Source organism: Mirounga angustirostris, unplaced genomic scaffold, assembly GCF_029215605.1.
Source record: "Mirounga angustirostris isolate CCGP_5_RB_7025 unplaced genomic scaffold, mMirAng1.0.hap1 SCAF_8, whole genome shotgun sequence".
In the NCBI taxonomy this organism is placed as follows: Eukaryota; Metazoa; Chordata; class Mammalia; order Carnivora; family Phocidae; genus Mirounga; species Mirounga angustirostris.
In genome coordinates, this window is record NW_026991716.1 from 24,313,548 (window position 1) to 24,601,905 (window position 288,358).

At 43.2% G+C, this 288,358-nt stretch overlaps 6 protein-coding genes, 2 long non-coding RNA genes and 1 other non-coding gene across 34 annotated transcripts in view; 4 read left to right on the forward strand and 5 right to left on the reverse strand.

The window, feature by feature from the left end:
- Nucleotides 1-12,380: 12,380 nt before the first annotated feature.
- On the reverse strand, nt 12,381-15,704 carry LOC123841315 (uncharacterized). Of its 7 annotated transcripts, none has more exons than XR_010413533.1 (3): nt 15,369-15,704; nt 14,470-14,555; nt 12,381-13,839 (listed from the first exon to the last, which is right to left on the reverse strand). It is a non-coding gene; the product is annotated as an uncharacterized LOC123841315 (long non-coding RNA). The 7 variants fall into 7 exon arrangements; XR_008505820.2 differs by having other exon boundaries at nt 12,381-13,893; XR_010413531.1 differs by having other exon boundaries at nt 12,381-14,597.
- A 48-nt stretch (nt 15,705-15,752) lies between these two features.
- TUBB2A (tubulin beta 2A class IIa) lies at nt 15,753-19,918 on the forward strand. 2 transcript variants are annotated; one of them, XM_064597267.1, is made up of 4 exons: nt 15,753-15,911; nt 17,159-17,267; nt 17,613-17,723; nt 18,665-19,918. In XM_064597267.1, the coding sequence occupies exons 1-4, from the start codon at nt 15,855-15,857 to the stop codon at nt 19,723-19,725; spliced, it is 1,338 nt and encodes a 445-aa protein (XP_064453337.1). In that variant the 5' UTR covers nt 15,753-15,854; the 3' UTR covers nt 19,726-19,918. The 2 variants fall into 2 exon arrangements, with proteins under 2 accessions (XP_064453337.1, XP_064453338.1); XM_064597268.1 differs by lacking the exons at nt 15,753-15,911; nt 17,159-17,267; nt 17,613-17,723 and adding an exon at nt 17,786-18,075.
- BPHL (biphenyl hydrolase like) lies at nt 18,664-56,873 on the reverse strand. Of its 4 annotated transcripts, none has more exons than XR_010413528.1 (7): nt 55,838-56,346; nt 46,825-46,991; nt 44,604-44,757; nt 34,875-35,006; nt 31,570-31,693; nt 21,276-21,512; nt 18,664-20,767 (listed from the first exon to the last, which is right to left on the reverse strand). XR_010413528.1 is itself a non-coding variant. In XM_045866450.3 (7 exons), exons 1-7 carry the CDS (start codon nt 56,489-56,491, stop codon nt 20,668-20,670), a joined length of 888 nt encoding a protein of 295 aa, XP_045722406.2. In that variant the 5' UTR covers nt 56,492-56,873; the 3' UTR covers nt 18,664-20,667. The 4 variants fall into 4 exon arrangements, 3 of the variants coding, with proteins under 3 accessions (XP_045722406.2, XP_064453339.1, XP_064453340.1); XM_045866450.3 differs by lacking the exons at nt 21,276-21,512; nt 55,838-56,346 and adding exons at nt 49,380-49,483; nt 56,385-56,873; XM_064597269.1 differs by lacking the exon at nt 21,276-21,512.
- Nucleotides 52,963-53,064, reverse strand: LOC123838057 (U6 spliceosomal RNA). Its single transcript, XR_006789395.1, has one exon. It is a non-coding gene; the product is annotated as a U6 spliceosomal RNA (small nuclear RNA).
- Nucleotides 56,874-59,018: 2,145 nt separating the features above from the next.
- On the reverse strand, nt 59,019-100,576 carry RIPK1 (receptor interacting serine/threonine kinase 1). Of its 6 annotated transcripts, none has more exons than XM_045866453.3 (11): nt 100,177-100,576; nt 90,906-91,123; nt 89,948-90,104; nt 86,840-86,977; nt 85,270-85,498; nt 82,876-83,025; nt 70,153-70,229; nt 66,589-66,685; nt 65,164-65,730; nt 63,803-63,943; nt 59,019-62,067 (listed from the first exon to the last, which is right to left on the reverse strand). In XM_045866453.3, the coding sequence occupies exons 2-11, from the start codon at nt 91,055-91,057 to the stop codon at nt 61,781-61,783; spliced, it is 1,995 nt and encodes a 664-aa protein (XP_045722409.2). In that variant the 5' UTR covers nt 91,058-91,123; nt 100,177-100,576; the 3' UTR covers nt 59,019-61,780. The 6 variants fall into 6 exon arrangements, with proteins under 6 accessions (XP_045722409.2, XP_045722410.2, XP_064453335.1 ...); XM_045866454.3 differs by having other exon boundaries at nt 100,148-100,576; XM_064597265.1 differs by lacking the exon at nt 100,177-100,576 and adding an exon at nt 99,847-100,012.
- A 37-nt stretch (nt 100,577-100,613) lies between these two features.
- LOC123837512 (uncharacterized) lies at nt 100,614-150,689 on the forward strand. Of its 5 annotated transcripts, none has more exons than XR_010413538.1 (5): nt 100,614-100,844; nt 129,871-130,262; nt 131,992-132,204; nt 138,064-138,183; nt 148,364-150,689. It is a non-coding gene; the product is annotated as an uncharacterized LOC123837512 (long non-coding RNA). The 5 variants fall into 5 exon arrangements; XR_010413535.1 differs by lacking the exon at nt 131,992-132,204 and adding an exon at nt 137,091-137,207; XR_010413537.1 differs by lacking the exon at nt 131,992-132,204.
- Nucleotides 150,690-150,828: 139 nt separating this feature from the next.
- Nucleotides 150,829-167,609, reverse strand: NQO2 (N-ribosyldihydronicotinamide:quinone dehydrogenase 2). Of its 3 annotated transcripts, none has more exons than XM_045866459.1 (8): nt 167,372-167,609; nt 162,395-162,534; nt 159,989-160,153; nt 156,268-156,398; nt 155,380-155,454; nt 153,748-153,861; nt 152,740-152,841; nt 150,829-151,041 (listed from the first exon to the last, which is right to left on the reverse strand). In XM_045866459.1, the coding sequence occupies exons 2-8, from the start codon at nt 162,399-162,401 to the stop codon at nt 150,910-150,912; spliced, it is 726 nt and encodes a 241-aa protein (XP_045722415.1). In that variant the 5' UTR covers nt 162,402-162,534; nt 167,372-167,609; the 3' UTR covers nt 150,829-150,909. The 3 variants fall into 3 exon arrangements, with proteins under 3 accessions (XP_045722415.1, XP_045722414.1, XP_045722416.1); XM_045866458.1 differs by having other exon boundaries at nt 150,829-151,086; XM_045866460.2 differs by lacking the exon at nt 155,380-155,454 and having other exon boundaries at nt 150,829-151,086; nt 167,372-167,606.
- A 35,865-nt stretch (nt 167,610-203,474) lies between these two features.
- On the forward strand, nt 203,475-225,788 carry SERPINB6 (serpin family B member 6). Of its 3 annotated transcripts, none has more exons than XM_045866462.3 (7): nt 203,475-203,633; nt 216,207-216,381; nt 217,346-217,492; nt 220,285-220,402; nt 221,460-221,602; nt 224,905-225,060; nt 225,248-225,788. In XM_045866462.3, exons 2-7 carry the CDS (start codon nt 216,217-216,219, stop codon nt 225,650-225,652), a joined length of 1,134 nt encoding a protein of 377 aa, XP_045722418.1. In that variant the 5' UTR covers nt 203,475-203,633; nt 216,207-216,216; the 3' UTR covers nt 225,653-225,788. The 3 variants fall into 3 exon arrangements, with proteins under 3 accessions (XP_045722418.1, XP_045722420.1, XP_045722417.1); XM_045866464.3 differs by lacking the exon at nt 203,475-203,633 and adding an exon at nt 203,988-204,106; XM_045866461.3 differs by lacking the exon at nt 203,475-203,633 and adding an exon at nt 211,543-211,695.
- Nucleotides 225,789-274,189: 48,401 nt separating this feature from the next.
- SERPINB9 (serpin family B member 9) overlaps nt 274,190-288,358 on the forward strand; it is a 15,901-nt gene continuing 1,732 nt past the window's right edge. For 2 of the 3 annotated variants that reach the window (XR_010413539.1, XM_045866465.3), the window contains exons 1-7: nt 274,190-274,371; nt 276,624-276,801; nt 280,063-280,200; nt 280,558-280,675; nt 282,180-282,322; nt 283,875-284,030; nt 285,270-288,358. The exon at nt 285,270-288,358 is cut by the window's right edge. Coding sequence is in view for 2 of the 3 variants with exons in the window: in XM_045866465.3 (XP_045722421.1) it covers nt 276,634-276,801; nt 280,063-280,200; nt 280,558-280,675; nt 282,180-282,322; nt 283,875-284,030; nt 285,270-285,674 (1,128 nt within the window). In the remaining variant the exon portion in view is untranslated. Of the gene's footprint in view, nt 274,372-276,623; nt 276,802-279,171; nt 279,313-280,062; nt 280,201-280,557; nt 280,676-282,179; nt 282,323-283,874; nt 284,031-285,269 lie in introns of those variants that run through there. The other variant, XM_064597271.1, reaches the window with a different exon arrangement.

Here is a 288,358-nt window from a genome sequence, read left to right on the forward strand (position 1 = left end):
ATTCACTGGGTGAATTCTGAGCAATCTGGTTATTTGTTTAGGGAACTATCAATGGAGTATACAGACTGAACGAGAGCTGAATATTTGCTCTGTGATGGTGAAACTTTGTGTGTCAACTTAGTTAACCTATGGAACCCAGTTGTTCAAAGACTAATCTAGATGTTGCTGTGAAGGTATTTCGTAGACATGATTCACCTTTGCAATCAGATTACTTACCGTTTTATTAGCAGATTATCTTTCATAATAAGGATGAGCCTCATCCAAATGGTTGAAGGCTTAAGAGCAAAAACTGAGGTTTCCCAGAGATGAATCCACCTAAGACTGTGACATAGAAACCCTGCTTGAGTTTCCAGCATGTGGGCCTGCCCTACAGATTTCAGGCTTTATTGGTTCTGTTTCTAGAGAAACAGACTGATACACAAAGAGGTGGAGTCTGTTTCTCTACCTCTTGAATCTGGGTTTGGTTACACGATTTGCTTTCACCAATGGGACATTAGCAAGTATGATACAAGGAAGGGTGGGAAAAGCCTTATGGATTGGGGCTTGCCCTCTCCTGCCACTAGGGACGGTTTTGGCACCATATAAACAAGCATGGTTAGCCTGATGGGTGATGAAAGACACATGGCTTTTCCAGCTGACATCAAGCCAACTGCCAGACATGACAGTGAGCACCTCACTAGACCAACAAGCCTGCCAACCAACTGACATGTGAATGAAGCTACCCCAGAACATCAAGCCCCAGATGAGCCGGCCCATAACAAAACCACTCAGCCAACCTCAAACGTACAAATAATAATACATGGTTTGTCTCAATCCACAAAGTATTGGGGTGGATTTTTGTGCAGCAAAAGATAGCCTATACAATCATCATTATGATGTCTTCGTTCTTGAAATGATCATATAGCCCAGATTATCCCCACCCATATCCTGCTTCTTCTGCCTGGCCGCCAGCATTCTGATTGCTGAGTAGAAGGCTGGAGGTTTCAGCATTCATAATGTAAATATTCACTTCATCCCCTGAATAAAATATGGACAACTGTGAAGTTCTAGAGGACACAAAGTGTCCACACAGAAGACTGCCCTCACTTCTGACAACAAGCGCAAGTTCAAGGGGCCCCCAAAACCACTCTCAGTTTTAACTATTTGTCAGAACGATTCACAGAACTCACTGAAAGCTGTTATGTTCATGGTTATGGTTTATTACGGGGAAGTATATAGATTAAAATCAGCCAGGAGAGGAGACACTTGGGGAAGAGTCCCAAAGGGTCTGAATGTCAAGATTCCAGTCATCCTGTCCTCACATAGTCAGGGACAATGTTAATTCCCAGCATCTATGTATGACAACACACACAGAGGATTGCCAACCAAGGAAGTTCAACAGCAAAACAATCACCTTTGTCTGGGCATCTGTAATCACAGATACAGTATTTACTAACAAAGCAATGGTAAACAACTAATCAATTCACCCTATAAAGCCATGACATAGACATTCACCTTTTGGTGCTAGGTTAATTACTCTTTTTCTCTCTTGCTGTGTTGCTGTTTGTACCTTATAATAAACTTGTACAGAACCATTTAGCATAAAAGTTAGCTTATGGTTAGTTAAATCCATCCCCAAGCCAGTCATTTTATTAACCCTGATGAGGCTTTAATATATATATATTATATTGCTATCCATAAACCAACCAGCTCTTTGTTGGTTAATAGAGAGTTGTTTATGTTGTTTATATGGCAATACCCAAGTGGCTTTAGGGTCCAGCAGCACGTCAGATGGTTCCAAATTCAGTCCTAAAGGAGAAGGAGCTCCCTGCTCCTCAGTACCTCTCCTTGGATTCCCTTGGTACCATTTCCTATATAAATGACTTCTTTTTTATTATGAAACTCTTCTGAGCACTCCCCTCCCCATTAGGATATTTTTTGACATTACCCAAGACATTATGGGTATTTCAAGATTATTTTATGTCCTTCAGTCACAGGAACAATTTCAATTAAAGTCAAATAGCAAGCTAGGAATTGTCTTTCAAATGGGAATGTTCTGGAATTTTCAAACAGCAATCCCAGTGGTCATTGCTGGGTGGCACTCCCAGGCTTTTGTAATGAGCCCCAGTCCACACCCCACATCTCACCCAGTGTCACTGTACAGATAATATGTCTGCACTGCTACCCCTGTCAAATTAGGAACAGCCCACGTTGTGCGCTGTCTACTTAATAATGGCTGAAGGGTGGCTTTACGACACTCCCGTTGTATAACACTAGGGTAGGGGAAGCACTGACCAATTAGACACAATATTCACCCCCATAATATATTCAGGTAATGAAGATACCACCACTTCACATAGTCTGTTCAAACATTTCAGTCTTCATCTAAACTTGAATCCCACCACCCATGTCATTCCCATATCCTCCCAATCTAACTGCAACCCCTGTTAGGACTTCACTATCTCTGGCACCAGGGTGCACGGGGCTCTCGTGTCAAGGAGTCCCAGAAATATCATTCTTAGACTCCCTGACCATTTTACCCACTCATGTGTACATGCCCTTGGGTCCCCAGCTGGGGATTGGGTCAAGGGACCAGGCCCTTCTGTCAATCTTTAATGTGATTAGATTGTGGAATCATCACTCAGGCAATTCCAGGGTGGTTTTCCCATTTTCACCTTTGCCATCCGGCTTTTGAAATCCTTCCAAACTATGGCGAATAAAGCAGATTTGCTTAAGGCCCTTCAGTGTCGGGGGAAGAGCAGAAGCTCTCATCAGACTGTTCAACTTCTGAGAGTGCTGCAGTAAGACCTTTATTTTGATCCCATTAATGTCTGCTTTAAACAAATAACTGTTTAAAGGTTTCTATCCTCCTGGCATGGGTTTCTTGCCTTCCCCTCTCCTTTCCCCCCATTATCTTGCAAATCTTGGCTATCTGTGGCTTCAGCTTAACTAATTCTTTTGGCAGAAGTCCTAAAATAACTCAGATTCCAATCTTGGCTCTGTCTCAAGATCCACCCATCATCTACCTTTCATTTTGGTTATTAGAGATAACAACAACAAAGGGATTGATATTTGTTTATTTCTTGTTACTTTGCATTTCCTTATGATCCAGAGAGCCTCCTATGAAACAAAGGAGGTAATGACCAAATGTTCACAATTGCCCATTTCTTACCCTCTACTTTGCTTCACCCAACTGTAGGCAGGTTTTCCCCCACCCACAGCCCATAAATCTTGGCTTGCGCCAGGTTTAAACAAGCACACAGGTGAACACTGCCCCCCTTAACAGTTCAGTCTGAGAAGCTGCTGACTACAGAGAAAAATATTCCTGCTGGGTAACCTGACATTGCACCTACAGCCCCACCATCTCTTTCCCTCCTCACCCACATAGTCCCTGCCAGTCCTGCCCACCTCTGCCTATAAAAGAAAAGTCTGTTCTGATTGATGTCTGATGCTTGCAGATTTCTCAGATCCGAATGGTAGATAACTTCCCTAATATGAGCACCCTCAACATGATGAGACAAAATGTCTGGCTTCCTGTCTGCGAGGCGGCAGGTGACGTCCCGGCGCTGTGACTACCGACCGCAGTGGGTGAGGCAGGAGCCAGCCTGGTGCAAGGGTGTGGGCGGGCGCCCGGACAAGGACGTGGTCTCTTTCACAACCGCCATATTGCCCACCCCAACCTCCCCGCCCCCTTCCCTGCTGCAAATTCACAATGGAGCCTGTGCCCTCACCGTGCCCAGCTCTACCCACTGTCCCCGGTCGGGATCCCAGACTCCTCCAGCCTGCCCTTCCCCACCCACCCCTGCCGAGGGCAGGGGCGGCAGGCCCTCTGGATGTCAGTGGCCTAAAACTGCTCTGCCTGGAGGGCTGGGTGGGGTTTGCACCAGGAGACCTTGATCCCTGCAGGCAGTTGAGGGGTGGGGTCCAAGTGGTCCTTGGTCCTGGCGGGACCCACCCATCGGCTGGGATGCGGTGACATTCAGCCCTGCCTGGGGGTGACGCCCCCCCCCAACCTCCATGGCTTTCCCTAGAAGGGCATCTGCTGTGCCCACCCTCCTCGCTCAGTGCCCTTCCCAGCTTTTCAGTCTGTCGCCATCATATGGCCGATGCTCTGCGGATTTCCAAGCCCCTCTGCAGCAGCCCCTGGAGGAATAGGGGGGTGCAGCTCTAGGACTCCTTCACTGGCTGACCACAGTGGCCGCTGTTCCAAGCACATGAGAGGGAGAAAAGAGGCATCCTTACCGATATTTAGGATGCCAGCCCATCATGTGATTTCCCCCCTCCCCCCAGTTTTGGGAGGTCATCAGTGATGAGCATGGAATCGACCCCACTGGCAGTTACCATGGAGACAGTGACTTGCAGCTGGAGAGAATCAACGTGTACTACAATGAAGCTGCTGGTGAGTACTTGAATGTTTTTGCCCAGTCAACCTTGCTTTGCATACTGTGGCAGACGGAATGTACTAGGACAGACAAATGACAAAGACGTGCTTCTTGCATTCGTTTTAAATGTCAGCTGCTAAAAACGACACGTTCTAGAGCTCCTCACGACTCCTGCATGTTGGCCATGACTAAGCATGCTGTTATCTCCTCTTCTGAGGCAGAAAAGCACCTCTATTCGCTCACTTTTGTCTCAGATGCTAGAATGTTCTCTAATGATTCTGCGGTGAAAGGAGCATAGAGCACAGCCTTGTCTGTGATCCCTTTGCCCGCTGCACATCTAAGGGCGGCTCTGTTCCCCACAGGTAACAAATACGTACCTCGGGCCATCCTGGTGGATCTGGAGCCGGGCACCATGGACTCCGTCAGGTCTGGACCATTCGGCCAGATCTTCAGGCCGGACAACTTCGTGTTTGGTATGTAGTCATGATCAGTGGCAACTGGCTCAGTGAGTCTCCCTTCTCAACACTGTGGAAGTCAGAGATCTTAGTGCTGAATGCCAAGGTGGAGACTGTGTGTCCACAGAGAGCCCTAGGTCCTGGCCTAATTTCACCTAATCCTGGGGCGGCCACTTCTCTGGCCCCTCTCTGGGCAGTTCAGAGAACAGTGTCAGCCTGCAGAGGGCCCCTTCGCTCCCCGACCCCCGCCCCCAACTACAGAGTAGCCTGTGACAGGTGAAGAATACAGAGCAGTGACTAACCTTTCAGCAGGAGTCAGAGAACCAGGGCCAGCAGGTAAGCACGTCAGGAAGCCAAAGGCCAAAGGCACAGGTTATGACCAGACATGGGGCCAGCTGCCTGGAGCCCATCTTCTTTTCGGAACATAATGTGCCCTTGCCCTTGACCATTTATTGTACCTACTTTAGGTATGTTAAATACTGAATGCAGACCTGCACAAATGGGTCATGAACACGGTACCTTTATAGGCCCCTAATGGTGCCCAAGTTCATCCACAAATGAAATGTCCTTCCTACAATCCCAATACTAATAGCAGAGGAACAGGAAGGGTGAGATAGTTCTTAGCAGTTCCACAAAGAAGCAGGACAACTTCATATGAGTCACCTGTGAACAGATGAGGCTGCCCAGAAGCTGACGTGGTCAGACCTGCATTCATAGCTCCCAATCAAGACCATCGAACTAGTTCTGAACTGAAAATCCTGTTTCATGGGGCTGGGGGGAGGGAGTCCAGGAAGGGACTGGATATTTTAACTAGTGAAACAACACCTCAGGAATATGGAAATTACAGGTATCTGAAAAGTATGGAGAAGATAGACATCATTAGCTAAGGAACCAAACCCGGACAATTGGCTGAAGTGTATGTGTCAACTGATATGAAGGAACTTTCTAAGGAATGTCTTTGTAGCAGATACTGTTGGTGCCTGCCCATGCTCCTGGGACACTCATTCTTCCTAGACTCCCTACTGCATGTCCTGTCCATCGTACCCCTCTGGAAATGAGGACTGTTGAAGGACAGACTAGAGGCTAAATAGCCCAGCTTCCCCAGCTCTTGGTGAAACCATTCTGGGTGATGGTCTGCTTCATCCCTTACAGATCCCCCAGCATGGAACCCTGTGCCCACCCCAGCACCTGCTTGCAAATGTAGCCTGGGGTCTTCCCTTTCCTGGCTCAGTTCCCTACTACCCTCCTGCTGCTTCCTGGAGTAAACTTCACTCAAACCCTTGTCTCAGGTTGGCTTCTGGGGGACTGACCTGAGACACTCACCAAAGAGGAGATGCTGTAGTTTTTCATTGCTAGGTAACAAGTTACCACAAACTCAGTGGCTTAAAGCATCACAGTTGTCTTACAGTTTCTGTGCTCGAGAGTCGTGGGTTTTCTGCTCATGTCCTCAACTGACCATCCTGAGCTGCTCCATCTGAAGCCCAGGGCTCTCTTTCATGGCCCTTGGGTGGTTGGTAGAATCCAGTTCCTCGTGGTCATAGGTCTGAGGCTCAGGTTTGCTTTTTGGCCATTGATCAGAGGCCATTCTCTGCTCCTCGAGGTTGCCTTGCACATGGCCCTCTCCACTAGGTGGTAGTTCCTCCTTCAAGGCCAGCAGGAGAGGGTCTCTACTGCTTTGAAATTCTGATGTCCTCTTCTGCCACCAACCAGAAGAAAATTCTCTGCTCTAAAAGGGCTCATGTGATTGGAGGAGGCCCACCCCCATAATCTCACTATTTTAAGGCCAACTGACTTGTAATCTTAATTATATCTGCAAAATCCCTTCACAGGAGTACCTTGATTCGTGTTTGAACAACTGGGAAAAAGTGTATATACGCCAGGGCCGGGTGGCTCCCAGGGCTGTGTTAGAATTCTGCCTACCACAAACGGGCCGTTTGGGGAATCAAAAGCACATGGTCTATGAAACTGGTTCCAACATCTGAACCTATGTTCACAGAGTAAGTGATGTTCCTACTTACTAGTGGTATGGCTTTGGGCAAGTACTCAATCTCTCTGAACCTAAGCTTATTTTTCCAAAAAACACAGTTATAATAGTATCTGCTTCAGAGGGTCATGGTAAGGGTTAAATGAAATAACATCTGGAACGTACTGGTCACAACAGTGCAACAGTTGGTGTGCAGTGAGCATCCCGTTAAGGAAGGTGTTTGAGGATAGGCTATATGACTTCTTGTTCGGAATTCTGCAAGGGGGAGAGGAACCAAGATAGATTAATTTTGGAATACCTTTTAATTTTAGAAAATGTGATTTTCCCTTTTGACCAGGTCCCTTTTGAAGTCTATGGATCTATGTGAATATTCTTGGAAGAGTTAATATACTCATCAAAATAAGACCTTAACTGATTGGTATTAAATCGTTTCCTTGGTACAGAATTTCATAAGGGGATGGAGCCCATGTGCTCAAATTTGGGAAAGAGTAGCAAGAGGTGGGAAAAAGAACCAAAAGAGAAACCTAACCGCTCTTAAATTTGCCTCAGAACTAGTTCCAATTCTGTAAGTTAAATTTGCAGCTGCAGGCGGCTCCAGTGGAAATTTCTATCTTAGGCTGGGCTCAGAGTAGCAACATAAGATTTTTTGAGGCAGGCCTGCAGGTCGAGAGCCCATTCTAACTTTCTTCTCACATGTACTTCCTTGTTTCCTTGTCTTGCTTTTCCATCATTTCCTTTCAGCTCCAGTTTAAGACTGGACCACAGGTTCTGGTCCCAGCATTAATCTCTAGTCAGACTTGACAGTTCATTTGTTGACTCAGCTCCTGATCTTGCTGGGCCTCTTTATTCCCTTACTGTTCCTGTACTCAGCCTATAGTGGGCTCTCCCCACTGTGGAGACTCTCAGTCGGTGCCCTATTTTCAGCTTCATTCCTCCAACATCAGTATGGGCATCTCAACGGGATCCAGATGCCTCATTAATTGCAAAACTAGCCAACCTTAAAAGTCGTCTGTGAATCAGCAGAGTATTCCCTGAGTTAACAAAAATTTGACTTTGAAACATCCAGTACATAGGAATTTCTGGTTACACACTGCTTCTCTATCCTACAACTCACCAGAAGGCCTTACCCTCCCCTCTTCCCCCAACACACACACACCCCACAACCAAGCTGTCCTTTGCCAGTACACCCCTGTACTGATGAGGGGAAATGACTGGTCCAAGACTACACCTCCTTATTTTCACCAAGGTAGTTATGCACACAACATGCTCCTCCCTTTCCTGTTTCTAACTTTTTTTCCTTCTTTCTTTCTTTCTTTCTTTCTTTCTTTCTTTCTTTCTTTCTTTCTTTCTTTCTTTCTTCTTTCTTTCTTTCTTTTTCTTTCTTTCAGATTTTACTTATTTATTTGAGAGAGAGCAAAAGCAAGAGAGACCACAGAAGGAGAGGAAGAAGCAGAATCATCACTGAGCAGGGAGCCCGACACAGGGCTCAATCCCAGGACCCTGAGGATCTGAGCCAAAGGCAGATGTTTAACCAACTGAGCCACCCAGGTGCCCCTTCCTCCCTTTCCTCTTTCAACAGTCACAGCTCTGTTAAATCTCTCTCAGAGGATGCCTTTCCCAACATAATTGTCTCCATCTTCTTTAATCTCCTTCTTTCTTCTAATTATCAAAAAAAATCTCGTATTTCTTTGTAAATACTCCATTATTTACAGAAAATAATCTATTCTGTAAAATGTTTACACTAATTGTAATTTATGTTACGATATAAAAGTTAAGTTGCATTTGACTAATTGACATGCTATGTTTGGTAGACAGATCATTAAACATTTATTAATTTTACTATCGCAGTTTTCTTTTCATATTCATATTTTGGAATTTTATCCCTCCCCCTGCACCACTCATCTCAAACATTTTCTTAGGTCTTGAAAACTAGTAAGTGCTATGCTTGCAGTGGTAAGACAGTAAAATGGGTAAAACTGGCCTTGCTGACAAGATGAAAAGAGTGGAAATAACAACTATTCCATGTAATTACAAAAAACAAAAGAATATTGGCAGTGCGTTACTGAAGCATCACACTCTGAGTGTTCAACAAAATTCGGTACAAATACTAAATTTAACAAACTTAATCTACCACATATTTGAAATGCAGCCTATTACTATTTTTGTACTGCATGACAACCAGGCATGAAGAATAACTGATTACAAGAACATACAATGGGGAAAAGACAGTCTCTTCAATAAATGGCGCTGGGAAAGCCTTAAAAGAATAAAACTGGGCCACTGTCTGGGAGCATACACAAAAGTACCCAAGATGCGTGAAAGACCGGGATGTGAGACCTGAGACTAGAAAGGCAGCACAGGTAGCAATTTCTCTGATATTGGCCGTAGAAATATATTTCGGAAAGGTTTCCCAAGGCAAGGGAAGCAAAAGCAAAAATAAACTATCGGGATTACATCAAATTAAAAAGCTTCTGCACAATGAAGGAAATAATGAAACCAAAATACAACCTACTGAATGGAAGAAGATATTTGCAAATGACATATCGGATAAGAGGTTAATCTCCACAACATATAAAGAACACACACAACACCAAAAAACAAATAATCCAATTAAAATACGGAAGGAGGCCTTGAATAGACATTTTGCCAAAGAAGACATCCAGATGGCCAACAGACACACGAAAAGATGCTCAACATGACTCATCATCGGAGAAATGCAAATCGGAACTACAATGAGCTATCACCTCACACCTGTCAGGATGGCAAAAAGCAAAAAGACAAGAAATAACAAATGTTGGCAAAGATGTGGAGAAAAAGGAACCCTCGTGCATTGCTGGTGGGAATGTAAATTGGTGCAGCCACTGTGGAAAACAGTAGGAAGGATCCTCAAAAAATTAAAAATAGAATTACTATATGATCCAATAACTCCACTACTAGGTATTTATCCAAAGAAAATGAAAACACTGATCTTCCCTGTTTATTGCAGAATTACTTGCAATAGCCAAGATATGGAAGCCATCTAAGGGTCCCTTGATAGATGAATGGATAGGGAAGGTGTGACGTGCGCGCGCGCGCGCACACACACACACACTGGAATATTACTTGGCCATATACAGGATGAGTTCATGTCATTTGTGACAGCATGGATGGACATAGAAGGTATTATGCTAAATGAAATAAGTCAGACTGAGAAAGACAACCACCACATGATTTCACTCAAACGTGGAATCTAAAAAAAAAAAAAATGAATAAACAAACAAAGAAAAAGCAGAATCAGACCTATAAACACAGAGAACAAGCTGATGGCTGTCAGAGGGGGTATAGGGAGTGGGACAGTGGGACACACAGGCTTCCAGTAAAAATAAAATAAAACAAAACTGATTGCAAATAAATAGTAGTATTTCTGCACAAAGCAAGCATTTCTGGCACTTAGTTGGGAAAAAAGGAGGGCAGCAGGAATGAGAAACAATTTTGGGGTTTCTCTGAAGACTCCCGGCTATACAATGCAGCAGACCCCAGCAGACTGTAGTTTTCCACAGTTTAAATGAGCTCGATCCAGTAAACAAAATGTACCTCAATATTATTTCATAGCTAAAAAATAGGCACTTCATATATTGAGTGCCTCCCTCTCCCCGCCCCCCAGGTATTTAATGAGTGGTGGTGGTTGGTTGGTGCTCCCAGGGCCAAGCCCGATCGTGAGCAAGCTGGACAGCCCATGCTGGTGGTGGGCAGAGAGGAGGTGGCTCCTATGTCTGGGGCGGGCACTGAGAAGGCCCGGAATGTTCTGGGAGGGCAGAGGCGGGCCCAGGCTGCAGCAGCTGGGCCAAGGATCCGGGGAAGCCACTCTTGCCACTCCCCACCAGCCACCACTGGAAGCCTCTCCCCCAGCATGCTTGGGGCAGAAGGCAGAATTATTAGGCTCTGCATAACCTAATGGCTTTCCCACCACCGGGAGGAAAATGCTTCCCATAACGGCCCTTTGCCTTGACAGTGAAACAGAGCACCACTTGAGCCCTGGAGCTTCCACGAAAATGACCTGCACCTTTTGTGCACCCGGCTTGGCCACAGGGGAGTCGGCATGGTTGGCCCAGATTCTTTGCAACTCATTGGTGTGAAAAAAAGCCTGTGTTCAGAAAATAGGTGGCGAGGGAGCCAGAAAGTTGGAAAGTGATGGGCACTGGGCTCTCTTGGGTTCCATGCCTCCTCCAGGAGCTGGTCCAGTCCCGTGAGGGGTGCTATGGCTGGAACTTCTTGCAGAGTGTGGTGACATGCACTCCCCTGCAGACCCTTTGGGTCTGGGAGGGGAGACAGCATTCAAAGGGTGCCTCAGCTCACTGCCTGCTCAGTTCTTCTGCATGTTTATTTCTATAGTAGTGCCCTTCCTTGCTAAATTAATCTCAGGGAAAAAGGGTCAGGATTATAATATGAAGATGTGTACACCATATGATAAGGTACAAAGGAGGGAGCATCACAGAGAAAGTGATGACATTGGAGTTGAGCCCTGATTTGTGGAGAGGAGCTTCCTAGAAGAAAGGAAGGAAGGAAGGAAGGAAATAGTAACACTAATTATAATAGCTAAGATTAATGAAACACTTACTATGGAACAGGTGGCATTCTAAGTGTTTTCACATATCCATTCATCCAGTCCTTGTAGCAACTCTAGGAGGTAGGTGCAATTATTATTACCATTTTACAGCTGAAGAAATTGAGGCACAGAGAGGTTAAGTAACTTCCTCTCAGTCACACAGCTAACAAGGGTCAGAGTCAGGATTTGCACCCACTCCATCCATGGCCTGTGCTCTTAACTCCATCCAGGGAATGTGAGAGTGGGCTGAATGGGGGGACATTCATTCAGGCCATGTGAACAGCCCTGGCTGTATGAAACAGTTTGCTTAGAGAATCTGGTACGTTCAGATGCTCTAGATTATAGGAAAAATGGTAGCATTTGGGAAAAGGTTACATACGTTTGAAAATTTGTAAGAATTGTGATTTAAGTCATGGCATAAGAAAATGCAGTATTTCTTCATTTTTTTAATGTCTAAGGCAAATGTAATTGAAATGATGTTAAAAAGGAACAAACAAAAACACCCAAATGACCAGGAAAAGGGAGAAGAAAAGAAAGTAATACATCAAACATAAACAGTGAAAAAAAAGTACATACAGAGAAGAGTAGAAAGACATATTTATGTTCTTTGGTATTTTCTAAAGTTTCTAATTTCATAGTCAGAAAATATGTATATATAAAATAAGTTTTCTTACCATAATAAAATATATATGTATATACAATGTGTGTGTATATTATACACACACATATTTGTTGTTTTCAATTTTGAAAGGCCCAGATTGACAATTCTAGTAAAAATAACACATACTGGGACATGAAACATTCCAGAAGAGGGCTGAAAAACATTACTTTATATTACTCCAAATTACTATTCTCTGGTGCAAAAATTTATAAACTATAACTTGGTGGAGTTGATATTTTCAAAGTAAGTTAAATTGGGGTTCAGACTATTCATACTTCAGGCAGTCTTTTTAAAAAGGAAGCATTTTAAATGCTTTAAGTAAAATTCCTCCATCTTCATAAAAAGATGCTTTTATTAAAAGCTTGAAAATGTGTGCTCACAGTCGAAGGAGCAGGCAGGGCTATTTTAGAGGCGTTTCACGGGAAAGAGAAATTGAGGCGCCTTGTCCCCTGGACCCTCTCTGAGGGCACAAACAAGTAAGCTGTGAGACTGTTCCAGAATAATACATGCGACTTGATTGCTGGAATGGTTTCTGGGTTTTCGTTATTCTATTGATGTTTCCCAAATGTCAGGATCCCAGTGAAATCTCTTTGAAGCAGATCACATGTGTCCCGCCAGAGACGGCATCCGCTAAGAGCAGCCCTCATCATGGACATCTCAGGCTTGCGGGGGGCGCTTTCACTACGATCCTCTCACCCAGGGCAGGAGACAAGAAGGGCAGGCAGAGCGAAGGGGAGGATCCTGAGTCCGTCTGTAAAATGCAGGCAAGGCCCAGCCTTCTACCGGGAATTCACTCCTTTCTTTCCAGTCTGAAGGTTGTCAGCATCACTCCAAAGTGCCTTCAGGGCAGGGACGGCTCGCACACTTGATGTCAGTGACATCAGGTCCAAAAGCAGGAAATGACATGCGACGGCCGGAGGATGTTGGGACCCCTCCCCCTGACCCTGCCCAACAGCCAGAGAGCTGCTCCTTTTTGGACAGGAGGGTCTTGGGTGGGGGTGGGGGGGAACCACCTTTCCCCAAAGCTTGCCAAAAGCCTATTCCAGGGGAGAGGGGAGGATGCGCCGGCCCCATTCCCTCCTGCTCCCCTCCCCGGGGTGGGGGGGGGGGTTTCCCCAGACCCGTGCTGGTGCTGCTGATGCCCACATGGAGGAGAGTAAGGGGTCACAGCTGTCGGATGAGTCACCTTAGGCTGGGCAGGCATTGTTTAAAAATCTGCCTGTGTGCCTCTTTGATTAGATTCCAACAGACAACAGGGGCGGGTACTGGGGGAGGAGCGAGCAGATGAGAAAGCAGGCCGGTGCAGACTGGGTGGCAAGAGGAGACAGCCTGGGCAAGGACATGTGCTGCCGGTAACCCACGGGCAGCCCTCCTGTGCCCGGGCCTGCTGTAACCAATGCTGTCATTGATTTATCGACTGCGTGTGTACTAAACGTCCAGGTCACATTGTCTCTTAGACTCACAACATAACACAACCGGATTTCCATGTTTCAGATACGCTAACAGAGGCTCAGAGAGGGTAGGTGACTTACTTAGCGACCCAACCAGCAGATGGTGCCCAAGCAGAGTGGGCACCATCCATGAGGGTGATCTTTCCCTTCCACAGGTAGGGAGATGCCCACCTGTTAGGGTCCCATGTCCCCAATATTATCCCTTCCAGGTCACATCTTCTATGCCTACTTGGCCCCAAATCCCCATCTTGAAGGAAACAACAAAGACCAAGAAGCAATTACCTCCAGAAAATCTTTATGGCGCTGTGTTATCCGTGAAGTTACCCAGAGCAGGGCCATTCTCTGGAAGGGAAATGGAAGGCTCTGTCTGCTCATGAACAGCCCAAGAAATGGGAACTGGAGGTAGAGATGGGGAGAAGGTGGAGGCCAAGCCCTCGGAATGTGGGAACAACATCAGTGGGAATAGACTGTGCCCTGGGGGCCCAGCTGCATGGGGAGGGGAGAGAGGAGGAGAGAGCCAGGAAACCCATACCCCCCCCCCGGCCCTCCCCCCAGGGCACCAGGCACCTGACCAGTGCTGAGAGGACCCCCGAGGACTGGCTCCCTCAGGCAGGCGTGATGAAGCCATGACGTTGCCCACCTCTGACAGATGCCCACTATTAACACAGCAAGCAGGCTTCATACTTATAACAACAGCATCACCTTGGGTTTTATGGGGGCATTTCTGCTCCATAAACTTGACCTGCTTTCATATAGAGCTTCTCATTTCCTACTCACAAAGCTGGCTGCAGGGCACCTATAATTATCGTCATTTTATAGTTGGAGAAACTGGTCCCAGAGAGGAAAAGGAGTATGTGTGGGCAACAAAAACAGTCCCCAGGTCCCCGCTCACCTAGCCCAACGTTCAGGATCATCTTTGAGAACAATTACGATTGGGTGTTACCTCATGCTGACCAAGCCTTTAAAACTCACCTGGGCTTTGTCTTTGTAGAAGGAATCCAGATGACTTCACTTACTAGCTTTGTAGCTAGTCAGCTCTTTGAGCCTCCTTTTCCGAGCTGTGAAATAGGGATAGTAATTATGTCTACTCCAGAGCAGAGCTGTTCAATGGAAATACAATGTGAGTCACATAGGTAAGAACATTTTCCAGTTTAGTCACTACTAGTGTAGTAGTCATTTAAAAAGGTTAAAAAAAAAAAGTGAAATTAATTTTAAAAATCTATCCAAAATATTATTTTGAGATGTAATCAATATACAAAATTAGCAATGGAATATTTTACAGCCTTTTAACTTACTGAGTCCATGCAATCCAGTGACTCTTTTACACTTAGAGCACATCTCAATTCAGACTACCCACATTTCAAGGGTTCAGTAGCCACACGTGGCTTAGCGGCCTTTGAACAGGACTGTGCAGCTCTCTAGATGGCAGCGAGGATTAGGTGACATATTGAATGTAAGGTGTGGGTACCTGGGGGCTGATGTGCGGCTGTTACATCCTCTCGGACCCACACGTACGCACGCAGAATTTCCCACATTTAGATGGCCTTTACAAGGACCCAAGAGCCCAATGCAGACATGAGACAAATCCAGCACCTTCTAAACGGACCATCTTCCTCACAAGTAGAAGTAAAAGCCGCCCCCTCCCCCCATCCTCTCTTTCCTCCAACACAGTTCCCATCTGCTCTCACCGGGGAACCCCCCACTCTTCCCCATCTTGCACCCCCTCCCCGCGTTTAGACTGGCTGCTGCGAATTCCCACCCGGAATAGGAAGAGAACGGGGCCCTGGGAGGCAGGAAAGCTGAGGAACAGCTGTAGAGCCCACTGACCATTCTAGGCTCCCCGCTCCAAGAGGGTACTGGCTGCCTCTCACCTGGCCCCGGGAGGCGAGGACCCTCCCACCCCCGTTCCAGGACCCAGGTGTCCAGCCCCTGTCGGGCGTCCAGAGTGGACGGGTGGGGGGATGCGGTGTTACTGAGGAGCCAGTGCAAGGTGGGGCCGCGTCGGTGCCTCGAGCCGACCGCGGCGGGCTGGGCCGGAGGCCCCGACACCGCCCTTGGCGGCCGGCCGCCGGCGCCGGGAGCCCTCTCGCGAGCCGACAGGCGCGGACCCGGGCCTGAGCGCCCCCGCACCTCGCACCGCGCCCCAGCTCCCCCTCGCGGTGCCGCAGTCCCCGCGGCGCCGCCCCCAGCCCCGCCCGCCATTACGTCATCGCGGGCCAGGCCGGGGAGGGGGCGACTCCCCCGGTATAAAATGCAGCGCTGGGGGGCGGCGACTGGTCTCTGCTGCGGAGTCCGCCGGTGCCGCCGCGCGCACAGCTCCGAGGGCCAGCGCCAACACCCTCTCCGCAGCCGGCACCATGCGAGAGATCGTGCACATCCAGGCGGGCCAGTGCGGCAACCAGATCGGCGCCAAGGTGGGCGCGCCGCCGTGCAGGGGCCAGGGAGGGGGCGGCAGGCCCCGAGGGTGCCGACCCGGGCCGGGGGTGGCGGGACCCCAGGGTGCGGGCCGGGGCAGGGGCCGGGGGGAGGTGGCGGCGGCCCGCCGGCCCCGGTGGCGCGTTCTCGGCGGGGCCGCCGGGCGGGGCCCAGGAAGCCACACAACCTGCCACGATGCGCGCGGCGACGCATTGGGGTGTGCCTTTAATCAAGGCCCTGCGAGACGTGGTTGGCATTTTCTTGGGTGTATTACCCTCTAGAATTTGCATAGGGAGAGCGGTCATATTAATCCAGTGGCCTCATGTGGAATTTAATTAGTGAATTTTCCTCTATAGTTTGAATGAAAACAATGCACTGTCACTGCCGTGACATGCTAGAGTTCTTGTTGGGTTTCAAAAACGGGGATTTAGAGAACTTCCCTAATATGAGCACCCTCGACATGATGAGACATAATGTCGGAGTCTGGCTTCCTGTCTGCGAGGCGGCAGGTGACGTCCCGGCGCTGTGACTACCGACCGCAGTGGGCGAGGCAGGAGCCAGCCTGGTGCAAGGGTGTGGGCGGGCGCCCGGACAAGGACGTGGTCTCTTTCACAACCGCCATATTGCCCACCCCAACCTCCCCGCCCCCTTCCCTGCTGCAAATTCACAATGGAGCCTGTGCCCTCACCGTGCCCAGCTCTACCCACTGTCCCCGGTCGGGATCCCAGACTCCTCCAGCCTGCCCTTCCCCACCCACCCCTGCCGAGGGCAGGGGCGGCAGGCCCTCTGGATGTCAGTGGCCTAAAACTGCTCTGCCTGGAGGGCTGGGTGGGGTTTGCACCAGGAGACCTTGATCCCTGCAGGCAGTTGAGGGGTGGGGTCCAAGTGGTCCTTGGTCCTGGCGGGACCCACCCATCGGCTGGGATGCGGTGACATTCAGCCCTGCCTGGGGGTGACGCCCCCCCCAACCTCCATGGCTTTCCCTAGAAGGGCATCTGCTGTGCCCACCCTCCTCGCTCAGTGCCCTTCCCAGCTTTTCAGTCTGTCGCCATCATATGGCCGATGCTCTGCGGATTTCCAAGCCCCTCTGCAGCAGCCCCTGGAGGAATAGGGGGGTGCAGCTCTAGGACTCCTTCACTGGCTGACCACAGTGGCCGCTGTTCCAAGCACATGAGAGGGAGAAAAGAGTCATCCTTACCGATATTTAGGATGCCCGCCCATCATGTGATTTCCCCCCTCCCCCCAGTTTTGGGAGGTCATCAGTGATGAGCATGGGATCGACCCCACTGGCAGTTACCATGGAGACAGTGACTTGCAGCTGGAGAGAATCAACGTGTACTACAATGAAGCTGCTGGTGAGTACTTGAATGTTTTTGCCCAGTCAACCTTGCTTTGCATACTGTGGCAGACGGAATGTACTAGGACAGACAAATGACAAAGACGTGCTTCTTGCATTCGTTTTAAATGTCAGCTGCTAAAAACGACACGTTCTAGAGCTCCTCACGACTCCTGCATGTTGGCCATGACTAAGCATGCTGTTATCTCCTCTTCTGAGGCAGAAAAGCACCTCTATTCGCTCACTTTTGTCTCAGATGCTAGAATGTTCTCTAATGATTCTGCGGTGAAAGGAGCATAGAGCACAGCCTTGTCTGTGATCCCTTTGCCCGCTGCACATCTAAGGGCGGCTCTGTTCCCCACAGGTAACAAATACGTACCTCGGGCCATCCTGGTGGATCTGGAGCCGGGCACCATGGACTCCGTCAGGTCTGGACCATTCGGCCAGATCTTCAGGCCGGACAACTTCGTGTTTGGTATGTAGTCACGATCAGTGGCAACTGGCTCAGTGAGTCTCCCTTCTCAACACTGTGGAAGTCAGAGATCTTAGTGCTGAATGCCAAGGTGGAGACTGTGTGTCCACAGAGAGCCCTAGGTCCTGGCCTAATTCCACCTAATCCTGGGGCGACCACTTCTCTGGCCCCTCTCTTCTGGCCCCTGGTCTCTGGGCAGTTCAGAGCACAGTGTCAGCCTGCAGAGGGCCCCTTCGCTCCCCGACCCCCGCCAACTACAGAGTAGCCTGTGACAGGTGAAGAATACAGAGCAGTGACTAACCTTCCAGCAGGAGTTGATAAGCTGCTGGTGACGTCAGAGGACCAGGGCCAGCAGGTAAGCATGTCAGGAAGCCACAGGCCAAAGACACAGGTTATGACCAGATGTGGGGCCAGCTGCTTGGAGCCCATCTTCTCTTTGGATCATATTGTGCCCTTGCCCTTGACTGTTTATGGTACCTAATGTAAATATTTACACAAGATTCCTGTTCCTAGTTTTAAAACCAGTTGGGTTTTGGGATGCCTGGGTGTCTCAGTGGGTTAAGCGTCTGCCTTCAGCTCAGGTCATGATTCCAGGGTCCTGGGATCGAGCCCCGAGTCAGGCTGCCTGCCCAGCAGGGGAGTCTGCTTCTCCCTCTGCCGCTATTTATGCTCTCTCTCTCACTCTCAAAACAAAAACAAAAAACCAGCTGGGTTTTGTCAAACCATCTTCCCGATCAGTTAATAACTCCATCTGAACTAAACTTGCTTTTTATCCTATTATGATGTCCAGTGTTTTTGAGGATCATTGATGTATAGACAATTTTCCATAGGTAAAAAAGGTATCTAAAAGAGAAGAATCTGCAACTCTTAAGATTAGTCTACAAATGACAGAAATCAGAATTCCTAATGTTTTAGTGTCTAATATTCTCCTTTCCCTCTGGCAGGCCAGAGTGGCGCGGGCAACAACTGGGCGAAGGGCCACTACACAGAGGGAGCCGAACTCGTGGACTCGGTCCTGGACGTGGTGAGGAAGGAGTCGGAAAGCTGTGACTGTCTGCAGGGCTTCCAGCTGACCCACTCGCTGGGGGGCGGCACGGGGTCCGGGATGGGCACGCTGCTCATCAGCAAGATCCGGGAGGAGTACCCAGACCGCATCATGAACACCTTCAGCGTCATGCCCTCGCCCAAGGTGTCCGACACGGTGGTCGAGCCCTACAACGCCACCCTGTCGGTGCACCAGCTGGTGGAGAACACCGATGAAACCTATTCCATCGACAACGAGGCCCTGTACGACATCTGCTTCCGCACCCTGAAACTGACCACCCCCACGTACGGAGACCTCAACCACCTGGTGTCGGCCACCATGAGCGGCGTCACCACCTGCCTGCGCTTCCCCGGCCAGCTGAACGCCGACCTGCGCAAGCTGGCCGTGAACATGGTGCCCTTCCCGCGCCTGCACTTCTTCATGCCCGGCTTCGCGCCGCTCACCAGCCGCGGCAGCCAGCAGTATCGGGCCCTCACGGTGCCCGAGCTCACGCAGCAGATGTTCGACTCCAAGAACATGATGGCCGCCTGCGACCCGCGCCACGGCCGCTACCTGACCGTGGCCGCCATCTTCCGCGGCCGCATGTCCATGAAGGAGGTGGACGAGCAGATGCTCAACGTGCAGAACAAGAACAGCAGCTACTTCGTCGAGTGGATCCCCAACAACGTCAAGACGGCCGTGTGCGACATCCCGCCGCGCGGCCTCAAGATGTCGGCCACCTTCATCGGCAACAGCACGGCCATCCAGGAGCTGTTCAAGCGCATCTCGGAGCAGTTCACGGCCATGTTCCGGCGCAAGGCCTTCCTCCACTGGTACACGGGCGAGGGCATGGATGAGATGGAGTTCACCGAGGCCGAGAGCAACATGAACGACCTGGTGTCCGAGTACCAGCAGTACCAGGACGCCACGGCCGACGAACAGGGGGAGTTCGAGGAGGAGGAGGGCGAGGATGAGGCTTAAGAACTTCTCAAATAAATCGTGCATCTTTAGTGAACTTCTGTTGTCCTCAATCAAGCATGGTCTATTTGTATACTATGGTGCTCCGTTTTGCCTCTGTCAGAAATTCACACTGTTGATGTAATAATGTGAAACTCCTAAAAAATCACAGTATTGTCTAAGATATCTATACTAATAAAAAAGCATGTGTCCAAAACTGTGTGGTCTCCTTAATTTCATTTCAGGCAATTTTTATTCTTTCACTGAATGCTTCTTAAATATGTTTCTGGGTTTAGTGACTTTAACAAACTAGGATTTCTGCTTTAATGTTTTTAATTAATAGCCTTTTCTGCTCTGTTAGTGAAGACAGATAAAAAGACAGTTCTTCATCTTCACGGGCCCCGAGTATTAAAGTAAATGAATCCAGGAAACATGTGGAAGAAATAGAGATTTAAGGACAAAGCAAACCTTCCTACCTTATTTACTGTAGTTCCAGCAACTCTTGTGAAAATGTGGGATCAAGGGCCCTAGGCAAGGATTTTCTTCTGTTTCTCTACTTTGAACCATGATAAATTCAAGTAAAAAGACCAGCGAAAGCTTGTACCTCTCAGATAAAAGGGACAGCATAATTCTAGATTCAGGATACCCTGAAATCACAGTCATAAATACTCCAAATGCTTCAGCTAAGATTCACTGGCGAGAAAGTAAAACAGAATCAGAATTCAATTTTTAAGCCAATGGTAGACATTCACAACTTCACTGTTAAAAAAAATCAGCTTTAATTTCTGTAGCACTTAGAGCTGGAAGACGTTTTAATATGAATTACTTCCTTTTGGCCGGGAGCAGTCTGCGGGGAGGAGGAGAAAGCATGGGAAGGCAGGGGAGCTACGGAGGGACTGCAGTGCGTTTCAAAGGCAGCAACAGGCTCAAGCCCCACAGTGAGGAATCCCCAGGTCCCTGCCGTTCTCAGGGGCCTTTGCCCTGTAAGAAGTCTTCTGCTAACTTACTGAATTCATCTGCAAAACGTAAATGTAGGTTGTGCTTGCCTTCTCGTATCAGATGCAACCTAAAAAAAAAAAAGTTTATGATTAATGGCACACCATTTAAAACTCACCCTTTCCAACATTTCATGAAAATCTGAAGTGAAAACCTGCCCCATCCTTTTTTTTTTTCATGATGACTATTGGGCAGGAAAGGTAAGGTACATAATACAAACTTTCCCTGATTATAGGCGTAAGGGTGAGAGCTGCTTGGGGCGTTTACAACCAACCTGGGGGTTGACTTAACAGCACACACATTGTATTTACAATCTGGAACTGTATCATGTAACACATGGTTTGACTTTAAATCTGATTGAGAGTGGGGGATGTGATTTGGTCATTACTTAGGGGGGGAAAAAAAAACCCATTTTAATAAGGTTGATTTTAAGAGAGAAGGTTGGAAAGCCAAGAAAAATACGAAATGTCCAGAATCCACTGGATTGGAACAGGTGAGCTTCCTGAGGTATCCTAGAGTGAAAGCCCAAGTCAGAAATCACAGCCCCCAGCAGCCTGTCATTTAAGATTCAAAATCACCTTGTCACTTTTGGAGGATTGAAGGAATCTGAATATTAGCCAGCAGACAAAGGGCACGTAAGTGTTCCTGGGGACCTTGGGGGCAGCTGGAGCTAGCCTCAGCAACCCTTTGTGCATGTCTTGTGGCAAACCTCACTACTCCTAAGACTTCTGTCATAAGCTTTTGGTCAAATGTGGCTGGTTTGCAATTTCTTGAATATAGGCAGTCTTCTTTGAGTTCTACATTTTCTTTAGTGGCTGTAAAAGTGCAGAAATAAAGTGTTAAACAAAGCTTCTAGGATATAGGCACAAGTTCAAGCTGTTTTGTCTATAATAACAACTGGACATTAAACGGTCCTATCGGGGCAAAATGCCAGTTACTACACCGCCTAATTCTCTGACCTTTCAACAACTGGGGGTTGAGAGCTCTAAGAACTTGAGGGAGGATTTGTAGGGAAAAGGAGCTGGGGGAATAGAGCTGTCCTTGGACAATGTCGGGCCCCCTGCAACTCAACCACGTGGGGTGTGGGGCAGGGGTACCTAGATACACCTGATAATCTACTTGAAAGAAAGATATATTGTTGGCATCTTTCTGAGGCCCTTGGGAAAGCTAATAATGCCATTAATAATAGCCAGAACACTCCAAATTCAATTTTAATGCTGTTCACAAAAAAAAGGATCAACTGCAGCAACTCCAAAGATAGGATCCCATTTGCCCCACAGAAGGAGCAGGGCTTGCAGGGATGCTCAGGGCCTCCATTTTTAGAAGGCAGAAAATAACCAGCAGCAGAGGATACTGAGAGGTCATAGAAGGACGTGTTTAGGCTAACCTGCATCCCCTAATGTGTGCTAAGCTGAACTCTGAAGCAGAGGGACCCTGACCTGCCAAAGTTGGACGTCCTCTTTGTGGGTAGCCACAATGGTTACCATAGGGCCTACCCCATTTCTACAATTTGCTCAGATTCCCAACAAGGAAGGAGAGACACCAGCTGTGCATCTCTTCTTTTTAGCCTCAGTGTATCTGCACTATTCCTATGGTAATCTCTAGGTCTTAGGGAAATAAACACTAGGTCCCCTTCATTAAAAATATGGGAGGCCTGTTTTCAGGCATCTACATTCAGAACTGCACTGGACTGTGGATGGATGGATGGAATGATGGATGGATGGATGGATGGGGCTATAAAGAAAATTGCTCTCCTCCTTGATATGTTTTGGGGGTCATTTCAAGGTCCTTAGTATAATCCTTTAGGATTCACTATACTTGAAACCTATCATGTGTTCCGCTTTGGGAACAGTCCTCTGGACAAGCATAAATATACAGCTGTCAGGGCTATGAAGCAATATACTGCTGATATAGATTCTCACCCAAATAACAAAAAGAACTAATCACATGCTCCATGGAGGGTGGTTTTCAAACAATCACATTTTCCAGGAAAATCAGTAGCAAGTCCCCCCACCGTCAGACACATAGTGCAACTGGAAATGTAGGGGCCTCTGAGGGGGCAAATACAAATTCCTCTTTCCCGGGGCAGGTTCCTGCCTGCATTTGGCACCTTCAGAAAAAGAGATTTGATTCTAGATCTTTTGAGGAGCTGAAATGTGTCTGATCCCACAGTGTAAATTCAATGGTCACTTTACCTCTGCTTGGGAAGAGTGCTTCTAGGATGCTCCTTACAGATGAGGTGGCCAAGGACAAACAACACACCGGCCCCACCATACTACCTCTCCTTCCTCAGTCTAACCTTCAACAGCTTTCAAATTAAGCTGTGAGAACTACAGACAGGAGCAGCCCATAAGTAACGTGCCGTAGCATTTTTTTCTTCACTTTGGATGTGATAAAACTCTAGTGGTATATGAACCCCTAAAGTTGCTAGTCGAGTCTGTGAGCATTTTTGTTTTAGTTGAAAACCAAAGTAGGCTGCTGGTTCTCTGTACCTGGATCTCTTCCACAATGACAACTGGACAGCCATGTGGCTAACAGGGAGGCCTGGTCACTTTCAGGCATTCCTTCCAAGGCCATCCAGACCTCGTTGCCAACAACATCCCCTTTTAATTCTTTATTCTCAGGCACCTGGGTGGCTCAGTCAGTTAAGCGTCTGACTCTTGATTTAGACTTAGCTCATAATCTCAGGGTTGTGAGATGGAGCCCTGCGTCAGGCTCAACGCTGGGCATGGAGCCTGCTTGGAATTTTCTTTCTCCTTTTTCCCTCTGCCCCTTCCCCCCACAGTCACTCTCAAATAATTAATAAATTATATTTATAATTTATATATATGTGTGTGTGTGTGTGTGTATGTATATATATACATATATATATATATATATTCTTTATTCTCTGCTCCTTTCAGAAAGCCCAGTGGGTGGGCCACAATCCCCTTCAAGCTGGTAAAATGGGGGTGTAGAGCACGGCCTCCAAGCCTGCATCCTCTCCAGCAGGCTCTCCCCCTCAGCCCGAGAGCCAAGCAGATGTTTGGGAAAGGGAAGTAGACTTCTGAGAAGTTCTTTCCCTCAAATGCAATCATATCTCAAGCATTAGAAAGAAACCAAACTGCCTCAGTGGCTGCTTTTCTGATAACACCACAGCTAGGAGCGGACCCCCTCTGGGCTGTCCGGGTCTACCAGACTGATGCTTTTAACTCGTGTGCAGAGAAGCAAGTCCTGCCAAAACTGCGGGACGACAGGGGCCATGTTGGGGCCTTCTGACCGGACTGAGAGCTCTGAGTCACAGCTGAATGTAATTGGAGGTGATACCACAGGGTTAAAGGCATGGGCTGTATGGGGTCAGGATGTGTCCAGTCTAATCAATGTGGGATCCATGCTGGCAAGTTATTTCATCTTCCCAGGTCACACTTTCTCATCTGGAAAAGGGGGACAAGTAACAGCATCTACCCCACAGGATTACTCCAAAGACAAAACGAGATAAGGCACACAAGCCACATCGTACAGGACCTTTGGGCACACAGCGAACAATAAATGTTTTCTATTATTTTCTTATTCTATTTGAGTTGCCCTTTACAATACGCAAAAGTCCTCGCAATGGTTCTAATTATGGACAGCATCGTTAATGAAATGCTCTGACTTGGGGAGCACAATTTATTTACGTTTGGCTAACATAATCTACTCCAAGTGGAAGATTCTCAAGAGAGATTTTACAAAACGTCATGGGTAAGGTTTGTCTAGAAAGGAGGAGACCCCACTCTCTCTAAAATACAAAGGATTCAGCTTTGTAAGGACGAGGCTAATCCTGTTTGGTGTTCGTCCTGTAACCCGACCGTAAGTGGGGTCTTGAGCTGACTGCTTTCCCTTCAACCACAGCAGCAAGCAGCTAGGGATGAGGAACTATAAGTAGCGGCTGGGAGGAGGAAGGGATGGGGAGAGGTAGAGAAGTCACCTGGGGCAGTTAGGAGAAGGGAGGGCAGATCTTCCCTCCCCCGTCCCAAGGCTAGAGTTGGTCCAGAAATGGAAGTCAAGGCAGCCATCCCTCCTGCACTGTCCACCTCCCCCCAGTAACCTGGCTCCCTCTACCACAGAGCTGAAAACAATCCTTTGTCATCAGCATGAACTTTTGTCACCTAGGTCAGTTCATTTCAGTTCCTCCTGGCCCACACCAGAGGCCCTGGGCCATCTTACCTCTGGTGATTGGACCTGAGGAGCCCAGGAAGCTGCAGAGAGAGGTCCTTCCTCCCTTCCATGAGTCAGACAAAGAACTCACGGCACCTGGCCCACCACCTAGACAGCCTAACCCTCACTACCAATGTGTACCCTCACTACTACCCTGCTGGAACATGCTCCAGGGAATCTACCAGAGGCCAAGACCTCTATGGAGAGTGACCTGTACCTATGCTCTCCCCATTGTGACGGCTGGTTTTGTGCATAAACTTGACTGAGCCATGGCTGCCCTGCTATTTGGTCAAACATTGTTCTGAGCATTTCTGTGAGGGCACTTTTTGGATGAGATTCACATTTAAATCACTACAATTCCATGAAGCAGACTGTCCTCCCTGATATAGGTGGGCCACATCCAATCAGTTGAAGGCCTGAATAGAACAAAATGGCTGACCCTCCCTCAGGAGGTAAGAGGCAATTCCTCCTGCCTGACTGCCTTCAAACTGGGACATCAGCATTTTTTTTACCTTTGGACTTACACGGAAACATTGGCTCTGCCCGGTTCTCAGGCCTTCAGGCACACTGGAACCACACCATCAGCTCTCTTGGGGCTCTAACTTGTTAATGTTCCAGCTTGCCCATCGAAGATCTTGGACTTCTCAGCCTCCATAATTGCATGAGCCAATTCCTTATCCCGTAAAATAAATCAACCTCCGCGTGCGTGCGTGCGTGCGTGCATGTCTGTTGTGTGTATCCTATTGGTTCTGTTTCTCTGGAGAACCTTAATACGCCCTGACAACAGTCTGAAAGTCGGGTCAGAGAGCAGCTTGCCACTGACCTCCTATCAAGCGACACCCCAGCTGCCTCCTGGGACCCCTGATCACTTGCACCCACCCCAGCATTCCAGCCACAGAAGTGGCAGCTACTGTGTAGCTCTTACTAGATCTACAAACTATTCTGAAATGATACGTATCATCCCCATTTTACACACAAGGAAACAGAAGTACAGAAATACATGCACACTGCTGAAGGGCACACTTAGGGACAGCGCCAGCACTCAAACCTGGGTCTGAGTCCCTGTCCGTGCTCTTAATCCCCGCTGTGAACGCTGCTCAGGATCCCAATGTACCAATCCTGCTCTCCAGCAAGACTCCACTTCCCACCGCTCCCCGTTAGCTCACACTGAACCCCTGGTGCCAAGTCTTTGCACACATGGACTTTACCCCTCATTCTTTCCCACCTGATCTGGCTCTCTGGCCCGGGCCCCAGAGCACACAGTTGGGACTCCTCACCACACTTTTTGGGACTGAGTCACCGGTCAATGGCCCCTGTGTGCCTCTCATACTCTCTTTCAAAGTGTAGCAAGCACTTTAAAATGCACTAGACCACATCCTGGGACCGATGTTGACATGCTCAACAGGAAGAAAATTAAATTCATATGCTCACAACTGTTAAAAAGGACCATGCAGTCTCAGAACGATGAGTAACTGGCGAAGGATACATTTGAGTTGCTACCGGAGGGATGAGTCCACTTGGCCAGGCAATGGGAGGTGGTGGAGGGAGGGCCATGGAGAGGGATTCCAGGCATGGTGCTGGTCATCTGCAGCTGGGTCTGCAACCCGGGTCCTGGTCTCTGCTGGTCCTCCTATTCCTGAGATCTGAGCACCTCCATAGAAACATGGGCTCATGCACACTGAATTGCACGTCCTGCAAATCCATATGTTGAAGTCCTAACCCCCAGCATCTCAGAGTGTGACTTTATTTGGATATAAGATCTTTAAAGAGGTGACTAATGAGATCATATGGGTGGGACCTAATCCAATGTGACTGGTGTCCTTCTAAGAAGACGACTATTTATAAGCCAAGGAAAGAAGCCTAAGAAGAAATCAACCCTGCTGATACCCTGATCTCAGACTTCTAGGCTAGAAGTTCAGTTCTCCAGAACTGAGAGAGGGAATACGTTTCTACTGTTTAAGCCGCCCAGCATGTGATATTTGTTAGTGGTGCTAGCTGACCCGTACACGTGGCTCAACCAGCTGTGAAGTTACATCGTCTTCTGAGCTGGCTCAGCCCCACCGCTTCCCGAGGCTTGTCCATGGCAACCCCAAAGGGTCTCATGGGTGCTGGCCTCTGATCAGCGCAAATCCTCTGAAAGCGAGCTGGGGCTGGCCTTAAGGGGATGCCCAAGGAGCAGCCAGATAGCCAAGGGGTGAGCGGTCAGGGCTTTGCAGTCTAGGAGGGAGGGCTGGATGAGCAGGGAACGCACAGGGGCTGGGGCAGGACAAGGAGAATCGAAGTGGCAAGGGCGCCCCCCTCCCCCCGCTCTAATCAGAGTAGCTCTTATTTTATGTGTTATGTCTTGGGCTTCTGCATCAGAGTTTGTTAGGCTGCCTAAAAACAAGTTTTAAAACCACTGAACTTGAATGATCCTTAAGGCCTCTTCGCTTCCAAGAGACTCTACCACTGTTTCTCACAAAGAGAAGAAAGAGAGACAAATTAACACGGGCCTGTTTAGCAGGCCTGAACAACCCCTCCCTTCATTGGGCCTCCTTCTGAGGAGAGAAAGGCATTTGTCTCATATGTGATTATCTGTTTGTTGGTATAATCTCTGAAGGGATAGACTGTATCCTTAAGTTTAATTATAAATGTACCTGGCAAGGTAATGAAATATCAAGTTCACTGGAAACTTGCCACTCTACCTTGCTTTCCTGTTGTCACATGGGCCTGCAGCGCTGAATCTCAGTAGGACTTTGGTGCTCAAGGAATCCACCTTCCTTTTCTGGGGTCTGAAGTAACCCACCTGGGTTCTAGGTGGGTTCAGGCCGAACACAAAGGGCTCTTACAGCATAGCAATGCAGGTGTAAAATGCAAGCCAGTTTAAGACAATCATCGCCAATAATACTTTACCTTCCACTCATTTGTTCCAAAGAACACTGCTCTAAGAAAACAATCTTCCATAAAACAGTCTCCTGAAATAATTAACATCTGAACAGGAAGGGACTATTTTTTTCCCATATTGATGTATTCTGTTGCTAGGAGATGGGTTTGGAACAGAATTCCTAAATTAAACTTCCTTGCAGACTGACTTGTATTGAACCTGGCTCTCTAAGAGAACACACTGCATTTATCATGAGCATCAGTGTACAAAAACCTGTCATTTCTGAAGCTAGGAGACAATTAACCAGGTCAGCAAGCATATAATCCAGGCATCTTACCATCATATTAAAATAAGAGTATGTTTATGAGAGGCAGCTGTGCTGTGGGGGGAAAAGTGCTATATTAGGAGGGAAAAACATCCAGGATTTGTCATTTACTAGCTCTGCAACCTTGGAAGATTACTTAAGAATTCTCAACCTTGATTTTCTCATCTATACATGGGGACAATATTTTTTTCATAATTTTGTTATGAAGTGTAGTTAGGTACTGTATGTAAAATGCCTTTTAAAATATAAAATGCTATATGGATATAAAAATTATACAGGCTGATAATAATTATATTTTACTGTAGAATAAGAAGCATGGCCCCCACATTTAAAAATTCTCCTTTTGTTTGTTGAAATTTATCATGGAATAATATGATTAAAAAGTAGTGCAGGGGCCCCTGGGTGGCTCAGTCAGTTAAGCGTCTACCTGTGGCTCAGGTCATGATCCCGGGGTCCTGGGATTGAGACCCACATTGGGCTCCCTGCTAGGGGGAGCCTGCTTCAGCCTGCTTCTCCCTCTCCCTCTGCCCCCACCCCCTGCCCCCACTTATGTGCTCCCTCTGTCCCGCTCTACACTCTCTCTCTAATAAAGAAAATCTTAAAAAAGAAAAAAAGTAGTGGATGGCTTACACCATACACAAAGATAAACTCAAAATGCGTTATGAACCTACATGTGAGGCCTGAAACCATAAAACTCCTAGAAGAGAACACAGGCAGTAACTTCTTTAACATTGGACATAGCAACTTTTTTTCTAGATATGTCTCCTGAGGCAAGGGAAACAAAAGCAAAAATAAGCTATCGGGACTTCATCAAAATAAGAAGCTTCTGCACAGCAAAGGAAATAATCAATAAAACTAAAAGACAATCTATTGAATAAGAGAAGATATTTGCAAATGACATATCTGATAAAGGGCTAGTATCCAAAACATGTAAAGGACTTATGAACTCAGCATCCAAAAAAACAAATAATCCAATTAAAAAATAGAAGACATGAATAGATATTTCTCCACAGAAGACATCCAGATGGCCAATAGACACATGAAAAGATGCTCAACATCACTCATCATCAGGGAAATGCAAGTCGGAACTACAAGGAGATATCACTTCAGACCTGTCAGAATGGCTAAAATCAAAAACACAAGACAAGAGTTGGAGAGGACAGAGAAAGGGAAACCCTCTTACACTGTTGGTGGGAATGCAAACTGGTGCAGCCACTCTGGAGAACAGTATGGAGGTTGCTCAAAAAGTTAAAAATGGAACTACCCTATAATTTGGTAATTGCACTACTGAGTATTTACCCCAAAGAATACAAAAGCATTAATTCAAAGGGATACATGCACCCCTATGTTTATAGGAGCATTATTTACAATAGCCAAATTATGGCAACAGCCCAAGTGTCCACTGATAGATGAATGGATAAAGAAGAGGTGGTATATATACAGACAGGAATATTACTCAGCCATAAAAAAGGATGAAATCCTGCCATTTGTAACAACATGGATAGAGCTAGAGAGTATAATGCTAAGGGAAATAAGTCAGTCAGAAAAAGACAAATACCACACGATTTCACCCATATGTGGAATTTAAGAAACAGACAAGTAAAGGAAAAAAAAAAAGACAAACCAAGAAACAGACTCTTAACTCTAGAGAACAAATGGATGGTTAGTAGAGGGGAGATGGGGGGGTGAAATAGGTGATGGGGATTAAGAGGACACTTATCATGATGAGCACTGAGTAACATGTTAGACTCAACATAAGAATTGTTGAGTCATTCTATTGTATACCTGAAACTAATATAGCGCTGTATGTTAACTATACTGGAATTTAAAAAAACAGTAGTGGAACTGTTTCTGAGTCTGGTTTCCCTGCTGGATTGTGTGAGCTCTCAGGACAGGGACCAGCACTAACCATGCCAGGCAGTGCTGGCCCATGAGGCATCAGAAATCAGCTCATAGAGGGAAAGGAGAAAAGGAGGGAAGCAGAGAGGAAGGGAAGGAGGAAGGGAGGGAGGATTTTCTTAAGTCATTAATAAAGCCAATTTCAAAAGAATTCCTTAGAATTCCAAAGATGGAAAAAATATATAGTCTCTGAAGGGGTCAAGGCTCACTTGAATATTTATCCTCTGGTATGTTTGTTAAAAAAAAAAAAAAAAAAATCAGGTCACTACCCCCTGGGCACACCTCACTTTCTCCTTCAGAGTATGCATCCATTTCAGGGAAAGAAAATGCAAAATTTATTCAACTTTAAATTTTCATCTTGATATAAGTACCAGGGAAAGCTGGCTCCTGCGTTAGCCAAAGTACTTAAAAGATAAATTTCTATTCCATACAAAAATGCATGGGCTTAAAGAACAGAATTTCTGCTGACATGTATAATAAGCTTCTTTGATGTCCAAGGCTGCTTGGCAGAAACAAGAATGCAAAGAACAAGTAACATGTATCTGCTGTTTAATCAAGTGAGCCACCAACATGGCTTGGTATATGTTGATATTTTGTGATTCTGAATAACAGGCTTCCCATCTGATGTGTACATATTTAAGGCTGAAATAACATGAGAAGTTTACAACATAATTTTAAGTGGAAAAAAAGCAGGATTCAGAATTGAATACAGAATATAATTATATTTATGTTTAAAAAATACTAGAAAGGAGAAACATTAAAATTGCTAATAGCTGGGGGCGCCTGAGTGGCTCAGTCGGTTAAGGGTCTGACTTTTGCTCAGGTCCTGATCCCAGGCTCCCTGCTCAGCAGGAGTCTGCTTCTCACTCTGCAACCCCGCCCCCACCGCCGTGTGCTCTCTTTCTCCACTCTCTCTCTCTGCGCTCTCTCTCAAATAAATAATATCTTTAAAAAAATGCTAATAGCAGAAGTACTTAAATGGGTGGCAAGCAGCAGGCAATCTGTTTTCTTCTTTTGATTTTACAAATTTTCTTTCCTGGGTAGATAATACTTTCATAATGATAAACACATCTGAAAATTTTCAAATTACATAAAACTGTTTTAGTTAACACTGATGGCTAGAAATCTAAACTGTCTGCAGTGTTACAGAACTTGGTACCTATTAGCAAATTTGCCGTAAGACGTCCATCTAAGAATTCCTTTCCTTCTGGTTCCCGGTTACCCACAAATCCCAGCTCCTTGCGTTCGGCATTTCCCTGGAACCCCAAACAGAGCAGTACTATTTACTGACACTGGCAAACTGGGAAGGGGGGGGGACACCTTAAAAACTCCCAACCCCAGCGGTGCCTGGGTGGCTCAGTCGGTTAAGCGGCTGCCTTCGGCTCAGGTCAGGATCCACGGGGTCCTGGGATCGAGTCCCGCATCTGCTCTGCGGAGAGCCTGCTTCTCCCTCTGCCTCCCTCTCTCTCTCTGTCTGTAATAAATAAATAAATAAGATCTGAAAAAAAAAAAATCCCCATTCCAATATTTCCTTTCCTTCCCTAGCTCCTTCCATGCACGCATGTCCTGAGGCTGTGAGGCAGAGCTCCAGGGCAGAGACAGCACTTACCGCGACCCTCTCACGTGTTTGTGTATGAAGTCGGCGTGGAACCGTGGGACCAGCGGATCCTTCTCTCCGTGCACGATTAAGGTGGGGCACTGAATCAGCGGCAGCAAGTGCCCACAGATATTCCCTGCAAGACAAACAGCACCGAGGATCTGCTTCCATGTGACCAGCACGCCGAGGGAGTCAGAGGAGAAGCAGGGGGCTGGGGCCTGTCCGGCCTCCCTCCAGACCTCGGTGCCCCTGTCCCTAAAAGAGGTGGTCTGCATTAGATGGGGTCCGAGGGGTCTCCTAGCTCTCACAATCTGTGGGCCTCCTTTTCTGGTTCTCTGCTTTTTTTTTTCTCCTTCTTGGAAAGTTCTAGTAAACAAGCAGTTTTGCCTGATTATATGCATAATTTATGCGAAACAGGAAAATAAACACACACAAAAACCCCACAGCTCTTTATATTATGGAGAAGAGTCCCCAGTTTGCAAAACACTGGTAGGTGCTTGGCATCTGAAAAGCTTTTTCCTTGAAATAATGTCTTACGTGGTCCCCGGGGCCCCAGCTACCCTCAGAGCTTCTATACCTCCTGTGAAGTTATAACTTACACATAGCAAATGAGCTTCTCTTCATTCCTCCTGCCTCCATGACATTCCTGACTGCCATACTCTGGAGACGATAAGGGCCTCACCTCCATTGTAACAACCTTCCTGAGGCGGATGAGGAACAACCTGGCTCTGGTCCTGTCCTACTGTTTCCCGCCGGGGAAATCTTGGTGGTTCCTCAGTGAGGAGTTTCAGCCTCCTCCCTGGTCAAAGGGGATAGTTCCAGTTCTCTGGGGTGGCCGTGAGGCCAAAAAGAGGTGTCCTATCTACAGTTCTGGGCAGCAGGCAGGTACTCCATAAAGTGAGCTCCTTCCTCCTCTGCCTCCTCCCGGCCTCTGCAGGGGTCACTGGGGCCCTGAGAAAGCTGGGAGCCAGCCCACTGGGGTGCTACCCAGGGACCTGGCCTACCCCTCCTCCTCAGTGGCCGGGGTTGGGGGCACTGCCTGCTAAATGAGAAGGGGACGGGTTGGCCAGAGAAATACTTCTCTAGGTCTCAGAAGCTGCCATCTCCTGTCCCTGGGATGACACACACGTGTTAACTGCACAATCAGAGGACGAAGTGAGCAGTGTCCTGAGCACTGTGGGTCAGACGCTGTTCGCGTGGGTTCATGCCCGTGACACACTGCCTTACCTGCTGTAGCTCACTTGGTCTGACAATCATTGGTAGATACCATACTTTTCCAAAAAGAGTCCTAATAACCTTTTATCAAGCGCTTACTCTGTACTTGGTACTGCACCACAGCTGAACATGCAAAACCCTGTTTAGTCCTCAAAACACCTTAACGGGGTAGTCATCAGCTGCTTCGGCTCGCAGGTGGGGAACAGCAGCTTAGGGAAGCTGAGTAGTCTGCCGATCGCTCTGACAGCAACCAAGTGGCAAGGCCAGACTTCACACCCAGGCCCGTCTGACTCCAAATCTGTGCAGCTAACCCCTATGCTAAACCGAGCATCTACCAACATGCACAGCGTACAATTATGAAAAAAAGGTGTCCTGTGAAATTAATGAGTGTGGAGGGGAGATAAGTAGTTTATTAACAGTCTTGCTATAAGAATACTGCTATAGTTCCTCTATATTTTGACATTTTCCCCCTCCCTTTCTTTTTTTTAAAAACTGTATTTGATTTTTTTAAATTTTAGGTTTACAGCAAAATTGAGTGGAGGGTTCAGGGATTTCCTCTGTACCCCAGCCCCCCACATGCACAGCCTCCCCCACTATCAATATCTCCCACCCAAGTAGGACATTTTTACAACTGATGAACCTACATGGACACATATGTCCTCATCACCCAGAGTCCAGAAATTACATCAGGGTTTAGTCCTGGTTGTTGCACGTTCTGTGGGTTTGGGCAAGTGTATAATGACATGGAGCCACCATTATGGGATTACAGAGTATTTTCACGGCCCTAAAAATCCTGTTTTGGACCTTCTAACAGGTGAGTGTTGGGATCTTGTTATTTGGCTCATCTTTTAATCAGGTTTTCTTCTTATTGTTCAGGTTTAAGAGTCTGTTGCACATCCGGATAACAGTGCTTTATCAGATATGCCTTTTGCAAATATTTTCTCCCAGTCTGTGGCTTGTCTTTCCATACTCTTGACAGGGTCTTTCGCAGAATGGAAGCTCTGGATTTTAACAGATACAGGATGTATGTTTGAGCTGCAGATTTAATTCTGCTTCTGCCTCTGAATCTTCCTACCCCGCTCTCTAGTCAGGAAAGCACAAAAATTTACATTTCAAGAATGTGCCTTCTTTAATGGAGAACTGTCATAGACATCTTTATGGCATTTTTGTTTTAAGAGCTGAGGGAGACACATTTTCAAAGATCTATTTCTTTGGGTGGGTACTGCACTGGAACAGGATATATTTGCTGTTTTGAACTTGAACCAGAAAAGTAATAGTTCCAAATGTCCTTTTCATTGTGAAAGTTTGGATAGGTGACTCACTCTGGAAATGATTACCTAATAGATCAAACTGCTCCTTCAGCTGCAGCCATTTTGTCACGAATGTGCTCCCAGATTTGATCTCAGCTACCCTCTATTCTTTTAGCAGTTAAAACAGAAGAGTGAGAGATTAGCAACGTAAATAGCTATTGAAAAACAGACTTCAATTCAGAATTTCTCTTAAAGATGTCAGTTCTTCCTGTTAGTGGAACTCTTGTTAATTTTTCCGATAAAGACGGAATTAGAGTCACATAACTAAGTTCTGAAGGTGGGAAATAAACTGAACGCTCTTCCTCAGGCTAATTCTGCTGTAGCTGAAGGTCATGACACAAAGGCCCTTCTTTTTTATCCTGGTAAGAGAGGATGTAACAGGGTCACGCATCTAACTGTGAAAAAGAAAAAAATATGGTACGCGCGACAGCTTGTTTTCTGATTACCCACTCTAGAATCAGAAAAAAACAAACACTATTTGAGGCTTCTGGAGAATTATTTTGTCATCGTACACACAAAGGATTAGGAGGAAAAAAGAATAGTCTGCTATTAAAGACTTCACACTGTGAACCCTGATACACAGAGTAGCTGTATACACAGTATCGCTTAAGGCGGATTTATTATACAAGAGCGTGTATGGTATACAATCACTAGCTTCCTCTGTTCAAGCATTAGTGTGAAAGGACAGTGGGTGAGTGCATTCATCACCAGGGAATTCTGGAACACCAGGGGAAGAACGCAAGCAGCCTTTCTAATCAGCAAAGGAACAGCTAAACAGTTCACATAACCTACCATCTGGAAGACGTTTAAATTGTTTTATGCCATCCACCCACTTCTCACAGGTTTTGGCAAAGTAGTCATAGCCATATAAGGTTTCTAGAGGTTTTCTTGTTTTCTCACTCCATTTAGAAACATCTCGGATACCTGAAAAATAGAAGTATTGACAAGAACAGGTTTAGTCTAGGGGCACCCGGGTGGCTCAGTCGGTTAAGCATCTACCTTCGGCTCAGGTCATGATCCTCAAGCCCTGTGTTGGGCTCTCTGCTCGGCAGGAAGCCTGCTTCTCCCTCTCCCCCTGACCCTCCCCCAGCTCGTGCTCTCTCTCTCTCAAATAAATAAATCTTTAAAAAAAATAAAACACATGAACAAATTCAATTACTTAGCCCACTCCTTTCCGTATTTCTTTAAACACACTGATAATTCTAATGCTTCTAAGCATATTACATCTTGCTTAATAACAGCTTTTAACACAGTGCTTCTGCTGCACAATACACCTCAAAGAAAACATGACTAATGACATGAACTCATATCGAACAATAACCCCTCCACGGCACTCCCGACAGTGCCAGGGCCCTGGCAGGCACCCTGTATGTACTCGGTGAATGCAATTACAGAGTGGAGGGAAAACTGCTGCTTACAAGTGCAACTGCCTTCCAAGGCGGGCGGATGCTGTGACAGACAGCGCCGGATCCTTTCCGACCTGCACAGGTAAGCCCAGAGGTGCACGTGGAGGCTGGGAGAGCTGACCTGCTCGGCACAGGAGTGAAAAGACTTCACAGAGAGGTGCAGAGAAGTCTGGAAATTAGGGTTCAGGGATTTCCTCTGTACCCCAGCCCCCCTTCTATGCAACCTTCCAGAGAAGTCTGGAAATTAGGAGGAGATCTGGGAAGAAAAAGGAGAGTTGGAAGAGGGGAAAGGAGAGAGGAGCCAGCAAGAGGTCATAAAGATGGCCAATAAAAAAAAAAATCTCCTACAGATATTTCTACTTTGGGCTCTGTTGCAGACCACACCCTCTGCAAGGTACCCTTGCAGTGGAAAGACTAGTTGTTTTTTTTTTTTTTCTTAAGTAGGCTCCATGCCCAGCGTGGAGCGCAATGCAGGGCTTGAACTCGTGACCCTGAGATCAAGACCTGAGCTGAAATCAAGAGTCAGACGCTCAACCAAGTGAGCCACCCAGGCGTCCCTACGACTAAATTGTACCTAAAACATATTCTTTGTTGCATTGTTGGAGTTGCAGCAATTAATGGAAACTAGGATATGAAGGTGTGTGTGTGAGAAAGAGAACCTAAAAAGAGAGCAAAGAGTGGTAAGACTACTCAAAAGGCAGGGTGGCTTTTGGGGGAAATGTAACTGGTAGTTGGGGGTGGGTGGGTAGAGCTGAACCCAAGATTCCTAGATTAAGTGGAGATGAAAATGGCTCCAAACTGGTATGATCCTGTGCTTCCCCAGAGTAGCCAATGTAAATCCTCTCTGAAAGAAAGCATCATCAATTTGTATGCACGGTCTTGTGTGTGTGTGTTTTCAGATTAAGGGTAAGCAAATATTCGCTCCTAATCACAGGTCACAACACAATCAGAATCTTTATAAAGCTAATGAAAAAGCTAAAACACTGGAAGAGAAAGCTTAAGAAACGATGCAGACCACCACACAGAGAGACAAGAAAATGAACAAGAGACACGGAAGATGGGAAGGCAAGGCCTACAAAGTCCAATCAGTGCCCTGATGGATGAGAGGAGGGGGAGAGGAGAAGAATGGAGGAGAATGGACGAGAAGCAATATGGGAAGGAGGACACGGGCAAGAATGGTTTTCAGAACTGATCAAAGATAAGGGTCCACAGATAAAAACTGAAGGTAACCCAAACTGGATAAATAAAAAGGAATTCGCATCTGGACACACAACAGTAAAATAGCAATACATCAAAGAGAGAGAAGAAACCTGAAAAACAGCCAGAGCTGAGACACATTCACTCCAGAAGGGGGAAAGCTACATGGGCAAAACTTCTCAACAGTGGTCGAGGAAGGCAGAAGACTGTGGAATGGCCGAGTAAATAATCTGCCATTTACATTTCTGCACTTAGCCAAACAAGCTTTCAAGAATGAGCGTGGAATAAAGACAGTATGAGGTAAAAACGGAGCTCACTATTAACAGAGCTGCCCTTAAAGAACTTCTAAAAAAATAACTTGAGGAGAAAGAGAAGGGAGCTTGGGAGGAATATCTGAGATGAAAGAAGGGGAGTAAAGAAACTGATGGATGTGTCCGTAAGTGTGAAAACACAAAACTTGCCAAGCTAATGAGAAAACAGAACACTGGAACATTTTTTTACATTACAATTAGTTCTGTCTAGAAAGGAAGCGAAAGGACAAGCCACAAGCTGTGCAGAACAACTAACCCAATTACTAACCAGCAAGGGGGTAATAATCAGACTGTCAAATAACAAACACCCTCAGTTTTTGTTAACTGCAAATCAGTAACATCGTAACAACACTGGAAGTGTTCTAGTCTCGGGTGTTTGTTCTGTTGATAGACTTCACACAGTATGCCTGTTAAACCTATCGTTTTAAAACTTTTATGTAATCTTTGATACATATAAATCAACAAAAAGACATGAATAGGGACAATACAGGAGAAGAAACCCCAGTGGCGCATAAATCTGTAAAAAGATTCTCAATCTTATTAGAAAGAGGAAGATGCAAATTAAGTCCGCCAGTAAGATACCATTTCACATCCATATGACTGGCTGGGACTAGGAAGTCTGATGATTCCAAGTTTTTGTTTTGGATGTAAATTAAGGAATCTATTACGCTGGTGGTGGAAATGCAAATTTATGTAGTTGGAAAACAGCTGGTCACTGGTAACACAGCGTATTTGCATACCACAATATTCAGCAAATCTCACGTTTGGGCCTATACCCCAGACTGACACCACTGCTCATAGGCCCCAGGAGACATGTACATGAATGTTCGCAGCAACAGTGAAAACAGACCTACAGTCCATTGATAAAAGAGAGGGAAAATAGAATACTTTTGCCCAATGGAATACGATACAGCATTATCATGAATGAATCTTAGAAATTCAATGTTCATTGAAAACAGTGAGTCATAGAAGATGATCTATGGTATGAAGGCACTTTGTATGACTCAAAAACAAATAAAACTAAATTACATATTGTTTAGGAATATAAACAGATGTGACAGAAGTGTTTTCAAAAAGGCATAGGGATGATCGTAGGACTCAGGCTAGAGGTAGAGGTGCACTGGGGAGGAAGCACAAGGAAAGAGTGAAGGTATAGACAGTGATCAATCTTCTGTTCCTTGGTGAACTCGTGGGTGTCCGTAATTTACACTGTCACATGTGTTGCATTATATGTATCAAATATTATACAATTAAATAAAATTCAATTATAAAATAAATTTAAATACAATATTATATTACAAAATAAAATTTAAATATATATTATATACCTTATATAATATATAGTATAAATATATATTATTCATGTTTAATTCACATATTTAAAGATACACAAATATATTTAATATAAGTGTTTAATTTACATATATATTATAACGTATTTTATTATTATATTGTTAATAGTATTATTAATATATAACATAAATGTAACATTTTATAAAATTTTATATACTTTTATAAAATTTTAAATAATTTTTAAAAAATTATAAAATTTTGTAAGATTTTTAATAAAATTATATATATTTTTATAAAATAAAAAAATTCCCCTGTGACAGGAAGGCCAAGATCTTTTAATCCAAGTTGGCTAATGTTCAATGTGAAGACATTTTTCTTGCTAACATGTGAATTCCTCTTTGGGATAGCGAGAGATTTCTCAAAGTGAATTAACTCAGTCAAAGCAAGCATTTAGAGTGAGAGGTATCTATTAGTATGTAAACTCTGGGGCATGGCTTTAGACTCTCTGGGAAATATTATCTAAATCTCAAGGGGCAGAAAAATCCAGTGGTAGCTGGGGCAAGCCAGATGTTCACACCAAGCTCTGTGGTTAAGCACACAGCCTCAGAAGTCATACTGGCTGGGTCGCACCTACTAGCTCTGTGACCCTGAGCAAGTTCCTTAACCTCTCTGTGCTAGTTTCCTCATCTGAAAAATGAGAATTATAATACCACTCTGAGATAAAGAGTAAATAAGTTAGACATGAAATGTGCTAACAAGAGTACCCAGCATATAACAAACACTGAAAAATATTCTATGTATTTATATACTTACTTCTGTTAACTTTTTTCAAGAGGAAGCCAGTTTTACCCCAAAGCATAATTTCCACCAAAAAATAAGTAGCAATTATGTTTCACAGTTAAGTTCCTAAATTAACTATTTGAATCAAATTATTTGCTGATGCGAAATAGATATAATTTGTATCCCCCCCCAAACGGATACATTTATTTTTTGAGCATATAATTTGTGCTAAGTACCAGAAGAAAACTCATTGGCTCACCATTAATTAGTGAATTAATCCAGTAAACATTATTTGAAGGCTGCTGAGCGTTAGTCACAGCACGTACAAACTTGAATGAGATTTGGTCTTTGCCCTTAAGGGCCTTATTGTTTAGAGTTGTAAATGACCTCTGTAGAAGAGTGGGATAGATGTCGTGGGAGAGGCTGGGGAGGACAGAGGAGGGTCAGTGAGCTTAGAGGGGCAATGGCAGGAAGTGGCAGTGGTGGTGGGCTTCCTGGAAGAGGCACTGCTGGGTCTAAGTCTGCAAGAACAGAAGCCAGCAAGCAACTACGGGAGCCATTCCATCTATTGCTAGAACTTCAGGAGTTTCCAGGTGGCCGAAGAAAGAATGGGCATGTGCGGGTAGAGGAAACAAAGTGGCTGCAGATGGACCTAGAAAGACGGGGTGTGTGTGGGGGGTCCCAGCTCACTCAAACTTTGTGAGCAAAGCAGAGGAGTCTGAACTCTACTTATCTGGAAAGCTATGCGAGACTTTGGAGGGTTTTCAAGTAAGATATAATGAGATTTACATCTTAGCAAACTACCATCCAAGCAGTTTGGAAAGTAGACTGAAAGGAGGTAAAGACAGGGCAGGTTGGAAAATGCTGGTCGATCTAAGTGAAGACAGATGGGGAGGCCTGGACCCGGGGTCTGGCAGGAGGAACGGAAAAGGTGAGATGGATCCAGACAGAGCCCAGCAGAACGCAGGAAGAATGCGGAGGGCTGGGGCGCCTGGGTGGCTCAGTTGGTTAAGCGACTGCCTTCGGCTCAGGTTATGATCCTGGAGTCCCGGGATCGAGTCCCACATCGGGCTCCCTGCTCAGTGGGGGGTCTGCTTCTCCCTTTGACCCTCTTCCCTCTCGTGCTCTCTGTCTCTCATTCTCTCTCAAATAAATAAAAAAAATCTTAAAAAAAAAAAAAAGAATGTGGAGGGCTGGATCACTATCCTGCAGACGTGAAACATTGGGCTTTACTGGCCGACCTTCCCAGCTGTGCCATCACAGGTTTCTTCGCTTGTTTGAGCCCCGAGTTGAGTCATAAACAGCTATGTATGTTAATATTAGCTCATGGCAGGCATTCAATAAATCATAATTAAAATATTCTTTGTGGAAAAAAGAGTATATTCCATCGAGTGTCACTTAGCAACGTGAGAAATATGGCAGGAAGACCAGGTGTGGAGAAAAGATTCTGAGCTCGACTTTAGACACGCTGAATGTAAGGTGCCTGTGGGGCAACCAGGTAAGAAAAATGGACATGAAGTTGAATATCTGGAATTCGGGAGTTTGAGGACGCCAAGCGACGAGGGAAGCTCCTTGGGTGTAAGAATGAGAAGAGGAGCAGAGAGCTAAGGATGGTGCCCGGCAGAGCAGAGCAGGGAAGGTGTCAAAGACAGAGACTAAGCAGAGATAAGGGGAAAGCTCTGGACGTGGTGGCAAGAACTCCACGGCAGAGAAAGCTTCGAGAAGAGGGGTGTGTATTTTCAAATGCTGCAGCATGACCATGGAGCCGAAGGGCGATAAAGCATCTGCGGGGCTTGGCAGCACGGAGGCCCTGGTTCCACGAGGCCGGTGGGTCGCCCAAGTCGCGAGAGGGGGCCGTGACGGAGTGGGCCTGGGAAGGGCAGCCGAAAATGCGAAAGAGGAGTGTGAGGTGAGGAGGGAGCTTCTCGGGGTTTGTGTGCGTCGCAAAGAAGGGAAGTCAGAGTCACTGAACGTGGGGAGTTCACACAGTCGTGACTGAGGGGAAGGTGTGACAGGGTGACAGCGCCCAGGACAATCGGGCGGGTGAAAGGGTGTGCGGAGCGCTCCAGCGCCAGAGGCACAAGCATCCGCCAGGACATGGGCTCCGGAACAGTGGCTGAAGAAGACGCATGTGGTGAGGAGACCCGGCTGGAGGGCAGGCCGCGCAGGCGAGCTCGCGAGCAGGTGCCGAGGCAGAGAGGCGCAAAGGAGAAAGCCTGTTCCAGGAGAAGCAGCTGTTCAGCGTGGGAGGTCGGGGGGGGGGGGGTAAGGCGCAGGGAGGCCGGGGTAGGGGGGGAGGCGCAGGGGGTAGGGTGCAGGGAGGCTGGGAGGGGGAGAAGGCGCAGGGAGGGTGGGGGGGAGGGGAAGGCGCAGGGAGGTGGGGTGTGGGTTAAGGCGCATGGAGGCCGAGGAGGGGGAGGCGCACGGAGGCTGAGGGTGGGGTAAGGCGCACGGAGGCGGGGGGGGGGGGGGGGGGAAGAAGGCGCATGGAGGCGTGGGGGTTGGCTCACGGAGGCCGAGGGGGAAGGCACAGCTGGCTTCAGGGCAGGCCGGGCCCAGGTGCTTGGAGGTCACTGAAGTCACTGAAGGATTGTAAGTCACAGAATCCGGTGACCAGGTTTTTGCCTTAGTGAGGAAACTCTTTCGTGCAAGACCAAGTGCCCTCAGAGGCCAAGGGTCCGAAGCAGGAAAAATGGTGGGCGGGAAGAGAGAAGGGGTTATCTTTAGAGGTCGGCCTTGGAGGCCTCCCAGGTGGCCCGGGCCCCACTCACTGAGACAGAGATTACGGGCTGGGCTGTGGGAAGAGTTACGAGGTAATGAGTTCAATGCAGACATACTAGTTTTGACAGACTTACAGGCTATCCAGAGGAAGGTGCTCAGCTGGTAGATAGAAATCTGGCTCTGGGGCTCAGGAAGAGCCTGGCTGAATAGTAGTTTAGAGAACCTCACCCCCTAGTCATAGCAGAAGCTGTGAGACGTCTGCTCAAGTGAGTACCCAGTATCTCTTGGGCGTGGGTGCTGGCTAAGCTGGCGTGAGCCCCGCCCCACCACCACCATGGATCATAGCTGAACTCCAGACGGAACAAGGAGCAACTACCTGCCAAGGTATAAGAGCAGGAGGCTGAACAGTCAAACCTTGAATAATGACACAGAAAGGGGATGAGTTTCTTATTTCCCTTGTCTTCCTTGGAGTCCCAACTTTGAAACACGGAGTGGGGGGTGGATCACACGTGGTTGGGGGATGCGGAGAGTGGAAACACATGTGGTTGGGGGATGCGGAAAGTGGAAACTTCAGGAGAGGACCCCTAGAGTTAGCCAGAGGACCTGGACCAGGCTGCCCTGCTTGAGGAAGACTCTCTCTCTCTCTCTTTCTCCCTATCGTAGTCCATGTTGTGAAGGTGCACAGCCATGGGCCTGCACTACTAGTCCAGCAGCAGACAGTCCCTAAAACCCCAAGAGAAGGCTAGCTTTCTGACCGAAGGTACCAGAAAAAGGGGCCCCTAGTGTCTGAAGATTGTGGGCGAAATCCCTGTTAATTCTTCCATCTCTTTTCTCTGGCTGCTTTGCCCTAAAGATGGCTCCAGTTGCACGAAGCACAACAGCGGGGGGGTTGCTGAAGCCTGTCTTTCTGAGAGAAAGCTGTTTCTGGTCATAGGAGCTTTGAAGGGGGTCCCTAATTCTGCATATGAACTAATGAAATGATTCAAGTCCTGGGATCACCCCTGAGCTCTCCATGCATGGGGAAGATCCAAAAAAGCACACAGCATAAGCGTCAAGAACTGAACTACCATATAAACCACCACCTACATCCCAGCATAGCCTGAGTGGGGTTTGTGTGGGGCAGACATGAGGAAGCATAGCACAGGCTTCGAGAATGGACCCGATGCTGGAACTACAGCCCACAGAAGGCTAAACAGAATTTACAGTATGAACCTAACCAGGCCGATAGCATGCCAAGAAAAAAAAAATCAACAATTAGAGTTTTAACAGGATACCGAGTCTCACAACATAGCACAATAAAAAAATCCCAAATTAACCAACATATAAAACCAACAAATAAATAAATGAAAAAACTCTACAATCCCCAAACAGGCAGATCTGACCAATTCTCAAGGGAAAAGACAACCAGCAAATGCTGACCCTAAGATGACCCAGACATTGGAATTATCAGACAGAGAGGGCAGTCATTGTCACAGGCATTTCCATTCCATTTACAGTATTTTCTTTCCTGTGAACCTGGTACGGATACAATAAGGACAAGCAGGAGTACCGATTAGGATGGGTGACTGCCTCAGACTCATCATTTAAGAGGTTCATTGTCCTTTCCCAAACAGTGCAAAGAACTAAGATTCTACAACAGAACACTGCCATTTAGTGGCTTACTTAAATCAGGTGAATTGCAGAACTAACTGAATAAAACTAGACTTGTCATATTCTAGTGCCTGGGTCTGCAAATGTTTTCTGTCAAGAGCCAGAGAGTATTTTTGGCTTTGCAAGCCAAGAGGCAAATCAAAGGTATTAGGTAGGTAGATTTATGGTGAGAGACTTCTGACCCACTTGACCCCAACTGCCTGGACCAGGCCATCTGGGATCCAGGAGAGACATACTTGAGATCAAAAGCCACCAGACTGAAGAAGAGGGTCCTGGTGGGTCAGGCCGGCAGGTGGTGGTGGGGGGGTACCCCAGGGCAGTTTTGCTTTTTGCCACACCCCCAGATCCCGATGTGTCCTCCTCTCCTCCCGAGAGCCAAGCAGTTTCAATTTGGTCAGCTTGCTGGAGGCTAAGCAAGTCCTCAGTTGCTGCCTGCAATCCCATAGCTGGGCGCCTGGGAAGAGCCAGCAGTCACCAGTTTGTAAGCTGCTACCAGCACATGCCCTGGGCAGCAACTCTGGGCACAGAGGAGGAAATGGGGACGGAGGGGGCGCCCCGCTTGATCTCTAGGCCTGCCGCTGCTGGCCTTCTCCATCTGTGCCTGGCCTTACAAAAACAGATGGGCTGGATTTGGCCCACAGGTTCTAAGTTTGCTGGTCCCCGTTCTTCTGCCTCTAAAACCTTCAAAGATAAGCTTCAAGGACAACCTTATGAAATGTGAACAGCACAGAATTTCTTTATCAAAATATAAGGTTTCAATACAATATTCCTTTTTACGCTCCCATAATTTTGAATACACTATTCCTTTGAATATTCAAACAATATTCCTTTTTACGCTCCCATAATTTAAAAAGAGGTTATGAAAAACACTTTCCATCAAGCCCTCCCTCCTTGAAGTTCACTACCAGTAGTCGGAAATGTGAACGCGGATTTTCTAGGACCTTTTCCTGAGTCACGAAGGTGTCGCTCCTGCAAACAGGAAGCGTTAAAACACAGGCTGGTTAAACTGTAGGACTTCTCTGAGAACTCATGGCTTTTCCTACCTCAGAGCTGAGAACTGGATGCAGACAAGACAGGATTTGTCAATATGGATTGAAGCAAGTCCTGAGAAGGGGAGAGCAAAGGTACCACTTGTCATGACATCTCCGATTCGTGAGACCTACCCTGATAAATCTTCTCATCTTCATCAGTCACGTAGGCATTGGCTCCCCAGATCACCATCTTGTTGATGAACGATGGATATTTTGCAGCTGCAATAAGAGATGTAATGCCGCCATCACTCCAGCCCAGCAGGGACACCTTCTTAAACTTCAGCGTCTGCGAGGAATACAGTGAAATGCACATAGCACAGCTGATTGCTCCTGCTAAAAGAATCCCCTGACAGTTGTCAAAATCAATACAGCTGTGAGGTTTGGAGCAGTTGTTGGTAATTAAAGAAAAATCCTAGAATCCACCATTTGATGACACAAATGTTTTTTTCTCCATTAGTTTTGGTGTAAATCTAAGTGTCGTAAAATCCTAAGTACCTCTGAAACTAATAATGCAGTATATGTTCATTAAATTGAATTTAAAAAAACCCCTAAGTACATAGTATTGTTTTGAATTAATGAGGGAACTACATCTTCTGGTTGGACAGACTCTGGAAACAGTGGCGATCAGCTGTCCTTGGAAATGACAAGTAACATGTGCATGCACACCCACGCCTGAGCGAAGGCTTTGAGAATAGTAATGCAGATTAGAGAGGGAAACTTGATATTTACTGGATGGAATGAAGTCACCACATCTGATAAAACCACTGACTACAACTGTGGGAAGAACGGGCTGGAGGAGAATGGTGTCACGGGGAGGTTATGTTAGTCCTTAAATCAACCAGGCTCTGAAAACATGTTAGGGAAACTGAACAAAGATGACATCGGAGAGATGCTGCCTAGAAGTAAAAACAGAATGACCTGGAATTTGAAAGATTTAACAAATATCAGTCCAAGATACTGATGGGACTATACATGGCTGTAAGTAGCATGGATAATAATTTGGCACTATCTTGTAAAAGGAACATTTGCATCTTCTATAACCCAGCAACATCCCCTAATATGTATGGAACTCCTGCACCCGTGCATCCGGAGACAGGTCCAGGGGTGTCCACACCAACACTGTTTATAAAAGAACTAAAATGTCCATGGACAAAACAATGTTCACTGCACTGCTATTTCTAATAACAAAAAAAGGCAACGTAAAAATTTGATTATTTATCTACCATTAGAGAGAGGTGAAATAAAACAGTACATCCCTACAATGGAATACTGTGTGACTATTTTAAGACTTAAATAAACTTATTATTTATTAACATGGAAGTATCTCCTTGACAAATTGTTCAAAGAACAGTAGTTTGGAAAAACATTATGTATAAGTATGATGCCATCAATACAAAACTGTGTATTTATATATGAAATAAGATTGACTGGAGGGGAACCCTCTTGCACTGTTGGTGGGAATGCAAGCTGGTGCAGCCACTCTGGAAAACAGTATGGAGGTTCCTCAAAAAGTTAAAAATAGAACTACCCTACCATCCAGCAATTGCACTACTAGGTATTTATCTAAAGGATACAAACATAGTGATTCAAAGGGGCACATGCACCCCAATGTTTATAGCAGCAATGTCCACAATTGCCAAAATATGAAAAGAACCCAGATGTCTATCAATGGATGAATGGATAAAGAAGATGTGGCCTAAATATACAATGAAAGATCACTCAGCCATCAAAAATAATGAAATCTTGCCATTTGCAATGACATGGATGAAACTAGAGGGTATTATGCGAAGTGAAATAAGTCAGAGAAAGACAAATACCATATGATCTCACTCATATGTGGAAGTTAAGAAACAAAACAGATCAACATAGGGGAAGGGAAGGAAAAATAAAATAAGATGAAAGCAGAGAGGGAAGCAAACCATAAGAGATGTTAACTCTAGGAAACAAACTGAGGGTTGTTGGAGGGGAGGTGGGTGGGGGGATAAGGTAACTGGGTGATGGGCATTAAGGAGGGCATTTGATGTAATGGGCACTGGGTGTTATATGCAACTGATGAATCACTAAATTCTACCCCTGAAACTAATAATACACTATATGCTAACTAAATTGGAAAAAAAAAAAAAAAAAAAGATGGGCTAGGAAGGCAGAGTCTCAAAGTCATAGCAGCAGTCTCTAAATAGTTGGATTGTGAGATATTTCTACTTCCAAATTCATACCTATTTGAACTCCCTGAATTGTCTGTAGGAATTACACGGTATTACCCTTAAAGAAATTAAAAAAAACACAAAAACAAAATAGACGAAGACAGGCCCAGCCATCCTCCCTTCTCTGGGCTCTTCCCTAAGAGACCCACCTTCATCAAATCAACAGCATCTTTTGCATCCCTTTCAAAAAAGTCCACTGGAAAATCTCGATCTGGGGGTCTGGAGTGTCCATACCCTCGAGGATCCCACGCAACCACTGTGAAGAGCTTCTTATTTAGGTTCTTAATCTGGGGTCCAAAATCAGTCTCTCCACTTCCTAAAAAAAGCCACTCAGTTACCCTCAGGTGAATGATTTCATTATTTCAAGCACATTACAGTAAAAGCAGAAACAACTACAATTTTAAAACAAACTAACTAGTTTCTACTCAAAGTTAGACAGCAGGATGCAGTCAGCAAAGTAGCCTTGTGATGATAAATAAAATCCATTTACCGGGAGGCTGACTTCCTTTCCTGGCGTTCAAACCTGCCTTTTGTCTCCTCCTAGTGGCTACTTTGAGGATTCATTTGGTCCTGTATTACTACTTTTGATACTTTCCCAGTTAATCTTCCTTAAAAAAATTTTTCTTTTAATTTAAAAAAAGGAATTCATGAAACTGCATAGAAATTGACTTACTGATATGATATGTTTCTGGGTGATTTTTTTCTTTCTTTCTAAAAAGTGACTGTTACAAATGAGAGATATCTCAATATTATCTGTCAACAAATTTAAGAGATTTGGTCCAAGTTATTCAAAGTAGAATTCTAAATTCCCAGGTGTTTTTTGTTTTTTTGGTTTTTTTTGTCTTTAAGGTTTTACTTATTTATTTGACAGAGAGAGACACAGCGAGAGAGGGAACACAAGCAGGGAGAGCGGGAGAGGGAGAAGAAGGCTTCCTGCTGAGCAGGGAGCCTGATGCGGGGCTCGATGTGGGGCTCGATGTGGGGCTCGGTCCCAGGACCCTGGGATCATGACCTGAGCTGAAGGCAGATGCTTAACAACTGAGCCACCCAGGTGCCCCAAATTCCCAGGTGTTTTCTACTAGGCTAATGTGAACAGCCCTGGAGATTTATTTTCTGGTTATAAGTGAACACCAGAAAACTCAACTAAAACTCTAAAATGAGGGGGAGGGCAGGGTGTGGAGGGAAGAAATCAGATTAGCTTGTTTCAAACAGCAGCATGGTAACAAGCAGAACCACATTCTTGAGCCTGTAGTGGAACTGACTGGTAGTTCCCAGCCTGCCCACGAGGTCACGGCCACTGTGCGCAGACACCTACTTCGTGTGGCCCGGAAGGCCAGACTCTCAAGGAGCCCAGTCCAGGAGCAAGTCCGCATTTAGTTTTTAAAGTCCACTTAGTTTCTAAGGGCTTGTAGCTCAGGCCACCTAAACATCTTGCTTGATAAACTAGCTATTATTACAAAATGTTTTTTAAGATGGTACAGGATCATTTAACATTATCAAGGACCACCATTCTTCCTGGGAAGATCTACCTTTCTCACCATCAGGTAAATCATTCAGAAAACCTAAGGCAAAAATATAAATGGAGGGGTGCCCAGGTGGTTCAGTTAGTTTAGCATCCAACTCTGGATCTCAGCTCAGGTCTTTTTTTTTTTTTTTTAAGACTTTATTTATTTATTTGAGAGAGAGAATGAGAGCATGAGATGGGGATGGGTCACAGGAAGAAGCAGACTCCCTGCCGAGCAGGGAGCCCGATGCAGGGCTTGATCCCAGGACTCCAGGATCATGACCTGAGCCAAAGGCAGCTGCTTAACCGACTGAGCCGCTCAGGCATCCCTCAGCTCAGGTCTTGACCTCAGGGTTGTGAGATCGAGTCCCATGCTGGGTTACACGCTGGGCATGGAGCCTACTTAAAAAAACTTATATATGTGTGTATATAATGTGTAATGTATATATTGTGTATATATGTTTTTTGCACATATATATGTTTTTTACACACACACACATATGTGTATATAAGTTTGGAAAGGCATTTTAGCATTTTACTTTTAGAAGAAAAAAAATCATAAGGAAATAGTATATATTGGTATTATTTAACTACTAAAATCCTTAAAACCAAATTTGAGTGTCCTGGATCACTGGACATTATCGCCCTGAGCTGTCTACATGTAAATTACTTATCTGAAAGATAAAATTGGGATCCAGTCGGCTTTACTATGCTCCATTCATGCCAATCTAATTTTGACTTCCAAAAAGGCTTTAAATTAAGTCTTGTTCTTAGCTCGTATTTTAATTGAGCATATAATCAACTGCAACAGGGTGATCAATCCATCTTCCAGCACTGGAAATCTTGCATCCTGGAACCCCTCAATTCCAGGCACACTGGGATGGTTGGTCAGTAGCTCGTCTCCTGCCTTTATCCATCCTTCTGCCCACACCCCTTTCCTTGAACCCTGTCATCCTCCCAAATTGTAGGTAACTACACAGTATAACTCTATGAGAAAAAACAAACAAACAAACTGGGTATTTAAAGGAATAAAGAATACATATAGTAGAAAGTTATCCTTCTTTTCTGAATCACTTAAATTTGTAGCAAATATTAAAGCATTTAGCAAAGCACTAAAATTAATAATCAATATTTGGCATCTAATAATGTGAATGCATCATAGACTACACAGCATGCAAATTCCATTAAAAACTTCCAGACCCAACATTCCAGGAAGCAGCAGGACTGCATGCTCTCCCTCTCCAGCCTGCTGATAATGCAAATGGACACCATTCACAGCCACTTTGGCAGAGGTTACGGAGGTGCTGAAAGAGAAAAACCCCACCCCCAAAGAATGATTACTAAGCAGTACAAACGTAATATGACCAAACTGCCCTTTTATATACCCGAGTCAACTCCAGTACCCTTCTCAGGCTTCTTGGATTCCTTTGAGTTGTGCTTAAGTTTTCCAAACCTAAAAGGGGACCACTTACTAGACTGCAGATCTGAACTGTGCCTTCGTGTTTGAATGTCCTACAGCGCCAGCCCAGGGCTTACCCTACAGAAGTACTGAGAGGTTAATGAAATCAATGGCCATACACCCCCGAGGGCACATACCTGGTGAGCTGGAAGCCAGTGGTGCCAAGGTGCAGGCTGACACAAGAGCTTCACACAATGACATGCGAGGGTGAGCAACCAGGACACAGAGCCGGGAGCCACTTGTCAGGACCTTAGCAGATCTAGAGGGGCGACCTGGGCCTTCAGCTGCACTGGCGGTGTCCCTAAGGGTGAGGCTGGTCTCAGGAGTCCTCAGAAAAGGCCTTGGTGCCTAGGCAGTCCTTTAGGCACATGGCTTCTCATGTTCTCTGGCCAGCCGCAGGAGGGCTCTTGGCAGGAACGCCTGTCTGCACTGCTATGGCCAGCCTGGTTTTTAATACGTTGAAGTATTTGTGTTGTTAAACATGCAGGTCCATTAGCTTCAAGAGCCCTCCCTGTGCCACTGACCTTCCTTGGCCCAACACCTCCCATGACACAGCACCTAACTGGACATGTTGGCACAGCAGAGTGCCGCGGGCAGGACTTCTGCCCTATCTGTTCTGCCTGATGCTCGCGCCAACCATATCAAGGGTCCTGCTCGGATGAAACTCTCCTCTGTGGCTCTTCCAGAAGCTCCAGAATGACTGTGTGGGGATCCACAGCGATAAGCACATACAAGCCTCCTGCATCAGGCTCTAACAGCCTCCCCACTAATTTCCCAGGTGGCTGGGTGACCTGCGGAAGGGACATTTTGGCACACCAGGACAGATGCTGGACGGAGGTGCTCCTCTGCTCCCGGCAGAATGTTAAGGAATTTAAATTAACCACTGCCCCCCTTTTTCTTTACGTACTCTCTACCCCTATTACCTCTCTGCAATTAGTCAAAATGGCTTATGGAAATGAAGCGTTTTTTAAAAAATGAGGTCCTTGGCACCTGGGTGGCTCAGTTGGTTAAGTGTCTCCCGGAGTCCTGGGATCGAGCCCCATATAGGGCTCCCTGCTCAGTGGGGAGCCTGTTTCTCCCTCTCCGTCTACCCCCCACCCCCCACTCATGCTCTCTCAAATAAATAAAAATCTTTTTTTAAAAAATGAGGTCCTCTTCCCTCTTTGGTTTCCTCTTGTCACCAATTTCAAATGAGAATGCAGAAACGAATGTGTTGAATGCAGGTACATTAAGTCTTAACACAATTTCTGCAAAAATGACAGAATTGGGTGGTAATAAAGCCTGATCTAACTATAAGCTCCTTATCTATAGAAAGTCACGAGGAGCAAAAATAAAACCACTGAGCAAGAGTGGTATCATACGGACACTGCCAAGTCCTATTCTTTGGAGTCATTCATTTTGATTGTTAAGGTGACTCTAGGATCCAGATAAAGGCAAATAATACTCTGGTAATAAAGATTCATTTCTGCAAACATTTATTGACATATTTATTTTTGCCCACAATCTAGCAGGAGAGATGATAAAGACATAAGAGATTGGAAGGTTATGACTGAGGCCAGGAGCACAAGGAACACGGCTGGAACTTGTTAGTAGGATTTCCCATATTCACCACACGGGAATGAGGCAGCTCCTAACTAGAGATGACCAGCATTCACATGGCTCATGTTAATGATGATGTGTACCTTTATTATACCTCATGCCCTGAAGATTTTTGAGGGGCTCCCTTCCTTGAAGCATTCAAGGACATGCTTGTAAGAATCATTTTGTGCAGTGAGGATGTCACATACAAAGAGAGGAACCCCACTCCCCACAGCATCCTTCTCAATGTCCAAGACAGTGGGTTTTCGTGGCTGGGTGTTGCTGACTCTCGCTGTCTGCAACTCTTCAGGGGCCCCAGGCGTCCTTTCCTTCAGCTTTCATGATCATTCCCAAGTCTCTTCTGCAAAAAACCTCTACTTCCCTTTGTGCTTTGCTGTATTTGTGTTTTGGTTCCCCATTCCAAACTTTTTTCCCCATTAACCCTATCCCATCTTTTGGTTGCCCAAGATGAAGGTAAAAACAAAACCATGTAGTCTAGAATTTAGCATAATGGGAGCTCAATGTCAGGGCAGGGTTACTAAGGCAGAAGACTTTGAAGATGGTTTTAGAGAGAGACAGAGACCGTCCTGCGTTGAGTAGAGGTATCTGGAGAAGAGTAAAAAAAGTAGCATTTGAATTGAACTTCCAAGAGACGTAAAATTTAAAAAAAAAAAACAAAAAACAATGTGGTGGGGAGGGTGCTTCTAGAAGAAATAGCATGATCAAAGGCCTGGGAGCAAGGGAGGTCCTCGGCACCTAGTGATTCAGTCGGTTAAGTGTCTGCCTTCAGTTCAGGTCATGATCCCAGGGTCCTGGGATCCAGCCCCGTATAGGGTTCCCTGCTCAGTGGGAGGGACAAGGCAGTGTTCAGCCTGGCAGGAGTGTGGGGGCAAAAAGGGAGCAAGGTTTGGGCTGAATGCTGAGGGGGTCTGCAGCTAGGGTAAAGGGAAAGAAGATGACCCCGGTGCCTTGTCATCAACATCCTATGTGTCCCCACACCAGAGGTTCCTGCCACTATCACATCAGCCCACCCCTTGGGGTTAATGGAGGCTGCCAAAAATCCCTTATCAATCTTCAGGTTGGGGAAACAGGACAGAGAACTGTTTTTGAACAAAAGTAAATCAAAGCAAATCAATTTCAAATGTAAGAAAAAAATTTTATTAAAAAAAGTTACTGAATGAAAAAAAGTTACTGAAACATTTACTGAATGATTCATTTATCATCAATAGAAGACCACTGAAATGAGTAAAGCATTCTTTTCTCCAGCTTAGCAAGGGACTCTTAAGACAGTAGTTCAAGCCTCATTATGTGTCTGTTGAAAGAAAATTGGGCTGTGGAGAGACCAGGCCTTCAGTGGCCCTGAAATGTGCATATTACTTGAGCCACAATCAAGATACCAAATTTCCCAAACTCTCACACAGGAAAGAGGATAGAAAACTTCAGAAAATTTAAAGACCAAAAATGAATCTTTCCTTTGGGGTGTCCATCCGTCTTTAGCACCACTTTCTCCCTGCTAATAATCACTTCACTTCTCTAACCCACGTGTTCTTAAGCAGGTATGCTTGTTAGAATCACCTGTGGAGAGTTAAAAATATACCTGCCTAGGACAACCCCGGAAGACTATCACTCAATGATTGGGGTAGAGCCCTGGCATGTGCTTTCTTTTCTCTCCCTTCCTTCCTTTCTCTTCCTTCCTCCCTCCCTCCCTTCCTTCCCTTTCTTCCTTTCCTTTCCTTTCATTTCCTTTTAAATATGGAACGCCTCACGAACTTGCAGGTCATCGCTGCACAGGGGCCGTGCTAATCTCTGTGTCATTCCAATTTTAGTGTATGTGCTGCCGAAGTGAACATGCCCCTTTTTATGAGAGCATTTCCAGCTTCCCACTGTCTTAGTGGGAAGCTCAAATTTAGATTTAAATCATCTGGCATGCTTAAATCTCCAGATGCCCAGGGTGCAAAATCTCTGGGGTGGGACACAGGCATCTGTATTTTTTAAATTCCCTGAGAGATTCCAATATACAACCAAAGTTGAGAATGACTGTACTGAGTTAATTTCTTGTAGAAGAAAAAGAAAATCCTAACTCCCTATTAAAAACAGCCTGTAGGGGGCGCCTGGGTGGCTCAGTCGTTAAGTGCCTGCCTTCGGCTCGGGTCATGATCCCAGAGTCCTGGGATCGAGCCCCACATCGGGCTCCCTGCTCAGCGGGAAGCCTGCTTCTCCCTCTCCCGCTCCCCCTGCTTGTGTTCCCTCTCTCGCTGTGTCTCTATCAAATAAATAAATAAAATCTTTAAAAAATAAAAATAAATAAAAACAGCCTGTAGGAAGGCCTGCTCACCTAAAATTGCCTTACTTCATATTTGTCCCTTTCTTTTTCGGGGAAGCTGAATAAGCAATTTTGTGAAAGGGGAAGGAGGTCACAAGCAATACAATGATAATAACTTCCTGATTGAGGGGGCTGAGCTGCTCCTTTCCAAGAAGGAAAGTTTCCTTCAAGAATCTAACAACTTGGGGAAAACAAACTAACATTTAGTTTCATTATTAAGCTAAATAATGAACTCTACTGAGAGCTTACTTACCTCATTTGTTTTGCTATGTGATGTACATACACTTACCCTAATTTTACCATTGAGAAACCTGAGGATTAGAGTTTCTAGACAACTTGCCCCAGTCACATTACTGGTAATGTCTGACATCAGCGCCTTTGGCATTTTGCCCTTTGCTTAGAAATAAAAATGGAGCCAATTAACACAATACATCCTCACTTTGAAAGTCCTACATATTCTCCGTATATCTGATGTTCAGCTATTTTTTTTTTTTTTTTGTATATTTTTTCCAAAGTAACCATTAGCTACAATAAAGTAGGAGCTACCCATAGGGCTTGGAATTAAATGAATTTTGATGACTTACTTTGCATCTTTTACGCACTGCATTACTAATCTGTATCAGTACTAATTGTAGCTACGAATTAGTGAATTCTTATTATATTCCAGGCCCTTTACATATATTGTCTCTAATCCTCAGAACAATTCTGCAAGGCACTAGGCTCGGAGAGGTTAAGTAACTTGCTCACATTTGTGCAGCTAGGAAGTGGCAATGCAGCCATGTAAACACTAGAATCCATGTTCTTTCTGTTAGGTCAAGGCTGAACAAAGTCTCCCAATGAGGCTCTGGCCCCAGGGCCCCACCCACCCTGACTGCCAGACAGAAAGAAGGTGGTGGCAGGTGCCGGGGGAAAGGAGGGTCTCTGATTCTCAGGCAGAACAACCCAAGGTGAACTCAGAAGACATTTTTCTTCTGGCAGGTTGTTAGATTTTTATTACTATTATTTTTTTTACCTGATCCTGGAACAAAGCAGTTTACAGATTATAAAATAAAAAAGAGCCAGAGTTCCAAATTACAGACAAAACAAGCTTTTGGAATACAACTCAAGTGTAGGCTGGGTACTGGCTGTTTTGAAACAAAGGTCTTAAAGTGGTGCTTTCACCTACTTATATTGGGCTGCAGCTTCATTTCAGGATCAACCAATACCACTGCTGGTTTTCTCTGATTACATGTAATATCAACTTGCAACTGCATTTACAAAATGGCAATTCAAAATCCAGAGAAACCTGTCTTTCAGAGATACTTTAGGAAGAATGATTTGCACTAAATGGATGAGGCCTTCCTGCAACCATTAAATAACCTATCTTAACTTGGGTATTGGTACATAGTAACCTTATTTCAATCTCTTTCTGCAAATAGGAAACTGGATAAATTGCCATTTTTCAATGTTTATTTATAGAGCTGTGAACATTGACCTATTTTTCCACCTATATTAAAATAGTCCTGAAAATCTAAAAGTTCTAAAATAATAATAAAAAAGAACTTAAATCAAATACAAAACTCAGGAACTAGTTAATCACAACAAAAATTTAAAGCTGGTCAGATTTTTCCCTTCTCCTTCCAAATTAAATTTTCAAATGAGAAGTTTCCACATTGGATCAACCAAGGTTCTAAATACCAGGTACCCATTTGGGATTTGACTTTCCCTAGTCATAAATGGAACTGACTCATCACCAGTTAACTGCATACATGCCCTGTGTACGTTTGTGTGTAAAGTCTACAGGTAGGTGTACAGGGAATAAAGTAGAGCAAGCCTCATGCTGCTCTAACCACATTTTCTGCTTAGTGTCTCTTGGGACCAAGGGCACCCATTTTTAAGACAGTAGGTCTGAGATTAATCTAGTTTTGTTTTTTTTATCTCAAAGTATATGTGAGGATGGGGGATAGGGAGTCAGAAAAGAAAAAGGCAGATTCTTGGCCTTTCCGGCTACATCAGAACCTCAGAGTCAGGCCAAGATTTTGAATTTTCCCAGGTGCTCAGGATGGTCATTTTGCACATTAAAGTTCAAAATCAGCAAAAAAAAAAAAAGACAACGCAGGGACTTCGGACCCGGGACCATGAGAGCTAACAGGTCACGGACATTCTCAGGCTGTTTTTTGTTTTTTTAATACAAGAAGCATGAGAGATCAGAGTCCTGAAGGTGTTTAGAGACTGGGCAGAGCAACGAATAAGAATGAAGAGTTTGGGATTCCAACCTCTGTCGTGAGAGTGTCTGTGGCTGAGAGCAAATTACGTTACCTCCCTGGGTCTCCTTCGTCTGCACAATGAAGGGCTTCAACTCCATCACCAAGTCCTTTAAGGCTCCAGAGTCACCGAACTGAAGCCGATGCACGGCTGAAGCGCTCAGTCCCGGAGCAGCAGAGGTGGAGGGCAGCCCCACCGCCTCCCGTGCACCCACGTCGCGCAGGCTCCGGGTCGCCGTGTAAGGGCAAGAAGGCGGAGACCAGGGGGCGCCTGGGTGGCTCAGTCGGTTAAGCGACTGCCTTCGGCTCAGGTCATGATCCTGGAGTCCCGGGATCGAGTCCCGCATCGGGCTCCCTGCTCGGCAGGGAGTCTGCTTCTCCCTCTGACCCTCCTCCCTCTCATGCTCTCTATCTCATTCTCTCTCTCAAATAAATAAATAAAATCTTTAAAAAAAAAAAAAAAAAAGAAGGCGGAGACCTTGCGTCCACGGCCGCTACTCGCACCGCCCAGCCTGCCCCCCAGCTAGCGCGCCCCTCTCCCGCCGCCCCCCAGAGCGCGGACCTGGCCGCGCGGGCCCCCGGAGGGAAGCGGGCAGCATTACCCGAATGCGGCTGCAGGCCCGGCACGAGGGACCGGGTTCCCGGGCTTCAGAGCTGACAGGAGGATCCGCAGACGCCGCAAAACCGAGCTGTTTGGCGCCGCATCCATGATCACAGTGGCGCCCAGCCTCGGAGCGCGCCTGCGCCGGGATCCGCCCACTGCCCGGGAGGGCCCGGCAGCGCCGCAGGAGAACAGGCCGGCGCCTCTCGGCACCCGCTGCCCTTGGCCCGCTGGCTGAGTCTCTGGGAAACACGCATGCGCCGAGGGCCCGCGGCGCCGCGCTGCAAGGGAACATGCTTGCGCCGGGACTTCAGCCGGGAGATGGGGGCATTGGTCCCCTTCCGCCAGCCTACCGTTGTCAACGCTGAGGTGCTCGGCCGCGTAGCCCGCTGGGCTGTCTCTGACCCTTGACGGAAACGGGGCTTGGGGTCCCACGGGCACTGCAACACAGATCGTCTCCTCTCGGGGTGCCAGCGCTGGCTCACGAGGAGCACGTCCCAGTGGGCTCTGCCCCGCTCGTCGCCACGGTGACTGGTCCTTCCAAGGACTGCTCCCATCCGCCCATCTTTCAGGGAGTGGATGGTGAGGAGGGGCTCCGGAGGGATGGGTGAGAGAAGGGGGGCTTCAGGCTGGCAGCCATCGGTGAGGTGAAATGCATTTGCTTCTAAGAATGATGGGATTAAAATTTACCTTCATACCATCTCACATCCATTGGTATAGCTATTGTCAACAAACCAACCAACCAGAAAACAGTAAGTATTGGCAAGGATGTGGAGAAATTGGAACCGGTGCACCGCTGGTGGGAATGTAAAATGGTGCAGTGGCGGTGGAAAACAGCATGGTGGGTCCTTAAAAAATTACACCTAGAATTACCATAAGATCCAGCAATTCCACTTCTGGGTATATACCCTCAAGAATTGAAAACAGTGTCTCAAAGATATTTATACACCCATGATCATAGCATTATTCACAACAGCCAAAAGGTGGAAAGCAACCCAAATGTCAATGAAGGGATGAAGGTATAAATGTGTATACATGTAATAGAATATTGTTCTTTAAAAAGGATGGAAATTCTGACATACGTCATAATATGAACATTGGGACATTATACTAAGTGAATACGCCAGTCATAAAAGGACAAATACTGTGTGATTTCATGTATATGAGGAGTAGGCAAATTCAAAGAGACAAAGTAGAAAGGTGGTTTGCCAAGGGATGCCGGAAGGGGAGGATGGGGAGTTAGTGCCTAATGGGGGCAGAGTTTCAGTTTTGTAAGAAGAAAGGAGTTCTGGAGATGGAAATGGTGGTGGTAGCACGAGGATGTGAGTGTACTTAATGCCACTGAACTATCTCCTTAGAAGTTAAGATGGTAAGTTTTATTTGTATTTTATCACAATTAAAATATTTTTCTTCTTCAGATCATATAATTGCAGCTTTCTAAAGATTTCTAAAGATTATAAACATTACCTGCAATTCACAATTCAGTGGAGAAAAAACTACCGCTGTAATTCTGGCTACCACTCTGACTTAACTGGAAATAACTGGCAGATTTACGGTCACTGTTTAGCCTTGGCTCCAATTATCCAGGATAGCTGAGGCTTCCTTGCATATCACATTCTTCCTCTTCCATGAGACCCTTCTATTGTAAATAGTCCTATACACACAGTGCTCTTTAAAGTGTTACAGCCATGGAAAGTTCTGATACCTGCAGTATCCCCACTGGCCATGAGTTTCTTGAGCGATAAAGGCAAGGCGGGCCTAAAAATGGATTATGCAAAAATATTCTCTCAACATAAATGTGACATATCAATTTCCCGCATAGAAGGAAAGAGAAATACATTTCAGCTGATTACTATCATCTGACTTTCAGAAACCTTTGGTGGGTCAAGGTTTCCTTCTTTTTTCCTGAGACGTTGATTTGGGATTTCTGGTCAGAGATCATGAGAGTAAAAATAATTGTACAATTTTAGCGTGTTATCCTACCGAGCAGCAGTAACGGTTAGCACTGTGAGGCTTTAGGTTATTGGTGTCACAATTGATTTTTAAGTGCACAATTGAGAACTAGTCCTTTATGTATAACACTATTGTACAGTTTTAAAAATAACTGTGCTGGGCACCTTATGATGCATTATTTTGATCCTCACATCAACTTTATTGCCCTATTACTAGAAGAGAAAATTGAGGCTAAGAGAGGTTAGGAAGCAGGCCCTCCATACACAGCAAAGGAGTGGCAGATGAGAATTTAAGCCTGCTTGATTTCACAACCTATACTTGGATTGTTATTTGTTATGGAATTCACTGGACTAGCATTAGGCCTTCAATGATTTCTTTGTAGTCATATTTCTAAAATCTTGACCACATAGACACCTAGTGTTTTGCTTTGTTCTTTTGTTGTTGTTGTTTTCTTGACTTCAATCCTTTGCAGTGAAATTGCACATTAACCCTGCCTGATTGCAATGGGTAAAAATCATTAATCTTTCACTTCCTGCCCCTAAAACCCTAAAACCTGATGGGTTAAATTTAAAATTTAAACCGCGGTGTTGTATTAAATTCAGTTTTGGCAGTTAGTGGATTTTTTTTTTTTTTAATCCTACAACAACAGATGTGACTAAAAGAATCGATCTTGTTGACATGGTTCTTTTTTTTTTTTTTTAAAAGATTTTATTTATTCATTTGTCAGAGAGAGAGAGCACAAGCAGTGGGGCGGCAGGCAGGGGGAGAAGCAGGCTCTCCGCTGAGCAGGGAGCCAGATGCGGGACTCGATCCCAGGACTCTGGGATCATGACCTGAGCCGAAGGCAGACGCTTAACCGACTGAGCCGCCCAGGCATCCCGACATGGTTATTCTTGTATGGAGAGAAACCAATACTAAAATACTAACAATATCATCTACCATTGCACATTCTGGCAAGGAAGTTTTTACATAAAGTCAGGTTCAGCTTGTTTTCCATTGTAGTGTCACAGCCTGCTGCTGACACAAAACATTTTTATCTGCAATTGGTTAAGTCATTTATCTTAGTAACACCTAGTTTTATTCACATTATTATAAAAGAAAAACGTTTGTAAATAACACACATTAAAATGTACATCGAAATGCTATTTAAAACATTTTCTGAGAAAGAAAGAACTATTCCTGAAGACCTAACTTCATATGATGGACCCCAAACAAATACTGTAACCACAGCAAGTGGAAAACCCACTGATTTCACAAGCTGTAAGAGTTGGAAGTGGGCGTTATTTACAGTAGAAATCTTAGGGTCTTTTGCAGAACCAAGTATGACTTCTCATTTTGTAGTCCGTGCCATCTCATTTAATTGATTTTCTGCCCAATTGATTTTCTTGTATTGAAACTCTTCAGATACAAATTTGGCTCTTTTCAGTCCAGTTTTTAGAGAGTGGGGGCTGAAAGAAAGACTTCTGAACCATGTTTGAAGGACAGCGGGGCTGCAGGCTCTCAAGGCAGCACATTTTTATCCTGAGAGCCAAAAAGCTGTCCAGAAGCTTCTCTTCTTTTTACTCTCAGCTTCCTCTTGGCTGCTAATAGCAGGAGGGTGAAAGGGAGAGTACGTATAGGAAATGCCAACCTAAGTGGAGAAGCCCAAATGGTTTCATTTATACAAACACATCATTTCAGTTGCTTATATTTGAGGTACAAAATTTTTTTTTTAAAAGTCCGTTAAAAATACCATTTTTGCCTCTTAACATTGATCATCCAATTGCTTTGGAATTTAGAGAATTTAAACACTTAGGATAGAGGTACAAGGGATACATTTAGAAAAGCAATCATCCACCCACTCCTCTCTACCAAAGCCTGGGACTCTTTCTCCATCCAATTTTTCTTTCGGTCTGTGTGATCTAATGCTATGTGGCAACTAAGTAGTGAGCCTAGATATGTGTGGGTAAGAGACTGAGGTTCATTACTTTGTAGCAGGGCTCTTCTCAACGGGGGCACCTGTGTCCTTCCAGGGAACATTTGGCAATGTCTCGAGACATTTGGCTTGTCCCAACTGGGGACAGGAGGAGGGGAGAATGGCACTATTCACATCTAGTGGGTAGAGGATACTTTCAGATAGCCAGATCCTACAATGCTCGGGACAGCCCCCACAACAAAGAATTATCTGGCCCAAGATGCCAATACTGCAGAAGTTGAGAAATTCTGTTTTACAGTCCCACTTCAGGTGTTGGGGTGTGTGTGTGTGTGTGTGTCAGCTGGGGCTAGCGGGATTTTAGAATCACCAACCACAATACTGTTATCAGCCCACCAGACCCTAGAATCTGTTCTGACATCCACAGTCGCCATACTGCATCCTTCTCTCCCTCCTTCCTGGAAGGGCTGAGCACAATGACACACCCTCTCTGTTTAGCCACATGCAGGCAGTGATACTGGATGGGCTGCTTGCCTTCAGTCTTCTAGTCTTCTGGTTCCTTTCACTCATTCCTGAGTTTCGGGTGGGCTTTGAAAGGTCCAGTGTTAGAGGCACAATTAGAAGACTTTGAAGTATCCTTTTTTTACATCACAGCAGCTCACAGAAAAAAATGAAAATATTTCTACAGTATCCTGGGGTAAGCTGAGGAAGCTGCTCAACAGTGATCAGCCCTGAAGCTCCAGTCACAGCCAGGTGTGAAGAGATCAATATTCCCTGCAGCCTCTGCAGGGCACAGAGGTTGGGAAAGTACATAAAGTATCAGAATGCTAGGAAGGAACTTAAAAACTCCATCAAGAATTGATGTAGTCACCACAATAAGTAGTAATTCCTTGCAACAACCACCTGGAAAATTCTGATATTTTTGTTCTCTTTTTTTTTTTCTGTTTTAGTACTCCTTAAAATCCCTCCAGTTAATTTATGGAGTGGAGACTGCATGTAATTCTTGAAGCCTGTGGTGACGGACACAACATTTGATACTGAAGTTAACAGACCTTAGAGTTTTGGAATGAACTGTGGTTAGAATACCAAAAAAAAAACTAGTTGAAGAGAACTCACAATTTCACTGTACTTTGGTGATAACAGGAGCCTATGTGGAGAAGAGAGCATAAAATAAGAAAGCTGAATTTTTTTTTCTCTTGCTGAAACAAAACTCCAGGAAATGAAATGAATGTCATTGCGGAAGGTTACGGAATGAACTGAAAGAAAATTATCTTCCTCAAGTATCTCTCCCTTTCAAAACCCAGTTAGGCTTCTTTTTGGAGTGGGTCTCAGCCATTAATAGGTCTTCCTGGTTCGTAGGTTGTTCGCTGTAGATTTCTTTCCCATGCTCCAGCTATGGAATGCGGGAGATTTTTATGCAGAGAACCTGTATCAGTGAGGAGAGAATTCTGAAGGATCCGAGGGAGCACACTTCCAGCGGGTTACTTACTAGGTGAGGAGATTACCTCATGCTGCCAAAGCCCCTTCTGGAGTTAGCTCTGGCTGATATGTACCAAATCGTTCAGGAGGTCTATTCTTGAACACTGGTAGAGCGCATAGGCCAGCTTTCCCACCGTGGCCCCCTTATTGCCTTCCCTCATCAGCCACTTTTGGAGCATCTGGTAAACCTTTTCTTTTAGTCCATCGCGCTCATAGTCATGGTCAATTTCCTCAATCTGAGGTTCAGTGAAGCCCAGCTTACGGGCACAGTTTTTCCATTGCTTCCCCAGATTTTCCCTGACTGGGTTCAGATGTTTATCAGTCAGACTAGTGATATTTTCTGCCAAACAGAAAAGAGAAGAAGGCATCAGGCTATAACCCATTTGAACATTCTAGTTTCAAAAACCTGTATAAAGAGTATCAGGAGACAATAAAAAAGATAACTTATTAATTATAGAGTTGCTGACCCATGAGGTGATACTTTACATGTCTGGAAGCCCATTTGGAATGTTTATGTGAGTACAATAGAGAACCTCTTCCTCTTAGCAGATACCTCTCCCAGCTACAGCTGATGGCATTGGGAATAAAAGCCCTGCTTGGCTACTAGGCTGTTCTATACAACCTTAGCCAGTGGCCCTGTTAATATCAGGCCTTCCTGATGTAAAGAGGGAAGAAAACACCATTTTTGTTCCTTTTGGCATTGTCTACTTATATCTGGCCAGAATCAAGGTCATTCAATTCCTGATCCCCTGCCCCCTACAGTTCACATTCCTCTTACTTAGGGAAACCAAGACCATCAAGTGCAAACTTTTCAATTACAGTGCCTTCCCTTATCTTTTAAGGAATGAGGTATCTACTTTTCAAGGTCTGTTTGGGACTCCTCTCTCCTTTACCCTAAGTGTTATCTTCTCCTACAGCCACAGCCTCCCTTTCTACTGGTTCCTTCCTCTTAGGCCTTCATAAAAATAACAAAAAGAAACTAAAGTATAAAATCACCACCACACACATTTTCCTTGATCCTCATCCCAGCCCAATAAGCTGAATATAAGGAAAAAGACATCTCATTCCCCATGCCCATTCTTTCCTTAGCATCCCCCCTCGCCCCGCAACTCCCATTCTTTCCTTAGCTCCCCACAATGCATTTCTGTCATCACCACTGGATGTCAGCAGTCCAAAAACGTCCCAAATTTTGTCAACACCTCTCCGGGAGAGGGACCCTGGGCTTCATCAGATTCTCAAGGGTACCTGTGTCACCCCAAGAGTTAGGAACCTCCTCTCTAAGGACTATTCTTCAAATGGATTAGGCCAGGGATTGGCAAACTATGGCCTCTGGGCCAAATCTGGCCTGCTGCCTGTTTTTGTAAAAAAAGTTTTACTGGAACACAGCCACGTACATATGTACATATTGTCCGTGGCTGCTGTTGCATTGCAATGTCAGGTGAGTAGTTGCAACAGAGACCTCAGGGCCAGTGAAACCTAAAACATTTACTCTCTGGCACTTGACAGAAACATTTTGCCAGCCCTGGGGTTAATCATAAAGCTGCGTTCTTAAATCCCATTGTTTTGGCCTCATGCCTGTTTCCCAGGTTGTGTTTTGGGATTAATGTTATGAGCCTGCAGAGTGGAACCCTGTAAGAGAAAGCTCTCTTGTTTTTATAACAGAGGTGCTGTTGAGGGCATAGTCTTCTATCTTTTCAGAATCCCTTTTGATGAAGACCTGAGGGACCTACCTCTCTTAGGTCTGAGTAGTGATATTGATCATGATGATGATGATGATGTGTTCAACACTTTCATAGATCTTACTATGTGTTAGGCAGTGTTCTAAGCTCTTTATACATATTGACTCATTTAATTTTCATAACAAATCTGTGAATTAGATATTGTAATTATCCCCATATTAAACATAAATAAACCACAAAAAAATTATACGGAAATTACAGAGACATTTTACAGAGAAAACATGGGGCAACTTTCAGGGAAAATAATTGGAAAAATTTCAGGATTCCACTCTATCCCTCTAAACAAGTAAGAAAGTTTCAGGTTGCTAGATGACAGGTCTTTAAAGGGCATCTTACCAAAGATATCTTGGTACTTAGAAGCTGGCTCTTTCAAGTTCATGTCTGGTAGCACTGAACTCATTCCACTAATCTCCATATAATTTTGGTCTCCAACCTGAATGCCAGCACTGTTGTATATGGTACATTTTGCAGACTCATCTGAATAGAGTGAAACACACAGGTAAGTATATCTAGACTGAAAGCAAAAGAAATAAATACAACATGGTAAAAGGGCAGAGCTTTACTCCAGATGTATAATTTAAATTATTTATCCTATGCCAACCTTTGAAATTTTCTTCTTTAAAATGTAACTGAACCAACCTCACATCCATCACGATGACTACTATAAAAACAAAAACAAAAACAAAACAACAACAGAAATAACACGTGTTGGCAAGGATGTGAATGAACTGGAACCCCTGTGTGCTGCTGGTGGGAATACAAAATGGTGTGGTAAACAGTATGGAGGTTCCTCAAAAAAATTAAAAATAGAATTACCCTAAGATCCAGCAATTCCACTTCTGGGTATATACCCAAAGGAATGAAAGCAGGGCCTCAAACAAAGATTTATACACCCCAGTCTATAGCAGCATTATTCACAACAGCCCAAAAGTGGAAGCCACCCAATGTCCATCAACAGAGGAACAGATAAGCAAAATGTGTTATATACTGACAATAGAATATTTTCAGCCTTAAAAAGGAAGGAAATCCTGATACATGCTACAACATGGATGAACCTTTAGGACACTGTGCTCAGTGAAATAAGCCAGTCACAAGAGGACAAAGATTGTATGATTCCACTTCTATGAAGTACCCTAGAGTAGTCAAATTCATAAAGACGCAAAGTAGAATGGTGGCTGCCGGGATGGGAGGTGGACTGGGGAATTAGTGTCTGATGAGTACAGAATTTCAGTTTGGGAAGATGAAAAGAGCTCTGGAGATAAATGGTGGTGATGGTAGCCCAATATTTTGGTTTCATCACAAATGGCAGTCTTTGGCCTATATAAGAATCAAAATATCCAAGACTTCTTTCTTAACCTTCAGAAAACAGCAAGCAAGTAAAAGAACACAAGCAGTGACCTTCACTTCCATCACAGATTGGGTACAATGGGACCACTGTGATGCAGATTAGAGCAGACAATGCCTACCAATTACAAGGAAGGACCTGTAATCCAACACTTGCAGGCAGCTGCAATGAATCCCACCTGAACTGAGGCCAAGTGGTCTGATGGAGATTATTCCACGGTTGCAAATTGCATCTGGCGGCTGAACACCACAAGCAACTCACCCTTGTTACCTTAGAGTCTACAACAGAGCTAATGGCTGCTTTATTTTCAGAAACATTTAAAAAAAAAATTGTAGCTAAAAAAACTGTTTACCTCTTGATAGGACGGAGATGAATGGAAGGGTGGGTGTATTTCCCAGTAGGTTGGTCTCAGGCACTGGAGTTTTATGCACGCTTGGCATATGGCTTGGATTTGGCCCATACCAAACTCTTGAACCTGCTGTTCCCAGATCCTGTGGTCTTGTTCCAAAAGGGAATGGATTGTACAGTCCATTGTTCCAGTATAGTACTTGGGGTTGGCTGGTTAGCCCTGTGGGTTGGTGTAGTGCATTACCAGGACTGGTTGCACTAGAATAAGGAAGGCCTTTTACTCCTGGGTTCTGAACATTCTCGTAAGGTCTCTGCTGTGCAAAAGGGTCATGGGAGACCCTTCGTCTCCTTTCCTCCTCTCTATTATAAGCCACATTCTGTCTGAGCGGTTTTGTCTGCCTGTCCATGCGGCTGCCAAAAAGATGGTAGTTGGCTTCCTCCTGGAGTTTACTCTGCAAGCTGAGCTGATTCTCCTCCTGCTGGTTCTCTAGGGAGGGACCAAACCAGGACTCCTCCACGGGACCTATCCCAAGTCCCTGGGAACTGTGCAGCGAGCTGGGCTGTTCTGGGGCTGAGAAGAAATGATCAACATTGGAAAGAGTTTCAAAAAGCAACAAGAAGTAAAATAAAAGCTGAGCACCATCATACATCTGTATCTCAGAATAACATACTGAAACCTTTGCGAACAAATAAAAAAGCATTTACTTGATGGTCCTCTTCCTACCTATATTACCTATATAGGTAATTCGTAGAAGTACCTGCATGGTGGTGAGAGAGCACTAGGGAAATTTTAACAGGCAACAGAAATGTGAGTGTCACAGGAATGAGCAAGGAAGAGAGGGACTTGTGTTGTAGCAGAGAAGGTGGCTGTCTCCTTGATGGGATGCAGGGCTACAAAATAAGAACAGGAGCAGCTTGGTGTTAAGCACTTTCCATGGATTCTTTTATTCTTTAAAAGCCCTGTAGGAGTAGGAGCAATTATTATCATGACTTGATGGATGACGTTTACAAGAGGTTAATTTGTCCTAAGACAGATAGCTAATAAAGTGGTTTCAATATCCTATACTCTGTTTTTCCTTTAGTATCCCTCCTTGAATCTGAGATCAACCTCTCTGCTTGTTCTCTGAATCTGTCATCCCTGACCTCAAGGACCTTGCTTCCACACACATCCCCTCTTGTTCCTGAGCCGTCACTTTCTTCCTATCAGATATGTTAGGCCTCTTATGTTCAGGATGCTTTGTGATTTTGGTGAATACACTGCTATTTACTCTTTCAAATATATGTATCTTCACTCCCAAATATATTATAAATTTCTTTAAATATTTTATAGCTTCTTCTGTTTCTTTACGGTCATGAAAAGTATTTTTGAGAATAGAGTGAATGCATGAACAAACAAGTGAATACATTACTTTCAGTCATCGGATGTTACCTGAATTTGACCTGCTTGGAGGTATTGCTGTACAGTCAATCTGGAGAGAATGCATTCTCTTCACAATTAAATTTTGGGCTGGGTCTGGATACTCTTTCTGTAATTAACAGCATAAATGTACACCTTAGTAAGCAGTAGAAAATAGTTCCAGAAAATTATTATAAGAAAAACAAATCTTTTCAAATGGTAGAGATTTCCTGTAGCTCTTACAAGGAATAAATCTTTTTTTAAAAATAAACTTTTTTCCCAAATAGCCAAAACAACCTTAAAAAAGAAGAACCAATTTGGAGGGTTCACACTTCCTGATTTCAAAACTTACTACAAAACTACAATAATCAAAACTGTGTGGTAATGGTCAAAGGACAGGCAGAGACCAATGGAAGATAATAAGAGAACCCAGAAATAAACCCTTGCATGGCTAACTGATTTTCAACAAGGGTGCCAAGACCATGCAATGGGGGAACACAGGATATCCACACCTAAAAGAATGAAGCTGGACCCTTACCATTAATATATACAAAAATTAATTCACATGGACCAAAGCTTAAGCGCTTAAACCACATAAACATTAGAAGAAAACATAGGGGGAAAGATTCATGACATTTGATTTGACAATAATTTCTCAAATAGGACACCAGTAACATAGGCAATAAAATAAAAATAAATAAACTGGACAACATCAAAATTAAAGCCTCTGTGCATCAAAGGACACCATCAAGAGAGTGAAATGGAATAGGAAGAAAAATATTTGCAAATCATATATCTCTGATAAGGGATGAATATCCAGATTATATAAAGAATTCATACAATTCAACAGTAAAACAACTCAATTCAAAAATGACCAAAGGGCTTGAATAAACATTTCTCTAAAGAAGATCTACAAATGGCACATGAAAAGGTGCTCAACATCATTAGTCATTAAGAAAATATCCATTAAAACCACCATGTAAGATATATATGACTTCACACTCATTAGAATGGCTATTATTTAAAAAACAAAACAAAACCCAGAGCATGAAAAGTGTTGGTGAGAATGTAGAGAAATTGGAACCTTGTGCATTGTAGGTGGAAATGTAAAATGGTAAGGCCATTATAGAAAACAATTTGATGGTTCCCCAGAAGTTAAACATAGTATTATCATACAACGTAGCAATTCCACTCTTATGTATATACCCAAAAGAATTGAAGAGCTCAAAAAAAAAAAAAAAAAAAATCATACACCAATGTTCATAGCAGCCTTATTCACAGATAAAAGGTGGAAACAATTCAGTATCCATCACAGCTGAATCAATAATCAAACTGTGATAGACACATAAAATGGAGAATTATTCAGCCTCAAAAAGGAGTGAAGCTCTAACACATGCTACAACATGGATGAACCTTGAAAACATTACCCTTAGTGAAACAGGGTAGACACAAGAAGACAAATACTGTCTGATCCCCACATCTGTAAGGTACCTAGAAGAGGCAAATTCATAGACAGAAACTGGAATTAAATGTTAGCAGGGGCTGGGGAAAGGGAGGAATGAGGGGCTCTTATTTAATGGATACTGAGTTTCTGTTTGGGATTTTTAAAAATGGAAATGGATACTAGCTACGTTTGTACAACATTGTGAGTGTACTTAATGCTACTGAATTGTACACTTAAAAATGGGTACAATGGTGGGGCACGTGGGTGGTGCAGTCCTTTAAGGGACTGACTTTTGGTTTCTGCTCAGGTCGTGATCTCCAGGTCATGATATAGATAGAGCCCTGCGTCAGCCTCTGCGATCAGCACCCAGTCGCCTTAAGACTCTCTTTCACACTCCCTCTGCCCTCCTCCCATCCATGTGCGATTGCGCTCACTCTCTAAAATAAATAAATAAATCTTTAAAAAAGAAAAGAAAAAATGGGTAAGATGGTAAATTTTATGTTATGTATATTTTACCAAAATAAAAAAAAAAGAAAAAGAAACTCTTTTTTGCTATAAAAGTGATACTACTCATTATTGAAAATATAGAAAATGTACAGAATTATATTTAAAAAGAAACCTACACGTACTGCCTCCACTTCAAGCACAAAATTAACATTTTGGTATTTCCTTTAAGTTTTTTTCTTAGTCATATTTGCATTTTGTTTTAATATGTAGTGTTTTTGTTAGTCTTCAGTTTTAAGTTTTTCTAAGTTCCATTGTGATTTCCCTTTTTGATCCACAGGTATTTAAAAATATACTTCTTAACTCCTAACCACATGAGATTTTCTAATTTTAAGATTAATTTGTAGCATAACTGAAATAAAATCAGAGAAAATTCTTTATATGATTACAATCCTTTTAAATTGGTTGATAATTGTTTTATTTCCCAGGGCATGGTCAATTTTAAAGTGTGTTCTGTATGTTCTTGGAAAAGCCTTTAAAGGTAAGTATTCTGCAGTTATTAAATGCAGTGTTTTATTTCTTTCCATTCAGTCAAATGTTAATCATGTTCTTCAAATTTTCTATATCCTTACTGATTTTTTTTTTTGTCCAGTTGTTCTATCAGTGAGAAATCTATATTAAAATCTCCAATTTGTCTATTTCTCCTTTGAGTTTTGTCAAGTTTTGCTTTGTATGTATTGAGGCCATGTTATTTAGGGCATATACATATTTAAAGCTGTTATTATCTTCCTGGTGAATTGAACTTTTTATCATTATGAAATATTCCTGATTATTGTGGTAATGCTTTTTTAGCCTTAGTAACTATCCTTCCTGATGGCCTTTGGATGCCCAAGAACGGTTTCCACTGGATACCTCTCCTTTTAGAGTGTAGGTATCCCTCAAAAGTCTGGTAATTCTTGACTCTCTGGTTTTTTATCTTTATTTTAAAATCTCCATATGCCTTCCTGTTTTATTTACTGTAGTCTTCCCCTCATGTTGCTATAAGACTTAGGCCAGCAACTTGCTTTCTAAGTGTGTATGTAGGGAAGGTCTTTGTTTCTCTTGGTTACTTAGCTGGTATCAACCTTTGACATACCTCTTAGACCCCAGACACCAACTTCACTGCTTCAAGTTGAGGCAGATGCTGCTCTCATCTGTTGCTTAGTGCAAGGGAATCAGGGGGAGGAGCCAACTTTTGTAACTGGCACAACCATGGTTCCCGAATGACAATCTTATCATCAATGTCCCAGGTGACCATTCTGTTTCTTGTACACACGGACCCAAGGCTTGCTCCACCAGTTCTTCTTCAGCATTATGTTTTGGGTTAGCATTTTCTTCTTCTGTTCTATGACTTAGCAAATATAATTCTGTTGGCTTTCTATCTTTCAAGAATTCTTCAAAACGACTGATCCACCTACGGTACTTTCCATTCTATTCCAGTGACATTGTGCTTTTGTTTTCATATTGCTATATATAATTTTTCTCATTTCATTAGTTTTGATGGAGGAATGGGTCCAGTATGCCAACTTGATGATATCTGTATAAAACTGCTAATTTTCTTCAAGTGGTTATCAAGCTTGCTTACCTCAAATTATATTGCCTTGGTTTTCAAGATTGATAATATATATGTTTTGATATGTTATGCTTTGAGTACCTGCTAGGTTACCTACCTTTAAACTTGTCACATCGTCTTCTACATTTTCTTCTAATTGAACTACATAAAAGGGCCTAAATTTTTCTTCAATGCCTGTATAAAAAAAATAATACTTTAAATTTTCTAAAGTAAAGTATTTTCTAAAGTAAAATTTAAATATTAGCAATCTATTATTTTTGAATTACTTACCTTAATCTGTGGACAAAGCAGTAAAATAAAAATTTTAATGCCAAATCACTGACTTACATGTAGAGACTAGTAAGACCAATAAGTAGGTGGACAGAAGGAGGGACAAGATAACACTGAAAACCAAGGGCTACTGCCTAATAGCATGTTTCTCTGGCTGCAGCACAGAGCCCTATCTAGTATGAATTACTCTCCAAGTGAACAGGGATGGATGGACTCCTTGTTTCTATGTCTCTGGGATCAGAATTATTATAGGACAGAATACTCAGAATAAGGATTTGATATGAGTCAAGAGGTGCTAGCTTTAAAAGAAAAAGGCAACTTCCACTTTCAGGAAGATAGAGTAGACATACTTTTCCTCATTTCTCCCTCTAAGCACAAGAACTGCTAGATATCACATATAAAACAAACATGAAAAGAGTCTGAAAGGAGGAAAGAAAAGGCAGACCAACTACAGAGTTTGGGATCTGAGGAAAGTCATGGCGATGAGTTCACTAGGATTTCTTTTTGCCTTTTAGATCTCAGACTTAGCCTTAAGGAAGCTGGCAACCCACCCCCCCACCAAAAAAAAAAAGCCTAACAAAAGCCTCTTCTAGCCAAAGGACTAAGCAAGGGGCAGCCTAGCAAGACAAAAGACCTTTATTCAATAACCATTCTCCAGCCAAACATCACAGAATACACTGTGGCTCCACTCGCAACCTCACCAGCAAAGGCCAAGTAAGAAGAGCTAAGACTTCCAACCTCATGAAACAGTAACAGGGTACTCCAACATTCCCACCAGAGTGATCTCAGAGAAGGCCAAATAAGGAGCCAGGTCTTTCCTTCCTGCCAGATGGTAATCAATGGACTATGAGGGTAAACTGGACTTGCACCCTTATTTTGCAGTAATAAGGTGCTCCCACCCATTCCAGTGGAGAAGTATCAGGAGAGGCCCCAGTGGGAGTCAGAACTTTCACCTCCACTGCAGTGTCCATGGAGACCAGGTGCACTCCACTGGAACTTCCATCCTGACCAGTACAAACAAGGAGCCCCCCCCCTGGCCCCCCACCACCCCGCCTCAGGTGTCAACAGGGCTCAGTAGAAAACCTGGACGTCCCTCTACCTGTCAAACAAGGTGGCAGCCACCCTTCCACTGGCAAAGCCATGTCAGAAAAGGCTAGCTAATAGAGAAGGCTTGAAGAAGATCCAGAATCTCCTAACACTATAAGAAAATGTACAAGTTTCAAGAGAAAAAAATAACTCATCACACTAAGAACCAGGAATATCTAAAACTGGAGAAAAAAAGATAATCAATAGATGTCAACACCAAGATACCAGAGATAGTAGAATTCACTGTTTAAAGGTTTAAACAGCCATGATACAAATGCTTCAACAAGCAATTACAAATAAGCTTAAAACAAATGAAAAAACAGGGATGCCTGGGTGGCTCAGTTGGTTAAGCCATTGCCTTTGCTTGGGTCATGACCCCAGGACCCTGGGATCGAGTCCCACATCAGGCTCCCTGCACAGCCTGCTTCTCCCTCTGCCTGCCACTCCCCCTGCTTGTGCTCTCTTGCACACTCTCACTCTCTCTCCATCAAATAAATAAATAATCTTAAAAAAAATAAAGATAAAAAAACAGGAAGCCTCAACAAAGAAACAAGATATAAAAGAAAGTTCAATGAAATTTTTGAATTAAAAAATATAGTAAACCAAAATGGATGAGTTCAACAGCAGAATAAAGGGGACAGAGGAAAATCAGTAAGCTGAAAGACAGAATGATAGACATAACCCAATTTGATCAAGAGAAAGAAAATAAACTGAGAAAAAAAAAGTGTACAGAGCCTCAGGGACAAGTGAAACTATAACAAAAGATCTAGTATTTTTGTTATCCCTACCTCAGAAAGGAAAAAGAGAGCATGGCTGAAAAAAGTACTCTACGAGATAATGGCTGAAAGCTTCTCAAATTTGGGAAGGGACATATATCTACAGATTCAAAAATCAAAAGAAAACCCAAACAGAATAAACCCAAACAAATTCATACCATGACAATAATTAAACCTCTGAAAGATAAAGTTGTGAAAGCAGCCAGAGAAAATGCCTTACCTATAGGTTTAAAAAAAAGGATTTCTTAACTAAAACCATGGAGGCCAGAGTAAGTTGCATGGTATTTATTAAATCCTGAAAGAAAGGAATTGTCAACCCAGAATCCTACACCCAGCAAAAATATCCTACAGAAATGAAGGTAAGACCAAGACATTCTCAAATGAAAAAAAACTGATAATTTGTCCCTAGCAGACAACAACCTAAAAGAATGGCTAAAGGAACTTCCTAAACAAGAAGGAAATGATAAAAGAAGATACCCCAGGGCGCCTGGGTGACTCAGTTGGTTAAGCGACTGCCTTTGGCTCCGGTTTTGGTCCCGGAGTCCTGGGATCGAGTCCCACATCAGGCTCCTGGCTCAGCGGGGAGCCTGCTTCTCCCTCTGACCCTCTCCCCTCTCATGCTGTTTCTCTCTCTCTCAAATAAATAAATAAATAAATAAATAAATAAATAAATAAATAAATAAAAATCTTAAAAAAAAAAAAAAGAAGATACCCTGGAACATCAGGGAGGAAGAAAGAACACATGTGGTATAATTAAAAAATATTTATTCTTTTTCCCAGCTTCAGCTGGTTCATGGCATGGAGCTCCCCAAATCCCTGGGATCTCCTGAGCAGTAAGAATGTCTTTTCTATGTTAATGAGATGGCTCCTGGCTACAGGGATGAGGACAAGAAGCTAGATAGCTTCAGGATTGGAGCTGGTCACCAGAAGGACCTAGTTATGATTACAAGGCTGGCGCTTTCAGTACCAGCTGAGGGGAGAGGGACTAGAGATTTAGTTCAGTCACCAATGACCAGTGATTTAATCAATACTGCCTACTTAATGAAGCCTCCATGAAAACCCCTACACAATGGGGTTTGGAGAGCTTCCAGTAGTGAATACATTGAGTGAGTACATTGTTGGGAAAGTGGCATGAGAGCTCTGTGGCACACCACTCCCACCACCAATAACTTAATGAATCTCTTCCTTTGGCTGTTCCTGAGTTGTACTCCAGTAAATGTAAGTAAAATGTTTTCCTGAGTTCTATGAGTTCTAGTGAATTATTGAACCTTAAGGGGGTATTATGAGGACCTTCAAATTTGTATTTGGTGGAGTAGAAGTGTGGGTAGCCTTGGCATCCTATCTGCATCTGGGTCTAAAGTGGCGACAATCTTACAGCAGGCCTAAGCCCTTAAATCTGTGGAATCTGACAATAACTCCAGTTGGTTAGTGTCAGAATTTAATTGAATTCTAGAACACCTAGTTGTGACACATTTAGTGTCAGAAGTAATACTACAAAAAACACCCCACAACACAGAAATCAAAAATATGGGTAAATACAATAGGCTCTCTTTCTCTTTTTGAGTTTTCTAAACTATCACTGACAGTTGAAGCAAAACTGTAACAATGTCAATGTATTCTAAATATATGTAGAGGAACTATTTAAGGCAATTATATACAAAGGAAGGTAAAGGGAAGTAAAGGAAGTAAAGTTTTTATACTCCACTCAAACTGGTAAAATAATATAAGTATACTGTGATAAATTATGTACAGATAATGTAACACCTAGAGTATCCATTGGAAAAACTATCCTCAAATATATTATCCATAAATTCAGGGGAGCCTGGGTGACTCAGTCAGTTAAGTGTCCAACTCTTGATTTCAGCTCAGGTCATGATCTCAGGGTTGTAAGATGGAGCCCCACATTGGGCTCTGCACTGGGGCATGGAGCCTGCTTAAGATTCTCTCCCTCTGCCCCTCCCCAGCTCATGTGTGCATGTGCTCTCTTTAAAAGAAAGAAAAGAAAAGAAAAGAAAGAAAAAAATACTATTGATAAATTAAAATGGGATTCTAAATATGTTCAAGAATGCATAGGAAGGCAGCAAAAAGAAAATGGAGACATGAAAAACAGAAAGAACAAAAAACAAAATAAAATGGGAAATGTAAGCTCTAACATCAAAATTACACTAAATTAATATGGTCTAAAAACACCAATCAAAAGACAGGTATTGGCAGAATAGATTAAGGAAACATGACCCAAGTATATGCTGTCACAAGAAACTCACTTCACATATAATGATTATAGGCAATTTAAAGTAAAAAGACGGGGAAAGATATATCATATAAACATGAGTAAGAGAAAAGAAAGGTGGCCATATTAATATCCAATAAAGTAGACTTCACAGCAAAGATGATTGCTGGAGGTCACCTGGGTGGCTCAGTCATTAAGCATCTGCCTTCGGCTCAGGTGATGGTCCCAGGGTCCTGGGATTGAGTCCCACATCAGGCTCCCTGCTCAGTGGGAAGCCTGCTTCTCCCTCTCCCACTCCCCCTGCTTGTGTTCCCTCTCTTGCTGTGTCTCTCTCACTGTCAAATAAATAAAATCTTTAAAAAAAAAAAAAGATGATTGCTGGAGACAAAAAGGGACATTTATATAATGATAAAAGGATCAATCCATCAAGACATAGCAATCCTAAATATATATACACCAAACAACAGAGATGGAAAATCTATAAAGCAAAAGACGATAAAACTAAGAGCAGAAATAGACAAATTCTCAATTATAATTGTAGACTTGAACATCTCTTTCTCAACAATTCAAAGAACTAGACAGAAAATCAGCCAAGGCATAGAAGAACTCAACAACAGCATCAACAGGATCTAATCAAGATTTACAGCACACTCTACCCAAAGACAGCAGAATAATCCATTCCTTTCAAGTGTCCACAGAACATATCCCATGATACACCATATCCTGGGCCATAAAATAAACTTCAATAAATTTGACAGAAGTTAAACACACAGAATGTGTTCTCTGACTAAAATGAAATCAAACCAGACATCAGTAACAGAAAGATAACAAGAAAATTTCCAAACTTTTGAAAACTAAACAACATACTTCTAAATAATGCACAGATCAAAGAGAAAGTCTCAAGGAAATTTTAAAAATGCAATGAATTAAATGAAAATAAAAAACAATATATCAAAATTTGTGGGACATAACTAAAGCAGTGCTGAGAAGGAAATTTATGGCATTACATACACATTAGAAATGAGAAAAGGTCTCAAATCCAAATCAATAATCTAAGTTCCCACCTCAAGAACCTAGGAAAAGAAGAACAACACAAAAGTAGAAGAAAGGAAATGATAAAGAACAGGGATCTATGAAATGGAAAACATAAAAACAATAGGGGAAATCAATGAAACAAAAAGCTGGTTATTTGAAAAGATCAATAGGAAGACTGACAAAGGAAAACAGAGACATACATAACCAGTATCAGGAATGAAACGGGATATCACTACAAACACTGCAGGTATCTAAACAATAATAAGAGATACTACAAACAACTTTACACATATAAATTTGACAACTTAAATGAATTATCATTTCCTCAAAAAATACAAACTACCATAACCAGAACTACCCAACTATTTGATATACTACTCTGATATAAAACAGACTACTCTGATGTAAAACAGATCATCTAGATAGCTCCTATACTATTAAAGAAATCAACTTCAAAATTTAAAAACTCCCAAAAAAAGAAATTTCCAGGCCTGGATGGTTTCTTCAGAGAATTCTACCAAACTTCTAAAGAATTAACATTACTTACACTCATTCTCTTCCAAAAAATAAGAGGGAAAACTTCTCAATTTCTTTTATGGAGCCAATATTGATCCTGATATCAAAACCAGACAAAGACAATAAATACAAAAAGCATAAAGTTATAGACCAATATCCTCATGACTATACTTGCAAAAGCCTTAGCAAAATACTAGCAAATGGAATTTAGCAATATATTAAAAGAATCAAACACCATTACAAAATAGGTTTTATTCCTGGGATGCAAGGCTGGTTTGGTATTCAAAAATTAATCAATGTAATTCACCATATTAACAATGAAAAGAACGGAAATCACATTACCATACCAATCAATGCAGAAAAAGCATTTGACAAAATTCAAAACCAATTCATGATAAATTCTCAGAAAAATAAGATTAAATATGGTGAACTTCATCAAGTGATAAAGAGTATCTACAAAATACCTAAAGCTAACATACTTCATATGGAAAGTCTGAATGCTTTCCCCTAATATTGAGAAAAAGTGAGGGTGTCTGCTCTCACTGCTCTTATTTAAGATAATGCTAGAAATTCTAGCCAATGTGATAAAGTAAGAAAAGGAAATAAAAGTCATACAGATCAGAAAAGAAGAAATAAAACTCTCTATTTGGAGATGACATGAAAATCTAAAGAAGATACCCCAAAACTCCTAGAACTAATAAGTCAATTCAGTAAGGTCATAAGATACAAGATTAACATACAAAAAAAATCAACTATATTTCTATATTCTAGCAATGAACAAATGGACACCTAAATTTAAAATACAAAATACTTATAATTGCTCAAAAAAGAGAAATATATAGGACTTGTATGCTGAAAACTATAGAACACTGATAAAATAAATCAAAGAAGATATAAATGAAGAGACCATGTGTTCATGGATTAGAAAACTCAATATAGTAAAGATCTCAATTCTCCCCAAATGGATATACCGATTTAACACAATTTCTATCAAAATCTGGGTAAGATTTTTTTTTGTAGATTTAGACAAGATTTTTTCTAAATTTTATATGGAAAGACAAAGGAAATAGAGTAGCTAAAAGAATTTTTTAAATAAAAAAATGAGAGGAATCAATCTATACAGTTTTAAGACATATCACTATATTAAGACTGTGGGTATTGGCAGAGGGATAGATGCACACATCAATGGACCAGAATAGAGAACCCAAAAATAAATGCATAGAGATATCCCAATGATTTCTGCCAAAGAAGAAAAAGCCATTCAATGGAGGAAAGATACTTTCTTTTTTTTTTTTTTTAAAGATTTTATTTATTTATTTGAGAGAGAGTGCACAAGTAGGGTGAGAGGCAGAGGGAGAAGCAGGCTCCCCACCAAGCAGGCAGTTCTATGTAGGGCTTGATCCCGGGACTCCAGGATCATGACCTGAGCCAATGACAGACAACTGAGCCACCCAGGTGCCCTGGAAAGATAGATTTTCAACACACGGTGCTGGAACAAGACGATATTCATAGGCAAAAAATGAACTTCAACCTAAGCCACATATCTTATAAAATAATTAACTCAAGATAGATTGTGGTATTTTTCCAATAAAATCTAAATTGAATAACTGGCAAGAAAGACAACCAAATATTTAGTTCTGTGCTATTGTTCTTTGGTTATCAATTAAAAATTTTCCTTGACAATAATAGAAAAAAATACTTAACACAGTCTTAAATGTAAAACTGTAAGAATTTTAGAACAAAACATATTAGAAAATCTTTGAAATCTAACCCTGACAGTGTTTTTAGGCTTGACACCAAAGTACAATCCATAAAAGGAAAAATTAATAAACTAGACTTCATCAAAAACTTTTACTCTGTGAAAGATGCTTCTAAGAGAATAAAAAAAAAGCACTATATGTTGGAGGAAAACATTTGCAAACTACATATCCAATGAAGGAATACTATATGGAATATATAAAGAACATTCAAAATTCAACAGTAAAAAGAAACCAAGCAATCTAATTAGAAAGTGGGCAAAAGTTATTAAAGCAACATTTTACCAAAACAGAGAGACAGATAGCAAATAAGCACAAAAAAAGATATATTCAATATCATTAGCCATTGGAGAAATACAAATTAAAACCGCAGTGAGATATCACTACATACCTATCAGAATGGCTAAAATGACATAGTGATAATACCAAATGCTAGAAAAGATGCAGGGAAACTGGATCACTGGTGGTTCACATTGCTGGTAGGAACATAAAATGGTACAACTACTCTGGAAAACAGTGGCAAGAAAAGCCCACAAAAAAACAATCATGAAACTACCATACAACCTAGCTATCTCACTCCTGGGTATTTATTCCAAAGAAATAAAAACTTATATTCACACAAAAACCTGTAACATGAATATTTACAGCAGTGTTAGTTATAATAGCCAAAAACTGGGAACAAACCAGATTTCCTTTGAGGAGAGAATAAACAAACTGTGGTACATCCACACCATGGAATACTATTCAGCAATGAAAAGGAACAAATCATTGATACACAGAACAGCCTTGATGAATCTCTAGGGATTTATGCTGAGTGGCAAAAAGCCATTCCCAAAGGATTTCCAAAAAGTATTTTATGATTCTATTTATGTAACTTGTGAAATGACAAAAAAATGATAGAAATGGAGAACAGTTCAGTGATCCGCAGAGGTGAAGGAGGGGGGTGGGGTTGGGGAGGAAAGTGGGTGTGGCTATAGGAGGGCAACATAATGGACCCCTTGTGGTGATGGAGATGTTCTGTATCTGACTATATCAATGTCAATATCCTAGTTGTAATACTATACTATAGTTAGGCCAGATGTTATCATTGGGGTAAATTCAATAAAAGGATAAGGGATATTTCTGTTATTTCTGTTATTTCTTTTCTTTTTTCTTTTTTTTAGATATTATTTTATTTATTTGGCACAAAGAGACAGAGAGAGCACAAGCAGGGGGAGCAGCAGGCAGAGGGAGAGGGAGAAGCAGACTCCCCACGGAGCAGGGAGTTCTATGTAGGGTTTGATCCCGGGACTCCAGGACCCTGGGATCATGACCCGAGCCAAAGGCAGAGGCTTAACTAAGCCACCCAAGTGCCCCTCTTTTTTTTTAATTTTTTATTTTTTGTAATTTTATTTTATTATGTTATGTTAGTCACCATACAATACATCATTAGTTTTTGATGTGGTGATCCACGATTCATTGTTTTCATGTAACACCCAGTGTTCCATGCAGTATGTGCCCTCCTTAATACCCATCACCAGGCTAACCCATACCCTCACGTCCCTAAAACTCTCAGTTTGTTTCTCAGAGTCCATAGTCTCTCATGGTTCGTCTCTCCCTGATTCCTGCCCCCCGCTTCATTTTTCCCTTCCTTCTCCTAATGTCCTCCATGCTATTCCTTATGTTCCACAAACAAGTGAAACCATATGATAATTGACTTTCTCTGCTTGACTTATTTCACTTAGCATAATCTCCTCTAGTCCAATCTATGTTGATGTAAAAGTTGGGTATTCATCCTTTCTGATGGCTGAGTAATATTCCATTGTATATATGGACCACATCTTCTTTATCCATTCATCTGTTGAAGGGCATCTCAGCTCCTTCCACAGTTTGGCTATTGTGGACATTGCTGCTATGAACATTGGGGTGCATATGGCCCTTCTTTTCACTACATCTGTGTCTTTGGGGTAAATACCCAGGAGTGCAATTGCTGGGTCATAGGGTAGCTCTATTTTTAACTTTTTGAGGCACCTCCACACTGTTTTCCAAAGTGGCTGTACAAATTTGCATTCTCACCAACAATGTAAGAGGGTTCCCCTTTCTCCACAACCTCTCCCACATTTGTTGTTTCTTTCCCTGTCCATTTTTGCCATTCTAACTGGTGTAAGGTGGTATCTCAATGTGGTTTTGATCTGAATTTCCCTGATGGCTAATGATGATGAACATTTTTTCATGTGTCTGTTAGACATTTGTAGATCTTCGGAGAAGTGTCTTTTCATGTCTTCTGCCCATTTTTTGACTTGATTATTTGTTTTTTGGGTGTTGAGTTTGAGAAGTTCTTTATAGATCTTGGATACCAGCCCTTTATCTGTAGTGTCATTTGCAAATATCTTCTCCCATTCTGTGGGTTGCCTGTTTGTTTTGTTGACTGTTTCCTTTGCTGTGCAGGAGCTTTTTATCTTGATGAAGTCCCAAAAGTTCACTTTTGCTTTTGTTTCACTAGCCTTTGGAGACGTGTTTTGAAAGAAGTTGCTGTGGTTGATGTCAAAGAGCTTACTGCCTATGTTCTCCTCTAGAATTTTGATGGATTCGTAGTTTGAGTTTATCTTTGTGAATGGTGTTAGAGAATGGTCGAGTTTCATTCTTCTGCATGTGGCTGTCCAATTTTCCCAGCACCATTTATTGAAGAGACTGTCTTTTTTCCATTGCATGTTTTTTCCTGCCTTGTCGAAGATTATTTGACCATAGAGTTGAGGGTCCATATCTGGGTTCTCTATTCTGTTCCATTGGTCTATATGTCTGTTTTTGTGCCAGTTCCATGCTGTCTTGGTGATCACTGCTTTGTAATATTGCTTGAAATCGGGCAACGTGATGCCCCCAGCTTTGTTTTTCTTTTTCAACATCTCCTTGGCGATTCGGGGTCTTTTCTGATTCCATACAAATTTTAGGATTGTTTGTTCCAGCACTTTGAAAAATGTCATTGGAATTTTGATCGGGATGGCATTGAAGGTATAGATTGCTCTGGGTAGCATAGACATTTTAACAATGTTTAAGCCATGCATTAGAAGAGAAATAGTTAAGATTAGAACAGAGGTCAACGGATTAGAAACCAGAAACACAGTAGATCAGATCAATGACACTTGAAGCTGGTTCTTTGAAAGAATTAATAAGATCAATAAACCATTGGCCAGACTTAGCCAAAAGAAAACAGAAAGGACCCAAATTAATAAAATTATGAATGAAAGGGGAGAGATCACGACTAACACCAAGGAAATAGAAACAATTATCAGAAATTAGTATCAACAACTATATGCCAATAAATTGAGCAACCTGGAAGAAATGGATGCCTTCCTGGAAACCTATAAACTGCCAAGACTGAAACAGGAAGAAAATGAAACCTGAATAGGCCAACAACGAGTAACAAGATTGAAGCAGTGATCAAAAACCTCCCAAAAAACAAGAGTCCAGGGCCTGATGGATTCCCTGGGGAATTCTACCAAACATTCAAAGAAGAAATAATACCTATTCTCCTGAAGCTGTTTCAAAAAACAGAAACAGAAGGAAAGCTTCCAAACTCATTCTATGAGGCCAGCATTACCTTAATCCCCAAACCAGGCAAAGATCCCATCAAAAAGGAGAATTTTTTTTTTAAAGGTTTTTAAGTAATGTCTACACCGAACCTGGGGCTCAAACTTACAACCCCCCAGATCAAGAGTCCCACGTTCTACCGACTGAGCCAGCCAGGTACCCCTCTGTGTTTTTCTTACAACCACATGTAAATCTACAATTATCTCAAAATAAGAACTTTAATTTTGAAAAGGTGAAAAAGGCATGAAAGAAGAGAAGAGACTAAGTCAGGAGAAGATTGGCTGACTAACAGAATAAGAAAACAAGCAAATAAACCAAAGTAACCCTCTAATCCTTGGTAGCAGCGGTAGGTGGGCTTTAATTCTGTTTTCTCACAGCAGAAATAGGCTCCTAAGTGACTTCCTACTGTTTATTTTTTGCTCACTTGATTTTCTTTCCTCTGATTTCCATTCTTCCTCTGCCTCTAGGATCTTAGCAAGATCCTAGGTAACCTAGAGGAATGGGAAGAGGTACAAGGATGTGGCAAACATCCATGTCCCTTTCCCTCTCCCTCTCCTATAGGCCCAATCTAAATGACAACATACATTTCCAAAGATGTCAGCTACACAAGGGGAGAGAAAAGAAACAAGAGAAGCTAAGAAACAAAGAGGCCGGGGCGCCTGGGTGGCTCAGTCGTTAAGCGTCTGCCTTCGGCTCAGGTCGTGGTCCCGGGACCCTGGGATTGAGCCCCGCATCGGGCTCCCTGCTCGGCGGGAGGCCTGCTTCTCCCTCTCCCACTCCCCCTGCTTGTGTTCCCTCTCTCGCTGTGTCTCTCTCTGTCAAATAAATAAATAAAATCTTTAAAAAAAAAAAAGAAACAAAGAGGCCAGTGGAAGCAACCCAAGTATCCATCAACAGATGAATGAATAAAGAAAATGTGGTCTATAAATACCACAGAATACATACCATTCAGCAATAAAAAGGAAGGAGCTTCTGACACATGCTACAACATGGAGGAACCTCAGACATTATGCCGACTGAACTAAGCCAGGCACAAAAAGACAAATCCTGTATGATTCCACTTACATGAGGTACCCAGAGTAGTACCTTTCTATTTATGTAATAATAGACATAATAGAATAAATTCAGAGAGATGAAAAGTTAGAATGGTGGTTGCCAAGGGCTGGGGGAAGAGGAATGGGGAGCTGGTATTGAATGGGGAGCTGGTATTTAACTGAAACAAAGTTTCAGTTTGGGAAGATGAAGTTTTGGAGATGGGTGGTGGCGATGGTGAAGGTACTCAATGCCATTGCCCCATACACTTGAAGAAGGTTAACATGGTAAATGATGTGTTATGTATATTTTAACACAATTTTTAAAAAGTTACTTGTGAAAGAAAAAGAAATAAGAGGGCCTTACATGCCTTCATGCTTTTGAGATGGATGGTATCTTTTCATTGAACAAAATGTTTGAAATCTAGAAAACCAATCTGAAATCACAAGTGGAACTGAGTTTTTTGAAAACTTAAAGCAACTCCTTGACAACATCTTACTAGGAAAATTCGCCTCATTGGCAATGTACACAGTCATAAAAGATGCTCTTACCAGTAAATGTTGGCCGAACTTCTGGTTTCGCCTCCCAGCATTGCTTCATGATGCTGATAATCTCCATTGGGCAGTACTCAAGGATGTCTTCCACATTTGGCCTGTTCCCAGATTTAATGCACATTATCAACTGCTGTTCACAGATAGCATCTATAAAGCAAAGAAGAATTTAAGTTGACTTTCTCTTAGGTCCTGCATATCTCAGGCAGGGAGGTGGCAGAATTTGGACAATGCTGCTCATCTCTCTCTACAGAGGGTGTGCTTTTAATACAGGTGCCTCATCTGATAGGGGCAGAATGACCCTCTGACAAGGCACTGGCATGTTCTACTGCCCACATGATCAAACGACATTTTAACCTCTGCCGATGAGACAGAATTCACAACAAAGTGGCCTCCTGGTAGAACAAATAGAATATATAAATAAAACCAATGGCATACTCCAGATTTTAATACAAAGACAAATATGGTACAGCTCTTACCTGTAAGGAGCTCAATCTATTGTGACTGAAAACACTGAGTGGTAACTGTTATTCAAGGAGTAAGTACAAAGGGTTCTGCTAACAACTGTGACTAGAAGGTCAGAGAAGGCTTTGCTGAGTCAAGAAAAATGAGCAGGATTTATCCATGTAAAGAATCAGGAAGGGGGTGCCTGGGTGGCTCAGTTGGTTAAGCGACTGCTTTCGGCTCGGGTCATGGTCCTGGAGTCCCGGGATCGAGTCCCGCATCGGGCTCCCTGCTTGGCAGGGAGTCTGCTTCTCCCTCTGACCCTCCTCCCTCTCATGCTCTCTGTCTCTCATTCTCTCTCTCTCTCAAATAAATAAACAAAATCTTTAAAAAAAAAAAAAAAGAATCAGGAAGGAGGACTCTGAGAGGAGGATTCCAGGCTAGGGAAGCAGGATATGAATAGGCTGGAAGTCCCCGAAATCATGATGTGTCCCAGGAATTATGAATAGTTCATTATAACTGGGCATATTGACTAAAGAAAGAGAGGTAAGGAATAAGGCTAGAGAAAGATGGAAAAGCCAAATCAGAGAGGGCTTGGTATTCCATATTGAAGAATTTGAACTTTATCCTGAAGGCCCAGGGAGCCTTGGAAAGATTTTTTTTTTTTTAAGATTTTATTTATTTATTTAATTGACAGAGAGAGAGAGAGAGAGACAGCATGAGGGGGAACACAAGTAGGGGGAGTGGGAGAGGGAGAAGCAGGCTTCCGGCCGAGCAGGGAGCCTGATGCAGGGCTTGATCCCAGGACCCCAGGATCATGACCTGAGCCGAAGGCAGTCGCTTAACCACCTGAGCCACCCAGGAGCCCCAGCCTTGGAAAGATTTTAAATAGATGAGTGAGATGGTCATACTTGCCTTTTAGCATGACCAGCTTGGCTGCAGTGTGAATGGGGAATGGCATGAGTAGGCTTCAGCAGAAATATGAAGGGTGTGAACTAAAGAGAGTCTGGTGGCGATAGAAGTGGATGGATTCAAGATGTATCTTGAATCGTATGTATACCTTGGATTCATAGGTTTTGATGTCTGATTGGATGTAGGAGACAAGCGGCAAAGCTGAGACTGGGATGAGTAAGGGTTCTGGTCCAGCGACTCAGTAGGTGGATGGTGATGCCATTTTCTGAACATGAGAAGAGCAAAGCTGAGTGGACTACAAGGAGAGCATGCAGAAGATGAATTTGTTTGGGGGGATGCTGCTTTGGGGTTCCTCTGGTAGGTGTAATGGATCTAACAGATAAGGGGATATCCAGGCCAGGGCTAGAGATAAGAGATTTTAGAGGCCTTGGCAATGGGTGATCATTAAACCAAGGGAGCTGATAATCACCCAAGAAAATGGGACCAGAAAATGTCCATTAATCTGAAGAATGACCAATTCTATATTGGTTCTCCTTCATGAACAATGTCTTTTCTCATCTCTTTATTCTTAATTCCAATTAAAGTGCCCATAGTAAGTACCGAAAAGAAATAATTCTCGAGTAAGGGAGCAAGTGAATGAATGAAAGTATGAAGTACTATGTCTCATAAGCAGAAGCAAGCAAGCTTTCCTGTTCAGGAAGAATCCTGGAATTTTACATCACTTCCCAAACTCAGATATATCATCAAGGCTCCTATTTGTCCTGTGATCCCTGATTCCTAAACTGAGATTACTCATTCATTCAACATAATGGTATTGAGCACCTACTGTGTTCCAGGCACTGTGTGTGTAGATACTGAGGAAATAGCACTGAATAAATCAGATATGGTCCCAGCCCCTGCGTAACTTACGGTGTAGTGGGTAAGAAAGACATTAAATGAACAGACAGTCATAAGTCTTAACTGACTTCACTGAAGGTCACTATTTTACTCAGCAGTTTTGATTAATACCCAGATCCCATTCCTCTACAAATGTCTTACTTTCATAGGGCTCCTTATTAGCAAATATTGCCCAAAGTACTATGCCAAAGCTGTACACATCTGACTTCTCCGAGGGCTTTGCATTGATGTCATTCAGATGCTCAGGGGCCATGTAGCAAAGGGTTCCGCCATTTTTCTTAGAGACACTATTCAATTTCCTCTGCTCATTATGTTCCTCTTTAGTCAGTTTACTCCACATCTTAAAGGAAGCAACGCCAAGATCAGCTATCTGCAAGAAATCAAAACCAAAAGGATTGTTCTGTGAGAGCCACAGGTAAATCAGACTTGTCTTTAAATTTGGGGCTTAACTAATAGATGGGAGGTATAGTGGATTTCCAGAAATTTCCACTAGATAGATTTAAAACAGCTACTTCTGAACAAATTCATAGAAACTTTGTGTTTCCTCAGCTTGCTGGAAAATGTCCTCTAAGAAATGTCCATGTGAAATTCTGGTATCTCAAATTCTTATGCAATAAAACCATGGAATTTGCTAGTGGGGTTAGGGGAGGGGAAGCGAACAGAAAAAGCAGAAGTCATTTCTAACATGAACTACAGTAAAACATGTTTATTCTAATTCCTCATTTACTCTACATATATTTTTCAACTATTTCTGGGGCTAGGAAGAAAAGATATTTTCTTCTCAGCAGATTTGTATAGCTGATGATGACGAGATACTGCACCTTCAATTTTCCCAAATGGTGTCCTGAAGCCTGTGGACGCGAGATTCTAAGGACTCCAAAGTCCTGAGGTTAAGGACTGCAATGCTAGTTGTTTTGAGTTGGTAGCCTGAACCTAAGAGAAGATGGGATAGGAAGGAGGAGGAAAACAGAGAAGAAAGCAAAAAGAAAAATACAAAGATCAGACACAGAACAGAGAGAGGTGGCAAGAACAAAAGTACAGAACAATAGAACAATACAGTTAAGAAGAAATCAAAGATGACAGTTTCACTTTTGCCTCTAGGAATCCAAGCATATGGGTATGGGTTTTGGCATGTGATGATCCAAAGTCCCCAGATTTTAACATAAGAGATACATAAGAAATGTTATTAATGTAAAGAAGGAACCTTCTTTCAAAGTCATAGGAATAAAAATCTGTCCAAGACTAGAAGGAAGTGTTAGAAGCAGAATCTTGTAGTAAAAGGATGCCTGCGTAAGCAGTTCCTGAGTTCTCCCCCAAATGCTGCTTCCCCTTTCAGATTCTCGTGCTTGGATTCCTGTTGCCAAAACCAATTAGATGTGACGTTCCACCTCGTTAAATCTGCTCTTGAGTGAACAAAAGGAAAATCTCTTCCCCTTGTTCCCTTTACTACAATGGAGTAAGTTACAGTTAAAAAAAAAAAAAACTGATAAAAAATGTAGATGAGAATAAATAAATAAGTAAATAATATGAATTCCATCAAGTCTGCATCTTTCTTGTCAATCCGTGGCAGAATCTTCCAGCACCACTGTCTTCAGTTCTAAGCTGAGTGAGATCTTCCTTTAGGGGTCTACCATGTACAAAATGGATTTATAGCGAAGAATTAAAACTAAAATCACCCCAATCTTCTAGAAACCTTCAGATCATGACTTACCTTAATGTGAAAGTCATCATCAACGAGGATATTTTCAGGCTTTAGGTCCTTGTGTATTACGCCTTGTCCATGTAAGTAGCACATCCCTTCAATGGTCTCCATAATTATCCTTCCTTTTACAGAAAGGGGGATTCTGACCTAAAACAAGTGACATTAAGTCTATGAAATGGAAAGGTAAGTCAAATAGGCCAAAGCCACTGTTTTATTCAAGAGTAGTGGGGTCTGAACCTGAGGATATACAGATCTTCCTTGACATACAATGGAGTTATGGCCTAATAAACACATCATAAGTTCAAAATATCATAATTCAAAAATGTTTAATACATCTAACCTACTAGACATCATAGCTTAGCCTAGCCTATCTTAAATCTGTTTAAAACACTTACATTAGCCTTAGTTGGGCAAAATCATCTAACAAAGAGCCTACTGTATAATAAAATGGTGACTATCTCATGTAATTGACTGATACTAAACAGCAAGTGAGAAACAGAATGGCTGTGTGAGTAACAGAATGGTTGTGAGTATATCGGTTGTCTACCATGTGATCACATGGCTCACAGCCACTGCCTAGCATCATGAAAGAGGATCATAAGGCATGCTGCTAGCCCAGGAAGAAATCCAAATTCAAAATTCAAAATACGGTTTCCACTGAATGCCCATTGCTTTTGACCATCATAAAGTGAAAAAATCATAAGTGGAACCATAAGCTGGGGACCATCTGTAGTTACCAGGATTCCTTCTATCATGCTCTGCAGCACTGCCATCATTTTAAAAGAAGCCCCCCCCCTTTTTTTTTTTTTATTTGAGAGAGAGAGAATGAGACAGAGAGCACATGAGAGGGGGGAGGGTCAGAGGGAGAAGCAGATTCCCTGCCGAGCAGGGATCCCGATGCGGGACTCGATCCCGGGACTCCAGGATCATGACCTGAGCCGAAGGCAGTCGTTTAACCAACTGAGCCACCCAGGCGCCCAAAAGAAGCCCCCTTTTAAAGAAAGATTTCATCCCACATGCTAAGGGTATTAATGTTGTATTCTGCCATGTAAAAATAAAACATTCATGCCAATATGGTAATATATTAAAATGCTATAAAATTAAGCCCCTTGAGAGCAGAACATGATGATGATGATGATTATAATATGCATCCTTACTACCTAGCACAATGCCTAGAATTGCTGTTGAATGAAGGGATAAATAAATAAACAAAAAACAGGTATTTTCTACAGTGCATTAATATATGCTACTATATACTAAATGAGTGAACAATGTCACAGAAGTGTGTATATGAAATAATACTGAGAAAAAAGAATACAAGAGATTCTCAGCATGCTCACACTGATTGCAAACATGTAAAGATTAACCTATGAGATATCATGATGTTAAAACAATGTGGAAGTGAATTTAATAGCTCTTTGGTAATTTGGTATCAGATACTTCAGCAGGTTTTTGTAAATTCACAAGTCATTCTTACTTAACAATTGTATTCTAGTTACATAAATATCAACGTTAATATAGAGAATTCCAAAACATTAGTTTTGCTTAACACTGAAAAATGCACATTGTGTGTGTGTGTGTGTGTTTGTGCAGTCTCTAGTTTACAAACAGGCTGTTTCCTAAAAATTTATGTATATGTTGGTTGTTGGTAAACAGGACAAAAATTTAAATGATGGAAGTTAGAATCCCAAGTCAACCCCCCCAAACCATATTTAAAACCCATAATGTAGCTGAATTGGTAGTCTGATCACCACCATCCAAAAAAGAGCCAGAGATTTTCCGTTCTTCCTTGGTATACCTTGGATGTAGGAAAAAATTCTGAGAAGGAAATCCCCTTCTCATTCCCCTTTCTGCTTTTCTCCTTCACATCCTCCTGAATTCCTCTGGAGCCCAGACTAGTCCACCTTATCCTCGCCTGATCCAGCAGAACGCCTCTTGTTGCACAGGATTTATTTCCCAATCAAAATGCCTACTTACTTCATGCAACAGCTGGTCTAACCTAGTTTTGGCGAGAAGAGCAGTCTCATTCAATTATAACACAACGTGTATAAGTGAACATCCCTTACCCTTCCCACATGTGTCTGTGAGAGATGTCTGGGGCTTAGAAGAACTGAAGAATGGACATAACCTCAGGCAGTTGTAGGGTGAGGGAGATGGGAAAAGGGGGGATATCTGCCCTACAGACTGCCACATCCCACCACTCCCAGATGCAATCTATGCTTTGGCCAAATCCAGTTATTTGCGGTGTCCCAAATTTGGCATATTCTCTTTCCTTTGCTATTCTCTCACCCAGAACACATATCCCCTAATTCTCTGCTTGTCCTTCAGGCTTTGGCTCAAGCATCCCCCTTCTGGAATCCCTTCTCATCTCTTCCACACTGCAGTGAGGGCCTCTCCCCTGTGTTCCCACAGCACGCTCGCTGGGAGATGTCTACTGAAACACCGAGAGGCCACACCGTTCCCTCCTGATCTGTTCGTGGTACGTGTCTGTGTCCTATTTGCCATTGCCTCCTGAGCAACTGGCAGGAGGCCTTGCTCTTAATAGGTAGATAAACTCTAAAAAATGCTTTATTACAGTGATGTGGTTTTCATAAACAATTTTTCTTATTTTAAGTCTTATCCAGTGTTGTTGCCTCTAATGCTCTCTATTTAGCCTCTAAGTTTTCTCAAGTGGTATCAAAGAGCAATCATTAATATTCCATTTCCACTTACAGTCACGTCTAGTGTACATCCTTCAGTCAATCAGTCAGCTCACACCCAGGAGGCATGTGCCTCACGTCAGACGGCGGCCTTCAGGAAGACAATGCCTATCCCTCAACTGTGGATGCTGGGGGTGCTGACCAGAGCCAGCTACAACGCCAAGACAGTGGGGGGACCTCCCCCCGGTGAGGGGTACGACAGCTGTCTACAAGGACTGACAGGAAGGCAAGACCACCTTCTGGGCAGGACATTTTCACCAGGGATTGACTTCAGAAAATCCACACTATGTAGCAACTCACAAGGGGGTTATTTGACACCAACAAGCTACAAAAGAACAAACACCATGGCGAGCACCATCACGGATGAGCGATGCCTGGGTCACGGTGCGGGTCCAGCGCACAGCGAAGCCCTCTTTACCTCCGCCTTCAGAACGTGCATCAGGTTGCCCTTTTCCATGTACTCCATCACCAGGGAGTAGCTCCCTTCTTCCATGATGACGCCCAGGAGCTTCACCACCCGATTATGTCTCAGCCTGTGCATCATCTTGCCCTCCTCAAGGAGGGAGTCGTTGTACCTGCGGGACAGAAAGGTGCTGTTAACATGGGCGGAGTTTGCGCCCTTGTCCCTTGTGCCCCCAAGAAACACAGTACGCGCCTCCCACGCATCACATGCTGGTGTTGGAGCTTGTGCATGTACTGATCTCCTCCAGGCCCAGACAACGGGCGTCCGCAGGCACAGGACTTTCTCGTTCCTTCCCAGTGATGGGCAGCAAGCGCTCAAGAAATCTCAGAGCGACGAACGAATGAATGCAAAGTATGTGAAGAGCCGCAAGGAGAGGCAGCCGGACAAAGGGCTGTGTTAGATGGCATAACAGAAAATTCACCTCTCTTGGTAACCACTCTGGCAAGAAGAGAGGGAAGTAAAACAAGTCCACCAACTGCTTTAAAGAGAGGGCTTCTGGAACCTCTAATAAATGGCCTACATTTTGTTTTTCTATAGGTACGGCTGGTCCCCACCAAAACCGTGCAGCAAGTAGGCAAGTCTATCTCACTGACCCCTCCCATTGTCTTCTCATTGCCTCCCTCATCACTCTTCATCTCCTTCCCCTTCCCTAATTCCTTCCCTTCGCTTCTCTTCCATTGTCTATTAGCTGTGGACTTTTTGCCAACCAGCCTCTGAATCCTCATTTAGTGGTACGGGGATAGTAATAACCAGCTCGAAGGGTTATGGGACAGCAAGTGTGCCCGCTGACACCCCGCGGTCTGTCTCCTAACGCCTGGGCCATGCTTATCCACTGCCCTGCCTTGGCCCTCCACAGTAATTCTTCCCATGGCCAGCCCGTAATTTGGCCCACCCACCTCTGCTCCCAACTCACTCAGTGCGCGTGGGCCCTGTGTACACCTTTTTCAGTATTACAAGTCCATGGGATCTGTGTAAACACAAAGACACCTTTCCGAAGCCCCCACTGTCCAGATGCTCCTTCTCCAAAAAGTCACTAGATTTCATCTTAATGTCATCCAAGGACATGGCTGGTTTCCTTGTGCACCCTCAGAATGTCCGGAAATGCACCACTTTTTCCCCCTGAGCTGTGCCCTGTAAAACAAAACAAAACCAAAGAATTTCAGGTAATTAGACTATTGAATACTCTCAGAAAATAACAGTTTTAAATAATTATGAACAAAAAGAATGAATTTGAAGAATATAAAAACAACGCATTATCTAAAAAAAAAATAGGTGTAAAGGATGAGGATTTGAAGAATTTGTATATAAGTGCTATGAAGTCTACAGTGTATACAATCTCAAAACAGAACTGTTTGCTTCTCCTTCTTCCCTTCTTCCATTCATTTTCCCCAAACTGAACTGAAGAGTAAAAACCCATGGGGTTTTTATTGAGATACCATTACACAACTACCAGAATATCCAGAATTTAAAAGGCTGATACCACCAAATACTGGGGAAGATAAGAAACAACTGGAATTCTCATACATTGTGAATGGGAATATAAAGTGGTACAACCACTTTGAGAAAAGGTCTGGAGGTCTCTTATAAAGCTAAACATACACCTAAACTATGGCCAAGCAATTCTAATCACAAAAGAAATGAAAATATATGTTCCCAAAGACTTCTATGATGTTCACTGCAGCTTTATTCATGATAGCCCCAAACTGGAAACAGTGATGCATCAATAGGAGAATGGATTAAAAAAAAAAGATTGTATATTCATACAATGGATTACTATTCAGCAACGAACTACCAATATGCACAACAATGTGGATGAGTCACAAAAGATGCTAAATAAAAGGAGCCTAGTACAAAAGAATACATACTGTATAACTCCATCTATGTTAAGTTCTCCAACAAGAAGATGGAAATGTTGGAAAAGGAGCACCTTTCCAGGGACAGGTTGCCCAGGGACAGGGTGAGGACTGCATGGTTTGGAGCATGAGGAAACTTTCTGGTGTGATGGTAATGCTCTATCATCCTGGTGAGGGTTAGGGTTACACAGATATAAGCATTTGTCAATACTTAGCAAATCTTCCATCAAAAGAAAAATTTGTAAACATACTGAACTCTAGTTAGTGGTGTGCATGCTGAAAATATTTAGGAGGAAGCGTACTGATATCTGCAATTTACTTTGCAGACAGACTGGTGGATAAAGAGTGTGTTAAACAGATACTCTGTGATAAAGCAGGCCAAATAAAATAATATTGATGGTGGACACGTAAAAGTTCACTGTAAAATCTTTAAAAATTTGTTTCTACATTTCTATTTTTATTTATTAATTTTTCCCATATATTCCTCACCCAGTTTCTAATAGTACATATGACAAAACTAAGAAGTCAACACTGTACATTACTATAACTAGACAACCTACTTGATTCTGATATTACTCATTTTTTTTACAAATTCCCTTTTTCTATTCTAGGATCCAACCCAGAGTACTACATTGCCTTTTATAGCTTGTGATTTTTAAATTTTTTAAAACTTTTTGACCCCCTTCACCCATTTCTCCCAGCCCCTGCCTCTGGCAACCCCCAATCTGTTTTATGGATCTATGAGCTTTTTGAGTTTTTGGGTTTTTTTTAAGATTCCACATATAAGTGAGATCATACAGTATTTGTCTTTCTGACATTTCACTTAGCATAATGCCCTCAAGGTCCATCCATGTTGTCACAGATGTCAAGATTTCCTTCTTTTTTATGGCCGAATAATATACATATAAATCACATCTTCTTTATCCATTCATCTACTGATGGACTTTTAAGCTATCTCCATATCTTGGCTATTGTAATTGATGCTGCTATGAACATAGGAGTGCATATGTTTCTTTGAGTTAGTGTTTTTGTTTTCAGTAAATACTCAGAATTTTTTAGGAAGCTTCATACTGTTTCCATAGTGGCTAAAACAATTCACATTCTCACCAGCAGTGTACAAAGGTTCCCTTTTCTCCACATCCTTGCCAACACTTGTTATCTTGACTGATAACAGCAGTTCTAAGAGGTGTGATGTTATACCTCATTGTGGTTTTGATTCGTATTTCCCTGATGATGAGTGATGCTGAGCATCTCTTTATGTGTCTGTTGGCCATCTGGATGTCTTCTTTGGAAAAATGTCTATTCAGATCTTCTGCTCATTTTTTAGTTGAATCTTTTTTTTTTTTTTTTTGCTATGAAGTTGTATGAGTTCTTTATATATTTTGGATATTAAGCTCTTAACAGCATATGATTTGCAAATATTTTCTCCCATTCAGTAGGTTGCCTTTTCATTTTGTTGATGGTGTCCTTTGCTGTGAAGAAGCTTTTTTGTTTGATGTAGTCCCACTTGTTTATTTTACCTTTTGTTTCTTTTATTTTTGGTGTCAGATTCAAAATATCATTGCCAAGACCTATACCAAAGAGCTTACTGCCCATGGTTTCTTCTAGAAGCTTTATGGTTATTAAAAGAGTGGGCATGTTACATTCAAGTCTTTAATCCATTCTGAGTTAATTTTTTTGTATGGTTTAAGATAGTGGTCCAGCTTCATTCTTTTGTATGTGGCTGTCCAATTTTCCCAACACGATTCCTTGAAGAGATTGTCTTTTTCCCATTATATATTCTTGGCTTATTTATTGTAAATTAATTGACCACACATGTGAGTTTATTTCTGGGCTCTCTATTCTGTTCCACTGATCTATGTGTCTATTTTTATGCCAATACCACACTATATTAATTACTGTAGCATTGTATTAAAGTCTGAAATCAGGGAGTGTGATGCCTCCAGCTTTGTTCTTCTTTCTCAAGACTGCTTTGCTGATTCAGGGTCTTTTGTGGTTTCATATGTATTTTAGGACTGTCCTATTTCTGTGAAAAATGCCATTGGAATGTTACTAGAGATTGCTTTAAATCTGTATATTGCAGGGTGCCTGGGTGGCTCAGTCAGTTAAGTGTCTGCCTTTGAGTCAGGTCATGATCTCCAGGTCCTGGGATTGAGCCCCACGTCGGACTCCCGGCTCAGCGGGGAGTCTGCTTCTCCCTCTCCCTCTACTTCTCCACCTGCTTGTGCTCTGTCTCTCTCCCTCTCAAATGAATAAATAAAATCTTTAAAAAAAATAAGAAATCTGTATATTTCTTGGGGTAGTACGGACATTTCAACAATATTAATTCTTCCAATTCACAAGCATGGAATATCTCTCCACTTACTTGTGTCTTCTTCAATTTCTTTCTTTAATATCCTGGATTTTTCAGTACACAGATCTTTCACCTCCTCAGTTAAATTTATTCCTAGGCACTTTTTTTTTCTTTTGATGCAATTGTAAACAGAACTATTTTCTTAATTTCTCTTTGGTAGCTCATTGTATAGAAACACAGTGGATTTTTGTATTTTGATTTTGTATCCTATAACATTACTGAAATCATATATTCGAATAGTTTTTTGATAGAATCTTCATGGTTTCCTATATATTTTATCATGTTTTCTGCAAATAGTGACAGTTTTGCTTTTTTCTTTCCAATTTGGATGTTTTTATTTCTTTTTCTTGCCTAATTGTTGTGGCTCTGACTTCCAATATTATGGGTTTTTTTAAGATTTTATTTATTTGACAGAGAGAGAGAGAGAGTACAAATAGGGGAAGCAGCAGGGAGAGGGAGAGGGAGAAGCAGGCTCCCCGCTGAGCAGGGAGCCTGATGCGGGACTTGACCCCAGGACTCTGGGATCATGACCTGAATGGAAGGCAGACGCTTAACCGACTGAGCCACCCAGGCACCCCAACTTCCAATATTATGTTGAATAAAAGTGGCAAGAGTGGGCATCCTTGGGGCGCCTGGGTGGCTCAGTCGATTGAGCCCCACATCGGTCTCCCTGCTCCATGGGAAACCTGCTTCTCCCTCTCCCACTCCCCCTGCTTGTGTCCCTGCTCTCGCTGTGTCTCTCTCTGTCAAATAAATAAATAAAAATCTTAAAAAAAAACAGAGTGGGCATCCTTGTCCTGTTCCTGATCTTAGAGAAAGAGCTTTTGGCTTTTCACTATTGAGTATGATGTTAGCTGTGGGTATAAAATCTTTTGAATTTTTCACTTTGAAATTTTTCATAATAAAATATTGTGAGGCAGGAAGTTTAAAAAGAAAAGCACCTGAGGGATTTCTGAAAATGCCTGGCCTGATGGTGGTCTTGCGTAGTGGCCTGTGGCACTCTGGCTCAGGTTACCACCTGCACCTTGTACAAAGGCTCTGGGTAGACCGTGTCACTCCAACAAAATTCACATATCAGCACAGTAGACAACACTATGGACCATCTTTCTGTAACATGAGACATTGCCAAACAAGAGGAATCACCCTCTGGAAAGAAGCACATCTATGTATGGGGTAGACAGGGAGCGGGGGAGGCTACCCAGAGAAAGGGCATGAAGATGAGAAGCAGAGGGTGGTGATGGTCTGACGCAGGCATTGAAGGAGAGGTAGCAGAGCCACGTTACTGTGGAAAGAGCACAGGCCTTTCTTTTTTGAGTATGAACTCTAGTTCTGTAATTTATTAGCCCCATGACTTGTGTAACTTCATAAGCCTCAATTTCCTCATTTCCAAAAGGAAAACAGATTTGTTGCTTGCTTAAGGGTTCTGGCTATGATTGGACCAGCTGCCCACATTTATCCACATTTCTCCCATTTTAATGGGCTTTGAGAATGCCACTGTGCTGCTGGGATCCTCTGCTCAGCAGTTCTCTACTGATCCATCCTTGTGTGATGGTAGGGTGGGGGGAGATAGAGTAATTTGTTCCACTCTCCCCTACAACCCTCTGAGGGCACATTCTTCTCTGGGCTCATCCTGCTCATCCTTCAGGTCTCAATGAAATGTCATTTCCTCAAGGAAGCCATCCTAAGTCTTCCCATTAGACATTTTCATAGCACCCTTTACTTCTCCCTTGAAACAGTTAAGATAGCTGTAATTTGAGAATTATTTCTAATTAATTATACAGGATGCAGGAAACTATCTTGTACACTGTCTGTAGTGCCTAGGACAAAACCAGACATATGGCAGGTTTTGTCCTAAGCACTGATCAGGAACAGGACAAGGATGCCCATTCTTGCCACTTGTATTCAACATAATGTTGGAAGTGCTAGCCACAGCAATAAGGCAAGAAAAAGAAATAAAAGGTATCCAAATTGGAAAGAAAAAAGCAAAGCTGTCACTATTTGCAGAAGACATTATATATAGGAAACAATGAAGATTCCATATGTCCTAGTTGATCATTAAATGGATAATTATCCGTTAAAAAGAAATATTTAATTGTCCAAAAATAAAGGATACAGTTAAATGAATTACAGGACATTCATAAGATGGAATATCATATAACAATTCAAAGTTATAGGTAAAAATAAAAAACACATTTACAGGGAGATGGCTAGATATACATACAGAAAAAAAAAATGAAGATACCAAAATGTTAGCAAGGATTATTTGGATAGTAGGGTGATTTTTACTTTCTTCTGTACAGTTTTACATTTTCCAAATTTCCTACAATAAGCATAAATTACATTTATAATAAAACATTTCTTAAAAGCAATAATTACTTCACTCAGTATTTCTTTAATCAAATCAGAGATGCTGAGATAGATTATTGACAATGATGGTCCTGGCAACATTATACAGAACGGCAAAAGCATATAAAACAATTTACATACAGAGAAGAGAGAATAAGTTATAGCCCATCTATACTCTGAAATACATCTAGCAGTTTTCGAAAATACTGTTGTATATGACCTTTTAAAAAAAGGCTCACAGACAGAGTAAAGAAACAGGAAGGAATTATTAACTGTGAAATATGCCATTTGAGTATAAGATTTCAACTTTTCTGAGGAGTTCTACTTGCTCTCTCTCCTTCAGCCAAGATCTTGTCTCCTGGAATTTGCCAGGACCAGCTAGGATTTGGAGGGCCTCCTGCCAGCATAATGGACCTCAGGGGGAAGGAGGCCTCCTGGTGATTCCACTGCACTTTGTGAAGTTGGCTCCTGATCAAATCAGTTCTCTTCTCAGTCTTGGAGTTTGCTGGTTTAGTCTGACCTTAATCTTATGCACTTCTTGCATGGTTCCCAGTGACTTCTTTTGCTTTTACTGCTTTTGTTCCTTTTTTTTCTCATGAACAATTCAACTTTATAAGTACCAAATATCTTAGGAAGGTCTTATGAGTGGTTTAGATACCCAACAGTCACAAAAATACTGAATGTAGGCAGGCAGAAAACCACATTATAAAGCCATGTTACAGAGTAATTAACGAAAGCACACTGCCCTCTTACATCATCTTAGATAACTAATTTCAACTAATAATGTAATTGTGTCCATTTTAATGGGATTTCTTAATGTTTTTTTCATAAATGGATGTTAATTCAGGGACTCAGGAAAGCAAATTTTGTCCACTGAAATTAACTGACAATTTTAAGAAATTTCACAAATTTCTAAAATTTATTCTAAGGCAGGATGAATCTATATATCAAAATACTCACATCTATATTCAATTTTGTTTGTCAATTATACCTCAATAAAACTGGGGGAAATACAAATAAATAATAAATAATAATACCAAGAACAAAGGCAGAATTAATTTCTGATATTAACAGATAGTGGTTACTATAAGATAGAAGACAAGAGATAGTGAATGAGAGGAGAGAGACACAAGAGCTTTCAGGAATGATGGCAATGTTCTATTTCTTAACCTGGGTAATGTTCATTTTGTGATACTTCATAGAGCTGTACAATTATGAAATGTGCATTTCACATTGATTATGTTACACTTTAATAAAAAAAGTTTTAAAAAGACTTTAAAATATTCATACTTACCTTTCAGTGCTAGAAGACTATTTTTTTCAACTTTTCAATGATGATCATACATCAAGAATCAGAAAATGTCAGTTGCCTACCTATCATTGCCTTCCTTTCCCCTGCTAATAGAACTCTGATTTTACTCAAGTATCCAATGTGGACTTCTCAAAGGTTCTTTGATTGTAACAGCTTAATACTTTGCCCCAGATAAACAAGAGCTCTGAGTAAGGAAGAACCAAATGAAGAGCAAAGGACAGGACTGGAGGAGTTCAACCAGGTATTATCATATACATTAGCACATTATGACCCCATGAAGTAAGTTTTATTCTTATCATTCCAATTTAGAAATAAAGAAACTAAAATCTGGAGTTAAATGATTCATCTAAAGCGGTAGATCCTGGCACTGAACTTTTGTTTCTTCATTCAAGCTTCCACTATCAATTCACTAACACATGCAACTTCTCTAGATAGCAAACTATAATCTTTGTTAAAATCCTATTCAAAGACTCAATCTTATAGCTTTGCTCACCTATATTAAATGAATATGCTACAGTCAGAAACATGGGAAATGCACAGACTAAATTTTTAAAACATAATATGTGGTTCAAAATCAGTATTTTACAGGTTAATGCAGTCAATCATTTTTGCCAGAGTATAACATCCAACCAAAGCATGGGAACCTATATATATTTTTTCAAATTCCAGATCATATTGGTGGTATTAACATATTATGGATTAATAAGCACCAAATAGTAGTTAGCCATTTTGATATTTTAGGAATTTTTCTTAATTCTCATTAATATTCACATTCTTAAAAGTGCAACATATTGGGGAGCCTGGGTGACTAAGTTGGATGGGGGCCTGACTCTTGACTTTGGCTCAGGGTTATGAGAATGAGCCCCACATGGGGCTCCAGTAGGTGTGGAGCCTGCTTAAGATTCTCTCTCCCTCTGCTCCTACCCCCCCCCAAAAAAAGTGCAACATATCTCTGCGGCTCAATATAGTGAAGAAGAAAATGAAAATTAAAGTTAATAATTATTACTGTTTTATTAACAATAATTGTAACGATACACCCTAAATTTTATTTATTTTTTAAAAGATTTTATTCATCTATTTGAGAGAGCGCAAATGAGCAGGGGGGAGGGGCAGAGGGAGAAGGAGACGCAGACTCCCCGCTGAGCAAGGACCCTATGCAGGACCGGGCCTCAGAACTCTGGGATCATGACCAGAGCCAAAGGCAGACACTCAACTGACTGAGCCACTCAGGCGCCCGATACACCCTAAATTTTAAACAAAGTCTTCACTTTTTGTGTTTAGAAGAGTTGCAGTTTTCCACATTGTTGATTGACTACAATTTCCTCCTTCCTCTGGCACCTACCCGGTGTTTACAAAATGCAGATCAACTACTAAGTCACTCTATGTTCCAAAGGTTACTTGTGCCTTGATTTCCTCGGGTGTAAATCAAGGGAAGAATTAATAGTGGTCTAAAGACCGTAGGACTTCTGAAAAGTTGGTTGAATATAACAGCCTCGGGCTTTGTCCAAGATAAACAAGAGCTCAGGGCAAGGAAGAGCCGAAGGATCAGCGAGAGACAAAGAAATAACCGCCGCCCCCCTCCATCGGTGGTGTTTTGCCAAATGCTTAGGAAAGGAGTATGTAGCTTAACCTCTTCAAACCCTGACAAGATTCTGCAGCACTTCGTAAAAACAAATGCCACTGACTACGTAAGAGGTCTCCTAGGGTTCTGACATTCATCCCTTCTGTCGCTGTGCAAGTGGACCCTTCTTTTCCATTTGCCAGCTCACAGCCAAGTTATGCGGAAATGCTTTGCAAAATGCTTGATCTCTGCAACCCGCGCGCGCGGCCCCAAGGGCAAGAGTAAAAGCCCTTTCAAAGGCTTGGTAAGCACTCCTAGCCCAGGACCAGTACGTAATCCTATTACGACGAGAGCATGCGCCACCGTATCTTAATGATTGCAATAAAAACCCATCATCGCTACGAAACAACAACGATAGCAGCAACCCACCGCCACACCGTCCTCCTGGCCCGAGGGCAGGTCTACGCCCTTGGACGGAGTTAACACCTGGTGAGCAACATCTGGGAAGAAAGGAGCGCAGCTGGACTTTTGACAGTTCTACAGCCGACTCAGGGAAATTCCATAGGCCCAGCAGGCCGCCCTACTTCCGGGAATACCGACGGCTTTCCCATAGCTCAACTTCCCCCACCGCCGCAAGCCCCGCCCACCAGCCGAAAGGCCCAGTCACTGTTAGACTTCCGGTGGATGCCGTCCCCGCCCACCGCCCGCCCGCCTAATCAGGAAACCCTACCCCTGTTTGGAAGCCGGTCCCTGGCGAACCTGGATGTGGCAGCCGCTGCCTCCGCGCAGACGCACGCAGAGTTATTTACTTTCGTTTCCGCGGCAAACTTCCCGAGGCCTGGGTAAGGAAGCAAAGAGGCAGCGGTGGGAGAGTCCGGAATAACTCCGACGCCGCGCAGCCTCGCCGGGACAGGCAGGGGGCGGACGCCCGGGCCTGACACGAGGGTCGCCGGGGACAGAGCTCCTCGGGCTCGGAGAGGCCGAGCCGCAGAGTGGCCGCCCCGCTGCGCGCTCACCGCGCTCCGTTCTGTGGGCCCCGCTGGTCAGTGCGCGTCCGGCCGCTCGGCCCGGGCTCCCTCCTTGCAGCGGGACAGCGGGCTGGCGCACCTCGAGATGTGGGCCCGCCCGACCGCCGCGCTCCGGGAGCCCCAGTCCGGTGTCCGCGCCCTCTGGGTGTGGAGTGAGGGCTCTGGGGCCGGCGAGAGGGCGTGGACTGTTCGCTCCGCCTTCGCGGGCTCCGGAACCGGGAAGGAGGAGAGCGCCTGCCCCGCGGCCAACCGGGCCTTGCACCCAGACTTTAAATTCCGGAGATGTCACCCAGAGGATCATGGCTTTACTTTGTTTTAAAGTCAGCTGGGAGGCCAAAAGAAGATATATTACCTAGTCGTAGAAACCGCCGCCGCTGCGGAGAAGCAGCTTAGCCTAGGGTAAGCACTGGGTAGATTCCACCACTCCCCCCTACTCCCACTCTGAGCTCCGCGCGTCATCCCCCCTACAGCTTTAGGCAAATTACCATTCTCGTCTCTCCCTTCAGCTGTGAAGTGGGCATAATAAAATCCGCTCTGTGGAGTTGTGGAGAAAAAATATATTTATCTTGCAGTCCTTTAGAATGGTGATTGGGAAGTCTCAAGCAAAATGGGAAATGCCACATTATACATAGCGTGATTACATATTGTAGAAAGATATACAGTTGACCGCTGAACACCAGGGGTTTGAACTGCAGGGGACCATTTATAGGTGGGTATTTTCGGTAAATACAGTAGAGTACTGTAAATGTATTTTCCTCATGATATTTTGAACATGAGACTAGTTTATTGTTAGAATACAGTATATAATATATATTACATATAAAATATGTGTTAAATTGACTGTTAGTGTAAGGCTTCCAGTCAACAGTAGGCTATTAATGAAGTTTTTTGGGGAGTCAGAAGTTATATGTCAATTTTCAACTGTGTGGGGTGGGTACCTCTAACCCCTGTAGTCCAGGGTCAAATGTATACTTCAAGAGAATAAGAAGCCACAAGCTGGAAGAAAATATTTGCAAAAGACATCTGATAAAGGACTGTTATCCAAAATACACTAAAAATTCAACAATTAAAAAAGGAGCAACCCAATTAGAAAATGGGCAAAAGATCTGAACAGACACCTCACCATGTAGATGACAAATAAACACATGAAAAGGTGCTCAGTATTATAGGTCATTAGGGAATTGCAAATTTGAAACAACAATGAGATACCACTACCTACCTATTAGAATGGCTAAAATCTAAAACTCTGATGATACATGTTGGTGAGGATGTGGTGCAACAGGAATTCTCATTATTGTTGGTGTGAGTGCAGATTGGTACATCCACTTTGGAGAGAGTTGGGCATTAAAAGCTGAAAATAATCTTACCATATCATATGATATCATATCATATCATATGATCCAGAAACCACATGCCTTGGTATTTACCCAAGTAAGTTGAAAGCTTATATCTACACGAAAATCTGACATGAATGTTTATAGCACATTTATTCCTAATTGCCAAAACTTGCAGGCAACCAAGGTGTTCTTCAGTAGGTGAATATGCAAAAAAACTTGTCTATCCATACAGTGGAATATTATTCACTAAAAAAAAAAAAAAAATGAGCCATCAGGCCATGAAAAGGCATGGAGGAAGCCTAAATGATTATTTCTAAGTGAAAGCTAATCAGAAAAAGCTATGTAATATATGATTCCAACTATATGACATTCTGGAGAAGGCAAAAATATGAAGGCAGTAAAAAAAAAAAAAAGATCAGGGGTTGTCAGGTTTGCAGGGAGATGGAGCACAGGATTTTTAGGGAAGCAAAACTATTCTGTATAATGCTACAGTGGTGAATACATTATACATTGTCAAAACCCACAAATGTACAACAAAAAGAGTGAAATCAGATGTGAACTATGGACTTCACATGATAATGTGTCAGTGTTCATTAATTGATTATTAACAAATATGCCACACTGGTGCAGGATGTTGATGGCTGGATAGTCTGTGTGTTTGCGGGTAGGGGAGGGAGGTAGAGTTCCTTCCACTCAATTTTGCTTTGAAACTAAATCTGTTAAAAAAAAAAATTGTTTATTTTAAAAATACCTATAAAAAAAGATGACGGGTACCTATTCATTCAACAAACATTTCTGACTAATGTATGCTAAGCAGGTACTAGATAATAAGAATATCTGATGGTAGATACAAGTAATACAGAAAGGCATTCATTCATTCAATAAATATTTGCAGAGCACCTTTTCCAAACACTAAAGACTGAATTTTGAATAAATAAAAAATACCCTTACCGAGCTTACATGCTAGTGGGGGAGATGAATGAGGAAACTATGTAGTATGTTAGTGGTAAGTGCTAAGAGAGAAAAAAGAGCACCAGAGTTGGATTGGAGATGTGCATGTATATATGGAGAGTGGATCACGGTATTAGATGGATGTCCAGGTGCACAGGTGATATTTGAGTAAATAAAGGAAGTGAGGAAGGAAACCATGAGGATATTTTGTGGAAAAGCAAGGACAAAGGCTCAGAGATGGGAGCATGGCAAGGAGGTGCCTGAGAAGGAACGAGATAAAAAATAGAGGATGAGGTCAGAAAAGTTAGGTAAGGAGCAGGGGAGACTATGTGAGACTCTGTAGGTGATTTAAAGAAGTTTGTCTTTTACTCTGAATTATGGAGTCATTGAAGGGTTTTGTGCAGAAGAGAACATGCTCTAAATTATAATGGGATCATTTTGGATGCTGAATTGAAAATACACTAAAAGCAGGTGCCTGGGTGGCTCAATTGGTTAAGCGACTGCCTTCAGCTCAGGTCATGATCCCGGAGTCCTGGGATCGAGTCCCGCATCGGGCTCCCTGCTCGGAAGGGAGTCTGCTTCTCCCTCTCACCCTACCCCCTCTTGTGCTCTCTCTCTCTCAAATAAATAAAATAAAAAATCTTACTTAAAAAAAAAGAAAATACACTAAAAGCAACAAGAGCAGGGGTGCCTGGATGGCTCAGTTAGTTAAGCATCTGAGGTTTTTTTTTAAGATTGATTGATTGATTTTAGAGCAAGAGCATGTGGGGTGGGGAGGGGCAGAGGGAGAGGAAGAGAGAGAATCTCAAGCATACTTTCCGTTGAGTGTGGCACCCAAGGCAGGGCAGGGCTTGCTCTCATAACCCTGAGATCACCTGAGCCCAAATCAAGAGTCAGAAGTTTAACGAACTAAGCCACTCAAAGTCTGACTCTTGATTTGGGCTCAGGTCATGATCTCAGGGTTGTGAGATCAAGCCCTGCATCAGGCTTCTTACTCAGTGTGGAGTTTACTTGAGATTCTCTCCTCCATCTGCCCTTCCCCCCGCGTGCTTACTCGCTCTCTCTCTCAAATAAATAAATAAAATCTTTTAAAAAATAAAAGGAACAAGAACAAAGCAGAAAGACAAGTTTGCAGGTTATTACAGTAATGTTGACAGGATAAGGATGGCTTGAATGAGAGTGATAGCAATGGAGATAGTGAGGAATTTTCATATTCTAGCTAAAATATGAAAGTGGAAGTGATGATTAGCTTGGAGATCAGAAATGGTGTGAGAAATGAGAAAACCAGAAGTTTTCTGTCCTGAGTGTAATGGGAAGGACAGAGTTGCTGATGGAGAAGACAAAGTAGTTACAACAGCAGGTTGGTGGAAATACCAGGAGCTCTGTTTGAGCATGTTAAAATTTGAGATGGCTATTAAATGCCCAGGTGGAGATGTCAAGTAGGCAGATGGATATGTGAGTATGGAGTTCAGGGAAGAAGTCCAGGTAGGAAATAGAGATTAGAATGTTATCAACAACACATGGATGGTATCTAAAACTAAGAGGCAAGATCTTCAAGGTAGGGAATGTTGATAGAAAAGAGGAGAGGTCTGAGGAATGAGCCCTGAGGTTCTCCAGTGTTTAGAGGTTGAGATGAAGAGGAGCCACTAGGAAAGTAGGGGAAAACCAGGTCAGAGAGGCATCCTTAAGAGAGTGATCAGTTGTGCCAGTTGCTGCGAATAAGTCAAGTAAGATGTGGCCTGAGAATTCACCATTGGATTTGATAACATGGAAATTATCAGTGACCACAGTAATGTAAGTTTTAGTGGTACGGTGGGAGCAAAAGCAAATTTGGAGTATATTCAAGGAAAAGTTGGAGGAGATGGGGAGAAAAACGAGACACTGTGAATATAATTAGGTCTTTAAAGGAATTTTCCCCCCAAAAAGGAATTTTTCAGAAAACAATGAAATTGATAGGGGAGTCCCTTAGAGAGGCAATTGTTCCATAAAAATGGAAATGTTATCTAGTAAGGGTAATGATAGAGGTATGTGCCAGGTTCTGTGGAAACCAGAAAAAGTTCCTCTTGAAATGATAATTCTATTCTAGAGCAAAAGAATCAGGAAAAAGTTCACGAAGTCACATTTAGGTTGAATCTTAAAATATGAATATTCTGGTCTCCAGAGAACTTCCTATTCTGGTCTTCAGAGAACATTCAGAATGAATCCTTTCATTGAAAACAATAATGGAAAATGGACAAAATACATAAAATGACATAAGGCATTGGAGAGCTAATTTCCTTGCTTTTTTTTCTGGGGGTATATCTAATTCTGTGCAAAGGGTAATAGAACCTAAGCAGAAAGTAGCAGTCTCACTGGGGACATCAGAGTTTGGAACTTGAAGAGCAAAATCCCAGAAAGAAGAGAACTATAAAGAAGTGACCCCCAAATTATCATTTTTATTACACTCCAGTGATTGGCTGATGACTAAACCATGCATGTGAAGGGACAGACTCCAAGAAACCCAGCAGGCAAGAGCAGACCAGAGGCTAAAAGCTGAGCAGGATTTTCAGCAGCTTCATAGTGCTAGGGAGATAGAGGTTAGAATTCAAGTCCTCCCAAGCTGAATGGGTCTCAGAAAACACCCTAGGCTTTCCATTAATATCTCATAGAAGGGACAGACCCTAGGAGTCAGGACCATGCTTGCCTTAGCCTGTTCAGAATGCTAAAACAAAATACTATAGGCTGGGTAGCTAAAACAATATACATTTATTTTCTCACTGTTCTGGTGGCTGGAAGTCTGAGATCAGGATGCCATCATGGTCAGTTTCTGGTAAAAATCTCTCTTCCTGCCTTGTTAGTAACCACCATCTTGCTGTGTTTTTACATGACCTCTTCTTTGTGCACTTGTGGAGAGAAAGCAAGCTCTATGGTGTCTCTTCTTACAAAGGCACACATCCCAACATGAAGGTTCCATCCTCATGACCTCATCTAAACCTAACTACCTCCCAAAGTCCCCATCTCTAAATACCATCAGATTGGGAGTTAAGCCTTCAATATATGATTTGGGGCAGGTAATATACAATTCAGTCTATAGCAATTCCCTTGAAGTAAGAACATGACCCAAGAATAAGGTCAAAATGGAAATAACCCAGATATAACAAAGCACAGCTTTGACCCACCTAAACAGGACCATGGTAATTTGCTGGTAAAGTATGTGCTTGCCAGAGGAAACAACACTTTTTGAAGGTAGACAACACTATTCTGTACTTATACACTTTTTTGTAATATCTGGCATCCAATAAAAAGGTATGAAACATGCTTAAAAATAATAGAAATTTCAAAAAACAGGAGGAAAACACACAAGAGAAATGGCATCACTGGTGATTCAAATATTAAATAATCAGATAGGGACTTAATTATAATGAGGGGCACCTGGTGGCTCAGTCGGTTATGCATCTGCCTTCGGCTCAGGTCATGATCCCAGGGTCCTGCAGTTGAGCCCTGCACTGGCTTCTCCCACTCCATCTGCCCGCTGCTCTCCCTGCTTGTGTGCTCTCTGTCTGAAATAAATAAAATCTTTAAAAAATAATTATGATAATATTTTAAACAACTTTGATGAAAAGATGAAGAATCTCACCCCAAATCTGAAAGCTGTTTAAAAGAAAGCCAAATGGAGATTCTAGAACCTGAAAAATATTATACTTGAAGAAATCAAGTGGATGGATGGGGGGGTGCCTGGGTGGCACAGTCGGTTAAGTGTCCAACTCTTAGTTTCGACTCAGATCATGATCTCAGGGTCATGAGATTGAGCCCCACATTGGGCTCCGCACTCAGCGCTGAGTCTGCATGGGATTCTCTCTCCCTCTTCCTCTGTCCTTCTTGATTATGCTCTCTCACTGTCTCTCTCTAAAAATAAAATAAATAAATCTAAAAAAAAAATCAAACGGATGGGGTTGATATCAGATAAGAGCAAAGGATTAGGGAAGTGGAAGATAAGGCAGTAAAAAAATATCCAGAGTGAAGAACAGAAAGGAAAATAAATGGAAATAGGGGGAAAAAGAAACACAAGAGGTATATGGAACATGATGAAAATGTCAAATATTTATGCTATTGAAATACCACAGAGAGAGAATGGGATAGGAGAAATATATAAAAAATTACTGACCAAAAATATTACAAATTTAATTGTCAAGCATTAAGCAACACATTCAAAGAACTTTGTAAACCCATACAGGATAAATACAAAGAAAACCACACCTAGACACAGAAAAGTCGGCTAACAATAAAAGCAAAAAAAAAAAAAAAAAAAAAAATCTTAAAAACAGCCAGAGGGAAAAGACCTATTACATTTAAGACAGTAACAGCAACACAGATGGCTGATTTTTCAGCAGAAATTGAAGTCAATGACTTGTCCTCTTTAATGTGCTGATAGGAAAAAAAAATATTTATATTCCAGTCTAAAATTCTGTAGCTAGCTAAAATGTCATTCAAAAATGAAAGAAAATACACATTTCAGACAACTAGAGCTTAGGGGATTTATTGTCAGAGAGCTGCATTACAAGAAATACTAAAGGAATTTCTATAGGCTGAAGGAAAATGATCTCAAAGAGAGCACAGAATGACAAGAAATAAAAAAGCACACTGGAAAGGGTAAATATATGTGGATAAATATAAATAAATATTGAATGTTTAATAAAACAATTATGATGATGATGACTTGTGGGCTGTAAAACCTATGTAGAAATGAAATATGTGATAACTAGTACAAAAGGGTTAGAGTTGAGAGAATAGAATTAAACTTTTTAGTTTCTAGCATTGTTTGTGAAGTGGTAAAATTCTAATTTCTGGAAGACATACCCCAAAATAAATAGTTTAATTCCTATAAGATTAATATAAGAATGCATAGGTAAAAAACTAATATGGTGGAAATACAATAATATAAAACTTTTGAGTAATCCAAAATGAGATAAGGAAGGAGAAATAAAGGAATAAAGACAGATGGGACAAATAGATGGCAAATAACAATGTGGTAGACTTAAATTCAATTATGTCAATGACAGTATTTTGTGTAAACAGTTTAAACACTTCAATTAAAAGACAGTGTCATGTGAAGAAAAGTACAAAACCCAACTATACATTTTTAAAGGAGCCACATTTTAAATATATGGACCTAAAGTCTAAAAGTAGAATAATAGAAAAGATAAACAGAAAGTAGAATAACTAGAAAAAAGTTGTCATAACTATTCTGATACCAGGCAGAATAGAATTTAAAGGAAGAGATGTTGCATAACAATAAAATAGTCAATTGGATGAGAATATATCACAATTCTAAATTTGCATGTGCCTAATAACAAAAAGATGTTAACAGAACAAAAATAAGAAAAAGACCTACAATAATAGTTGAATATTTTAACAAACTTCTGTCAGTAATGGATAGAAAAAGCAGACCAAAAAAATCAGTAAAGATATAGAAATATTTGAATAACCCAAACAAACTGACCCAATTGACATCTTGGGTGTCGATGTAGAAAATTCAGAAAACTAAATTCAACAACTGCAGAATATCCATTCTTTTAAGTACACATGAAACATTTGCCAAAACAGACAATATCCTGCACAATAAATCAAGTTTCAACAAGTTTCTAAGGATTGAAGTCATATGGAATATATTCTCTGGCTACAGTAAAATTAAAGTAGATATCAATAACAGAAAGACAACTAGAAAGTCCCCAAATACTCAGAAATTAAGTATCACAATTCTAAATAGCCAATGGACCAAGAAAATATTAAAATAGCTATTACAGGGATGCCTGTGTGGCTCAGTCAGTTAAATGTCTGCCTTTGGCTCAATTCATGGTCCCAGGGTCCTGAGATTAAGTCCTGCATTGGGCTCCTTGCTCAGCAGGAAGCCTGCTTCTCCCTCTGCCTGCCACTCCCCCTGCTTGTGCTCTCTCTAACAAATAAATAAATAAAATCGTTAAACAAATTAGAGAATGTTTTGAACTAAATAATAATAATATGTACAACATGTGTGTGTGTGTGTGTGTGTGTGTGTGTGTGTGAGAGAGAGAGAGAGAGAGAGAGAGAGAGAGAGATGAAGCCAAATCAGTGCTTAGAAGGGTATTTTGGCCTCCAAATGCATGCATTATAAGAAAGGTTGAAAATCAATTATTTGAGTTTTCATCTCAAAAATCTGAAGAATAGAAAAGCAAATTAGACTTAAAGAAAATATAGTAAGGTTCTAATACATATAAGAGAATAAATCATTGTAATAAAAACAAACATACAAAAGAAGAAATCAAGAAAAAGTTGATCCTTTGTAAAGATTAAAATTAACCCCTGAGCAAGATTGACCCAGTTGAGGGAGAGAGCAAGAGCACCCACTGATATTAAAAATGAAAAAGATGACATCAATACGGAATTTTAAAGCATTAAAAAGAAAATGAAGGATTACTATTACCCACCTTAAGCCATTAATTTGACAGTGTAAATGAAATACATTTCTTGAAAAATATGACTTGTCAAACCTGATCTAAGAAGAAATAGAACATTAGAATAGTCCTATATCTCTTGAATAAATTGAATGCATCTTTAAAAATAGAAGAAAACACCAAACCCAAACACCACACCCAAACTTCACTGGTAAGTTTTTCTAACCATTGAAGATGAAATAGTGCAAATTCTACACAAGCTTTTCTGGAGAATAGGAAAGGAAACTTTTCAAAAGTTTTTAATAAGTCCAGCTTACTCGTGGTAGCCAAACCTGACAAGGACAGTGCTAGAAAAGAAAATTACAATCCAATATATCTCATTACCATGGGTGCAGACAATCCTAAATTGGATATTATCAAATTGAATTTATAGACATTAATAGAATAATACATTATGACCAAGTAGGTTTTATTTCATAAATGCAATGTTATTTTAACATTCAAAAATCAGAGTAATTTACCACATTACAGAAGAAAAAAATCATATGATCTCAAAAGATACAGAGGAAGGATTGATAAAAATTCAAGATTTGTTCATATAAAAACCTTTAACACTAGAAATAGAAGATAACTTCCTTAGTCGGATAAAGAATATTTACAAAAAACTATAAATAACATCATACTTAATAGCAACAAATTAAACACTTTCCCTTGAGATCAGGAACAAAGCAAGGAGGTCCACTATCACATCTTTTCAAAATTGTACTGGAAGTTCTGGCCAGTGCACTACAGAAACAACTGAGAATTAAGACATATAAATATTGGAATGGAAGGAATAAAACTGCCATTATTTTCAGATGAAATGATTATGTGGGTAGAGTATTCTAAAGGATCAAAAACAAACTATTAAAATTAAGTGAATTTAGTAAGGTCAGTGGATTAAAAATAAATATTAAAAATAATCTGTATTTCTGTATCTAGCAAGAAGTTTTAGAAGATGAAGTTAGAAAAGCAACAGCATTGAATTATAATAGCATTAAAAGCAGGAATTAATACAGTGAAAAATATGTAGGACTCTACAAAAAGAAATACAAAACATTGCCAAGAGACATGAAAAAATACCCAAATAAAGAAACGGATGTTTCCTGTTTCTCAACTCATAGAATTGATGTTGTTAAGATGCTAATTCCCCCTAAATCATTTTTTTTTAATTTTATGAATTGTGCTTTTGATATCAAGTCTAAGAACTCTTTATCTCAGCCCAGGTCATGAAAATATTTTCCTGTATTTTCTATTTAGAAGTTTTATAGCTTTATGTTTTCCATTTAGAGGTATGATTTATTTGAGTTAATATTTATACAGGGCATGATGTTTAATTTAGATCAAATCTCTTTGTCTCTCTCTCTCTCTGAATATGGATGTCTAATTGTTCGGCACAATTTGTTGTAAAGACTACCCTCTGAATTGCTTTGGCACATTAATCAAAATTCACTTGCGTTGTCCAGTGTCAGTTCCACATGTAAACAAGCTAATATCCCTGATGAACATGGATACAAAAATTCTTTTTCTTTTAATTTTATTTTATTATGTTACATTAGTCACCATACAATACATCATTAGTTTTTGATGTGGTGATCCATGATTCATTGTTTTCATGTAACACCCAGTGCTCCATGCAGTATGTGCCCTCCTTAATACCCATCACCGGGCTAACCCCCCCCCCCAAAACCCTCACTTTGTTTCAAAGAGTCCATAGTCTCTCATGGTTCATCTCTCCCTCCGATCTCCTCCCCTTCATTTTTCCCTTCCTTCTCATAATGCCCTCTATGCTATTCCTTATGTTCCACAAATAAGTGAAACCTTATGATAATTGACTTTCTCTGCTTGACTTATTTCACTTAGCATGATCTCCTCCAGTCCAATCCATGTTTTTTTTTTTTTTTTTTAAGATTTTATTTATTTATTTGACAGAGACACAGCGAGAGAGGGAACACAAGCAGGGGGAGTGGGAGAGGGAGAAGCAGGCTTCTCGCGGAGCAGAGAGCCCGATATGGGACTCGATCCCAGGACCACCAGGACCCGAGCCGAAGGCAGTTGCTTAACAACTGAGCCACCCAGGCGCCCAGTCCAATCCATGTTGATGTAAAAGTTGGGTATTCATCCTTTCTGATGGCTGAGTAATATTCCATTGTATATATGGACCACATCTTTATCCATTCATCTGTTGAAGGGCATCTCGGCTCTTTCCACAGTTTGGCTATTGCGGACATTGCTGCTATGAACATTGGGGTGCATATGGCCCTTCTTTTCACTACATCTGTGTCTTTGGGGTAAATACCCAGGAGTGCAATTGCTGGGTTATAGGGTAGCTCTATTTTTAATTTTTTGAGGCACCTCCACACTGTTTTCCAAAGTGGCTCTACAAATTTGCATTCTCACCAACAGTGTGAGAGGGTTCCCCTTTCTCCACAACCTCTCCAATATTTGTTGTTTCTTTCCCTGTCCATTTTTGCCATTCTAACTGGTGTAAGGTGGTATCTCAATGTGGTTTTGATTTGAATTTCCCTGATGGCTAATGATGACGAACATTTTTTCCTGTGTCTGTTAGACATTTGTAGATCTTCTTTGGAGAAGTGTCTTTTCATATATTCTGCCCACTTTTTGACTTGATTATTTGTTTTTTGGGTGTTGAGTTTTTAGAAGTTCTTTATAGATCTTAGATACCAGCCCTTTATCTGTAGTGTCATTTGCAAATATCTTCTCCCATTCTGTGGGTTGCCTGTTTGTTTTGTTGACTGTTTCCTTTGCTGTGCAGAAGCTTTTTATCTTGATGAAGTCCCAAAAGTTCATTTTTGCTTTTGTTTCACTAGCTTTTGGAGATGTATCTTGAAAGAATTTCCTGTGGGTGATGTCAAAGAGGTTACTGCCTATGTTCTCCTCTAGGATTTTGATGGATTCCTGTCTCACATTGAGGTCTTTCATCCACTTTGAGTTTATCTTTGTGAATGGTGTTAGAGAATGGTCGAGTTTCATTCTTCTGCATGCGGCTGTCCAATTTTCCCAGCACCATTTGTTGAAGAGACGGTCTTTTTTCCATTGCAAGTTTTTTCCTGCTTTGTCAAAGATTATTTGACCATAGAGTTGAGGGTCCATATCTGGGTTCTCTATTCTGTTCCATAGGTCTATATGGCTGTTTTTGTGCCAGTACCATGCTGTCTTGGTAATCACAGCTTTGTAATTTAGCTTGAAATCGGGCAATGTGATGCCCCCAGCTTTGTTTTTCTTTTTCAACATTTCCTGAGCAATTCGGGGTCTTTTCTGATTCCATACAAATTTTAGGATTGTTTGTTCCAGCACTTTGAAAAATGTCTTTGGAATTTTGATCGGGATGGCACTGAAGGTATAGATTGCTCTGGGTAGCATAGACATTTTAACAATGTTTATTCTTCCGATCCATGAACATGGAAAATTTTCCATCTTTTTGTGTCTTCTTCAATTTCTTTCATGAGTGTTCTGTAGTTCCTAGAGTATAGATCCTTAACCTCTTTGGTTAGGTTTATGCCAAGGTATCTTATGGTTTTTGGTGCTATTGTAAATGGAATCGTTTCTCTAATTTCTCTTTCTACAGTTGCATTGCTGGTGTATAAGAAAGCAACTGATTTCTATTGATTTTGTATCCTACCACATTACTGAATTGCTGTATGAGTTCTAGTAATTTGGGGGTGGAGTCTTTTGGGTTTTCCAAATAACGTATCATGTCTTCTGCAAAAAGAGAGAGTTTGACTTCTTCTTTGCCAATTTGAATACATTTTATTTCTTTTTGTTGTCTGATTGCTGTTGCTAGGACTTCTAGTACTATGTTGAACAGTAGTGGCAAGAGTGGGCATCCCTTGATCTTAAGGGAAAGGCTCTCAGCTTTTCCCCATTGAGGATGATATTCGCTGTGGGTTTTTCATACATGGATTTTACGAACTTGAGCAATGTTCCCTCTATCCCTATACTCTGAAGAGTTTTAATCAGGAAGGGATGTTGTATTTTGTCAAATGCTTTTTCTGCATCAATTGAGAGGACCATATGGTTCTTCTCTCTCCTCTTATTAATGTGTTCTATCACATTGATTGATTTGCGAATGTTGAACCACCCTTGCATCCCGGGGATAAATCCCACTTGGTCGTGGTGGATGATCCTTTTAATGTATTGTTGGATCCTATTAGTTAGGATTTTGTTGAGGATTTTGGAATCCATATTCATCAGGGATATGGGTCTGAAATTCTCCTTTTTGATGGGGTCTTTGCCTGGTTTGGGGATTAAGGTAATGCTGGCCTCATAGAATGAGTTTGGAAGTTTTCCCTCTGTTTCTATTTTTTGAAACAGCTTCAGTAGAATAGGTATTATTTCTTCTTTGAATGTTTGGTAGAATTCTCCAGGGAATCCATCAGGCCCTGGACTCTTGTTTTTTGGGAAGTTTTTGATCACTGCTTCAATCTCGTTACTGGTTATTGGCCTATTCAGGTTGTCAATTTCTTCCTGTTTCAGTCTTGGCAATTTATGGGTTTCCAGGAAGGCCTCCATTTCATCCAGATTGCTCAGTTTATTGGCATATAGTTGTTGATAATAATTTCTAATAATTGTTTCTATTTCCTTGCTGTTAGTCGTGATCTCTCCCCTTTCATTCATAATTTTATTAATTTGGGCCCTTTCTCTTTTCTTTTGGATAAGTCTTGCCAGTTTATCAATCTTATTAATTCTTTCAAAGAACCAACTTCCAGTTTTGTTGATCTGATCTACTGTGTTTCTGGTTTCTAATTCATTGATTTCTGCTCTAATCTTAATTATTTCTCTTCTAATGCGTGGCTTAGGCATCGTTTGTTGCTTTTTCTCTAGTTCTTTAAGGTATAGTTAGTTGGTGAATTCGGGATTTTTCTATTTTTTTGAGTGAGGCTTGGATGGCTATGTATTTCCCCCTTAGGACTGCCTTTGCAGTATCCCATAGGTTTTGGACCAATATGTTTTCGTTCTCATTGATTTCCATGAATTGTTTAAGTTCTTCTTTGATATCTTGGTTGACCCAAACATTCTTGAACAGAGTGGTCTTTAGCTTCCAAGTGTTTGAATTTCTGCCAAATTTTTTCTTGTGATTGAGTTCCAGTTTTAGAGCATTGTGGTCTGAGAATATGCAGGGAATAATCTCAATCTTTTGGTATCGGTTGAGACCTGATTTGTGACCCAGTATGTGGTCTATTCTGGAGAAAGTTCCATGTGTGCTCGAGAAGAATGAGTATTCTGTTGTTTTAGGGTGGAATGTTCTGTATATATCTATGAGGTCCATCTGGTCCAGTGTGTCATTCAAAGCTCTTGTTTCTTTGTTGATTTTCTGCTTAGACGATCTGTCCATTGCTGAGAGTGGATTATTGAGGTCTCCTACAATTAACGTACTGTTATCAATATGACTCTTTATTTTGATTAACAGTTGGCTTATGTAGATGGCTGCTCCCATGTTGGGGGTGTAGATATTTACAATTGTTAGATCTTCTTGTTGGATAGACCCTTTAAGAATGATATAGTGTCCTTCTGTGTCTCTAATTACAGACTTTAGTTTAAAATCTAATTTGTCTGATATAAGAATTGCTACCCCAGCTTTCTTTTGAGGTCCGCTGGCATGGAAGATGGCTCTCCATCCCTTCACTTTCAGTCTGGATGTATCTTTAGGTTCAAAATGAGTCTCTTATAGGCAGCATGTGGATGGGTCCAGTCTTTTTATCCAATCTGCAACCCTGTGCCATTTTATGGGAGCATTTAGGCCATTCATGTTGAGAGTGATTATTGGAAGATATGAATTAATTGCCATCATGTTGCCTGTGAAGATGTTGTTTTTATAGATTGTCCCTGTAAATTGCTGTTGTATATCACTCTTGGGGTCTTTCTCCTTTTATAGAACCCCGCTTAATATTTCTTGCAGGGCCGGCTTAGTGGTCACATATTCTTTCAGTTTCTGCTGGTCGTGGAAGCTCTGCATCTCTCCATCCATTCTAAATGATAGCCTTGCCAGATAAAGTATTCTTGGCTGCATGTTCTTCTCATTTAGTACCCTGAATATGTCTTGCCAAGCCTTTCTGGCTTGCCAGGTCTCTGTGGATAGGTCTGACATTATTCTGCTGTTCCTCCCTCTGTACGTAAGGAATCTCTTCCCCCTAACTGCCCTTAAGATGGTTTCCTTGATTCTAAGATTTGCAAGTTTTACTATTACATGCCGGTGTGTTGGCCTGTTTTCCTTGATCTTGGGAGGGGTCCTTTCTGCCTCTAGGACGCGAATGTTTGTTTCATTCCCCAGATTAGGGAAGTTCTCAGCTATGATTTGCTCAAATACATCTTCTAGTCCTCTCTCTCTCTCCACTCCCTCTGGGATTCCAAATATTCTGACATTGGAACACTTCATGGTGTCACTTATTTCTCTGATTCTATTTTCATGGATTCTGAGTTGTTTTTCCCTGACCTCCTCTTTTCCCTTTTTATCTATTATATTGCCTTCCAGGTCGCTTATTCGTTCTTCTGCCTCAGTTACCCTAGGTGTTAGATTATCTAGATTGGATTGGATCTCATTGATAGCATTTTTAAGTTCTGCCAATTCAGCTTTCATTTCTGCCCTTAGAGACTCTACGTTGCCATTAATTGATTTCACCATTCTTGCTATTGTCTTCACAATTGCTAGCCTGAATTCCATCTCCGACATCTTGGTTATATCTGCATCCATTTGTAAATCTGCAGCATAAGTCATAATCTCTGAGTCTTTCCTATTTGGGGGGTTCCTCCTCCTAGTCATTCTGTTGATGGGTGTTTGAGGGAATATATAGAGTCCAAATTATTGACCAGAACCCAAGCAAGATGCACCTGTTTTCTTGGGACCTTAGGGTTGCTGGCCTCTTGTTTTCCCAGCCTGTCTTCTGGGGGAGGGGCCTGCTGCGCTGTTACTCAGGCAACCCTGTTTGGGCGGAGTTGCCCTACCCCCCTGTGGCGGGGGATGGGCTCAGCAGGAATCAGCTTTGGGGGCTTTTGTTCTCTGGCAGCTTTCCCTGAGGGCTTTCCGCGTCTCTTCCATGAATCAGAGCAGAAGAGACCGTTTCCAACCCTCTGCCTCAGAGCAGAGAGACCACAGTTTGTTCTTCAGTGAGCTCTCCAGGCCACACCATCTCCGTTTCTGTCCGTGCTGCTATAAACTGCACCGTCCTGGGTTGTGCACCCCTCTGCTTCACTCCCAGTCCTGTCTCCAGGTCAGGGCGCGTCTCTGCCCTTTGTGCTTCTAAAACCACCAGCCCTCCCAGTTTGCACGCGCGACCCCGCCGATCCGGGTTTCTGCCCTGGGGGCTGCCCTACAGTCCTTTCCCCGCTGCTACCGGTCTGCAAGTCTGTGCCCCGTCCCCAGTGCATGAGGCTGTCGCTCACCGGCAGTGTAGGATCCCCATGTCCAGGCTCCCTCTCGCTGCCGTTTATCCTCCGATATCTGCCCATGGAATCATGGCTCCCTGCTTCGTACCTCAAAACCAACCGCCTGCAATATTATGTTTGTAGAGATCCAGATCTTCTTACATCTCAGGCTGGTTTCGTGGGTGCTCAGAGTGGTCTGGTAGATATCCAGCTCAATTCCGGGAACCAGTTGAAATAGGGTCCCCTATTCCTCTGCCATCTTTCCTTCTCCCCCTATACTCTGAAGAGTTTTAATCAGGAAAGGATGCTGTATTTTGTCAAATGCTTTTTTTGCATCAATTGAGAGGACCATATGGTTCTTCTCCCTCCTCTTATTAATGTGTTCTATCACATTGATTGATTTGCGAATGTTGAACCACCCTTGCATCTGGGGATAAATCCCCCTTGGTTGTGGTGGATGATCCTTTTAATGTATTGTTGGATCCTATTAGTTAGGATTTTGTTGAGGATTTTGGAATCCATATTCATCAGGGATATGGGTCTGAAATTCTCCTTTTTGATGGGGTCTTTGCCTGGTTTGGGGATTAAGGTAATGCTGGCCTCATAGAATGAGTCTGGAAGTTTTCCTTCTGTTTCTACTTTTTTACACAGCTTTAGGAGAATAGGTACTAAACAAGAAGAACATGCAGCCAAGAATACTTTATCTGGCAAGGCTGTCATTTAGAATGGATGGAGAGATGCAGAGCTTCCAAGACCGGCAGAAACTGAGAGTATGTGGCCATTAAGCCGGACCTGCAAGAAATATGAAGAGGGGTTCTATAAAAGAAAGATCCCAAGAATGATATACAACAGAAATTTACAGGGACAGGGGCACCTGGGTGGCTCAGTTGTTAAGCGTCTGCCTTTGGCTCAGGGCATGGTCCCAGGGTCCTGGGATCGAGCCCCACATTGGGCTCCCTGCTTGGCGGGAAGCCTGCTTCTCCCTCTCCTACTCCCCCTGCTTGTGTTCCCTCTCTCTCTGAGTCTCTCCCTGTCAAATAAATAAATAAAATCTTTAAAAAAAAGAAATTTACAGGGACAATCTATAAAAACAATGTCTTCACAGGCAACATGATGACAATAAATTCATATCTTTCAATAATCACTCTCAACATGAATGGCCTAAATGCTCCCATAAAATGGCACAGGGTTGCAGATTGGATAAAAAGACTGGACTCATCCATATGCTGTCTACAAGAGACTCATTTTGAACCTAAGGATACATCCAGACTGAAAGTGAAGGGATGGAGAGCCATCTTCCATGCCAGCGGACCTCAAAAGAAAGCTGGGGTAGCAATTCTTATATCAGACAAATTAGATTTTAAACTAAAGTCTGTAATTAGAGACACAGAAGGACACTATATCATTCTTAAAGGGTCTATCCAACAAGAAGATCTAACAATTGTAAATATCTACACCCCCAACATGGGAGCAGCCATCTACATAAGCCAACTGTTAATCAAAATAAAGAGTCATATTGATAACAGTACGTTAATTGTAGGAGACCTCAATAATCCACTCTCAGCAATGGACAGATCGTCTAAGCAGAAAATCAACAAAGAAACAAGAGCTTTGAATGACACACTGGACCAGATGGACCTCATAGATATATACAGAACATTCCACCCTAAAACAACAGAATACTCATTCTTCTCGAGCACACATGGAACTTTCTCCAGAATAGACCACATACTGGGTCACAAATCAGGTCTCAACCGATACCAAAAGATTGAGATTATTCCCTGCATATTCTCAGACTACAATGCTCTAAAACTGGAACTCAATCACAAGAAAAAATTTGGCAGAAATTCAAACACTTGGAAGCTAAAGACCACTCTGTTCAAGAATGTTTGGGTCAACCAAGATATCAAAGAAGAACTTAAACAATTCATGGAAATCAATGAGAACGAAAACATATTGGTCCAAAACCTATGGGATACTGCAAAGGCGGTCCTAAGGGGGAAATACATAGCCATCCAAGCCTCACTCAAAAAAATAGAAAAATCCCGAATTCACCAACTAACTACACCTTAAAGAACTAGAGAAAAGGCAACAAATGATGTCTAAGCCACGCATTAGAAGAGAAATAATTAAGATTAGAGCAGAAATCAATGAATTAGAAACCAGAAACACAGTAGATCAGATCAATGAAACTAGAAGCTGGCTCTTTGAAAGAATTAATAAGATTGATAAACCACTGGCCAGACTTATCCAAAAGAAAAGAGAAAGGGCCCAAATTAATAAAATTATGAATGAAAGGGGAGAGATCACGACTAACAGCAAGGAAATAGAAACAATTATTAGAAATTATTATCAACAACTATATGCCAATAAACTGAGCAATCTGGATGAAATGGAGGCCTCCCTGGAAACCCATAAATTGCCAAGACTGAAACAGGAAGAAATTGACAACCTGAATAGGCCAATAACCAGTAACGAGATTGAAGCAGTGATCAAAAACTTCCCAAAAAACAAGAGTCCAGGGCCTGATGGATTCCCTGGGGAACTGGATGATAACCAAAGTACCAAACATTCAAAGAAGGGATACAAAGGGATACAAAATACTAGCAAATTGAATCCAACCATACATTAAAAGAATCATTCACCATGATGAAGTGGGATTTATTCCTGGGCTGCTAGGTTGGTTGAATATTTGCAAATCAATCAACATGATACACCACATTAATTAAAAAAAGAAGGATAAGAACCATATGATCCTCTCAATATATGCAGAAAAAACATTTGACAAAGTAAACGTCCATTTATGATAAAAAACCCTCAACAAAGGGCTAGAGGGAACATACCTCAACATAATAAAGGCCATATACAAAAAACCCCACAGCTAATATAATCCACAATGGGGAAAAACTGAGAGCTTTTCCTCTATGGTAAGGAACACAACTGAGATGTCCACTCTCACCACTGTTATTTATAACATAGTACTGGAAGTCCTAGCCTCAGCAATCAGACAACAAAAAGAAATAAAAGGCACCCAAATCAGCAAGGAAGAAGTCAGACTTTCACTATTTGCAGATGGCATGATAGTCTATATAGAAAACCTAAGAGACTCCACCAAAAAGTTGCTAGAACTGAAATAGGAATTCAGTAAAGTCACAGGATACAAAATCAATGTACAGAAACCTGTTGCATTTCTATACGCCAATAATAAAGAAGCAGAAAGAGAAAGCAAGGAATTGATCCCACTTATAATTGCACCAAAACCCATAAGATATGTAGGAATAAACCTAACCAAAGAGGTAAAAGATCTGTATTCTAAAAACTATAAAACACTAATGAAAGAAATTGAAGATGACACAAAGAAATGGAAAAACTTCCATGTTCATGGATTGGAAGAACAAATATTGCTAAAATGTCTATACTACCCAAAGTAATCTACACATTTAATGCAATCCCTGTCAAAATGCCACCAGCATTTTTCACAAAGCTAAAATAAACAATACTAAAATTTGCATAGAGCCACAAAAGACCCCAAATACCCAAAGCAGTCTTGAAAAAGAAAAGCAAAGCTGGAGGCATCACAGTTCTGGACTTCAAGCTGTATTACAAAGCTATAGTCATCAAGACAGTATGATACAGGCACAAAAACAGACACATAGATCAATGGAACAGAATAGAGAATCCAGAAATGAACCCACAACTATATAGTCAACTAATCTTCAACAAAGCATGGAAAAAAGACAGTCTCTTCAACAGATTGTGTTATGAAAACAGGACAGCAATATGCCAAAGAATGAAACTGGACCACTTTCTTACACTATACACAAAAAATAAATTCAAAATGGATGAAAGACCCAAATGTGAGACAGGAAACCATCAAAATCCTAGAGGGGGACACAAGCAATAATCTCTTTGACATTGGCTGTAGAAACTTCTTACTAGATAAGTCTCCTGAGGCAAGAGAAACAAAAGCAAAAATGAAGTGTTAGGACTTTATCAGATAAAAAGCCTCTGCGCAGTGAGGGAAACAATCAACAAAACTAAAAGGCAACCTACAGAATGGGAGAAGATATTTGTAAATGACATATCTGGTAAAGGTTAGTATCCAAAATATATAAACTGTTTATTACTTGGTTTGGGGTGTTGAGATTTATAAGTTTCTAAAAGAGTTCCCAATGGCCAAAGCTAAAACACTTTGAGCAAGAAAATTAATGAATTGGATTATAACATAATTGGATGATAACCAAAGTATAAAATAATATCCTTGAGTCCATATTGATACAAATAAATGATAAATAAATAAATAAATAATAAAGGAGAAGAGATGAATGTCTTATGCAGAAAATTCCAAATAAATTATGTAGATATTCCACTCTAAAGGATGGGAAGTATAACTCCCATTCATTAAGTGTGAGATCCACAAAGTGACTTCTTTCCAAATAATACAGCATAAAAAGGGAGAAAATAGAATCTAATTACTTAATCCAGTTGATCAAGGTCAACAACATCAGTCATATTTATACTATGTGTCCTTGATATGATGTGAAGAAAATAGCACTTTCTTTCTGTGATCTTCCACCCCAAACCCATAACTCCAATTTAATCATGATTTTAAAGATTTTATTTATTTATTTGTTTGATAGAGAGAGTGAGGGAGAGCAGGAGAGGGGCAAAGAGAGAATCTTAAGCAGGTTCCACGCCCAGCATGGAGCCTGACGTGGGGCTCAATCTCATGACCCTGAGATCATGACCTGACCTGAAACCAAGAGTCAGACCCTAAATTGACTGAACCATCCAGGCGCCCCTAAACAATATTTAAAAAATCAGGCCCGTTCCATTAGAGGGACATCCTACAATGTACCTGACCAGTATTCTTCAAAACTGCCAAGGTCATTAAAAATAAAAATCTGAGAAACTATCACAGATAAGAGGAGCCTATGAAGATGTGACAACTAAATGTAACATGATATTGTAGATGGGATCCTGGAACAGAAAAGAGAATATTAGATAAAAACCAAGGTAATCTGAATAAATTATGGACTTTAGTTAATAATAATGTATCAGTATTGGTTCATTAATTATAACAAATGTACCGTACTAATGTAAGATAATAATAGGGGAAACTGTGTCCATGGAGTATATGGAAACTCTGTACTATCTGTTCAGCTTTTCTATAAATCTAACCTGTAGTCTATTAATTTTTAAAAGCCAAAAAAAAAAAAAAATCAGTTAGCTGTACTTGTGTGAGTCTATTCCTCTCTCCTCTTTCACTGATCTTATATGTATTCCTTTGCTATACCACACTTTATTACTGTAACATTAGAATATGTCTTAAAATTGGATAGTATGGGTCCAACTGTATGCTTATTCAAAAATTTTAACTATTCTAGCTTCTTTACTTTTCTCTAGAAATTTTAGAATTAACTTGTCTCTATCTACCAAAATTTTTTGGAGATTTTGATTGGAATTGTATTAAGCATATGTATAAATTTGGGAAGAATTGACATCTTCACAATATTGATTCTCCTAATTTGTGAGTATGGTGTGTTTCTCTATTTATTTAGAACCATTTTAACTTTTTACCAGCCATTTGTAGTTTGTAACAGAGATTGCATACATGTTTTGTGAGATTACTCCATTTTTGTATCTATCATAAATTTTATTTTAATTTTGGTTTACAATTGTACATTGCTGGTATATAAAAATACAATTTGTCTTTGCTTGTTGATCTTGTGACTTTGCCAAACTCTTATTAGTTTTAGAGGATGTTTTTGGTAGGATCATTGAAATATTTCATTTAGACAATCATATAACCTATAAATAGGGACAGGTTTATTTCTTCCTTTCCAATGTGTATAGCTTTTTTTTTCTTGTCTTATTGCACTGACTAGGTCTTCCAGTATGATGCTGAATAGTAGTAGAGTGGATATCCTTGCCTTATTCCTGATTTCATGGGGAAAGTATAAGGCTTGCTATAGGTTTCTAGATGCTCTTTATCAGATTGAAACCATTTCTTTCTATTCCAAGCTTGCTGAGAGGTTTATGGGATTTTTTGCTTTTTGTTTTTTGTTTTGTGAATAGACATTAAATTTTGTCTCTGTGTCAATAAATATGATCTATGTTTTTCTTCATTAATGTATTATGGATTACATTCATTGATATTCAAATATTAAACCAGACTTCCATGCCTAGGATAAACCCCACTTTGTCATGTTATTTATATTTTACTGGATCTGAGTTGCTAATATTTTGATTTTTTGAAATTGAAGTATAGCAGACACACAATGTTACATTAGTTTCATGTGTACAACATAGTGATTCCACAACTCTATATGTTATGCTATGCTAACCACAAGTATAGTTACCACCTATCACCATACAATGCTCTTACAATACCATTGACTGCATTCCCTATGCTGTACATTTCATCCTTATGACTTATTCATTCTATAAGTGGAAGCCTGTACTTCCCACTCCCCTTCATGCATTTTGACCACCCCACCCAACTCCTCCCCTCTGGTAACCATCAGTTTGTTCCCTGTATTTATAAATCTGTTTCTGCTTTTTTTTAATTTGTTTTATTTTTTAGATTCCACATGTAAGTGAAATCATATGGTTATTTGTCTTTTCTCCATCTGACATTTCACTTAGCATAGTACTCTCTAGGTCATCCATGTTGTCACAAATGGCAAGATCTTATTCTTTCTTATGACTAATATTCCATTATATCGATATCCATATACCACATCTTCTTTATCCATTTATCTATGGATGAACACTTAGATTGCTTCCATATCTTGGCTGTCATATATAATGCTGCAATAAACATAGAGGTGCATATACCATTTCAAATTCGTGTTTTTGTTTTCTTTTTCTTTTTTAGAGAGAGAGAGAGCAAGAGCAGGGGAGGGGCAAAGGGAGAGGGAGAGAGAGAATCTTAAGCAGGCTCCACACTCAGTGCAGAGCCTGACACAAGATTCAATCTCACAACCCTGAGATCATGACCTGAGCCAAAATCAAGAGTTGGACACTCAACTGACTGGGCCACCCAGGCACCCAGTGTTTTTGTTTACTTTGGCTAAATAAATACCTAGTAGCAGAATTACTGGAAATCATATGGTATTTCTATTTTTTAGTTTTTGAGGAACCTCCATACTGTTTTCCACAGTGGCTGCACCAATTTACATTCCCGCTAACAGTGGGTGAGGGTTCCTTTTTCTCCACATCCTTGCAACACTTGGTATTTCTTGTCTTTTTTATTCTATGAGTTGTTAATTTTTTGTTGAGGACTTTTGCATTTATGTTACAAAAACATGTAGTGGTATAGTGGTCTATAGATACAGTGGTCTAAGATTTTCTTTTTTTATACGGTCTTTGTTTTTGCTATCACGATAGTACTAGCTTCATAAAATAAGTTGGGAAATGCTCCCTATTCTATTTTCTGGAAAGGATTGTGTAGAATTGATATTTTTTATCATATAGATGTTTGGTAGAACTTACTAGTAAAACCACATGGCCTTAGGGATTTCTTTTTCAGAAGGCTTTTAACTATAAATTCGATTTTATTCAAGTTGTCTATTTCAGTTTGGGCACAATTTAGTAGTTTGTATTTTCAAAGAATTGGTCCATTTCATCTAAAGTTTATGTATATAGAGATGCTTACAGTATGTTATTGGTTTATTAGTTTTTAATGTCTACAGGTTTGTAGTGATATCCCCTCTTTAATAATTACATCAATAATTTGTCTTCTCCTTTTATGATTCATCAGTCTAAGATTTATCAATTTTATTGATATTTGAGGACCAGCTTTGATTTAAGTAATTTTTTTCATTGTTTTCTGTTTTCAGTTTCATAGATTTCTACTCCTATCTTTATTATTTCCTTCCCTCTGCTCTGTTGGGTGTATTTTGCTCTACTTTTTTTATTTCTTAAGATGGAAGCTTAGATTGATTCAAAACTTTTCTTTATGTTTAATATAAGAATTGAATGCTAAAAATTTCCTTCTAAGCATTTCTTTACCTGAATTGCAAACATTTTTATATGTAGGATTTTCATTTTCACTCAATTCAAAATAGTTTCTAATTTCTCTCAAGGCTTCCTCTTTGACCCATGGATCATTTATAAGTGTGTTCCTTAATTTTCAAGTGTCTAGTGATCTTTTATCTTTCCTCTATTGATTTCTAGTTTAATTCCATTATGTTCAGAGAATATATTTGGTATGATTTATTTCAAACTTCTTATGACTCAGGATATGGTCTATTTTAGTTAATGTCCCATGTATACTTGAAAAGAATGTGTAATCTGATGTTGTTGGATGGAGTGTTATATGTGTAGATTAGATCCAGTTGACTGATGATATTTTTTCAGTTATTTCATCTCCTTGCTAATTTTCAATCTCTAGTTCTATTACTGAGGTAAATGGTTTCTGATCAAAAATCTGCAGTCATTTGAAATGTTGTTCCTCTATACGTAATACATTTTTTCCTTTGGCTGCTTTCAAGTTTTTTGTTTTTTTTTTTTTTTTTTTTAGTCTTTAGTTTTCAATAGTGTGATTATGAATTGCAGTTTATGCTGTTCAGGTTTGAATTAGTTGCATTATATCTTTCACTAAATTGGGGAAGTTTTTGTCATTTTTTCTTCAAATATTTTTTAGCAGTGTACTCATTCTCCTCTTCTTCTGGACTCCAATGACGCCAATCTTAGACTTTTCATCATTGTACCACAGGTTATGTCCTTGAGGCTATATATATTTTTTTAATCATTTTTTTCAGGGCGCCTGGGTGGCTCAGTCATTAAGCATCTGCCTTCGGCTCAGGTCATGATCTCAGGGTCCTGGGATCGAGCTCCGCATTGGGCTCCCTACTCGGTGGGAAGCCTGCTTCTCCCTTTCCCACTCTCGCTATGTCTCTCTCTGTCAAATGAATAAATTAAATCTTTTTAAAAAATCAAATCAAATCAAATCATTTTTTCCCTCTGTTATTCAGATTGGATACTCTCTATTGACCTATCTTCAAAGTCACTGACTTTTCTCCTTCTCTTCCCAGTCTGCTACTGAGATAGTATTTTGGTTATTGTATTTTTCAGTTCTAAAATACCCATTTGGTTCTTTTTATATCTACCATTTATTTACTGAGACTTTTTACTTTTCTATTGGTTTCTAGAGTATCTGTGATTGATCACTGGAGCAGTTTTATAACAGCTTCTGTAAAGTCTTTGTCAGATCATTCTGACATCTGTGTCATCTTGGTGTTAACATCTCTTGATTTTCTTTTCCCATGCAAGTTGAGATTTTTCTGGTTCTTTGAATACCAAGTAATTTTGGGTTGTATTCTGGCAACTTTGAAGATTATGCTATGAAATTCTGGGTCTTATTTAAATTTCACAAAGAATGTTATTATTTTTGTTTTAGCAGATAATCAATACAGTTAGGTTCAGGCCACTAGTTTCAATATGCTTTCAGTGGGCTGTGGTTCCTATGTTGTTTCAGTTCTCAAATCCTTTGCAGTGCTGTTTGGATCTGTTTCATGTGTATGCCACCCAGGGGCCAGTCCGTGATCTGAGTAGTAGTCTATCTTAGTTCATTTCCCAAAGTATTTAGTATGCTGGTTGGGATCAGATCCACAGGTCTGCCGCTTAAAGGTGAGCTTAGGAGTTCAAACACAACATTATGGCATGGTTTCCCTGTGCTTCCCTCTGCCTCTCCAGGATCTCCCCAGTACTTTCTGTTTCTATGGGACTTCTATTTCCAGTCTGCAGACAGGAAGCTGGGGCTTTAATTGCCCCATTCTGCCACACGCTTCTCCAAGTGCACCCCTGTCTGGAGCCAAGAAATTGGAGAACAGAGAGAAAAAGAAAGCAACAGGATTTGGCCCCAACTTCTTGGGACCACAGTGCCACTGATTGGACAGGGATGCTTTATTTCTTCAGGGTCTTGGCAGTTGCAGGCTCCATTTGTCACCATTGCAGGATTGCTTGTAGGCTGGATTGTCAGAGAAAAAAGAAAAAAATGGGGGATTTCACACTTTCCCTGAACATTAACAATTCCCATTCCTTCCAGTCAAGTCAGAAATAAAGGGCTCCTCGTGGAGATGTTTCTGTCTTCAACCTATGCCTACTTCAGAATTTTAGGCTGTGTTGAGTTCAGGCTGAGGGATACTGAAGGGGGGAGAAAAGGGCAAAATCACTGTCAGGTTGGTAGTACTATTAATTCTGGTCTTCCCCATCCCACCTGCTACTATTTACTTTTTAGACTCTTGTAATAGTTGTTTTAAGCATTTTTCCAGGCTTTATGCTACATTCAGTGGGAGAGATGGGGTGGGTTGCACTTATTTTATCTAATCCAGAACCATAAAACCAAACAAAATTTCATGTCCAGATTGTTTTACTGGAGAGTTTTACCAAGCCAATGATTTCATTCAAAGAGCAAATGATTTCATTCTTTTTTTTTTTTTAAAGATTTTATTTATTTATTTGACAGAGAGAGACACAGCGAGAGAGGGAACACAAGCAGGGGGAGTGGGAGAGGGAGAAGCAGGCTCCCCGCAGAGCAGGGAGCCCGATGCGGGACTCGATCCCAGGACCCTGGTATCATGACCTGAGCTGAAGGCAGTCGCTTAACCAACTGAGCCACCCAGGCGCCCAAATGATTTCATTCTTAATAAAGTTAATACATAGTGTAGAGAAGGGGCTTCACTCCCCAACTCACTTTTTTGAGATTAAGCTCATATGAAAATCTGATACAGACAGGAGGAGAAAGAAAATTATAGGCTAATTTAACTCATCAACATAAAGGTAAAACTTTAAAACCAACTACTAGCAAACAGAATTCATCAAGATGTAAGAAAGATAATACATAGTGGCCAAAGGGAGTTTTCCAGGAATGCAACGTTAGTTTAAAATTAGGAAAGCAATCACTAAAATTTACTATTAACAGATAAAAATTAAAAACATGATTATCTCAATATATGCATACAAATATTTGATAAATTCAATAACTATTCATCATACTAATAGTGAGTCCTTAAAAGCTTTCACATTAAGATCAGTAACAAGATAAGGGTGCCCATCTACTGTATCGGAGGTGTCCCTAAATACAAAAAAAAAAAAAAGGCAAAAATAGTATAAGAATTGAAAAAGAAAGTACAAATGATCATTATTCACAGATAAGTGATGCCTGATGGACGTAAGAGCCCCCTCTACAGTCCCTATGATTTGTGGGAAGGACAGGGAGAATTTGGGAGCCATCTCTGACAAAGGAAAGAAACAAAGATAGTAGCAGCAGGAAGAGGGGAGAATTATCTTCCTTAGTTTTTTGAAAACTGATATTGGACTGCATTTTCTGCCCAATGTTTGTATGTGAATATATACATGTATATATACATATATATGTAGATGACAAGAGCACAGAACAATCCTAAAGAAAATATTACCACACTAACAAAATTATATTTATTTTTTCATGCCTTTTTCAGTCTTCATGGCTTATGCCTAGTTTATACTTCGTTGTCGGGAAAGGCAGTCCATCAAAGGTTGAGCTCCTTGAAGGTTCCTGCCAAGTATGCCAAGAATGCTTGAATGCTCTTTGTCTGGGCTATTTCTCGGGGTTATATTTGCAGTGGGCAGCCTCAGTGGATGAGTTAATATCTCTCCCCAGGAAAGAGCAAGCTTGTTTCTGCTTTCTGTAAAAGCAGTGAATCCCCCAAGCTCAGTTTTCTTTTCCCAAATTGCAATCCTCTGGTTGTGAAGGCATCCATGAAGGGTCTTTTGCATTGCGTTCATGGGACTTGGGTGGCATGGGGAACCAACACAAAATAATATGATAAGCTCTACCTGCTGCTTTTGCTATGAGTAATGAATGAAGTCCTTTGTCTCTGGTCCAGAAGTCTCATGTCTTCTGTCAGCATCCATGAAATAGGATGTAATAGACTAACTTGTTAGCTTATAAGTAGGGTAAAATCCTAGAACCTGCACAGCTCTTGACAATTATGTAGTCCTAGTTTACATATTTCTTGTGTGCAACACTTTCCATGACCAGGTTTTATAGGTTGTGCATAACAACACATAATTTTTCTGTTAAGTGTATAATGTTACATCAAAGTGATACAACGTAATTTGCTTAATCAAACCCATATTTATGATTCTTTTCATTTAAAAAAATCTATAACTTAGTGATTTTTAAAATAATTTCTTAGGATAAATTCTCAAGAATGAAGTTAAAATATTAACTGTAATGAATATTTTCTTCATAAATTGTCCCATTACTTCCTGAAAGAAAAAAATAGTAATAGAAGAAAATATAGCCTACCACAGACTCATTTCAGACCTAAAGACAGTGGCAGATTGAAAGTGAGGGGGTGGAGAAACATTTATAATGCAAATGGATGTCAAAAGAAAGTTACAGTGGCAATACTTAGACAAACTGGACATTTTTGTTTTTGTTCTTGTATTGTTTTTATCCTGCTTTGGTATCAGGGTAGTACTGGCCTCATGGAATGATTTTGAATGAGTTCTCTCTATTCCATTATCTGTAAGATTTTGATAAAAACTATCGTTAATTATTTTTTTAGTGTGGTAGAATTCACCATTGAAACCATGAGGTCCTGGGCTTTTCTGTGCTGGGAGATTTTTGATTCCTAATTCAACTTTGTTATTGAATTGTTTGTTATTGGTCTAAGAAGATTTCCTATTTCTTGGATTCCAGGTCCATGATTTAAACTTGGTAACTTTGTTTTTAGGATTATCTGGGTTTTTTTCCTAAGTTATCTGAATTGTTAGTATATAATTGTTTATATTTCTGTGGTATCTTTTGTATTGTTTTCCATTTCTCATTTTGGTTTTTGAGTCTTCTCTCTTTTTTTTCTTAGTTTAGTTAAAGCATTGCCAATTTTATTTTTTGGGAAAAACTAGTCATAACTTTCAGTGCTATGTCATTGTTTATTCTGTTCTCTATTTTATTTATTTCTGATTTTTGTCATTTTCTTCCTCTACTAAATTTCAGCTAAGTTTCTTCTTTTTCTAGTTCTTGCAGTGTCATGTTAAGTTGTTTATTTGAAATTTTTTTCTTAATACAAGCATTGATAGCATAAATTTCACTATAACATCTGCTTTTGCTGCCTCCCAAAGATTTTAGAATACTGTGTTTTCTTTTCTTTTGTTCTGAGACATATTTTGATTTGCTGTTTGATTTCTTATTTGGCCCATTGCTTGTGCAGTAGTGTGTTGTTTAATATTTACACATTAAATATTTACATCATAGTTTTTCCAGCTTTGTTTTATTGTTGATCTTTACTTCTGTACCATTGTGGTCAGAAAATATACTAGGTATGATTTCAAAAAGAAGAAGGAGAAGGAGAAGGAGGAGGAGGAGGAGGAGGAGGAAGAGGAGAAGAAGAAGAAGAAGAAGAAGAAGAAGAAGAAGAAGAAGAAGAAGAAGAAGAAGAAGAAGAAGAAGAAAGAAGAAGAAGAAGAAGGAGAAAGAAGAAGAAGGAGAAAGAAGAAGGAGAAAGAAGAAGAAGGAGAAAGAAGAAGGAGAAAGAAGAAGAAGGAGAAAGAAGAAGAAGGAGAAAGAAGAAGAAGGAGAAAGAAGAAGAAGGAGAAAGAAGAAGGAGAAAGAAGAAAGAAGAAGAAGGAGAAAGAAGAAGAAGGAGAAAGAAGAAGAAGGAGAAGAAGAAGAAAATACAGCTCTATGATTAATAATAATCGTAAGTGGAGAATACGTTCCATAAAAGCACAAATTGTATCACAGGGATTTGAATCCGGGTATCTTCAGAGTAGCTTTTGAAGACTTAGAAAGACTTGATTTTGTAAAATATTAAACATACCAATTCATGAGAGCTATTTACCATTTGGGTTACTTACTTATTATGAAACCTTTCTGCACATTATTAAATATAGCATCTGGGTCTAATCAGGAGATAGAGAGCACACAGTAGGGCAAACAGGAGCTTAATATAAAGAATTGTGAACTCTGATAAAAGAGTGAACATAAAATCGAAGACAACTCTGTAAGGTTCCTTTGGGCTGGGAGAGAGTGCCACAGAGAGACACATAGTGCTTGGGTTCAGACCTGTTGGGGAAAGTATGGCTCAGTCCCCACATGGCAAAGAAATTCACTGCTTTGCTCTCGCTGGAGCTGAACTGGAGTTGCTGGGAGAGCAACAGGCCATCCTGGGGGTGCAGGCAAATGGGCAGCATCTGCAAAAGGGGCCTCTGTTTTCCCTGCAGAGGGGACTGTGCTCGGGGTCTGCCCGGCCAAGGCTGCAAGTTGGCAGTGTGTCTGGTCTGTGGCTGGGCCCGCTACACAGGGGTCCTGACGCCACACCATGGGCCGCGGCCCTCACAATAAAGCACCTCAGAGCCTCTTCCTCTGTCCTGGCCAGAGCCCTCCACCAAGGAAGCTTAACATCATGCTTGCTCCAGAGGAGAAATGCTTAAGGGACTTATGTTCATCCTGCAGCAAATATGAGAGGTGGCATTTGGGGCCAAGAGGTAATAACTTGATGATGGGCACATTAAGTCTATTCAGCCAACTTTTCTGTAAGTTTTATTTAACTACAGTCCCATCTGACTTCAGTGGGCTGAGTGGACTGCGTGTTACTTTCCGAAGTCCCAAGGAGGTGGGCAGAGGGTGGGCTCTTCCTCCCCCGAGCCTGCCAGCCTCCGGGCCCCCAGTGCTACCGCCGCTTGCCTTCCTTTGACGCAACCTCGGGAGCAACACTCCTCTGAGGCGGGAAGACCTCAGCTCCACGGAAGAGCGGCACACAGTGCTGAAGTCAGTCCGAAAATAACTGCTGAGCGGGCGCCTGGGGGGTTAAGCATCGGACTCTTGGTTTCGCTCAGGTCATGATCGCAGGGTCCTGAGATCAAGCCCCGCATCAGGCTCTGTGCTCAGCGGGAAGCCTGCTTCAGATTCTCTCCCTCCTTCTCCTACTGACCCTCCCCCTGCTTGCACTCTCTCTAAAATAAATAAATAAATAAAATCTAAAAAAAAAAGAAAGAAAAGACAAGAGAAGAACTGGTTAGAAGCTGCCCCCTCACAAGTCCTCTGAGAAACACCCCAAAGCCTTTCCAGAAGGATTGGCAGTTAGCTAAAAACAAACTCCCCCTCAGTGTAAGGTCAAAACATGCTGGATATACAATTTTTCCTGTAAGTAACGCACCTGTAAATAAGGCAATTTTGATTTCTGTAAGTAATGTAAGCAACTTTGTAAGTAAACAACTGTGTAAGTAAGCAAAGTAAGTAAGCAATTTTGATTTCTGTAAAGCAATTTTCCTGTAAGGCAGTTTTCATTTCTGATTGTGACAGGGACAAATCCTGGTGTCAGCATTAGTAAGGAGAGAAGCCAGTTCCTGTGGTGAAGAGCCTAAAGCGCCCTCACTCTGCATGAGTTTCAGTCCGTAGAACCATTAACCCACCTCCTTTCTAAGCAGGCACGTTCTGCGCCGACAAAGAACGCCTCTCTTCTGCCCTGTGTTCTGTAAGACCATCCTTCATGAAAGCAATTCTAGGATAAGTGCACTTTGCTTTAGACACCCTGAGACACCGGACTCTCCTTGGTATCCACCACCTGCGTCGCAACTTCATCCACACAGCGGAAAGCAGAGTGCAGAAGGTTTGCCTTCGACTCCATCCAAAAGGATTCAGTGAGTCAGCTCTCGGGGGGCCTCGTTAGGAGGCACGGTTCAGCCTCAAGCTTTTTCACACAGCCAGAGAGAGAACAATTAGGGCAAGACAGCCTATCATCCCCCAAGCCTGGTTTTCTCTCTCTGTTCACAATCAGCTCTTTTTTTTTTTTTTTTAAGATTTTATTTATTTGACAGAGATAGCGAGAGCAGGAACACAAGCAGGGGGAGTGGGAGAGGGAGAAGCAGGCTCCCCACCAAGCAGGGAGCCCGAAGCGGGGCTCGATCCCAGGACCCTGGGATCCTGACCTGAGCCGAAGGCAGACGCTTAACGACTGAGCCACCCAGGCACCTCCTCAATCAGCTCTTACTAACTAATGATTGATCATTAAGGGCCCAGTGGCTGCCACTTTGCTGCGGCAGGTGGGGCAGGAAGTGGAGGAAGGTCGGATGCAGGGACTCACAGCTGTACGAGAGAATCCCAGGGCTTAAATCCCTGCAGGAATCACAGGGAGTGACGCTAGTTTCCCCCGGGTCCTGCTTGGGTGGACATCTCTGCTGCTCCTTTCGTGATGAATCAACAGAAGGCTAATTTATCCTCAGAAAAAGTAATAATTGGGTGAAGAGCAGAAGTGACATCCAATAGGCTCGATAACAACCCTGGAGGGCAAATCCAAATCAGTGTCCTCCAAGGACAGAGACAAATGTGACATTCCCTGCCACGTGTCATAGTTATTTGTGTATGAGTCTGTGCCCCTCTAGTTTAACAATTCATTTAGAATGTGGCCTGTGTTGTCCCCATCTGTAGGCTCTTAAGGTACGGCATTGCACATAACTGCTTGATAAACATTTATGGAATAAAAAATAAACATATCTAATAGATTGGAGGTTTGACTTGATAAGATGAAAAAAAAAACTTTAGGAAATCTAAATTTTCATGGAACTTCTAACCCAAGTATTCCTGAGCACAAACCTGAAGGAAGTCAGATTGACAGCATTTTGGTAGCTCGAAAGAAAATCTTTCACAAGCATCCTGTCCAACCAGCCCTTGAGGACAGCTGGTGCGCTGAACCAGCACCGAGGGCCCCAGCCATGGCAACACCAAAGAGACACAGTGAACCAAACAGAAATGAACCCTTGAGTTTGGTGGGAAACCCTGGACACAGCTCATCTTTATTCTATCTAAACATGAACTGATAATTACTCAGAATCAATCCAGCCAACCTCTTTCACCAAGCAGATCAGACAGGTTTAACATAAATTGGGCTATTTTCCTCCTCCTGTCCTATGGGGGCCGTGTCCTATGTGGTCATAGTAATGTGATCCCCTTGCAAAAGCCTCTTTATATGGTGTTCAAGGACGACTGTGGGTAGTTATGCTGGGCACTGGCTCTGTAAGGTCCGTTCTCTGCTCAAGCACAGGACAAATCAAGGGTCCAGTGAAGGGAGAGCCCATGACAGAGTACAAAACTGTCTTTCCCTTTTCTATTCCTGGAATAATATGTTGCTGACCATCCTGGACTTGATCTGAGTAAGGTTCTAAAGTGTTATGGTTTTGACCCATGCTAAAGGCAATGTTCCTATACTGTGTTTATATACTTGTATGAGACTTTTTTGTATGCCCACAGAGGCCTCCACCTAAGTGTTTACACTGCCCAGCCTACAGCTTTGATCCTGGGAGCAGGCCAGGCACACCTCTGTTTGCGGGTGAGGGCCATGGATCTGAACATATCTCAGAGTTCATCTGCAGTGAGGAAGGCCGTGCGGCACAAAGGTTAGGAGCCTGCACTCTTTGGCAGCAGATCTGGGCTGTGATCCCAGCTCCGAAACTCATTAACTAGGCCGTTTTCTTTCTCTCCAGCATGGATCCCCCACCCCCCACCTTTTACAGGAATACTACTAATGGTACCTACTTGTTGTGCGGATTAAATGCCACACTTCTATAAAGTCTGTTGCCCAGTGAGCAACACCGAGTAAGCATTCTATAAACTTTAGCCATGGTTATGGTCAGTGTTCAATGAAAAAATGAGCTTACCTTCTGGGCTAGGTGTCCAGGAACAGTCTGGGAGTGAAGCTGGAAGGCACCCATGCATCCAGTGTAAGAGGACAGAGTCCGGAGGCTCACTCCAGGACCTGACACCAGAGGGAAGCAAACGCACAGCCTGCTGTCTCTGCCCGCTCCAGTCGCGACCACAGTACTCGGGAGCATCAAATGGTCAGGTCTAGGAGCTTCACTCTGTGTCAGTGTGGATCCAGAGGGTCTTGGGAGCCCCAATCACTTTCTGCAGACATAGGCACACAGTGCTTGAGGACCCTGCGGTACCCAGTTAGCGGCGTCACCACTCGGAACCGGCCAAGCCATGTGATTAGAATCAATACTTTGGGAAAGTGTTGACTCACTCAGACCCCCGATCAATTTGTGAACCATGTTAAAACCAAACAAAAGAAGAGCATGTGACAATCATCAGCGTAAACAAAGACAATGAGGATTTTCCTTCAATTCTCCAGACTTGTCAGGTGGATTGCTTGTTGTGAACCTAAGTGACCTTGATAATCTCGTCTTGGCAATGGCAGGTCCAAGCTGGCCGGCAGCCTGGCCCACAGAAGGAGCAGGGATGACATGAGGAGAACGTCCTGGAGCCACCACCGGGGACAAAGGGCCCTCAAGCCATACTGAGCCTGGAGCCTCGGCATTTACAATTTGTGCTCCGTGCAGTTCTGGCTGCAGCAGTCAGATGTGTGATGTGAGTGCCATTCCCTGGTGCCCTTTGCTAAGTCTGTGTGTGGCACTTACACCCCCTGCATTCTGAAGATACCTGGCTTATGCGATATTAAGAAATATTAAACATATTAGGGGGCGCCTGGGTGGCTCAGTCAGTTAAGCGTCTGCCTTTGGCTCGGGTCATGATCCCAGGGTCCTTGGGATCGAGTACCGCGTCGGGTTCTCTGTTCAGCAGGGAGTCTGCTTCTCTCTCTCCCTCTGCCTGTTGCTTCCCCTGCTTGTGCTCTCTCTAATAAATAAAATCTTTAAAAAAAAAAAAAAAGAAATATTAAACATATTAAATAGGAGAAAAAACAAACTTGAAATATCACCAGAATTGGCTTCCTGAATCTTCTCTTGCTCCTCAATCATATCTCTGACCAGAGACCTCTTCTTATAGCCTCCATCTGCTTCAACTCATACTTGAAGACTCTGGGGCTGCAGAGAGATCTTGGGGAGAAATATGCCACACCTAGGTCTTCTCACTCCCGAGCTCAGCCGGCAGCTCATGCAAATCAGAGATCATCCCCAGCAGACAGGGTTAGAAATATTCCTGTCTCTTTTTGATTCTACATGCATTCATTCTTTGGAGTTCTAGTATGCGCTGGGCACCATGGGGTTTCCAATCCTGGTTCCCATTTTCATGAGGTGCACAGTGTGTGAGGGGGAACAAATGGATAAAAGGAACCAAAATATATGGAACAATGTGGGGAAAAAAGATGCTACCTGCTCAACCAGTTATAACTGTCTAATCAACCCTGGAAAACCGAGATTTCAGCCAGAATCATTCAGAATTAATAATCAAAACCCAAGGCAATAATATGTGTATTTAAGTAGTACAGCAAGTCTGGGAGGGTGGAGAGATTAGCTCCACTTAGGGTGGGTCAGGAAGACTTCCCAGACAGGGCGTTCTTGAATGGAATTTTGAAGGATGCCTACGCTTTTCCAGAGAGGAGAGTCCAAGAGATGGCAGGGACAAGATCACTGTGGGCAAAGCGTTTGTGTTGAGAACACTCTGCTGGAGTGTGAGGTCTGTGTGTGCCAGGGCTAGGCTCTGCCTGAGTTTGTGGCAGCCACGGGATGGGTAGGGAGCTGTGACAAGAAAGCAGACCAGGGGTCGGTAGGGCTCTATCAATAAAGTCTTGCACTTTCTTCTGGAAGCAAAGGGCAACAATGAAAGGCGTTTAAGCTGGAAGGTTAACTTAGAGCATGATCAGATTTGTGTTTTAGAGACATCCTTTGGTAGCAATGTAGAAAAGGGCAAGGTGGGAGGTCTGGCAACCAGTTCAGAGATGACTATATAATAAAAAATTCCAGGGCAGCATGTGGCCCAGCCTTATGAAACCTGAGGGTCTCATATTCTAAGAAACAACAATAAAAAGCAATTCCAGTCTTCCCTTGTGCTTCCAAAACTGCTAAAGGGAATAGCAACACAACTTGGCAGTTCTTTCTCTTCAGCAATCCACACTCCCTAAAGGTGAGCGCCTGGAGAGCAGGGATTCTATCTTGCTTATTCTTGCATCCGTAGTTTTTAGAATAGTATTTGGAGCTTCACAGATACTGTGTGAGTAGTTTTTGACTCCACTGTGGAGTTTCTCATACTCCAAAGCCAGCTCTTCCCACCCTCAGCCCCTGGGGCCTATCTCCTTCTTCCCATTTCCTCTCTTGGCACCTCACAAGCCTGGGCACTCACCTGGCAGTCTGCTCTGCATGGAGGCTGGTATAAAGCTCTGGGGATAAAGATGAGAGCCTTTTATGGAAAAGAGGCTGAGAACACTTAAATATGAATGACTTGTGCATCTGTCCCAGGAGGGATATTCCAGGTGAGAGGTGATAAGGACCTGAACCCAGGCGCTAGTAATGGGAGGAACGCAAGGATGGCTAGGACCCATGATGTTACAGAGAAGTGTCCACAGAACTGCCTCCCTGTAGACTAGAGAGCTGGAATGTCATCATGACTGAAAGGAGGACTACTTTGATTTGTTCCCTGAACATGCATGTGGGCTCCAAAGTTAGTAAGTTATCCACCCTGAACCTGAGCATACTACACGTCAGAGAGCATACTACACTAAATGCCTTTGGCATAAAAACATTTTTTAAATCATGTGCATAACCCCCATTAGCTCACCGTGATCTATGTCTTACAGATGGAGAAACTGAGGCACTGAGAAGATAGGTGCTTGCCTGATGTCAGGGTTAGTGGCAGAACTGGGACTCAGACACAAATCTGTACAGTGTTGGAGATCAAACCACTAGGCTACAGTGTATGTAAGAGTTTTCAAATACTGGGGCACCTGGGTGGTGCAACTGACTCTTGGTTTCAGCTCAGGTCATGATCTCCGGGTTGTGAGCCTGAGGCCTGCATCGGGCTCCATGCTCAGCATGGAGTCTGCTTGAGATTCTCTCTCCCTCTCCCTCTACCCTTTCCCCTGTTCTTGCTCTCTCTCTGCAATAAATAAAGCTTTAAAAAAAAGTTTTTAAATACTGATTTGTCTTGAGGGAAGAAAAATTAGCATCTGTCCTGGTGTCCTAATTGTTTTTAAACTTTACTTGCCACCTCTCTCTCTGTCTCTCAGCCTACTATTGTTTGGGTGGAAAAGAGAGGGAAAGAATGATGGTGTATAAGAGCATATTTATGAGAAAACCTCTCAGTATAATTATTTTTGGTAACTTACGACTTATTATCTAGTGATATCAGATAATGTAGTAATCAATCAAAAATATTTTGTACACTTATTCTATTTAGATATCTATACTGGACATTGAAAGACTCTTTGAGAAAAGCAAAAACCAATACAAATTTTGGGGCCAAATGGGACTCGTAGAGTCTAGTAATGTTGACTAACTTCTCAGGCTCGTAAGCTCATCTGGTTATCTCTTGGGCAGTGGCTCAAAAGGCTCATTTGTCTGCCCTCGGACTATGGGTGTCTGTTGGTAACTTTGACATGTTAAGGGGGTACCATTAGTTCCTTCCCCTAAACCCCATTCCTGGTCCTTATGTTGGCATTCAATATATGGCCATAGTTGATTTCCTATGAAGAAAAAAAGGTAACCTTTGAATAGGGGATTAAAACATTGATCTAGTAGCTCACCAGCAATATCTTTCCTTGTGACCTTCAGCTCAAAAGCCACAGCATACGGATCAGAAACAGCGATGAAGTAGCCCTGCTTGCTGAGTTCATCCACTGCCACTTTTTCAAGGCTCCATTGAAAGACCTGGGTTCTTGGTGCACAGAGATGGTGAGCACTTTCCTTTTTTCCTACTTTTTTTGAAGTACAGCTGACACACCATGTTACATTAGTTTCAGATGTACAGCATAGTGATTCCACAACTCTCTATGTCGTGCTGTGTAGCAACCATGTTACCGCACCTTGCTATTAAATACCATGTTCTCTATTCCCTGGGCTGCACCTTTTATCCCTGTCATTTACTTCCCCAGGTGAGCACTTTCTCACCTAAATCTGAAGAAGAAAATAAAACTTTCTGGGAAAAAAAATTCTTCTTGGCCATGATTCAAGGAAGAAGAAAACCATTAGCAAATACTGTATTTAAGTGCATCACCATATTCAAAGCAGAGAAGTAAGGTTTTTAGTGCATACTTCTTAAAAAGAGTGATCATTTTATATTGTTTAAAGTGGTAATTTGCAAGGTTCACTTTCACTGGATTTTACAATTAGAAAATAGAGTGGAATAAATCATGTCTTATCAGGATGAAGCAAGCAAACTTTATTAAAAGTCTCATATAATTTGGTTATTTTGGGTGAGAGATTTTAACCCTGTTCTTGGAAAAATAAATGGAGTTCATGCTCTATGCTGAATGACAGGGGCTCTAACATTTTGCCTTTAGCCATGACCACACCCTGATAAATATCAATCTGATTGTAAGAACGGAGTTATGTTTTCTTCTCCAAGCCCACACTCAAACCACCGTGGAAAGAACTGACCTAAGATTCAGCAAGCCTGAGACTGATTCTGCTTTGGGTGGTGATACAGGCAGCAGAGAGGAATCCAAACTGGTGATGGCTCACATGCTCTGCTTATGTCCTGCACCTCACCACCCCTGGTACAGAGCACTAGCATTTCAGAAGTCCCTGTGAGACTCTTCATCCTTCTGGAAGGCGAAAATGGCAGACGCTTTCTGTGCGGGATGGGTTGCAACAAAGGCCGAACACTAAAGTGTGAGCCAGAGCAACTACAATTAAAATAATAAATCCCTGATTTTGTAGGATTTGTTCAGGCCCTAAAAAGGGAATATATACGTAATGCTAAAATTATCAGCTTCAGGCCATTCTCCGAAGAATAGGAATTTGTCCTTTTTTTTTTTTTTTTTCCCGTGAAGATTTTATGGCTCCAATTTGGATATTGCGAAAAGGAGGAACCTCTGTTAGCTGTGAATTATCCGCCTGCCCTAACCCCTCATTTCCCGACGTGGCCCTTCCCAGCCAAGGAGGAGCCAAGAAAGGTCGGCCGTGCTGCAGCTGCTGCCCGAGCCCACGCAGAGGTGCTGGAGAGAGCCAGCCCTACCTCAAATGCACCTGGCTAGAGTCATCTGCCTGCACCAGCTTGGCACACCAAGCCTTCATTTTCTTCCAGTTAACCCATGGGTCCCTAAATGCCCTTATTAGTTAGGCTCCCCCCGCCCACTACCCTTACATTACACAAGAACCTTGGGGGTTTTCTCAGGGTTTTTGCTTCCAAACCTTGAGACGTGAGAGACTTGGAAAGTCAGCTCTGTCCACCAGCACTGGTGCTTCTGACCGTGATATTTTGGGGTCACTGCTGAGTTTATGACCTGCATGGCCTCACGGACATTTGTTCGCTGGGATGGTCATGTTCCTGGATGGTTCAGAGCATTCATGGTCCTCGGGTTCCCTGCAGTGGGCTCCTAAGGGACAACTCATTCAGCTTCCATTCCCTCAGCCACTGTCCCCAGTGCAGAGCATCCCGCCTGGGCAGTTGGCATCTACAACAATAAGGATTTAGATTACTTTACTATTATTACTTTTTAAAAACAAACGATTTCACATATGTAAAAGTAAGTGTTATATAAATATGACTTAAAGGGCAGTAAAATGAATAAGCAAGTAACTACCATCTAATTTAACAAACATTAATACACCTTTAAAGAACTTTTTGTCCCTTCCCATCATGACTATGCTGAATATTCCATTATAATTCTACCATTTCAGTATGTATCCCCAAATAATTTTTTATTTGGCATGTTTTTATACTTAGTTTAAGTGATATTTTGTGACTTTTTCCCCCAACTCGACTCATGATTATGAGATGTATACACCTTGATGTGGGTACCTATAGTTAATTATTTTTTAGTGGGTAGTAAAATGTGTAAATGCTCAGATTTACATGGTACATTTTCTAAAGTTGGCTGTTTTAATTTAGATTTTACTCTCTATATGTTATTTTTGTCAAGCATTTTAGTTCTATCTGCTTTTTAACCCTATGAGTCAGATAGTATGGTTATTGATTTTATAGTTATTGTTTGTCTAGATTAACCCAAGTTTGCCATTTTCCTTGCTCCCCATTTCCTATTGTATTTCAGGCCTTCCTTCCTTCTTTCTGAGTCATTGCACTTCTAAAAAAATGCAACTTTCAGAAATTCCTTTAGTAATGTCTGTTCACAACAAACTGTATTTTTTGATTTTGTGAAATGTCTTTATTTTACTCTAATAATGGAAATAGAGGTTTTGATTTATAGTTATCTTTTTTGCAATGTGTTGATGATACTATTTCATCATTTTCTGGTTTATGTTGCTGTTATTGGGAAATCAGTTGTCACTTAAGTTGTTGTTCCTTTATAGGTGATATGTCTGTTCTTTCCATTTTTCTTTTGTGTTAAGCAGTTTCATGATGCTATTCTGTGTATAGGTTTTCTTTTATTTAGCTTGCTTGAGACATGTGGTACTTATTAAATCAGAGGTACTAATATCCTTCATAAACTCTGGGACATTTGCAGATATTGTAGATTTTGAAATTATGATACTTCCCCATTTTCTCATTCAAGAAACCCAATTAAAAATATGGCAGGTCTTTTTACTCTCTTCTTTATGCCTAGTGAGTCTATCTTTCATCCTTTCCATTTCGTTCCTTATTTGTCCACATCTATCTTTTAGCTCACTAATTCTCTCTTCATCTATGTCTAATCTACTGTTTAACCTCCACTGATTTTTCAAATCTATCTGGTCACTTTTGAATGTCTCTTCTATATCGTTCAGTGTTTGATTCCATTTTTACTTCTTTAAAGGTTTTACACTGGGACACCTGGGTGGCTCAGTCGGTTAAGCTTCTGCCTTCAGCTCAGGTCATGATCCCAGGGTCCTGGGATCGAGTCCTACATCGGACTCCTTGCTCATCGGGGAGCCTGCTTCTTTGTCTGCTGCTCCCCCTGCTTGTGCCCGCACTCTCTCTCTCTCTCTCTGACAAATAAATAAAATCTTTAAAAAATAAAAAAAATTAAGATTTATACTTCGTTATTTTGCATTATGTATCTCATAATGCTGATATTTGAAACTATGGGAGATAAAATCTATTGGTTGGTGTTTCTGCTTGTTCTCAGCCGTGGCATTTTGTTTCCTCGTGTGTCTGGCAATTTTGGGGGGCTTATACTAGGCTGATTGTAATCAGGGAGAATCCTGACAGGAGTGAGATGATGTTTTTTTGTTTTTCTCCAGGGCAAATTTATATTTACTTCTTCCCTAACTGAAGGTTCTCATCATTTCGGGCCACTTTATTTATATAGCTTTCCCCTACTCTGTAAATGTGGGTAGATTAAATTCCATTCCCAAATCCTATAGTACAAGAGAGTTGTTTTTTTTCAGCCCAGAGCTGAGATGGAGATAGACAGGTTAGCCCCCTGTCTCCCGTTAAAGGCAGATGTCATCTTCTTTTTTTTTTTTTTTTTTTAAGATTTTATTTATTTATTTGAGACAGAGAGAATGAGAGAGAGAGAGCACATGAGAGGGAGGAGGGTCAGAGGGAGAAGCAGGCTCCCTGCCAAGCAGGGAGCCCAATGTGGGACTCGATCCCGGGACTCCAGGATCAGGACCTGAGCCGAAAGCAGTCGCTTAACCAACTGAGCCACCCAGGCGCCCGGCAGATGTCATCTTCTACCCACCGTCTCACAAGTGGCCCCATTTATGTAAGGTCTCAGCACAGCTGCCCAGGTTGCACAGACCCAACTCTGGTCTCTTGCTCCTTCTCGCTAGGGTACTGCAATCAGCATTTGACCCTGAGATAGCCTAAGGCTCTGCATTTGTTCATCATCCTGCTATCAGCAACTAGTTGGTTTTTTTGTTGCTGTGGGGCAAGATTGGTGGGTGGGGGTAGGGAGAGAAAGGGCTGGGGATACACTTGAACATTTCCCTTAGTCTCTGACAATCTCAGTAATGCATTTAAAAGTGTGTTTGTTGTATCACTCAGCATCAGGGAAATACAAATCAAAACCACAATGAGATACCACCTCACACCAGTCAGAATGGCTAAAAATTAACAAATCAGGAAACGACAGATGTTGGCAGGGATGCAGAGAAAGGGGAACCCTCCTACATATTGGTGGGAATGCGAGTAGGTGCAGCCACTCTGGAAAACAGTATGGAGGTTCCTCAAAAAGTTGAAAATAGAGCCACTGTATGACCCAGCAATTGCACTACTGGGTATTTACCCCAAAGATACAGATGTAGTGAAAAGAAGGGGCACCTGCACCCCAATGTTTATAGCAGCAACGTCCACAATAGCCAAACTATGGAAAGAGCCTAGATGTCCATCAACAGATGAATGGATGAAGAAGATGTGGTGTATATGTACCACGGAATATTATGCAGCCATCAAAAAATGAAATCTTGCCATTTGCAACAACATGGATGGAACTAGAGGGTATTATGCTAAACGAAATAAGTCAATCAGAGAAAGACATGTATCATATGATCTCACTGATATGTGGAATTTAAGACACAAGGCAGAGGATCATCGGGGAAGAGAGGAAAAAATGAAACAAGATGAAACCAGAGAGGGAGACAAACCATAAGAGACTCTTAATCTTGGGAAACAAACTGAGGGTTGCTGAAGGGGAGGGGGGTGGTGGATGGGGGAACTAAGTGATGGATATTGGGGATAGTATGTGTTGTAGTGAGCACTGGGTGTTATATAAGACTGATGAATCACAGACCTGTACCCCTACAACCAATAATACATTATATGTTAATTGAATTTAGATTTTTTAAAAAGTGTGTTTGTTGTGATTTGTCTGGCCTCTAGAAGTTTTACTGCAGGAGGGCTCTTCAGAAATCTCATCTAGGGCGCCTGGGTGGCTCAGTCGTTAAGCATCTGCCTTCGGCTCAGGTCATGATCCCAGGGTCCTGGGATCGAGTCCCACATCGGGCTCCCTGCTCAGCGGGAAGCCTGCTTCTCCCTCTCCCACTCCCCCTGCTTGTGTTCCTGTTCTTGCTGTCTCTCTCTGTCATATAAATAAAATCTTAAAAAAAAAAAAAGAAATCTTATCTGCCACAGAGCAGGAAATGAAAGTCTAGGTCGGGTTTTCAACCTCAACCAGACACTTGGCAAAAGAATCCCTGACCCAAAAAACATTAGGTTTTTATTGAGCAGAAGGCCTCAGCTTAGACTTCTTTTCCCACTATGAACTCCTCTCTAGGGTCTTTGAGGGTCATTTTTTAAAATGGCCTCTGTTCAGTGCTGCTTTCCCCCCAACTCCGACCCCCTGGGTGGAGTTCCCCAACCTGAATGGTTCTGAGCACAAAGTCTGAAAAAGGCTGCTTTGGTTTGAGTCTCAGCTTTTCCCTTGCAGTGGTGGGACCCTAGTCAAGTTACTTCAACTTTGTAAGTCTCAGTTTGCGCATCTGTAAAAAGGACATAATAATAAAATCTTCCATACCGCCAGCTCATGCTGGGAGAAATCAGACAAAATACAGTCCTTCCATCAGTGCTACAGGAATTCAAGTGACACAGGATCAGATTCCTGATAAGCTTTGTCCTTAATACATTTTAATGAAACAAACAACTGAGTGGATTTACATTTCAAAGCATCCATCCCACTTTATGGAAAGAAACAGTGAGAGACAAATAGAAATCAGACATATCAGTCTGAGTCTGGATCAGCCCCAGGACCACTGGGGATCCCAGACAGTATTTCAGACCGTTTCTGGAACCTCAGGAAAAAATATTACAATTTGACAGGACTAAGGGTCTACTGGAATCTTGCACAGCAGGTGGGGTAACTTTGGAAGCCAGACTCCCCTTTTTTCATAGATGGGGAAACTAAGGCCCAAATAGTTTGATCAGCTTGTTCAAGGCTACTCTGTCAGTTACTGGCAGAACTGGGCCTGAACTCAGGACTTGGTCCTGCCCTCTGCTGCCTCCCTTAGGTCTCCACAAGGGCAGATTCTCCATCTTCTTTGTTCATCAGGAACTATATACTTAACCCATTTGGTGAGGAAAAGAATGTGATATATTAGTATAAACTTTATTCTAATCTTATATGCCTTTAGGTATGTTCTTATGTCATTGTAATCAGATTCCAAAATGAATTTGTGTTTTCTTTTCCCTGGAGTATTTCATATTTTCATGGAGATACTAACCGTGCTTGTTGGATTCTTTAGGATTGTACTAATTGCAATTATTATAAAACCATGTAAGAAAAAGGGCGATGTATTTGCATGACTGAAGAACTGAAGAAACTTCAGCTTCAGGCAAAGATGGTTCCAGGTGTTCAAAGGCTGTCCTTAGGAAGCTGTCTCTGTATACAGCAGAGATGAGATTCCCTCAGTGTTGGCTCCACCTGCAGGCCAATGCTCTCTATGTCATGGCCTTTGGCCGATTTACATGGTCACAGGTCCAAGTCCAGAAGCAAAACAAGTGTCCTCTTTCCCAGATCAGTGAATTCCTGAGTGCAATCTCATTGCCTGGCTTGGCTTGTCTCGGGCACGGAACACTGATCGATCAGGTCGGTCAGGTGCCACTCCTGGGTACTGAGATGTCACCCCTATCAAGACCACATGGCTTGGTGAAAGGGCATGATTACCAAAGGAAAATCAGGGTGTTGCCACCAGAAGAAACAGAAACAAATATGGGACAGGCAAAGGTGACTGTGACCCCGGCCATCCTAGTAACTCTGTGGATGACCATGGCGTTCTTCATCATTACCCTGGCACTTAGGTTGCTTCCAAAGAGGAACCAGATGCTCTGGGTTCAAATCCCACATCTGCTTCTCTATAGCTGTGACCCTCGGGCAAGTGTCGTCATCTAACTTTGCCTCGGTTTCCTCAGATGTGAGGTGGAGACAGCAACGGTACTTGCTCATAGGCCTGTTACGAGGATTAGAGGTGCTAATAATACATGTAAAGCATTTATATCAGCCCCTGGCATATATTAAGTATCCATACATGTTAGCGACTATTACTCATTACTATAAAGAGCATTGCTAAAAAAGCAAACTTTTAATTTAGATAATTAAGTTCACTCTCAGTGTACTTCCTTAGACTACATTCCTGTAGGTGGAATTTTCTGGTCAAAGCTCCGCTGTGCTTCTAGCTCCTGTTATTTGCTGCCAGGGCGCTCTGGGCAGCGCAGAGCCAACAGCGTGCCCTTGTGCCGCTACGATCCTAGCGATCTCAAGCCCTCTAGTCCTGCACTTTCCTTTCAGGGCAAACAGACTAACGGGAGCACACATGGGATGGGGATGATCGGAGAGCAGCCTGGGACTGGCTGCGCTGCCCCACCGAGGCTCCTCCGTCTTCCCACTACCCACCTGCTCGCGCATGCGCCGTCTCTCTCCTCCATCCCCATCTTGCTGCCTTTTCCGGGGCTTCAGGTGCCCTTCTTGAGACTGTGCCTAGTGCCCTCTCCCATGCTCTCCAGCTGCCAGAACTACTCCGAATACCCTGACACTTTTCTTACATCGAGCAACGTTAAGTTTCTTTCCTCCACCCAAACTAGGTGTGGGACCTACCTCTGCACAACCAAAGAGAACTTCCCGAATCCAAATCAGGCCCCACGCTCCTAAGAAAAACGTTGTCTTGCCTTAGATGTGACTGCGGTCATTTCCTGTTTTTTCTTTCATCGGCAATTCCCACTGCCCTGCTGATGCTGAGTGTGTCTTTAAGTCTTTCAGCAATGAGGTTTCAAAACTCAGCAATGTCTGAGGGAACTCAGTGCTATGGGAGCTAATGAGCTATATAATAAGGTCCTGGCCCTTGAAGTGCTAACAGTTTTGGTTGGAAGGCAGAACTAACATCCTTGGCATACGGGAGGCCAAGTTTTCCCAGGGAAGTCGGGTTTCGGGAACCTGGGAAGACAGCGAGGAGTCTTCCCCTTGAACTTCTGGTCCTCTAACCCCCTTGTGGGAAGAGGCAGCATCCCCTGGTTGGTTAGAGATCCACCCTCTGACATTTAGAGTTGGTCTTCAGCGACCTGCAGTGTGGCATCTGCTTCCTGCCTTGAGGAATCCTGGGGTCCAGCAACCCCACGCAGACTGCAGGATGAGGCTCTAAAGGCTGGCGCTGCTCCCTGTCTACGTGGCATGCTTGCGGCAGCGGCAGCCCGCTGGGCATGAGGGAGGAGGAGCCAAGTTCATGATGCCCGAATGCATCCCAGAGGCATCAGTGAAAACAAAGATGACGGCCTCCAGGGCATTTCTCCTGGCGCTGCTGGTCGTCCCCAGACGACAACCCCAATCAAGAGCCAGGGGCCAGTTTCAGCAAGCACAGGAGCAGAAGAGAAACCAGGGAGTGAGCGATGAGGTCCAGTCAGGTATCCATGCATTCCTTCTACCTGGTGTGCACAGGGATGCACACTCACCACTGGGAAGCTGGTCTTGCTGAGAGCCAGACTGCAGCCTGTGATCCAACCTGGGGCCCTGGGCAGGGTGCAGACCTCATTTCTCCTGGGGTAGGGGCTCCTCACACTGACACAGTCTTGTCTAAGACTGCTTTCATGGAGCCAACAGTCTAGTGACGGAGACAAACATTAATCAGATGCCTCCAGTGTTTGAAATGTGTATGAAAATGTCCTCCTGTGTTTCTCAAGTAAACACAATACCACAGAGATTTTTTTTGAGAGAGCGAGCAAGCACATGCATGCACATGAGGGGGGAGGGCAGAGGGAAAGGGAGAGGGAGAGAATCTTAAGCAGGCTCCACGCTCAGCATGGAGCCCAGTGTGGGGCACGATCCCACCACCCTGAGATCATGACCGGAGCTGAAATCAAGAGTCAAGACGCTTCACCGACTGAACCATCTAGGTGCCGCACACTGAGAATTTTTTTTAAGGCAGAAGTACAGGGCATAGGACAGGACATCCAGCTCCATCCAAGGGGTTGTGGAGGGCTTCCTTAAGTGACATGGGAGGTGGCTTGGGCGATGAGATGGGCAGAGCACTGCTGCCAGAGGGAGCAGCCCCTGCACCAAGACTGGGAGTGAGAAGTCCAGTATGGCTGGGATGTAGACAGAGTAGCCAGAAAGCCTGTATAGGAGAGAGGGTCACATGCTGTACCTTACACACCAGCTCAAGGACTCTGGACATTTCCTAAGAGCCCTGAGAAGCCCCTGAAGGATGAACAGGCCTCAAGAATGGCATAAGCTGTGTGTGTGTGTGTGCGTGTGCGCACGCGCACACACTTAAAATTTTGAGTGCTCTAAGCATTCTGTAGAAAATGGGTTGTAAGGGACAGACATGCATAAGGGAAAATTAGCTAGGTGGTTGTTGCAATAATCCAGGCGAGAAAAGGTGGTATCCTGGATGAGCATGGTAGAACTGTGGATGGAAATAATGGGCAAATGAAACGCAGGTAGAAGGTGGAGTCAGCAAGACATGAAGCTTGATTGGGGGTAGTCCAGGTGAGGCCCAGGTTTGGGGCCCGACATCGGAGGAATGTTCCTGCCACTTATTGAGATAAGGGGTGGTGAGGGGGGTTTGGGTAGGGGGACGAACTCGGTGACGACACGTTGAATCGGAGGTGCCAAGAAGACAGTCAAGTAGAATTCTCCAAGGATCAGCAACTTTGAGAGATTCCAGAGGCAGAGTCTGATGGGGAAATAGTGCCAAAAAAGAAAGCCGGGCACAGCGAAAATAACAAAAAAGATACCAGACCTTGAACCTTGACTGGCAGCGCTGAGGCAGGGCGGAGCGAGCCAGCCCCTTCTTGCTCACCTGGAGCCTGCTCTGGGCTAGGTGGGAAACTCAGGCAGCAAGTATAGCTGAATAATGCAAGGCTGGGGGTACCAGCCACACCCTGAGAAAGTCTGTGTGCAACTCCTGACCCCACAAAGTTTAACTACTAACGGCCTACTGTTGACTGGAAGCCTTAGTGATAACATACAAAGTCCACTAACACATATTTTCTATATGCATTTACTATATTCTTACAATAATATATTTTTCTTAAAATTTTCAGCGTTTCTAGGCTACAGGATTCACCTGGAAGTTTTTGCAAATTGTTGGAACTCCCCCCAAATTTTTCCAATGTACTTATGGAAAAAAAAATCCACGTGTAAGTGGACTGCAGTTCAAGCCCATGTCGTTCACAGGTCAAGTGTACTTGGCTGAGGAATCTGCAAATGAGCAACTGTGAATGAACTGTACAGAGACAGCAAGAATCCCAGCGGAGAAAGCCAATCTTCTGGGCAGCGGCTGGCTGGCACCCGGGCAAGGCAGCTGGTGTGAGATCACCGCGCATCGGGCCACGTACAGCTTCTCAGCGCCGGCACATCTGGTCCGTGGCCAACATCCGAGAGGTGCCAGCAATGCTAAGAAACCTCTGCGGAAAAGAGCCTCAAACCCACTGATCTTGAAAAGAGGAGAAAAAAGAAAGGCTTCACGTTGAAGACAGAACTACAAACGTAAAGGCAACCGGTTTGCCTACCGACATCACAGTGGAGGCCTTTATACAGCTTCTAACTTGGCATGATTATGAATTCCCCGGACAGAATTTATGGTCAAGTTTTACAAAGATAAACCAAGGGAATCTTAAAGCAGATGGGCTTTGCAGTTATTTGAAGAGGGACTCTGGAATGTGCAATAATGCTTTTGGATGAAGATCAAATTAGAAGCTAGAAATCGCATAGTGAGGGAGCTCAGTTTCAACGGGAGGGGAAGAGGGGGCATCAGCAAGGAAGAGGTGCGAGGACCACAGGTAGGGGCTGGCTCTGTAATAAAAGCAGTTGGACTGTTGGAATGCTTGTGGAATGCCCCAAGGGGGAGTGCTCATCACCAAAATGTTTCATCCCATGGATTTTGAGCTGGTGCTGATCAAGGTCAGAGAAAACCTTGGAGACTGTTCAAAGCTTGGGCCAGTCACGAAGCTCCTTCTCTTGGAGAGACACCCAGATGTCTTGAGGAAACTATCTGTGTACTCAAACCTTCGATGGAAGGTGTTTGGTGGCCATCGATTCCCTGTCAAAACATGGGATGGGACTACAGATAGCCAGGCTGAGAAGACCCCAAGAGTGAGGGAGGAACGGCTGAGAGAAGGGAAGTCTTTCTTCAGTGTCCCGAGGCCAATGGAGGTGTTCTGTGTTCAACTTCCATCTTTGCTCCAAAAGGCGAGGCTTTCTAAAGTAAGGCATTTCCAGAGCACTCGAGCACATCTAGGATGAATGCTCTAGAAGCCACAACTAACATGGCATGTAAAGAATCTAGACGTGGAAAGATATTCAAAAAATGAGAAGATGGGGAGATTTTGAAGATGCTTCTGAAAAAAATGCTAAAGAACATGGTCCCAAAAGAATCTGAAGAAGGCAGTTCCAAAAGTGATGAGAACAGTCTCGAAATACCTCAAAAAAGACTCCGAAGAAAATGGCTTTGAAAAAAGTCTGAAGGTGACCCTGAAAATCTGAAAAGGAAGACGTCTTGAAAAGAGAATCGGAGGATTGCTCTGAAAAGGACTTTGAAGAGGGCTCCAAAAAAATAACTAGAGGAAAACGGTGTTGAGAAAAAAGAGGAAGGAACGGTCCTGAAAGCTGAGCATCTGGGGATGGCGGCTCTGAGGGAGTGTCTGGTGGGGAAGGCCGTGGGGATTCAGATGAGGAGGAAGGAGATGCACACAGGGAAGTGTGTGATGATGCAGCAGGTAGAAAACAGGAGAAAGAAGAGGCAGATGGAAAAGGGTTTGGAGATGCTGAGGAAGAGGGAGGCGGCGGCGGAGCAGGGGACAGGCTGCTCAAGGATGAGGGTGCCAGCTCGAAGGAGTGTGATGAGCAGAGTCCGGGGACAAGCTGTGCGGCCAGTCCGACAAGGGGACTATGGGTGGCACTGGGGACGTTAAGGAAGGACGGCCCCTGTGCACAGGCAGTGGCTCCATCCTCGGAAGTGATGGGGAGGAGGAGGAGGAGATTTAATCTCTTAAACCTGATTTCAGGGAGACCCCCTCCTGCTACAGGCACCTTCACTCAGGGTAATTATTAGTAGTGTCACGTGAACGCATCAGAGTGGCGCTGGGAGACTTTCACGGTAACCCCCATGCAGTGACTTTACAAATGGGTTAACTTCAAAGCCATCATGCATGCACGTACAAAAAAAAAAAAAAAAAAAGAGAGAGAGATGGAAGAAAAAAGTCCAAACACAGCACTACAACAGTGGCTATCAAATATTCAACCTTCCTACGAAAAAACAGGAATTCCCAAGTTGAGTTATGAAATAAAACAAAAGGAAAAAACTATGCCACGCCAGGAGGACTGTTTGAGAACAAGATACCCACAAAGGTTGAACATAGGGAGATGGAAAGACATCAGAAGAGAAAAGCAAGCCCGGATGAATAATGCCCTCGTGGGAACAGAATTCAGGGTAACCAGCGGATGGCTGAAATGCTGGATCGGCCGTAGGACACCCGGTCCTACCGGACATTAACTATCTCCAGCTCACTCTGTTGTAATTTCCTTTTATTACGGGATCATCTCTTCACAGGTGCAGGCAGTGCCCGTGCCGTGGATGAGGCGCGAGGCGTCACTGCCCGAAGTACCAAGGAGGCGTGCAGTCGATGGGCTCTTCCTCCCAGATGGTTTTCAGCCGCTGGGCCCAGGACGCCACCATGGCCTTCCTCTCCTCTTCTGACGCAATCTCAGGAGCAAAACTGATCTGCGGGGCGAGGATTTTAAATCCACAAAAGTGCAGTGCCCCATGCTGCAGCCACAGAGAGAGCAGAGAGCTGATTAGAAGCCGAATCCTTTCTGTGTCATTCAGGTAAACAACTAAAGGGGGGAAATGACCTGAAATAAGCCTTCAAAAAATAAAAGAACAACTTCACTGCTACTAGGTCACCGAAGACAACTGAACTGCCCTGTAACCTTAAGATGCGGGCCCTGACAAGTGAGGTGAAGAACTTCGGGCAACTGGAAACTTCAGATCCTCACTGAAATGCATCTGTAATCTTCACTTCTGACTCAGACAGTAAACCTTATGGTTTTGATTGATTAGGCAAATTATGGTAGATTCATACAATGGATTATTCTAGAATGATGTGACATTATTGCAGCTATAGTGTATGTATATCCACGTATGGTTGTTCAAGATGAGTCCAGTAAAAATAACAAGAAATCTGAAGCAGTATTCGTGGTATACCATTTACGTAAAAACAAAAATAACCCTGATAATAAAAAATATACATATAAAAATAGGTCTGGGCCATAAGGAAATACATCAAATTATTAAAAGCAATTACTTTTAAGGGGGGATTAAGAAGACTTTCTATTTTTATATTTTATACATTCTTTTTTCATAATATATACTTCTGAAAACTGAAAGGAATATATAAAGATTTTTAAAAAACCAGAAAAATTTAAGCTTGGCTCATGACCCCTAGGAGACTAGCTGACCTGTGGCGAGGGAAGTTCAGCCCTGTAAGTTATCACTTTCTCCTGCAGAACATCACTAAATCGAATCACTATTCTTTCAAAGACAACTCTTATTACAAGTATCACTCTCCCCTCTCTGCACTTCTTCCCTTAAAACCCATACCTCTGTCCAGGCTTGCCCTATGAGGGGTCACTGTCTACATCTTTAAAGCAAGCTCACAAACTGTTAAATATGTGATCTCCTCCCTGGACAAATGTCGCTTCATAACAGCCTGGAAGAATGGTTTGCATCTAGGTTTCTGAGTCTTCTGGAAGCTCGAAGCCAGGTTGTGGCCGCCTGACCCAGACAGAGCCTGCTTCCTTTGCCCCGACGCCCAGCTCGGTCCCTCAGCAAGGGGTGCCTCACCCGGGGGCACCCCAGCCTGCTTGCATATGCTTTGCCCCCTGCTGTGCCCTTCACAAACGGCCCAGGGGTGCACAGAGGCAGCACGGTGTCTACCTGAGAGAGCAGAGCCAGAGTCCTGGGAACCCGGGGAGGGGTGTGGGCTCTGGGGACGGGGCACAGCCCCTGGCTCCAAGAACCCATCACGTGTGGGAGGTGTCAGACTATCTGGACTGCCGGCCCTGGGGCACCTCTTGCCAGGGTTTGGGATGCCACCTTCACAAAGCGCCGCCAGTCGGTGTGGACGGGGCCCCCGGTGCTCGGCACACACGCAGGGCCACCACGGAGCAGACGTCAGCTAACCAGGTTCGGCTTAGCTTCCACGCAACAAATTCAAAGGCTATCGTTATAATAAATATGTGTTTTCCCTATTGGCCCACTTTTTCAGTGCTATGTAAGGCATTTGAAAGGGCAAAACATTCTGACTTCTTGTATTCAGGTGGAGTCAAAATGGTCTGGGTTTCAGGCTTACATCACATCTTATTTGACACCCGGGGAAGCTGCAGGGGTAGCGGAGGGGGTGGGGGGTGCAGGGGGTACCTGGAGGGGCCACAGGAAGTATCGGAAATCTCCGCTGACTCCGGTTCTCGTGTACATCTCGGCTGTGCTCCCCGTGGTTAACGAGAGGAGGGCCAATTTATTCTGCGGAGGAGCAAACAAATCCTTGTGATTCCGGCCCCAAGGTTTAGACCAACCAGGAGGGAGAGTCTGAGGTCAGTCCCTCCAGGGATGGACATGTGAGAACACTCCTCTGGCATGCCCGGCTCCAGGGGGGCAGCCACAGCCGGCAGGGACAGGGGAGGGCCTGGCCCGAGTGAACACAGGGCTCTGGTGCGCCCCGACTTCTGGTAAAGAGCAGGGGGTGGTGCCGGGTGCGGACGGGCGAGGCCCAGGTGCCGACGGCCGCGGCTGCTGTGAGGGCGACCGAGGCAGCGCACGGCCCCTGGCCCAGGACCATTCTCACGGAATGGTGGCCTTACTTCACCATCCACGACGGAACATGTGACTCTATGGTTTCCTTACGTGCACTTACTTTCTGAGGCTTTCAGAATTAAGACATTATTTATTTCAGTAAGGAATGAACTTAGTAAGAAACTCAGAGCTACTGTGACTGTGCACGGCGCACCCACCGGGTTCCATGCAATGCTCACCCTGCAACACGCGGGTCATGTTATCCTGTTTTTCAAGGAGGAACGAGAAGCTGCAAGGTGAGGTGCTGTGAAGCCACGGCTCAATTCTGCATCACAGTGCAGACACCCTCTCCCGAGCCGGAGCTGACACCGTGGGGCCCACTGCAGCCCTCCCGCAACACCAACTCCATGCCCTTCTTGGCCACTCGTGTAGTTTGTGGTGGATGCGTCTATCTCCCTCACCAGACAAGAGCCCCATGACCTCAGAAACTGCTTTTTTTACCCAAGTACAGCACACGGGGCTTTGCACACCGTTGGTGGCTCAATCACTATTTGCTGATAAAAAAGCAAACTCCAAATAGGACTCGAGGAGATGCCCCCCACCAGTACACAGGGATCCTTATCCCAGGGTACGTACCTTGAGAAAACCAGAATCGTAGAATCCTGGGATGTCAAAGGCAAAGCCCTGACACAGTACCCTGTCCATCCAGCCCTTCAGGATAGCCGGCATGCCGAACCAGTACAGCGGGAACTGGGGACATAAGACCAGGGAGAGACGGATGCTGCGGGCTGCCTCAGGTTGCAGATCTGCTGATCCAGAAGGAATCCCACTGTCTTCCTCTTCTCGGGTGCTGGGCAGGCGAGTATAGCCGGGGAGCGGCGCAAGCAGGGACATGCAGTGTGGACAGGGTGATGGTGGGGTGGGGGGGCAGAGCTGACCATGGTCCTGGTTGCTGTTACAGGTGGCTCTGTGTCCCCCAGGGACAGCCCCTTAGGCTGGTCCTTGAGCAGGTGGCGAGGTGGTGCTAGGAAGTTCTGCTGGACACTGGCTCAGCGGCAGCAGTCCCTGTGACTGATCCAATCAAGGGGCACAAGAGGAAGGGTGTGGAAAAGATTTTGCCCCTTTCCCAGGGGTGAGTTGCTGCCTTCTGGAAGTCAGACTGAGTTAAGTTCTGAGAAGCTCCAGATTCTGACACAAACTAAAGCCTTATCCTCAGATTCTACACACCAGCAGTAAGATCTACCTAAAGTCCACTCTGGTCTCCACAGAAGCCCTAACACTATATCCAGAATCATCATCAATGATAGGAGATGAACACTGATAATAATCTGTTACCAAAGGCAGAAGGAAGCCCATGTTCCATGTGCTTTTGCTATAAATCTAACACAGGACTTGGCATTGAAATTTAAGCTCCACAACCCACTGCTGTGCGATGCTGGCAAGTTACTTAACGTCTCTGTGCCTCCTCTTCCTGATCTGCCATTAGGGCTAGTACAAGTTACTAGGTCACAGCATCAGGGAGAATTCCATGACAATACAGTGCTTAGAACAGAGTAAATGCTCAGTGAGTGATGGGGAGCTGTGATCACTACTAAGTAGTAGTGAGGAATGAAGTTCTTATTAGTGTTGAATGAAAAACAATAAGCTTATAATGCAGACCCTCTGAGCAAAGTACCAGGAAAAGAGGGAAGGCAGCGGGAAAAGAGCTGTGAGATGGAGTAGGGAAAAAGAAAGACCATTACAGAAGGAACTGGCCTTGGCTCGCTTTAGCTCTCCAGCTGCAAAAGTGCAGAAGCAAGGAGAATGGACAGCCGGGCTCCATGTGGTCACCTGCCCCAAGGGGCAGGAAGAGAAGATCGAGAGGGCCAAGTATGGTTCTGCTTGGACCATGGACCGAGACTGCTGGCCAGTTTTGATACGGCCCCACTGTCCTGGTGTGGCTATTATTCTGTGACATGACAAAGCACATAGCAAGTGAGCTCTGTGGCACCGTGATCCAGCCACGTGGAATTAGGATGGAAGAACATCTCGCACTCTGATCAGACAGCAGCTCCAGGTTGCCTGGGAAAGAAAGGGATGGTGCCAGGAAGGGTGTCTAGAGGTAGCCTGGGCGGGGCGGAAGAGGAGGGCTGAAGCATTCCCTCCGCCCAAAGGGGTAGGGTTATTTTGTGAAGGGTTCGTGAACTTTCCCTTCTGGACACGTTGTTTCACCTGGAAACTGGTTGCATCCTCACCCCTCCCCCACACGTGGGGGTCTTGTTCTCTCACCGTCTCCTTGCCTTCACGCTGTGTTGGAAACTGAGACACTCGGGACCAGTCGGACCCATCTTGGCGGTTCCAAATCTAGAGCCCCCAGGCCCGGTGTGCAGCAAGAGGACAGAGCCGGCATGCAAGGAGCAGCAGAGGAGAATCAGAGGGAGAGGGCAGAGGGGTCTAAGCCTCTGGTCCCATGGTCCCTGAAGCCCAACTAGCCTGTCCTTGGCTTCCAGGAGACCCAAGGGACCAGGGCCCTGAGAATAAATTCCTTGTTTCTAGTTCACTTGGATTTCTGTCAACCCAACAGCTCCCCAAAAGCATGTTTATTTTGCTGCCAGGCTCACAATTCCCTCTGTGGGTACACATGGCTGTCTAGTTGGGGCTAGAGCCCACAGAAGCAGGGTCCTGGGCCAGTTCTCTACCCAGGGAGTCCTGGCCTGGGGCAACTTGTGAATGAGTACACAGAAGGTGGGCTGGGGAGGCAACCAGTGACAGGAAGGAATCAAAAGAAGACTTTCCTCTCTGATTAGGACATTTAGGGCAGGAGTTACATTTGGCCCAAATTCCCCTGATAAACACTCATGTGGACAAATCTGGTTTTCACACAGCCTCTGCCTGTGTGGGGTGGGGATCAGAAGGGAATGAAGGCAATCCCCCGGACGTGATGCAGATGTTTCTTGGACTGCTGGGCTAATGGGGTATTCCTTACTATTTACTTGGGAGTCAGGATTTTTAATGAATATTGGCTACACAGATCTCCTTACCCAACTACACATAAATAAGTGTGCAAATGTGCTAACAACATTAACACCATTTCTAGAAGTGTGCGACTCAGTATTTGGAAAGTGCTTGTACATGGAATAAATCTAATTTGTTATAATAATTAGAGGCAAAACAAACCTGAAATATCACTAGATCAGCTTCCTGAACCTTTTTCTGTTCGTCAGTTATGTCACTGGCCAGAGACCTCTTCTTAAAGGCTTCATATACTTCCACCCCATAGTTGAAGAACTCGGGATTAGAGAGAGCACCTGGAGAAGAACAGGCCAAATATTCACGCTTTCACATGCGCATCCACAGCCCATCCTGGCCAATCCCACTAGCATCCCCGTTACCTGGACTCCCTAAAGCAAGTCGCCAGACATTCACTGAGACCCCACCAGGTGTTGGGCCCTGGGGTCAGGCCATGGGAATAAAAAGAGAGGAAGCTACTGTTCTCACCTTCAGAGGGACTCAAAGTCCAGTAAGAGTAGATAAATAACCAAATGATTAACATACAAAACAATAGTTAGGTAGCTCAGTCTGATGTTACGGCCAGATAAGCCTCCTGTCTTAGAATCAAGATGCTTGTGGTCTAACTCAGTACAACAGTGCCCAGCTCTGCTTGTTTGGGTTAGTGATGAGCTTTGTAAACCAGGCTTTGAAGATGGATTGGGAGTTCACCAGGCCACCTGGAGCCTTGGAGAGAAGAGACAGGACATTCTGGGCGTAAGACACAGAGAAGGCAGGGTGTCCGACAACCAGGCCAGCCCAGGAAAGGGCTACTAGGAGCACCTCCAGGGCAATGGGTGAAAGGCCAGGAGGGCTGCCGGTGATGTGAGTAGAGAGATGGGCCAGGTCTTGTAAGCCTTCTTAAGGAGCTTGAATTTTTCCTGCACATAGTGAGCCATGTGGCATATGCAGGGAAATACATAAATGCTCTGAAGTGGGTGTGGACGAGCTCACTGTAGCAGCAGGGATTCAAGAGCAAGCGTGTGGGGGGACGGGCTCCGTCAGGCAGCAGCAGTGGGTGGTGGGAGGAGGGGGATTGGGCTAGAACTTACAGCACTGCCCACGGCAACTAAAACGAAAGAGAAGTTATTTTGATCTACACCTTCCATTGGGATCTTGTCAACCAAAAGGATTCATCAAAGGCATTAATCAGCATTAATAATAGCTTCCTATTTATTGAGGACCTCCTACCTATCAGGTGCTATGCTCCATCACACATCACCTCTTCTATCTTTATAGCAACTGGTAAGTATAAGTCCAAGTCTACCGAAGAGGAAAGCGAGACTTTAGAGAGGCTGAGTGACGAGTGCAACACCACAGAGGTCTTGGTAGCAGCAGAGGTGGGAGCAGGTGTGAACCCCACCCCACCACACGGGGTCTGGAGAGGAGCAGGCAAACCCCCAGCCGCGTGGAGAGAACTGAAAGGACAACTGAATCCACAGTCCTTCAACAGACTCATCCACTTCAAAACCAGTGGCTCCTTAACGTAAGAGTCTGTTTTCCCAGTCCCTGCTCCGTTGTTTCTTTCTTTTTTTTTTTTTTTTAAAGATTTTATTTATTTATTTGACAAAGATAGAGAACACAAGTCGGCAGAGCAGCAGGCAGAGTGAGAGGGAGAAACAGGCTCCCCGCTGAGGAAGGAGCCCGACGTGGGGCTCGATCCCAGGACCCTGGGATCATGACCTGAGCCAAAGGCAGCCGCTTAACTGACTGAGCCACCCAGGTGCCCCTGCTCTGTTGTTTCTTAAGTGAAAACTGTTGACTGATTTATTAAAACGGAAGAAAGACAAGAAGATACAGGATGTCAGCTGTTACCATCAAAATTAAATATTAAATCTTGGGATTATCATTAACAAAATAAAGCCTTGGCATATAAAAAAAAAACAAACACAATTACAAACAGAAGGAAATTAAAGGTATTAAATACTGGAAAGGCCGAAGTGAAATTATCACTATTTGCAGATGATTTGATTGTCTATCAGGAAAGCCCCAGAGAATCAGCTGAAATCTACTACAAACAGTAAGAAAATCAGGCGTGGCTGGATACACATACACTCGCAGGCACAGAGACAGAGATTCGCCCTCTTCACGGAGAGAAACAAAAACCAATTCACAAGAATTATGCAAGATCTGCATGAAGAAAACTTGTAAAGAGAGCTGCAGGGTTGTAAAGGAAGACATGAGCAAATGAAAAGCCATACCATTCTCCTGGGTAGCATCAGCATAATAAAAGTTCATCTGTAAATTTAATGGAATCTCAATAAAAATATCATCTGGTTACTTTTTGAATCTGGAAAGTTAATTCAAAAGATTTTATAGAAAAGTAAAGTAAAATTAGCTAGAAAAAATAGAAAATAAGGCAAACATGGAGACCTAATACTATCAGATATTCTATCACTTGCCAAAATAATTAAAGCCATGTGGTACTGAATCCATAACAGTTAGAAAAAAAAAAACCAACAGAATACAAAGTATAGAACAGAATCAAATGTACATGGGAATTTAAATCACAGTGAAGGTGGCATGGAACTGGAGGGGATTATGCTAAGCGAAATAAATCCATCAGAGAAAACAATTATCATATGATTTCACTCATATGTGGAATTTAAGAAACAAAACAGATGAACATAGGAGAAGGCATGGAAAAATAGAATAAGATAAAAACAGAGAGAGGCAAACCATAAGAGACTCTCAATCTTAGGAAACAAACTGAGGGTTGCCAGAGGGGATTGGGGTGGGGGGGATGGGGTAACTGGGTGATGGACATTAAGGAGGGCACGTGATGTGATGAGCACTGGGTGTTATATACAACTGATGAATCACTCAACTCTACCTCTGAAACTAATAAAAAAAAAAATACTAGGGGAAAAAACTAAAAAAACCCCATCATGTTGTATACCTTAAATATATATAACTTTTGTCAATTATGTCTTAATGCAGCTGGAAAAAAGAGAAAATGCTTCTTACATAAACACAAAGACAGTGCTTACAGTGACAGAAAGGCAAATCAGAACTATACTGGGAGACCATTTCTCACCTGACAGACTGGCAATTATCAAAAATTGATCATGCAGAGGAAATGAGCACTTGTAAACATGCTGGTGCGAGTGTAAACTGGTCCATTTACTATTTGATATTATCTATGAAAATCAAAACTGCACCTTCCCTCTGACCAGCAATTCCACCTCTAGACTCACCCGCATATGTAGGAAAAGACGCATGGCCATGATTCTTCCTTGCAGCTGTTTGTAATAGGAAAAGATCAGGAATGATCTGAAATGCCCTTCAGTGGGGGCTACTTGAACTATGACACCTCCACACAATGAATACTTTGGGCAGTAAAAAACAAATGCAATGCGCAAAACATGTAAAATATGCTACCATTTTGAAGCAAAGGAGAGAAAATGGAGAATATGCCCATAATTGCTTTCCATTGCACAGACGTCTCTGGAGGGACACAGAGACAAGTGAGCACCCTGGTGACCTTGCGGGCAGGGACACGGGTGGCTGGGGGACAGGGATGGACTCCTTTGACTTCAGAACTGGGTCTCATGTGCAATGGTGAGTTTTTTCAAAACTTTTTTTCCATTAAAAAACTAGAAAGAAGAACGTTAAAAAACCAGGAGCACTTGGGTGGCTCAGTTGGTTAAGTGTCTGGCTTCAGCTCAGGTCATGATCTCAGGGTCCTGGGATCGAGCCCCTCGTCATTGGGCTCCCTGCTCAGTGGGGAGTCTGCTTGTCCCTCTGCCCTTCGCCCCGCTTATGCTCTGTCTCTCTCTCAAGTAAATAAATAAAATCTTTTTAAAAAAAAGTAAAAAAAAAAAACCCAACCGTTTAGCCCACAACTCACCGATGACATCTTTCCTGGTGGCCCGTGGCTCGAAGTCCATGGCGTACAGGTCTGACACGGTGATGGTGCAGCCCTGTCTGCTGAGCTCCTCCATTGCCACTTTCTTCAAGGAGCCGTTGATAGACCTGGGTTCTTGGTGAGCATAGACAATGAGCACTTTCTTGCCTGTATCAGAAAACAAATGATGTCTCTTGAAGAACAATTCCTCTTTGTCAAAATTCCATGAAGACTAAGATAACAATGAAATGCGTAGGTGCATCATAGGCTCAAGCTAAGAAATACCAACCTTTGTCATGGGTGACAGTTTTAACGTAACAAACGTTCCTAAGACTCCAGTTATAACATAGCTCACTGCTACCTGAGTTTACTAATGCACAAATGTAAAATGGGGCAAATAAGGATTCCTCAAAAACCACACCACAAATTTCTTGAAAAGCCCAAGCTATCGTGGGTTTTCTCTATCAGAGGTTTCTGCCCCATTGACGAACATCAAAATTGAAAGCTACCATAACTAATCTCTCCTGCTAACCCTACTTTGGCAGGCATCAGCTACGGACATACAGCTTTGCTCCTTCTCCTCTAGGCCCACTGAAATGGGACAAGTAAACAAGATCGGGAAAATCAGACCCCTAACCTGGGGGGGAGGCAGGGCCTAGATGGAGCCCCGCTTTGGGTGGCAAGGCTGATGACAAAAGAAATTCTGAGTCAGGTCTTACAGGTCCTGGCTGTGCCATTAATACCAACAGCCTCTGAAGCAACATTTCCCTCGTTCCGAAGACTCTGGGAGATCACGTACTGATTTCTTCTGGGAGGCGGCTTTGGTCATCTGCTTAAATTAGCCCTTAGTAATAATGTCTAAGACTGGGCGCCTGGGTGGCTCAGTCGTTAAGTGTCTGCCTTCCGCTCAGGTCATGATCCCAGGGTCCTGGGATGGAGTCCCATATCGGGCTCCCTGCTCCAAGGGATGCCTGCTTCTCCCTCTCCCACTCCCCCTGCTTGTGTTCCTGCTCTTGCTATCTCTCTGTCAAATAAATAAATAAAATCTTAAATAAAAAAAAAAATAATGTCTAAGACTAAAATGTTTGAACTCTTGATTTTAATTTTTCATTTTAGGCCCCTAAGGAGGATACCAATGTTAGCTTGAAGCAAACAGTTCTGGGCACTCAACTGGATGTAAAGGTTGGATTCCATGAGTTAGGTTAAAGGTTAACGTTTTTAACTTCTCAGACTCACTGGTGACACAGGAAATCTACCAATGGACACAAATGAAACATCTACATCAGTGGTTCTCAGGTGGGGGCAGTGTTGCCTCCCACGGGGACAGCTCAAAATGTCTGGAGACACTCTGGGGTGTCACAGCTAGGGAGAAGGTGTTGCTGGCATCTGGTAGACAGATACCGTAAGTGCAGCTAGACATCCTGCACCAAACAGGACACGCCGCACCAACGGATTACTGGCCCAGGATGTCAGCAGTGCTGAGGTTCAGAGAAGCCCTAGTCTACACCGTACTGCGTAAAATAAGGTTGACTTTATATTCTGAAATGAAAGACTTTTTATGCCATATTGTTGAGAGGAAAAAAAAGTTGCAGCATGGGGTGTGTGTGTTTGTGTGTGCTTATGGGTGTTTGTGTGTGTGTATATGTTGAGAAGGGACAAGAGTAAAAACTGAGTCGTATTGAATTTTATTTTTTTTAAAGATTCTATTTACTTGACAGAGAGAGAGAAGCACACACAAGCAGGGGGAGCAGCAGAGGGGGAGGGAGAAGCAGACTCCCAGCTGAGCAGGGAGCCCGATGCGGGGCTCAATCCCAGGGCCCTGAGATCATGACCTGAGCCGAAGGCAGATGCTTAACCAACTGAGCTACCCAGGTGCCCCGAGTCGTACTGAATTTTTTCTTTTTAAGATATTTTTATTTATTTGACAGAGACATAGCGAGAGAGGGAACACAAGCAGGGGGAGTGGGAGAGGGAGAAGCAGGCTCCGCAGGGCTCGATCCCAGGACCCTGGGACCATGACTTGAGCCTAAGGCAGACGCTTAAAGACTGAGCCACCCAGGAGCCCCAAGTCGTACTGAATTTTAAACCACAGTTACTCCTGGGGCTCATTCACTCAATAAATGTTTATGGAGCACTACTATAGCCTGGTTATCATTCCAGAGACTAGAGGCACAGCAAAACAAGATACGCATGGCTCTCACTTTTGAGGAACTTATAATCTGGTGAGGTTGAAATGGACAATAAAACAAGTAAGAAAATACAAAATAAAATAATTCCAAATAGTGATTCATGTTAAAAACAAAACAAGTTTTAATACAGTTCAGTGTTGTTTGGGTTTTTATAACATATTTAATTTCTAATTAAAATTTTTATTTAGAAAAGTTTATCTTCCCCATAGGTAACAGTCACCTGCCATGTTCTAAGAAGATGGATTCTTCCCCTCTGACTACTACCAAAGGGAGGGTCTGCTGTTAATCCTGGGCACAGGATTCAGTGTGGCGAGCTGCTGGCTTTCAGCTGTGGTCACTCTCCTCAGGAACGCCAACAATCTGGAAGAGAACACAAACACTTGAGGGAAGGGGGGAGAAGTGGTGATGAGGCCAATGTACCAACTGCAGGCCTCAGGAAGGACATGCAGACATGTCTGAAAAAAAAGCTTTGAGGGGCAAGGAACCACTTGGAGAGTTAAGCCTCAGAACAAATCAGGCAGGTTGCCAAAACCAAGACTTTTTTTTTTTTTGAGAGGACTCAGAACCTTCCACAAAGGCAGCCAAAATGAAGAGGTCCTAGAAAATGAGATATGATAAGAAGCAGGAAACATGCCTCTGTGTCCTTCCTCCCTCTCCCACGTTTCCATGCTCCCACCCTGCCCCCAATAATCAACACAGCTGAAGAGACAAAGGTCAGGAGTGTTGCTAAGAAATTCATAGTTACCATGTCTACTGCAGTCTGCAAATCCCAGCATGGCTGAGAAGAACAAGACAGACAAGACATACATATGGTGGCCTGCACATAATAAGGCTCTGGAAAAATGTTAGTTTTCCCGAGAAGGCCTCAAAGGCACAAGAGAAGCCTGAATCCTCACTCCTAGCAGGCCAACTCTGAAATTGGCTCCACTCTGGGAGAGACAAGATACCTCTAACAGGGGCGCCTGGGTGGCTCAGCTGGTTAAGCGACTGCCTTCGGCTCAGGTCATGATCCTGGAGTCCCGGGATTGAGTCCCACATCAGGCTCCCTGCTTAGCAGGGAGTCTGCTTCTCCCTCTGACCCTCCCTCCTCTTGTGCTCTCTCTCTCTCAAATAAATAAATAAAATCTTTAAAAAAAAAAAAAAATACCTCTAACAAACCTGCTCCCTCTGCCGGAAAAAAAACAGCCCAGAGCCCGTGACTCAGGGTCAGTGTGGAGATGCTGTATGATGCATTTTGTATCCAAATGACAACTTTAACACCTATCAGTGCATCTTTATTGGATAACAAGAAGAACAGAGACAGAGATCAGGCTTATCCGTGGCCATGACTGGAATCTGGAGCAGAGCCTGAATTAGCTTCTTCCTGGGCCCTCCATACCTCCAGCTGCCCGGGAGCCCCAGGTAAAGGGCTAAGGTATGCAGAATACTGCCAAGAAGCGAGGGTGGGCTGCAGGGGAATGGGCTCTGGCCCAGGCTGGGTGTCCCAGGGACAGAAAGAAAAAGAGGTTTACATAATTGTGGCTGGAGGTGAGTTGAGGGCAGGCAGGACACTTAAACTGGAGAGGGCGCAAACAGCTCTCGTCAGACAGACAGTTGGAACTCCAAACACCATCATACCTCAAATAGGAGTTTAAATCCTGCCCATTTGCTTAAGTTGACTACTGACTGAACAGTTAGGAATCTGCCTCTTTGGCTACCCAACATTCCCTCTTGTTTTTTACGAACAGTCCCTGAATTTATTCAGGTGTCAGTGTGTGCAGCTAATCCCTACATTTCCCAGTCTTCCACTCAGGGGTGATCAAAGAGGTGAAGCAGAAGTCATTACATGCGGCTCCTAGGACATATCCTTAAGGGCTGACCTGCGGGGGGGTTGTGAGGAGGGTGGAGGTACCATTTCAGCCCCTGCCGCTGGCCTTCCTCTGAGCTGCACTGTGGAACGGTAGCTAGGGCTCGGTCAGTCATCTTGTTATCACGGGGGTAGAAGCTCTGGACTAAGGATGGTAGAGCACAAATACAAAAGGAACCTGGATTCCTGATGCTTCCTTGGAGCTGTGAGATGGTTCTGAATTGCCAACCTTCAGACTTCTTTATATGGGAGAGCAACCTCTGAACTGTGGTTAAGCCGTTTGGAGTTGACTCTCCATGAACCGCTGTGAATGGGACACAATTCCAATGTATGCCTTCATTCAGCTGGGTCACGGCTTGTAGGAGGACTCACCCTCTGGCCAGGTACTGTGCCAGGTGGGGAGGCCACAGTGGTGAACAAGACAGGCTAGAATGGAACTTTATACTCTCGGCCGGGGGCTGGGTAGACAAAACCAGCAGGCAAAGAAGGCAACCGTAACATTCTAGATAGTGATAAGTACTAACAATAATGCTAAGTAATAGTGATAGTGATAAGAAAATAAAGTACCTTTGTGACTAAAATGGCCAGGGGTACATCTGCTATTTTAGATAGGATAGTCCAGGAAAGTATCTCGGGAACAGGGATGTGAATGATATGGACTCAGTCATGCAAAGATCAGAGGTTCAGGCAGAGGCAATGGCAAGTAGGAGGCCTGAGGTAGGAACTGGCCTGGAGTGTGTTCAAGAAAGCCTGTTTGAGGGTGGGGTGGGAGGGATGGGGTGACTGGGTGATAGACACTGGGGAGGGTATGTGCTCTGGTAAGCGCTGTGAATTGTGCAAGACTGTTGAATCTCAGATCTGTACCTCTGAAACAAATAATGCAATATATGTTAAGAAAAAAAAAGAAGAAGAAGGTAGTGGGAGGGGAAGAATGAAGCGGGGGAAATCGGAGGGGCAGACGAACCATGAGAGACGATGGACTCTGAAAAACAAACAGGGTTCTAAAGGGGAGGGGGGTGGGAGGATGGGTTAGCCTGGTGATGGGTATTGAGGAGGGCACGTTCTGCATGGAGCACTGGGTGTTATGCACAAACAATGAATCATGGAACACTACATCTAAAACTAATGATGTAATGTATGGGGATTAACATAAGAATAAAAAAAAAAAGAAACAAGCCAAAAAAAAAAAAAAAAGAAAGCCTGTTTGGCCTGTAGTTTAAAAAAAAAAAAAAGAGTTGGATGGTGGGAGATGTGGTCATAGAGGTGAGGTGGGGTCTGTAGGACAAGGGCAAGGATCTTATTCTAAGCCTAACAGAGAGCCATTGGAGCATCTTAAGCAGGAGAATGATAGGATCTGATTACCTTTTAAGAGGTTATCAGTGTCACTGCAGGCTCAGGGAACACCTTACCCTGAGATTCCATTTTGGTTTGGATAAAATGCTTTAATTTTAATGCCCACGACAAAGCATGTACCGTTCCCTGCTGTTCGGCTTGGCCCAGTTTACGGATTTACATCACACACCTGGCCACCTGAAGCATTTGAGTTTGTGACTCCACATCTCGTCCATTCTCCCATTTTTACAGAGTAAGACACAGGCCCAAGAAATGAACTTGTCCAAAATCAGAGGAAAGACTCAAGCCAAGCTCTTTACTAGCTGTCCCCGCCCCCCCTGCCCCCCTTCCTTAACACCCTGCTGCACAGACAAGTTTCCTTTGTTAGGAAGGAGGCACTTGCCTAGCTCAATAAGAAAAAGGAACCACGTGGTGTGTGCAAGTTGATAAAGGGAAATCTCATTTGAAGTGGAGTCAGGACACCCTGTAGAGGGACCTCTCACCCACACACTTTCCCTCACAGCTTACCTCACATTCCTGAACAGGTCATTTTACAACCCCAGCAGGCAGTAGAAAGATTTTTTTTTTTTTCCTCCTTGCCCAGCAACAGTCCAGTCAGTGAGAAACTATCACAACTCAGCCCACCAGAAACCATCACCACCCTGAACTCTTGCTTTCCTCCAACAGGCTCAACAGACCTTTGTTCAAAGCAGCCCTTCCCAACTTCCTCCTTTTTTTTTTTTTTTTTTTTATAATGTTCCTCTGTTCCTCTCCTTTGTTCTCCAGACTGACCTATGGTTTGCCATAGCCTGCAGGTCCCAAATTGCAATTCCTCTGTTATTCCCGAATACACTCATTTTGCTGGTAAAATAACTGTTTTTGTTTTTTTTTTTTAGGTCAACAGGTTGTTAAATTATGTATGTCACACCAATCGGGCTCTGATATTTTTATGCATATTATTTCATCTTAATCAGCACCCAGAAACTATTTTATAATGTTGTCATTCGATTTCTGCGAAAATTAATAAAAGGAAAGGTCATTTGGAGTGGAGTCGGAGGCCAGCAGGAGTAGCTCTTGCACGCTTATGGGGGGGGTGTCAACTGCAGCCCCCAGAGGAAGTGACAGATGCACTTTGCACCTCCGGTCTGAGCAGGAGGTAGAAAGGTTTCCTCCTGCCCCAGCAACAGCCCAGCCAATGGGAGGCGGTCACACTCAGCCAATGAAAAGCCAGTATACTTGGAACTCTGGCTTTTTTACTCCAATGGACTTTTTGGTTATAACAGCCTTCCCAACCTCCCCTCTCCCAGCGTTCCTCCCCTTTCTTCTGGGCACTTACCTATGGCTTTACCTAAGCTTGCCTGTCCCAGATTGGAAGTCCCCAAAAAACCGCCCCCCCTTTTTTTGCTAGTTAAATAACTGTCACTTTTATTTTTAAGGTTAACATTTCCAATACCTCTTTCCATGTAGACAGGCTCTGGAGCCAGTTATTCCAAGAGCTAAATAACATCTCACTATGTATGCATGCCCATTTGTGACCATTTCTCTTACTGGGCACCTAAGGTATTTCTGTTTCCCCCCCAACTATAAATAGCACTGCTAGCCGACGTCTCGTTTAATACATATTTCTTTTCATGTGCTTCTTTAGCTAATATTCTCGTTAAGACAAAAGGTTTAAGATTATTTTTCTAGGATCTGCTACAGACTGCCACGAGCCAAAACAGGCGGCTCCCTGCGGCCAGCACAGCCCTGGCCGGTGTCCCGCTGGCCTAAATGATGGCAGCCCCTGTCCAAACTGACCCTGGGCTGCCCTGTTTCATTTTTAACACGAGGGTAATCACACCACGGACCTCCTAAGGCAGAGGGCCCATTAAAGGAGACGATTCCCCTAAGCACTTATAACCGGACCTAGCACGCGGTAAGAGGTAAGTACAAACCAGAGCCGAAACGGTGAATGGCCCGCGGTGCGGACAGCGGCGCCCCGGAAAGTGCCCCCGCACCCCGGCGAGGGAAGGCACTCACCCTGCGGGCAGCCCGGGCCCCGGAGAAGCAGCGACAGGACTCAGCCCTCCGCCTTCGGGAGCAAAGTTCCCGGCGTCCGCGCCAGGTTCCGGCCCCCCGGGGCCCCGCACTCTCATTCGTCCGCCGGCCGGAGAGCTGCGACTGCGCTCTGTGCGGCAAGGCCGCGCGCACTGGCGCCGTCTCCGCACGGCCCCCGCAGGTCCCCAGAGCCCAGCCGCTCCCTCTTCCCGGCCCTCTCCCGGCGCCCCGCCCCGCCCCGCCCCCACCCGGGCGGTCCTGACCTGTGCCCCGCCCCACGCCTCTGGCGCTGGCCCTGCCCTGGACCTGGGTTGCATGTGGCGGGGAACCCTCCTGTTCTGTGCTTCTTCCCTACTCCAACCCTGGTTAGGTATCCAAGTTAAAAAAAAATGCAGGTCCATGGCGTAATACTTAGCAAGAAAAAAGATCGAAAACCCAACAGCCTGTGAGACTCTCCAGAAAATTATGCCGAGTGAAAAAAGCCAATCTCAAGAGGTTCCATGCTGTATGACTTATGTGACATTCTTGAAATGACAAATTATAGAAATGGAGAACAGATTAGTGGTTGCCAGGGTTTAGGAAGGGGGTAGCTGGGGCAACAGGGACCCTTGTGGTGTTGGAAATGTTCTTTATGGGACTGTATCAATGTCAGTATCCGGGTTGTGATATTGCACTGTAGTTTGGCTGGATGTTCTCATTGCAGGATTCTGAATAAAGGGCACAGGGGATGTCTCTGTTCTTTTTCTTTTCTTTTCTTTCTCTCTTTCTCTCTCCCTTCCTTTCCTCCCTCCTTTTTTCTTTCTCTCTTTTCTTTTTTCTTTTCTTTTTCTCCTCTCCTTTCCTTTCCTTTTCTTTCTCTTTTGTAGGCTCCACGACCCTGAGATCAAGTCCAGAGCTGAGACCAAGGGTTAGCTGAGCCACCCACATGCCCCTCTAGGTTGTTTCTTAAATTGCATGTGAGTCTACAATTTTCTGAAAAGAAAAAGCTTATTCAAAGAAGAAAAAGGAGGAGGAGGAGGAGAGGGGGAGAAGGTTCTAGGCCAAAAATACCCCCTAGAAGGCAGAGAGGTACATGAGAGGTACTGTGTGTGTGTGGGGGGGGGGGGTGGGGGCTGCTGGTGAGCAGTATGGGCTAATCATCTTTTTTCTTTTTCCCAGCACTTTCTGGTTTATGCTACCTCATTTGATAGCCCACCTACTTTTGTGACCTTCTTAAGGACCCTCCCCACATTCTGTGCTTTGATGTCTGGTGTCTTCAGATGACCATATAAAGCAGAAGTAAGGTTTCCCCTGCGTTCATAATGTTCCTGATGAAAATAACTGCTGCTGTTTGTAGACCAGCTGGGTTGCTGTCTATGTTTTCTGCTGTTGATGTATTCAGCAATGAGAACATGGCCTCTCTGAGATGCCCTCACGCTGGCAGGGAACAGGGCTGCCTTGTCTTGTGAGCCCAGGAGATCCTAGAGGCATGCTCAAGGCATTTTCTAATGGACTAGAATGTCCCCAAAGGTAAAATTTGTTTTGTCTTATCCCCCTTTCTGTTGACTCACTGAAGGGATGTCCTCAAATCATCTCTGTGTCACAGAAAGAAACCAGTCATCCTAAAAGGAAGGTGCAGGCCCCCTGGCATAACTGAAGGTAAGCTTCCTTAGGAGGAGCACAAGTAAGCTATTGTCAGGTCTCTTATGCTGTGAGGACTTCTAAGACCTCTGGGTGAGGGGCGCCTGGGTGGCTCAGTTGGTTGGGCGACTGCCTTCGGCTCGGGTCATGATCCTGGAGTCCCGGGATCGAGTCCCGCGTCGGGCTCCCTGCTCTGCAGGGAGCCTGCTTCTCCCTCTGACCCTCCCCCCTCTCATGTGCTCTCTCATTCTCTGTCTCTCAAATAAATAAATAAAATCTTAAAAAAAAAAAAAGACCTCTGGGTGATGTAGATCCCATGGGAAGACCAGGGAACTGTGGAATAGCAAATGCCAGAACCAGTCTTGGGGGCATCTTAGTTCTTGGTATGGGAACTGAAAGAATTGAGCCCTAAGGGAGACCAAGACTCACCCTCGCCTCTGAAAAACAGCAGGTACACGGAGGATTGGAGCTCCGCGTTCATTATGCTTCCGTGTGATCTGACAGTACCATCTTGTGGTAGTGAGGAGCAATCACACATGTGGACTGAGCTAGTTACCCCCTTGAGAATAGAAGCTGGCCTTCCCTTGGGTTTGGAACAGTGTGAGCCCCCGTGGTTGATTCTAGGACAGTTCAGTAGGAGCCCATCTGCCAAGAGAAAATAACAGAATTTCCTGTGAATCTGGTATGGGCAGCTGAGCATTTACCACAAGCAAATAAGATATGACCATATGGGTATTCTGAGTTTAATAAGAAGGTGGTGCTATTAAAACAAAATAAATATACTTGGCAGCAACAATAAACATCACCTCGAGGGGTTTCTGAGATTTCCATTTTCCTTTCCCCCCTTGCTATGAAGAAATGCAAGAACTGAATTAGTCATTCTAGGCAAAGAGGCAATTAAGCCAGTTACAGACATCGTCTTCTCCCTAACTCCCTATACTCGTGTTTCTGGTGAAAATGACTATTGAGGGCTACATTAAAGCTAATATAAGCAGTTTGAACTATCTCCTAGAGGAGTAGTTACTTTGGGTTTTACTTAATGACTTTTCTTTCACTCTGCTAACAGCATCCCCTTTCCTTTGGGAAATGAATTCTTTCTCATAACATATGTTTTGTTTTGTTTTGTTTTTTAAGATTTTATTTATTTATTTGACAGAGAGAGACACAGCGAGAGAAGGAACACAAGTAGGGGGAGTGGGAGAGGGAGAAGCAGGCTTCCCGCTGAGCAGGGAGCCGGATGTGGGGCTCGATCCCAGGAACGTAAATCCATGACCTGAGCCGAAGGCAGAAGCTTAACGACTGAGCCACCCAGGTGCCCCACATATGTTTTTTTTTAATTGTAGTAAAATGTATATAAGATTTGCCATTTTAACCATTGTAAGCACACAGCTCAGTGGTGTTAATTATATTCACAGTGTTGTGCAAACAACACCATTATATATATATCCCCCAATTTTTAATCACCCCAAAGAGAAACTCAGTAAGCATTAAGCAATCACTCCCTACCCCCCCCCAGTTCTGATAACCTATTTACTTTCTGCCTCCATGAATTTGCCTATTCTAGATATTTTGTGCAAATGGAATCATACAATATGTGGCCCTTTGTGTCTGGTTTATTTTCACTTACCATAGTGTTTTTGATGCAGGAAAGTTGGATCCAAGGACCCAGAGGCAGGTCCCACAGGACCAGCCAAGAGGGTCCTTGGCTTTGCACAGGACAGAAATCAAACTCGAGCTGGAGGAAGTAAAAGCAGAGGTTACTGAATAGTGATCAATTATGGCAGACAGAATGTCTGGGAGACTAGGGAAGGGAAGGAGAACAAATCTCCATTGTTGCTTGGAGTTAGGGGCAAGGGGTCCAGAGTATGTGTTCCTTCAGGTCTGATCAAAGGTGAGTGACAGGTGAATCATAAGTGTTATTTTATAGATCATCAAATGTAGAGGATATTGATGCTAGCGTTGGCTGAGGTTTGTTTGAATCTAATGTCCTGGCACATGTTTGGGACCTGGTTCTTCTTAGATGTTATCAGGTGTTTGGGGGCCTGGGAGAAACTCAGAGAATGACTAACTGTTGTGCTTCCCCCTTGGAGTGGGAACATAGCTTCTTTGGGTTACGCAGATGCAAAATACAGAACATGAGGAAATGGAGCCTAACAGAAAAACAGCAGAGATAGAGCCCTTCTAAAAATGGAGTCCCCTCAGCTTCCCTATCTCCTCTTCAAGGTTCATCCATATTATAGCACATATTGGAACTGCATTCCTTTCTTTTTAAAAAGGGATCCCTGCCCCTCACTGCTGTGATGAGAAGCGGCATTCCAAGGATGCTGCTTGCATGGAAAGTATGTGGAGCTTGCTGAACTGTGATCCATGGAGGCTAGCAGGCCCCGAGGCTGTCCTTGAGACAGAAATGGGTCACAGGTTGAGTCATCAAGTAAGAGGCTAGCTGAGGCCAAAGCGGGCATGACAGGTGTGGGTTCCTGACACTCTCTCGGCACGGTCTCAGCTCCAGACAGAACTTCATTACTTTTAATGGCTGAATCATATGCCATGGCACAAAAAAACACATTTTGTTTATTCATTCATCTGTTGGATACTTGGGTCGTTTGACTATTGTGAATCATACTGATGAAAATATTGCTGTACGAGTGTCTAAATCCCTGTTTTCAGTTCTTTTAGATATACACCTAGGAGTGAAATTGTTGGGTCTTAGGGTAATTCTGTGTAGCTTTTTAAGGAACTGGCAAACTTTCCTACAGGGACTCCACCCTTTCATATTCCCATCAGCTCCATACAAGGGTTCAGATTTTTCTACATTCTCACCAACATTTGTGATGTTCCTTTGAAAAATTATTATACCCAAACCTTAAAAATAAAACAGTTATTTTACCAGCAAAAATGGGTTTATTTAGGAATAACAGAGAATTGCAATTTGGGACACGCGACCTATGACAAAACCATAGACAAATCCAATAAACAAAGGAGAGGAATGTTATTTTATGAAGAAGAGGGAGAAAATTAGGAGGGATTATTTTGAATGAAAGACCATTGGAGAAGAGCAAGAGTTCAGGGCGATGACGATTTCTCATTGGCTGAGTTACAGGGGTGGTCAATTTCTTGTAGGAAATGCAAGGTACATCTTTTCCCTTTGGGAGCCTATAATTGATGATTATTCTTTTGGGGTCTGTAATTAATAATTCTGCTTGTAATTGGTATTGAGTGGTATATTATGGGACCCCCAAAACCAGATTCTTGAGTCTCAATGGCATAGAAATGAACACTGAACTCGAGAGAAAGAATACAGGTGGAGTTTATTAGAGATAGCTTGTATACAAGGGAGCTGACAAGAAAAATGTCGTTGTTTTCTGGTCGTCGCTCTTTAATGGATGACATATTTTAGGGCACCTGAAAAACAGAAATACTTGTGCAGACAGGCTTAAAATTGTTATATCTGGGTAAAGTGTTTCTTCTGTTTTTGCTCAAACAACCATTACTCCCTGACAACTTGTTCTCTCTCCTTTGTTCTCTTTCTGAGAAGGAGGTATCTGTCTCTAAACATATGGAAACTTTGCACCCTTGCCTCCCACCAGTGACTACACAGGAATGGAGTCTCTCATTTTCCCTGTACTGCCTCTGTATGGCTCCCCTTACTAGCCTCAGGACTCTACTTTAGTGGGATTTCCTTTTATTAATTTTCACACATCCTAATTGGTGTGAAGTGGTATCTCCTTGTTTTGATTTGTATTTCCCTAGTGGCTAATGAAGGTGAGCATCTTTTCATGTGCTTATTGACCATTTGTAGATCTTCTTTGGGGAAATGTCTTTGCATGTACTTTGCTCATCATTTAATTGTCTTGTCTTTTTTTTGTTGAGTTGTAAGAGTTCTTGATATATTCTGTAAATTATCAGGGAAATAATATGCAAATATTTTCTCCCATTCTGTACATCATCTTTCACTTTTTTGGGGTGGATCCTATTCCTCTATAAGCCATTAACCAGTTATTCTTTTTCTTAATTCCCTTTTATTGTTATTTCTATCTTGCTGCTGAGTTCTCAGGAAATAGATCTTGGAGGTGGGATGGAGGCATAATCTTTGTTCAATGAACATACTGGTAGTTCTGAATATTTTCAGGTTTCTTTGGATATTTCAGGGTGAGTAGATGTTATATATTTTGAAGGTGTTCTTTGTCTCTAATTGAAGATCATCCAAACTCTGAGATGTCATGAAGAAATCTAATGGCTTTTTCCTCAAACTTAACTGGAAGACATTGACCCCTGCCAGTTTCATTGGGAAATGAGCTATTATGTCCGTCTCCTTACAGAACCCCTGGTTTCTGAGAAGTTTCTCTCCTTGTGGTACTTTGGAAAGGTCTGCTGTTTGTCAGGAGTGATCAATCTTGATTCCTCAAAAGTTATGGGTCGAATTCTAATGGCAACAGGGTATTCTTTAACTTTTTGCATTAATAAGTATTAAGTGGATGGCATCTAAACAAAACAGTAGAGACTATATTCACATTTTGTTATTAGTCTATTTTTTTATTTTAAAATTTTTTTTAAACTTTTTTTTTAGATTTTATTTATTTATTTTACAGAGAGAGACACAGCGAGAGAGGGAACACAAGCAGGGGGAGTGGGAGAGGGAGAGCAGGCTTCCCACGGAGCAGGGAGCCCGATGCGGGGCTTGATCCCAGGACCCTGAGATCATGACCTGAGCTGAAGGCAGGTGCTTAACCAACTGAGCCACTCAGGTGCCCCTAAATTGTTTTTTTAAAGATTTTACTTATTTATTTGAGAGAGAGCAAGTGAGAGAGAGAGAGCACAAGCAGGGGGAGGGGCAGAGGGAGAGAGAGAAGCAGACTCCCCATTGAGCAGGGAGCCCATTCTGGGGCTCCATCCCAGGACCCTGATATCAGGACCTGAGCCGAAGGCAGACACTTAACCAATTGAGTCACCCAGGTGCTCACACCCCCCATTTAAAAGATTTTATTTATTTGAGAGCTAGAGCGTGAGAGAGCGCATGTGAGGGAGAGTGAGAGTGTTATTAAATAGGTTTTTGATGTTAAGTGGCCATTCATACCATGAATAATTGATGACTCAAATATGAGAACACAAACCTTTCATATCTTAACTTATTCTAACTAAGGATTTAGTTGACAGCCAAATTCTGGCAAATTCAACATGCCTTTAGAAATCACTGCTGTGTGTACTTGGGCCCAACCAAACCTTAAACTTTGTATTATCACCCCAAATCAATCAGAACATTCTGGCAATTGTATGAATAGAGATATTAGGCTTTCGCTGTACACATTGATGTATAATGGGTAAAATTTTGGTTTAAAATTGTAGATAAATGGTACTTAAAAGTTTGCACCATGGGAATTGCAAATGTAATTAAGCCAGAATCCTGTTCTATGACTTTCCCCCCGCCCTTTCTTCATGACTCAGAGTAATGAAACTTGGATGAGGGAATGTGAATTGAATAAGTGCTCCCTGCTATTCAAGGTTAAGCTAAAAAGGCAACTTAATATTCTGGGTAATTATTAGAAATAGGGATAGTGTGGGATAAGAATCGCTAACATTTACAGAGGGCTTACTATGTACTAGCAGTATGCTAGGTTCTTTACTGTCTGATTTAATCCTCACAGCGGCACCAGAATGCAGTTTCTATTATTATTTCCATTTTCCAGATAAGAAAACTGAGGTCCAAAGAGTTTAGTTAAAGATGCAAAGCAACCTGGCTCCAGAGCCCATCTTTTAACGATGATACTGAATGAAAATACCCCCAATGGGATAACAGGGGGCTGTGGGGAAGTCAGAACCTATTAATTATTCATAAGATTAAAATAAAAAATCAGAACCACAAACCCTATAAAAATGGAGTCTATTTCCAAAGGAGTTGAGAATTAAAGGCTTCACGAGAAGTACAACTCTTTATATCCTCTAATTTTTCGGCTTTGTAGGGCAACAGCAAACAACAGCATCGACCGTAGAAGGAACTCACCAACCTCTAGGGTAGCCCCAGAACGCTCTAGGGTAGCGACATGTTAAAGCACATTAACCCGACTCGAAGTCATCGCACAGTGGTGAGTCTACAGCCCACCTGTGTCTTCATGCCTCTTGGCTGGCTCTGCATTCAAGCCTGGTTTCCAATGTCTTTTACTTTCTTGATAATGTCCTTTGATACACAAAACTAATTTAATTTTGATGAAATCCAATTTATCTAACTTGGTTTTTTTTATTATGTTCAGTTAGCCACCATATAGTACATCATTAGTTTTTGATATAATGTTCAATGATTCATTAGTTGACTATAACACCCAGTGCTCATCACAACACGTGCCCTCCTTAATGCCCATCACCTGGTTACCCCATCCCCCCACCCACCTCCCTTCTGAAACCCTCAGTTTGTTTCCCGTGTCCCGAGTCTCTCATGGTTCGTCTCTCTGATTTCTCCCCCTTTGGATTTTCCTCCTCTCCTCTATGGTCCTCCGTGCTATTGCTTATGTTCCACATATGAGTGAAACCATATGATAATTGTCTTTCTCTGCTTGACTTACTTCACTTAGCATAATCTCCTCCTTGGGCTTTTGGTGTCACATCTAAGGACCTACTGCAAAATCCAAGTTCATGAACATTTACTCCTGCGTTTTCTTCTAATAGTTTTATAGTTTTGGCTCTTATATTTAGATTGTTGATTGATTTTGATTATTTTGTATATGGTATGAAGTAATGGTACAGCTTCTTCTTTGCATGTGGAAATCCACTTACCTCAGCATCATATGAAAGAAACCATTCTTTTCACTATTGAGTGGACTTGGCACCCTTATTGAAATCAATTGACCATAGAGGTGTGGGGTTACTTCTGGACTCTCAATACCATCCCATTAGCATATATGTCTGTATTTGTGCTAATACCAAACCATGCTGTTTTGGTATCTGTAGCTTTGTGGTAAGTTTTGAAATCAGGGAGTGGGAGTCTTCCAACTTTGTCCTCCTTTTCCAAGATTGCTTTGGCTATTCAGAGCCCCTTGCAATTCCATTTGAATTTGAGAATTGGCTTTTGCATTTCTGCAAAATAAAAAATACAGTTGAAATTTTTATAGGAATTGCACTGAATCTGGAGGTTGCTTTGAGTAGTATTGCTATTTTGACAATTAAGTCTTCTTATCCACTAACACAAGATGTCTTTCCATTTATTTAGCTCTTTTTAAAGATCTTTCAGAAATATTTTGTTGTTTAAATTTACTCTAGGTTAAATTTACTCTAGGCATTTTATTATTTTATTTTATTGGTATTTTATGATTTTACATGCTATTGTAAATGGAGTTTCTTTCGTAGTACCTTTTTCATATTGTTCATTACACATATATAGTATACACATATTACATCATATTACATCATATACACATATTACACAACTGATTTTTGCATGTTGATCTTGTATCCTGCAACTTTGCTAAATTTGTACATTAGATTTAGTAGCTTTCCTTTTGTTTCTTTTAATTCAATTAATTAACATATAGTGTATTATTAGTTTCAGAGGTAGAGTTCAGTGATTCATAAGTTGCATATAACACCCAGTGCTCATTATATCCCGTGCCCTCCTTAATGCCCATCACCCAGTTGCCCCATCCCCCCACCCTACAGAATGGGAAAAGATATTTGCAAATATCTTATCAGATCTATAAAGAACTTACCAAACTCAACACCCCAAAAATAAATAATCGAGTCAAGAAATGGGCAGAAGACATGAACAGACATTTCTCCATAGATTTAGTAACTTTCTTATGGATTTTCTATATATTTTATGCATTTGGAATTTTCTGTATTATTTGGGATTTTGTAGATATTTCATATATTTGATATATTTCTATATATAGGATTATGTAATCTGAATAGCAATAGTTTTACTTCTTCTTTTCCAATTTTGATGACTTTTCTTTGCCTCATCTAATTCCTCTAGCTAGAAGTAGTAGGTTTTTCATAAATGCCCTTTATCATGTTGAGGAAGTTCCCTCTATTCCTAGTTTTCTGAGTGTTTTAAAATTATTGTTATGAAAGAGTGTTGGATTTTGTAAAATGTCTTCTTTTCTGTGTCAGTTGAGACCATCATGTGTTTTTTTTCTTCGGTCTATTAAGGTGATGTATTACATTAATAGGTTTTTCTTATGTTGCGTTCCTGGACTAAGTCCCACTTGGTCATGATGTATAGTCTTTTTAAAATACTGTTGGATGCAGTTTGCTACTACTTTCTTGAGGACTTTTGCGTCAATATTTATAAGGATATTAGTCTACAGTTTTATTTTCTAGCAATGTCTTTGTCTTGCTTTAGTATCAAGGTATGAGTTTGGACATGTTCTCCCTTCTTTAATTTTTTGGAAGAGTTTGAGAAGGATTCGTGTTAATTCTTTAAATGTTTGATAGAATTCACCTGTGAAGCTACGTGGTTCTGGACATTTCTTTGTTGAGAGGTTTTCTTTGTTTCTTTTTTTCTTTTTAAGTTAACATTAAATTGGAATATTTGGTTTGTGGGGAGTAGGCAAGGGAGGGGCTAAGAAACTTGTATATTTTATTTTTTTATTTTTTATTTTCTTAAACGATTTTATTTATTTATTTGAGAGAGGGAGAATGAGAGAGAGAGAGCACATGAGAGGGGGGAGGGTAAGAGGGAGAAACAGACTCCCTGCAGAGCAGGGAGCCCAATCCCGGACTCGATCTAGGGACTCCAGGATCATGACCTGAGCCGAAGGCAGTCGCTTAACCAACTGAGCCGCCCAGGCACCTGAAACTTGTATATTTTAATCAGGTCCTTTCAATACAAGTGATATATTGTTACAGTCTCTTAATTCACTTCCCTGCAATAGACTTTCCCATTTCCTGGCTATTCCATATACAGTTTTCTAAATCATTGCTTTTCCTTGTCACACAATACTCCAAAAGCTTGAATGTCTTTCTATTACTTAGGGAATGATTTTTTAAAAAAAATTTAGCATTCCACTCAATTTTTGCTTTGACTATTTCTCACCCAAGCTCTAAAATAAACTGCTTCTACTACCCTTAAAACTATGTTCCAGAGAAAATGGTCTATTTATTCTCACTTCTGTATCTACTTCCTTTTGATTAAACCTGAAGTAAGAAAATGGTTAGGGGCACCTGGGTGGCTCAGTCGGTTAAGCATCTGTCTTCAGCTCAGGTCATGATCCCAGGGCCCTGGGATCAAGTCCCACATCGGGCTCCTTGCTCAGCGAGGAGTCTGCTTCTCCCTCTCTCTCTCTGCCCCTCCCCCTTGCTCATGCTCTCTCTCTCTCTCAAATAAATTAAAAATTAAAAATTAAAAAAAAAAGAAAATGGTTAGAGCAAAAGCTGTACCAATTATAAGCTGTGATTCTGTGCCAGATTTTTAAAAGCTTTCTGAGCATTAATTTCCTAACCTGAAAAAATGTACAAGATAATAAATCATGATGGCAGGTAATCTGGATATGAAACTACAGAAATGGATAGGATATGGCCACTGTCCTGAAGATACTTACCTTCTAATTGGAAAAGACAAAATGAATTTTAGGGTAAACTCCTTGATGGCAGGGCACATGTCTGATTACTATAAATTAGTAGTGCTAACACTTTCCATAATGCTTTGTGCATACCCAACGCTATTTATTTTCTTATAATGATATACAGAGAAATGTGAAATTTTTTATTGATATAATTGACATACTATATTAGTTTACAACATAATGATCTGATATCTGTACACATGGTAAAATGATCTCCACAATAAATCTAGTTGACATCTGTCAAAATACATAGTTGCAAAAAATAGTTTTTCTTGTAATGAGAACTTTTGAGATTTACCTCTTTTAGCAACTTTCAAATATGCAATATGATAATATTAACTATAGGGGCCATGGTATATATTACATCCCCATGATTTCCTTATTTTATAATTGGAAGATTGTACTTTTTGACCCCCTTCACCCACTTTTTTCCCATCCCCACCTTCTGCTTCTGGCAACCAATAGTCTGTTCTCTGTATCTGAGCTTTTTTTTTCCCCTTAGATTCCACATATAACTGAGATCATATGGTATTTGTCTTTCTTTGACCAACTCATTGCATTTAGTATAATTGCCCTAAAATTCCATCCATATCGTCACCAATAGCAAGATTTTGGCTGAATAATATTCCATTTTATATATGAGACACACCTTCTTTACCCATTCATCTATTGATGGACACTTGGGTTATTTCCGTGTCTTGGCTATTGCAAATAATCTGCAGTGAACATGAGGTACAGATAACTTTTCAAATCAGTGTTTTTGATTTCTTGGATTAAATACCCAGAAGTGGAATTGCTGGATCGTATGGTAGTTCTATTTTTATTTTTTGAGGAACTTCCATATTGTTTTCCATAGTGGTTGTACTTATGTTCCCACCAACAGTGCACAAAGGTCCCCTTTTCTCCACATCCTTGTCCAAACTTGTTGTTTGTTGTTTCTTGTCTTTTTGATACCAGATTTCTAACAGGTGTGAGGTGATACCTCACTGTGGTTTTGATTTGCATTTCTGTGATGATGAGTGATGTTGAGCATATTTCCATATACCTGTTGATCATCTGCGTGTCTCTTTTGGAAAAATATCTATTCAGATCTACACATTTTTAAAATTGAATTGTTTGTTTTGCTGTAGAGTTGTATGAATTCTTTATATATATTTTATATATTAACCTCTTAGCAGATATATGATTTGCAAGTATTTTCTCCCATTCAGTAGGTTGTCTTTTCATTTTGTTGATCGTTTTCTTTGCTGTGGAGAAGCTTTTTAGTTTGATGAAGTCCTGTTTGTTTATTTTTGCTTTTGTTGCTTTTGCTTTTAGTGTCCGATTCAAAAACTTATTGCAAAGACTTACATCAAGGAGCTTTCCAGGAGTTTTATGGTTTTCTTCTTTTTTTAAAGATTTTATTTATTAGAGAGAGAGAAAGACTGAGAGAGAAAATGAGTGGGGGAAGGAGCAGAGGCAGAGGGAGAAGCAGACTCCCTGCTAAGCAGGGAACTGATGTGGGACTCAATCCCAGGACTCCAGGATCGTGACCTAAGCTGAAGGCAGATGCTTAGCCAACTGAGCCACACTAGCGCCCTTATGGTTTTCTTCTAAGAGTTTTATGGTTTCAGTCTTACATTCAAGTCTTTAATCCATTTTGAGTTATTTTTTATGTATAGTGTAAGATAGTGGTCCAGTTTCATTCTTTTGCATGTGGCTGTCCAGTTTTCCCAACACCATTTATTGAAGAGATTGTTCTTTCCCCATTGTATATTCTTGGCTCCTTGCTGAAATTAACCATATATGTGTGGATTTTTTTCTGGGCTCTCTTTTCTGTTCTGTTGATCTATGTGTCTGTTTATATGCCAATACCATAACTTTTTGATTACTATAGCTTTGTAATATGAAATCAGGGAGGATGATGCCTCCAGCTTTATTCTTCTTTCTCAAGATTACTTTGGCTATTCATGGCTTTTTATAGTTCCATATATATGTTAGGATTTGTTTATTCTATTTCTGTGAAAAATGCCATTGGAATTTTGATAGGGATTGCATTGAATCTGTAGATTGCTTTGGGTAGTATGGACATATAACAATATACTTCCAATCCATGAGCACAGATTATCTTTATATTTATTTGTTTTTCAGTTTATTTCATCAATGTCTTTATAGTTTTCAGCATAAAGCCTTTTACCTCCTTGCTCTTATTTACTCCTATGTATATTATTCTTTTTGATGCAAGTGTAAATGGGATTATTTTCTTAATTTCTCTTTCTTATCATTATTAGTGTACAGAAATGCAACAGATTTTTGTATATTGATTTTGCACCCTGCAGATTTACTAAATTTATTTATTCCAATGTTTTTTGGTGGAGTCTTTAGGATTTTCTATATATAATATCATGCCATCTGCAAACAGTGATAGTTTTACTTCTTCTTTCCCATTTTGGGTGCCTTTTACTTATTTTTTTTTAAGATTTTATTTATTTATTTGACAGAGAGAGACACAGTGAGAGAGGGAACACAAGCAGGGGGAGCGGGAGAGGGAGAAGCAGGCTTCCCGCTGAGCAGGGAGCCCAACGTGGGGCTTGATCCCAGGACCCTGGGATTGACCTGGGCCAAAGGCAGATGCTTAACGACTGAGCCACCCAGGCGCCCTGGGTGCCTTTTATTTCTTTTTCTTGCCTAAATGCTCTAGCTAGGACTTCCAATATAATGTTGAATAAAAGTGGTGAGAGTGGGCATCCTGTTGAGAGGTTTTTGATTACTGATCCAATCTCTTTACTTGTTCTATATCTGTTGAGATTTCCTATTTTTTCTTCAGTCAGTTTATGTAATTTGTGAACCTCTAGACATTTGTTCTATTTAGGTTATTACATTTGTTGGCATATAATTGTTCATAGTATTCTCTTGTCATCATTTTTATTTCTATAAGATCAAAGTAATGTTACCACTTTCATTTCTGCTTTTAGTTATTTACATCTTCTCTTTTGTCAGTCTAGCTAAGGTTTTGCCAATTTTGTTGTTCTTTTCAAACAATCAACTTCTAGTTTCACCGATTCTATTGTTTTGTTTTGTTTTTTTTTTAAGATTTTATTTATTTGAGAGAGAGAATGAGACAGAGACAGAGAGCATGAGAGGGAGGAGGGTCAGAGGGAGAAGCAGACTCCCTGCTGAGCAGGGAGCCCGATGCGGGACTCGATCCCGGGACTCCGGGATCATGACCTGAGCCGAAGGCAGTTGCTTAACCAACTGAGCCACCCAGGCGCCCCGATTCTATTATTTTTCTATTTTTTATTTTATATATCTCTACTCTAGTCTTTATTATCTGCTTCCTTCTGCTAACTTTGTGTTTAGTTTCATTTTCTTTTTCTAATTATTCGAGGTATAAAGTTAAGGTTTTGATTTGAGATCTCTCTTCCTTTTTAAAATAGGCATTTATACCAAGAAATTTCTGTTTGAGTGCTGCCTTTACTGCATCCCATAAGTTTTGGTATGTTGTTTTGTTTCATTCATCTCTAAGTATTTTCTAATTTCCCTTATGATTTCTTCTTTGATCCATTGGCTATTTAAGAGTGTGTGGTTCAATTTCCTTTTTAAAAAAAATTGGTTCTAGCTTTATTCCACTGTGGTCTGAGAATATATTTTCTATGTTTCCAGTCTTTAAAAATTTATAAAGACTTGTTTTATGCCCTAAAATATGGCCTATCCTGGAGAATATGTATTTTGCTGTTGTTGAATGTAGCATGTCTGTTAGGTCTAGTTGGTGTATAGTTATTTTCATGTTCCCTACTTCTTTATTGATCTTTTGTGTAGATATTCTATTTGTTATTGAAAGTGGAGTATTAAAGTCTCTAACTATTAATGTACAGTAATCTACTTCTCCTTTAAATTCTGTCATTTATGGCCTCTTATACTTTGAGGGTCTGTTCTTAGGTATGTGTAAATATTTTAAATTGTTATATCTTCTTGCTGTATTGAAACTTTTACCAATATATAGTGCTTTCTTTGTCTTGTTACAGTTCTTGACTTAAAGTCTATTAGCCTCATATTAGTGAAGCCACCACAGATCTCTATGGATTACATTTTCCATGGAATATCTTTCTTTATCCATTCACTTTCAACCTATTTGCATATTTGGATATAGAATATAGTTGGATCATGTTTTATTAATGTAATCTGCCAATCTCTGCCTTTTATTAGAAACTTTAATCCATTAACATTCAAAGTAATTGCTGATAAGGAAAGACTTACTTCTGCCATTTGCCTGTTTGTTTTCTGTATGTTTTATAGGCTTTTGTCCCTCATTTCTTCCCATATTGTCTTCTTTTGCATGTAGTTGATTTTTTTTAAATGAATCATTTTGACTTCCATCTCATCTCCTTTTGTGTACAATCTTTAGATATTTTGTTGTTACCATGGGGATCACATTTAGTATCCTAATTTACCACAATCTAATTTGCATTGATACCAACTTAATTTCAGTAGTTGAATTAAACTCTTCTCTCTACAGCTCTGTTCCTTTCCTTATATTATCGTCACAAATTGCATCTCAATACATTTTTTGCCAATAACATAGATTTCTATTTTATTTATTTATTTATTACTTTTTTATTTTTTTAAGATTTTACCTATTCATTTGACAGAGAGATAGAGAGCACAAGTAGGCAGAGTGGCAGGCAGAGGGAGAGGGAGAAGCAGGCTCTCCGCTGAGCAGGGAGCCGACCGTGGGGCTTGATCCCAGGACCCCAGGATCACGACCCGAGCCGAAGGCAGCCGCCCAACCGACTGAGCCACACAGGCACCCCTATTTATTTATTTTTTTTAAAGATTTTATTTATTTATTTGACAGAGCAAGACACAGTGAGAGAAGGAACACAAGCAGGGGGAGTGGGAGAGGGAGAAGCAGGCTTCCCGTGGAGCAGGGAGCCCGATGTGGGGCTCGATCCCAGGACCCTGGGATCATGACCCGAGTCGAAGGCAGACGCTTAACGACTGAGCCACCCAGGTGCCCCAGATTTCTATTTTTTTTTTTTAAAGATTTTATTTATTTATTTGACAGAGAGAGATACAGCGAGAGAGGGAACACAAGCGGGGGGAGAGGGAGAGGGAGAAGCAGGCCTCCCGCGGAGCAGGGAGCCTGATGTGGGGCTCATCCCAGGACCCTGGGATCATGACCTGAGCCGAAGGCAGACGCTTAACGACTGAGCCACCCAGGTGCCCCAGATTTCTATTTTTTTTTTTAAAGATTTTATTTATTTATTTGACAGAGAGAGATACAGCGAGAGAGGGAACACAAGCGGGGGGAGAGGGAGAGGGAGAAGCAGGCCTCCCGCGGAGCAGGGAGCCCGATGTGGGGCTCATCCCAGGACCCTGGGATCATGACCTGAGCCGAAGGCAGACGCTTAACGACTGAGCCACCCAGGTGCCCCCAGATTTCTATTTTATACATTTGTCTTTTGAACATTTGGAAATAAAAAAGCGTAATCACAAAACAACAATGCAAAAATACTGGCTTTTGTATTTCCCATATATTCACCTTTACTGGAGATTTCTATTCATACAGCTTTGAGGTACTGCCTGATGTCGTTTTGTTTCAAATTGGACTCCCTTTAGCATTGCTAGTATGGCAGGTCTAGTGGTAACAAACACCCTCAAATTTTGTTTATCTGGGAGTGTCTTAATTTCTCCCTCAGTTTTGAAGAACCGTTTTGCTGAGTGTAGAATTCTTTTTTTTTTTTTAAAGATTTTATTTATTTATTTGAGAGAGAGAGAATGAGAGACAGAAAGCACGAGAGGGAAGAGGGCAGAGGGAGAAGCAGACCCCCCGCCGAGCAGGAAGCCCGATGTGGGACTCGATCCCGGGACTCCAGGATCATGACCTGAGCTGAAGGCAGTCGCTTAACCAGCTGAGCCACCCAGGCGCCCCACTGAGTGTAGAATTCTTGATTGACAGTTTTTCTTTCAGCAATTTAAGTATGTCATCCCACTGTCACTGGGCCTCCATCATCTCTAATGAGAAACTGGTTGTTAATCTTATTGAGGCTCCTTTGTATGTAAAGAATTGCATCTCTTTGGCTGCCTTTAAGATTCTCTCTTTGTCTTATAACCAGTTTCATAATAATGTGTCTCAGTGTGGATCTCTTTAAGTCCCTACTTGGAGTTTGTTGAACTGCTTGGATGTGTAGATTCATGCACATGTATCATTTTAAAAAACCAAACTTATTGGTTTTTTTTCATAAATATTAAAATAATGTACTCTAGAGATATTATCATATCTATATAGCTAGGGAGAATGACAAATTTATTTTTATCCCTTAAAAGTTTTTTGTTAGGGCGCCTGGGTGGCTCAGTTGGTTAAGCGACTGCCTTCAGCTCAGGTCATGATCCTGGAGTCCCTGGATCGAGTCCCGCATCGGGCTCCCTGCTCGGCAGGGAGTCTGCTTCTCCCTCTCCTGCTCCCCCCTCTTGTGCTCTCTCTCTCTCTCACTCTCTCTCTCAAATAAATAAAATCTTTAAAAAAAAAAGTTTTTTGTTAATGTGACATTTACATTTATCTTTTTACATTTCAGAAATAGTATTTCAATTTAATGCTTTGTAATTCTTGAAGTACCATTGTCATGTACATTTCATATGCATCATGTATGAAAAACATCTTTACCGAGGCCTGATTTGTCAGCTATATCAATATAATATATAGTTAAAGGTATGCTATTGAAGTTTCTCAAGAATATATTTGATAGTTTATAAATTACCATTGTAAAATTAAATCCCCCTTTTCTGCTACCTATTTTTAAAATATGTATGCTGACATCAATGGAAAAACTAGTGAAATCCAAATGATGCCTGGAGTTTAGTTAATAGTAAGGTACCAATGCTGGCATCTTAGTTTTGACAAACGTACCATGGTAATATAACATTAACATTAGAGAAAACTGCGTTAGGGGGTGTATGGAAACTTTCTGGATTACCTTTGCAACTTTTTTTGTGAATCAAAATAAAAATTGTATTAAAATAATTATTATATCTCAAAGTTTACACATACTAACATTCTTGCTTTTTAAAAAAATCTCATGAGCTAGAAGAGTAAATTTCATATATACATAAAACAAATTATAGGAAGATATTCTTAGTAATACTAAAATCTCCAAAAAAATGTGTTTTCCTAATTTCTTTTAAAACCCCTGCTATACAATGCTTATCAGCTGTTATTCTAATTTTAGAGAATGATTCATCACTCTAGTTGTTTTTTTCTCATATTTATCTAATAAAATGAAAGATGAACTCTGACATGAACAGTGTATGAATTAGTACAAGAAAATCTGTTTTCTGAATCAAATCTTGGTTCCGTAATACAGGATTAAAGAATGGTGTCATGCCTTACCACCAAAGGTAGAAAATTGTGACATTTTATCACATCTTTACGAGATCTTTATGAGACATTTTGCCTCTCTCATAATATCTCACATTAAGTATCAATGAAAGGAAATCTTTTGTTTTTGTTTTCTAGTAAATTAGAAGTCTTTAACTGTTGTATATTATTGTGAACTCAAAAGAGAAGTAGATAACAAGGGAACTGACCACATGGAAACCAAAGCAGAATAAAGGAAGAAACGCACAACACTATCTCTAAGGCTGACAATTAGACCTTAAGCATAATATATATATATTTTTAAAGATTTTATTTATTTATTTGAGCCAGAGAGAATGAGAGAGAGAGAGAGAGCGCACATGAGAGGGCGGAAGGTCAGAGGGAGAAGCAGGCTCCCCGCCGAGCAGGGAGGCCGATGCGGGACTCGATCCCAGGACTCCAGGATCATGACCTGAGCCGAAGGCAGTCGCTTAACCAACTGAGCCACCCAGGCGCCCCTAAGCATAATATATTTTTAAAAAATAATAAAAGTTAAGGGATTCTAGAAGTTTCAGAGTGGTAAGATTCATTCATTCATTCAAAAAGTGTTTACTGGTCACCTTTTTGTGTCAGTCACTATTTGGGGCATGGAGGACTCAATTCTGAGCAAAAACAGACCCTGGTACCTTGGTTCCCTGGTCCCCAAGTGTCATGGAGCTTACAAACTAATGGGGCAATGGACTTGAACAGGAGCTAAAACAGAGAATGATTGCAAAATAAATTATGTGTGTGTGCCTGTGTGTGTGTGTATTTTTAATGTATGTCAGGATTTTTATTTTATTTATTTATTTTTAAAGATTTCTTTATTTTAGAGAGAGAGAGAGTGCAAGCATGTTAGTGAGGGTAGGTCAGAGGGAGAGAATTTCAAGTAGACTCCCCGCTGAGTGTGGAGCTGGACTCTGGTATCAGTCTAACAACCCATGAAATCATGACCTGAGCCGAAATCACAAGTCTTTCGCTCAACCGAGTCACCCAAGTGCTCAGGATTTTTAAATAAAGAGTCTTTCTGTAGGGAATTATTTGCTGATATTACATGTTCTCTCTCAGTGCAAGTATATATATAACCCGTCTTTTTCACAGATCTTAGGAACGGATAATATTCATGATCTGCTGACCTCATTTGTTTCCAGGGAAAACAAAACAATTTCAGAGTAGTGACAGAAGTGGTCTCAGTTTCTGTTAGGGATTTTTCTTTTTATTGATAGTATGGTTCTTTTTATTGATAGTATGATTCTACTTTTATAAAAATATTATATAAATGTAGATGTTTCCACATATACATATTTTAATACATACAAGGGCATCTAGGGGAGAAAGGAGAGGAATATTTCTTTTTTTAACTCTATTCTTCTGGATTGCTTGATTTCGTTACAGGGACAGATATTGCTTTTGCAACATTATGAAAGTAAGGTGATATGTAGAACAATCTGGGCTGAGCTTGGAGTGGAAGGGGAGAGGCTACCATTTTCAGAATTAAAATAGGATGAAAGCATTCTGTTGGGGGAGGGCAGACTGAGCTCATGCTGAGGGCTTCACATCCACATCCCTACAAATAGAAATATTTTAAAAATATAAATAAATCCTCAGTCCCACTGGAAAACAAGAGAATCCTTGGTAGATCACGGAAAAAAAAAACTCTTAGTAAGTATTAAAAAATAGAAAGCTGGGATTAGCAAAGAAGTACACCACCGATCAAAACATTCACAAGGGCATCCGGTTATAAAAGGTAGGAACAGCTCCAGGAAAGCCCCAGGCCTGTCCCCTCCCGGGGACACAGAATTATAGGTACAGCACCCTGGATCTCAGGCAACTCACCACAGGTGATTGATTAGGGACCCCAGCAGGAGCAATCAGGAAGATCAGCTCTTGAACAACAGTGCTGCTTGCCCACCCACGTGAATAGCAAAACTTGACAATACTTATTCAGACTACTTTGCACATAGTACATTAAAGTAAGTGACCAGCAAGATGCATCTAGTATTTTAAGAATTTGTATCGGATAATGAAAACTCTACTTGTGGGTTGAAGTTAAATTGTTTATACCTTGTGTTTGTTTTGGAAAGTGCTGTACAAATGGTCTAAAGTGTAGATAAGATCTCAAATATCAAATAAAAAATTAGAGCGACAACAGAAAGCTGGGCCTCAGGACTTCCATGAGCAGACTCTGTCCTGGTGGCAGCAGGACTTGGTGAGGCTCTGATGGTCTGTGAGCTGTCTACTGAGAAAAGGAGCTAAACTAATGTGGAACAAAGGCCTTTATTTGGGGTCTCAGAATTACAATTTGGGCAGCACAGATTCTGGAGTAACCAGAAAAGTGTCCCGTTCCTGTGGGAAAGCAAGGGGTTTTTATGGGAAAGAAAGACGGCATCATTATATGATTTAGAGAAAAAGAAAAAAATTTAATTTCGTGCTAATTTTGATTACCATCTAATCGACTTTTATTGGTGCTATTAAACGAACTATACGTGGTATGCGTTAGTTAACTTTTATGTTTTCATAAAGTTCCTATTAACAGTTTTATGGTCCGGATGCCAGGGATCCTGTTGGATTTTATGAGCAACTGCTTGTAAAACATTATGCCCGCTTCTGGCACAGTTCGAGATCATTAGTTTGAAAGGAAATCGAGCTTCAAAATGGAGTGGCTCCTGTCCAGAAATTGTATACAATTACACAGGACGTGACCTTGGCAAAGCCGGGGGGTTCTGGCAGAGGTCCGAGTGGCATCAAGATGGACCGGCAGGTCCAGTGTAATGTGATGAGTTTCCCCTTATGCTGGACCGCGGACACAGTCAATGCGGGCACCCCACGCTGACCCGGGCCCGGGCAGGTGCTGCGCCCAGCTCTGCTCACTCTGAGCGCCGGTCTCTTCCTCGTCCCTACCCTGACCAGCCTCCCCCCTCCTCCCTTGGCCGATCCACCGCGAGCCTGGCGCTGTTCCAGCCGTGGGGGGCTCCAGGAGACCTGGCCGCCTCTCCTGGAAATCACCTGGGGGCAACCAACAATGAGACAATACAAGTCGTTACAGACGGTGGCTAGTGCTGTGAAGGAAATAAAGAGGGCGCTGTGGGAGAGACTAACGGGCCTCCTCAGGGTGTACCCAAGTGTCACTTGACCCTCCTCTACCAAGCCTGGGCCCCAGGTGAATCACCCCAAGTGATCCCCTGCCACGCCATGCTGCCCTGGCGCTGGGGCGCGTCCCCCTGGGCCCAGCCCCGGTCCCGCCTCGGTGTCACCAGCTCCTCCCAGACGCGGCGAGCTGGGGCGCAGGGGGCGCGGCTGGCAGGACGCTGCGCGGCGCGGCGGAGATCGCGGGGCGCGGCGGAGATCGCGGGGCGCGGCGGAGATCGCGGGGCGCGGCGGAGATCGCGGGGCCCGGCGGAGATCGCGGGGCGCGGCGGAGATCGCGGGGCGCGGCCTCCGGGAAGCGGACCGGAGCGGGCCGGCAGGGCGCCGAGAGCGCAGCGGGTGCCAGGGGCGTGGCAGGGAGGTAGGGACGCCTCAGGAGTGGGCGGCAGGCGAGGCACCCCGGAACCGGCCGCCTCTTGCTGGTGCCCAGCGGCACACCCCGCGCGCCCGGTTGTCGGGCGGGAGAGGAGCCTAGCAGTGCGCCTGGGGTCCCGCCACTCCCTAGCCGGGCTGGGCCCATGGGGCGGTGCCTGCAGCTTTCCGGGCTCAGTCCAGCTCGGCTCCCAGGAAGGACGCAAGCCCTTCCCGGCCTGCCTCCCCTCTTTCCGGGGGCATCGTGACCTGCGCTCAGAGACTCATCCCTGAGCTCTGCCCTCTGACTCACCCGCTCGCTTTCTTGGTTACCCGGAACCGCCGCGTCCCCAACCCTCTCCAGCCTCGCCTTCCCTGCAGCATTTCTTGCAGACGCCGCAGGTTCTGATTCCTCCAGCTCAGGCTGGGGAAGAACGGGAGGGGCCCCTCCCAAGCCACCGGCTATCACCAACCTCCCCCCTCCTTTCTGGCCCCATTTCCCCACAGGCTGAGGATTTCAGCACCTGGCTCAGCTTCCTCGCCACCCATCCCGCTAGAATCATCAGTCCACACCTCTGCAGCCATTATTAGGGTCTCCATCAGATCCTACACGTACTCAATTCTGACGATGACAATACCACTCGACCACACACTGCTGGCTTCCTTTTTTAAAACTCTCTTCTCTTTTGCTTGTTGTTAATAATTCCCTTTCCAGATTCTTTTCATGCCTCTCTGGCTTCTCCTTGTCCTTTTCTGGCTCTTCTTTTCCTCTATTCATCTTATGTATTGACATTCCTGAGAGTTGGAAGATGCTTTCCCTGGCCAACCTCTCCAGCCTATAACTTCACCTCATCCATTTCCTGATGACCCCCACATTGACAGCTGGTGCCTAGACCTCTCACCTGAGCCTTCCATGGAACCTCAACCTTGCCCTAACAAAATCAAAATTCATTCCCTTCTCCAAAGTCATTTGTCTCCCTGTTTCCAATCTTCCAATCTTCCAGTCTTGCTCATGGTCATTGCCATTCACCCGCTGGTCCAACTCAGTTATCTGAAAGTCAGCTAGATTCCTCCTTCCTTATCTACCCAACCAACAACCCCCAGGTCCTATCCTACCTTCTTCCTGAACAGCTTTTCCTTCTGTTAAAAAGAAAGCCACGGGCCCCAAATGGTGTTACTTAGTCCAGGCTGAGTCACCAAACCAAGCTTAATACCTAATCTAATTGTAGTTTCAACCTCCTCCACCAATGTGGTTTTAACCAGGCCAGTCAGGAATTTTCTGATTGGGGTCAATGAGTCTGTCACTTGGCCCTCTCCATCCCCCCTTGAAGGAAGACGAGGTAATCTGATAAAACCCCCTGCTCTTCCCCCTCAGGGAAAGAAACCTTGCCTGGAACAATCTTTTTCTTTTGCTTCTAACTTTCTTACCCCACTCTCCTTCCTATAAAAACTTTCCATTTTGTCCAACTCCTCAGAGCGCCCCTCTACTTGCTAGATGGGAGACTGCCTGAGTCAGGAGTCATTTAATAAAGCCAATTAGACTCGGTTGAATTTGTTTTTTAATACTTCCATCCCGCCCACCCCCACTGCTCCTGCGCGGATTGGGGTCTTTCATTTCAAGGATTGCAGCTCTGACACTTCAGTCTTGTTCGCATCCCACTTATCCGCATTCCTGCAGAGCAATCTTCCCAGGACATAACTCTGCTTATGTGTCCCACAGTTAAGAATTCTTTGGAGACTCTCCGCAGCCTATAAAATAAAATAAAAATGTATTGGCATGACATATAAAGCCCTTCATAGATGTCTAGTCTAAACTGCCTCATATTTGATGACATTGTAATAGTTAGTTGCTTCCTCCAACATGCATACTTTTGCAAGTTTCCCTGTCTCCCAGTTTGGAATACTTTCCTCTGCTTAGCTCAGCCTGATTCTGCAGATCTCCACTCAAGTGTTAGGGAGTGTGTGACACCTTTCCAGATTCCTCCAGCCAAACTCCTTATTGTGCTCCTACTTTTCCTTGCCCCTTATACTTAAGGCCATTACAGCACATGCCAAATCCTATTTCATTTGTTTGCACATCTGTATAAGCAAAAACCTCAGTCCAGTCTTCCTCTTGCAGAGAGAAAAACCCCAGTCCTTTCCTCCTCCTGTGTTTCTCTCCTGTGTGTCTCCTTTACTGCTCATAAAAAACACTTCACTTCTGACTCTTCTGGTCAGCAAATGTATGTGGGGGATTTCCTACACCAAGCAGTTCTTCACAGCACCAGCTGAAGTCCTATAATGTAACTCAATTCTAGCACATTCTACCTGGAGATCATGTCAGGTCCTACAGGTTAGGGGCTCAGTCCCACAAGACTGCCTCACCTCCCTCAGCTTCAGATGCCAGTTGCAAGTAATAGGTTCCCAGGTTACCCACAATTCCTGTCCAGTTTGGCTACGGATGGGAGGTTCCCTTGATGTCCCCCCACCCTGAGCCCACCCTGGTTTGATTAATTTGTTAGTGGCTCACCAGAACTCAAGGAAACACATTTCTCAGTTTATTAAAAGATAGATAAAGGATGAACAGATATAGGGGTGTCTGGGTGGTTCACTTGGTTAAGTATCTGCCTTCAGCTCAGGTTATGATCTCAGGGACCTGGGAATGAGTCCTGGGATCAGCCCTAGGTTGGGCTCCCTGCTCAGCAGGGAGTCTGCTTCTCTCTCTCCTTCTGCCCCTCCCCTTCCACTCATGCTCTGCCTTTCTCTCTCTCTCAAATAAATAAATAAAATCTTAAAAAAAAAAAAAGATACAAATGTCCTGAGTGCAGGAGCTTCTGTCCTTCTGGAGTTGGGGGTGGGATGCACCACCCTCCCAGTGTGGATGTGTTCGCCAATGTGATAGCTCCCCGAACCCCATCTTGCTGGGATTTTTGTGGAGGCTTTATAATGTAGGCATGATCAGTCATTAACTCCACTTTCAGCCCTTCTCCCTTCTCAAGAGGATGGGGGGTGGGGCTGAAAATTCCAAGTTTCTAATCATGGCTTGGTCTCTCCAGTGACCGGCTCTCATCTAGGAGCCACCCAGGACCCCACCTAGAGTTGCCTCATTAGAAAAAGACACTACTATTACCCAGGAAATTACAAGGGCTTCACGAGCCCAATGTCAATAACTGGAGTCAACGACCAACTATTAGAGCAAAGATGTGCCTTGTGTTCTTATCACTTAGGAAATTACAAAGGTTTCAGGAGGTTCCTTGTTAGGAGCAGGGGGCAGACCAATATGTATGTTTTCTGTTATTTCACAATATCTATATGATATCTTGAGGTCAGGAACCTTGTCTTCTATCATCATATTGCCAGACCTTGGCGTAGCTCCTGACCTATAGTAGGTGCTCAGTAAAAGTTTGTGGAATGAATGAAATAATTAGTCGTACCACCAGTTAGGACATCACTTACCATTTCATGGATGCCAGGTAGTTCATATAATAAAGTTATTAAGGCTGATGAACAAACATTAAGTTATCAAAGAATACCATTGTAAATGATCTAAAAGACTATGCTCATCATATTGCTTAGATAACTCATAGGATAAGAACTCCCCACAGTCCTTGTGAGGATCTTCTATTGCCTTTGGAATTTGTGATGGCCCTGGGAGAAAGTATGTATGTCACAGGATAGTGATAAGGTGATAGAGTTCCTCCCGCAGCCCTTGAAGTTTCATCCCCGGGGCTCAGCAAATAGTTACCTTCCTCATGAGGGACTGAGGTTCTCCAACTCGAGGCAGATGGGCACCTAGAAAGTGATGGAACTGCTTGCCCTCGTTTAAAAAGAATGAAAATGGGGCACCTGGGTGGCTCAGTCGATTAAGCGGCTGCCTTCGGCTCAGGTCATGATCCCAGGGTCCTGGGATTGAGTCCCGCATCGGGCTCTCTGCTCAGTGGGGAGCCTGCTTCTCCCTCTCCCACTCCCCCTGCTTGTGTTCCCTCTCTCGCTGTGTCTCTCTCTGTCAAATAAATAAATAAAATCTTAAAAAAAAAAAAAAGAATGAAAATGTTCTGACCACCTTTCACAAAGTACAAGTAATGAAAATGCATATCTTGTGTCCCTTTTTGCTTTCGTTCTGTGATGAAACCTGCATTTTGAAATTAAACTTCCTGCCCTTTGTGCAAAATCTAGTGCATCATCATGGGTTTCCCACTCCTTGAGCACTAAGCTTACCCAAGAAGACACTCTTCTGAGTTTCCAAGGTCACTGCTCAGTAATACAAGTCCTGGTTTCAGCCCGTCTCCCCAAGCAAGCCCTGTGACAGGTGACAGGTCTGGAGGGGATTTTTACAATTTGGCACAAGCCACAGACTGGCTGAAGTTACACTCATAACTGTTGAGCCCTGCTCTCAGCCATTTTTGTTTGTTTGCTTGCTTTTAAAAAAATTTTTAGGAGCTTCATTAGTATAGGGCCTGGTTGGGACTGCTTTGGCCCAGCATACTAAGTCTCTCTAGCCTGGCATTTGAGGAAACAATTTCCTTGGGCTTCTCATGCAAATCCATCCAGCTCCTTTCAGCAATGACCTGGACCTCAGGGTCCAGGTGGCCCAGAGCTAGGGGCACCCTATCCCAGGACAAAAGGTTCCCATTCACCTTTCTTTTCATTTGCATTCTGAAATGGATCACCCAAGCGATTCCAGACCACCTAAGAAGACAAGCTTCTCTTGTGAGGAAGAAAGAAAGAGGGGGAAAAAAGTAAGGGGGGGGGAGAAAGGAACCTCTATTCAGTTATTTAGCTATTTCTTAAAATCATATGGTCATGAATATTAAAAAAAAAATCTCCAGAGTAATAAGATTCCCTTGATTTAACTCAGATTTTAAATAAGAAAGCATGATTTCAAAAGAAATAAGTGAATAATAAAATGAATGAAGTAAGATAACTGAAACATACATTCTGAAAAACTCCTTCTGGACTTCAGGTAGAGCCATTCACACCGTAGATGAACCAGCTTTAAGCCCCTTCCTATGGGCCCTTCCTACGGCCCCTCTTCCTAGGGACACCTGTCTTTCAGGTACTAGGTTAACATGTTGGGCTAGAAAGTGCAAATTTCATCTGAGCCCTTGGATTAAAGATGGCCTAAAATAACAAAGAATAATTGTCAAGACAGAAATAAGCAGCGTTGCTTTGTTTCACCATCATACTCTTGACCAAACCATCATTTTTTTCATTTTAGGTTTTCCTTTAAATCAGACAATTTCCTAGTATTTTCCTGGCTATTCCTGACTGCGACTATTCAGAAGGCAAATGGCATGTTCAACTCTGTTCAATCCTTAAAACACAGCCCTCCTTCCAGCTGACCCCCAGCTCTACCTAGCCCTCTTAGTTGTCACGGCAGTTTCTTCAAAGAGTATTCTAACACAACTGTCTCACCTGTCTCTTTTTATCTTCAATTGCACTCACTTTATTGGTTGTCCTGCCTGTCACTAAGGTAACTATTGACCTGGGAATGATAAGTGGCCTCTCCCCTCTTTAACTGTCCACTTCCTCCAACACAAGCTTCTAATGCCGTTGACCTCACTCTCCAATGTCCAGCCTCTTTTGCTCTTCTCAGTCTTCTTTGCTATGTGCTTTGCCCCCCTAGCAATCTTTTAAAATGTTGGTTGCAGGCGCCTGGGTGACTCAGTCATTGGGCATCTGCCTTCGGCTCGGGTCGTGATGCCAGGGTCCTGGGATCGAGCCCCGCATCGGGCTCCCTGCTCCGCGGGAAGCCTGCTTCTTCCTCTCCTACTCCCCTTGCTTGTATTCTTTCTCTCGCTGTCTGTCTCTGTCAAATAATGAGTAAAATCTTTAAAAAAAAAAAATGTTGGTTGCTATTGCCTCGCCTTCTGTCACCAGACAGATGCCTTCCTGATCAACAAGCTTGGCTGGGCCGATGCATCCCTCTTCTGGCTTCTAGCCCCTGGATCCCGTAGCTTTGTCTTTATTTCTACCTGTGTCCTGGACATCGTCACCTAAACGCGTCACAAGCACTATAAAGCCCTTTTGACTCAAATTAATTCTTTATTTGACCCCTGAACCTATATCCTCCTCCCCTCATATTCTTTCTGTTAATTATATCGTCTTGTATCCAATTACCTGAGTTAGAATACTAAAAGTCATCTGGAACTCCATTATTTTCCTTGTCTCTTCCCCCCAAATCCACTTAGCCATTCTATCCTATGATTTCTGCTTCCTGATTAGCTCCCTGCCTCACCAGCATCATTTTTGCCAACTACGTAGGCTTAGGCCCAAATGGCCTGTGCTCTGGATCCCTAAAGCCAACTCCTAACAGACTCCTGGGGCCACTGTCTTTTGTATCCAAACCATCCTAAAGGCTGATGCTAGAGTCAGAAAGAAAGGGAAGGAGGGAGGGAGGGAGAGAGGAAGGGAGAGTAGGGAAAGGAATGAGTGAATCATGTTATTCCTCTAGTTAAAATCCTATAATGGTTCCCCATTGCCTGACCAATAAATCCCACACTCCTTAGAACGCCGTAAGGACCCTTTCCAGGCCAGCCCTACCTTGCCCATCTAACTCTACTTATCCTCACTGTGACAGAGACACCACATTCACATAACTTTTATTACATATATTGCCATAATTGTTCTATTTTATTATTAGTTGTTAATGTCTTATTGTGCTTTATTTATAAATTACACCTTATCATAGGTATGTATGTATAGGAAAAGATACAGTATACATAGGGTTTGCTACTAGGCAGTTTCAGGCCTTGGAACAGATCCCGCCACTACTGAATATTGCAAACACAATCTCCCTTTGCATCCATCTGAACTGCTGAGAAAGGGAAGGACCATGTTTTATTCAGTCTTATTTTTCAACTTCTTTGAGACCTGATACTGTCCACTGAAAGAAAACCAACCTCAAAGTAGGTTAGCGAACGCTTTCTTCATTGTCTTCCTGAGGACTCTAGTCCAGGAGGCAGTCTTTCAGATTGCTCAGAAGAACCGCTCCGAAGCTTGTTAGCTGCAAGGGGAAAGGGGCACCTGCTTGCAACCAGTCTCCAAATACTTGCGCACCACAAGGTATAATTTGTTCTGGGTGTAAAAAGTAAGGTTTCCTGATTTACACAAAGACCTGGGAAAGACCCTTAGGTTCTCTAAACACATTATATTTCAGTTATAGGTGATGGTTTAAACATGTTGCTTGCCTGCCTTTGCTGAACTGGTTTCCGGTTCTTCCTGGTTTTGATTCCTCCTGGAGGTCGGTTCCAGGAGGCTGTAACCTACTGTAATCAGTCACCTCCTGCAGCTTCAGTGCCCAATGCAATATTCAGTATAATAAATGTTTAATAAATGAAGTTTGGGGTTTTCCAGCTCTTCTATCTAGTAGGGCTTCGAGGGTATGAATCCGCTGGGGGAGGATTTACAAAATACAGGCATCTGAATGTGAAAAGTAGTTCGTGGTTAAAAAGAAAAAGTCACTTTTTCTCAGTTTTAAACATGGGATGATAGAAAACTGTAAAGGAGTGCAGGAGAGTACTGCCTGGTTGCGTCTCTCAGTCCTTTAGCCTCATAGATGAGTTCTTTTAATTGTGGAAGTTGGAGAGGCAAGTCCATGCTGGATGTCCCCAAGAATTCCAGTAAGGACAAAGAAAGTCAATGTTAGGTCTATTTTGAAGGACCATGGATTTACCTCAGTTGCAGGACTATGGTCACATGTTAGGGAAGGAAAGCCAGGGGGGATAAGGAATCTTCTCTAGTACGGGGTCCCTAGGAGTCTGGAAAGAAAGCTGGGGGATGCTCACCCTGAAAAATATTCCAGTGTTGGTGCCTAAACCTCTGCTAAGGTATTCGAGGAAAGAAGGCAGGTAGGTTTTATTTATTTATTTTTCCAGGCAGTTAGGTTCTTGGCCTCGGTCCCAGAAAGCACTGGGAAGATGCCCAGCTCTCTGCGGTGAGTAGAGGAGCAGGGGGCCTGGTGGGAGCAGTGCCAGCCAGCACTCACAAGCTGGGTTGTAGAAGATTCAGAGTCTTGGATACTCCCCAAACTTTCCTTAAAGAGAAAACGCAGAGAAGCCTGGCGTCTACCTCTCAGCTCCTTTGATGTTATTCCAGAAGCTTTTCTGGGGTAGAAAAAATCGAGACCTCACCTTAGTTTTCCAAATGTTTTTCTCCTCGGAAAGGGGGTCACCAGCTCCCAGAGGAAGGGAGTGCATGGCCTTTATTCACCCACTGCCTGCTGACTGGATCCCTGCTTCTCACATTTTGCTCACTTTGGGCAATGTCTTATTTTATGTTTTTTAAGTTTATATTTTAATTCCAGTTAGTTAATATACAGTGCTGTATTAGTTTCAGGTGTACAATATAGTGATTCAACAATTCCATACAACACCCAGTGCTCATCACAACGGGTACACTCCTTAATCCTCATCACCTATTTCACCCATCCCTCCACCCACCTCCCCTCTGGTAGCCATCAGTTTGCTCTTAGAGTTAAGAGTCTATTTCTTGTGGTCTCTCTCTTTTTCCTTTGTTTGTTTTGTTTCTTAAATTCCACAAAGAGTGAAATCATATGGTATTTGTCTTTCTCTGACTGATTTTGCTCAGCATTATATTCTCTAGTTCCATCCATGTCATTGCAAATGGCAAGATTTCATTCTCTTTTATGGCTGAGTAATATTCCATTGTGTATATATATATACACGACATCCTTTTATCCATTCATCAATAGATGGACACTTGGGCTGCTTCCATATCTTGGCCATTGTAAATAATGCTGCTATAAATATAGGGGTGCATGTATCCCTTTGAATCAGTGTTTTTGTATTCTTTGGGTAAATACCCAGTAGTGCGATTGCTGGATTGTAGGGTAATTCTGTTTTTAACTTTTTGAGGAACATCCATACTGTTTTCCACAGTGGCTGCACCAGTTTGCATTTCCACCAACAGTGTAGGAGGGTTCTGCTTTCTCCAACACCTGTTGTTTCTTGTGTTGTTGATTTTAGCCATTCTGACAGGAGTGACGTGATATCTCATTGTAGTTTTGATTTCAGGGTGTTGTTTTATTGGCCTCTTTGATGACCTGTCACTGGCAGAAGACAAGGTTACATTTTGTCCTTAGCAGGGATCGACCTTCCACCAACACTCTCCATGTTCATGACTTCTGTTCTCTTGCTGCCAACCTGGTCTGTCTTTCAGAAGTGACCTATGACCTGAACATGTCAGTCAAGTGAATCTCTAGGAGAGGCTGCTACAATTTCTTTGAAAGAACATTAGGTATGCATAACTATTAAGTATTGTGATGTTGCTAACAGGCCATTGCCATGTCGTTCAAATAACTTTTATATTGTTCGTAGGAAACATCGCAATGCTTCTGATCTGTATGGAAAACCAAATAGATGTTAGATGGTTGCCCAGGAACTTACGTTATGGACTTTATGGGGGGACAGCGGTTCTAGTTCTGGGCCAGTCTCAGAGTTTTGCACTGCACATGTGTGGTAAATATCTATTTAATTAAATTGGGTTTGCTAAGCAATTGACCTAATCAGGGATGGTTCAATCCATTAGGGTTTTTTTTTTTTTTAAACTCATTTAAGGCCCTAGGTGACTATTTAGACACTTAGTCTTGCTTGGCTCATTTACTGTAATCTGATTTTTATTTTTTATTTTTTTATTTTTTTAAATTTTTTAAAAGATTTTATTTACTTATTTGAGAGAGAGAGAATGAGAGAGAGAGCGTGAGAGGGGGAAGCAGACTCCCTGCTGAGCAGGGAGCCCAATATGGGACTCGATCCTGGGACTCCAGGATCATGACCTGAGCTGAAGGCAGTCGCTTAACCAACTGAGCCACCCAGGTGCCCTGTAATCTGATTTTTAAAAGGCATGGCTAAATCAGTACAAATCCATCTCTACCACTGAGGTCAAGGTAGAAGTGTTCTACCCGTTTTATGGAAGTTAGTTCCAGTTAGTCCACACAGCACTGAGAATATATAGAGAGAACAACAGTATTACATAACATAAATGTCATGGTCATGGGTTCTAGTTAATGAGAGGAGTTTCCTTTTTTTTTTTTTTTTTTTTTAAGATTTAATTTATTTATTTGACAGAGAGAGACACAGCGGGAGAGGGAACACAAGCAGGGGGAGTGGGAGAGGGAGTGGGAGAAGCAGGCTCCTTGCTGAGCAGGGAGCCTGATGCAGGGCTCGATCCCAGGACCCTGAGATGATGACCTGAGCTGAAGGCAGACGCTTAACGACTGAAATGAAACTAAACAATTACTGCCACCCAGGCACCCCGAGGAGTTTCCTTTCTTCTCTCTTTTTTTTTTTAAGATTTTATTTATTTCTTAGAGAGAGGAGCACTCAAGCAGGGGGAGAAGCGGGGGGGGGGGGGGAAGGAGACCCCCTGCTGAGCAGGGGGCTCGATGTGCAGCTAGATCCCAGGACCCCGGGATCATGACTGAGCTGAAGGCAGATGCTTAACCGTCTGAGCCACCCAGGCGACCCTCCTTTCTTCTCCTTTTGTATTAGGGTTGAAATGTCAGCAGAATAGAATGCATTTATTCAGTGTGATGTTTTAGTTACTGTTCTTTGATCTGGTCATGGGTGAGTTACTGGGCTGTACACTCATGTCAAAACCAACTTGTGTTAAATGAGCTGAATACAGGTTGCCACATGCTTTTTTGAATGGGTTTTTGTCAATCTATTATTTACAACATTTAAAAGGGGGATTATTTTCAAAAATAAAACACAGCAAAATATTTACCTGTAATAATCCCAAATTCATAAGTAAAATGAGCTGTGTGTAGTATCATAATCAAGATTCTTGGATAATCTTTATTTCCAATTTACTGATTATAAATTCCCAGGTAGCTGAGGCTGCTTATAATGGAGTACCAAAGTCCTTTGAAACTGAAATTGAACCAATCCCCCATTTCAGGGAAGTTTGGGGAAATAAAATGCCACACTACTGCCAAGAGTCAGAGCTACAAGTTTTCAGTCAGGGTTAACAAGAGACCAATTAAACTAGGGTTGGAAATAAAAGACATTCTCTGGAATCCGATCTTTTTTGTTGACAACACTGCTGTATTTGAAGTCAATTTTCTAAACTTTAGACACCAATGAATCACCGAGTCCTACTGAGCAACAACTGTGTGGATGGCCTCAGCACATGCACTGGGATATACTCTTGCCTTCCATCTTCACTGCCCTGTCTTCCTCCGGCCATTACTTGGGGCTGAAATGAAACTAAACAATTACTGGAAGAAAACCTTGATGAACTATATAGTCTGGAGAAAGACTTTCTAACTATGACTCAAAAATCTAGAAGCAGTAAAGGAAAAATCATTAAATTTGACTAAAAAAAAGTATGCCGAAGCCACCAGAAACAAAGTCAGAAAACAGAGGAGAAGCTGGGAGAAAATATTTGCAACTTATATCACAGAGGACTAATGCTACTATATAAAGAGCATTTAAGAACCAAGAAGAGGGGCGCCTGGGTGGCTCAGTCGTTAAGCGTCTGCCTTCAGCTCAGGTCATGATCCCAAGGTCCTGGGATGGAGCCCAGCATCGGGTTTCCTGCTCAGCGGGAAGCCTGCTTCTCCCTCTCCCCCTCCCCCTGCTGGTGTTCCTTCTCTCACTGTGTCTCGCTCTGTCAAATAAACAAATAAAATCTTAAAAAAAAAAAACCAAGAAGAAGACCATACAATTTAAAAAAATGAACAAAAGTCATGAACAGTTCACAGGGGGAAACAGAAAAGAGGCAATGCTTTTTTTTTTTTTTTTTTTAAAGAGAGAGCAAGAGCATGCATGTGCAAGCGAGGGGGGGTGGGGGGCAGAGGGAGAGGGAGAGAGAGAATCTTAAGCTGCACACAGAGCTGGATCTCATGACCCTGAGATCGTGACCTGGGCAGAAATCAAGAGTGGGATGTTTTGGGGCGCCTGGGTGGCTCAGTTGGTTAAGCGACTGCCTTCGGCTCAGGTCATGATCCTGGAGTCCCGGGATCGAGTCCCGCATTGGGCTCCCTGCTCGGCAGGGAGTCTGCTTCTCCCTCTGACCCTCCCCCCTCTCATGTGCTCCCTCTCATTCTCTCTCTTTCTCTCAAATAAATAAATAAAATCTTTAAAAAAAAAAAAAAGAGTGGGATGTTTTAACCAACTGAGCCACTCAGGCGTCCTGAGGCAATACTTTTAAACATATGAAAAAGATGTTCAGCTTCACTCATAATAAAGGACATGGTAATTAAAACGACATGACATAACATTTCTCCCCTATCAGATTGGTAAAAATCCAAAGATGTCCAAGTATCCCTGTGGAGAGGAATTTGACAATAACTAACAAAAATATGTGTATTTGTCCTTTGACCTCGCAATCCCATTTCTAGGAATCTAGGAATCTGGACTGATGGATATTTCTCCACTAATACAAAACAGTCTTTACACTAGTATCTTGCTACTGAAAGTGTGGTCTATGGGACAGCAGCCTCAGCTACCTGGGAGCTTGTTAGAAATGCTCCACATTTTAACAATACCTCAGATCGTTCACATCTTGAGAAGCACAGCATTAGGTTATTGGTGGCATTATTTGTAAGGACATAAGGTTGGAAACAACCCAAATGGCCATCAGTGACACGTGATGAAATACGATGTAGCCATGAAAAGGAATAAGGATGCTCTCTGTAGCAAATACAGAGATCTCCAAAGTTTATTGCGAAAAAAAAAAAGTTGTAGAACTATTGATAGATAAAAGATGGATAGGTAAGTAATAGAATGCCACCTTTTTGATAAGCACACACACACGTATACATGTTTGCAAAAGGGCAAGCTGGAAAGACAAACTTGAAGCTAATAAAACTGGGTTGAAAAGGAATGGAGAGAGAATAAAGTTGGAGTGATACCTCTGGGTATTCCTTTATGTTCCATTACTCCAAAAATAAAATCAAAACAGTCACAACTGGGAGAGGGATGGGGTGTTTGTTGCTGCCATGTAGTGGGTAGAGAGGCCAGGGATGCTTAAACATTCTACAGTGTCAGAGCACAACCAAGAATTATCCAGCTCAGATGTTCATAGTGTCCACGTTGAGAACTCCTGGCCTAGGGTAAGGATGGAGGAAGCACAAAACAGTTTGAGGTTTCCAAAATTGAACTCATTTTTAAAACGTGGCTAGCATTTTCCCCTCCTCCTGTCACCTGAGCCCTTTCCATTCTCCAAGGCTGCTCTAAGATGGCAAACGTGGATTTCCTACGCATTTATTTAATTTGTCAATACCCTGGAGTTTAATTCACATGGGTCGGAAGACTACTGGAGTCTTTGAACACACAAGATGATCACGTAGAATTTGTTCATTTAAAATTTCTGTCCTGGGCGCCTAGGTGGCTCTGTCGGTTAGCATCCCCATCTTGATTTGCGCTCAGGTCAGGATCTCAGGGGTCCTGGGATGGAGCCTGGACAGGCTGGGCGCTGAGCATGGAGCCTGCTTAAGATTCTCTCCTTCTCGGGCGCCTGGGTGGCTCAGCTGGTTAAGCGACTGCCTTCGGCTCAGGTCATGATCCTGGAGTCCCTGGATCGAGTCCCGCATCGGGCTCCCTGCTCAGCGAGGAGCCTGCTTCTCCCTCTGACCCTTCCCCCTCTCATGCTCTCTGTCTCTCATTCTCTCTCTCGCAAATAAATAAAATCTTAAAAAAAAAAAAAACAAACGTAAAAAAAAAAAAAAAAAGATTCTCTCCTTCTCCCCCTGCCAACGCCCCCCCCAAATAAATACATAAAAAATAAATTTCTGCCCTGCACTGTACAACTTATGCCCATGTACCAGACTCTGGCACTCTTCTGGTCACTGAGAACATAGTTCACGGTCTCTACAAAGCCAGGGTCAGGCGCTGGTGTGGCCGCACTGGGCCGCCCTCTGACTGAAGACCTCTGGAGGGCCAGGCCTTCCTTTGATTCACGTCCCGGGTGGCCCGGTGGGCGAGCTCAGTGACACTGCCCAGAAAGGCGGCGCGGTCCCTCCCGCGGCCCGCGGATCGGCTGGCTCCCGGGTGGCGGTCAAAGTGCAGCGCAGTACCGGGCGCTCACCTGCTCGCCTCCCTCCACCGCCCTCCTCCGCGCCCCCGGCTGCCGAGCGCCGCTCCGCGATCCCGGGGTGGGCGGTGCGCTGGCTCGCTCCCCCGGGCTCGCCCCGCCCTCCGGCCGCGCGTATTTGAGGCCTGGAGCTGCTCCCTTCCCTGCAGGCCGCCGACCCTCTGAGGTACGTGTGTGCTGTGGGACCCGCCCCGCACGCGGGGGTCTGTCCTCCGCCCCCAGGCCAGGGGAGCGCGGGACGCAGGGTGGAGCGGCCGCGGCGAGTGGCGGGGCTGGGCATAGTCGCGCGGCGGCCGGGGGCTGGCGCGCACCGGGGTGTGGTCGCGCACACGCGCGGGGAGGGGCGAGGCCGCACGGGGCCGGGGTCGCGCGTGGGGGGGGCGGGGCCGTGAGCCTGGCAGTCCTGGCTGGGCGGGGGTGGGGTGTGAGCGTTTGGGCTCGGGTTCTCTTGAGACGTCCGGCGGCCTGGCGGACAGTGACGCCATCTGGTGAGCTGTGCATGGCCGCCTGGACCGGGACCCGCAGCCCCGCGCCCGCAGTGGAGGAAGCGGGAGCGGGCATGGGGACAGCGCCGAGCGTGCGGAACTGCTGCGCTGGGTCCCAAGGCCACAGGTGACCTCGCGCGGTCCCTCGCCACAGGTGACTTCGCCTGTCTGTCGGCTGCAGGGGACCCGGCCCGCCCCGCGGCCTAGGCCCGCGGGGCGCCGGGCGTTGGGAATCCGGTGAGGGTGGGGGGCGGTGCTGGAGGCCCCAGAGAAGGCCAGGGGTCGTGCGAACGGCGGCCGGATTCTGGCTTCCCTGCGCCTTGGGCTTCCTGCCCACCGGTGTGGCCTGTGCTCGCTCGGGTGCTTCGCAAATTCCGCAGCACTTTCCAGGTCACTCAGGCCTGCAGAGATGCTTGTGAGCATCATTCCAGATCTTGTTACTTCTGTGTTTTTTCATTAAATTCCCCGCAGGCCAAATATTCCAAGATGTGGTGTCTAAGGGGCTAAGAGGACATGGTAGAAATTTTAATCATACTTGGGGCTAGTACGCTACATGAAATTGGCACATAAGTTACTTTCTTTCCCCCTTTTTCCCCATAAAGCTCAGTTTTAGAAATGAGAAGTATGGGAAATGGACAGTCACATGCCGCCAGGAATAAATACCTAGATGCCAGGGGGGAACTGGGTCAGTATTGGCACTTTCACTCCTTGGGTCTGTACAGCTGTACCCGAGGACAGGAATATGACCGACCGGAGGCTGCCTGCTTCTTCCCAGGTGTGGTTTAGGACTGACGTGGTGAGGTGAGAGGGCAAAAGTAACCTTTGGATTCAGGTCCTTCAGCATTGTATTGCTGAGTTAAGAAATGTGCACTGTGGTTAACATGAATGAAGCTGTTATCAGTATTATAGGGGTGTGACCCAGTAGTTCATGACTACTTTTGAGTGATTGTAGCCTTTCCTTTATGCCATCACAGAGAAAGGGTACAATTTTAGTCATCAACTAACTATTTAGTCATCAACTACAATTTAGTCATCAACTAACTATTTAAAATTATATGAGGCCATTTCCAATCCAAGGCATCTTATTATAATTCAGCATATACTATATAGTTCACTCCACCTGGAACAGTAGAGTGAAATTAGAATGAATGGAATCACCATTCTTTTCTGTTTATACTAAGAGCACCCTACATCGCACTTGGTGTTTGCTGTAAGATCTGGAGGAAGACCACACATCTTACATTTCCAAGGTTGCTGACCTGAGATCAGGCCTAGACATCAGAAGAAAGGAAATAGTGTATAATTCTATCCATTTGTTGAATACCCATTGGATGCCAGACATTATTTAATCCTCACAGTAAACCTGTAAATAGAAGGAATCATGTCCTGTTTACATACTGGAGAAATGCTGTTCAGAAAAGTAAAACACACACAGTATACCAGATAACATATGTAGGGACAAAGCAGAAGCCCAGGTCTACGTTAAGCCAATCTTTAAATGGTTAGATTTTGTAGGAAATTAAGGCATCCTTAATCCAAGAAGACAAGAAGCACAAACAGTGACACTTTAAAAAATTAATACTCAATCGGTTGAATCAAATCAATTGTGAACATTAATTGCTCAGAGTTACTGATGGTACTACAGGGAAAAATAATGGTGCAAGGATAGATTTGTTAGATTTGTTTTATACACACACACTCATATATGAAATTGTTCATTAATAAAACCTTAATATCCAGTTTTTATGTTCCTGGATCCCACATTCTCAAGGTTGGAGGCTCCAGTACCTGGAAAGGCAGGGCTGAAGTGTAGGGTTGCAAAATGGGGTTTTTTTAGAACATGTGTTGACAGGTCTATTAGACCCCACCTGCTGTCCCTGACCCTGGCAACCAGGCAGCCACCCTCCCTGCCCTACCAGCCACCCACAGGAGATCAGGTTTCACCCAAAGAGGATTTGATGCTCAAACTCAGGGACTGCCAGGCACTGGGTTGAAACGAGGGATTACAGATCCAATAGAAATTCCCTGGCCCTACCCAGCTTGCTTCCAGAACACACCAGCAGCCAGACCAGGGGGTTCCTCCATTTGCTGGACAACCACAACAAAAGCAGCTGATCCCTTGAGCACACTGCATCAAAGCCCCCAGCTGACTTCCTCCCCCTATAAACAATTGCCAACATTGTTTTGTGTGTTTTCCTCTTAAATGTGACAGATACCCAAGGATTGCCAGGCATTTGTGAGAAGCCTATGTATGAAATAGACCTAAATAAAATAAAGCAAACACCAACCACAATAACAAAAAAGACTCCAGAGAAAGAGAGATGGTGTAGGGAGCAGAAGATAACTCACTAAAACTGTAATGATATTCTCCAAGGAACTGGAATAGAGGGCTGTAAAGAAGGAACAGCAGAGAACAAGAAGTCCTTTGAAATTAAAAATAAAATGGCTGAAATTAGAAAATTATCAGTAGAAATATTAGAAGATAAAGTCATGGACCTCTTCCAAGAAATGGAACAAAAATGTCATTGTGATGGAAAATGCAAGAGAGGGAAGATCAGAGTAGAGCTTTCTACCTCTGCAGTAAGCTGACTTGCCAATCCCAAAGTGTCATACAAATACCTTCTTCTGTGTGTGCTGTGACATGAAGGCACTTAGGTAATATCTGATGAGACCAGTCCAAGATTTCTAGGACCTGACTACTCGGGGATACAGAAAAAGAGAACAGAGTCAGTCTGGAGGGAACTAACAAGTGCCTTAAAATTTTCCCCAGAGAGGAAGGAAAATTTGAATTGCTAGATTGGAAGGTCCGACCAAGTGCACAGCAAAATAAATAAACTGGGCCCATCTTAAGGACACATTGTGACATTTTAGAATATCAGGGTTAAGGATAAGATTTTATGAGCTTTTTAAGAATGGAGACGTGGGGAAGGAGGGATGGAACTGGGGTCAGAATGTCATCAGACTTCCCAACAGCAGAGCTGAAGGAAAGCAATGTAGCAATGTGTCAGAAATTTGGAGGTAAAATGCTGTGCAGCTCATTCCAGACCCTGCCAAACTGTCAATTAAATGGAACGATAAAGACTTTTGGACATGCAAGAAGCCAAAATATATGTATTCTATTTTGAAAAACTATTGGACAATTTGCTTCATCAAAATAAGGGAGTAAACCATGAAGTAAGAAGACATTGGGGTCCGACACAAAGGATACTGTTGGCAAAGAGATCTCTCAGAGAGAGAGCAGTGTGGCATGCGGGAGAGCGGTGTGTCCAAAACGTGGCTGATAAGCAGTGGTATCAATACATGAGTATAATGAAAGAGCAGGGTGGTACAGTGGCAGCCCGGATGAATGCCTCTAAGTGTGATTATGCTTTAGAAAAGCCAAGTGTATAAAAACTTTATGTGGCAGTCTCATTTACATCATGGCCACATTTGGGACCTGAAAGGAAACATCTCTCCAGCTTTGTTGCTGATGTGGCCCAAACAACAGCACCAAAACTCACATACTCCTTGAAGATTCAGATTTTGTACTTTACAATGTTTCTCCATCAAAAGAAACCAGGAGAGGGGCTGATACCTCAGGTCTTTGGACTGGAAAAAAAAATCAAAATGGGTTGGTAAGAACTAGGGTTGTTGCCCCAGAGCAATGATGTTTGAGATCAACATGTCATGATAAAGGAGTCAATTTAAAGAGACCTCCCACTAGTCCAGTTAGGGCAGTTTGAACACCAAGAAGAAAACTGAGATCAGCTAATGCATTGTTTGTAAAAATCCCTGAGGCTATTAATAACTTCAAATGAGGCAGACAAAATGAGCTTTAAAAAGGCTCACAGAGGGGCACCTGGGTGGCTCAGTCATTAAGCGTCTGCCTTCGGCTCAGGTCACGATCCCAGGGTCCTGGGATCGAGCCCCGCATCGGGCTCCCTGCTCGGCGGGAAGCCTGCTTCTCCCTCTCCCACTCCCCCTGCTTGTGTTCCCTCTCTCGCTGTGTCTCTCTCTGTCAAATAAATAAAAATAAAATCTTAAAAAAAAAAAAAGGCTCACAGAGGGGCGCCTGGGTGGCTCAGTCGTTAAGCGTCTGCCTTCGGCTCAGGTCATGATCCCAGGGTCCTGGGATCGAGCCCCACACTGGGATCAAGCCCCACATCAGGCTCCCTGCGCAGTGGGAAGCATGCTTCTCCCTCTCCCGCTCCCCCTGTTTGTGTTCCCTCTCTTGCTGTGTCTCTGTCAAATAAATAAATAAAATCTTAAAAAAAAAGGCTCACAGAAATGTCAGTATTGTTTCAGGAAATGCTGTGTGATGATTGTTAATGTAAAAAGTTCTGTTATCCCAGGTTCCTAGGCTAACAAGCACAGTAGTTACACAAGCCAAACTAAGGCCTAAAATTTAAGCTTATAGCCAAGTTATACAACCCAGATAGAGGAAAACTCAAATAATACCTCATTTTAAGGAAGGACACTGGGTTACAAGGAATTGAAAGTTGGTGTTTGCCTTAGGCCTTGTAAAACCCCAGAAAAGGGGGAAATGAAGCTCAAAATTCCCCCACATACTGGAATGTACTTGTCTACCAGAGAGTGAGTGCCGAGCTCCCAAGGAGCTGCTGGGACCTCACAGTGACCAAGAACCAGGCTCCTTGTGTGGGGAGAGGCTGGTCCCTTAAGATTGATTGAGCCCCAGAGAACCATTAAAATGAGCATTACTGTCACCTTAGGAAATGTATAAGATATAACAAAGATAAAATACGTTAAATCCATGGTGTTAATACCTTCGTGCTAGACTTAAGCACAGGTGTAGAGATGATTTTTGTAACCACTGTAATGCTTTGTGTGTTCTTAAACCTGTTCGAAAGTCTTAGGTGATCCTAGCTTACTGGACTTGTAAGTCTTGATTTAGAAGGTTTATCAAAGTCTAAATGATTACTGAGGTTTGGTTTAAAAAAATTTTTTTTAAAGATTTTATTTATTTACTTGAGAGAGAAAGAGAGTGAAAGAGAGGGAGAGAGAGAGATTGCGCACGAACCAGGGGAGGGGCAGAGAAGCAGACTCAGTGGGGACCCCAATGTGGGGCTCGATCCGATCCCAGGACTCTGGGATCATGACCTGAGCCTAAGGCAGACGCTGAACTGACTGAGCCACCCAGGTGCCCCTATGAACCCTATTTTAAACTGATAATAACTTCAATAGAATTCATATACTTTACATTTTCACTTCTTCTCCCTCTCACATTATAGATAATTGCTGTTTCAACTAACATATTTTTTATGTTGAGTAACTAATAACAGATTATTATATTTATGGATTTTTTTGCTACATTAATCTTTTTTTTGTTTTGTTTTTAACTTTTAAACTAGGGTTGTAAGTGAGTTATGTACCACTGTGACCATGTGGCAGAAGCTGACTATGACTACATATTTACCATTACCAGTGAGATTTATTCTACCTTTTTGTGTTTTTATGTTAGTGTTCTTTTACTCCCACTGGAAGAGTTTTAGCATTTCTTGTAAGGCAGGTCTGGTGGTAATGAGATCCCTCAGCTTTTGTTTGTGTGGGAAAGTCTTTATCCCTTCTTTGTTTCTGAGGGAACATAGAATTCTTAGTTGACAGTTTTTGGTTTTGGGTTGTTTTTTTTTTTTTTTCAGTATTTTTAATGTCATCCCATTCTCCCCTGGCCTGAAAAGTTTTTGTTGAGAAATCTGTTTATAGTCTTACTGGGGTTCCTGCAAGTATATAACTTCTCTCTTTTCTCTTGCTGCTCTTAAAATTCTTTCTTTGTCTTTTGACAATTTAATTATGATGTGTCTTGGTGTAGCCCTATTCATGTTCAACCTGTTTGGGGTCCTTTGGGCCTCGTGGATGCAGACATCCATTTCTCTCCTCAGGTTTTGGAAGTTTCCAGCCATTGTTGCTTTAAATGAACTCTCTGTCCGTTTCTCTTTCACTTCTCCCTCTGGAATTCTCATAGTGCAAATATTGTTTCTTTTCATTGTGTCTTATAATTCCCATGGACTTTATTTGCTGTTTTTCATTTGTTTTTCATTTTGTTTCTCTAACTGAATAATTTCCAGTGTCTTCCAGATCACTGATTCTTTTGTCTGCATGATCAAGTGTACTTTTGAAACTTTTGAATTCTTTGGTTCAGTTATTGTACTTTCAACTCTAGGATTTCAGTTTTTTGGGATTTTTTTGATGGTTGTTATTTCCTTGTCAGACTTCTCATTTCGATCCGCATTGTTTTCCTAATTTTGTTTAGTTGTATGTCTGTACTTTCTTTTAGTTCACCTTAGCTACCTTAAGAGGATTATTCTGAATTTGTTTTCTGACAGTTCATAAATCTCCATTTCTTCTAGGTCTGTTATTGGAGCTTTATTAGTTTCCTTTGGTGGTCTCCTACTTACCTGATTTTTCAGGATCCTTGATTCCTTACGTTGGTATCTACGCATTTGACTAATGGGGTTCCTCTTCTAGACTTTACAAATTTGTGTTGGCAGAGAGAGTTCTTCACCCATCCGCACAGCTGGGTTTCTGGATACATCTGCCTCTAATGTTTTTGGGCAGGTGGGGCCTGTTACTATGGTCAATTTTGAGGTTAGGCAACTGTTCGAGCTCTGAAGGTGGAGATGGTGGGTTGTGCCACTGGCTGAGAATGGTTGGGTAGGACTACAGTGAGGTTATCGGATGGGCTCAGCAGTTGCTTGGATTTTCTGGTCTGGCTTACTAGAGGGTCAGGACTGGGTACTATACTCAGTAGCAGCTGGGGCTCTGAATTAGCTTTCCTGCCCTGGCAGGGCAGCAGGATAGGACCCTGGGCCCATATAGCTTTGGGGATCTGAATCAAGCCAGAGTGTGCACTGAATTCCCTGATTAGGTGAGGCGACCAGTTTCACTCTGCAGATGGGGGAAGCCATGGGCTGTACTCTCTGTTCAGGTGCCACTGGACATAGGGATGTTGAATGGGCTACAGAGCTTCTCATGGGCTCTAGGTTCCCTGTGTGGACGGGCTGAAGGCTGTATTCAGCAATGAGTGGGTCTATGAATTAGATTCCCTGTTCCAGTGCAGTGGGAGAAGCAGCTCTAGAGATGGTAGAACTCTTTGTTGTCTTAACTCAAACTGATCCACACCCCAAGTTCCCTGCTGAACAAGACCACTGGCTTTTCTCTGTAAATTCTCAGCTCTGTCTGTCCTTCTCTTGGTTCAACACCACTGGGCTGCACAGCTCCCAGGGGTTGTCTCCAGGCCTTCTGTTCAGATGGGGCCGGAAGACCCTCTCCACGGCAGGTCAGGCTATGGTTTAGCTACCTTGCCCAGGTGGGAAAGGGAAGGCTGCTCCAGGCTACTCTCCATTTCCCAAACAGGCTGTCTGGTTGGGAGAGTCCTGGGGCTACCCTCAGCCCTCTGTGAATTAATCCCTCTGCCTCCATACCTGGTACTGGTTTTGCTGTGGGGACAGTCAGCTCTCCCTGCCCGCCTCTCAGCTCGAGCACCACAGGGCAACACAGCTTCCAGAGTTGTCATCAGGCCTTCTGGGCAGATGGGGCTGGAAAGCACTCTCCACAGTGGGTGGGGCTATGACTCAGCATGTTGCCTGGACACAGGCAAACCGGGCTCTAGGGCTGGCAATCTCCTAGTTTGAGGATCTGAATCAGGAAGATTTCTACCCCAGCGTGTTCCCTGGTCAGAGCGCACCCCTGACTTAGTTCTACAGATGAGCAAAGCCTCTGCATGGGACTACTGGCTGGACACTGCAGGTATGAACTTGGTCTGCCAAGATTCATGTGCTGGTTGTTGCAAGCCCCTCCCCTCTTCTCCATCACAGATGCCCAGTGGTTGAGCCCTGCAGATTCCCCTGCAATCTCTGTAGTGCGAGATCAGAGTAGGGGCTGCTGCAAAACAACCCAAATGCTGAGGGAGGCCGGTTGTCTCCCCTGGGTTCTCTTTTCCCACTGGAGAAACTGGAGACTCGGGGGAGACCCTTCCACATGGTGCTGCACTGTCCTGGGGGGCAGGGGGCAGTATGGTGAATGGGTAGCTTCTCCTCTTACTTGTCTAATGCAGCCTGTCTTTAGCTTCACCCCATGTTCTAGGATTCTCTCACTGGTGTCTTGTTAGTTCTTCTTGTGAGGGGGAGTGAAGACAGGAACGACCTATGTTGCCATATTGGTCCATGCATGGTATTTGCATCAGTAACTCTGAGTTTTACCTTTAATTAAATCCCTAGATGTGGAATTTTTGGTTCAGGCAATAAGAATGTTTTCATGACATTTTTGTCTTCCTTCCTTTATTTTTTGTATAATTCTAAATTACACTCCGGAAATAGTGGTATACCAATTTATAGCATCGTTTACACAGAATAGGAAGGAATACCTATCTTAGTCATTGTTGGAAATGAATGGTTTTTGAACTTTCAAAAATTGTGATTTGAAAATGTATCTTTAATTTGCTCTCCACCTCTCCTTTTTTTTTTTTTTGGAAGTCAGTATGCCGTAGTGATTAAGAGAATGAACTCCAGAGCCACCCAGACCTGGTTTCCCGCCTTCACCCTGCTACTCGTATAGCCTTTGGACCACAGGGGCAAGATCAGAGAGCTATATGAGCAATTCCTTTGCTTGTCAAATGCTGATATTCTCAACCAGCTTTATACAGTTGTAAGAGTCTTTTAGGAAAAGTGCTAACGTAGGTCCCAGTGTGTAGTACATACTCAAAAAGGGATATTTATTAATCTTTCTGAAGTTAAAGCTTTTTAATCTAGTTGTTAGTTATAGTTCCTGTTTGGGGAACAAAGGAACTGTTTCTAATATTTTATCATCAATGATCATCACATTAAGGAAGTATAGGAAGTGTCATTTCCTATTTGTTTCAAGGACGTTTATTATGAGTGGGCTATTTAGTTATTTCATGATTGACATATTTTCTGCTGTAAGACTATCCTGCATATCTGGGATAAACCTATGAGGCATCAGTGATTTCATGTTTCTTTTTTATTTAGCTATTCTTATAGGATGTGGGTGGAATTTTATCTTTGGTGGCTATCAGTCATTTGCAGCTGAGAACTGGAAGCTATTAGACTTCACTGTGGGCTTTGAAGAGTGAGCCACACTTAGTTGACAATTAGTAGGCGTTGACGATGGAAGGGAAGACAGATTATCTGGCACGTCCTCTTCCTCATACAGGGAGCAGAAATCAAGAACATATTTAGAGTCCATGAGCTGGGATTGTAAACCTCATCTCCCTCCTGACTCGTGCCTTTTCCTCTGAATGTCCTGGCTTGTTCTTCCCAGGGCCAGTATTTAAAACAAGAAGACTGGAGCTGTTTTATGTTGAGGAACTACTGGTCTTTCAACTTTCTTTTTTTAAAAAATATACTTTTAAATCTTTCAGCTTTCTCGATTCGCTGAGGGGCTGTGTAGCCTGTCAGTGGGGGCTGAGCCATCTTCGGGGCAAAGTCAGAGGTGCCCCTGTCCCCAGGCAAAAGGAAGATTAGTGTGGCGGGGGACCCACAGACACCTGAGTCCTAACATTTGATTGTATCAGGAATGCTTGGGACTTTGCTTCTTGTCCTGTGGTACCTCCTCTTACCTAGTTCTTCATTCTTAAACCTGTTTTAACAGTTGTTTCGTTTAAAATTGGTAAGCAGGGAGCATTTGCTAATATAAAATCCAAATAAACAGTATAACTTCACATCAGTTTCGTATAATGGCTACTTTTGTTTATGTTTTTTTTGGTAAAGATTTTATTTTATTTTGAGAGAGAGAGAGCAAACATGAACAGGGGGCAGGGGCAGAGGGAGAGAGAGAAGCAGACTCCCCTCTGAGCAGGGAGCCCCATGCGGGACTCAATCCCAGGACCGTGGGATCATGACCTGAGCTGAAGGTAGATGTTTAACCAACTGAGCCACCCAGGCGTCCCCCATTTATTTTGACAGAGAGAGAGAAAGCGAGAGAGGGAACACAAGGAGGGGGAGTGGGAGAGGGAGAAGCGGGCTTCCCGCTGAGTAGGGAGCCCAATGCAGGGCTTGATCCCAGGACCCTGGGATCATGACCTGAGCCAAAGGCAGACGCCTAACCAACTGAGCCACCCAGGGGCCCTACTTTTGTTTATGTTGATGTTCCCAAAGCCCTGCAAAATCCTGAAGTTATTTCTGTATCATCATACAATCAGTTGTATTCAGGAGAATTTTAGTAATGTGTATGTTCTATTGTCCTTTCATCAGAAATTGGAAATTTAAGATATGTATGGAAAGTCTGAGCAAACCAGTGCCCCAACTTTTCTCTATAATGAATAAAGAAGAGTTTGAAAACAAAATGTTTAAACAAGGACAGTAAATAAAATTTATCAGGCATATTCGTTATAGTATTAGTTTTCTGCGGCTCTTATAACCCAACACAAACTCAGCATATTTACTTTCTCATGCTTCTGGAGGCCAGAAGGCTGGCAGGTTTCATTGAGCAACACTGGGGTGTTGGCAGGGACTTGCTCCCTCCAGAGGCTCGAGAGGAGTGTCTGTCTTGCGCCCTTTCCAGCTTCTAGACTTGCGGCTCTCCCATCCCTTGCTTGTCTCCTATTCCTCCAGTTTTCAAGCCACAGGGTAGCGCTTTCCTTCTGTCCCCACATTGCTTTCCTCATTGGTCGCATCCCCCTCTGCCCACCCCTCATTAGGATACACGTGATGACATTTAGGGTCCACTTGAATAATCCACGATGATCTCCCCATATGGAGATCCTTCCTTTAATAACATCTACAAGGTCTCCTTTGCTATATAAGGGAACACTCGCATGTTCCAAGGGTTGGGATGGGGGCATCTTTGCTACCTGTATTCAGCGGACCACAGTTATAAACGGAAAGGCATGCTTGGTGAAGAATGGGTTAACTCCCCATTCTCTTCACTGGGTCTTTCAATTAGATTTGTCCTTCCCTGTCCCTTCTACTCCACAAAATATCTAGTCTCTTGTTTTCCTTTCCTTGTTCTGTCGGTTCCCACCCACAGCTCAGATGAGTCATTTCCCCAATCTCTGACTGGGGAAATGGGAGTCTGGTAAATATTTGTAAAGATACCAGAGCAGGCAGGTGCTGCTTCCCCCAGAGTCAGCTCCTCCCTGGCCTACTGCTGCGTCTGCAGCTATCTGATGGAGGGGCCCTTGGCTGCGTCTTGCCTTCTCGCCTGCTCCTTTGTCCTTCCTGAAGTAGGGACATCCAGAGCTGCAGTGCAAAGACAGGGTGTTGGCCCTGAGTTCAGCCTTAGCTATTCAGTTCCTTAGCTTGGATTTATCACTTCACCTCTGTGACCTTCAGATCCCCCGTCATAAAATGGGGAGTCGATAACAGGTCTTTCTAAAGATCATACCCACCGCATCCCAGACTGCCCACAAGTATTCCTATTCTGGACCCTGCCTGGGCCACCGGGGTCATGGCCACATGCCCTCCATGCCTGACATGTGCAGTCTGACCCCTGGCCCCTGAGGCCTGTATGCAGGGGTGGCCATGGGCACGGACCTGCTGCCACAGGCCCTTGTCGTCCAGAACAAGGGGCAAGAAGGCCTGGGCCTGGGGCAGCAGGGGGTCTGGGGAACATGGCCATAGATTTGGGCCTCGACACAAGCAGAGGCTTCATAGAAGGAGAATTGAAGGTCAAAAGTCCTTGTTTTTAAGGCTTTCATACATCTTTCCATGTGGTTCGATTTGTCTTTTATCTTTAGGCTTCAGGTTATCTTAAAATGGAGTCCTCCCACATTATAAAAACATTCAACCATCTTTTTTTTGTGTAACCTTGTAGTTGGATTGATTATTTTGAATGATTAAATGATACATACAAACCCACACAACACACCAAACAATAAGAACTGGAAGCAAAAGCCTGTAATAACTCCTTTCCCAAACCGACCCCCAGGCAGTAACTTCGGTAAGCTGTCAGGTGTGTAACCTTTCACACTTCCTCTGTGCTCCCAGGTAAGTGGGTACGTAGCAGTCCCCACTGCCTTTTCCCCCCACACAACAGGATTATATTATTAATATCATTGTTCAGTTTTCTTTTTCACTTAATATTAGAAGCACAGAAAATAATTTTGAGGGCCCCAAAAAGAAATAGAGTTTTGTGTATGTACCTATTTGCCCACTGAACCAAAGTGGTCACTATTAATAAGAGTGAAATATAGTCAATGTGTAAGCCTATATTTATGTGATACCAATCTTACTGTTTTATTTATTTGTTTGTTTGTTTGTTTAATTTGGAATGTGATACTGATTTTAAAACCGTTCTTTCAGGCTCACCATCATGGATACTCTTTCGGAGGCAAATGGCACCTTTGCCTTAAGTCTTCTGAAAAAGCTGGGTGAAGACAACTCGAAAAATGTGTTTTTCTCACCCATGAGCATCTCTTCTGCCCTGTCCATGGTCTTCATGGGCGCAAAGGGAAACACAGCAGCCCAGATGTCCCAGGTACGTACCCGAAGCCATTTCTGGGCAACAGTAAATGCTGTTCATTTGTCAGTTGAGCTGGTCTTCACTTTCACCTCCAGGATTTGCTCCTGACACGTCCCTCTGCTGGTGTTGCGGGATGGGGACAGAGTTGCCAGGTGACACGTTAGCCCTGAGCGAGCGAGCACCCTGGAGTGGTGCCTGGGATCTTTGAGGGAGGAAGTGGTATGCGCCATTTAGAAGGATGAGAGAAGTCACCAGCCCCGACTATGCTTTATACATGAGTTTGAGTTTGTGAGTAGGGATTCAGTCACAGGGCCCATGCTGAGTTCTGTGATATTCTTTGGATGTTGTCACTTGCTTTTCAGTTGTTAGAAATTATTATTTTAATTTTGTCACTGAAGTGTAAAACCTTCTTAGAATGGCACTGGTCAGCCCCTAATGTTTTCAGTGGCATTGCAGTTGTTTGCTGTTGACTAACCAGTACCCTAAACTTCGCAGTGTAAGATGCCAGTTTACTGGGACCTGACTCTGGCTGTGTCGGGGGATGCTTCTGCTCCACTTGGCCCCAGCCGGGTCACTAGTGTGGGGTCTCGGGCCTCCTCTGCGTGTCTCGTTGGCAGGGTAGCCTGGGCTTCCTTATGGGTTGGCACGCAGTTTCCAAGAGGACCAGCTTAAATGCACAAAGGTTTATCAAGCCCTTTCTGTTTCAGGAGTGGCCTGTGTTTGCAGAGATGGGAGGCCTGGTTGGCAGCCTTATTTGCAGACAGACTACAAGTAGTGAGCCCACAGAGCGTGACTTGCAGAGGGGCACCGCTCTGCCTCTACCCCCCCCCCCCCCCAGGAAGTGCCTTTTGTCTTCCATTGGACCAGTCTTCTCTTACGCCCGATCTGTACAGTTCTTAGGCTGAGTTTAGTGTTGTATCCATTTCCCGAAGCCCGGGCACACTGACGTTATGTGTTTGTATTCTGTTTTGGATTTCAGACACTTTCTTTAAGTAAAAGCGGTGGAGGAGGCGATGTCCACCAAGGGTTCCAGTCACTTCTCACGGAAGTCAACAGGACCGATGCTGCGTACTTGCTTAGAACCGCCAACAGGCTCTTTGGAGACAAGTCTTACGAATTTCTCTCAGTAAGTCATACTCACTGTTTTTGACCAAGGAAGTAAAGATGCCAAGGGGGTGGGGAGGAGGGGTCATGAGGTAATAGCAGAAAGCCTGGAGGTTATGAATTCATTCCAGTGGGCAGGAACTTGGCTTTCCATTCACTAACGTCATGCATTCCCTTGAACCCTGCTTCAGTTTTATCTGTAAAATGAGGCTTATCACAGATACCATCCAGATTTTTGTGAAGCTTAAATGAGATAATTATAAAAGAATTAACATGGAGCAAACACAATTCAAGGTGAATTGGCCAAGGGGCGCCTGGCTGGCTCATCAGAAGAGCATGTGACTCTTGATCTCAGGGTTGTGAGTTCGAGCCCCACGTTGGGTGCAGAGATTACTTAAAAATAAAATCTTTAAAAAAAAAAAAGGTAAATTGGCTGAAACAAAGAAGTGATCAAAATGAATATTTCTAATCATTGTTTTCCACATATTGATAATTTTTTGTGCATTGTGACTCGGTCAGCTTTTTACACTTGTAAATATTTTTATCGTTTTTTTCCAGTGCAGAATTTTTACAGAGTTATCTGTCTAATTATACTGGTTCTCTTTATTTATAGTGCTTTCAGGCTTTTTTTTTTTTTTTTTCAAAAACTACTCAAGTAATATGTGAACACATTCTTGTTATACAATGAGTATGTTCTTGTTAGATAAAAATGCAGGTAAGGAAGACAAAGCAAGAGCTCTCACAACCCCTTCCACACCTCATCACTCCCCTCCCAATATAAGAGCTTTTATAGATTTGAGGTGTATCTCCCACACATGGAGAAATCTGTTTGGTGGGGGTTTTCTCTACCTAACGTCGTTATACCATAATATTATTTCATAACTTGTTTCCTTTCACCCAGCGCTGTGTCTGAAAGTCTTTGCATCTTGGGCATCTACCTCTGTTTCACTGTTATCTGCTATTCTTCAGTATGGATGTACTGAAACATACATCGTACACATCATTTAGACAGTGAACATTATTACTATATGTGATCCTGTGCCTCGGGGCGTGTGTTACTCCAAGATGGATTCGTAGAAGGGAGGAAGAGAGTGAAGCTTTGAAGTTACAGCAAATACTGCCAGATTGTCCAAAGTGCTGTGGTCATTTACATTCTCTCCAGAGTATTAGCAGAGTGCTCATTTCCACTCACCATCATTAACACCTCATGTGGTTAACCTCTTAAATTTTGATGATTAATGAGATTGAACAACTTTCCTTATGTTTATTGAATAAGTATCTTTTCTGAGAATTTTCTTTGCACGCTTTTTATTAGGCTATATATTTCTTACTGTTTTTTGAGTTCTCTCTATATTCAGGCCAACAGTCTTATTCTGTGATACGATTTTTTTTCATTATGTTTAAACTTGTTTCAGACTCAAATTGTTTTAAGGTAATTGGAGTAAAGTAAATGTAGTCAAGCGTGAGGTCAAATATTGGCAAGATTTGTTCACCACACTGTGATTTTTTTGCAACCTGTCTTATTTTATCAGTCTTAGGCAATTGTCATCTTTTTATAAGCCCTCAGACGAATGCCGTATCCTCATTCACAGGGAAAGACAAGGAAGCTTAGAGAAACAAAGTGATTTTTTAAGGTCACACAGCTAGTAAGTTGCAGGACCAGTGTTGGTAGCTACTGCGCCATGTTACCTCTGTCATGCTGTCTTGAGGGAGAAACGTGAAATCCTGTAATAGAAAACCAGGCCTGAAAAGGGGGATGAAATATTTAGCCGTAAGCTGTTCGGAAGAAAGATTGGGAAAACATTCTTTTTTTTATATATATATTTATTGGGGACAGAGAGAGAGAGAGAATCACAAGCAGACTCCACGCTGAGCGCAGAGCCCGACATGGGGCTCGATCTCACGACTCCAAAATCATGACCCGAGCAGAAATCAAGAGTCGGATGCTCAACCGACTGAGCCACCCAGTCGCCCCGGGAAACCATTCTGTAGTACACTGGCCACAAATGAGTTATATCAGTCCATTTACTTTCTGTCAGGTTTCCTGCTTTTATGGGGCATGATGTACGTGTTCATGAATGTCATCATCATTTAAAAGACTATATTAACAAGATATAGTTTAAACTTTTTTTGAGAGTTGCTCACCCTCCAAAATGGAGCCCTCCAGTGCGGTAGCCACGAGACACATGTAGCTATTTGCATTTCGGTGTGACTAATTACAATTACAGTTCACTGTTCAGCTCCTCAGTGGCACGGGGCCACATTTCACGTGTTCCGAGCTGCATGAGGCACAGCTTGGGACCACACAGGCTTCGAACATTGCTAACCTCATCACAGAAAGTTGTAGTGGAAGAGGAGTGGCGTGGGGTCGCGCACTTGCCCTGTTGTATGGAGCAGCAGGCCCTGGTTTCCAGTCCATTGTTCTGGAACGTGGAGGTGGTTGTGGCTCTTGCTGTGGGTGGGACTCACATGGCAAACGCGGTGGCTGGCCCGAACCACACTCTCCTAGCCTCAGTCTCCACGTCTCTGTACTTGCCTCACTGGTGTGCAGCTCGTCCCTCACAGAATCCAGCAATTCATGGTATTTATTTGATATTCAGACCCCTATTTTACCTGGTTTATAAGCTAAGATTAAATGTAGTTGAAAAATGGATTTTCAGTTAATTCCTCGTGCTTACTTGTATGTTGCCCGTGTAAATCATTAACATGGCCAACATTCTGATTGGGCGCGACGAAGTAAGCGTGTGGTAAGTAAGCGAAATAAGTGTGGGTTCCTCCTGCAGCCATGTGATTACCTTGCTCTGTCTCTCCTAGTCTTTCAAAGATTCCTGCCGTAAGTTCTACCAAGCAGAGATGGAAGAGCTCGACTTTAATAACGCTACGGAAGAGTCCAGGGCACGCATCAACACTTGGGTGGCCGAAAAGACAGACGGTGAAAAGACACTGTTACTTTTTCTTAATAGTCTTTTAATCGATCTTACTATCCATTCCTTCACAAGACCATCAAAATGCAAACAGGAATGACAGTTTTCTTTCAATAACTGTAAACTTTTAAAATCTGCCTCTGAAATATGATCAGTGTCTGCTGCTTTTCTCTAGCCCTTCCCTGTTCTCATCAATGCATCTGTGATGTCTGAATATTCAGTACACGTCTTCTAGAACAATCCATATGGTTGTCATTGTTGTTAATATAGTCCTTCTTTTCACAAATACTGTAAAGAAAAAGATCCAGGCTTCATGCTGTACAGACTGCCACACATTACTAGCACATTTGCTCAAGCCCTCCTTCTCCGCGGCCCTTCACTGCGACTCTCCTGGACGCGCACACCGCCGCTCACCTTTCCGACAGTCCCTTACGTGCCTGTCTTTGGTCATAGGTGCCAAGTGTTCCTTTCTGTCTCATTTGTGCATTCATCCCACACGTACTACTTTGTCCATTTTATGTTTTGTTCGAGCGATGGTATTTTTCTTACCAGGGCTTTTTAAGTTTTTGTTGTTGCTGTTGTTTTAAGGACCAGAATCCCCTTACATGGTTATATTTGGGGGACAGTAAACTCCTTTTATCTGTGTATTTCACAAGGAGATTGACCAATTTAAATATTGTCCCTGATGCATGCATCAGGAAACTTTTTTTTTTTTTTTAATTTAAATTCCAGGTAGTTAATGTACAATGTAAGATTAGTTTCAGGTCTACAATATAGTGATTCAGCACTTCTGTACATTCCTCAGCTCTCATCAAGTTAAATGCCCTCTTAATCCCCCTCACCTGTTTCAACCCCTCCCCCGCCCAGGTCCCCTCTGGTAATGGTCAGTTTGTTCTCTATCCATAAGTGTCTCTTTCTTGGTTTGTCTCTCCCTCTCTTTTTTCCCCCTTGCTCGTTTGTTTTGTTTCTTAAATTCCACATGTGAGTGAGATCACGTGGTATTTGTCTTTCTCTAACCATCTTGCAATTCCTTTAGTTCACTGATTCTTTATTTCTTCTTTTCAGGTAAAATTACAGAGTTGCTATCTCCAGGTTCAGTTAATCCAATGATGAATCTGATTCTCGTGAATGCCATCTATTTCAAAGGAAACTGGGATAATCAGTTTAACAAAACGCAGACCATGGAAAGACCATTTAAAGTCAGCAAGGTGAATATTTTGGAATAACAAAGGAGACTCTTGGAACAAGTCCCTGTGTTCACACTGGTTTTTAAAACATGCAAGAAAGCTCACCTCACAAGCTAACGTGTGCCCTGTGCGGCCTCAGGCCGTCGGCAGCCGGGCTCCCCAGTGTGCCTTGCCCTTCTCCTTTGCTGTGTCATCAAAGGTAGCTACATACTCATAGGCTACTGTTGCCAGGTGTTCGGTCTACAATCATAAATCCCATGTCACTTGTCAGGCTTAAGGTCTTTCTCGGCTTTCTAGAACTTTTGAGATAAAGTTTGAACTCCAAATATGGTGTATGAGGCTCTTTGTAGACCCAGATCCTACCCATGTATCCCCATTTCTCTATCTTCATTCCCATCAGTACCTGTATACCCCTTCCTTTCCAGCAGCATCTGGAAGCCTTCCCTGACCATCTTCCCTGGTGGGGATTTCTGTATCCCTCCTCTCAGCAACCGCAGTGACCCCGGATGGTCCTCAGGGCAGCATTGCGGTGGTTGAATGCCCAAGGCCATCTGAGGGCAGATGGCTCTCACCAGTGCCTGGCATATAGTTGGTGCTCAATGAACTGAACAAATGACTGATCTGCAGTCTTCTTTTGATAATAAGGAGAACAAACTCTAATTTTTGTTTAAAAAATAAGCAAACAAAAGGACATGTAGATAAGGATAGACAGTAAGTTGAGCTATCTCCAGCTTTGAAGATGTTATTTGCTGGTGGCCTTATATCTTTTCTGTCACTGAATCTAGTACATTCTTTCTTTTTTACTAATCTCTAATTATAGAGATTTTTGCATATATATCTAAGTAGACAGAATAGATCAGTTACAGCCTATTCTTGATCACTGACCATGAGTTAGATCTTCTAAGCAGACATGAGCCTGAACTTTCAGTTTCTCAAGAAATATATTTTCCTTTGAGCTTTATTCTGAAATGAACTGCCCTATTTTCACCCAGGGAAATGATTTCTCTAAGATGTATATTGGGACTTGATTCATGGGAAGTTCATCTCCCCTAGCAGAGGCCTGCAGGTGGGCCAAGAGTGTATGGGGACCAGCTGGGGACCAGCTCCCTGTCTTGTTGCTCAGCCATGCTTAGCAGGCAGCCTTTGTTCTCTTCATCCTATCAGGGTCAAGGCATGCGCCATCCAGGCGGGAGGGAGGGAGAGGATGAAGGGTGAGAGCAAAAGCGCTCTCCTTCAGGGTTCTGACATCTTAGTCAGAAAGAGAAGCCTCTCTTCTGTGTCTCATGGGCCCGATTATGTTGTATGGCCTCTGCTGGCTGCAGGGAGGTGAGGACTTCCAGCTTGCTTCCTAATCTCTCCAGTAGAGAAAGGCAAAAGGAGCGCACTAGGTTTTGAGTGCACCAGCCTATTGGGTTGGAGGATTGTGCCTGAAAGTAAACAGATTTTGAGTTCCTATAGATTTTTAAAATTCCTTTATTTCTAAGTAAAATGAAACTTATCTCTGTAATTGTATACTTGATGAATCATTCAGTTACTGAGATTGGACCCTTTTATATTATAAGCCTGAGGGCTTTGGGCCCTGGAGGGGTAGAAGGAGAAATTGCCTCAGGCAAGGGTCAGTGAGCTGCAGCCTGAGGCCAAAGCCAGCCCACCACTTTTTTTTTTTAATAAAGTTTTTTTTTAATTAATTTATTTTTGATGTAGTGTTCCATGATTCATTGTTTGCGTATAACACCCAGTGCTCCATGCAGAACGTGCCCTCTTTAATCCCCATCACCAGGCTACATTTTTAACATATAATGTTTTAATGCAACACAGCCATGCTTATTTCTGTATTTCATGCTGCAACTATAGAGTTGAGTAGTTAGGACAGAAACTGTGTGGTCCATAACGCTGAAAATATATACTGTCTGGCCTGTTAGAGGAAAAGGGTGCTGATGACTCCTGGCCCAGGAGGTGAATGGGGTGCTGAGGAACGAGGGGGCAGGCATGGCTGAGGCCAGCTTGGGCGTGCCTCGGCAAGGCACAGGTGAAAAGCTGAAACAGAAGTTTCTTCCGTGTGACGCAGAGAAATGTGCTTCCCCAGAGAACCGGGGACTGCAGCGTGGGGCTTGCATGCCAGTCAGGAGCCAAGGAGGGCTGCTGGCTAGGATGTGGTCACCGTCCCTGGGTCTTTCTTACCGCCTAGCTGGGGACGCATCGGTGACAAATGCATTCTTCTCCTAGTAGGATGTGTTCATTTTGCCTGGTCCTTTCAGTCTTCTGGTCCTTTAGTTGTCGATCCATTTATTCAGCAGATGCTGCTTGAGGGCCAGGCGTGGTGCCCGGTACCATCACAGTGGGCAAAACCCGTGACGCGTCCCTCTCATGAAGCTGCCGTTTTCCTGAGGGGAGACCGTGAGCGTACCTGGGAAAACGGGAGTGTATGAGACAGTGGTAGTGATCCAGAGACAGACACAGAGGAAGGATCCAGCCTGTGGCCGGGAGTCTGGTTTCAGGTTACGGTGTTCAGGTCTTTGCACTGAGCAAAGACCAGAACAACGCAAGGGCACGCGCCGCCCAGGTTCTGGGGTCGGGCGGGCTGAGTTTGCCCTCAGAAGCATCCAGGGGCCCCTGTGACTGCAGCAGACAGGCAAAGGGAGATGGCAGCAGAGAGCATGGGGGACAAGCTTTTGTCACATCACAGGTGTCTTTAAGGACTTCTGCTTTTTTACTCCCTTGGAATAGAGGGGGAGCCACAGAAAGGTGTTCCAAGACTAATTTGATCTCATTTATGTTAATACTTTAAAAAGCAGAGCCATATGACTTGCTAATGAGTCTACTGTGGGGTGAAAGACAGGAGTCAGGGATACTCCAGAGTGTTTGACAATGGGGTGAATGGCATTGCTGTCATCTGAGCTGGGGAACATGGTAGATGGAGCGGACCTGAAAGGGACTGTGAGGAGACCAGTGTGACATGCGACATTGTAGGTTCCTTTACTGTCCAAATGCAGGGGCCAAGTAAGCAGTAGGATACGGGGGAGTGTAACCTATCTGGAGGACAGGGGAGAAGTCCCAGCTAGAAGTATACGTTTGGGAATTCTGTTTAAAGTCACAAGATTGAGATCACTGAGAGACCAGCAGTGTAAGGACTGAGCCCTGAGTACCCCAGTGTTTAGAGGTTGAGGCAACAGAGATGGGCCGGCAGGAGAGGGGGCCGGTGCGGTATTCCAGAAGCCAGCCAAGGAAGTGCTTGTAGAAGCCACACTGGCCAGGTCTGTCGATTTGTCCAGTGTGTCCAGTGGGTCTGGTTTCAACTTAATGTTTATCTGTTTCCTTGATAGAATGAGGAGAAGCCTGTGCAGATGATGTTTAAAAAATCTACCTTTCAAATGACCTATATAGGAGAAATATTCACCAAGATTCTGGTGCTTCCCTATGTGGGCAAAGAGCTGAACATGATCATCATGCTTCCAGATGAAAACACGGATTTGAGGACGGTAAGGAGCGCTGAGGGGCAATGGCGCCTGCTGGCAGGGTCCACGGGCCTGCTCCGAAGCTCGCATGACATCCCGTTGCCGTTCTGCCCCCCTCGTCCTGCACCGCCCAGAGCACTCACAGCCCTGCAGATGGTTCTGTTGGGCAGCACTGTTCTAGATCTGAAAATCTTCAACTCTCTTCTTCTAGGTGGAGAAAGAACTCACTTATGAGAAATTCACAGAGTGGACGAGGCCAGACATGCTGGATGAAGAAGAGGCGGAAGTGTACCTCCCTAGATTTAAACTGGAGGAGAATTATGACATGGTGAATGTCCTTTGCACTCTGGGCATGACCGATGCCTTCGAGCAGGCCAAGGCAGACTTTTCTGGAATGTCGTCCAGGAAAGACCTGTATCTGTCCAAGGTGGTGCACAAGGCCTTCGTGGAGGTCAACGAGGAAGGCACGGAGGCTGCGGCCGCCACTGCGGCCATCATGATGTTGCGGTGTGCGAGAATCATGCCCCGGTTCTGTGCCGACCACCCCTTCCTTTTCTTCATCCAGCACAGCAAGACCAACAGCATCCTGTTCTGTGGCCGCTTCTCCTCCCCATAAGGTCATGGTCGGCCCCGTACGGAGTCCTCCTCCTTTCTCCTACTGACCCACTTCTCCTGACTCTTCACAGTGTGCCTAGAGTGCAAAGTGACCTTGAGTGACAATCCAAAAATAAAAGGCCCAGTTTGAAACCCCATGTTCTGGACTCCCGTATGTGTGTGTGTTCACGTGTCAAATGTTTCCGGAGATCAGAAACTGCCATTCAGGCAGCTCTGTGGTCACGTTGGCAGGGCCAGCACCGGCCACTTAGCCAAGGCCACTGCTCTGGGAGGTGTCGTCCCATCCAGCCTCACACCTGCTGGGCACTCGGGTCCTCACTTTGGGCAGAATGCGGCTCTCCTGCAGGCACAGGAGGACACATGGGGCCTGTCTCTTCTCTGTTCCGTGGCTCCGTTAGTGAGAGGACAGGGTGACAGCCTGTGGAGCGCCACGGGGAGCAGGGCTCTGAGACCCTCCTCGGCGAGTTCTATCCCAAACATGTTGCAAGCACTCCGGAAGCCAGCACAGAAGCTGGGAGAGTGGTTAACTCAGACCACTGAGAAACCAGCCCCATTGCCCACCCATGTGGCTTCTTCTATCGCAGTCCGCAATCACAGGATCTGTGGTCACATGCGCGTTCAAATGGACAACATACAGTTTCTCTGAACACTTTAAATTGCGACCAGGGGCCAGAGATGATTAGACAGGTTCTGTTCACAGTGGTGGAGTCTAAGACAACTCCCTGAGCTGTAAGTACCGGATGATTTTTTGTTCGACTGCAAGTATTAGAGAAGAGGTGGCCAAGGTTTCTGTGCTAGAAACGTGATCACCGTGCTCAGTGACACTCGAGCCTACTGATGTGTGAGGTTCAATGAGGAGAAGACCTGTGCTGTGTTTTGGGGACAGCCACAAGGACTTCCTCCATGACCTATGTTGATGCGATCAGAGCTTAACTGATGGGATTCGTTATTTCCCTTTAGTTGCTGGTCCACTTTCCCCATTGTGCCCAAGCCAGCAGCTTGGCCTTGGGGAGAGGCTGGGACTGAAGAAACGATGAGTGGCTTGAGAAGAGGAAAGAGGACTAGAGGGGGTTGCTGTTTGGGTGGCTGGCGTCCCCCTCCCTGCCCCCAGCACTGTGCACATTGGCTGCCTGTAATCTCTAAGCAACGAGGTTTCAAGGTGTCTGTCTGCCCTTTCTCTGGAGGAGAACTGTCAGGCCAGATCAGTAGTAAGTCATACAAATGAACACCAGTGCTCCCATCTGCTGGAGACCTATCCCACAGTAAGAACTTACCCATGTCAAAAGTCACAGTGCATGTAGAATAAACACGCTTGCTGCTCTAAGAGCTCTCCCAGAATTCTTTCACTTAGCTGTCAAGTTGCCTTGGAAGGGTCACTCAATATATAATTTTAGTAAAAGGCACAGTCACCTGAATAATTATTCTGTGTCTCATGAGACTGTACCAAAAGACATTTTTTTTTTTTAAATTTTTTAATTAATTTATTTGACAGAGAGAGAGAGCGAGAAAGGGAACACAAGCCGGGGGAGTGGGAGAGGGAGAAGCAGGCTTCCCGCGGAGCAAGGAGCCCGATGCGGGGCTCGATCCCAGGACCCTGGGATCATGACCTGAGCTGAAGGCAGACGCTTAACGACTGAGCCACCCAGGCGCCCCCCAAAAGACATTTCTATTCTGTCGTGCAGTGCTTCTTGTAAGGATCTACAACATAAAATCCCCCCAGGATTTAATTCTAGGAAAGAGTTGGTCTCACCCACTCACAAATGTTTACTGAGCACTTGCTTTGCACTATAGTGTTTTAAACAGACAATTTTATTTGCATTTGATCTTAGCCAAAAGGCTGAGAAGCGATTCAGATGATTTTATTTGATCCTCAGCAATGAATAAACCAGGAAGGATCTGAGCCCCAAAAGGTTAAGTAGCATGAACAAGTTTTTGCAGCCTGCAAAGGCAAGAACCCAGCTCTGGGGTCAGTAGGGATGGAGGCGGCAGAACCTCCGCCTTTTGTGGGGCTGAGTGGAAACCAGGGCTCCCATCAGGACAGCCATCAGCAAAGCAGCGCGGAGAGCAGGAGATGCCCCAGCCTCTAACAGGAAGTCTCATTTCGCTGCTTCTGTTTTCTCATCTGCAAAAGCGGGGCTGGGACATTTCCAGCCCTGAACACACACGAAACTGGACCCCGAACCAGGGCCATGGGTGTGGAGCTAGGGCCGGTGCCGCAGCAGGCTCTAGGAACCTGCGGGGGTGGCAGCCCCTCCAGGAGTGCCAGAGGGACCAGCGTGCTGGGGAGCCCATGCCCCCCCAACCCCTCGATTCTGCTGCGGTTCTCAGAGGAGGGGCCTCAGGGCTGCGGCCTCACTGAGGGTGCAGGCCTTGGACGCCTGGAGAAAGGCCCTGGGCGCAGGGGAGTGGCGGCGGGGGGCGCCCTGCAGAGGCCTGCACCCTCTGCACGCCGACCGCCGGGAGCCCGAGGACGGACCGCAGAGCCTGGGTAGAAGGGGATGGAGCGAGGAGCTCGCGCACCAGCTGATCCTGAGCTTACACGCCGCTGGTGGGCAGCACGGACGGGGCCCCAGGACTAGCGCTCAACGATCCTGGCGGGTGGAGGGCGAAGCAGGGCCCCCGCGGATGGGAATCCCAGCAGGCGGGCTGCAGGAGGTGGGATTTGGACGCACCGATGGAGGCCTGTTGAGTTCCCTTCCTTGCTCTGGTTTCACTGCGTTCCTAAACACCTGTCCACAGGGGACAGGACTCCGAATCCCGCCGCCCGGATCATCTTGAGCAGTGATCCAACTTCCACTGGCTCCAGGTGAGTAGAAGAGCTGCAAGAAATTTACGCTCTAACGTGTTTAAAATAGGTTCCAGGATTGTAGGTGGGTTTTGCTTATTATTATTTGGAGATATATATAGTAATTTAAATTTTTTCTACAATGAACGTGTATTCTTATATAATCGGGAAAATATTATTTAATACTATGTGCAGGAAAGAAAGGCTTTGTTATGTTTAAATATTGTGGAATTGTGTTTGTATGGTATGTGAGGTCTGTTCTTTCCTTTTTAAAAAAAATATAGCTATCATGCTGTGCATTACACCCCAAGATTAAATATTTTTTGAGTTTTTTTTAAGATTTTAAAAAATGTATTAGAGAGGGAGAGAGAGAGAGTGAGAGTGGGGAAGGGCAGAGAAAGAATCCTGAAGCAGACTCCCCACTGATCACAGAGCTGACTAGGGTCTCCATCCCAGGTCGGGGAGATCATGACCTGAGTAAACCAAGAATCTGGGTTCCAACTGACTGAGCCATCCAGGCACCCCAAGATTTATTTCTTATACCTGGAAGTTTGACCATCTTTACCCATTTCACTCACCCCTGCTCCAGCCCCCACCTCTGGCAATCACCAATCTGTTTTTTGTATCTATGAATTTGGGGTTTCCCCCCTTTGTTTTAGATTTTCTACATAAGTGAGATCATAGAGTATTTGTCTTTCTCTGACTTACTTCATTAGCATAATGTTGTCACAAATGGCAGGATTTCCTTCTTTTTTATGGCTGAATAATATTCCTCTGTGTGTGTGTGTGTGTGTGTGTGTCTCACATTTGCTTTATCCATTTAGCCATCAGTGGGCACTTAGGTTGTTTCCATGTCTTGGCTATTGTAAATAATACTACAGTGAACATGGGGATGCAGATATCTTTTTGAGAAACTGATTTCATTTACTTTGATATGTATCCAGAAGTGGAATTACTGGATGATATGGTTTCACCATTTTACAATCCCACTAACAGCGCGCAAGATTCCCTTTTCTCTACATCCTTGCCAACACTTGGGATTTCTCATCTTTTTGATAAAAGCCATTCTAACAGTTATGAGTTGATATCTCATTGGGGTTTTGATTTGCATTTCCCTGATGATTAGTGATGCTGAGCATCTTTTCACGTACCTGTTGGCCATCTATAAGTCTTCTTTGGACATATGTCTATTCAGTTCCTCTGCCCATTTTTTAATTGGATTGTTTGCTATTGAGTTGTATGAGTTCATATATATATATGAGTCCTTATCAGATGTATGATTTGCATATTTTTTTCCCATTTTATAGGTTACCCTCTCATACCTTTTCATACCATTCTATAGGAAACCATTTTTGGTGATGGTGTCCTTTACCATCATGGTATGGAAATTTTTTAATTTGAAGTTGTCCCACTTGTTTGTTTTTGCTTTTGGTGTCAAATCTAAAAAGAGTCATTGTCAAGACCAATGTCAAGGAACTCATCCCCTGTGTTTTCTTCTAGGAGTTTTGTAGTTTCAGAGCTTACATTTAAGTCTTTAGTTCATTTTGAGTCAATTTTTGTGTATAGTATAAGATAGTGGTCCAATTTCATTCTTTGCATGTGGCTTTCCAGTTTTCCCAACACTACTGAAGAGACCGTCCTTTCCCCATTGTGTGTGTGTGTGTGTGTACATCCCCACTGTATATATAGTCTTGGCTGCTTTGCTGTGAATTAACTGACCATATATGTGTGGGTTTATTTCTGGGCTCTCTGTTCTGTTAATCTATGTGTTAATCTTCTGTTAATCTATTCTATCATTAATTTTTTATCTGTTTTTTTAATCCAATACCATACAGTTTTGATCACTGTAGTTTGTAGTATAGTTTGAAATCAGGAAGTGTGATGTCTCTAGCTCTGTTCTTTCTCAAAATAGCTTTGACTTTCTGGGATCTTTTGTGGTTCCAAACAAATTGTTTGTTCTATTTCTCTGAAAAATGCCATTGGAATTTTGATAGGGATTATGTTGAATCTGTAAATTGCTTTGAGCAGCAGGGATATTTTAACAGTATTAATTCTTCCAACCCATAAGCACAAAATATCTTTTTATTCAATTTATTTCATCAGTGGCTTATAGTTTTCAGTATACAGGTTTTTCACCTCCTTGGTTAAATTTATTCCTAGGTGTTTTGTTTTGTTTTGTTTTTAAAGATTTTGTTTATTTATTTAACAGAGAGAGACACAGCGAGAGAACACAAGCAGGGGGAGCGGGAGAGGGAGAAGCAGGCTTCCCACGGAGCAGGGAGCCCGATGACCCTGGGATCATGACCTAAGCTGAAGGCAGACGCTTAATGACTGAGCCACCCAGACACCCCCTAGGTGTTTTGTTCTTTTTGATGCAATTGTAAATGGGATTGTTTTCTTAATTTCCCTTTCTGATAGTTTGTTATTAGTGTATAGAAATACAGGTGATATTTGTATATTGATTTTACATCCTGCAATTTTGCTGAATTTCTTTATAATTTGTAACAATTTGTGTGTGTGTGTGTGTGTGTATGTGTGTGGAGTCTTCAGGGTTTTATACATATAATATATCATCGGTAAATAGAGACAATTTTACTTACTACTTTACATCCAGTTTGGATGTATTTTACTTCTTATTTCTGCCTTATTGCTTTGGCTAGGATTTCCAGTATTATGTTGAATAGAAGTGTTGACTGTTGACATCCTTGTAAGTGCCAGATATTAGAGGAAAATCTTTCAGTTTTTCACCACTGAGTATGATTTTAGCTATGGGCTTGTCATAGCTGTGGCTTTTATTATGTTGAGGTATGTTCCTGTTATACCTGCTTTGTTGAAGAGCGCTTTTATCATGCATGGATGTTGAATTTTGTCAAATGCTTTTTCTGCATCTATTGTGATGATAATATGATTTTTATCCTTCATTTTGTTAATGTGATGTATCACATTGATTGATTAGTGGATGTTGCATTCCTGGAATAAATCCCATTTGATTATGGTGTATGATCCTTTTAATATATTGTTGAATTCAGTTTGCTAATATTTTGTTGGAGATGTATTTTCCTTTTAAATCGTCATAAATGCCTGAAAAGATTTTCTCTCACATTTCTCCCGTCTTATCCTCCTTCTTCCTCAAGTTCTTATATCAATTCATTCTTTCAAATGACTCAGCCTTAAAATATCAGTGCAAGCACAGTTCTGTTTGGAATGACCCTCTCTGAATTTGGCCTACAGTGGTCATGCAGTTGGGGGCCAGAGCCAAATGAGGTGCCCATCCTTGGATGCACTACAGTGTCTTTATTTCAGTAAAGTACTTTGACTTCTTATTATTCTTTCTGAAGCTTTAATGCATGGTCTGAAGAAAGGAGAATGGAATCATCAGGTAAGGCCCAACTGTTTTGTGAACGCACTGGGGCCATGTTTTTTATTCACTCCCTCACTGAGACTGTTTGGATCTTGGTGAACAGGGCAAGCCTTGCAGTCAGATGGAACCTGGGTTCAAATTCCCAGCAGTAGAAACTGTATGTAATGATCAAGGCACAAATCAGACTTAGCCAAAATATGCGGGGGATGAAACAAAACCAAATGGAACAAAACAAAACAAAAAATCGGTCTCATTGCTTGTGGCTACCACAGCCTTGACAATATAAGGATACAATGGAAAAGTTGAGTTTATCCCAGGAATGCAAAGTCAATACAACATGATCAAATTAATGTCATCTGTCTCATTTACAGAACAAAGGAGCAAAATTGTGTAGTGATATCAGTAGATGCAGAAATAGCTATCTAACCCTACAGGAGACGACAGTGGCTAAGAGACACAATAATAGGCCCATTTATTGATATTTTTAATTTTTTAATCAGCTAGACCAAATGCAGAGCCCTTTACATACACTAATTTAATTTCCATAGGTACCTTTTGAGATAAATATCACTTATATGGCTGTTGCTATTTTTAATCTGTAGACAAAACTTTAGATACATTTTCTTCTCAACATTAGAAAAGAGTTCCCAGTATTATTAAAAACCCTCTATTTTTTTATAGTCATTTAGATACTTTCTTAAATGCCAAGGACAGTTATGTTACCAGTTTTCTTGAAATTCACATGTACCCATGTCACTTTGCTAAAAGGTAGTGAGCTATAAAGGGAAATGAATGCTGAAAATAGGTGTCATAACTCTTCTGTGAACTTGTAGCTATTTAAAAATATTCTTTTTTAGGGGCACCTGGTGGCTCAGTCAGCTATGCGTTCAACTCTTGGTTTCAGCTCAGGTCATGATCTCAGGGTCCTGGAATCCAGCCCCGAGTGGGCTCCACACTCAGGAGGTGGAGTCGGCTTGAGGATTCTCTCTCTCCCTCTGCCCCTCCCCCTGCTTTCTCGTACTCTCTCTTTCTCTAAAATAAATAAATCTTTAAAAAAAAATTTTTTTTAGAAGTAACATTTCCTTTTCCTCCCCCTTTCTTAGAGGAAACAATCAACACACAGCTGGGATCAGATTAGAGAACAATACACACATTTTTCTGAAAACATAGAATTATTTTTTCAGTCTGTAAAGCGTATGTAACACCTATACACATCTATATAACATGAAATATTAAAGTGTGAAATCAAATATACTTGCTGGGTATGTAGTGTATCCAAACTAGGACACCTGAAAATGAAAGAGGTCATGAAAATAATTGTTTTATTTTTAGAAATTGATTTACTGACTGCCAACTTGGTTTTTATTAAAGTGGACCTAAAAGTAATTCTTGTCAAAATGGTCTTTAAAAATATTTTTTTTCAAAAGATTAAATTTAACATATAAATTAAAGCACAACTTAAAAAATATATTATTTAAATGTTTATTTTTTTACTTATTTTTTAAAGAGTTTATTTTTAAGTAATCTCTACACCCAACATGGGGCTCGAACTCACAACCCCAAGATCGAGAGTCATACGCTCCACTGACTGAGCCAGCCAGGTGCCCCTGATTATCTAAATGTTTAAAAATAAATAGATTAGGGGCGCCTGGGTGGCTCAGTTGGTTAAGCGACTGCCTTCAGCTCAGGTCATGATCCTGGAGTCCCAGGATCGAGTTCCTCATCGGGCTCCCTGCTCAGCAGGGAGTCTGCTTCTCCCTCTGACCCTCCCCCCTCTCATGCTCTCTCTCTATCTCATTCTCTCTCAAATAAATAAATAAAATCTTTTAAAAAATAAACAGATTAATTATTCTTGCCACCTTTTAATAGATTTTAATTTGCTTCTTAGCTGAATCTGCTGAAATGTCACTGGTATTTATTTCAAAAATTTATTTTTCGATATGATCTTATTAAAAATTTTTAACGATTTTTCATTCATTGTATTATTCACAAATTTGAAATTATTGTCATCATCACTTGGCTCTTGTCTGTTGACCAGCACTCGTGGCTTCTTAGGCACGTGGCCTGTGCAGCCATCCTGAGCCCCTCTCAGAAGGGCCCACACTTGGTTTAATGCTCTCTTATTATTGTCTTGAACCTCAAAGTTTTGATCAGAGGGTCCTTCATTTTCATTTTGCACTGGATCCTGCAAATTATGTAGCCAGAACTGCTGTAGAATATAGCATTTTTTTTTATTGAGAAAACACTCATTTTTCAGATGCTGAGGGACCTAGGTAAGCTCAGAGCAAATTCTGAAAAATAAAGATCTTCTCAATTCTATTTTTTTCATATTAAAATTGATAAAGGAACTTTTCAACCTTTCATGTTTGTGGGCCCTGTTCCTGGGCTCCCGGGGAAGCTATACTTCTACCAGGATCAGAATGACTTAGCCACACTTCAAAGCACGGGCTCTATTTCTGCCCATAGTGCACACTGTCTATCTGCTTCGTCAGCAAATAACCTAAAAGAAACATTTCAAAATAAAGATAAGAGTGAAAATCTCCCTAAGTTCCCACACCTCAAAGCCTGCAACCTTGCACATACTAAAAGCATAAGATAAAGTTTGTTATTTTCTGGATGTTATGTTATGTTATGTCCTGATGATTTGTAACTCTTGATATAACAAAAAACCATGTATGACTCTGTATTACACAGTCCTTCTGAGTTGCACTGTCTTCTTTTTGAAGACTGAGTATCCTGGGCAGCTGGCCTCACTTGAGCGCAAATAAAACTGTCTTTTTTCTTGTTTAAGAAATTTTAAAGATTTGCTCATTTTGCATCGACAGAATATATAAATATCTCAGTGGGAATATTTCCATAGCTACAGTCTTTTTGCCTCCACACATTATGTGTCTCTTTTCCAAATACTTATATTGGACAAACCGTATCAAATTATTTATCTGTATCACTCTTTTGAAGTTTTTCCCAATGTATATGCTACAAAATTTTTGACCTCAGTTTCATCAGATTCTAATATAGAGTATAAAGTTATCCAATTAAAAATAGGAACTCTATCTAAAGATTCTTCCCACTGGCCAAGAAATTCCAAAATTCGATTATAGAATTTCATAATTAGTTGAGCTCAGATTATTTAACTTATTACTTTCTCCCATGTTTTTGTAGGTACAACTTTGACTATCTCCCTGTTTGCAAATTTTGTGTTTGACCATTAAAATTTAAATTTAGATACTCCACTCTTTGAATATTTTTTTATTCTTATGTTAATCCCCATACATTACATCATTAGTTTTAGATGAAGTGTTCCATGATTCATTGTGCATAACACCCAGTGCTCCATGCAGAATGTGCCCTCCTCAATACCCACCACCAGGCCCCATCCTCCAACCCCCCTCCCCTCTAGAACCCTCAGTTTGTTTTTCAGAGTCCATCGTCTCTCATGGTTCGTCTACCCCTCCGATTTCCCACGCTTCATTCTTCCCCTCCCGCTACCTTCTTCTTCTTCTTTTTTTCTTAAAATATATTGCATTATTTGTTTCAGAGGTACAGATCTGAGATTCAACAGTCTTGCACAATTCACAGCGCTTACCAGAGCACATACCCTCCCCAGTGTCTCTCACCCAGTCACCCCATCCCTCCCACCCCACCCCCCACTCCAACAACCCTCAATTTGTTTCCTGCGATTAAGAATTCCTCATATCGGGCGCCTGGGTGGCTCAGTCGGTTGAGCGACTGCCTTTGGCTCAGGTCATGATCCTAGGGTCCTGGGATCGAGTCCCACATCGGGCTCCCTGCTCGGCGGGGAGCCTGCTTCTCCCTCTCCCACTCCCCCTGCTTGTGTTCCCTCTCTCACTGTGTCTCTCTCTGTCAAATAAATAAATAAAATCTTTAAAAAAAAAAAAAGAATTCCTCATATCAGTGAGATCATATGATACATGTCTTTCTCTGTTTGACTTATTTCGCTCAGCATAATACCCTCCAGTTCCATCCACGTCGTTGCAAATGGCAAGATCTCATTTCTTTTGATGGCTGCATAATATTCCATTGTGTATATATACCACATCTTCTTTATCCATTCATCTGTCGATGGACATCTTGGCTCTTTCCATAGTTTGGCTATTGTGGACATTGCTGCTGTAAACATCGGGGTGCACGTACCCTTTCAGGTCCCTACTTTTGTATCTTTGGGGTAAATACCCAGTAGTGCAATTGCTGGATCATATGGTAGCTCTATTTTCAACTTTTTAAGGAACCTCCATACAGTTTTCCAGAGTGGCTGCAACAGATTGCATTCCCACCAACAGTGTAGGAGGGTTCCCCTTTCTCCGCATCCCCACCAACATCTGTCGTTTCCTGACTTGTTAATTTTAGCCATTCTGACTGGTGTGAGGTCGTATCTCATTGAGGTTTTGATTTGGATTTCCCTGATGCTGAGTGATGTTGAGCACTTTTTCATGTGTCTGTTGGCCATTTGGATGTCTTCTTTGGAAAAATGTCTGTTCATGTCTTCTGCCCATTTCTTGATTGGATTCTTTGTTCTTTGGGTGTTGAGTTTGATAAGTTCTTTATAGATTTTGGATACTAGCCCTTTATCTGATATGTCATTTGCAAATATCTTCTCCCATTCTGTCAGTTGTCTTTTGGTTTTGTTGACTGTTTCCTTTGCTTTGCAAAAGCTTTTTATCTTGATGAAGTCCCAATAGTTCATTTTTGCCCTTGTTTCCCTTGCCTTTGGCGATGTTTCTAGGAAGAAGTTGCTTCGGCTGAGGTCAAAGAGGTTGCTGCCTGTGTTCTCCTTTAGGATTTTGATGGACTCCTGTCTCACATTGAGGTCTTTCAACCATTTGGAGTCTATTTTTGTGTATGGTGTAAGGAAATGGTCCAGTTTCATTCTTCTGCATGTGGCTATCCAATTTTCCCAACACCATTTGTTGAAGAGACAACATTGGACATTCTTTCCTGCTTTGTCAAAGATGAGTTGACCATAGAGTTGAGGGTCCATTTCTGGGCTCTCTATTCTGTTCCATTGATCTATGTGTCTGTTTTTGTGCCAGTACCATACTGTCTTGATGATGACAGCTTTGTAATAGAGCTGGAAGTCCGGAATTGTGACGCCACCAGCTTTGCTTTTCTTTTTCAACATTCCTCTGGCTATGCGGGGTCTTTTCTGGTTCCATACAAATTTTAGGATTATTTGTTCCATTTCTTTGAAAAAAGTGGATGGTATTTTGATGGGGATTGCATTGAATGTGTAGATTGCTCTAGGTAGCATTGACATCTTCACAATATTTGTTCTTCCAATCCATGAGCATGGAACGTTTTTCCATTTCTTTGTGTCTTCCTCAATTTCTTTCATGAGTATTTTATAGTTTTCTGAGTACAGATCCTTTGCCTCTTTGGTTAGATTTATTCCTAGGTATCTTATGGTTTTGGGTGCAATTGTAAATGGGATCGACTCCTTAATTTCTCTTTCTTCTGTCTTGTTGTTGGTGTATAGGAATGCCACTGACTTCCGTGCATTGATTTTATATCCTGCCACTTTACTGAATTCCTGTATGAGTTCTAGCAGTTTTGGGGTGGAATCTTTTGGGTTTTCCACATAAAGTATCATATCATCTGCCAAGAGTGAGAGTTTGACTTCTTCTTTGCCAATTTGGATGCCTTTGATTTCTTTTTGTTGTCTGATTGCTGTGGCTAGGACTTCCAATACTATGTTGAATAGCAGTGGTGATAGTGGACATCCCTGCCATGTTCCTGACTTTAGGGGGAAAGCTCTCAGTTTTTCCCCATTGAGAATGATAGTCGCTGTGGGTTTTTCATAGATGGCTTTTATGATATTGAGGTATGTACCCTCTATCCCTATACTCTGAAGAGTTTTGATCAAGAAAGGATGCTGTACTTTGTCAAAAGCTTTTTCTGCATCTATTGAGAGGATCATATGATTCTTGTTCTTTCTTTTGTTAATATATTGTATCACATTGATTGATTTGCAGATGTTGAACCAACCTTGCAGCCCAGGGATAAATCCCACTTGGTCGTGGTGAATAATCCTTTTAATGTACTGTTGGATCCTATTGGCTAGTATTTTGGTGAGAATTTTTGCATCCATGTTCATCAGGGATATTGGTCTGTAATTCTCCTTTTTGATGGGGTCTTTGTCTGGTTTTGGGATCAAGGTAATGCTGGCCTCATAAAATGAGTTTGGAAGTTTTCCTTCCATTTCTATTTTTTGGAACAGTTTCAGAAGAATAGGTATTAATTCTTCTTGAAATGTTTGGTAGAATTCCCCTGGGAAGCCATCTGGCCCCGGGCAGTTGTTTTTTGGGAGATTTTTGATGACTGCTTCAATTTCCTTAGTGGTTATAGGTCTGTTCAGGTTTTCTATTTCTTCCTGGTTCAGTTTTGGTAGTTGATACATCTCTAGGAATGCATCCATTTCTTCCAGGTTATCGAATTTGCTGGCATAGAGTTGCTCATAATATGTTCTTAGAATTGTTTGTATTTCTTTGGTGTTGGTTGTGATCTCTCCACTTTCATTCATGATTTTGTTGATTTGGGTCCTTTCTCTTCTCTTTTTGATAAGTCTGGCCAGGGGTTTATCAATCTTATTAATTCTTTCAAAGAACCAGCTCCTAGTTTCGTTGATCTGTTCTACAGTTCTTTCAGTTTCTATTTCATTGATTTCTGCTCTGATCTTTATGATTTCTCTTCTCCTGCTGGGTTTAGGCTTTATTTGCTGTTCTTTCTCTAGCTCCTTTAGGTGTAGGGTTAGGTTGTGTACTTGAGACCTTTCTTGTTTCTTGAGAAAGGCTTGTATTGCTCTATACTTTCCTCTTAGGACTGCCTTTGCTGCATCCCAAAGATTTTGAATAGTTGTGTTTTCATTTTCATTGGTTTCCATGTATTTTTTTAATTCTTCTTTAATTTCCTGGTTGACCCATTCATTCTTCAGTAGGATGCTCTTTAGCCTCCATGTATTTGAGTTCTTTCCGACTTTCCTCTTGTGATTGAGTTCTAGTTTCAAAGCATTGTGGTCTGAAAATAGGCAGGGAAGATCCCAATCTTTTGGTACCGGTTGAGACCTGATTTATGATCTAGGATGTGATCTGTTCTGGAGAATGTTCCATGGGCACTAGAGAAGAATGTGTATTCCGTTGCTTTGGGGTGGAATGTTCTGAATATGTCTGTGAAGTCCATTTGGTCCAGTGTGTCGTTTAAAGTCTTTATTTCCTTGTTGATCTTTTGCTTAGACGATCTGTCCATTTCAGTGAGGGGGGTGTTAAAGCCCCCCACTATTATTGTATTGTTGTCGATGTGTTTCTTTGCTTTTGTTATTAATTGGCTTATATAATTGGCTGCTCCCATGTTAGGGGCATAGATATTTACAATTGTTAGATCTTCTTGTTGGATAGATCCTTTAAGTAGGATATAATGTCCTTCCTCATCTCTTATTACAGTCTTTGGTTTAAAATCTAATTTGTCTGATATAAGGATTGCCACCCCAGCTTTCTTTTGGTGTCCATTAGCATGGTAAATGGTTTTCCACCCCCTCACTTTCAATCTGGGAGTGTCTTTGGGTCTAAAATGAGTCTCTTGCAGACAGCATATCAATGGGTCTTGTTTTTTAATCCAGTCTGATAGCCTGTGTCTTTTGATTGGGGCATTTAGCCCATTTACATTCAGGGTAACTATTGAAAGATAGGAATTTAGTGCCATTGTATTGCCTGTAAGGTGACTGTTACCGTATATTGTCTGTGTTCCTTTCTGGTCTATGTTGCTTTTAGGCTCTCTCTTTGCTTAGAGGACCCCTTTCAAGATTTCCTGTAGGGCTGGTTTTGTGTTTGCAAATTCCTTTAGTTTTTGTTTGTCCTGGAAGTTTTTTATCTCTCCTTCAATTTTCAATGACAGCCTAGCTGGATATAGTATTCTTGGCTGCATATTTTTCTAATTTAGTGCTCTGAATATATCCTGCCAGTCCTTTCTGGCCTGCCAGGTCTCTGTGGATAGGTCTGTTGCCAATCTAATGTTTCTACCCTTGTAGGTTACATATCTCTTCTCCCGATCTGCTTTCAGGATTTTCTCTTTGTCTCTGAGACTCGTAAGTTTTACTATTAGATGTCGGGGTGTTGACCTATTTTTATTGATTTTGAGAGGGGTTCTCTGTGCTTCCTGGATTTTGATGCCTGTTTCCTTCCCCAAATTAGGGAAGTTATCTGCTATAATTTGCTCCATTATACCTTCTGCCCCTCTCTCTCTTTCTTCTTCTTCTGGGATCCCAATTATTCTAATGTTGTTTCGTCTTATGGTATCGCTTATCTCTCGAATTCTGCCCTCGTGATCCATAGTTGTTTATCTCTCTTTTTCTCAGCTTCTTTATTTTCCATCATTTCATCTTCTATATTACTGATTCTCTCTTCTGCCTCATTTATTCTAGCATTTAGCACCCCCATTTTTGATTGCACCTCATTAATAGCCTTTTTGATTTCTACTTGGTTGGATTTTAGTTCTTTTACTTCTCCAGAAAGGGTTTCTCTAATAACTTCCATATTTTTTTCAAGCCCAGCTAGTATCTTTAAAGTGATGATTCTGAACTCTAGATCTGACATCGTACTAATGTCCGTATTGAGTAGGTCCCTGGCAGTCGGTACTACCTCTTGTTCTTTTTGTTGAGGTGATTTTTTCTGTCTTGTCATTTTGTGCAGAGGAGAATAGATTAATGAGAGAACAAAATGCTAGCAGAGTAACCACGTCCCCAGAAAATATACTCTAAACAAATCAGAAAAGACCTGAAGCAGTGGGATAAGAAGGGGAAAGAGAGAAAAAAGAAAAAGAAAAAAAAGAAAAAGAAAAAGATACAAACAAAAACAAACAAAACAAAACAACAACAGCAAAAAAAAAAAAAAAAAAAAACCCAGAATATGATCAAATATGATGAGGCTGGTATATAGATCAGTGCCACACACTAGATTTGGGGTGTATTTTGGTCTTTTAGAAGAAGGTGCCTCCCAAAATTTTAAAGAAAGAAAAACTTATATATGTACAAAAATAAGGGTTGATATGATGAAGGGATGGAATATGACTGTAAAAATGGAAATTATAAAAAATTTTATAAAAGGAATTGATAAGAAGTTGTTTGAAAAAAGAAAGAAGTGGATTTAAAAAAAGAAAAAAAAAGGGAGAGGATGTGATCAGGCAGGGGAATAGAAAACACCATATACTAGAGATTTAGGTATATTTTAATCTGTTAGAAGAAACTATCTCAAAAATTTAAAGAGAGAACAACTTATATATATAAGCCAAAAATAAGGGTAACTACTATGAAGGGATAGAATATGACTCTAAAAATGAAAAATAAAAATGTTTTTTTTTAAAAAAAGGGATTGATAAGATGTTGGTTGAAAAAGGGAGAAAGAAAAATTCAAAAAGAAATAAAAAGACAAAAAGACAGTTAAAAAAAAATTAACTTGAAAAGACTAAAGAATCATGGTAAAAAAGCCGTGAATTCTATGTGCAGTATTCCCCTAGCGCTGGAGTTCTGCCGTTCTCATTGATCGGTAAACTTGGTCTTGGCTGTTCTCGCTGATCTTCTGGGGAGGGGCCTGTTGCCGTGGTTCCCAAATGTCTCTGCCGGAGGCGGAATTGCCCCGCCCTTGCCCCCTCCCGGCTAAGTCATCTGCTCGGGTTTGCTCTCCGGGGCTTTTGTTCCCTGCGAGCTTTCCGTACAGCTCTGGAGGGGGAGAGTGAAAATGGCGGCCTCCCAATCTCCGCCCCGGAGGAGCCGAGAACTCGGGGCCCGCTCCTCAGTGCGCCCCCAGAGAAAAGCCGTCAGTCATTCCCGTCTCCGGCCACACTCCGTGCTCACCCGGCCTGTGACCGCGCGTTTCTATCTCTGGCACCCGACCCCGGGTGGAGTCTCTAAACCCAGCAGATCGCTGCGGTGCACTCCCGTGCGGCTCCTCCAGGGGGAGGAAGGTGAGTCTCCCCGGATCTGCCGCTTGTTGGGTCCCTGCTGGAGGAGCAGGGGCCCGACTGTGCCGCGGATCACGGTTTGTGTCAACCCCGAGCTGAGAGCCCGCGCCTGGGCTCCGCCTCTGCAGCCGGCTTCCCTGCTCCGATACCTGGGAGCTCTGCCACACTCAGGCACCCCCGGTCTTTCTGTGACCCCGAGGGTCCTGAGACCACACTGTCCCGGAGGGTTCCACCCCCCGCTTAGCCACCAGAGTGACGGCCCTCAGCGGAGCAGACTTTTAAAAGTTCCGATTTTGTGCTCCGCGGCTCTATCACTTGCCAGAAGCGGCCGACGGAGGCCCCTCCCCTGCCGTCTATCCTCCCGAATATCGCCTCGGATTCACTTCTCCGCACGTCCTACCTTCCAGAAAGTGGTCGCTTTTCTGTTCAGAGAGTTGTTGCTCTTCTTTTCTTCGATCTCCTGTTGAGTTTGTAGGTGTTCAGAATGGTTTGATCCCTATCCAGCTGAATTCCTGAGAGGAGACGAAATCCAGGTCTCCTACTCCTCCGCCATCTTGCTCCTCTTTGAATATTTTGATTAAACATTTCTAATTGTTTTTGAACAAAATGCACCCGACCTTTAGAGGACTCAGTTCAAAGGTGAACACCATCATTGGACATTTAGGCTAATTTAAAATCATTAATCAAAAGAGCACACAGAACTGTATTCCATCTGCTGATGGCCACCAGAGAGGAAAAGCGTGTTCTGCCATGTAGACCTCTGTTTTTGTATTCATCAGTGGCTTCATCACAAATAGTTTGTAGTCGTGATTATATAAAGAGTACTTGTAAATTTGCACAACTACATATTATATCTTGCTTGGAAGAATATTGCAACTTGTTAATGCGGTTCAAATTGTGTGTATTTCATAACCAACTCCAGGTCATTTCTTCTCCAGAGGTTTTTAACTTCGTAAGAATATCGAGTTTACACAGGGGTGTGTTCCATCAAAATTTGACTCATGTTGTCATTACAAACATCTTCACTGATACACATTTTAACTAAGTTTATAACAGCTTCTACTCACAGAGTACTATAGATTTCACTGCCGGGAGATACAACTCCCAAAAGCTTAATTTTGATTCTATCTGTGAATTAAATGAAAACCTTAAACTGCTTTTCTATTGGAAGCCTTGATGAAACTGGCTTTAGCAAGATGTAATTTTTCTTCTGCTAATGGAGCCAACACGTTCACATATGGCTTTGCTTTTTGAAAATGACAGAAACTAATTTAGAATAACAGTCATTCGATCAAATGAAAAAGTCTGCTTCACAAAGTGACATATATATGTACCCCCTGCAGCTGCACTCATTAGATTGTTATCTGTGGGTAGAATCTTCTTAAAATAACTACTACCTTTTAGGGGCCCCTGGGTAGCTCAGTTGGTTAAGAGTCCAACTCTTGATTTCGGCTCGGTCATGATCTCAGGGTCGTGGGATTGAGCCCCAGGTCAGGCTCCATGCTCAGCAGGGAGTCTGCTTGAGATTCTCTCTCCCTCTCCCTCTGATCCTACCCTTATCACTTTCTCTCCCTCTCTCTCAAATAAATAAATAAATCTTTAAAAAAAATTTAACTGCTACCTTTTGAAGGAAATGCTGGTATTTTCTTATAGATAGCATCTTCTGGTCTTCACATGGTTAGAGATCACACTACGCTACCCACTATGGTGGATGGTAAATACCATTTTGTACACATTACACATTCCATTTCTTGACATATGAAAACTCAGTACTTAATTTTTGAGCCTGCTGTTTGCTGAAATGATTTACTGCAAAATAAAGAAGTATAACCATACAATAAATAAATGTAGATTTTCACTCTATAATGAATGATAAAATCACTGTTGCCAGAGAGTTTAGATTTTTTTTCTATAATCTCTATAACTGGATTTTCTATAATACACCGTAACTGGACTGGCCAGCCTCTATTTCCCTCTACATATTTTACATATGTCTAAACTATAATTCCCTGTGTTTCCAATTGCTCCTGCCAGATGGTGGCCTCTCATAGGCCTTGCAGGAACCACGGCACAACCAAGAGACAACTGAAGTACCAAATACCTCTCCCACCCACACTAGAGACCAGAAGAACTTACCCGTCCCCAGATGCTGTGACAACGCACACCACCTTGTCAACAGATACACTGTGGCTTTATGAGTAAGTTAGTTCCTTATACCGGCATATCTTAGAGATACTGAGGTTTTGGTTCCAGACCACCACAATAAAGCAAATACCACAATAAAGCAAGTCAAATGAATTTTTTATTTCCCAGTGCATATAAAAGTTATGTTTACACTGTACTATAGTCTATGAAGTATGCAGTAATAGCATTATATCTAAAAAATGTACATACCTTAATTTAAAAATACTTTATTGCTAAAACTGCTAACTATCATGTGAGCTTTTAGTGAATAATCTTTTTGCTGGTGGAGGGTCTTGCCTCCTTCTTGATGGCAGTGATGGGTCAGCATGGTGGGTGCTGGAGAATGGGGTGACTGCAGCTGTACCTTAAGATAGCAATGAAATTTGCTGCATTGATGGACTCTTTCTTTCATGAGCAATTTCTCTGTAGCTTGTGATGCTGTTTGATAGCATTTTATCCAAGGAGAACTTCTTTCAAAAACTGGAGTCACTCCTCTCACCCCCTGCCGCTGCTTGATCAACTAAGTTATGTCATATTCTAAATTCTCTGTTGTCATCTCAACAGTCTTCACGGTATCTTCCCTGAGAGTAGGTGTCATGTCAGGAAACCACTGTCTTTGCTCATCTGTAAGAAGCAATTCCTCATCCATTCAAGTTTATCGTGAGATGGCAGCAATTCAGCCCCATCTTCAGGCTCCACTTCTAATTCTAGTTCTCTTGCTGTTTCCACTACATCTGCAGTTCCTTCCTCCACTGGAGTCCTGAGTCCTCAAAGTCAGCCATGAAGGTCAGAATCAACTTCTTCCAAACTCCTGCTCCTGTGGATATTTTGGCCTTTTCCCATGAATCATGAATGTTGTGAATCCTTTCCAGAAGGTTTTCAATTGACTTTGCCCAGATCCATCAGAGCAATCACTATCTCTGGCAGCTCTAGACTTACAAAATGTGTTTCTTAGATAATAAGACTTGAAAGTTGAACTGACTCCTTGATGTATAGGCTTCAGAAGGGATGTTGTGTTAGCAGGTGTGAAAACAACATTCATCTTGTTGTACATCTCTGTTGGAGCTCATGGGTGACCAGATACGTTGTCAGTAAGTAGGAATATTTTGAAAGGAATCATTTTTTGGAGCATTAAGTCTCAACAGTGGGCTTTAAATATTCAGTAACCCATGTTGTCAACAGATGTGCTACCATCCAGGCTTTGTAGTTCCATTTATAGAGCACAGACCAAATAGACTTAGCATAATTCTCAAGGGCCCTAGCTTTTCTGGAATGCAAATGAGCACTGGCTTCAACTTCAAGTCACTGGCTGCATTTAGCCCCCAACAAGAGAGTCAGCCTATCCTTTGAAACTTTGCGGTCGGACATTGACTTCTCCTTTCTAGCTGTGAAAGTCCTAGATGGCATCTTCTTCCAGCAGAAGGCTGTTTTGTCTACATTGAAAATACATCGTTTAGTGCAGCCACCTTCATTAATGACCTTAGCTAGATCTTCTGCATAATTAGCTGCAATTTCTCCATCAGCACTTGCTGCTTCACCTTGCACTGTGATGTCATGGAGATGGCTTCTTGTCTTAAACCTCATGAACCAACCTCTGCTAGCTTCAGACTTTCCTTCTGCAGCTTTCTCTCCTTTCTCAGCCTTCACAGAATTGAAGCAAGTTAGGGCCTTGCTCTGGAAGAGGCTTTGGCTTAAGGGAATGTTGTGGCTGGTTTCATCTTCTATCCAGACCACTCAAACTTTCTCCATATCAGCAATCGGGCTGTGTCACATTCTTCATGTGACACATTATTCATGTGTTCACTGGAGCTTTTAATTTTCTTCAAGAATTTTTCCTTTGCTTTCACAACTTGGCTGTTTGCCACAAGAAACCTGTCTTGGCTTTCAACATGCCCTCCTCATTTAGCTTAATCATTTCTAGCTTTCGATTTAAAGTGAGAGATGTGTAACTCTTTCTTTCACTTGAATGGTGATTCATTGGCCTATTTTCACTATTGTTGTGTCTCAGGGAATAGGAAGGTGTGAGGAGAGGGAGAGAGATGGAGTGAAGCAGGACACATACAACATTTATCGATTAAGTTCTCTGTCTCATATGGGCATGGTTTGTGGTGCCCCCAAACAATTACGATATAACATCAAGGATCACCAGGCATAGATCATCATCACACATATAATGACAAAGTTTGAAGTATTACAAGAATTACCAAATGTGAGACAGAGACACGAAGTGAGCAAATTCTGTTGGAGACTTGCTTGATGCAGGGTTGCCACAGACCTTCAGTCTGTAAAAAACAAAACAAAACAAAACAAAAAACAACCAAAAAACCAAAAACCAAAAACCACAGTATCTGCAAAGCTCAATAAAGCAAAGTACGCTAAAACAGCACAACAAAATGAGGTCTGCCTGAGTGATGTGCGTGGAAAGGGAAGGCCTGGAAAAGGTTGGGAGAAGAGGAGCAGACTCACTAGTTGCCTTTCAGATTTCACCCCACGTTATAGTGAGCAGTGAGAACGCTACGCATTGCTATGTCAGTTATCAATTTACCGTCTCTGGGCTCTAACTCCACCCTTCATTGACACCGTAAAACCTTATCAGTACTTGGGTGCCTGGGTGGCTCAGTTGGTTAAGCGACTGCCTTCGGCTCAGGTCATGATCCTGGAGTCTGGGGATCGAGTCCCGCATCAGGCTCCCTGCTCAGCAGGGAGTCTGCTTCTCCCTCTGACCCTCCCCACTTTTGTACTCTCTCTCTCTCTCTCTCATTCTCTCTCTCTCAAATAAATAAATAAAATCTTAAAAAAACAACAACAAAAAAACCCTTATCAGTATTACTACTTCACCAGCGGGGCCAATGTTGGGATTCATCAATAGGGGGCCCTAGAGAGACATTCGACAGCAGTAGAAAGGCACTGATTTCCCTCCCAGTTGCTGGTCCTCCTGTGGTTCTCACTGCCGGGGTAGCAGGCCACACCGCCCAGCTCCACCTGCATGCCCCTGCTTGGCCACCCCCCCCCCCCCCCCCCCCCGCCCGACAGTGGCCTTTCTGCGGTCACGAAGGCTGCAGCCTCAGCCCACTGTATCCCTACCTGGCATTTTGCTTCTGCGGACCAGCTCCACCCACCAGCAACAGCAGACGGCTTCTCTGGGCCGGCTCTGACCCAGGCCCACTGGCCCGTGGCTGGCTTCATGTGCCCGTGGCAACCACCTCCTCTCCAAGGAGGTCTGAATCTCAGCGGGGTCTCCCAGGCCCTTGGTCCTTTCATTGTCTTTCATTGTCCACTCTTCTCGGCCCTGAGATAGCAGCTGGCCCTTTGCACCTGCTACTTCTACTCCCCTGGGAGTCCCATTTCACTCCTTTGCCTATCGAACAAGTCTGTATACTGCTTCCCCCGTTCAAAGAACTGAGGTAGTTTTGTCTCCTAACCGGGCCTTGACTGATGTAACTACGAGTGTCACACAGAGTCGGAAAGACCCTTGACTCTGTCAAGGGCAGAATCTTGACATACTAAGTAAAGATCTACCAAACGCCTCCCGGTTTAATGTAGCTATTAGCAAAAAGTACTCCATTAAAAATGAAAAAGCTGTGACAACTGCTGAACTAAGTGGGACACCTGGACAACAGCTATTATTGGGACTGTCCCAGACAAACCAGGGTGTGTTAATTATACCACACCATGTTCCATATACTTTACTACACTATACCATACCACACCATACCATATACTTCTAGGAGGGTTATATTTCTATTTAACTTGCCACCTGCAATACATCCAGTCAAAGCCCCCCAAAAAGGAATGGACATATTTAGAAGACAAAGAGACTGCTCTAATTAATTGTCATGCAACTGAACAACACGGGTTTGAACTGCACAGGTCTATTTTTATGCAATTTTTTCCCCAATAACTACAGTACAGTGCTATAAATGGATTTTCCTTATGATTTTCTCAATACCATTTTCTTTTCTCTAGCTTGGTTTATTGTAAGAATATAGTGTACGATACATATAACAATCAAAAGATGTGTTAATTGACTATGTTCTCAGTAAGGCTTCTGGTCAACAGTAGGCTATTAGTAGTTAAGTTTTTGGGGAATCAAAAGTTATACACAGATTTTTGGCTGTGCGGGAGGGTGGGTGCCCCAAACCCCGTGTTGTTCAGGGGTGGACTGTACTTCTAAATAACACCCTTATTATTAAGAGAGAGAGTGACAGGACACTAACAAGTCACTACTGGCCATTACCAGGTGGTATCATGTCAGAAACACTTCTGTTTCTCTCACAAGTTCCTTGAAACACAAAACCTGGCAAAAGTCATGTGATGCTTTTGAAACTGAGGTCCACTGGGTTATTCGCACATTCCTGGAGCATGACAGGTGCTCCGCAACATTTCTTTTTAAGAGCATGCTTTCATTTGGGTAGTAATTGAAACATTTTAACATGAGCATGTTTTGGATTATCTGCGTGAACCCTTGATAGCCGAGTACTCTGAATTTAGGATCGTGTTGCTATGACACGGTACTAGCTGCAGGGTAGCAGGGGAGTGAAATAGGACAGAAGCAGATCTTCCACAGGTGATTCATTAATGCTGTAGACTCGCCAAATAGCACCCAAGAAGGTTTTATGTCGGCGTGAGTGGAGAGAAGTGGTGGGAAAACTGGGGAGAAGAGAATGCACATGTTAGTGTGGAGGGGCACACGGAACTCAACAGGAGTGGCAAAAAAGCAGAGGATCATTTTCAAGTTGAAATGTCAGTTTCAAAGAAGAACAAAGCTGGGGGCATCACGATGCCTGACTTCAAGCTATATTATAAAGCTGTGATCACCAAGACAGCATGGTATTGGCCACATAGACCAATGGAACAGACACATAGACCAATGGAACAGAATAGAGATTCCAGAAATGGACCCTCAACTCTATGGTCAACTAATCTTCTACAAATCAGGAAAAAATATCCAATGGAAAAAAGACAGTCTCTTCAATAAGTGGTACTGGGAAAACTGGACAGCTATATACAAAAGAATGAAACTGGACCATTCCCTTACACCATACACAAAGATAAACTCAAAATGGATGAAAGACCTCAATGTGAGCCAGGAACCCATCAAAATCCTAGAGGAGAACAGGCAGCAACCTCTTCGACATTGGCCACAGCAACTTCTTTCAAGACACGTCTCCAAAGGCAAGGGAAACAAAAGCAAAAATGAACTTTTGGGACTTCATCAAGATAAAAAGTTTCTGCACAGCAAAGGAAACAGTCAACAAAACAGAGGCAACCCACAGAATGGGAGAAGATGTTTGCAAATGACATTACAGATGAAGGGCTGATATCCAAGATCTATAAAGAACTTCTCAAACTCAACACTCAAAAAACAAGTAATCCAGTCAAAAAATGGGCAGAAGATATGAACAGACACTTCTCCAAAGAAGACATGCAAATGGCTAACAGACACATGAAAAAAATGTTCAACAGCACTAGCCATCAGGGAAATCCAAATCAAAACCACAATGAGATACCACCTTACACCAGTTAGAATGGCAAAAATTAACAAAACAGGAAACAACAAATGTTGGTGAGGATATGGAGAGAGGGGAACCCTCTTACACTGTTGGTGGGAATGCAAGCTGCAACAGTCACTCTGGAAAACAGTATGAAGTTTCCTCAAGATGTTAAAAATAGAGCTACCCAGCAATTGCACTACTAGGTATTTACCCCAAAGATACAGATGTAGTGAAAAGAAGGGGCACATGAACCCCAATGTTCATAGCAGCAATGTCCACAATAGCCAAACTGTGGAAAGAGCCAAGATGCTCTATAATAGACGAATGGATAAAGAAGATGTGGTCCATACATACAATGGAATATTACTCAACCATCAGAAAGGATGAATACCCAACTTTTACATCAACATGGATGGAACTGGAGGGGATTATGCTGAGTGAAATAAGTCAAGCAAAGAAAGACAATTTTCATATGGTTTCACTCATATATGGAACATAAGGAATAGGGTGGAGGGCCCCAGGGGAAGGGAAGGAAAACTGAAGGGGGAGAAATCAGAAAGGGAGGCAGACCATGAGAGACTATGGACCCTGAGAAACAAACTGAGGATTTCAGAAGGGAGGGGGTGGGGAGATAGGGTAACCAGCTGATGGGTATTGAGGAGGGCACATGCTGTGATGAGCACTGGGTATTATAGGCAACTAATGAATCATTGAACACTACACCAAAAACTAATGATGTACTATATACCGTGGCTAACTGAACATAGAAAAAAACAAGTGTCGGTTTCGTTCCAGCAAAGCAGCATCACAGATCAGGAGGAAGAAGGCTGCACGGAGCCATGTAGTCTGGCTGCTCTCAGGAAGTGAAAACCACATTCCGTCAGCACTCACACAACCATGTCCTCGCCCTTTGTGACACACGTTCACCGTCCTTTAACTCCTCCTCCCAAACAGGATGTGTGGGACACCCTTTCATACTGTCCTGTGACAATATTGTCATTACAGGGTATGGCAGAAAGAGCTAAGGGAAGGAGGCCTATGGACCACGGCTGGTCTCTTCCATGAACTGTCCGTGGGCCCCACGGCAAAGGAACCACGCAAACGCCACCTCGTGTCCTCTCCCCTCCTGGAAACCAGGAGGAGCAGTCTGCAGTCTATGCACTTTCTAGCTCCGACGGTTCATGACTCTCCTTCTGCTCTCCTGGGATGAGTCAAGAGAGGCACATGCACTCTTTCCCCCACACCTTCTCGAAACCACGAGAACCTGCAGAGCATGTTGTGGGGAGAGTGGGAGGTGAGGTGGGGGAAGTATGAGAGGCTCTTGCTGGAGAATATGGCAGCTGGTCACTGAACGCGGACATCTGGATCCCCAGCGAAGGCTCAGGAGGCCTCCTCACAATTAGTCTCGGCTGACTCTTCAGTGTGGGATGTTCCCCCATCTAACCACGTGGGCTACAGGATCTCAACCTGTGGGAACTCCACTGTGCCTGGACGCCACAGCACTCCTGGACAAGAGGAAGTCTGAGGTGGAGGTCCCAGGGCCCAGCCTGGGAGTGAGGTAGGCGTGTGTCCTTCCTGGGGTCTCCGAAGTCCAGAGCCAAGGCAGTCAGAAAAACCACATCAAGGAGTGGGGACTTGGGAACCACAGAAACTCCAAGTACCAGTTGAAAAGGTGTGAGAAATGAGGTAGAGGTTAAGAAGGCAGAAGGTGAGACTGAAAATAGCATCTGAGACTCTGAATCATGGTCTGGAAACTTTTCATCAGGCAACTGCACCTCCCTGGTGAATGGGGCCTCTGTATTCCCCTGCCTCCACCATGTGACACTATTCATCTCTCACCTTGGCTGGGTTTGCCTCATGTCATGTCTCACTGCCCGTGGTAGCAGCCTCCCACAATATACGCGTCATAATGCAGCCAGAGGGGTCCTTCTGAAACACAGAAATGGCTGTGCTTCTCATCCCTTAAGATCTTTCGGTGATTCCCTTATAATTCACGAGACAAAAGAGGAAACTTGGTGTGATGGTTAAGTTTATGTGTCACCTATGACTGGGCCATAGTACTGAGATATTTGGTCAAGCACCAGTCTAAATATTGCTGTGAAGGTATTTTTAAATATGAGATTAACATTTAAATCAGCAGACTTCGAGTAAGGCAGATTACCCACAATAATGTGGGTGGGCCTCATCCAATCAGTTTCCCTTAAGAGAGAATAACTGAGGTTCCCCGAAGAAGAGGGAATTCTGCCTCCAGATGGGCTGCAGCATCAGCCCCTCCCTGGGTGTCCAGCCTGCCCACCTTACCCTGCAGAATTTGAACCTGCCGTCCTCCATAATCACATGGGGAATGATTGAGAATCGGAGAACTCTCCCTCAGTGGTCCATGGTCTGCACTCTGGAATCCATCCTACTGCCTGGGTTCCTGCTCAAGCGATCCTCACTTAATTGATTTGGGGTTCAGAATGGCCATGGGATTTTTTGAAACAAAAGAGGCATACACTACTTGGAGATATCTGGGAAAGCTTCCTGGAGGAGGTACTGTTTGAGTTGCATTTTGATAGAGAAGCTAGGGTGCCAGGTGCCCCAGGTGTACATGTAGAGGAATATGCATGCAGGATACGGAGGGACCACAAAAAGTTTACCACAGCTCGAAAGAAACGAAGACATAGCCAAGACTTTGAAGGGCTTACACTCTTTGATTGACAGTTTGGACTTGATCTTTGGGGTAAGGAGATGTTATAAAGGATTTTCAGCTGAGCTGTAACATGATTAGATTCGGAATGATTATTTGGGCTTCCATGTGGAGAGCAGGTCAGCATGGATCAGATGAAGGAGAGAAACGAGGAGAGCCTCACGCAAGCAATGGAGGTGACCAGGATAGGGTGGACAGGAAGGATGCTCAGATTGGTAGAAGTGACAGGACCATTGATCATTTAGCTTTGGGAGTGGGGCAAAAGGCTCACCCCAGGTTTCTGAGAGATGTCTAGTAGTACAGAGACTGGGAATGCCTACAGCTCAAGAGACAGGCCAGAGCTTTGGACATAATCAGTAACTGTCAAAACTTGAATCCATGTATATAGAGGTCATCCAAGAAGAGCATATGACAGAATGAAAAGAAGAGAGCTTAGAATGGAAAGATGGGACATTTCAGGTGGAAGGAAGAATGTGGAAAGAAAGGAAAGGAACCAGGAGAAGGTCCTCTGGAAACCCTGGGAGGGCAGCAACGGTGAAAGAGCTGAACATTACCAACATAAAATGAAATATGAGCCAGGAGATATCGTTTCGGCTATGGCAATTAGAAGTCATTGGTGACCTTAGGTGGGCAGTTTTGGGGAATATTGGGGTGAAAGTCAAACTGCAGTGGGTGAGGAATAAATCAGAATATGGGAAAAAGGCAACAGCGTCTACTTTTTTTTTTTTTAAAGATTTTATTTATTCGACAGAAAGAGTGAGAGAAGACAATCAGGGGAAGCAGTAGAGGGAGAAGGAGCAGGCTCCCCGTGAGCAGGGAGCCAGACGTGGGGCTCGATCCCAGGACCCTGGGATCATGACCTGAGCCGAAGGCAGATGCTTAACCATCTGAGCCACTCAGGCACCCCAATAGTGTATACTTTTTTTTTTTTAAAGATTTTTTATTTATTTATTTGAGACAGAGAGAATGAGAGAGAGAGAGCACATGAGAGGGAGGAGGGTCAGAGGGAGAAGCAGGCTCCCCGCTGAGCAGGGAGCCCGATGCAGGACTCGATCCGGGGACTCCAGGATCATGACCTGAGCCGAAGGCAGTCGCTTAACCAACTGAGCCACCCAGGCGCCCAATAGTGTATACTTTTTAAAGAAACTTGACTGTCAGGAGAAGAATGAAAAATAGAGTACAGGCCCATGAGAAGTAAGAGAAGTGTGGTTACTTGGTTTTTAACATGGGGGAGACTGGGCATATGTATGAGATGTGAATAACATGACTCCCACGGGGTACAAGAAATTAAACCTAGAGGAGAGAAGGCAATTAATGGAACCACTAGGTCCTGGGGAAGAGGAAGGGGTCTGTTTTCCTTGAAACAGAAGGGGCAGAGAGGCGGGAGGTCAAGTAAGGAGAGTTGAGTTGGCCACACTTCCATGAGCCCGAATAAAAAGGCACACGTGTTTCCAACAAGACCTTACTGTCACCAGGCTTGCGGGACCTTCCAGGTGCAGGAACTGGGGAGGTCCTCAGGGGCCCAGGCTGGAACATTCCCGAGAGAGCTCCAGGTGAGCGGGGGGAGAGGAATGGAGGGAGAGCCCAGGCAGGGGACCTGCGGACAGGGAGAGGAGGTAGGAGGGTGACAGCGGGAGGGGGGGAAAGAGGAGAGCTGCGCGGATGTGGGTGCCAGGGGTCCTCCTGAGGGCCCTCCACAGCGTCTTGGGGGTGGGGGGCATCACATACGGTGGGGCGACGGCTGTCCCCCCCACCCTGGCCTGGCGCTGGAGTTGTGGCCTCGGAGGCCTGGGAGCAGAGGCCCGGGGGGCCTGGGCATTTTCGTAGTGGGGGCCCGGGTGTCTTTCCTTGGGCACGTGGCCCGCGGGCAGCGGTGGGTGGGTGGTGACACTGCATTGGATTTGGTGGCCTTGAGAGGGAGGCCTAGAGCCACCATGGCCTCCCCTGGGCCAATCCCAGCCGCACATCTGCCTGGTCCCTCTGCCAGTGGCTTACTGATGACCTTGTGTTCTTGCTTTTGCCCTGATTAAACAAAACAAAGCAAAACAAAATAAAACCGTTTAACCTTATTGCCTTCATCTGTCACTTCCCCTCGACTTGGAAAAATGCTTCTTCACCAGGATGCCCCTCGGGTCGCATGGCAGTAGCTCCCTTAACTCACTTCCTCGTCCCAGATCCTCCTCCTCCTCCGCCTCTGAGGCCTCCTACTCAGACGCAGCTGCCCCCAGGGCCTCCCCTGCCTCCTCACACACACCTTCCCCTTCTCTGTGTTCTCCTCGCATTTCCCATAAAGGGGTCACAGGCACCTCTTCCTCCTTCCTCTTACTGCCTCCAAATACTGGAAAGTTCTCAGAACTAGCCGAATTTCTTTCCTTGTGTCTCCACTACGCCTTCTTAGGAATTTCATCCAACCACATGGAAGCTCCTGGAATAGGGAAGCTAATGGCTCCTAACAGGAGAATCCCTACTGATTCTGAGACTCCGGCCTGAATGCGCAGCAGTCCTTGGCCGTCCTTGGTCATGGGTTCAGTTGGGAGGTCCCACAAACCTCACAGGGAATGTGGCAGCTTCCCCGTTCTGAGCCGGCTTCCTCATGCGGCTGTCCCCGTGGCCCCTGGCTCAGCCGAAGTGTGCCACAAACCCAGACGGATCCTTGACTTCTCCTGCTCCCTAAGCCTAAGTGACCTGTCGCGCGGGCCAGCAATTCTCTCTCCTCCTTGTCCGACAAAGATATCTCTGCATCCCAGCGCCTGGTAGTCTGCTGAGGTGGCCTCCCCACGGGCTTCCCAGCGACTCCCGCGGGCCCATGGTGGGCCACGTGATTTTTCTAAAACTCCAAAGTACTCACACCCAACATTTGTTTAAAACCACGCATGACTTTCCAAACCAAGTTCAGACTGGTCAACCTGCCACGAGGTAGCCTCCCTTTCTGTCTCTAACCACATTCTCACAGGAAACCCTGCAGGCCCACTCACCTAGGCCCTGCGTGGACATGCCCTTCCTGTAGTTGTCACCGAGCTCATGGCTCTCGGGCCAGCCATGCACTCAGATGTCTCTTCTCCCCTGGGGGCTGGGCTCCAGCTGAGGACCTATAGCACCGAGTTTGCATTTTCATCCCCCAAACCATGTAAGGAAATTTCTACATAAATGGTCTTTGAATAAACTCACTTAGGGCAGCGTGTAGAGAAGCAGGGAGCTCACAGGCCTACAAGACTCCTGGGGGGGCTCCTCCATACTGGAAAGCAGAAGCCTTGCTTTTGAGATTCTGTCACTCTTTCTGCCACACCTGAGGACAGTAATTTAATCGCTCCAGGCCTTATTTGTTCACCTGTAAAAGGACAACTGGTTTGAAGCTAATTCATTGTAATGGCTGGAAATCAGACCTTTCCCCTGTGGCACGTGGCCCTGGCGCCCACACGTGTTGTTCGTGTGGTATTGAAAGGAATGCCTTTTTCGATTTTTGCTGGGAGGTCCATGTTGTTTATTTATTTATCTGAGAGAGAGAGAGTGCACGCTGAGAGGGAGGGGCAGAGGGAGAGGGAGGGAGAGAATCCCACAGGGCTTGATCCCAGGACCCTGAGATCATGACCTGAGCTGAGACCAAGAGGGGCCGCTTAACCAACTCAGCCACCCAGGTGCCCCCAGAGATCCACGTTGTTTAAAGTTCGGACCCTCTCAAAAGCTTTACTGATCAAGGGGACTGAGGCACCAAGAGGTGGAAGAACGAATCATTCTGCTCCCTCCCTCCTCCCTGCTGACATTGGTGTGAGCTGAGACGCCCCGGAAGCACACTGCGAGGTGCATGCACGCCTGTGTGTCCTGGCTCTGCAGTGGGTAATGATGGGAAATGCCACTACTGCCCAGCACCTGGATGCTGAAAAGGAATGGAGGCAAGGAAATGAGATGGAAGAAGAGAAAAAACAGGAGAAACCATAAGTAGGCCATAACAAGGCAGTCAAAGTAGTTAAAATCTAAGATTGAGGGGCGCCTGGGTGGCTCAGTTCTTAAACGTCCGTCTTCGGCCCAGGTCATGATCCCAGGGTCCCGGGATCGAGCCCCGCATCGGGCTCCCTGCTCAGCAGGAAGCCTGCTTCTCCTTCTCCCACTCCCCCTGCTTGTGTTCCCTCTCTTGCCGCATCTCTTTCTGTCAAATAAATAAATAAAATCTTTAAAAAAAAAAATCTAAGATTGAGATTGATGGAATATTCAAGTTTATTCTTTGACCTGTTCAGACAGAATGATTAAACACACCCACACGGACGCACACTCACCAGCCTAGGTTTATGCCTGCTTCATCTAGAGGGCAAAACTCTCAAGGTCAAATAGGGCCAAACTCAAATTTTATTTGTGTCTCTGTGGTCTCTACCTCGTTCTCTCCTTCTCTGGGTCTCTTTAGTTGGTGAGCCCAAGTGCTTCGGAGTTTGAGTAGCTCTTTCTGGCCAGACATTGTCCGAAACGTGTAAGGTGAGGTTGTGTGGACTGGAAGTGGCCCGGAGGAGGCTGGACCCTGCTCTGCCGGGGGCTTGCCCATGGCCAACACACCAGCCTTCCAGAAACTGCAGACTTCGAGGACAAGCTGTGTAGCTGAAGGCTCCCGAGAGCCATTGTGATTTGAGGACAGTTGAGGAATTTTAACATTTAACATGACCCATTATGTGTAGGGTTTGCAAACTATACCACTACTGTACTTTCTTGATGTTTTTGCACATTGTTTGAGACTTAAAATACATTGTGCTGGTTGGGGCTGATCTATATTTAGAGTGGCCTTCACACTTTTTTTTTTTAATGTGAGACACTCCCTCTTAAACAACTATTTTTGGAGGAAGCGTCACATAAAACACCTAACCGTGGAGACGCTTGTATTGAAACGGTGATCCCCAACTCCTTAGTCTCACCACCCAGCTCCACTCTCCTCTGGTTGTGCCCCTAAGAGACTCACAAGACTTTTCCCAAGACTTAATGGAGCACGTTTTCAAAACTGCAGAGTGAGGCACTTTGCAGCCCCCTAGGAAACTGGAAGGCAAAAGATCAGACGATGACCCATCTGCCTGTGAAAATGAGTCTGTAACACTATGGGGGTTCCTCAAAAAATTAAACATAGAGGTACCATATGGTCCAGGAATTTCATTTCTGGATATTTACCCAAAAGAAATAAAAGCAGGGACTCAGATATTTGTACACCCATGTTCACAGCAGCACTATTCATAATAGCCAAAGGTAGAAGGGACCTGGGTGTTCATAGATGGATGAATAGATGCACAAAATGTGGTGTCTGTGCACAATGGGATAAGAGCCTGAAGAAGGAGGGAGCTTCTGACACAGGCCAAAATATGGATGAACCTTGAGGACGTTATGCTCAGTGAAATAAGCCAGTTACAAAAGGACAAATGTATGATTCTGCTTTTCTGGGATACCTAGAATAGTCCAATTCAGAGACGGAAAGTAGAAGGGGGGCCGCCAGGGGCTGGGGCGATGGGAAAGGAATGGGGGGGTTAGTGTTTAATGGGTACAGAATTTTAGTTTTGCAAAATGAAAAGAGCTCTGTGGACAGACGGTGGAGATGGTAATGCAACAGGGCAGGTATGACAGGGCCTCAAACTGCACACTTAACCGTGGTTAAGATGGTAAGCGTCATTATGTGTATTTTACCACAATTGAAGAAAAAATTTAAAACCTCATATCTATGGACAATGATCTTTATCTCTGGGTGGAGTTTCCAGTAACTTTGTTTTGCTTATTTTCCATTTCCCAAACTGGAAACCATATTTCTTATGTCGTTTTAAAATTTTTGAGCTAAAAATATACATACCATATAAAAAGAAGATAAAATAAGAAAAAAAAAAAAAACCCAGATTGCATGGCTATGGGATTATGGATGATTTGTCCCTTTGTTTCCCAAAATGTTTTCAATTATAACAGCAAAGCAGGTGAGGGAAACAGGTGCATTGATGAACTTCAATATTGTATTGAGTAGGGCGCCTGGGTGGCTCAGTTGGTTAAGCGACTGCCTTCGGCTCAGGTCATGATCCTGGAGTCCTGGGATCGAGTCCCGCATCGGGCTCCCTGCTCAGCAGGGGGTCTGCTTCTCCCTCTGACCCTCCCCCCTCTCGTGTGCTCTCTCTCTCTCATTCTCTCTCTCAAATAAATAAATAAAATCTTTAAAAAAAAAAAGAAAAAAAATATTGTATTGAGTAGTAGCCCAGCCAGAAAACAGCCCCTCTTGTTAAATAAGGTTTATTGAAACCTTATAATAATTTGTTAAACTTATAATAATGAATAGTGATCTGTACTAACTTTCAGTTTGGTAATAAAGCTTCCCTTGGAGGGCATCTTTTCCTCTCTTTTCCTTCTTTCTATGTACATGTGGATGAGTCCTGCGCTCCTTTCCTGGGAGCATGGGTCATCCAGCTACGACTGGGCCCAGAAGAATGTCTCTAGTGCAAAATGCCCACCCAGTGGCACTAGATTCTTATTTGCTGTCCGTGACATGGGCCCTCTTGTTCCCTCCTTGGCCCCGTGTCAGTCACCGTAGTGGAAAATGGTGTATCTCTTTGGAGTCCCCCTGTTTCAAAGCAAAATGTGTCTTTTCTACATTGCTCACATTTTAGATCAGACTGTCTCAAGCCAACCCCCCAGGTCTGGTGAGTTCTGCCCAGCTGTTTCCACATGGCACGGTGACCAAAATTTTGTTTTTATTTACAGTGAATTACATTATTTACCTTATTTATTCATAGACCATCGTTTACAAATTAGATTAGAGACACGCCAGACAGAGAGAATGAGCAACAATGGCTGGAGGCGGGCGGGGGGGCCGTCCTGAGATGATTCAGGCTCTGGCCTCAAACTGCCCTCATCCGTCCTGGCCGCCTGCGGCCTATGGCAGGAGCGCAAACAGCACTGACCTCAGCAGAACGAGACGATGCATGTCAAGGGCTCCAGCAGGGCCTGGCACTCAGAAGTTGGCCATTGTCGGCAAGGGCACAGGGAGCAGGTCCTGGAGCGTGTCTACGACCCTGGGGCAATCTTGTTGCTCATGGTCGTGCCCAGGCGGCCAGGATCAGCTGCGTTGTGAACAAACCAGTGTCTTTTTTTCCTATTGCTGTTCTACCAAATGACCACAAACTTAGTGGCTGCCGACAACTGAAGTTTATTATCGTACAGTTCTGCAGATCAGAAGTCCAAAACAGGTCGGCAGGGCTGCTTCCTTCTGGATGATCTAGGGGAGAATTTTTTTGCCTTTTCCAGCTCCTAGAAGCTGCCTCCATTCTTTGGCTGATGGCCCCGCATAGTCTGGGCTTTACATCTGTCCTCATTTCTCTGATTCTGACCTGCCTGCCTCTCTCTTGTGATTTCATTGAGCCCACCCAGGTAATTCAGGATAATCTCCCCATCTCAAGGTCCTTAACTTGATCACATCTTCTAAGTCCCTTTTACCATGTAAGGTGACACAGTCACAGGGTTTGGGGATTAGGACGTGGACATCTTTGAGGGGCCATTATTCTGCTGACCACACCCAATGCCCACTGACAGAGGTACTAATGACAAGGTGACTAAAAAAGGACTTGATGTGCTTCTGGGTTATGCTTTAGATCTCAACTTTCCCTGATGATCCTTTAGGTCACAGACTTGCTTATGTTGCAAATGGTACTTTTGCTGTTAGCTCATTAAAAACATGAGGGAACTCCAGAATTGTGATGCCACCAGCTTTGGTTTTCTTTGTCAATGTTCCTTTGGCTATCTGGGGGCTTTTCTGACAAAACCAAAAGAACCGACAGAATGGGAGAAGGTATTTGCAAATGTCTTATCAGATAAAGGGCTAGTATCCAAAATCTATAAAGAACTTCTCAAACTCAACACCCAAAGAACAAATGATCCCTCAAGAAATGGGCAGAAGACATGAACAGACATTTCTCCAAAGAAGACATCCAAATGGCCAACAGACACATGAAAAAGTGCTCAACATCACTCAGCATCAGGGAAATCCAAATCAAAACCACAATGAGATACCACTTCACACCAGACAGAATGGCTACAATTAACAAGTCAGCAAAAAAGAGATGTTGGTGAGGATGCAGAGAAGGGGGAACCCTTTTATACTGCTGGTGGGATGCAAGCTGGTGCAGCCACTCTGGAAAACAGTATGGAGGTTCCTCAAAAAGTTGAAAATAGAGCTACCTTATGACCCAGCAATTGCCCTACTAGGTGTTTATCCAGAGGATACAAAAGTGCTGATTCGAAGGGGCACCTGCACCCCAATGTTCATAGCAGCAATGTCCACAATAACCAAAATATGGAAAGAGCCCAGATGTCCATCAACAGATGAATGGATAAAGAAGATGTGGTATATATATATATATATATATATACACACAATGGAAAATTCAGCCATCAAAAATGAAATCTTGCCATTTTCAATAATGTGGATGGAATTAGAGAGTATTATGCTAAGCAAAGTAAGTCAGAGAAAGACAATTATTACATGATCTCACTCATATGTGGAATTTAAGAAACAAAACAGGATCATAGGGGAAGGAAGGGAAAAAAAAAAGTAAGATGAAATCAGAGAGGGAGATAAACCATAAGAGACCCTTAACTCTAGGAAACGAACTGAGGATCACTGGAGGGGTGGGGAGTGGGGGGATGGGGTAACTGGGTGATGGGCATTAAGGAGGGCACTTGATGGAATGAGCACTGGGTGTTATATGCAACTGATGAATCACTGAACTCTACCTCTGAAACTAATAATACACTATATGTTAATAAATTGAACTTAAATGAAATGAAATGAAATTTACAAAAAAGAATGTGGGGGGAAAATGTAGAAGTCAGGACATGTGTTTTTCTTGGCCCTGAGCATCTCCTTTGCTCTGGCCACGGTCTTCATAGCAACAAAAGGAAACCCTGCTGCCCAGATGTCTCAGGTGTGCATGCTTGTCACACAGGAAGAACAAGGCCATGCTTTTTTGCTGTGATTCCAAAGAGCTGATCTTTTCGCACCTTCGCACCAGCTGATGAAAACCAGTGTGGCCCATTGGTAGCAGGAGGGGCACCATGGTGATGGAGAAAGAGCAGAAATGGGTAGAAAGGTAAATTGTGTAGGACAGAGAATCTCTGATAGTGTTCATTGGGGGGGGGGGGCAGAATCAAGTGATTAAGTTATTTTATCCAGACAAAAGCATCAGTATATTATAGCAAAATTGCATCTTTGATGAGTAAGATAAAATTACAACTCTATTTCACAAAAAGACAAAGGCTTTCAATATTTTATTTTGAACTTTCTTAAAAACCTATCTAAAATTGAAATGCAGTTATCTAAATGAACTTTTGTAAACGGGTCATTTTTAGTGTGTGATTATATGTAGTGAAAGAATATAACACAAATGAGAGAACTTACATCTTCTGGAGTCGTTTAGAGGGAACACATAATCATCTCCAAAGTGGGTTATGTGTGACTTTCTGTACAAATGAAGTAGTGGGTAATGTTTTCGGGAAGTAGTTCTTCGCCTCTTTGTGTTTTGGGTTTCTATCATGATCTGGTGAAAGCGTCCCGGCATTGTGCTTTGTGGACCATTTTGACGTAGTATCAGGGGGTTATATGAACATTCCCCCACAGTGCAGCAATGAACCTCAGTGGGGTTACCCTGAGGTTCCTTCTTCCTGTTCACTGGAAGAGGGAGACTTTGGGCTGGGGCGGGAGATACAGGAACAACCTTAGTTTCTATTCTGACTGGACGTTTAATCACAATCTGGTCTGGAGAACTTCTGTAAAATTGCTAGTGAGACATTTTCATTTTTATGTCTGCTCTTTCTCATTTCCCTGAGGCCATGTTAGATTCAATCCCAAAGACCTATTTTTTTTCTTTTCTTTCTGCCTCCTGTTATCATACTTTTCTGATAGGAATACATTTGCTACATTGGTTTTCAGCTGGGGGCAATGGTGTCCCCTTGGAAGACCTGTGGCAATATCTGGAGTCACTTGAGTTGTCATAATGGAGGAAGTGCTATGGGTACCTAGTAGGTAGAAGCCATGAATGCTGCTAGACATCCTAAAATGCACAGAGAGCCCCCACAGCCAAGAACCATCTGGCCCTATGTCAGTAATGATGTGGTTGATAAAGCCCGTGCTAGGCAATTAAATCAAACTCCTTTCCCTATAGGAACCCACATGATCTTTGGTACAGAGATTTGTTTGGAGGTCACTAGAAGACAATTAGAAGGAAATGTTTGAAGTGGTTGGTGGTGTTCTCTGTTAACAGACACTTGGCAACAAAGATGGTGATGTTCACCAAGGGTTCCACTCACTTCTCAATGACATTAACCGATGTGGCAAGCAGTGCTTTCTCAAAACTGCTGACACCTTTGGAGAAAAAAATGTGGAATTCCCTTTCAGTAAGTGGGGTTCACACATTGGATGAAAAGGAAAATAGAAGAGGAACTACAGAAGGGCAGAGGATAAAGTACAGATCTTCCTTGACTTACATGGGGTTATGCCCCAATAAACCCATCATCAAGTGAAAATATCCAGAGTTAAAAGTGCACTTCATATACCTGACCTATCAAGCATTGTAGCTTAGCCCAGCCTTCCTTAAAAGTGCTAAATATACCCTGTGCTTAGCCCACAATTGCACAAAATCATCTAACACAAAGCCTATTTTAGTGTTGACGATTTCATGTAATTTATCAAATACTACTAAAAGTGAAAAACAGAATGGTCGTATGGGTACAGAGTGGTTGTAAGCATATTGGTTGTTGACCCTGGTGATTGCGTGGCCACCTGGGAGCTGCGGCTGCCAGCCAGCATCGTGGGAGAGGATCATCCCATGTATGGCTAACCTTGAAAAGTTCAAAATTCAAAGAACAGTTTCTACTGAATGCATGTCACTTTCACACCAATGTAAAGTAAAAGAAATCATAAGCTGAAGCATAGTACTTTGGGGACTATAACTCTACTGCTTTAAAAACGTGCTTAGAGGGCGCCTGGGTGGCTCAGTTGGTTAAGCGACTGCCTTCGGCTCAGGTCATGATCCTGGAGTCCTGGGATCGAGTCCCACATCGGGCTCCCTGCTCGGCAGGGAGTCTGCTTCTCCCTCTGACCCTCCTCCCTCTCATGCTCTCTGTCTCAAATAAATAAAGAAAATCTTTAAAAAAAAAAAAAATAAAAAAAAATAAAAAAAAAATAAAAAACGTGCTTAGAAATACACTTCTGTAATTATAATTTTGAATTTCAATATTACTTCTGAATTATGTCATTCTTTTTTTTATTGTTTCTCTTTTTTTTATTGTTTCTCTCTCTCAGTATGTCTATCCTCCTGCACCCAAACCTGCTCCTCCTCCTTGACCAATGTAGCAAATGTATTCCTATCAGAAAAGTATGATAACAGGAGGCAGAAAGAAAAGAAAAAAAATAGGTCTTTGGGATTGAATCTAACATGGCCTCAGGGAAATGAGAAAGAGCAGACATAAAAATGAAAATGTCTCACTAGCAATTTTACAGAAGTTCTCCAGACCAGATTGTGATTAAACGTCCAGTCAGAATAGAAACTAAGGTTGTTCCTGTATCTCCCGCCCCAGCCCAAAGTCTCCCCACTGTGCTATAGAAGGCAGAAGCTCAGCCATCCTGGGTCCTCTCCAGTCTTACTGCTGGTGGTTGGGCTGATTCCCCTTCAAGATCTCTTAAATTTGCCCCGTTTTCTGAGCCACACTGCTATTGCCTGCATTCACTATTTTCTACACTATTTTTTTAATTGCTACATAACTGGTCCTCCAAGTCCAGCCTGGTCCTTTCCTCTGTCTCATAAATCCACATTACTGACAAAAGAGTCTTTCTAAATAAAAATCTTATTGTTAAACTGAGACTTTAAATCTGGGTAGCTTCTACAAAATTCTCTAGTCCAGAAAAACCCTTCCTTAATGCAATAAGTGAAGCAAAACAAACAAACAAAAACTACCAAGTAATATACAGGGTGATGTTATTGTGAGATTCATGAACTGATGGAGTGATTCTGACCATCTCACTGGTTGGCTGTGTCAGGCATTCTTCTGTAAGTCACAAATACGTGGTGCCATCCCATGGAGGTTGCCTGCTCTGGGCTTCAATCTCCTTGGGGATGATCCTGGGTCCTTTGGTGGGCTGAGTCTTCCTGGATAAGCACTGGTCATTCTAAGAAACATCTGGTTAATTGATGTTCATTTTTGAACATCAGCCTGATCTTTCATTATTGGAGAATATTGGAGACACAGGGAGTCACCCACCACTCTCCTTGCTTGCTTGGCTTCTCTTCCACTCTACTTCCTCTTCTATAAAAGCTGAAATATTTGAAAACACGTGATCAGCAGAGGATGAGAGCCAACTGCCAAGCTCTTTATATCTAAAACCAAATAATCATAGGAGAGTTGTCTCTAGGTTTTAGTGTATTGGGTACAGATCCTTCTCTGTTTGGTCTCACACTTACTTTTCAATGATCATTCCCTGCCAGTACATTCTCCCTAACAGCCACCCTGACACACACACACACACACACACACACACACACATCCCTCCAGACCTATCCCAATCCATTCCCAGAAGACCTTCCTTGCTCTCTGTTCTCTTGTTACTATGACGATCCAGATGTAAAATGCTGGTTCCCTCTTTGTCCCACTGGAGAGCTATAATATTTTTAAATGATCACACCCCACTATGAAGCGTCTCAGTCATTCAACAAATATGTTTCAGACACGGTGATTGATGACTATTGACACAAAAACGAGTATAGGAGAGTGAGGCCATCCTAAGGCTTACAGGCTAATGAAGTCCATATGGAGTGTAAGTGTGGGACAGGGATGTCCTTGGGGTTTGGGGAGCATGGCTGCCACCATCCACTTCCCCATAACACCATGAAAGTACCTCTCTGTACTTTCAGTCTCTCTCATCAGACTGTAAGTCACCTCAGGTCAGATATTACGTCTTCAACTTGGTGCCAAGACCTAGCACAGTGACAGGCAGATAGATAGTAGATGGTTTTCCTCTTTTTATTAATTGAGTTAATGAATCTTGAAATACAACATAACCTGTGCAAGTATTTATGGTAGAAACATGTTAAAAGGGGAAAAAAATTTTTTTAAGTTGTGGAAACCCATGCAGATTAGAACCCAACTCAGTGTTTGCTCTCTGTAAGGAATTCTGTCAGAGTTCCCTCAGGCAGAGCTAGAGGCACTGTCCTTGGCTAATGACACAGAAGAGTCACAGAAGAGACAGGGAACTGCATCACACAGTGGTGGTATGAGGTGCTAGCTTAGGGGGTCTCCAAGTCAGGAAGGAAAGAGGGACTGAGCCTAGCTGGGGCGTGGTCTCCTTGAGATTAGCATCCTGACCTAGTTATCAGATGCCTATCTGTGTGTGCTTGACTGCCTTTGGCTTGGGTCATGATCTCAGGGTCCTGGAATGAGTCCCCCCGAGTTGGGCTCCGTGCTCAGTTGGGAGTCTGCTTGAGGATTCTCTCTTGCCCTCTGCCCCTCCCCCTGCTCACTCTGTCTCTAAAATAAATAAATTAATTAATTTAAAAAAAGCAACTTTCAATTCTTAATCTACTGCTGAATGGATTTCATGTCCCCTGTGTATCTTTTACTGGGAGGAAGGGAGAAAAAGCCTAGAACCATTTTCGTAGTGAGAGTTCTGTTTTTTCATCCTTGGTCAAATCCAGCTTCTGTCCTTGGTGATATGATATGGATTGGAGGTAAGTTTCCTCTAAGTCCTGGGGCCCCGAGGCACCCGGCACGTGTGTATCATGCCATCATGCTCTACATTTACTCAGACACCTTCTTGCAATGTGAGGGACAAGGATGCCTATCTGTTGTCTTAAGGTTCATGGCTCTACAATTCCGAGCTCAAAAAACAGTGTTACTGGATGTTAAGGCTAACTTTAAACACTTTCTTACACTGCCTTTTGAATGGGATGATGGGTGGGAGCTATAGCTTGGATCTGGCCTCCATCAACCAAATATGCATATTGCTCAAAGATACAAAAGTATACAATATATTTGAATTTATATTTAAGCTTTATAGTTACATTTATATGACATAACTGGGCAACTCTTCAGGATGAAAGGATCATTCCCTTTGGCCAGCAATATATTTTCTAACCAGAACCTTCTTCCCAAAGGCCTGGATATTAGTTGATGATCATCTTAACTTGGAGAAATATTTTTTAATTAGAAAATCCATGGAGGTGTTTTTTATGCAGCTTCTCAAAAGAGGAACAAAAACACAACTCCTTCCAAAACTAACATAGAAAGTTTAGGTCTCTCTATATTTGTTGATCTATTCTCTCTCACCTGGTAATATTTGGTCTGAGGGGACAAAAGCACTCTGTACTCAACACTAAAAGGTACTGATGAAGATTTTATATGTATCAGCATAAAGATCATACAGAAGTAAAAACTCTCTTGTCTGTCCCCGAGGGGTTCTTCCAGTTAGATGTATTATTTGGGGGTTAAGCTGTGTTCATGTTTCAGTAATCTAATTTTGACTTCCTGTTTTTATGAGGAGACAGAGATAGTATATATGATATTTAAGCAAGCTAAATTTAAAACAGGGTATATAGATAGGTGCAAACCCCAGACCTGGGGCTGCCCTGTGTATAGGCGGACCTGATGTCATTCTGCTTCCTGATGACAATACTCATCTGGCCATGGTAAGCCCACAGCAATGAGTCTGAGTGTCGGTGGATTTCAGCCTGAGCTCATTTTTTTAAGTCCACCCACTAGATAGCATTCCAGGAGTTCCCAACTTTGGGTTATCACAAGTAGTGCTGGATGAATACCACTACATGTCTTTTGGTGAACATGTGTATGCATTTCTTTCTTTCGTTCTTTTTTAAAGTAATCTCTACACTCAACTTGGGTCTCAAACTCAGGACCCCAAGATCAAGAATCGGATGTTCTACTGAGCCAGCCAGGCACCCCCTCGTGTATGCATTTCTATTGGGTATTCCAAAGTGGAATTGCTGGTAAGGGCAAGATTTGATGAAGCAAAGAAGAGAGTATGCCAAAAATATAAGGACATTATTCTTTATTCTGAAGGAGGGGTGCTTGTTGAAGACCTAATAATTATTGAACAAGAGTCTTGAAAGAGAGGGTAGGGATTGATCCAGACAGTGTTTCTCAAACATTAATATGTATACAAATTGTTATGGGCTGAGTTGTGTTCCCTAAAATTCATATGTCGAAGTCCTTACCGCCTTGTACTCAGAATGTGATCGTATTTGGAGACGGGGTCTTTAAAGTAGTGGTAAAAGTAAAAAGGAGGTCATTAGGGTGGGCCTTAACCCAATATGACTGATGTCCTCATAAGAGGAGGAAATTTGGACACAGATAGATACAGAGGAAGAGCAATGTGAAGACCCAGAAAGAAGATCGCAATCTACAAGCCAAGGAGAGAGGCCTCAGAAGAAACCAAATCTGTTGACACCTTGATCTTGGATTTCAAGCTTCCAGAATTGTGAGTAAATAAATTTCTGTTGTTTAAGCCACTCAATCTGTGCTACTTTGTTATGGCTGCCTTAGCAATCTTGTTTAGATGCAGTCTCTGTTCAGTAGGTCTGGGTGTGGACTTCAAGTTTTTATTTCTAATAAGCTTGTTTATAATACAGATGCCATTGGTCCATGGACCACACTTTGAGTAACAAGGATCTAAAGTACAAGTGAGGAACTTACCTTAGACAGGAGGAGAGACCTTTTTCTCTGACAGGAAGGAAGAGAGTCCAGGAGGGCAAAGTAAACTCATAGGTAGAAAGTATGGGATCAATGTTGCTGGCAAACTGGCTCATCACCCAGAGGTGATGTGTATGTGTTGGGGTGGGGGTAGGTGGAAACCCTGAATAATGATGTTTGCTGGTTAATGTCCACAATAGCCAAACTATGGAAAGAGCCTAGATGTCCATCAATAGATGAATGGATAAAGAAGATGTGGCATACACACACACACACACACACACACACAGTGGAATATTATGCAGCCATCAAAAAAATGAAATCTTGCCATTTGCAACAACATGGATGGAACTAGAGGGTATTATGCTAAGTGAAATAAGTCAATCAGGGGAAGACAATTATCATATGATCTCACTGATATGAGAAATTTGAGAAACAAAACAGAGGATCATAGGGGAAGGGAGGGAAAAATGAAACAAGACAAAACCAGAAGGGGAGACAAACCATAAGAGACTCTTAATCTCGGGAAACAAACTGAGGGTTGCAGAAGTGGAGGGGGATGCGTGATGGACATTGGGGAGGGTATGTGCTATGGTGAGCGCTGTGAATTGTGTAAGACTGATGAATCACAGACCTGTACCCCTGAAACAAATAATACACTATGTTAATAAAAAAAAGTAATGTTTGCTGGTCCCTGTGGGGTAAGCGCTCTCACCATGGCTGACTTCTGTTACCAAGAGTTTGACAACTGGCTTGCCAAGTTTCTGGAAGTTTAAGAATGGCCTCTTGCCGCAGGTAGGAGCCAGCTCCAGCTCACCACTGCCCAGGATGCTGAGGGGGCCTGCCTGATTTCCCCGCCTTCTCTTATGGGACCAGAATGCGCTTCCCTTGTGGGGCCGTGGATGAGATCTGTCATGGCTACTTGAAGAAAATTAGGAGAGACTGGGACTAGAGCTGGTATCCCATGAGCTGTCACTGAAGAGGGGCACTTATTGGGGCTCTAGGTAAGGGGAGGAGCAGATACAAGTGGAGGCCCCCTCTCTGTCCTTCCTTCTCTGTGGATGCACAGAATGAGTGACAGCTCCTGGGGGACCAGAAGCTAACTCCAGGGCAGGCAGGAAGTGTGAGGGCAAACAGGGATGCCTGACGCTACACTCCTCTAATTCCCATTTCTGCTCTCGGCTCACAGGAAGCACACCACCCTTCCCTGATTTCCTTCTCTTCCACAGTCAGAGGTCCAAGCCCTGATCTTGGCCTCTCCTTTGTCAGACTGTCCTTTGACTCACAGTAATGTGTATATAGCATGAATATAAGTGTAACAATTGGTTATGAGAATTTTGAAATTAAATATTTTAAATGAGTTTAGGGAAAATAGTTCTTTTTGAAAACCTCTGCTGGGGGCACCTGGGTGGCTCAGTCGGTGAAGCATCTGACTCTTGATTTTGGCACAGGTCATGATTTCAAGGTCGAGGGATCAAGCTCCACATCCAGCAGGGAGTCTGTTTGAGAGTCTCTCTCCCTCTGCCCCACCCCCCACCCCACCCCCCGCTCATGCTCTTTCTCTCTCTCTCTCTAAAATAAATAAATAAATCTTAAAAAAAAATGAAAAAGAAAGAAAACCTTTGCTGGTCTGTTGTTTTCCAGTTGTTTTACTCTAGTGTCCTAGCGAGGACAGGGAAAACTCGAGAACTTGGGAAGAGTCTTGATGTGTTTATAAGAAGAAAAATATCTGTGCATTGTCTTGGACCAGAACTTACCACGTAGTTGCACAGGGGGTGTGGGGCTGGGAGACAGGTGGGGGATAATAAGTGTGTGCATGGCACATGTTGTTGTCATCTGGATTTTACCATTTAACTCTGTTTTTCCATGTGGAAAAAGCACTGACATCTGAGTTCAGAGCCTGGACAAATCCAGAAAAGCTCACTAAAGAAAGTTCAAGTTTTGGAAAGTTATGGCTTGCAGTCTTTTCTCCAAAGTTTTGCAATGACTGGTGAGTTTGAGGAAGCCAAGGCCAACTTTCCTGGATGTGACGTGTGCATCCAAGGTCGTGCAGAGACACCTTGCAGAGGCGACCAGTGACGAAGGCACGTAAAAGGTACAGTAGCTGTCCATGCGCTCCCTTCCGCTTCTGCCTACCGTGCCTTAATTTAAATCTTGTGTGACCAAATCAGTGCAGTGGTTTGAACAGCAAAATAAAATGTGTGCACTTGGGCGGATTTGTGAATGCTTGTTCTGAGCATTCTGGGGCTGCTTGAATAACTGAGGCTTCAGATGTGTAAAGTTTGGGGCTGAGAACGCTATGCTTCTTTTGCAGTATTTAGGGTGTCCCTGAGTGTTTCTGCCCTCCCTATATAACCTGAGATGGGTCCCTTCCCAGGCTGTGCTCATTATTTGTGGGTGTCCTTGGAGCATCTCGGGGACCCATGGGCCAGTCCTCTGCTCTTCTGTCCTAGGATCACCTCAGAGCTCTGCCACCCACCCCTGCCAACCTCATCAGGAGATGCCAGTGCCCAGGCCCCATGGCTTGCAATTCCAGAGATCTTGACATGTTAGCCCTGCAGCCACCCAGGGTCTGTCTCCCCAGCAACTGAGACCGTGTCTCTCAGTGTCTTCTTCAGTGTCACACAGAGAGCTCTGCATGCTCCACATCTCAGAGAGTCCCTTGTGAAAACAAGCCAGATACAGGCCCAGGGGCTTAGCAATGAGCTCCAGCAATGAGCTTCAGGCTAGGAAGTGGACCTCTGAAGCGGATGCCCGCAGTCCTCTCCATCCCTGTCCCCTGGAGATGCACACAAAACTCTGCCTGTTTCTCCTAAAGCCCGCAAAGAAACCCTCACAAACTCACCAACTCCTGGGAGCCATGGCCTGTGTAATCCCACATGTAGCTCAAGCATCTCCCTTGCTTAAGAAAGGATCTCCCTACGTTAATACCTTTTTTGATTACAAATGAGTATGTGTTGTGGCAGAAATTTAGAAACTAGAAAATACGAAGACAATTTAAGTTGTCCGCAGATCCACACCTAGCGATCACTGCTGTTGATGGGGAGATATACGTATATGTATCTCCTTCCCTAGTCTATGCTGTTGGGGAAGATCACGAGCTGGACACTGGCACTTGGAGGCTCAACAGCCTCCCCCCGTCCTTGGAATGTGGGCTTCGCTTGCCTTTGCCACTCCCAGAGGCCACTCCAAGGACACAGTCTTGAGATACTGACGTGGTGTGGAAAACACCTGCGTGGTATATGTGACTGAGCCCAGTTAAGGCCTCTTTGTAAACTTTTGAAGATCTGATGGGTGGCTGTGGGGATCCATTCATCTTGCTGCCGCCCAAGACAAGCCTTGTATGTAAGTTCCCTTTGCTTAATAAAACTGCCACCTACCAAGCTAGGGTGGCCTGCCTCTTTCTTCAGTCTCTCTCCAATCTCTGAGCATGAGGCTGGTTTCAGATCATACCAGGGAAGCTCCCAGGGGGGTTTTGAACCAACATCTATATGCAAATATAAACCTACAATCATCTGTTCCCACAAGTTAGTCATAGACTTTTGTAGCCCCTCCTTACTATAAACCCTCTTCTAGGTGATTACCTTTCCACATAGTCAGTGTTGATATGCATACAATTCCATTGTGGGATTGTCCATATTTCTTGTGATCTGTTTACTCATAGACAATTTGGGTAATTAAAATTATTTATATTATATACTGCATTGTTTTGAATATCCTAATTATTTGCTCACATCCTTAATATTCTAAAGGAAATCTTCTTAAAAATAGTACTGTTGAGACAAAAGTTGGGCACTTTTTGAGGCTTCTTCCAAACTGGTCTCCAAAAAGTACTGATTTACACTTCTGCTCACGGTACCACTGACTTATTCTTTGACTTGGACTGAAGCATGGTTGCTCCTGGTTCAAATTTGGATTCACAGTTCATCAGCCTCTTACCTGAGCCATTTATCATTTACATTGCAGCTCTTATTAAAATATACCAAGATAGACTATGTTCCCTGTTAGACCACATCCATTTCAGGGGCTCTGCTTTCTAAAATGGATTTGGAAAAAAAAATTTAACCCACAGGACTGGAAAGGCATTTGTTTATTGCATTTTGAGAGTTCTTATAGATACCAAGTCCTTAATCAGATACATGATTTGCAAATATTTTCATCCAGCTTGTGGCTTGAGTTTTCATTTTGATAACAGTGCCTTTCAAAGAGGAGTTCTTAAGTTTAATGAAGTCCAGTTTATTCAACTTTTTTTTTTTGTTTATGTATTGTGCTTTTTATCTAATAACTCTTTGTTGAAGCTAAGGTCACAGGGATTATCTCTTAAGTTTCTTCAAGAAATATTATACCCTAATATTTTACATTTTGGCCTATGATCCATTTTGAGCTCATTTTGCATCTGTTGCAAAACCATCCTTTCTCCACTGATCTGTATTTGCACCTCTTTCAAAAATCAATTGATCATATACATATGGCTCTATTTTTGGACTATATTTGATTCCACTGATCTAATGTCTTTCTTGATGTTAATACTACAGCATCTTCATTATTGTAGCTTAATAATAAGTTTTGAGGTAATGTTAGTCCTCCAGTTTTATTCTTATTTTTCAGAATTGTTTTGGCTCCCCCCCGGGAGCTTCCCTGGTATGATCTGAAACCAGCCAGAATTGTTTGGCTAAATTGTTTTGGAGTACTTTGCATTTCCCCATAACTTTTAGAATTGGACTCTGCTGTCTTTTGTGCTGTTGTTTTCCTATGTGTTATGAACCCCATGATACATTATTACTATTTTTATTAAAGCAGTTATCCTTTAAAGACATTTAAGAAATAAGAAAAAGAGTTTTATATATATTTACCTGATAGTTCTCATTTCCAGTGCTCTTCTTCCTTTGGGCAGATCCTTATTTCTTTGTCATCTTTAGTCTGCCTACCTGAAGGAATTACTTCAACACTTCTTGAAGTGCAAGGTTGGTGGGTGATGAAAACATTTGGGTTTTGTCAGTCTGAAAAAGCCTTTATTTCACCTTCATTTTTGAAAAATATTTTTGAAAGATCAGAGTTCTTGGTTGATGGTTTCTCTTTTTTCTTGCAGTATTTGAAAAATGTTTCTCCACTGTATTCTTGCTTGCATTGTTGCTAAAGAAAAATCTGATATCCTCTTTATCTCTGTTTTTCTGTACCTCTTTTCTTTGATCACTTTTAAGATTTTCTTTTTATCACTGGTTTTGAGTAGTTTGATTATGCAGTATGATAATGAAGTGAATAAAAACTTACAGTGTTAAAACTCAACAATAAAAAGACAAATAACCTAATTTGAAAATGAGCAAAGTATTTGAATTGATTTTTCTCTGAAGAAGATAGACAAAGAGCCAGTAAGCACATGAAAAAGATAAAAGGTGCTCAACATCATTAATCAGTATGGAAATACAACTCTAAGCCATAATGAGATACCACTTCACATTCACTCTGACGGCTAAAATTAAAAAAGACAGATGTCAAGAAATTGAAACCCACATACAATGACGGTGGTAAAATTGTGTCGCTGCTTTGAAAAATATTTTGACATTTCCTCTGAAAGTTAAATATAGACTTGTTATATGATTTAACAATTCCACTCCAGGTATAGACTCAAGAGAAGTGAAAATATATGTCTACACAAAATTTTATATGTGAATGTTCATAGTAGCATTATTCATAACAGACAAAAGAGGGAAACAGCCAATTGTCTACCAATTGATGAATGAATAATCAAAATGGATATATATGTGTACACACTTTATATTAGTATATTATCAGTCATAAGAAGAAATGAAGTACAGATAATTGTCACCTTGAACCAGCAAAGATCAACCTTGAGAACACTCTGCTAAGTGAAAGGAGGCAGTCACAAAAGACTATTATATATGATTCTATCTACGGGAAATGTCCACAGTAGGCGAACCTAGGCAATGGCTTCATGGTTGCCGGGGTGGGGGTGGAGGGGCCGGAGGAGGAGGGAATAGAAAGTGCTAATGGGCACGGTGTTTCTTTTTGAGGTGATAACAATGTTCTGGAGTTAGATCGTGGTGACAGTTGTACAACTTTGTGAACAGACTAAAAATCACTGAATTGTATACTTTTTCTTTTAAAACAAGATTTTTTTTTTTTTTTTTTTGAGAGAGAGCAGACGGAGAGAGAGAGCATGGGCGGGGGGAGGAGCAGAGGAGGAGGGAGAAGAGCGGAGGCCTCTGGCGGACCGCGGGCGCCGCCAGCCCTTTAGGTTGCAGGGTCCCACTCACGCGGCGGGGCCGGGGGGCCTGGAGGCGTCGGCGACCCCGGCCCCCAGCCCTGCCGCTCGCGAGCCCCCGCCTCTCGCCGAGCCCCGCCCCCAGGCACCGCCCAGGCACCGCCCCCGCCCTGGCGGGAAACCTAGGAGTGGTCTCGGGCCCTGGGGGCTGGCGGAGTCCTGCGGGTGCCAGTCACCCGAGTGGGCACCCGCGGCGCGGCTGCGGAGCTCGGCCTGGAGTCGTCGGGATCCGGGTCCGGAGGGAGGAGCGGCGCGGTGCCGGAGGGGGCAAGTGGGGGCGTTCCGGGGCAGGGCGGGGATGGCGGACGAGGAGAACCCCCGCGCTCCGGCCTGGAGACAGGACGCGAGCACGCGAGCACGCGAGGACGCGAGCGAAACCGAGCCGACTTGGCCCTCTCCCTGCTGACAGAAAGAGAGCCCTTCACTTCGCAGCTGCTCGGTGGCGCAGCGGCTCGGTGGGCTCGGTGGCGCAGCTGTTTGGTGGCGCAGCTGCTCGGTGGCGCAGCGGCTCGGTGGGCTCGGTGGCGCAGCTGCTGGGTGGCGCCCGTGCCTCCCGATGCCAGCGAGCCCCAGCCGCTGGCGCTCCCCGAGGGTCTTCTCTCCGCCCCTCGCGCGCCTCCTCCCAGCAGGCTCGCCGCCCTCCAGCCGCATTCGCACCGGCCCTGCTTCCTCACCTCCTCTCTCTCCTAGGGATCCGCGGAACGACATCTCCCTACCTGTCCTCTTTCCTGCTAAAATCACCAGTCTGCAGCTGCAAATCCAAGCACTTCTTACCCACCCTAGTTCTTGCAGGCCTTCCACACAAATTCATGGAGTCCTTCCCGTTTCCTGAGCTCTCTTGCGGGCCCACCACGCCCGGCAGGCGGTGGTGGCGTCAGTGCCGTTAATCAGTGTAGGGGGCGCGGAGTTGGATACGGTGTTTTCAAAGGCCCAGGGGTGACTTGGAGGGAATGAAAGGCGGTCAGGATGGCCAGAGGCCGAGGCTGGATGCAGAGGAGGCGGACGGGTGGGGCATAAGCCATTTAAATGAAGTGAGCCTCGGGCTTATCCTAAGGGCCCTTTGAGGTTTAAGAGGAGGGCTGAAAGGGTCCTCTTTCCTGTCAGAATGGAGTGTACTGGGTGGGGGGTGGCTCTGCCCGCGGGGAGAGGGATCAGGTGGTATAGACTAGGGTGCAGGCTCAAGAGAAGTAGACTGGTTCAAGAGCCATGTAGGCAGCAGAGGGCAAACCTTGGTGATGGGCTTGAGGGGGTGAGGAGCGGTGGGTGGGAGGAGTCAGGGAGGTCTCCCAGGGTGTGAGGCCAGCGTTGGGTGAGTGAGGGTCTCATTTCCACCCTTAGCTAATTCCCTGGAGAAATGTGGGCTGGGGGATGGGAGCGGTGTGTGGTCAGCAGACCTGCCCACTCACACTTAGGCTTCTGACCTCTGTAGCTACCAGGATTACTGGCCTCCCCATTCTCAGTGGTTTTGCTCTCTTGGACCCTTCTCTGTTCCACCTTACCTCTCCATTCTGGTGTTCCACCAGGGCTGCTCTTCGCCCTCTCATGCACAGTCCACTGTAGTGGCTTTTTCTGAGACTAACGGGTAAAACTCCCAAATCAGTGTTTCTGAGTTAGCAAAAAAAAATTGTGAAACAAAAACGCCCAGACTCCTCACCCTCAGTGCCAAGGTCCGAAGGTCACGTGATGCCTAGCCCCTAGCAATGGTCCTGCACTCTGAGTTGGGTGTTAATTGGCCATGGGCTGCCCAGCAGGAGAGCACATTGGCTCTCCATTCACTGTAGATGAAAGGTCCTGGCCTCACAGCCAGTTCCAACCCAACTGTAGCCTGTCTCTCTTCGCTTACCAGCATCTCAAACATTTCTCAAGAATCGGCTAATAGGGCGCCTCGGTGGCTCAGTTGGTTAAGCGACTGCCTTCGGCTCAGGTCATGATCCTGGAGTCCCGGGATCGAGTCCCGCATCGGGCTCCCTGCTCGGCAGGGAGCCTGCTTCTCCCTCTGACCCTCCCCCCTCTCATGTGCTCTCTGTCTCTCTCATTCTCTCTGTCTCAAATAAATAAATAAAATCTTTAAAAAAAAAGAATCGGCTAATAGATGGGGAGACTGTGGTCTGTTGCATAACTGAAACTCTCAGAAGTTCTCTCCATAAATGTATGGAAAAAGAAAGTATTGTGGAGAAGATTGGACTTCCCTGAAACCCGGAGGCTGAGTGCTGTGCGTCTGTGCCCAGGAGCTGGTGCTCTTCATTTGCCCCAAGGCTCTCAAGCTGGTTTTATCTTCTGCCAGTACCACACTTAGCTAATTATCTTAATATTTGGACTTACTGTTTGGATGGAGAGCAATAGTAAATGGGTTTGCCTTCAACTTAAAATATTTATGAGCTTTATTATTAAAAAAAACAAAAACAAAACCCCGTACAATTCCCAAACTGCCATATGTGAGGTCAGTAATGTTCGGGGTGGGGGGGTGGGGGCTGTTGAAGCAAACTCTCTCTTTATCTGTCTTTATGCTCTGGTTCCAGACCCTGCATCATGGACGCTCTTTCTGAAGCAAATGGCACCTTTGCCCTCCAGCTTTTAAAGATACTGTGTCAAGACAACCCTTCACACAACGTGTTCTATTCTCCTGTGAGCATCTCCTCAGCCCTGGCCATGGTCTTCCTGGGGGCAAAAGGAAACACTGCTGCCCAGATGGCCCAGGTAAACCTGCTTGTCACCCAGCAGAAGGGACTGCCTTTTGGTTATTATGTCCCATCACCCAGCTTCGTACCTGAGGCTCCAGAACTGCCGTAAAGCAGGGTGGGAGGGGTGCCCAGTGTGGACACACCTGTGCTTACTTCTGGCAGGTGGGGCTGCCTGGGGACCAAGACACAAAGGACAAGGCTGGGAGTCTCCTTCCCTGAGATATTTTTGGGGGCAAGTTCCCTTATTAATAATGTGGATAAGACTATCAGAATCTTATCCTAGCACTTTATCTTTGTTTAGGTAATGATACTGAAATTATTTGGAACTCTAAGCAGCTAAGAGCTCTCATTTTTGGAGTATAAGACTTCATAGCTATAATTATTCTTTAGTAAGGAAGGGGAGGTTCATATCTATTTCAGGTCATTAATACACCAACATGCCTTCCTAGCTCAGTAAGGGGATGGACAAAAATATGCAATGTGGGTAAAAAAGCACGTCTTTATTACATATACAGACGGCATGTGGACTAGTTAGTTTAACAAACATTCAGCAAACATCTGAAAATGACTAAGACTCCATCCCTGTCCTGAAGGGGTTTTATAGAGTAGGTAGGGGACATGTGCCCGAGATGAAACCTGAAAGCTTACCTCATGCCCCCACACACATCTTCACTATCGGTGTGTTAGTCAGTGTGGCTCTTTGTTTTGATATAACTTTCTTTTCCCTTGAGAGCCCTTTCTGGGGTGACTACTCAATGTTAATCATTTTTCAGCTTGTGGTAGGAAGGACTGGGTGTTTCCGTGTAGAAGGGGGCTTCTTTGGGCTTACTGAACTTTTCTGTGTTTTAGGCTAACTGATGAACCCTCTAGGAGCTTTTTTTGAGAACCTGAAGATTGTCTGGTTACTTTGTATTCAGAGACATTGAAATTCCTTATCCTCCTGTGCTCAACTGGATGGCAATGGCACTGAATATGCTAAATACACATTGCTACTCCTAGCACTCAGGGCACTTCTTTCAAAGAACTAGCTTTCGGATTCTGTGTGCACTGGCGGAGACTGAAAGTGATGTTTTTCCCCACTGGTTGTATTTCTGCCCATTTCTCCATGAACTTTTCATGCTTTTAACTGTATGTGTTGTTCTTTTTTCCTTGTAAATCTTAGAAGCAAATTTTACTTTATATAGGGTGTATTTCATACTTACGTTTTCCTTGGGATGCAAGATTTTGTAATAGCCCCCTTTTCTGAACCCCTCTTATCCTTGTCATTCTTTCCTATTACTTACCTTTTTTTTTTTCTTAAAGATTTACTTATTCGTTTGAGAGAGAGAGAGCAAGCACGAGCAGGAGGGGCAGAGGGAGAGGGAGAGAGACTCCCAAGCAGACTCCCCACAAAGCACAGAGCCCGATGCAGGGCTCGATCCCATGACCCTGAGATCATGACCTGAGCCAAAACCAATAGTTGGATGCTCAACGGACTGTACCACCCAGGTGCCCCTTCCTATTACTTATCTATAAACAATAGATATCTATTTAGGTAGAAAAGCCAATTCTTACTCCCCTGTTTTTTTTAATTTTTAAATTTTTAATTTAAATTCAATTTAGTTAACATATAGTGTATTATTAGTTTCAGGGGTAGAATTTAGTATCGGTTGCATATAACACCCAGTGCTCATTCCCTCAAGTGCCCTCCTTAATGCCCATCACTCAGTTACCTTATCCCCCCACCCACCCTCCGTCCAGCAACCCTGTTTGTTCCCTGTACTTAAGAGTGTTTTATGGTTTGCTTCTCTCTCTGTTTTTATTTTATTTTTTCTTTCCTTCCCCTATATTCATCTGTTTTGTTTCTTAAATTCCACATATGAGTGAAATCATATGGTATTTGTTTTTCTCTGTCTGATTTATTTCACTTAGCATAATGCCCTCTAGTTCCATCCAGGTCATTGCAAATGGAAAGATTTCATTCTTTTTGATGGCTAAGTAATACTCCATTGTGTGTGTGTGTGTGTACACACACATTGTGATATATATATATCACATCTTCTTTATCCATTCATCTGTTGATGGACATCTGGGCTCTTTCCATATTTTGGCTATTGTGGACATTGCTGCTATGAACATTGGGGTGTGGGTGCCCCTTCTTTTCACTACATTTATATCTTTGGGGTAAATACCCAGTAGTGCAATTGCTGGGTCGTATGGTAGCTCTATTTTCAACTTTTTGAGGAAGCTCCATACTGTTTTCCAGAGTGGCTGCACCAGCTTGCATTCCCACCAACAGTATAGGCGGCTTCCCCTTTCTCCACATTCTTGCCAACATCTGTCATTTCCTGACTTGTTAATTTTAGCCATTCTGACTGGTGTGAGGTGGTATCTCATTGAGATTTTGATTTGGATTTCCCTGATGCTGAGTGCTGTTGAGCACTTTTTCATGTGTCTGTTGGCCATTTGCATGTCTTCTTTGGAGATGTCTGTTATGTCTTCTGCCCATTTCTTGACCGGATTATTTGTTTTTTGGGTGTTGAATTTGGTAAGTTCTTTACAGGTTTTGGATACTAGCCCTTTATCTGATAACGTCATTTGCGAATATCTTCTCCCATTCTGTCGGTTGGCTTTTAGTTTTGTTGATTATTTCCTTTGCTGTGCAAAAGCTTTTTATCTTGATGAAGTCCCAATAGTTCATTTTTGCTTTTGTTTCCCTTGCCTTCGGAGACGTGTCTAGCAAGAAGTTGCTGCGGCCAAGGTCATAGAGGTTGCTGCCTGTGTTCTCTAGGATTTTATTGGATTTCTGTCTCACATTTAGGTCTTTCATCCATTTTGTCTTACTCCCCTGTTTTCTGTTCTCTCCCTCCCCCTCTCCTCTCTGTCCTTTTCTCTCTGTATCTTCTCCTTACCCCACATAGTGCTGCTCTAGTATGTATTAAATCTGCGATTAAAATGAATGTAATATCCGTTTTTTAAAAAGAGAAACCAGTATACTTTAAAGCAAAAATTTGTAGAGTATTTAAGAAAGAATTTTGCTTACAGATTTTTTGAGACAATCTTTTTTTTTTGAGAGAGAGTGTGCGAGCAGCTGGTGGGGAGGGGGGAAGCAAAGAGAGGGAGAGAGAATCTGAAGCAGACTCCACACTGAGTGCAGAGCCTGACTCAGGACTTGATCTCATAACCCTGAGATCATGACCTGAGCTGAAATCAAGTGTCAGACGCTTAACTGGCTGAGCCACCCAGCTGCCCCGCAAAGAACAATCTTGATAAATTTTAAAATTATTTTTCTCAACAGGTGCTTTCATTAAGCACAGAGAAAGACATTCATCAGAGTTTCCAGTCACTTCTTGCTGAAGTGAACAAACCTGGCACCCAGTACTTGCTCAGAATGGCCAGCAGGCTCTTTGGAGAAAAGACTTGTGAATTCCTCTCGGTAAGTTGAGTCAGCAGAACAATAAAAGTTGTAATCAAAATACGGAGTCTGAAAGAAAGATCTTGGAGAACTGAAAATTATGGTAAACATTTTTTTAAAAAATCATAATGCTATAACTGTGCCTTGAATTATTTAAAAATTGATTACTTCTAAAATTCACTTATCCATTTCTGGTTATTTGGGGCTTAGTACTTACCTATTTATAAACTCTGATATTTTAGTACCTAGTAGACTGAGATATGACCACTTTTAAGAAATGTATACTCGTTTTAATAAAACGTATGTAAGATTCCAATTTTCTTGGAACCTGAACTTTATTTAGGAATATAGCCATATTTGAACCTTTTTCCCTCAAAGGCCTTTAAGGAATCCTGTCTTCGGTTCTACCACGCTGAGCTGGAGCAGCTTTCCTTTGCCAATGATGCAGAGCAGTGCAGGGAGCACATCAACACTTGGGTCTCAAAAAAGACTGAAGGTCAGAATTACATGTTATTACCCCCTTCTTTTTCCTTCTCCCTCTGCCTTCTCATCTTTCCCCTGGTTCTCCTCCGCTCCCTCTTCCTCCCCTTGCTTTTCCTGATGCTCTGATTTGACGAGTGTTTCAGATGGTCAGAGGCCTGCTGATGGGCTGGGCTTCTTGGCGTATTTGAAACTTAATGGACTCACAGGGTTCTGATCAGATGCTCAGGTTTTCAACCACAGAGACTTAATTTTGTCCATTCTCCTGGGACAAGAAAGACTGATACAAATATCCAAAGAAAGTCATAGGCTGGATTTCCAGTTTAATAAGGTACACTGAAACATACTTTCACTTGGCCTGTAACATTCACATGTTGGGGGAATTCATCACCTCCGTAGGAAGGAGGCTATCGGTCAGATCTTCTCTGAGACATACGCTTGGGCTTCGAAATTCTCTGTGGACCTCACATACCACCACCTTCACCCTATACATTAAGCTTACTTATTCTGCTGCTTCTTTCATGTCTTCCACGTACACTCCCTTAATTAGGTTTGATAAGCCTAGATTTGGTAGGCCAACTGCAGATGCTCTCTCACGGCTGATCAGTTCTCTAGACTGAAATCATCCTTTGTTTGGTATTGAGCCTTACTCGTTTCTGTTTTACAGAGTGGTGTGTTCTGATCTTGACCCGCATGATCAACGATGTTCGAACCATTCAGGACCTTTTGCACCAACTCTACTTAGTACCACTAGGAACACTCCTATTTCTATCAATAAATCAGACAATAGAGAACAAGAGGTTGTCTCTCCTTAGAGAGTTAGCGGTTATTGCTACCATTTCTTCTTGTAATATTTGCTACTTATGCCATCTGGAGGCAGGGAATTAGCAGGGATGCTCTTAGTTCATTAGAAAGGTACAACTTGATATCTAGGGAAGAAGGGAGTATCTTTCACTTGCCCACCTTACCTTTTCCAGGAATGTCTGGTATTTTGTTTAGAGGATCAAATAGTGAAATCTCTTCCAGATGCTTCCAGAAACTCCTCAGTGCATCCATGCTACCCATTGTCAACTATATCCCCGTTGAGTCATTCATTCTGGCTGCCTCTGACATGTGGACATAGTTGTGGAATGTTAGCACTCATTGTACCTTTGGTGCATTAAACCAAACACTCCGTTTTAGCACTTGAGAGAACCTAAGTCCCTCCCAGCCCGTCTCTCGTTTCCCGCTTGCCTTGCTGTCCGACCTAGTGTAGTGTTTCTCTGAGTGATTTAGAAACCTTTCACCGTCATGGACTTTGTGGGTGTTCCCACAGCATTTATGACCTGACCATGAAAACCACTTGTATGTGTTGTTTTTTTTCTATTTCTGCATATAGCAATCCAAACTCACCAAATTTGGAAAAGAAAAGAATGTTTGGTTCTTGATTAATAACTGAGGATCTGTCAATAGCCTTATTACGATTTATTCATCACACTTCTATGAAAACAACTTAATATATTCTCTACTTTTCCTGGAAGGTAAAATTCGAGATTTACTGCCAAGTAACTCAATCAATGCAAACACCAGGCTGGTTCTTGTCAATGCCATCTACTTCAAAGGAAGGTGGAATGAACAGTTCAACAAAATGTACACAAGGGAAATGCCTTTTAAAATAAACCAGGTGAGAGAAGCTTTCAAAAATCCTTCTAGTTTCATGAAGAAATTGAATGGAAAAAGTTAACTTTGTAAAAGCATAAATGATTGGTTAGAAATAATTTTGAAACTTAACGCATTTTTGAATGAAGTTTTAAACTCAGGAGAAAAGAACTGAGAAATAAAAATAATTTGCTGCCTCTGATTTTTTGCATTTTATTACTATTCCTACTGCCTCTGATAATTTCTCCTACATTCATTGCTGCCACCTAGTTCTGGAAACTTAAGACTTTTCCTCTAAGCTTAAGTTGCTTAACAGAAAGCAAAAAACGTGTTAAGGAAGTGAGATATGTGTATGTGTTGGGCAAGTGGATAGAAGGAGTGAATATTTCTTTAATCAGATACTTGAAAAAATAAGTATAGACTTGAATTATTGTTAATCATTATTAATCTAGTATTTATAAGTTTCTAATATTAAAACTAACTGACAAAGATGTTAGTCTTGATATTGAGGTATAACTTCAATTCAGGCAGGCATTAAAATAGCTTGCCAAATCTCCCAGCCCCTAAAAAAAAAAATACCATTTTAATGCAATTAGGAAACTTGTACTGTACAGGTAGAACCTTTTTTTGGGGGGTGGGGCATAAGGTGTACTTTACATAATCAGCCCTCTAGTTACAAAAGTGGAAGGAGGAGAACTTTTTTAGCTATGATTTTAGAATTCTAATTTTTAGAATAGCTGATCCATATCAGCTTTTAAAACTTTAATGAGTATAGTAGTCCAATTAACTTCTGCATGCATATACCTCTTCTGTGTTTTTAGAAAACTATTTCCTTGGATTAGAGTATCAGAACTGAAACAACTGCATTTGAATACAGGAGGAGATATGTAATTCTTTCTACTTGCTGGCAGACTGCTTCCTGAGGGGCTCTTTACACCACTAGTCACACTGCTGTGAAACTCTTCAGTCTCTTCTTTTTTTTTTTTTTTGTATTTTTTTTTTTAAAGATTTTATTTTATTTATTTGAGAGAGAGAGAATGAGAGACAGAGAGCATGAGAGGGAGGAGGGTCAGAGGGAGAAGCAGACTCCCCGCCGAGCAGGGAGCCCGATGAGGGACTCGATCCTGGGACTCCAGGATCATGACCTGAGCCGAAGGCAGTCGCTTAACCAACTGAGCCACCCAGGCGGCCCAGTCTCTTCTTCTTTATCATAAAAACTTTTTCCAGTTAAATAGAAATAATTTTCTATTTCATTATATTTGATTATATTGTTCCCTTAGATATATTTGCCAGGCATATTTTACATGAGGAAAATCTGATTTCCTCCTGTGGGAAATGCAGAGTATCACGTTTATTTTGCTGAATAAAACATCTCCTTTCCTAGGCTAGCGCCGTATCTGTTTACCACAGATGCCTCGTATCGATGATAGGAAAGAGTTGGAACTAGCACACGAATATCGTTTCCATCATGGGTGCTGAAAACACTCCTGGAGCCAATTATAGCTCTTTTGGAAATTTTTATTGCCTCTTACAATAATCTGTTTTTAATTCCGTGCTCATCTGTTTCTTCCCGTCAGAAGGAGCAAAAGCCGGTGCAGATGATGTTTCAGGAAGCTACGTTTAAGCTTACCTATATTAAAGAGGTGCAGACCCAGGTCCTGGAGCTGCCCTACGAGGGTGAGGAGCTGAGCATGGTCATTCTGCTCCCGGACGACAACGTGGATCTAAGCTTGGTGAGAACCCCAGGGCGCCCTTTGCGTCCTTCTTGCTGGAACTCAAGCACCACTTTGAACATTTATGTTTACCTTTTGAGTCAGTGATGTGGGCAACCAGGAAACAGAGCACAGTATTCAGGCTCTCGTGCTTTGGAACCAAACTGTCACTCAGGACCTACTTCTCCCATTATTATCTATGTGATCTCGCCAAATTCCTTAACTCTGTTTTCCCACCTGGAAAACAGGGATGGTGATAACATCTGCCTGAGAGTTACCATGAGGATAAAATGGGGGTGGTTCGAGTAACAAGCTTAGCACATTGTCTGGTACATAATAAGCCCTGAATAAATATGATCCGTTATTATTATCATAATCGTTGTTAGCATTATATTTTATTTCTTTATTTTTTTAAAGAATTTATTTAATTGGGGGGGGGAGAGTGATTGCGCATGAACAGTGGGGGTAGGGCAGAGGCAGAGGCAGAGGGAGAGGAGAAGCAGACTCCCTGATGAGCAGGGAGTCCAGCGCGGGCTCATGACCCAGCTGAAGGCAGACACTTAACCAGCGGAGCTGCCCGGGCACGCCTGCATTATATTTTAAATATCAAGAACCCAAAACTCAGGAGAGCAGAGCCAGAAAGAGCTCCAGACGGCACTCCCAACTCACTTTGCTTCCTTTCAGCATGCATCCCTAGTGTGAGAGTCATCCATGGCCCAGGAGCTTCTAGGCCCAGGCGCTGAGGGGCACACAGCACTCCCAGTGTCCTAAGGGGCCTGTGTGAGCCGAGCTGCAGCCAGAGGCTCTCTGTGTGTCCTTGCCACCTGCCGTCTCTTCTTCAGAAGGTACACAGGATTGCACCTCTGGCAAATTGCTCCAGCAAGAGCCCTTTCTTTTCCAATCGTTTTTCTTACCAGCAATGCCTCATCTTCAAAAAATAAGCACAGTTAAAAAGAAAATCACAGTCAGCTGGGCATTGAGCGTTGTCAGGATGAAAGATGTGTCGTAGATACTGTTGGGTAAGGAGAGGACCAGCCGCTCGTTGTATGCCTCGGGGCTGCCTCACGTGCCGCCTGCTTGGCAAGGGAGCGTGGTTGGAATAGCACAAGTCTGAGATCTCACGGATTTCTTGGCGCAGAAAGGTGCCCCTGGTCCCATGGGACAATCACCACCCATCTCCGAGAGAAGGAAGGGTACGTGGGTGTGCGTGGCCTTATGTACGGAAGTATGAATTTTAAAGTCTTAATTCTGGTCCTTCAGGTGGAAAAAAATCTCACTTTGGAGAAATTCAGAGCTTGGACCAAGCCAGACCGTATGCAGAGCACCGAAGTGGAAGTTTTCCTTCCGAGATTTCAGCTGGAAGAGGATTATGACATGGAATCTGTGCTCCGGGGTCTGGGAATGGTTGATGCCTTTCGGGAGGACGAGGCTGACTTTTCGGCAATGTCAGGCGAGAGAGATCTGTGTCTGTCCAAGTTTGTGCACAAGAGTTTTGTGGAGGTGAACGAGGAAGGCACGGAGGCCGCGGCCGCATCAACTATCTTGGTTGTGGAGTGTTGCATGGATTCTGGCCCCACGTTCTGCGCCGACCACCCCTTCCTTTTCTTCATTAGGCACAATGCAGCCAACACTATTCTGTTCTGTGGCAGGTTTTCCTCTCCATAAGGGTGAGCATTCCCCTCTTTCTGTGTCCTCCTGCCCTGCTCCACAGCCCCGGAAAATGGGCCTTCGAAGCGCAGTGCAAAGGTGAGGCCAGATGCCTCAAGCATCTCAATCCCATGCTTGTCTACACCCAGCTCTCCCCATCCTGACCACTCATTTGCCCTACTTAGCCAAGTTCATGGGACAAGAGACCTTAATGATTCCCTGTAGTATTTAAAGTGCAGTCCGAATCCGATAGGATGGAATGCGAAGTTTCCCTGAATGGCCCCAGACTTACTCCCCTCTCATTCCACTTGTAATTCATTCTAGTGACACTGTGTTCTGCCTTGTACCTCAAATCTGGTTGCATACTTGCCTTAGCCTGTTTCAGTAGTAATAAATGCTGCTAGCTGAGGCTATTATTTTATAGTCTGCCTGGTGCATGGGCTTTTTAGAAAGCTTCTTTAATGCACATTTTTATTTTATCTTTGACATTCATGCGTCACTAAGTAGGTGGCAAGCAGGGCATCAGGCATTGGAGACAAAGGGGGCGGAGTCATGGTCTTTTGACACCTGGTCTTTAATACTCAGGCCAGAGTAGCTTTTATGACAGGTTGGACGAGGTCATGTCCTTAAACTTATCATGTGATCTCCTCATAGGGATCCCCTTTCCTTCTGTTCTTGTATTTTCTTCACCTCCAACTCTAACAAAAATTCCGCTCAACTCTTAAAAGTTCATTTCCAATGTCATCTCCAGGAAAATTTTCCTTTTCTACATCAGCAGGTGTGCATCTTTGAACTCTTCATTGCATACTGAGGGAGGGCATTTCTCTTATGGCGGTTGATTTATTTATTAATCATCTGTGTTCTCCAACTAGACCTTAAATTCCTCAGGGGGTGGGACTATATTTTACATGTCTATGTGCCGTGTACAGTCCAGTGGTAAGTAATTTGATCGTAGATGAGCTCTGTAATTTTTTAAAAAAGTGATTAGCTATCAGTGACATTATTGGGGCCTTTTTAAAGAATTTGTTATTGAGGTGAAATTCACATAGCATAAAGTTAACCATTTTAAAGCGAACAATGCAGTGGTCTTAGTACATTAAAAATGTTGTGCAACCGGGCGCCTGGGTGGCTCAGTTGGTTAAGCGACTGCCTCCGGCTCGGGTCATGGTCCTGGAGTCCCGGGATCGAGTCCTGTGTCGGGCTCCCTGCTCGGCGGGGAGTCTGCTTCTCCCTCTGACCCTCCCCCTTCTCATGTGCTCTCTCTCTCTCTCTCATTCTCTCTGTCTCAAATAAATAAATAAAATCTTTAAAAAAAAAAAATGTTGTGCAACCAAAAAAAAAAAAAATGTTGTGCAACCACCACCTTTATCTAGTTCCAAAAAATGTTCATCACCCCAAAGGAAAACCCTGTGCAGTTACTCCCCCCACCCCCAATCCAACTCCTGGCAACTGCCAATCTGCTTTCTACCTCTATGGATTTACCTACTCTGGATAGTTTATATAAATGAATTATATAACATGCGACCTTTTGTTTTTGGCTTTTACTCAGCATGACACGTTCATTCATGTTGTGGCATGTGCTTCATCTCTTTTTATGATTGAATAATATTCCACCATATAGCTGTAGCATAAGATTTGTTTATCCACTCATTCATTGGTGGACATTTGATTTGTTTCCATCTTTTTGCTATTTATGAGTAATCCTTCTACAAACATGCACATACATGTATTTGTTTGGATAGCTGTTGTATAAGGGTTCCAGTTTCTTCATATCCTTATGAACACTTGTTATTTCCCACCCCTCTTTTTATAGAAAAATGATGGCGTCTCTAAGTGGGTAGGAAGTGAAATCTCATTGTGTGTTTTATTTGCATTTTCCTATGACTAATAGTGTTGAGCATCTTTTTATGTGCTTACTGGTCATTTGCATATCTTCTTTGGAGATAAGTCTATTCAAATGCTTTGTTCATTTTTTCATTGGGTTGTCTTTTTGTTGTGAAGTTGTAGGAGTTATTTATATATACTGGATACAAGACCCTTATCAGATACATGGTTTGCAAATATTCTCTCCCATTGCTTAGGTTATATTTTCCCTTTCTTGATAATGTCCTTTGATCCACAAAGGTTTTTAATTTCAGTGAAGTCCAGTTTATCTACTTTTTCTTTTGTTACTCACTTATGGTATCATATGTAAGAATCCTTTGCCAAATCCAAAGTCACGAAAATTTACAACTATTTTTTTCATAAGACTTTTATGATTTTAGCTCTTATATTTAGAACGTTAATCCATTTTGATGTATATGATGTGAGGTAGGGGTCCAACTTAATTTTTTTGCGTATGGGATATCAGTTGTCTCAACACCTATAATTGCTTTTGAATTGCAAAAGGATGTTGATAATAGATAAAAAAAATAATATCTAAACAAGTGATAAGGTGAAAAATTATACAGCTGGCATATATATATCAAATCCATTCCATGAATGGAATCCACAACCAGACTGAAAGAAAATATTATAAAAAATCAGTAAGGAATTAACACTAGGGTATACAAAGAACTCCTGCAAATCAAAGAGAACAAGGCAGTCAGTTAGTAATCAGAAAAATACAAATAAAATACCATGAGATTCTATGCTCAACATCCATCGGATTGGTGTCAGGAAGTTGGACACCGTGCAGCATCAGCCAGAAAGTAGGGAAATTT

Excerpts from the sequence above, each read along its gene's own strand:
- TUBB2A (XM_064597267.1), top strand. The coding sequence starts at position 15,855 with ATGCGAGAGATCGTGCACATCCAGGCGGGCCAGTGCGGCAACCAGATC. Across the intron at positions 17,268-17,612 it reads GTACTACAATGAAGCTGCTG|GTAACAAATACGTACCTCGG; the intron begins GTGAGTACTTGA and ends TGTTCCCCACAG. Across the intron at positions 17,724-18,664 it reads GCCGGACAACTTCGTGTTTG|GCCAGAGTGGCGCGGGCAAC; the intron begins GTATGTAGTCAC and ends TCCCTCTGGCAG.
- RIPK1 (XM_045866453.3), bottom strand. The coding sequence starts at position 91,057 with ATGTCCTTGGATGACATTAAGATGAAATCTAGTGACTTTTTGGAGAAG. Across the intron at positions 90,105-90,905 it reads ACAGGGCCCACGCGCACTGA|GTACAACGACTCCCTCCTTG; the intron begins GTGAGTTGGGAG and ends TCTGTCCCGCAG. Across the intron at positions 63,944-65,163 it reads CATCTCCGTCCTATCAAGAG|ATGAGTCTGCAAAATGTACC; the intron begins GTAAACAGTTTT and ends CACTCTATTCAG.
- NQO2 (XM_045866458.1), bottom strand. Across the intron at positions 156,399-159,988 it reads CACCAGGAAAGATGTCATCG|GTGCTCTCTCTAATCCCGAG; the intron begins GTGAGTTGTGGG and ends GTTCTTCTCCAG. Across the intron at positions 151,087-152,739 it reads ACTTCCTGTGGCCCCTCCAG|CATGGGGCACTGCACTTTTG; the intron begins GTACCCCCTGCA and ends CTGTGGCTGCAG.
- SERPINB6 (XM_045866461.3), top strand. The coding sequence starts at position 211,670 with ATGGGACTACTGGCTGGACACTGCAG. Across the intron at positions 211,696-216,206 it reads CTACTGGCTGGACACTGCAG|GCTCACCATCATGGATACTC; the intron begins GTATGAACTTGG and ends CCGTTCTTTCAG. Across the intron at positions 225,061-225,247 it reads AAAACACGGATTTGAGGACG|GTGGAGAAAGAACTCACTTA; the intron begins GTAAGGAGCGCT and ends CTCTTCTTCTAG.
- BPHL (XM_064597269.1), bottom strand. The coding sequence starts at position 56,129 with ATGCGGGACTCGATCCCGGGACTCCAGGATCATGACCTGAGCCGAAGG. Across the intron at positions 44,758-46,824 it reads ATGCTGTTGATTTGATGAAG|ACGCTGAAGTTTAAGAAGGT; the intron begins GTGGGTCTCTTA and ends TATTCCTCGCAG. Across the intron at positions 20,768-31,569 it reads AAACACGTGAGAGGGTCGCG|GTTGCATCTGATACGAGAAG; the intron begins GTAAGTGCTGTC and ends TTTTTTTTTTAG.